The following is a 288,358-nucleotide window of genomic DNA, read 5'->3' as shown; positions in this document are numbered from 1 at the left end:
GCCGTGTCAATTGCGCATGCGTAACAGATATATGACGTATCAATCATATGCCAGCCGGACAGGTCCCGCCTGGTGCCAGTAGCGTGACAGCAGTGGTCCGAAATGGAAGCTCTTATTCCTTCTCCCGCCGCCTGCGAGGTTCGGTCGGTGATAAAGTTCTTTAATGCACAAAGCATTGCGCCAATTGAAATTCATCGGCAGCTCTGTCAGGTCTATGGGCCGAACATCTCTCTCTCTCTCTCTCTCACTCTCAAGACATTCCTGTCCTCCGGTGAGCGTTTTGGCAACGACGAAGAGCTGAAGACGTCTGTCACACGCTAGTTCCATTCACAGGCGGCAGAGTTCTACGACAGAGGGATACAAAAGTTGATCCCACGATACAAGTGTCTCAATTCTGATGGTGGCTATGTTGAAAAATAGATGAAACATTGCTGTACCTGTTGCCAATAAATGTTTTCCTGAAAGTGTGTGTTCTTTTTTTTTATAGGAAAACTTACTTTCTGGATGCGCCTCGTATAATATATGTCATAAATAAACTTGTCTTAAGATAATTTAATAGATAAATATTTAGAAAACATAACATAAATTCTAACCCTGATTGAGGTTTTGACTGGTATGTATTATCTACTATCAGGCAGTACATCTCACTTGATGATATGTGTCGGAGGAAGAAAAAATAAATTTATTGTTTGTATACATCTGAAGTTTGATTAGTGTAGTAATATGTAACTAGTCAGCGATTAGAGCAGAATGGTCCATGTTTAGTTAACATAGTGAAAAGGGTACCAAATTCGAGCTGTAATGATCACTGACCACTGACAATTATTGCATCCTGTGTTACAAAATTTCGACCAGAGAAGGGTTGAAAATTAGTGTTCCAGAAGTTTCTCGTCAGCAGCGTTGCCAACCGAGTTTGTGAAAATGTTGCTAAGCAGCAGTGAAAGTCGCTTATGTTATCAATGCAAAACATTTTATTCCTGTTGCTATTTTTATGTTTCCAATTCAACTTGAAACTCTGATGGAGTCTTTTTTACGGAGGAGAGATCCGAAGGCTTGCACTGCAGTCTGATGTTCATTGTGCTTACCACTCCTATAATGTGAATGATAGAGTAGCCGAACGGCCGCGCTCTTGTACAAGTACAGCACGCCGCACCGTGAACTTAACCCGGGCTGTGGTATGGATGATTATATGTGAATTAATGATGGCGAAATGAGTCCGAGGTCCAACGCGTAAAGTTATCCAACAATTCGGCTTCAATTGGTTGAGGGTAAGGAAAACCTCGGTAAAAAGCCTAAACAATTAACTTGCCCCAACCAGAACCTCATTTTTTAAATTTACCAATTTTTATTATTTTCATTTTATTACAAAATCTTATCTTCAGTTATATTGGCAAACATACAATATTTATTTCTTTTGTGTTCAGCTATGACAGTTTTATTTTTCTTAATTATTTTTTTGCTAAATTTTTATGTACTTGAAACTTCTAAATAATTGGCTCATAATAATTATATAGGGAGAAAGGAACTGACCATCGAACCTCATTTTCTTCTGGTTTAGTTGCCTCATGAATGGTGCCTTTTTGGTGTCACTTGTGAGGTTCATACCTGTCTTTAGGCAGTTGACTAACGAACAATAATTTTGAATAATAATAATGCTTCGCAGGGAGTTATACCTGTAAGCCAGATTTGAAAAATAATTATGTTCATATGATCTAAAATTCCTTTCACAAGATAAAACTAGTGAACATGTTTTTCTGGAGAGGTCTCACAAAACACTGATAACTGAGATACAGTGAAACGTCCCTTAACGGACACTTCCCAATACCGGACTCCTCTCAATAGCGGACATTTTAAAATTTCGCTGCAAAATAACGTTGGCCCTAATGATAAAATTCTTCCAAATAGCGGACATTCTCAATAACGGACGCAGACACTGAAATGTATCTCCCAACAAATTCAAAATTTCGAATTTATTTACAATTTACGTTTGAATTGAATACATATGAATAGATACCCGAAATGAGCATATGCTCGTGCTCGGGCACAGTCCAGTAGTCTACATAAATTTTACAGGGTTCAAATAATAATGCTTATGATATAAATAATAGTAACAACAACAACAATAATAATAATAATAATATTATTATAATAATAATAACTTACTTACTTACTTACAAATGGCTTTTAAGGAACCCGAAGGTTCATTGCCGCCCTCACATAAGCCCGCCAGCGGTCCCTATCCTGTGCAAGATTAATCCAGTCTCTATCATCATACCCCACCTCCCTCAAATCCATTTTAATATTATCCTCCCATCTACGTCTTGGCCTCCCTAAAGGTCTTTTTCCCTCCGGTCTCCCAACTAACACTCTATATGCATTTCTGGATTCGCCCATACGTGCTATATGCCCTGCCCATCTCAAACGTCTGGATTTAATGTTCCTAATTATGTCAGGTGAAGAATAAAATGCGTGCAGTTCTGTGTTGTGTAACTTTCTCCATTCTCCTGTAACTTCATCCCGCTTAGCCCCAAATATTTTCCTAAGCACCTTATTCTCAAACACCCTTAACCTATGTTCCTCTCTCAGAGTGAGAGTCCAAGTTTCACAACCTTACAGAACAACCGGTAATATAACTGTTTTATAAATTCTAACTTTCAGATTTTTAGACAGCAGACTGGATGATAAGAGCTTCTCAACCGAATAATAACAGGCATTTCCCATATTTATTCTGCGTTTAATTTCCTCCCGAGTGTCTAATAATAATAATAATAATAATAATAATAATAATAATAATAATAATAATAATAATAATAATAATAGAATAATCGTGACAGAAATGATACAAAGATTGTAATACAACAATTAAAACTTCCAAATAAGGGACAGCGTGAAAGAAGAAAGAGAAAAAGATGGTTGTAAATTAAACGGAATTCTTTGCAACAATCATTATCGTGCATTTGAACGTTCTTGTACTTTATTGAAGGTAAGCAGCACAGTTGTTAGTTGTGATACTGTACGTGAGCAGTCCGTACTTTCTTAGTTTGTCAAGTTGAGTGTTCGGAAGTAGTCACATTAAAAATGTCACAAAAACGTAAACGTTTGTCACTAAAAGGAAAAGTGAATATTGTAAAGCATAGTGAGAAGGAGGTGAGCTGGCCACAAAGTTTAATGTGGGAAAATCTCAGGTTAGTGAATTTTGAAAAACAAGGATGTTATTTTAAAATCATACACTGAGAATGCAATTCTAGATTTCTTTGTGTGAGGTGAAGTGGTATAGTGTCTGATGTTTATTTCATTTACAAAACATTTACTGGTACGATTTCTCTCTGGATGAATACTGTAAACAATCTCACTGTCTACTGTACTGTACTGTAAAATATAGTGTTGAATACGCATGAGAAATTTTAATGTACTGTATACATACTAACGATTTCAAAATAGCGGACACTTCTCAGTAACGGACATTTAATTTTTCCCCGGCGGTGTCCGCTATTGGGAAGTTTCACTGTATTCATCAACTCTCCCCCATTCCTGTAAAATATACATGGCGCCCTTAGATGGGACTTCTTCGCAGGGTTGCCATACGTACGAGTATAGTCGTACGCATACGACTATTTTGACTAATTGTGCGAGATACGACCGCACTGTATGTCGTATGCAATTTTGTACGACTATTTCACTGAAGGGGAAAATAATTGAAAACATACAATGTTGCTTTATAATTAAAATAAAATTAATGGTTAATTCGTCCCTTTTAGACAAGTTATGTCCTGGACTAATATGAAAGAAACATGTTTTTAAGGGGGGGATGCTTTGAAAATCGAACTGGTAACTATGCTTGCTATGCAAGTCATAATTTTTCATCTTGAGCTCTAGGTTTCACGTAGCCTATATGGCGCGGTTATAACAAAGTAATACGACTTTAATTTTATTAACTTGTTTTTTTTTTAACTTGCTTATTCAATTGCGAGGTTATTTAGAGTCGATAAAATTGGTGATAGCGAGATAGTATTTGGCGAGATGAGGACGAGGATTCGCCATAGATTACCTGACATTTGCCTTACGGTTGGGGAAAACCTCAGAAAAACCCAACCAGGTAATCAGCTGAAGCGGGAATCGAACCCGCGCCCGAGTGCAACTCTGGATCGGCAAGCAAGCGCCTTAGCCAACTGAGCTACACCGGTGGCACTTCTTTGTTTGTTCGACAAATAGGTTATATATAGGTTTATTTTGCGATTATTTATCAATTGCGTAATGACATGAAGGTGATAGGGCCAGCGAAATGACTCCAGCGCCGAAAGTTACCCAGCATTTGCTCTTATTGGATTGAGGGAAAACCTGGAAACAACCTCGACCAGATAACTCGTCTCATTCAGGATTTGAACGCCGGCCCGCTTGTTTCACAGTGAGACATGCTAAGCATTACTACACAGCTATGGACTAGAAGTACATTAGGAAGTTGAGAAATGTGCGACAATTTTATGCTGAAGTACGATAATTTTCATAAGTTAGTGCGACGGTTTCGATTCCCTTATCTGGCAACCCTGCTTCTTCGATATCTCTTGGTCCTACCTGCGATTCCAAGCACTGTAGCATGTTGGCCTCTGTTTATATTACACTGCACAGCTCAGCATCCGAGTCGAGATGTAACCACTCATCCCGCTGCGTGCAGGAGGAGGAGGAAGAATCATTCCTCTCGCTTTTATTTCTCTTATTGCTTCTCTTCTCTTCTCCTCGCCTCCCGCTTCTTCTTCATTGTGTTTCTTTTTCTCTCTTTTTGATCATCTCTGTGTGCTGGGTGTTTCCTTCACCACTGCAGACGATGGCTAAAGGCGTCGTCCACTGACTCTCCTGTACCGAACCTAGTTTATTTAACGACTTTCAACCAACTCTAAAGATGTTAGGGCTATACCCATTACAGTAGGAATAGGCTGTTGTGATATGGAAGAAAGTAAGAAGGTATGTAGGTGATCAATAACGCTCTGACAGCATCAAACCTGTAAAATGTCTTGTGATACACAGCTTTATTCGAATATCCTGTCATGTAAAGTATACCTCATTTCATACTGTGTTGTGTCATATGGCATCATCATACGAGTTAAATTGATTATATCCTCTCACATACACCTAGGTATCATACTGCATCGTTTGTATAATATTATTATACCATAGCGTATCATACACTACATATATTCGTGTCGTATCAATTTTTTTTTTTATTTTAGCATATATCGCATTGTTTCATAATTATCATAAGATATTGTATCCGATACGAAATCGTATAATGATAATGAACCCATGTGATATGCATGATACTGTGTGTCATATGAACGAAATGGACAAAGAACAACATAAATGAAAGAGGGTAAAGCAGTTGAGGAAGAAGAGATGGAGTTGAGGAAGAAAAGACTCAGTTGAGGGAGAAAATATGAAGTTGAGGAAGAAAAAGAAAGAAGGGTGGGGTTGAGAAAGAAAAAACTCAGTTGAGGAAGAAAATACTCGTTGATAAAATGCTCAGTTGAGGAAGAAAAGACTTAGTTGAGGGAGGAAGGAAGAAAAGGGTCAGTTGAGTAAGGAAAAAATGCTCAGCCGATGAACAAAAAGCTCAGTTGAGGAAGAAAGGCTCGGTTAAGGAAAAAAGGAGGGGGTTGAAGAATAAAAGGGGAAGAAAAGGTTCAGATGGGAAAGGAAAAACTCAGTTGGGAAAGAAAAAACTCAGTTGGGAAAGAAAAGACTCAGTTGGGAAATAAAAGGCTCTGTTGGAAAAGAAAAGACTCAGTTGGGAAAGAAAAGACTCAATTGGGGAAGAAAAGAATCGGTTGGAAAGGAAAGACTCATTTGAGGAAGAAATATTCAATTAGGGAAGAAAAGACTCAGTCGGGAAAGAAAAGACTCAATTGGGGAAGAAAAGAATCAGTTGGAAAGGAAAGACTCAGTTGGGAAATAAAAGGCTCAGTTGGAAAAGAAAATACTCAGTTGGGAAAGAAAAGACTCAATTGGGGAAGAAAAGAATCAGTTGGAAAGGAAAGACTCAGTTGGGAAATAAAAGGCTCAGTTGGAAAAGAAAAGACTCAGTCGGGAAAGAAAAGACTCAATTGGGGAAGAAAAGAATCAGTTGGAAAGGAAAGACTCAGTTGGGAAATAAAAGGCTCAGTTGGAAAAGAAAAGACTCAGTCGGGAAAGAAAAGACTCAATTGGGGAAGAAAAGAATCAGTTGGAAAGGAAAGACTCAGTTGGGAAATAAAAGGCTCAGTTGGAAAAGAAAAGACTCAGATGGGAAAGAAAAGACTCAATTGGGGAAGAAAAGAATCAGTTGGAAAGGAAAGACTCAGTTGGGAAATAAAAGGCTCAGTTGGAAAAGAAAAGACTCAGTCGGGAAAGAAAAGACTCAATTGGGGAAGAAAAGAATCAGTTGGAAAGGAAAGACTCAGTTGGGAAATAAAAGGCTCAGTTGGAAAAGAAAAGACTCAGTCGGGAAAGAAAAGACTCAATTGGGGAAGAAAAGAATCAGTTGGAAAGGAAAGACTCAGTTGGGAAATAAAAGGCTCAGTTGGAAAAGAAAAGACTCAGTCGGGAAAGAAAAGACTCAATTGGGGAAGAAAAGAATCAGTTGGAAAGGAAAGACTCAGTTGGGAAATAAAAGGCTCAGTTGGAAAAGAAAAGACTCAGTCGGGAAAGAAAAGACTCAATTGGGGAAGAAAAGAATCAGTTGGAAAGGAAAGGCTCAGTTGGGAAATAAAAGGCTCAGTTGGAAAAGAAAAGACTCAGATGGGAAAGAAAAGACTCAATTTGGGAAGAAAAGAATCAGTTGGAAAGGAAAGGCTCAGTTGGGAAATAAAAGGCTCAGTTGGAAAAGAAAAGACTCAGATGGGAAAGAAAAGACTCAATTGGGGAAGAAAATAATCAGTTGGAAAGGAAAGACTCATTTGAGGAAGAAAGATTCAATTAGGGAAGAAAAGACTCAGTCGGGAAAGAAACGACTCAGGTGAGAAAGAAAAGGATCAGTTGGGGAAGAAAAGATTCATTTGAGAAAAAAAACTTGGTTGAGAATTAAATGCTCTGTTGAGGAAGAAAAAACTTAGTTGAGGAGGGAGAAAGGAACGAAAGGCTCAGTTGAGGAAGAAAAGACTCAATTAAGTAAGAAAGGTTAGAGTTGAGAAGCAAAGACTCAGTTGGGGAAGAAGAGACTTAGTTGGGGAAAGGAACACTCAGTTGAGGAAGAAAAGATTGAGTTAGGAAGAAAGGATGGAGTTAATGATGAAAAGGGAAGAAAGGCGGAGTTGAAAAGCGACGGAGTCGAGAAAGAAAATACTCAGTTGGGTAAGAAGAGACTCAGTTTGGAAAGATGAGACTCAGTTGGGAAAGATGAGACTCAGCTGGAAATAAGAGACTCGGTTGAGTAAAACAGACTCAGCTGGGAATAAGAGACTCGGTTGAGTAAAACAGACTCAGCTGGGAATAATAATCGTATTGAGGAATAAAATGCTCAGTTGGGGAAGAAGAGACTCAGTTGGGAAAGATGAGACTCAGTTGGAAATAAGAGACTCGGTTGAGTAAAACAGACTCAGCTGGGAATAAGAGACTCGGTTGAGTAAAACAGACTCAGCTGGGAATAATAATCGTATTGAGGAATAAAATGCTCAGTTGGGGAAGAAGAGACTCAGTTGAGGAAGGAAAGACTCAGCTGGGAATAAGATTCTCATTTGGGGAAGAAAATACTCAGTTAGGGAAGAAGAGACTCAGTTGGGGAAGGGGAAGAAGAGACTCAGTTGGGGAAGAAGAGACTCAGTTGAGGAAGAAGAGACGCAGCTGGGAATAACAGTCTCATTTGGGGAAGAAAATACTCAGTTAGGGAAGGAGAGGCTCAGTTGGGGAAGAAGAGATTCTGTTGAGGAAGGAAAGACTCAGCTGGAAATAAGAGCCTCATTTGGGGAAGAAAATACTCAGTTAGGGAAGAAGAGACTCAGTTGGGGAAGGAAAGACTCAGCTGGGAATAAGAGTCTCATATGGGGGAAAAAATACTCGGTTAGAGAAGAAGAGTCCACGCCTGTGGAGTAACGGTTAGCACGTCTAGCCGCGAAACCAGGTGGCCCGGGTTCGATTCCCGGTCGGGATAAGTTACCTGGTTGAGGTTTTTTCCGGGGTTTTCCCTCAACCCAATATGAGCAAATGCTGGGTAACTTACGGTGTTGGACCCCGGACTCATTTCACCGGCATTATCACCTTCATCTCATTCAGACGCTAAATAACCAAAGCTGTTGATAAAGCGTCGTAAAATAACCTACTAAAATTAAAAAAAAATTAGAGAAGAAGAGACTCAGTTGGAAAGAAGAGACTCAGTTGGGGAAGAAGAAACTTATTTGGGGAAGAAAATACTCAGTTGAGGAAAGAAAGATTCAGTTCTTGGAAAAAGGAATGTAGCTGAAGAAAAAAGATAGTTTGAGGTAAAAGTCATGGAGTTAAAGAAAAGATGGAGTTCAGGAAAAAGAACTCCTTTGAAGAAGTGACCGAGTTGAAGAAACAAAGGAAGTAAGAAAGAAGTCAAAGAAAAAATTAACAAAGAGAGAAAGACGGGAAAAGTCAAAATAGAGAAGCAAAAATTAAAGAAAGATATAAAGAAAATAGGACGAGAAAGAAGGAAAATGAACGAAGGAAGACACAAGATAAGAAAATAAAAAATCAAGAAAGCGAGGAAGAGAGAGAGAGAGAGAGAGAGAGAGGGAGGTAAAATTAACTAAAAATAAACAGAGAAATTAATGAAGAAGGAAAGTAAGAGAGAAAGAACATAAAAATATAAATAGAAAAGAAAAGAATAGTTGAATGGACATCTGCACGTACCAACGTGCCAATCCTTCGAATTCAATTTCTATGTAATCTGGCACTAACAATGTGGCACACACCAGCGGGGCTACAGCACCTTATGAATCGCTTAGTGACAGCAAACACGATATTTTGTACAGCTAATTCCTGCATACAATGTCAGCTAAATAATTCATGCCACTTCAAGGCTGTATGAGTCAGACGCTGATTGATGTCGCTCTGAGTGGCTGTCAGCCTTGAACATTTTTGCGGCTGTAATAACGAACCTGTGCCTGCTGCCTGCTGCCTGGATTTTTTTACGTGTTGCGTGGGCGGATCGAAACAAACAAATAACAAATCCATCCACTCTCCTTAATGTCATTGTTCTACACTTTTTTTATGGGCTGCGATCTTCATGGATAGTATAATGCTTATAGTTCTCTGTTTAATAATGGTGATAGTGATAGTGATAGTGATAGTAGTGTTGTCCTCGTAACTCAGCAGTGTCGAAGCTAAGGTGTAAATTTATTTATTTATTTATTTATTTATTTATTTATTTATTATTTTGCTAATAATTGTAACATAAAATATAAAATATACAGAGAAACTTTAGCTCGCCCCTGAAAGAGTAGAACTCGTGCTCAGGGGCGGATTCCTGAATTGAAATTAATAATTATACAATACAATTATAATTAATAATTATACAATACAATTTTCAATTATAGTATATAAATTTTAATTTACAATTTTTCAATTTTTATAAAATCCATACATAACTTTTTAAATTTAATACTAGAACTATTCGAATTGACAAGATTAGGGTATTTAAATATAAACGTGTTATATATTCTTGGGCCTAAATTACTACCATGATTAAAATACTGTAACAGTGTTGCATTTTGGTTCAAACAATCTTAAAGAATTCACACCTTTTGATTCATAACTATGAGAATACAATTCAAAATTATTTCGATTTTTATGTATGAATTTTATTAATACAATATAATAAATTTGACTTACGTTAAGTACATTAAAGTCTAGAAACAAATTTTGAGATGGAAAATCAATAGGTTTATGAAAACATATTTTAATTATTTTCTTTTGTAATAAATAAAGTGGATTAAAATTGGATTTAAATGAGCTACCCTATCCAATAATTCCATACATAATTACCGATTGAAATAAAGTTAAATATATTTTACGTAATAAACTTATTGACAAGTAATTCCTCAATAAAACAAAATAATATACTATTTTACGTAATTTATTACAAAGGTAATTAATGTGTTGGTTCCATTTTAAATGATTATTGAAAATTATGCCTAAATGCTTAACTTCAGAGGACTCTTTAATAATCGGACATTTACACTGTATAAGACAACAATCAGAATTATGTAATTTAATACTTAATATAGATGTAGGAGGTTTGTTACATTTTTCAGATTATGAGAATGGAATAATTATGGTTTTATTTTCGTTGATAGGAGGTTTGTTACATTTTTCAGACTATGAGAATGGAATAATTATGGTTTTATTTTCGTTGATAGAAAGATAATTTATGTCAAACCATTGTTTTATTAATTTAAGTCCATTATTTGGATTATTATATGCGTCATACCAGGTTTTTGCATCAAAAAGTAAAATTGTGTCATCTGCATAAGAATAGTGAACACCATTGTATTGTTGTAAGTCAATTTTTAATAAGTCATTAATATATATTAAAAATAGAATAGAGCCTAGAACTGTGCCTTGGGGAACACCTATATTAATAATTAAAGGTTCACTTGAATAACTGTCAATTTTCGTTATTTGAATCCTGTCGTTAAGATACGATTTTATTAAGTTTAAAGCATTACCTTTGATTCCTAATAAGTCTAATTTCTCAATTAAGATATCATGTTTCACTGTATCAAATGCTTTTCTTATGTCCAGGAAAATACCAATACATTTGTTACCTTGATCAAATTCTCTGACAATTTTTTTAGTAACTTGATGTATTGCAATACTGGGTAAATTGAGAAAATCTGCTTAGGTTATACCTTTTTATAGAGCAGATGTTTTGGGCTTTTCTATAAAAATTTTTTGTGATAGACACGACAAGAAGATGGTGACCACAGTGGGATATGATGGTAGAGACTGGATTAATCTTGCTCAGGATTACGCGTGGGCGGCAATGAACCTCTGGGTTCCTTAAAAGCAGGATTTAAGCTAGAAAGTAAATAATTGTCGCAAAAATTCACAAATGAAAAATTATATTTGTGCAAATTGCGAAAATAATGTGCAATATTATAGACTATAATAATTGTACAGGAAGATAAAATTAATGAAGTATTTTTTTAGTAGGTTATTTTACGACGCTGTATCAAAGGTTATTTAGCGTCTGAATGAGATGAAGGTGATAATGCCGGTGAAATGAGTCCGGGGTCCAGCACCGAAAGTTACCCAGCATTTGCTCATATTGGGTTGAGGGAAACCCCGGAAAAAACTTCAACCAGGTAATTTGCCCCGACCGGGAATCGAACCCGGGCCACCTGGTTTCGCGGCCAGATGCACTAGCCGTTACTCCACAGGTGTGGACTATTAATAAAGTATGCACAAACAAAAAAGTTATATAATTTGTTTCTTGGAGTTGTATTACTTTCAATCCATCTTACTACACACTTTATATACTTATGTAAATAAATCAATCATTAGACGTAAGTATCTTTAGAATCAATTACTGCTGAATTCACAGCACATTAAAATATGTTATTTTATGGGCACTCTAAACATTGAAATTCTTTACTTGTAGGCCCTTCAAGATTTATTGTTAGCAGGGTGCTGACTATTTTTACTGAAAGACGGTTTCTAATTCCAGTTTTTACAAGATTCATGCAACTAAATCCTCGCTCACAATTTACAGTATGGGATGGAATTATATAAATCAATTATAAGAAATTGTTCACTTAACTTACATGAATTGCACCAACTCTTTGAAATCAATTCTTGAAGATCTATTGCTCAATACCTTTTTGAACATTGCCCATGCAATTAGCATTTCATTTAAATTCAGATTAGTTCAAACATATCTCTGATTTCATTTTCTCCATTACAATCTTCGTTTCTGAAGTCAAATGTGGTTGTCGCATTTTTGCACATTTATGTTCAAAGTTTGTTGCATTTTTAGAAGTCGAGTAGCAAAATGCGACAAATGCGACTTTGGCTTAGGGGAGAGTCTGGTAGTATCGGACATCGGGTAATATCGGACAGTGAGTTTCTTTCATCTACCACACGATGATAGTACCTGATTGACATGGTTACGTTTCTGTGATGTCGCATAGAGAAACGTAACCATGTCATTCAGGTACTACCATATGGTGGTAGATGAAAGAAACGCACTGTCCGATACTACCCGATGTCCGATACTACCCGACTCTCCCCTAAATCCTGCTTAAAAGCCATTTGTAAGTAACATTTAAATTCAAGTTTGAAATTTCATTAGACGTTCAAATAAAATTTTTTCAGATTTATTTTCAATGAAGAATACCAGACATTTTGAAAATTATTTGCTTCTGTAATATTGAAACATACTCTCTCTGAATGGTTTTTTTTATGCCAAATACTTTTTGTTGAACCTATCCACCTTCAGTTTTTGAGTTTCAACCCAAAAACGCAAATAACAATGTCAAGACGACCAGTGGGTTTTTCATGTGGGAGTAAAGCAATAGCTATTTTAGGTTATTGTGGATTGTGGGTGAAAGTTAAAAAAATGTCAGGTTTGCTATGCTTTCGAACAATAGACATAGCATCTTGGTATAGCTGCTGCATGTAGAGCTTGAAATGTAGAGGGTAAAGTCATTTTATCCTGCTAAGAGATCTTGCTGAAATGATCGAGAGACTACATAATTTTGTAGGCCTCTTATTTTATCAGTAACTAATTACCTTTCGGTCTTTCCTTAGGAACTGTAATTTTTGCACTCTCTCGAGCCAATACTGAAGAGAATGACGCATATAAATATCTATACCACACCATCATTAAGTATATGAAAAAGACCCAACCTCACTTGATTAATAAGTATAAAAATGTTTTATTTTTAATAACTATATTTTTTTACGTAAGTTTTGTAGTTATACATCCACCACTCAGTAAATTATAGAAATGAAGATCTAATTTAAGATATTCTGTACATCTACTTACAAAACCCCAAAACGTTTCACTTTCATATCATCATTATAGCATTAATATGTATAATTAATGAAAAATAGTCACATCATGGCATTAACAATAATAATATTTCATTTCTAATAGTAATAATATCATCAAACCACCTCAAGGTTTGTAGATTTTAATATCCAATACACAGCCGTACTGAGAAAATTACACACCGCAGAATCAGACCTGTAAATTATTTTCAGTAAGTCTTAAAGTTTTTAACAACTAATTGAATTTCAGCTCTAAATATGTCAGCAATCCTGCAGGTCATAGCCTTCGTGTAATATCCTTTGTGTGTGTTTTGTTTTATATTGAAATGCAATTAGTTCTCAAAACTGACGAAAGATGGATTTTGGAAATTAGGAAAATGATGTAGGAAAATTGACATTTCACTGAAAACTACTATTTTTTCTGAGAACGTTGGGTTCCAAGCTTGAAAATGAGGGGTCATTTATTAAAATCCGTTCAGCCGAATTCCCGTAATTTCCATTACCAGTTCAAATTATATATATAGCAGAAAGGTGGTTGTTTCTGTGTATTAATTTACAACTGTGAATGAGCTGTGTACATAAACCGAGAAACGAATATTTCATATGGTCAATTCTTCAGCTCTCAAAGCTTTACCTACCTATTAAGCATTAATTTTAGATCTTTGTAGTTAGTCTGAATAGGTATTATCTTTTATTCGTCTTTCTTCTGTAGATATAAGTATTAACGATGTGCGCGATTTGAGGCAAGCTTTCGACACAGGCTCATTAGCAGTTCCTTCGTTTTATACTCTTCGAAATTTGAACTGGAGCTTCCGGCGCTGAGAGTCAGTGCACTGCACTTTTCGGCTAACGGATTGTCAAATTACAGTACCAGACTTTATGTGAGCAGGATCTCAAGCCCGCAATATATTCCCGTTGTTGATCTCTACAGACGTGTTCTCTCTCTTAAGAACAGGCTGTTGATTTACCTTCGATTGTGTGTTAGCTGTAATGAGGTTTTTTACAATCTTTTTTATGATGTCAGCGATATTCTGAGGCAGGCGTGCAGGCGAAAGTAACTCTCGCCCCTCGTCTAACCGCTGGTCCTAGGCCTTTATTATTATCATCATCATCATCATTACGTGAGGATTTGAATACGTAACTCAAGACTCGTATAACCTAATTCTAGATTCACGTGGTAAAGTTTGAACTTAATGAAAACTCTTAGACTCAATTTCAAGGTTCTCGAGTTGGGAAAGTGCCAGACCTGAGTTGAATTATTTATCCGAATGCATAACACCTTTCCCTCCCTTCTGTTGTTTCAGTGTTCCACCCTCCTCGCCTTCGAAAGGCGGCTTCAGAAAAAAAAATGGTAAACACAAAAACAGTTCTCTTTTGGGGTGGAACCCTGAAAACTAATTTGTCATCTCTGCTGTGAGCGTGATGTCGGAATATTGTTGTTGAAGTTCAAGTCTGAACCGTGTGAATATCTTTACTTCAGTGGTAAAGTTTCGAAACAAAAAAAAAACTGGATCTTTCAGGGTGTGGACATGAAGCACCTCGTAAAAAATTAGCCGTACGTAGGTAATATACTTTATTTACTCGAATCTAATGCGCCATCGAATCTAATGCGCACCTCAATTTTTTAAGGCTCGAAATAAAAAAAAATGTTTACTGGCGAATGTAATGCGCAGCTACAAAGCTGTTGTGAAATTTAGTTTAACTATACCCATCTACCTATCTACACGTGCCTTGATGTACCACGGGCTGCAGCCACCTCATTCGCTCTACCAGTCACTGGCAGTACACGGCGCATAGATATGATAGCTTTCAAGGAATCTACAAGATCTGGATTCATAATTGATCCCACTGTGCGTTTCGAAACGAATGAGGAACAGCCAGCAGAAGTGGATAAGGAAAAAAAGGATATCTACAATCCTACCATTCCATATTACCTCCAAAAATACCAGCTAGAAGAGCTTGAAGTAATCGGACTTCTGGTTGGAGCAAGAGGTACCGCTACTCTCTTCATGAAAGGTGTGTTTAAGAGGCTTGGAATACCTACATCTATTATTACGATTGTAACTTTAGCTGCTTTGAAAGGATCAATTGCTCTCCTGAAGGATCACCTATATTCGAAATGAAACCAAGTTCATTAGCATTTTTTACTTTTTTGTAACACTTGCCTCTCTGAAACTAGGTATATTTCCACCAATCACAAAATGTATTTGCAGCTATGTACTTGTAGGAGTTTCATTGTCAAAACAAAACTAATGGTTCACTGAACTTGTAAACATTTATATGGTTAAGTACTCTTTGTCCCTTGTGGCAGCTCACGAATAGTGAGAAGGTTTCTAAATTCCTATTCTACCACTAGTCACGAGGAGCCCATTTTTCATCCTTTGCTGTACGAATTTCAAAACCTCTACTTCAGGAACTTTTTCTCTTCGCTTTAGAAGCAAATATAGCAAATATAGTATAAAGTGAAAATTAAAATTAAGGTGACATTCAACATTTAATTTTTTAAGGTGACATGTATTTATCTAGCCTGACGAGTTTACTTCCTTGGTTTGAATTGTAAATTATTTAAAAATAGCGTGTAAGAGGGCCTTAGACTAGAAATGTTTAGTTTAAATGCAGTTCTGTTTATAAGTAGAGTACGCATAAGGGTGTAATTATTTGACTTATTTGAACTGTTTTATCAGTGAAGCGAGGTGAGTCAGTGAAGTTATGGTTTTACAGTGCAGTGAACAGTTCCGATCAGTGATAATTTATAGCGTCAATGAAATGTGTTCTATAGTGTCAGTGAAATGCGTCATAGTGTCACTACAGAGAATGAGATGAGAGTAAAGTGAAAGACTATTGAAACTTATGTAGGACCTATACATAATTATGTAGGTTGTGTTGTAAAATTAGGTGTTTTATTTTATGTTTTATTATTATTGTGTTAAATTGTATTGTGTATTCTTATTGTATTGTGTATAAAATTGTATATGTGTTGTAAATTGTATTATGTATTGTAAATTTTATTCTGTATTGCTTTCATTTTAACTGTGTATTGTGTATTGTTAATATTGTATATACCACTGCCCACTTGCAGTGTAAATAAATACATACATAGCAATTCTGTGTTGGCGCCATAAGCGAATTTTGCTCTCTGCTACACCGAATTATCTTGCAGCCTGCCTGTTTCCATGATTTCAGCATAAAATAGGCCTGTAACTTTTCGTTTGAAGATTTCTTCATACGACAGCCTTCGCTTTTTGTCTTCCATCTCCTGATCAAGTACAACTCTGAAGTTTTTATCGGTATTAACAATAATGCCTACGAAAGTACGGAAGCGCACGAATTGAGGAACGTTGAAGAACGACGAGAATCGGGGGTAAACCGAACAGAGCCGAAGCACACGAAGAACTTAAGCAGAACTACAAGCAGTATTTTCGAGTTTGCATACGATTTGCGCCATCAATTATAATGCGCACCTCGATTTTGGAGAGTAAATTCAGCTGAAAAAAAGTGCGCATTATATTCGAGTAAATACGCTATACTTTTTCGTTATACATTTTATTCACACCGAAACAATTTGGTGTCTCGTGTTATCAGTTATATTTGTCTCCTTTACATAACCACATTATTATACCATACTTCACATTCGATTTATACTACCTCGCTCGTCAGGCACACACACTTTCTATTGCACTGAGTCGCAAATTTACATGAAACAGCTTTTCATATAAAAAAAGAAACAGACGAAGAAGAAAGAAATGTTGTACGTTAGAATGAACGAAAAGAGGTTGCGGATTCGATCTCATCCCAGGTCGTTGTAACGTACCAGTACGTTAAAAGTTAATAGCATATATTCTACTGAACAAGCGCGTCTAATAATGTTTTGTTTCAATTATAGCAGTAGCAAGTACAATGCTTTTTAATAAAAATGAATTTATTTAATTTATCTAACTAGCTAGTGAGTACAAATTAAAATTATAAAACAAAAATGTTTCTAGCCACTACCGTAAGAGCCAGGCTCGTGTACGGTGTGGTCTTAGTCAATAATATATCATAAAATTTATAAGGACAGTTTACTAAATACAGTAATTAACTTAATTCAAGCCGATAAGCAACACACACAAGAGCAAAAAAAAAAAGACAAAAAAATCTTTAAATTGTTTAGTCGACACGTTAAAAGTGTTAAAATTGTTTAAAAAAGGTTATGTACCTTAGATAGACGGCCCGTTTCGACGTCGGTGCTGCGTCATCTTCAGTGTCCTACGAATTACTGTTGTTCCTGTTGATCTTGCATACTGCCATTTGCATTCGTCAGTTGTAGGGGTGGGGGTGTGTTGCTGTTATGTTGGGGAGGGGTGGTTGTTTGTGTGCTATGTATCATGATATCGAACAATGTGTGGGTATTGAACTGTAAAGGCTCATTCACAATGAAAATTAAACATAACGTAAGCGGTAACTTAACGTTACAGTAAAGTCAAGAAGTCATACCATCATTCACGATGGAAACATAAACATAACAGCAAACATAGTCTACTTGGTAACCATGGAAACATAACAACGACGCCATTTCCTCATATTCTGTCATATACTTCAGCGCTCCACGATTGTATTCTGTTTGCAAATCACGTAAGCATAAGCATGAAAGTTTGGAGTTTGCAAACTTTCATGTTAACGTCTTACGGTAATGTTTATGTCAATGCTTATGTGAATCATTGTGAATGAACCCATTTGGTAGCCTGGGCGCAAACGTCTGTGTTTATGTTACGGTTATGTTTAATTTTCATTGTGAATCAATTTTAAAGGCCCATTCACAATGAAAATTAAACATAACCGTAACATAAACACAGAAGTTTGCGCCCAGGCTACCAGATGGGATTATTTACAATGATTGACATAAACATTACCATAAGACGTTAACATGAAAGTTTGCAAACTCCAAACTTTCATACTTATGCTTACGTTATTTGCAAACAGAACACAATCGTGGAGCGCTGAAGTATACGACAGAATATGAGGAAGTAGCGTCGTTGTTATGTTTCCATGGTTACCAAGTGTGTTTGCTGTTATGTTTATGTTCCCATCGTGAATGATGGTATGACTTATTGATTTTACTGTAACGTTTATATTCTTAAGTTAACGCTTACGTTATGTTTAATTTTCATTGTGAATGAGCCTTAATTGTATATTAAGTAAGGGGTGTATTATTGTATATTTGTATATTTCGTATTGTTCTAAGATGTTTAACTATGGACTTTTTGGTGTGATAAGTTACGTAGAATTTCCATATCTGTTTCTATATTATTGTAGTCATGGTTATTGTTGATAATATGTTCTGTGTAATTTAATGATCGCCGACTAGCTACATATTTACACTAATCAGACTTCAAATGCATACAAACAATTGTTTTTCCTCTGACACATATCGTCGAGTGAGATGTAGCTACTGCCTGATAATAGATGTACATATTATCAGCCAGAACCTCAATCAGAGGACAATTAACACGAAAGACTGAAAATACTGTTGGTCATGAAATCCCTTACCAACTGCTGTGGATTAAAAACCTAACTTCAGTGTGAAGTCCTAGTTTACAGAAAGTTACAAGAGCAATATTTCGTAAATGGATACACATATACCTAATTGTAACGATCGGTCTAAATTAGCAATGTAAATTTTAGTCGACAAATAAATGAATTAGTCAGCAAGAAAAACCCAGATCCTGCTACAATTTCAACATATGCACAATACAAACGTGATTGCCCCATAATGCTTTATTCGTAACACAAACATCACTGCTGAGTAACGCAGCGCAAACATCGTTAATCCGTACCCGACATAAAATTGCACTTTCAGTTGTTTGTTCGCGGTTGCTATAACATTAAAATTTGTTTGGTGATCATTTGAAACGGTTGATATTTTTAATAACTTTACTTCCTTTTCACACTTGAGACGGTACAGTCACAGTCATAGATATCAAGCGAACAGAATCGACGATCACAGGGATAATTGTGAAAGCATGCAGAAATAACAAAAAAATGAGTCCGATAACTCGATTGAAGAGGCCATTCTCTTATGACATAGTTACAAATTCTGTAGTTTACTATCTTAGCCAGCATTATCATCTTCAGACCAGACATTTCAATAGTAAATACTTGTTTTACTTCCGTTTAATCTCTACTTCGTCCTATTACATCTGATAACCCGTGGCAGACATTTCTTCTCATAAGCAAACATTCTCATAGGGCCAGATAAAAAGTTTTTTCTTCCACCAAGTTAATAATGTCAAAACAAGTACTTACAGAGAAGAAGAAAAAGAAGAAAGTTAGCCTCCCTTATGAAAAGGTTGCCAGATTTGACAAAGCGTATTACATATAATTTGGAAACAGACCTAAAAGGTAAAATGATATGCATTTGAAACGATGAGGGAATCGAATATACAAAATGTCAGAAAAATGTACACCTAAGTAGCGTTTGTGCTCATTTACAGTTAAGAAAGGGGGGAAAAATATCATCAGATAGGTTAGAATGATATGAATGCCATATACCGCGAGAAAAATAATAGTACGGATTTACGTATTGGCATTAATATCTAAACCAATCAACAGCCATCGGTTAAGATAACTTGAAATTTCCATTATCACTCCCATACAAATGATTTCTCAATATCTGAACCGATCCTTTGAGGGCGCTAATGGCTATTTCCTTCTCAATGCTGTGTGTTAGCCCCAGGTTTTTACATTTGTTGGCAAAGATGGAAAGTATGGTACCTCGTGCCCCCACCATCAGACCTATTACATCAATGTGGGACAGGCTATATTTATCTTTATAGAACGGTCATTCGAACGCAATTACGAGGACCGTAAAAATAAGTTTCCTTGGAGTCGTTTACAGAAAGAAAACATAGTTTCATGGAAAGATTTATTGGAACAGATACAGCAATTGTGAGCTATTTTTCAACATGCCATACCTCACTTCTGCCAGAATTTCTGTGATTTCATTTGTTGAAATCAATTCATACTTGGAGCTAGATTTTTGCCACAATCTCAAGAAGTAACAATTTACATCTTCAAAAATAATGCACAAACAGGTTCTGTAATCATTACAACGGGTTGTTACTAATAACAATCAGTTAATTTCTAGATCTAACTTAATTATATTATTAAAAAACCTAGAATTTCCTAAAGAGACATAATTCTTTCTAGATGTAACTGAATTACGTAAGTGAAAACTAGAATTTCCTAGGAACTTCGGGTTTTGACGGATTTCTCGTTCTAACTGTAACATACATATATGACAGTTGCCAAAGTAGATAAAAATTCAGTCAGGTATAAACAAATGTGGCGATTCAAGGCTGCTTGACGTTCAGAACTTCGGGAGTGATCAATCTCGACGTCTCGAAACACAAGCAGTCTCTTACGTCAACGACGCGGACGTATACAACATTATCGTGCTGGTTTTCTGCTTTGCGGACGCTGTTAGTCTTGCTTTCTCGATCGTTGTTCATCTCTATAATCTTTTCGCTGTAAGAAAAATCCTAACATAAACAATAGCACGTGACTGAAGTGAGGCTTCATTGGCCGCTGTTTGGCGCCATAGATTCTCAGTACGTGTTCCCGCCTGCTGTTGTACATTCTGTTTCATGTTAAACATTTCCCGCTACTCCTCAAGTAGGCCTAACCTCACTACTATACATTCGTTTACTTAGAAAACATTTATTTTATAATTACCGCTACTGCAATTAAATCTCACACAACTTATTACATACATTTAAGACTATTTGTTTTTCTCCGCTTTCGAGAGGGTTTCTACTCTTATTTTTAATAACCAAACACACCCAGGATGCAGAAGGCATACTTCAGTACCACGTGCTTACGTGAACAACTACGAGCTCGAGTGACGCCAGCTTGCTACAAGAACAGACTACTTCGGTATTACTGTTTGTATTTATCCGCGTTCGTAGTACATAACAAAATATAAAGGCAGCTTTTGTTTTACATCGCGTTTTACATATGAGTGAAGTTATATGTTTCATTGTATTTAATAACTACAATTCAATTTTTTATTTTCAAATAATACAAGATGATAGTTTCCAAATACGGACTATATTTTCCTGCGACGTGTGAGTGTTTCGGCTGAGAGCCAATCACGGGTATGACAGCCACGTGCTTGTGTTTACATTAGGATTTTTCTTACAGCGAAAAGAGTATAGAATACATGTTCTCACAGGTGCAGCGCTGAGTAAAATACTAGTAGAACTAAACACATTTTGGAAACTATCGAAATGTGAATATAAAAACTAAGAAACGTAGCCAGGAAAATCAGATTTTATCCCTTGCGAAATCAAGATATTAGACAGCAGCGAGGAATTCAATCAATAGAACCATGGATCACCAAAAAAGACAGGAATGGGAGGAACGTAGCTTCAGAATCCCAGAAGATAAATAGCCAGAATTTTTTAACACAACATACCAACAGAAAGGAAAAGCCCAGGCAGATCTGGTAAGAGTTGACTGGCTTTTTTTTTTATCATTATGAACAGACCGATAGCCTAAATGAAAGAAGTAGCCTGTGTAAGGTAAAATATTATCTTCCAAACCCTTTGGATCAAATCCGACCCCACGCATTAATATTAATGATAATAATACGATAGGGGAAATAATGTGGTAGGGACAAGAGGCATGCTGTTTACAAAATAGTTTTTTGTCCAGAAGAGTGTTCATTGTTCCCACACATCAGTGTTCATTATAATATAACCTTGGATAGTACAAATGACTGTGGAGCCCAACACACATTGTCTTATCTTCACAGTTCCTGGCTTCCGCTCACATTTTAACAGCGAGAGATACAGAGTTAATAAGCATTGGCTACAAATTACATAATAATTTAGATGTGTTTGAAGGTCCGATGTTACTACAAAAACGAAGAGACGCGAGGCATTTCTCTTATATAAGAAGCTTAATTCTTGTATTAACATGAACATAAAGCCGTATTCATAGATATGCTTAGCGCGGGCTTCCGGTGGATGATCAGCGAACTAACGTTTTTCGTATTCATAAACCATTGTTAGCGATATGATGTGATGTGATATGATATGATATGATATGATATGATATGATATGATATGATATGATATATGATATGATATATGTTATGATATGATATGATATTTGTTATGATATGATATGATATGATATATGATATGATATATGATGTGATGTGATGTGATGTGATGTGATGTGATGTGATATATGATATGATATGATATGATATGATATGATATGATATATGATATGATATATGTTATGATATGATATGATATGATATATGTTGTGATATGATATGATATGATATGATATGATATATGTTATGATATGATATGATATGATATATGATATATGATATGATATGATATATGATATGATATGATATGATATATGATATGATATGATATAATAATAATAATAATAATAATAATAATAATAATGATTTATTTTAGCTGGCAGAGTTAAGGCCGTAAGGCCTTCTCTTCCACACAATCAGCAAAAAGTGTATATACATATGCATGAACTTACAAAGAATTCAACAATTTGATTTAGATGAGAGTTACATGTATACAAGAGTTATTTACGAATTAAACAACAAAATACTATGAACTATTAATTAAACACTGAAATAAACTGGGTAGCAGAATTAAACTAAAATACATAGAATGTTAATATATTTCAAATTATATTAGATAATAGAAAGAGATTATTATGAGACAATTTTGAAAATGCAGCACAATCAGAGTGATGTCTAAAGAAAAAAAGCAACAGTGTAGTCAGTAATATTTTAAATCAGTATGATTGGAGTGAAATGCTAATAAGGTTATCTTTTAAGCTGTTCTTAAAGGTGTTTGTTGTCTTGCAGCCCCTAATACTTTGTGACAAGGAATTCCATTGACGCGAGGTGGATATTGTAAAAGATGAGGAATAACAAGATGTTCTATGAAGAGGTATATTTAGCGTGCCACAGATAAGTGATCTGGTATTTACGTCGTGGTTAGAGTGTAGATAAGAGAAACGAGACGAAAGGTTATGATATGATATGATATGATATGATATGATATGATATGATATGATATGATATGATATGATATGATATGATATGATATATGATATGATATGATATATGTTATGATATGATATGATATGATATGATATGATATGATATGATATGATATGATATGATATGATATGATATGAATCCTGTACAAGTAATCAGTCGATAGCCGGAGCTAGTTTAGCACGCTCGTAGCGCGGGCTAGCGAAATGTCTATGCATAGCACCCAATATTTCTTGAATTCTAGTGCTAAATCCAGCATATAGTCTACAATATGAAATAAAGTTTTACTTCAAAATAATGTGTGTCACGACGCATACGTCTTTATTATACATTTCAGTCGTTTCAAAACAGTTCAGTTCCTTTATCATGTTACGGGTTATATTACTGTTTGCACTATTACACAAAAAATGAACTCGATTTCGTACCATTAGATCGACGTTTCTCAAAAAGTGTGTTCCGCGGATCACAAGCGGATTTTACATTTTATTTTATACTCACAAGCAAACATTCTCATGGGGGCAGGTAAAAAAAAGATAATTCTTTTCCTCCACGTTAATGATGTCAAAACAAGTGCTTGTACAAATTTTGGCCACTCGAGCGCAATTATGAGGGCCGTAAAAATGTTTCCCTGGTGCTGCTTACAGAAAGAAAATACAATTTCATTGGAAACATTTTATTGGAACAGATACAACTGTTGAGCTATTTTTCAACATATTGCCCACTGGAATTGAGATATTTACCATACTATGGGATCGACGGAGAGGTGCAGACGGTTGTCCCGCATTGGTTCCGATCTCAGGCGGTAGACTTTTACGACACAGGAATACCAAAAGTTGATCCCACGGTATGACAAATGTCTCAATTACAGTGGGGAATATGTTTAAATATATCTCAACAATCGTCGTATCTGTTCCAATAAATCTTTCCATGAAATTGTGTTTTCTTTGTGTAAATGGCTCCAGTGAAACTTATTTTTATGGCTCTCATAATTGCGCTCGACTGGCCAAAATTTGTATGAACACTTGTTTTGACATTTTTTATTTATTTATTTATTTATTTATTTACTAGCCGTACCCGTGCGCTCCGCTGCACCCATTAGAAATAAATATAAAGTAATCACATAATTAAAATAGGACATTTGATCCAGGGAACATTCGTGTTTGATAGAAGGATAAATCGTTTATTATGTTACTTAATTTAAATTGTATTAAAAAAATTAAAATGCGATCATTTTGATCCAGAGACCACTCATTTGGTCATAAAAATTATTTTAGAAAATACAGGAAACGAATGTACAGAATAGCCTATCAAGTTTTCTGTGCATAAGAAGCTATTTTAATCTTACCTGTCCTCGATTCACTCAGAAGTTACTGTAATAACATTATAGCTTTATGTCCATATAGAGAAACTACACTTTCCAATGGTGAATTAATAATTAATTATACAAATCGGTTAATTTAGATTCCGATATTATTTCATACAAACACAGAAACATAGTCTGTAGGCTATGTTTCATAGCTTTCGATTGTTGTTGACCAAGGCCCCTTATAGATGAAGTCATTTGTTTTTTATTTCATTACACCGCCTTAGATAGCGTTGTTATTGTAATTTTGAAACTCATATATCTCATTAAATATCAGTCCTATCAAAATTTTGCATAATATAAAACTTATCGGAAATTATTTTTAAAGAAACTTTTGTTATGTAATATTTTTCGTGAAAATTAATAATAAGGGAGATATTTCGATTTATTTAATTCAAGCCCACTTATAACCCCCTTTTTAAATAAAATATTTTGAATGCCATATAGCCTAAATTCTAAGTTACAAAGAACTTAATTTATATTCCAATTTTCATATAAATCGGTTCAGCCATTATCGCGTGAAAAGGTAACAAACAGCCATACAGATAGACAGACAGACATACAAACAAAAATGCGATTTTCGGTTTCAGGGCAATTAATTATATATGTTAGGACCAATTATTTTTGGAAAATCGAAAATTACCAAAAAAATTTTGGCTACAGATTTATTAGTAGTATACTTGCTTACTTACAAATGGCTTTTAAGGAACCTGAAGGTTCATTGCCGCCCTCACATAAGCCCGCCATCGGTCCCTATCCTGTGCAAGATTAATCCAGTCTCTACCATCATATCCCACCTCCCTCAAATCCATTTTAATATTATCCTCCCATCTACGTCTCGACCTCCTTAAAGGTCTTTTTCCCTCCGGTCTCCCAACTAACACTCTATATGCATTTCTGCATTCGCCCATACGTGCTACATACCCTGCCCATCTCAAACGTCTGGATTTAATGTTCCTAATTATGTCAGGTGAAGAATACAATGCATGCAGTTCTGCGTTGTGTAACTTTCTCCATTCTCCTGTAACTTCATCCCGCTTAGCCCCAAATATTTTCCTAAGCACCTTATTCTCAAACACCCTTAACCTATGTTCCTCTCTCAAAGTGAGAGTCCAAGTTTCACAACCATAAAGAACAACCGGTAATATAACTGTTTTATAAATTCTAACTTTCAGATTTTTTGACAGCAGACTGGATGATAAGAGCTTCTCAACCGAATAATAACACGCATTTCCCATATTTATTCTGTGTTTAATTTCCTCCCGAGTATCATTTATATTTGTTACTGTTGCTCCAAGATATTTGAATTTTTCCACCCCTTCGAAGGATAAATCTGCAATATTTATATTTCCATTTCGTATTATTAGTATAGATTATTTATTTATTTATTTATGTATTTATTTATGCATTTATTTATTTATTTATTTTTATTTATTTATTTATTTATTTATTTATTTATCTGTCCCCATGAGAATGTTAGCTTATGAGAGGACAGTATGAAATGTGTAGGAAAATCATTAAATTGTATTTATCAATAATGACGTCTTCATCGCTCGACGTCTTGTCACTAGATAAAAGCCGATTGTTGTACAGACTAGGAAATCCTACACATACAACCAAAAAACCAAAAACTCAACACACTAGAACAATATGAAATATACAGACACACTAAAACACACCCTAATCAAATTCTCAACACACAGATCAATTTCAGAACACACACACTATTTGACACAACTCTTCATCACACGAGCGCACCCACAGAACAGGCAGCGAAGTTAAGATAGCGCTGAGATCTAGTAGGCTCTGAGGATGGTGTCAAGCAACACCGAAACAGCTGTAAGCCACACATGCTTACATAATTAACACGAGTAAGATCGCCATTTAATCAATTATTTACAATAAATTAAATGGAAATTGCTAATTTAATTAAAAATCACGTGCAGTGAGGTTTTTGGGTTGCATGTGTAGGATTTCCATGTCTGTATTTATGTTATTGTATGTGTGGTTAGCATTAGTTATGTGTTCCGGCATATGTAGATGTACAATAACATAAATACAGACATGGAAATCCTACACATACAACCCAAAAACAAAAAACAAATCACACTAGAACAATATGAAATATACAGACACACTAAAACACACTCTAATCAAATTCTCAACACACAGATCAATTTCAGAACACACACACTATTTGACACAACTCTTCATCACACGAACGCACCCACGCAACAGACAGCGAAGTTAAGATAGCGCCGACATCTAGTAGGCACTGAGGATGGTATCAAGCAACACCGAAACAGCTGTAAGCCACACACGCTTACATAATTAACACGAGTAAGATCGCCATTTAATCAATTATTTACAATAAATTAAATGGAAATTGCTAATTTCATTAAAAATCACGTACAGTGAGGGACAAAACTATATTCTGATATTTTTAAGTAGCCCTAATTTTAAAACCATTTCTTTTTGGTACAAGCTTTAACTTCTAAATTCTGCAAATCCCCGCCGTGTTGGGGTTGCAGTGTATTACCCTTCCTCCCTGCACAGTATTGCACTCTGCCGTTTGTAAATCATGCCTCTAATGGATCTCGGAAGCTATACCCTTCGTACCCGGTGGAAATTTAGTGTAGCAGATGGCGTTGCGTTAAACCCTCCTTAGATAGTTTCCTGGCAACGAGTGACAGACCTTAAGCGTGAAGTTGCGAACGATCCCGCACATGCTTATACTGTATTAGAGGTTCGGTACCTCCGAAGCCTAAAATTCTAAAAGAAGTGCCCCTGTGTTTTCAGTATTATAAATGGCGTTGCATTAGCCCTCGCGGCCCGCGATAAAAGAAAAAGGTTTTATTACGGGTAGAAAGGATCCTAAAATACACGTGCTTTAAACAATACAGAGTGATTTATATAGAACTTGAAATTCATTCAATGGCCCAATTTTAGCACCAAATTAAGCAGAATGTTCTGGAGTTTCGATTCCTTGTAACTAGATGCGCAGATGTTTATGTTTTATTCCTATTGTTGGCAGCCTAAAGCCATATAGGGTTACGGTTGTTCATCAGCTACAGGAACCAGATAAGGATAAAAGATTGAATTATTGTCGTTGGTTTCAGACGTTCATTGTGCAAAATCCTGTCATATTGTCCATCACATGGTTCACAGATGAAGCATGGTTCCATTTATCCGGTTATGTGAACTCACAGAACTCATGCCATTGGGCCATCGAAAATCCACATGTCATCCATGAAGCACCTATGCACCCGGTTAAAATCGGAGTTTGGTGCGCAATATCCGCACAGATAATAGTGGGGCCATTTTTTTTAACCAGACTGTGAACACTGCAGAGTACCGACTGATTTTCATGGAGTTTGTTGAGCAACTGGACGATGTAGAGCTGAGTCAAGGATATTTTCAGCAAGATGGCGCTACACGCCATACATCAAATGAATCCATGGAACTAATTGCAAGTTTCTTTGACGACCGAATAATTTCCAGGAACCTGTGGCCACCGAGATCTCCGGATTTGACAACGCCGGACTTCTTTCTATGGGGTTACTTAAAAGACAGGGTTTACGCCACACGTCCCCAGACATTGGACGATCTGAAGCACAACATCACACAGGAGATTCAAGCTATTGACAACAGAGTCCTCCAACGAGTGGCCAGTAACATGGAACGACGTGTTGAGTTGTGCCTTATGCAGGATGGAGGACATTCTCAACATTTGCTATAGAGGTAAATAATCTCCCAAAATTCCTCTACATTTCAGGTATAATAAGTTGTCGCTAGCACAATTCGTTTTGAAACAATTAATGAAAGAAATGTGTCGGTTCTATATAAATCACTCTGTAGAAAGGCTTTAAAATCTCGCAGAGCAAGTAAACCATTCAACTATTCATGAAATTTTATCTCATACGAGGGAGAAAAGTGTATCAATAACAAGCTGAACAGTGTGTTTTTTTTTAATAAGAAGCATAATAAATAGCATGGTGTTGAACAGCAGTCACGTATATCAAGAAAATGAATAAAAAGATACTTTATGCTCGACCATACCGAAATGTAGTAATTATACACCTGGTAGCAGTCCTTTAATGCATGTCATTAAAGTACAGGTGTTCAGCCAATAACAAGTCAGCTTTGTACCGTTATAAAACTGCAAGTATCGATTATTCTCGGATATGCAATCGAAAGAGAATTAGCGAAAAGTCACGGAGGCTGGAAATCCAATACTGTCGCAGAAGGTTATGTTCTGTTACTATAATAATTAGAGGTAATTGTAAATAATATTCAAATAAATTCAATTTGTCATCTCGTTTTTCAATTCTAAATCAATTTTCAGGTTATATCAGAATAATGTTAATCTTATTCTGTGCCAAGGTCAATGAAACTCGGCCTCGGAAAAAAAAAAATCAATACTTTCGCGTCTGCGCACATCTCACAATTAAGATCAGTTCGCACATAACCATGATTTTGAATAATTTCAAGTTAGAAATATAGTCAAGCATAAAAAGTCGTATGAAACTTGCCTATAATGGTAATTAAGACGCTTGCCCTCGTTTCATAAACAATCATACTTGCGTCTTAATTACTACCATTATAGGCTCGTTGCATAATGTACTATTATTTTATCCCTACCAAAACAGTTTTTTCCATCTTCTGCAAACAAATCTTATGTCAATGCATGGATAAAAACTTTACAAGAAGATATTTAAGTACCCTCTTATGTCAGATATTTGTCAGTTATCAAGGTATTAAAAGGTTTTCTCGCTGTCCTATAAAATCGAATATTTTGACATACGATATTGCTGTTCAACACTGTTCATATTTAAACCAATGAGAGCATTAAATTAGAATTAAAGGTAATTTCATAGAAGACGGGCACCTGGTTGGATGTACTAAGTATTACCAACTTTTTTACTTTAGAGTTAAATGTTAGTGATTTTTAGTGACTTTTATATGTTAGTTCTAGGTTTTTATACGAGGTGTCGCATTGATGATGTTTCAATTTGATTGGTTATAGTTGTCATTTGTTCTAGAATTTTCGTTAATTTTGAATGGGTAATGACGTTGTCAATTGTTCTTGGTTGTTTGACGTGAGTGGTGTTATACTGTTTTGCTGGCTAAAGCTATTGGAAGTTTGTCATTTTATGATTTTCCTTCGATTTGATTGGTTATAGCTGTCATCATGTGTTCTAGAATTTTCGTTAATTTTGAATGGATAATGACGTCAGTAAGTTGTTCTTGGTTGTTTGACGTGAGTGGTGTTATATTGTGTCTGATGGGTAAAGCTATTGAAAGTTTGTCATTTTATGATATCTGTGAAAGATGTGTGAACATAGAACAGAGTATTAAATTTTATGTCGATTTTGGTTCAGTTCTTTCGCTGGTGAATAAAAATTGTGTCGATTGTTGACGAGAGAAAACTGTTCCTGTGATTCCAAGGAATTTTTCATTGAATTTTCCGTTCAAGTTAAGGTGTAATAAGAGTTCAAAGAGAATTTCATACATGGTTTAGTTATGTGAAGTTGACTGTACGACAAAGTGGTGGTTTAGTTCTTTGTTGGCTGCATGCTTTAAGTTTAGATTGCCTTGAAGCCTGTGTCATAATGCAAGTGAAGTGGTTGTCTTTGAAGACGTCAATGAGGATTGAATTTTGTTTGATTAGGTGATAAATTATTGTTTTGTTTTGTGTTTTAGTGGTTTGTGGGGGTAAAGTTCGGACGAAAACTGCCAGAAAAGTACTACCAACTATGAAGTTCAAATGCCACCAAACACCATAAAAATCAAAGATGAAAAATTAAACATATTTTTATTTTTCGAAGGGCTTTTTCTTCCTTAAAAATATGAATATATATGTTTGATTTTCCATCTTTGATTTTATAATATTTGGTGACATTTGAACTTCATAGTTGGCAGAACGTTTTGGTAGTTTTCGTCAGCCATGTTGGATTTTGCCCGTCTTCTAGGAAATTACCGAATTAAATTATAGAACTTTCTGCTCATATACCGGCAGTGAATCTTGAACATCAAACCAGAAAACGCATCAAGAATAAAATTAGAGCAGCGAAAGTGAGACTCATGAGGAAAACAGCCGGTTACTCACGGTCAGATTACAGAACTAACGCAGAACTTGCCTTGTTCGAGTGTCCACAAAGTTCTTTAGTTTACTGTATGCCTACAAAATTCAGCTAGTGCAAGGTCTTCAGCCAGATAATCGTCCATGCCTCACAGCATTTCGTCGTTGTTCCTGCAATAACTCCTATGTGCAAAAATAAACATTTTAAATAGGAAGAAAAAACACATTTATTCATTCTATGGCAGTGGTACATAGCAGATTGTGAATTCTTACCTTTTCGAAACAAAGAAATATAATTACATATAGGAGATTTTATTATTTTCTGTATCACTATTTAGGTTATTTAATAGACGAAAAATCTGAAAATCGATAAATATGCACATAGGAGTTATTGCTGGAACGACGACGATTTGCTGTCGTCTTGTTGGCTAGATTTGACGCTGAGTAAGGATTCCTTTGGGACTAATGCATCTTGCACACTTTCAATGTCCTTCACAATTATGCTTTGCCGTCGATTTCTCTTTTGTCGCAACACACTCCCAGTCTCTACAAATTTTCGGTGCAACTCCCGGATTTTCTCTTCCATATTGAGTCCGGAAGTGATGTTGCACCTATATATCTGATCGTGTCTCGATAAACCAGGATACACTTTGTGCCATCTCCTGAGATGTCCACATCTCCTTCACTGTCAGATTTCAGATTTCACCAAAATTCACACCTGCAACCAAAAAACTCATTTCAACAATCCAACAAAATTCCCATAAAAACTTTGACAGTTTCTGATTAACATCCAGAAAACAGCATCCAGATATCGTGTCTTAATAATTTATTTACATCTGAAGTTGTAGAGATTTCATATGGACACTCTGTAGAATGAAAGATGGAAAAAAGGAGAATTGAAATGAAAAAGTATGTATGTATGTAAAGTTGCCTCGTTTAATTATTAGGCAACGGCATTCCTTTTAAGATTTGTAGGTCTTTATTGCATGCACCGATAATAAAATGAAAATGCGACGTTGTCACGTCTTGTTTGTTGCTGCTATATATTAATATAACATGGATATGGGCTAGGCTTAATTGCTCAAAGCATGAGTTAATTTGAAGATTATTTATATTATTTATTTTAAATTAATTATTTAAAGAAATAATTAAATGTTTCTCCATAAGGAAAACCGGAAGTTTGACTTTTTGTAATAATTCTTTTATTGTTAAGGACTGGCCCTTATTGTAAGACCTATATAGTTCACGGCGAATGTAATCACACGTAAAACCATCTACTTTATTAAATTTTGTGACTTTGTGTCCACGCTTTTTAGGTGTCTTAGGTCTCTTTTTTTACAATTTTACTTACATTATTTCATTTAATTTAACAATTTTAGATGTCTCCGAAATTTTTCCTTGACCTAAATTGTTTTTCAGAACATACGTGTGAGCATTGCACACAAACGTTTGACACTGCTTACATAATTTTGGCCTAGCTTTTGAATTTGAATTGTTATTTAAGCCTGATATATTATTATTATTATTATTATTATTATTATTATTATTATTATTATTATTACCATCGTCGTTATTGACGTTCATAGGTGTCGGTTCCGACACTTCACTCGCTTCCCACGGCCTCCACATTTTTATTATACACTGAACTGTAATATAATTAATTTTCACTGCGAATTAGAACAAGACACACTGCTAAAATTTGCAACTCTGGTTTATACACTCCGCGTGGAGTATTGGAGCGGCCTTCAAAAGACTTGACGACGACAATGGACAGCGACATAATTAAAATTATTGAAACTACAAAGCTTCCGTCCTCTTTGACACCGCTAGCCTACTAATTGAACGTGGCTACTTTACACTGCAAGTGGGCAAGCACCCGGTGGCAGTGGTATACATAATATAAACAATATACAATAAAATTACAATACACAATACAATTATACAATACACAATACAGTTAGATACACAATACAATAAGAATACACAATACAATTATACATAATAATTACAATTAATAATAATAATACATAAAATAATCTAATTAATAAGTGAACCTAATTTTACATTACAACTACATATGTATAGGCCCTACATAAGTTTCACATTGGTACTGATAATAGTCTTTCACTTTACTCTCATCTCACTCACTGTACTGGCACTATGACACATTTCACTGACACTTTAGAACACATTTCACTGACACTATAGAACACATTTCACTGACACTGATCGGAACTATTCACTGCACTGTAAAACCATAACTTCACTGATACAACAGTTCAAATAAGACAAACAATTACACCTTTGTTCATACTTCTGTGGCTGGGAGGAAAAAGGTCTTAAGTCAATTTTTTGTGAAAATCAGATTTTTATATATTCTGAAAGCAGAACCAATTCTCTACAATCTGGTAAAACGGCTAAAGTCAAATAAGACTCCTGACTGGATTTATAGAGCGTTACCAAATGTCCTAAGTACTTTTGGAATCGAGCACACACAGAATAAAGGACTTAAGTATATTTAATAGACTATTTTATTCCTTATAAACCATCACATGTTTACTTTCCATGCTTCCCTATTAAAAAGGTCTAACTTGTATTTCAGCCATTTTATCACATACTGATGCCCTTTCCTTTTAAAACTTTAGGCACCAGGGTAAACAGTCCTATAATTGTTTAAAACCCATTTTGCATTCCTAATAATTTACATTTCTCATTTATGTGGACATGAAAAAGGTCTTATGTTTAAATAGTCCCTTCTTCTCAGTTTGGGTTCTAGTCTTAAAAGGGCTTAAGTGCGGCTATTTTTGGAAATAATCAAGAAAATTGTTAAATGAGCAACATAACCTATTTTAGAAGAAATATAAACAAATAATATGCAGGAAAAAGCTCTTAATTAAAAAAAAACTCTATAATTGACACCAATTTCAATCTTTCTACTGCTCTCCTGAAAAGTATACAATTTTTACTTAAGACCTTTTTCCTCCCGACCACAGACTTATGAACAGAACTAAGTTACATTTAAACTGAACAATTCTAGTCTAAGACCCTCTTACAAGCTATTTTTAAATAATTTACAATACAAATCAATGGAGTAACTCGTTAGGCTAAATAAATACACGGTGAAAGAAATGAAAAAAATTAGGAAAAAGGAAGGAAGAGATGAGAATAAGAAGAATGAAAAAGGGAAGAGAAGGGAAGCGTAGGGAAGGAATGAAGAAAAGAGAGAGGAAAAAATTAATGAAGAAATGAAGAAGAAGAGAACAAGATAGGAAGAAACGAATTAAAACATTATGAAAAGAGGAGGAAGGAAACGAAAGTAGATGAAGTAGGGAAGGAAGAAGAAAGAGGCATGAGAAGGAAATATAAGAGGAAGGAAAGAAAGCAGAAAGAGAAGTCTGAGGAGAAAAAGGAAGAAAAGACGAAGAGGGGAAGAGGAAACTGAAGTGAAGATGATGGAAAGATTCTCTTCTTTCTACCGAGTTGCACTCTACGGTTTGTAAATCATAATGGTAATGGATTCCCTCTCTCACCCTTCGCACATGAAGAAATATTGCGTGACAGATGGTGCCACATTTCCGTTTTCTGTCAAACTTTTCGTAACACCCATTACCATCTTCGAGAGGTCCCGAGACTGAGGCTTGATTTACGCCTGCTCGTAAACCAGAAGTGTTATGTATTTCCACACGATTGGCTGTGTCCCTCCTAGCCCCGTCAGTATTATTCTCTTGTCACATGGCCGGAACCGCAGCCGGGTATCATTAATAACTACTGGGCATTCCAGGTTCTGGAAATTGTAAAATATTTCTAAGACATCTCCAGTTTCTGTGCCTAATTGCGTTATACTAATTTGGTCGACCATTTCTGCCTTCTTCCCACCTGCAATTTATAGGCCTCTCTTTGTAGAAAACAGTAATTGACTCCGGAGAAGGGAAATAGGTAACAATCGTATATTTTATTCGGAACAAAACAGTCACATTCGTTCATTGTTTTTTAATTAGTTATTTTACGACGCTTTATCAGCAGTTATCTAGCGTCTGAGTGAGGTGAAGGTGATAATGCTAGCGAGATGAGTCCAGGGTCCAGCGCCGAAAGTTACCCAGCATTTGCTCTTAATGGGTTGAGGGAAAACCCCGTAAGAAAGTTTCTTAAAGAAACCTCAACCAAGTAACTCTTCCCAACCAGAATTTGAACCTGGACCCGCCCGTTGCACGGTTAGGCATGCTAACAGTTACTCCACAGCAGTGGACGAATTCGTAATGACTCTTGCTTTTTGGAAGAAGACGATACAAATATCTTGTATACAGTATATGGGCTATTCCATATGAAATCGATCAGTAAAAAACCTCGCATTTTTTATACTCTAATTTTTTCCCTAATTATACAAGGTGCTAAGGGGAGTGCATTTTCAAAAATATACTATCGAAAGTCAAACGGTTTTCGTATTATTAAGCGACAAATTTAGCGTATTTTATAAAAACAAGCCACTTTCAGCGCTCAGAACTCTGGAACCATTTACTGCAGAACATTGAACGAGAGCTTATTTTGAAGCTGACATTTGGTAGGTTATGTTAAGAAGTAATCCTTATTTTTATTGTACACAGAGAGACAGATATCTGATTTTACTTACTTTAAGGCTTTTTGCTAATTTGTAAAAATGTAAAAAAAAAAATATTGAGAAAAAACCTTGCATTATTAAGAGGAATTCGGCATTGTTTGCTTAGTGGTACGGCAATAAGTTTTGAGGGTATTAAATAGATTATTTTCACACGCCTAGACTTGAACGGCGCAGTACCGCACGCACTGGCCGAGAGATGATAAGCTAACGTTGGGCGTCCTTTTACTCCTGTGTTTATGAAAACCTGTGATAAAGCTAGCACAGCCATGACTGCTAGACGACACATCACGTGTTTGTCTCCTGGCCTTGCTTGTCTCTGCTATCTCCCATCTCACAGTCAGCTGGTTAGTTCACGCGCGTACTATTTATTTTCTTTATTTGATATTTTCAATACTTTCTTATCAACGGTACACCAGTAAAAAATATGTGTTTATTTGTACTTTCAATGCTGAATCTATCCATATATTTTTAAAATATTTTTTTCGCGTTCAAAGGCGTCTTAATGAGGAAAAATCTAAATTTCTCCATTTCCAGAAAAAGTAAGAAAATCTGTTTAGATGTCAATATAAACTTTAATTTCTCAGCATCAAAATAAACCATGATTTTGATCTTTGGGTGAAAGGATTTCGGAGCTACAACAGTTTAAAATTGCTAATTTTATGAAAATACGATAAATTTAAATATTTTAAATTTAAACACTATGAAGTTCTGATGCCTCAGACTTTGCACAAAGCATTGTATCACACTTCTCTACGCACAAAAAAAGTTTCATTGTATTTAGAAATTGTAAGGTCAATTTTCTCTATATTTCGGTCGATTTGAGATGGAATAGCTCATATGCATTGCCCACGTCATACGTTATCTTTGGACTACTGCGTACGTATTCTCTTTCTAACAATGTGTGGTTTCTGACATTCTGAGTACCTGCCCCAGACGCTGACATCCTGTCTGCGAATTTTACCTGAGTGGTGAAATGTAGCTTCGTCAGAGAACATGATCCTTTTCATGAAGACCGCGTCACCGTCATTGTGATCAAGCATTTCTTATGCAAATCGCTGACGTTTTATGCTATCACCAAGTTTTAATTCCTGCAAGCATTTAATCTCAACCTTTTACACAGCATTTTGTGGAATTCGCAATTCGTATCAGTCAACTGTCTGAAGGCAGGTTTGAACCTCATAAGTGACATCAATAAGGCATCACTTATGAAGCAACTAAACCAGGAGATAATGGGATAGAGTGGCCAGTTTCTTTCCCCCCTCCGTTGAATACATCGCTGAGTATACCTGGTAAGGTTTATCTTTTCTCAGTAGCAATAAAACCAAAAGGGTGGAGATTACAGGAGGGTTGTACATTTTCAGGATTCCTTTCAAAACCTTGTTATTGTACAGGCTGCCGGAACTCAGTTTCTTGAAAAACAAGCTCAGTGACGGAACTACACAGTGCGAAGAGAGATATTTTGTTATTTTATTTTGCGCTACAGAATGTATCAACTAGTCCCTTCCGCCACTGGATGAATGGACGGCACCGCTCCACTCCCCTAATCGCCATAACAACACAGACGAAGTAAGACATATCTCTTTTCTCTCTTTTCACAGTGAGACAAGATACATCACACAGCCTTTAGTAATGTATTACACCAGTGATGTCGAAGCAAGAGCGTTTTTCTGACGACGTCGTGCGCAGGTACCAAGCGCTAGGTATGGAAGGATGAAGGATTATGTATTTGAATAAGCAGCCTGTTGGATTAAGAAAACAGTGGTGTAGAAACTTCAAACGGAACGTGAAATTTTATGTTATTTTTATATAGCTTCTTTCTGTTTGGTATTATCTATACCTGTTGTCTGTAAAACAAAAGTACTAACACCAATTTGTTAATATCGCAGTTGTGTTTTAAACGTTAATGACATAATAAAGAGTTAAGAAGGAATATTCACATAAATTCCATAGTAGTATAACTATAGGCCTACTGTACTAAGTGAATGAAACACATCGTTCATAAATTGATATCCCAAAGAAAGAGTCTGAGTATAACATGCTAAGTTTAAATTGATATTGATGGTATCTTTAGCATTATAAAAGTAATCAATAAACTAATCAAATAGTACATTATGCAACGAGCCTATAATGGTAGTAATTAAGACGCGAGTATGTTTATGAAACGAGCGCAAGCGACCATATTTCTAACTTGAAATTATTTATAAGTATTCATGTTATTGTTATCTAAGTGAGGAGCGGAACTGACCTTGTGCAATAGCCTACCTCGTAAATTGTGAGATAATGTGCGCAGACGCGAAAGTATTGATTTTTTCCGAGAAACGAATGTCATTGACCTTGATATAATCTAGAGAGTAAAATAAACATTAACCTTGATATAATCTTGAAATTGGTTTAGACATTGATAAACAAGATGACAAATTGAATTTATTTGAATGTTATTTACAATTAACGCTAATTGTTATAGTAAAAGAACATAACCTTCTGCGACAGTATTGGATTTCCAGCCTCCGTGACGTTTCGCTAGTTGTCTTTCGATTGCATATCCGAGAATAATCGATACTTGCGCTTTCATATTGCTACAATGGTGTTTGTGATTGGTGGAAAACCTGAACTTTAATGAATAGGTGTACTTTAATGAGGTCCATTAAAGGGCTGCTACCAGGTGTATAATTACTACATTTCGGCATGGTCGAGCATAAACAATATTATAGTACAAAGCAAAATTAGCTAGGTATATGTTTTAACTGTAACTAATATTACATAACAAAACTCTTACCGCATAACGCTTTTGAGGTGATATTGGTGCGCAACTTCCTATCATCAGAATATTAAATTATTTTCTCGAAACCTGCTGAAGATATAGAACTGACGTTTTTACAACACGTGGGCACATATCTTTTGTTTATGATGCAATAATATTTGCTTTGTTAATTCATTTCCTTACAAATATTTTCCATGCGAATATATTCAATACACTATTTTCAGTAATGCTTACAGTATTTACGATATATTAGGTTTACGAAAACATAGTTTCAGTACCTGTAAAGCTACTAAATAAACATATCTGAAAATTTCACTTTTCTTTAAAGAAGTTGAGAAAATATTCCTTTTGAATAAAAAAGCAAACTTATGAAAAAATGAGCATTAAAATTAAAGTTTGCATTCTTATAATGCACTTATACCAAATACCTTATTATAATAATACCGAACAGCTGTATACTAGCAGCATTGACGTGAGTGCGAAATATCGCGGACCTGACATCTAGCGGAGCGGCGTGGAATTACGTCCACATATACAAATATTAACATAGTGGGATTCGGACTGTTGTTTAAAACGTGAGTTACTAATGTGGAATAATATATGAAACACTTAAGAAATGTTGAATAGTATTCAATGTAAAATTATTATCTTATAAATATCAAAGCTGCATATTATGAGAAATATTGCACACTTCATATTACTTTCCGTAATTAATTGTTACATATTCTTTCTTTGGTTTAGTGAGACAAAATTAATTCTGATATTAGGATTGAATTTATAAGTAATGCTTTATATACGCATTGCTGACATCTGCAAAGATAAAATTGATAGTAATCTGATGCTTGTAATAATTAATGAAGGCATGTGGACAACAATAAAACTTAATTTGATTAAACCTTAAAATGTCCGATACATTTTAACTTCTATACATTTATTAGGTCTAAATGAAAAAGCTAATTTGTATTTTTATATCAACGCAAAGACGAAGGAATTAGGCCTACTAAAGAATGTTGTTGACTCACGTTTTATGATCCCTCGGAAATCGAAAGTACGATATGGAGCAATTTGTAATGCTGTAATTGTAGCAATTATAAACAGCACATATACAACCTGATATTTTAACACAGCACTAATTAATAAAACTGTTAACTAGCCCAGCAACAATATACATTGCAGTTGATGAGAGCTTATTTCGCAAGTATCTCCACACCGGCCGCCTAGGTAGCAGCACCAGCGTCGTTCGCGCGCAGAACTGCTAGCTGTCCGGTATTATCTGTCTCTTTCCTTAAACTGAGAGGATTCAATCCGACATCGGAACTGGAATCCGGTGTGGCTTAGTGGATAAAGCGTCAGTACGCAGAGCTAAAAACCCGGGTTTGAGTCCCAGTGCCGGAGAGAATTTTTCTCCGCTCCACCCATCCTTCAGCTATATACTAACTAAATTCTTTAGGGTTGCTAAAATACATTAGGCCTGCATTTTACACGCCAGGCCTGCATATTACAGGAAATAGCATCTTCATAATCCCGTGGATTTTGTAGTAAAATAAAGGATTTAGAAGATAAATCCCATAACTTTTTATTAAACTCATTTGGCAACCCTGCTCTCATGACTAAGCATAGCATTACGAAAACTATACGAGGGGATCAGTGGCGCCGGATCTAGAGCATTCGCCACCCCAGGCGACGAGAAATTCTCCCGCACCCCCAACTCTCACAAGTTTTTGTTCATATACCATCAAGTGTAGTGTTTGAATATATCCCTTATATCCCAGTTGCATGTATATCTTCACGAAACCAGAAGCCTGTGTGGATGATAGGATCTTCGGTGGGGAAAATGGAGCAATTCCTCAGAGATCAGTGTTACCAACCCTATGACTCAGAAGTTTTACTACCAGCATTTAATTTATGCTGTGTTTCATACGGAATTTAGGCTGTGCACCAAATAAAATACTGGATACGAAATAATTTATTCAGAATGTGTGATTATTGATTAATATTAACATCACTCGAATAATTGCAGACTTTCATGTGATAATCTTTGGATAGAAGCTTGTGATTTTACTTCGTCAAAAGAGATTCGATATCATGGAGTAATATAAACCGTATTATTCAAATGTTAAAAGCATAGTATTTCAATACGGTCATCACTAGAGTCTGAAAATTACGCAAAATACATTTTTCACTGGGTAGTTACGCGAAAGATTTAATAGAGAAAAATATGTTTCCGCACATTTTGTGACGGTGGGGCCAGTTTTTATTTTGCCTATCTTTTTTCTTTTGTTTGTTTCTTTCCTTTTTTTTTTTTTTTTGCATTTATTATTTTATAAATGAAGCATCTGTTACATCTTGGAGCAACAGTAACAAATATAAATGACACTCGGGAGGAAATTAAACACAGAATAAATATGGGACATGCGTGTTATTATTCGGTTGAGAAGCTTTTGTCATCTACTCTGCTTTCAAAAAATCTGAAAGTTAGAATTAATAAAACAGTTATATTACTAGTTCTGTATGGTTGTGAAACTTGGACTCTCACTTTGAGAGAGGAACAGAGGTTAAGGGTGTTTAAAAATAAGGTTCTTAGGAAAATATTTGGGAATAAGAGGGATGAAGTTACAGGAGAATGGAGAAAGTTACACAACGCAGAACTGCACGCATTTTATTCTTCGCCTGACATAATTAGTAACATTAAATCCAGACGTTTGAGATGGGCAGGGCATGTAGCACGTATGGGCGAATCCAGAAATGCATATAGAGTGTTAGTTGGGAGGCCGGAGGGAAAAAGACCTTTGCGGAGGCCGAGATGGGAGGATAATATTAAAATGGATTTGAGGGAGGTGGGATTGATGGTAGGGACTGATTTAATCTTGCTCAGGATAGGGACCGATGGCGGGCTTATGTGAGGGCGGCAATGAACCTCCGGGATCCTTAAAAGCCAGTAAGTAAGTAAGTAAGTTAATGTTTTTTAGGTATTGCTAGAAATATTGATTTCGGTTTTTTTTCTTTTTCTTGTTTAATCTAGATTAAAATTGCAAGTTTCTTGTTTATGCTAGTTAATTAGTTAAAATACAAGTAATTATGATACTTAATCACTCATTTAAAGTTTGTGTGACTGCAACCTGTGTATACTTTGTTTATAGTGTTTTTTTTCTCTCTCTTTATTTCTTGTGTAGCTTTACTTTGTATATAGTGTATTTTTTTTTCTGTTTATTTCTATTATTGTATTTGTATTCCTGAGAAGAGAAGGCCTGATGGCCTTAACTACACCAGAATAAATAAATAAATAAATTAATTAATTAATCTTTTTAAATATATGTGGACGTATTATTAAGATGTGCGCGACTTTTGGATCGCTCTGTATTTTGTCTCTACTGACAATGACTAGTTCACCACTAATGATAAAAAATTTTAATATATTTTCACTTTAGGTACCAGAGACCACTATTGCAGTCACCTTTTCTTGTTTAATTTTTGACGGAACAGTGGAGAATTACGGTTCAGGTTTGGGGATCACTACTTTGGACTTCTTTACACCAAAGAGACCTTTTACTGGGATAAATGCATCAATGCATGAAGATGAGTTCTCACCACAAACCTCGACAGTCCCCAGAGACAGGTCGCAGGTAGAGACTAGACGAGTTGCCCACCTGCTGCCTTAAGTTCAAAAGAAGAACTTCTTGTAGTATTCAGTTTTGTTTCCAAACAAAACGGAGACTTGTCGCAACTTGTCTGCCCTTGCAGCTTCTGAAACCAATTTTAGACATAATTAGACAATAAAGAGATGCCCCCATAAGCTGTAGCCCAATTATTTTCAAAATTGCTTCCTGAAAATTTTTTAAAATGAGGTTTAACATGTTTCAAAATGAATCTGCAGTGGAAAAAGCTCCACCATGGATAAATATATAATTGGATGCGAAACTGCAGTCAGCACTATCTGGCGGCGGGGGGCTGAAATAAGATGACCAGCGCCCAACGTCGTAGGTGGTGAACATTAGAACTACGTGTTGGGTAAATTACCCATAGTTCTGTATTTATCCGTTCGAGATATTGCTCGAGGAGCGAGATGGCAGACAGAAACTTGCTAATAAGTGAACATAAAGTGATACTACGTGTCTGTATAAGCAATGTGTGTTAAACAGTGATGTTTATGGACGTTGTAAAAATAGTGTTGTTGAATGTATTGTAAAGTAATAGTAATATAATAAATTGAACTATCTAAGTAGTTCCTGCGGACTTTTCCATTGCGCTGTACAATAAATACCCGAAGAATACAATCCCAATTATCTAACCTTTTGCTTTATTGTTTGTCTCTGTCTGATTATGTTTTAATCGAATATTGTAAAATAGATAATCTCTTTTATCTTCCTGGTGGCTCCGGTAAGAATTTTCAGTAGAAGATGCTGTGAGGAATAAAAATGTAAATGTTTTATTTTAAATTGGGTTAGTTTTGAATATCGATGAGGTTGGGAGGGAATACCTTCTGCACAGTTTAACATTTTCGTCACCATGTGCGCTACTAAATGCATGGAGTAATTACTCTTTTCGCTACTTGGTGCGCTGCTAGATGTAATAACGCCCCTCCCCCTAACAGGTGGCAGCAAGATCAATTTCTACAACAGCGCCTCTAGTATGTGTTACGGGAAACTCAGTAAGTTTCGCATCCTATTATAAATTCATCCACGGCTCCACCGTGACTGAGTGATAAGTTGCTCTTGCATTTACCTTGGTGATCCGGGTTCCCTCTTCGTCTGGGTCAAGTTGGTATTTGTGGTGGGTAGAAGTGCTGAGAGGCTTTTCTCGGTGTTCTTCTGTTTCACCAGTGTTGACAATTCAGCGGTTTTCCCGCTAGATCTAGCGTTTTTCGGCGTTAGTTTAGCGGGATAAAATTTATGAAATTTGTATTGCTGATATAGGGATTTAGCGGGTATTTTTAGCACTTAGAGCGGCAAAATAATATAATTTATTTTGACAATATAGCAATTTAGCGGTTTCTGCACGGATTCACAGCGGATTTTTAAGAATCGAGTTGGCAACACTGGTTTCACCTCAACATTATCATTTCGCCAACAATTCTAGCCATATCGGAGATGTAAAAAAATAGTCATGCATGAAACTTGCATGTTCTAAGAAGAGATAGACTATAGTCGAGATCTGCTTACTTAATACCTTAAGGGTGAAACCTAACCATTTTTCCCCCATTACTACATATACTAGTAGATTATGGCGATTTTCTAGTTTGGAGGTTGAATTTTCGATATTTTGAGAAATACTACAACTGGTAGTGGTTTTATAACTGTTATCTTGGCAACAGTGACAGCAGTTGTCGGTAGTGGTAATTTTGAAAATACAAATTGTTCTAGATTTCTGAGCCGATTACTGGAAGCTAATGAGTGAAATTTGAACATACAGTGGACTCTCCCAAGTTTGACAAAACAGAATTGAAAATTCAGTCCAATAAGGGTAGTGGGTGTGGCAGGTGAAATGAATACAAATTCTTATTGGTTATCCATCAACGAATACAGTACTTGCATTCCTGCCCGCCCCGAGACTTGTGTATGCGCTTCTAGTACCACAGTGGGTTTCGACAGTTCCGTCTCACAAACGGCACAATTCTCAAATAGAAAAAGAAGAGTGCATTAATTTAAAATCAGTGGTCAATATGGATGTTCTATTCAATAAAATATTATCTTTTTCTTTAACAAAAGTATCACTACAAGACACAGAACCAATTCTCATTCAAATGGCGAACCCAATTTCTTAATGCCCATATAGGGGCGTGTCTAATTCTCCTACGTAACCACTCGAACTATGGAATGTCGAACTTAAGAGCTTCCACTGTACTAATAATTAATTAATTAATATCAGTATTATATTAATACATAATAGTTACTTTAATGTGTTGCGTTGCATTGTGGTTACAATTCAAAATTACAGTTAGATAAGTGTGATACATTCACTTGGGTGATCGATAGAAATTCCATTTCACGTTTAATTAATTTCTTTCGTGTTTAGGTTTTGATTACAATAAATAATGTCAAAGAGAGGAAATAGCATGGCAGTGACTCCTCCAAGAAAGAAAGCTTGTGTTATTCAGAGTAGGCTACGCTTCAGGAATCTATAGTTCTTATGTATAGTGAACTGAAGAAAGAAAATAATGAAGGAATTATGCGCACGGAGACAGAAATTATAAGTAGGCTAGCAAAATTATTAGGAGTAAGTATTCTTAAGCATACATTTCAAAGTGTTATTCGGTTTCCGAAGTTTGTACTAATCATTTCACATGATGGAACAAAATACATTTTTAGGTTAGGTCTCGTGAATCGTAATATGTTTAGGCAAAACAATAAATTTCATGTTTTCAGACAAAATACATTTTAATATTAGATCATATTGATCTACTAATTGCCAACATAATGTGCGAGAGATCCAGGAGGAAAATATAGGCCTACTGTTAAATAAATTATTGAACCATTTAGAAAACACCTCCCAACATAAGTAAATAAATGAGACATCGCTATTGTTATAGACATCCAACAAGGAAAACTCAGTGCGCAGAAACCAGCGGCCGTGACTGTCTCGCGCAGATGACGTATGCTCCCATTCCCAGCATGCTCTCAAGCCTACTGCAGAGGAGTAAGAGGGATATAGCATGCGCGCCACGAGAAGTTCGAGCTGAGTTTTGCTTGTAGGATACCTATAATACTACATTATTATTAATATTATTATTATTATTATTATTATTATTATTATTATTATTATTAAAATATTTGGGGCTAAGAATGTTGCAGGAGAATGGAGAAAGTTACACAACACAGAACTGCACGCATTGTATTCTTCACCTGGCATAATTAGGAACATTAAATCCAGACGTTTGAGATGGGCAGAGCATGAAGCACGTATAGGCGAATCCAGAAATGCATATAAAGTGTTAGTTGGGAGGCCGGAGGGAAAAAGACCTTTGGGGAGGCTGAGACGTAGATGAGAGGATAATATTAAATGGATTTGAGGGAGGTGGGATATGATGATAGAGACTGGATTGATCTTGTTCAGGATAGGGACCTATGGCGGGCTTATGTGAGGGCGGCAATGAACCTCCGAGTTCCTTAAAAACCAGTAAGTATTATTATTATTATATTATTATTATTATTATTATTATTATTATTATTATTATTATTATTATTATTATATTACATGGCATTGTGATTTTACCCGCTTTGGTGATATCTGGTACTAGTTGGCAACACTGAAGAGACGGCCAAATTAGAGTTTTAGGAACTGCTCTTACGTGATCCTCACAATAGATTTAGAAAATATATATATATATATATATATATATTTTAAATTTGTGTAATTGTAAAAACTAATCATCTGATAATAAAGGAAACTTACATGCAAGACTTCTTATAGAAAGGAGATGAAGTGTACAAAATAAGTCTGTATTTTAAAGATTGTAGAACATAAATTTCACCCACCACCTCCCTAAAGGCAACTTATGAAGGACAAGTTTTTTTTATAAGACATTTAACACTCAACTAATAATAGTGACTGTATGAGACATTTATTAATTTTGAGTGAGATATGATGAATTGTTATTTAAATATGACTTTACAGCTTATTTTGTAACTTAATTGAACCTATTTTATCAACAGTAATCTCACTAGAGGTTTTAATTTATCTAGAGAAAATCAAAACTCTAGTGGGATTTAATTCACTATTGCACGATTAGAAGAAAGTATATAAAGATTAGAAGTAACGAAGTACTCCAATACAATAAAATATTAATTGACTTACGAAAATGCAACTGTCTTCAAATTTGTACCATCTCAACATTATAAATATTACACTAGATGGCAGTAGTGTGTTATGATTAGCTGTTTTCTTGTTATCAGTTTTGCCAACTATGGAATCTTCATTGAACTCTGTGGACCGTTACTGGTCAAGAAGGCTTTGTTGATTCAGTTTCATTTTTATTAAAACAGTTGCATTCCACTTCAATTATCCCGATCCCAGTAATCAACGTCACTTGACAGATGATTTTCAATAAATCTTAATATTAAACAATCTCTGATACGTGACTATCCATAATATCATATAGCAGGAGTTATAACATAACCTAAATAATATAAACGAGTGTTAGAAAAGTTTCAATTAGGGATGATGAAATAAACAAGAAACATTTTAATTAACGACGATGAAATAAAAAATAAACATGAATAATTTTAAAAGAAACAATTATTGAAAGTAGGTACAATTTTCAAATTTGAATGTTTTAGTGGTTGGTGGTTCCGTTGATGTTATATTGGACGTTGCGTAAAAGAAGTGAACTCGGTGATGTACATGGTGTATCCCTCAACTTATTCAGGATTTCCGAATGGTGCTCTTCATTTATTTGTAATAGGGTTTCAGGGAAGATGCATAGCTATGACCAGTGATCTTTATTAATTCTTGTTCTTGAATGCCAATGTGAGTCATATTTGAAAGTGCTGTGCATCGACTGAGTGGTTTGTAATTTTCTGTTTTTTGACGTCCAGACCAGTGCAGTTTGAAATGTTGGCAAACAAAGAAACAAATGCTAGGGACGCGATAAAATTAAACAAATGCTAGGAACGCGATAAAATTGTGCGATAAGCAGCCATGATTGGTTGAAAGACGTCCTTTCGTACCGTTTGATTGGTCAAAAGTAGTGTGACGTAGTAAAAGCGTAATAGTCCACATAAAATCTTAATTTTTAGAGCTTAAAAATCCGAAGTCTAGACTGGCATCGCTATGGAAGGAAGTTTCGAAGTAAATTGCTTTGACTTTCTCCTCTCCAAATTGTTAACAACTCCACATTCGGGATGAAATCTCGTTTTCACTTCGTTGCCCTCATCGCGAACTGAAGCAGAGACCTCGGAAAGTAATCTCGCTAGGAGCTCTGTGGTTTTAGTGAACGTACAAAGTTGGAAGCACTGCTTTGAAGTCATTGTTACGATCTCTGGGATGCAGGAATGTAGTGAAAAGCAAAACCAGAGTAAAATGTTCTTTTGACTCTCAAGGGTTTTAAAATACATCTCGGTGTGATGGTGCACTGAAGCCTTATCTGAAAACGCGGTTCAAGCTTTTCACAGGTCACATATTTTTAGTTGCGTTCGCGGACAGACTTGGCGTCCATTGTCTTCGCCGCGTCTCTCCGCGTTTCTATTTGATTGTCTGTAGAAACCGGTTTTGCCGTCTGTATTCGTTCTAACGGAGTATGTAGAAATAAATGAAGAGTGCTGGGAAACGGGGAGATGCTGCTGGTGACACAGTTCCATGTCTTGTTGTCATCTTAAACATAATTTGAAATATTATTTCTTTAGTGAGTTATTTAACTATGCTCTTCAACTAATAGGTTATTAGTAAGGAGCGGATTCCTATGTAATTAAATATTATTTTTGCGTGTGATAAAACACAATTAACAAAGTTAAAAATGCCGAACATGAAGTTTCAAGTTCAAAACCCGAATTTTATTTCACATAAAAACACATATTTTCACAAAAGAATTATGTAAATACATATTTTCAGGAAGTCTGTTATAAACACATAAATCTTGGAGTTTTTTTACTTAAATAATTTTTTTACAAGAACTTAAAAAAATTTTTGAAACTAAATCAATTATGTCATTCAGAAGTATATTATCTGTTTAAGAATTCTTGATTGCTTCGAGTTTCTAAGCGCTGTGTGGTGTATCCATGATCCAGTTTTGTAATAGTATCACCTGAAGTTCTGAGAACTGCTAGGCAGCATATCAGAGTTATTATTAGAAAATAAATTAATGTGGACAAGGAGGAGACATCTTGCAACACATAATTAGGAATATTTGCTGAAGATGATTTCATTCCACGCTTTGTTTGTGAAACACAACAGATAAGAGCTCGGGTATGAAAATTATTTAATTTAAACAAATCTCTCTCCTCTCGCTCATGTCTATCAAGTAAGCCAATACGTCTTGTTGTGATTCCCTGTTATTGGGCTTCGTCAATCGATATCCTTCAAGATATACTGAAAGAAGGCTGTTTAAAAAACGATTTGGCTTTCCTATTAGCAAATCTAAACTTTTTGTGTGACATAATAAAAAAACTCGAAACATCCAAAAACCTGTTGTCTGAAACAGAGAGGTGCGTGCCGTGAAAATTAAACTAGACTCGCTACCAGGTTCAGAAGTACAAGTACTAAGGGACAAATTCCAGAATGTGTTTGGGAAAAACAGTGGATATGAAAAAAATGTGTAAAGTTGCTCAAGTATTGGAGGGTGTGCCTGTAGGTGAAATTGACGGTGTTTGTGTTTATGACATTCCTCTCTTTAAATATGCACGTCTGACGTCCTGTGATGTGGAAAGATCGTTTTCATAGTATAAGTCGTTGTTCAGAGATAATCGGCATGCATTTGTGGTGGAGAATTTGGAGATGACCTTTGTTGTTCACTGCAATTCTCGGCCAACTACTAGCACTCAATTGTGGTTGGTGAGTAGCTAGTAACAATTTTTTTTTCCAAGCTGAGTAAGGTATTTGTCATATAAAAAAAATTTTTTTTTTATTTTTAGCAAATATTTTCGTACTTTTTAGCGCATAAAAAATAAATATATTTACATTTTTTAGCACATAAAAATCCGCTCCCTAGTTATTAGCGTCAATGGAATTGGTGATAGCGAGATGGTATTTGGCGAGATGAGGCCGAGGATTCGCCGTAGATTACCTGACATTCGCCGTAAAGTTGAGGAAAACCTCGAAAAAACTCCGACCAGGTAATCAGCCCAAGCGGATGGCACCTCATGTGATTTTAATATAATAAATAAAAGTAAATAAAAATATTGCCAATGAACCTCGCCGGGATGATAAACATGAGGTTTACGAGGAAATTGGGTGCCTTTCCGCTAACGGATCAACTCTAAGAGCAGATATCATTGTTGTAGACCGAAAAAAAAATTGTGGACTCAATTCTAGATCCCACAGTCCGTTTTGAAAACAGCGAGGAACAACCTAGATAAGTCTGCAAAGATAAACGGGCAATTTATCTGCCATGCTGCAGTGATTTGGGGACCAAATATAAGATCAAGACATGGGACGTTATAGGAATTATGATTGGGGCTAGAGGCACAATCCCACGAGAGTCCGTAAAAGTCTTCCGGAAATTAAAAGTTCCTGACAGCACCCTGGCGATGATATCCTGCACTCCACTCAAGTTATCGATTTGCATAATTAATCATCATCTTATATTCTTTATAAAATGTAATTTGTGTTGTAGCCTAAATTGTCTGTTGTATTTCCAATACATTTTTCAGTGATAGCCTACCTAACTAGGGTTTCTATTAAAAGAAAAAATTGAATTAAATATAAATATTCATTTAGAATTGATTAGGAGTCCGATTATTAAACCCTGGTTGGGACGGCTATCAAATATCAATTTATTACTAATATTAATATTTATAGATTAGGCTATTGATTAATGTAATACTAATATGTATTTTGACTGGCAACATGAAATTCACAATAATTAGACAATAAATAATAACATGAAATTCACTGGTTTGATTAAATAGTTTATGATTCGTGAAACCTAACCTAAAAATGTATTTTGTTTGACCGCATGATATGGATTAGTATGAACTCTATAAACCGAGTACTACTTTAAAATATATACTTTTTTTATTATTACAGTATTATTTACTAATTATCAATTACGCTCAAATTTCAAATAACACTCATTACAACTTTCTTTTCATGAACGTTGGAAGCAAACGATACTGTCAGTTGTAGTGGACCTTCTCGTCAATACAGAAATTCGCAACAAAGTTGGAAAAGGAAAATTCACCCGTCAACTCACTGCAATGCACTAACATAGTAATAGTTGGGAAAATGGTTAGGTTTCACCCTTACGGTATAAAGTAAAAAGATCTTAACTATAGAAGTTACTAATCTGAAATACAATTTATTGGCGCTTTCTGAAATTAATAAATTGACGTCGTCTGAAATGAAAATTACCAATCTGAAATACAATTTATTGATGCTTTCTGAAATTAATTCAGTTGACGCCGTCTGAAATAAAAATTACTAATCTCAAATACAATTTATTGACGCTTTCTGAAATTAATTCAATTTACGCCGTCTGAAATAAAAATTACTAATCTGTAATACAATTTATTGACGATTTCTGAAATTAATTCAGTTGACTTCATCTGAAATTAATTCAATTGACTTCATCTGAAATACAATATATTGACGCTTTTTGAAATTAATACAATTGACGCCGTTTGAAATAAAAATTACTAATATGAAATACAATATATTGACGCTTTCTGAAATTAATAATTACAATTAACGCCGTTTGTAATAAAAATTACTAATCTGAAATACAATTTATTGACGCTTTCTGAAATTAATTCAATTGACGCCGTCTGAAATAAAAATTATTAATCTGAAATACAATTTATTGACCCTTTCTGAAATTAATTCAATTGAGTTCATCTGAAATTAATTCAATTGACTTCATCTGAAATAAAAATTACTAATCTGAAATACAATATATTGAAGCTTTTTTGAAACTAATACAATTGACGCCGTTTGAAATAAAAATTACTAATATGAAATACAATATATTGACGCTTTCTGAAATTAATAATTACAATTGACGCCGTTTGTAATAAAAATTACTAATCTGAAATACAATTTATTGACGCTTTCTGAAATTAATTCAGTTGACGTCGTCTGAAATAATAATTACTAATCTGAAATACAATTTATTGACGCTTTCTGAAATTAATTCAGTTGACGTCGTGTGAAATAATAATTACTAATCTGAAATACAATTTATTGACGCTTTCTCAATTAATTAACTTGACGTCGTCTGAAATAAAAATTACTAATCTGAAATACAATATATTGACGCTTTCTGAAATTAATTCAATTGACGCCTTCTGAAATAAAAATTGCTTATCTGTAATACAATTTATTGACGCTTTCTGAAATTAATTCAGTTGACGTCGTCTGAAATACAATTTATTTACGCTTTCTGAAATTAATTCAATTGACGTCGTCTGAAATAATAATTACTAATCTGAAATACAATTTATTGACGCTTTCTGAATTAATTCACTTGACGTCGTTTGAAATAAAAATTACTGATCTGAAATACAATATATTGACGCTTTCTGAAATTAATTCAATTGACGCCGTCTGAAATAAAAATTGCTTATCTGTAATACAATTTATTGACGCTTTCTGAAATTAATTCAGTTGACGTCGTCTGAAATAAAAATTATTAATCTGAAATACAATTTATTTACGCTTTCTGAAATTAATTCAATTGACGTCGTCTGAAATAAAAATAAAAATTACTAATCTGAAATACAATTTATTGACGCTTTCTGAAAGTAATTCAGTTGACGCCGTCTGAAATAAAAATTAATTATCTAAAATACAATTTAAAATTACTAATCTGAAATACAATTTAGTGACGCTTTCTGAAATTAATTCAGTTGACGCCGTCTGAAATAAAAATTACTTATCCAAAATAGAATTTATTGACGCATTCTGAAATTAGTTCAATTGACGCCATCTGAAATAAAAATTAATAATCTGAAATACAATATATTAACGATATCTGAAATAAATTCACTTAACGTCGTCTGAAAAAAAAATTACTAATCTGAAATACGATTTATTGACGCTTTCTGAATTAATTCACTTGACACTGTCTGAAATAAAACTTAGGCCTACTAATCTGAAATACAAGCTTTTCTATGCCTTTATCTTCGGAATTTGAGTCATTCGATGCTTGTCACTATGAATTTAGCCACGTCTGTTTACCCGTCTTCTTGACCTATCTATCCAAAACCGAGATAGACGGTGATGTGATCGTCACGAAAGCTCTATTAGTGTAAACAAGCCTTGAGGCCGCGTTACATCAGTGTGATTGTACCGAAACACGTTGCCCAACTCTGCTACCGTGGTTGAATAACCTCAACAATGCAGAGTGGAAACAGAAGAAAGAACATTACGAAATGTTTATTAGCAGCAGCAGCAGCAGCAGCAGCGGGCGGCCTACCGGTCTGCGGTCTTGCTGTGTCAGGTTGCAGGGCGGAAACCAATAAGGGTCTGACGCGCCCATCACCAAGGCTGAAGCTGCTGCAACTTTCAACAACGTAAACTCTAAATTTAGACCGACCCAATCAGTTCCAATAAATTCAGCCTCGGGTGGAATGAAATCACCACGCCGGAAACGAAGTAAAACCCCTTCACTCGGGCCTTTCTACACGGTCGCTAGGGTGGTCCACATCTTCAGCACGCACACGCGTGAAAGTTCGCGAAATAAAGCTTGTGCACGCTCTTGTTACTTGGTGCTTTTTGTTATTCTCGTTTGGAGGCTCTTAAGCGTTGTGAAAGTACAATACAGTTCAGTAATGTTTTTGCTTCTATTTAAATACAGGGACTTTCAAAAACCACGTAACAGTGATGCAGCAGTAATGAAACTATGAAGGAAAATGCAGCGGAGATCGAGTTACTATACTTGTTTTTTTGAAAGATGGGACATGACAGACGACAGTTAAGCGGTCGAGCTTGGAACTACAGTGCTATGTTGCCAATATGGACTACCACGCTGCCAGCTGATGGAAGCTAGCAAGTGACGTTAAGATGGCTGACGTTAAAACATTCATTGACAATTGACGCGATGATAAGAAAACAATCGACAGAGAATCAAAGATGAAACGTGCCAATGCTAACATTGTGTGCACAATAAATGTTGGCAAGAGAGCTATTAAGCACTTGCCATGTGGAAACTGTAAGTTTGGCAACTCGACCCTTGTTACCATAGCAACAGGCCTACCACGCTATGTGATATTCAGTTGTTTTTCCGATCGCAACGCTCCTGTCATGTCCCATCTTTCAAAAAAACAAGTATAAGAGGAAATATTTCTCTTAGTCCCATAGGCCTCCTTATGGAGAGGAGGGGCAATGTAAAACCATAGAATCCCCATGTTACGGGGTTATGGGGGACATCATTTAACTCCTCCCCCGTTATAATTTGACCGTGGTACACTATATCGGAATATGTTCATTTAATAAGGCCCAATTGTATAAAACTCCCTGACTAAAGATCAACTTTGATCGAAGATAGAAAAGTGAACCAAGTTCAGACACTTCTTCTATTGTATAAAACTTTTCTGCGATCAAATTACCTTGGTTCAAATGCAATCTAAGTTCACGTGAAAAGGATTTGGCAACATCGCATAAACAGGTGAAATACGTGATGCGCGGACCATGTTACACAGGTTTGTTCAGTGTTGCCAATCTAGTGACTTTAACTCTTTTTCAGCAACAATTTCTTTTATAACTTTTATATTGCTTAAATAGGGCTTTAGGGACCTTTTTAGAATCCCTTAGTGACAAAATGTAATCTTTCTTTGTTGACAATGAGAAATCTAGCGACTTTACAATTACTTTTTGGCGACTTTCCGTATTACATTCTGTTGGAGACACTGGTTTTTTGTGCTATGTAAATAATGGCGGACAATAAGAAGAAGGTTGATTGTTCTGCAAGTTGTTATCATGTTATGGTGTTTGATACTGCTAAACATAATAAAGCTTTATAAAATAATTTTCCTTTAGTAATACAGTTAATTGAACATTTATGAATGTACCTGTCATATCCATTAATAATTAATGGTTGTTATATACATAATATAATTATAGGTTATGTTATTTGATACTGCTGAACACGATAGAGCCTCATAAAATATAAGATTGTGTATTAAGGCAGGAAATTGGAAGAAATATATATATATATATATATATATATATATATATATATATATATATATATAAATGTACCTATCATATCTATTAATATTAATAATAATGGATATTTTATTTGCACAATCTGTCACTCGTATATTTCAAACAGAAAAGAAATAACTGAACTGGGATCATCTAACTTAATCGGAGAAATTTCTTCAGTCAAAGTTGACTTTAGTTTGAGACAAATTAATCTCAGATTAGACTTTATACAACACAAAATTCCAAGTTCAGCTGAAACAAGGATCAATTTAACCTCTGATCTAAGATTAAATGGTTTATACAATCGGGCCTAAAAGTATTTTCGGGGGGCATGTTTCTTACAGTATTACATCCATATCCGCGATGTTTCGAACCGAGTTCTACAGGAACATCATTTTATTTGTACTAACATTTCTAATATTAACCTGGCTATACTTTTGGATCGGCTGAGAACCGGAAACACCGTTTGCTACCCCTTCCACGACTGGAGTTCGATGATACTGGCGTAAAATACAAACAAATCACTTTACTGGGTATAGGAGGGAAAAAAAGTAGTTCATCCATTTATGTAAACTAGGAAATATCGCGATTTTGAGTTTGATAATTTTCATTAGGTTTTTGTTTAATCAAAATACAGTACAGTATTAACAATGAGTGTTTTTACTCACGAACTGAGCTGTCCATGCGGACGTACTCATTATGCAGTGTATATTATACTGTCTACAGCACATTATCGTACATTATAGAGAATGAAATTAAATTGAAAAATAATCATAATATGGATATTTAAACACAATTTTTAAAATGGCGGCCGTTCATTTCAATACAGGCTTCCGTTCTAATGTGTATATTATCGCACTATAGACTATTGCACCTAATTCCAATTACCAGTTTCGTTTTTCGTACTAGTAACTCATGTTGAAATAATTCTGTACCTACTCTGTAAAAGAGTACCTTACGTACTGTAAATTCAACCTTCACTTCTGCCCGATCCTAAAAGATAAAATTACTCAGACACGCTATCTACTGTCCGTCCAAGTGGTTTTGTCGCAGGATCGTAGAAAGGGGGGGGGGGATCACGTGACAGTTAATTACTTAACGAGGCCCTTTTATTTATTTTAAACAGTTGTATAATATTACGTAGACGTCCAATTCCTAACAGAAATTAATGTTTTCAGAAAAGAGCTAAGTCAGCCCAGCCACTAGCTAGCAAATAAAAGCTGATGGGGGATACCGGGATACGACGTAGGCAAATGGACGACAGTACCTGTGCGAAAATGATTCAATATTGAAAGCTCTTTCGTCACTGGAAAACGCGAACGTATTTTTGGAACGTACTGTTTACTATGACCGTAAGGCTACTATGACTGTATATGCGGTCTTGGATCTGTGTGGAGGACGGTTGAACTTCATTAGTAGAAGGGGTGGGAGTAAGTACATTCAAAAACTCAGGTACAATAAAAATTGAAGTAAAAATAAAATAATGTCCCGGTATAAGCATAACTCATTGTCAGAATCTCTGTTCCAATATTTATGTCCGCGACTATAGCCTATATGTCTTTGCCAATAAACTTTAGATGCTTTAGCTCATCTTGGATGCACTCAACTTTTTTTTTTTTTTTTTTTAGAAATGTCGCTTGTACCATTTTACATCTGACCCACTCAATTATAATACAAGAGACATACATTCAGACTTGTAGTATCAAAGTACGCCGGGAATCAAATCCGGGCCACCTGGTCAGCAGGAAGCACGTACCATAGCACTGAGCTCACACAGCGGACGACTAAAAAACATTGACATGAAAAATTCTTCTTGTGAAGAACAAAGATCTAAGAGTGAATTATTTTGAGTGTCAGATCTAATTGGCAGGAAACTAGACAACGAACTGTCCCTCATGTTAAATTGCAATGCATTCAGTCGAACAACAGGAATCCATTGTTCGCAAGTTGGCACATGACATCACAGATTCAATTACATTTGTAACCTACTAAACATGCTCACCCTTCACCTTGTCTCGCAGACTTCCTGACAAATTATTGGCGTGGTATATCGCGTATTTTTATCTGTGGAAATACTGGTTGGAGGCTATTGGTTGCGATGCGTAGACATAAGCTTAGAAATTAAATCTTTGCGAAAAGGGACGCAGAAATTCATTTCAAGTCAGGTAGAGAATGGCTGCGAGAAAAACTGGCGTTATAGAGTGTGACTCACAGACAAGACATGGATAGGAAAAATGTCCTACAATGTGACTTAAGTGGTAACGCTTTTAGCTCATTATATTTTTGTCTAACAGTAGCTTACTTTTCGTACATAGTTTATTATCATTCATGTTTGCTGATTTCAGAATCAAACATTTGCAAAATATTTATACAGACTATTACACTTTTTAGAAGAATACAAAGCGCCAATAGGTGTTATTATGGGCTGCAAAAACAAGTTAAGGGGAGTTGGTCATTATCGCATGCAAAATAATGGTAAACATAGCCTATCTTCTAGCAGTCATAAATATAATAGTCTACTATTTATCAGTGGTTTTTCATTTTTGTTAGCTATGTGTGTATACATATTAAGCTTTAAAATGAAAAAGAATGGTGACTCTAGAGTAAATCTGTATCCTTAAATTAATTTTTTTAATTAAGCACAATTTTTTTTATAAATTCACTACATGTCTGTGATTAGGTACACTCTATTCACTTATTATAACACATATAGAATTGAAAATTTGATCACTTACTGCTAATAGATACTAAAACATACCCTACTAAAATTATTCATATATCTGTAATATTATGGGCATAGGGCTTATAGTAATCATCACCGTCAATAAATTTAAAAAAAATTGAAGATTAGTATAAGCCCTATGCCAATAATATTACAGATATTTTAATAATTTTAGTAGGGTATGTTTTAGTATCTGTTAGAAGTAAGTGGCCAAAATTTTAATTCAATGTGTGCTATGATAAGTGAATAGAGTGTACCTAATCACAGGTATGTAGTGAATTTATATAAAACATATGTTTAAATTCAAAAATTAATTTAAGGGTAAGATTTACACTAGACTAACCATTCTTTTTTCATTTTAAAGTTTAATGTGTATACATATATCACTAAAAAAAAATGAAATAGCTGTGATAAATAGTATTACATTTTTGACTGCTTGAAGATAGGCTATTTTTACCATTACTTTGCATGCGATAACGTCCAATTCCCCTTAAATCAAGATTGCTATCTCGTGGCACAAAATGTAGACTATATAAGACCCGAATAAAACCAGTGTTGACCTATGCATCAGAGACATGGCCTCTTAGTGAAAGGGATAAATTTAGATTTGCCGCATCCGAAAGGAAGATATTGCGAAGGATTTTTGGACCTGTAAGGGATGGTGAAACTTGGAGAATAAGATATAACAACGAATTATACCACCTTTATGAGTCTCCCGATATAATAACATCCATTAAGATTGCTCGTCTGAAATGGGCAGGGCATGTTAAGAGAATGGATTAATGTGAAATACCTAGGAAGGTTATGGAATATGGGATTGCTGGAGGAAGAAGAGTTGGAAGGCCAAAGCTACGATGGATGGACTGTGTTATGGACGACATTAAGAGGCTTGGAGTGAAGAACTGGTGGACGGTAGCTAAAGATCGAGACCGATGGAGAAGAATTCTTAAGGAAGCCGAGGCCCGATCCGGGCTGTAGCGCTATGGATGATGATGATGATTACACTTTTACTACGTCATACTACTTTTGACCAATAAAACGGTATGAAAGAACGTCTTTCAACCAATCATGGCTGCTTATCGCACAATTTTATCGCTTCCCTAGCATTTGTTTAATTTTATCGCGTCCCTAGTATTTGTTTAATTTTATCGCGTCCCTAGCATTTGTTTCTTTGTTTGCCAACATTTCAAACTGCATTGGTCTGGACGTCAAAAAAAAAAAAAAAAATTACAAACCACTCCAGTCGATACACAGCAGTTTCAAATATGACTCGCATTGGCATTCAAAAACAAGAATTCATAAAGATCACTGGTCATAGCTATGCATCTTCCCTGAAATCCTATTTAAAAATAAATGAAGAGCACCATTTGGAAATCCTGAATAAGTTGAGGAATACACCATCTATATCAACGAGTTCCATTTCTTTTACGCACACGTCTAATATAACATCAACTGAACCACCAACCACTAAAACATTCAAATTTGAAAATTGTACTTTCAATAATTGTTCCTTTTAAAATTATTGTTTATTTTTTATTTCAACATCGTTAATTAAAACTTTTCTTGATTATTTCATCATCCCTAATTAAAACTTTTGTAACACTTGTTTATAATAGGTTATGTTATAGCTTCTGTTATAATATGATATTATGAATAGCCACGTATCAGAGATTGTTTAATACTAAGATTTATTGAAAATCATCTGTCAAGTGACGTTGATTACTGGGATCGGGATAATTGAAGTGGAATGCAACTTTTTAATAAAAATGAAACTGAATAAACAAAGCCTTCTTGACTAGTAACCGTCCACAGAGTTCAATGAAGATTTCATAGTTGGCACAACTGATAACAAGAAAACAGCTAATCGTAACACACTACTGCCATCTAGTGTAATATTTGTAATGTTAAGATGGTACAATAATACATTTGGAGACAGTTGTATTTCCGTAAGTCGATTAATATTTTATTGTATTGAAGTACGTCGTTACTTCTAATCTTTATATACTGTACTTTCTTCTAATCGTGTAATAGTCAATTAAATCCCACTCGAGTTTTGATTTTCTCTAGATAAATCAAAACCTCTAGTGAGATTACTGTTGATAAAATAGGCCTAATAATTTCAACATTAATTTATGAAATAAACTTCAGTTACAGAAATTATTCATTTTTACACTATGAAAAAAAGTTTGAATAAAATACGGGACGTTTGAGCGTCCCAAGAAAATTTTACGGTGACGCCGGACACCTAAGACAAAAAAAAAAGGACTGTCCCATTTTTTACGGGACGTATGGTAAGTTTACCTAAAATGCCAGGTCTAGGGTTACCATCCGTCAGGCAAAAGGAGGAGATGTCCTCTTTTTTAATCATTTTACCCTGTCCGGCAGGCATTTAAAATTTTTTTGAAATATCCGGCCATTCGCATTTCAACTAGAATTAATTTTAATATTGAATAATGTGCGATATTATGCATAGAATATATAAACAAATTGTGAAAACCTATGAAAGAATTTTACTGCTTTCAGTGGTTGAAGCTGGAGTATGTTTAAAAAAACTTAAAATATGATGACCTATTAACATGCATTGAATTCTTACACTCTAAAAATGTCACTGTTCATGATTCTAAGCTATTTTATCAATTTTATTCTGAAATGTACAAAGATATGCTAATCAAGTTAATTTGGACAAAGATTTAAGTTTAGATAGTTCCGCGAGCACTGAAACTTTCTCAGAACTCTTAAAATATGTCAATTCTATTTATTTATCCCAAGTCACAATGGAAGTGCTGAGAGAGTATTTTCCCTAATATCTGCTCAATGGACAAAAGAACGAAATCGCATGCTAACGGAGACAGTCAGAAGTATCATCATGGTGAAATATAATTTCAAGGACGTGTCCTGTGAACAGTTCCATAGTTATTTGTTACAAGATAAGTTTGTCCCTTCAGGCTCTTTTGCACAAAGTGGACTCCACCGATAAGCAGGGTACAGATGTAATACTGATCCAGCAACTAGTGAGAAAATTGACTAAGATAAGCCATTGTTTTTATCTTTAATTTTGTTCATACCAATTTTTAAAAAGTCCTACTTTTTTTTGGCAATGTCAGCAATGGAATAATCATATGCATTATATTTGTAATAAATTACGTAAAACATTATGTTACTTTGTTATTCTAAGAAATATTTTGCCAATTAACTGTTTACGTGTAATTTATTTAGCATTATTTCAATCTATATTTATGTATGATATTATAGGTTGGGGTGGAACTTATAAATCCAACCTTTATCCGTTAATTTTACTACAGAAAAAAGTATTAAAAAATTGTTTAAAAAAGCAGAAAGATTACCTAACTGAATTGTTGTTTAAACATTTCAAAGTTTTCAACATTAAACAAATGTATTATTTTATTTTATTAAAATATTTTCATAGAAATTTTAATAAATTTGAAAGGTATATACATAAATATAGAACTAAAAATATGAATTCTCTGCGTTTGTCTGAACCAAAATGTAAAACCAATGTAGCTTTTTAACATAGCATGAGTCAAGGTCCCAGATTATTAAACAAATTTTATTCCAATAATATTTCAACCACGAATCCTCTCCAAATTAATAAACAAATAAAAAAAATTTGTATTGGATTTATAGTTTGGGTTTAAACATATTAAACACTATTTAATCTGTATTCACTCTCAATTTTAATTTTATTTTTGTCTGTATTTGGATCCCCTCCTGGGCACGAGTCTTACTCATTCAGGAGTGGGCTAGATTATCTTTCATTGTATTTATTAATTTTTATTCATTTCAAACTTACTAGCAATAATAAATAAATAAACAAATAAATACGTTTTAGATTCCATATCCTCCTATAGAATTTCTTCTCATGGTAACCCTACCCAGGTCTTAGTCATCTTTAATGTACAATATACTCTTCCAAAGTCGCCATAGTAATATTTGAGACAAAACCATTGTCTTAATTCATATTTGACTAATGGCTGGCAAGATAAACAATTTATTCAAGAAAAGACGCTTGCAGAGGCTCGAACGTAAATCAGAGTTACACTGTAACATTTTCTCTGTACATGAAGTCCGAATCAATACGATTACTTACACTATGTTGTTTTAGGTTTACTTGTTTATTCATGTAAAATATATATGTCCTCGGTCCGTCTCAAGAGCGAAGAACTATTCACTCTCTCACTTTACTCTTCAATATTCTTCAAAACTCTAACCCTAGCTACCTAACTTCTCGTTTTCAACATTTGTCCTCATATCACGAAATAGATACTCGCTCACAACACCATATCACACTCTCCATTCCTAAACACAGAACATCCTTCTACTCTTCATCTTTCACCGCCTCTGCAGCTCATCTCTGGAACTCTCTACCACAACATGTCAGAGACTGTCGGACATTGTCTAGTTTCAAAAATAAATTAAAGTTGCACTTTTTGAATTATATTCCTTTCAGCTATAATCCCTTTTCTCTGCCACAGTTTTGTAAAAATATAGGCTATATATTTCTTTTTCCTTCCTTTCCCCTTTTTGTTCTCTTTATCAGCCGATGAATTTATTATCATAGCCTTTTTATCGTCAATTTTATTTAATTTTCGTATTTCTTTTCTTTTTTATTATTATTTTATTACATTCCATTTTGAAATATTCTTCCTTACGTTTTCCCATATTAACCATTTGTACTAAATCAGTTCCTTTCACTATATTCCAATGTATTTTACTTTTTTTTCTATTATGGTATTATTTTCATGTTGTTTAGTGTCGATTTTATTATGCTATTATTATTATTATTATTATTATTATTATATTATTTTTGTAATATGTTAGTATACTGTTCTTTAACTTTTTGCTAATTTTTAACTGCTTGTATATTTTGTGACCTGGTAGAGTGTAGTCCACACCTGTGGAGTAACGGTTAGCATGTCTAGCCGCGAACCCAGGTGGCCCGGATTCGATTCCCGGTTGGGGCAAGTTACCTGGTTGAGGTTTTTTCCGGGGTTTTCCCTCAACCCAATATGAGCAAATGCTGGGTAACTTTCGGTGTTGGACCCCGGACTCATTTCACCGGCATTATCACCTTCATCTCATTCAGACGCTAAATAACCTTAGATGTTGATAAAGCGTCGTAAAATAACCTAATAAAATAAAATAAAATAAATAGTGTCAGAGAAGGCCCTATGGCCTTAACTCTGCCAGTATAAATAAAGAAATTATTATTATTATTATTATTATTATTACTACTACTACTACTACTACTACTACTACTACTACTACTACTACTACTACTACTACTACTACTACTACTTACTTACTGGCTTTTAAGGAACCCGGAGGTTCATTGCCACCCTCACATAAGCCCGCCATTGGTCCCTATCCTGAGCAAAATTAATCCATTCTCTATCATCATATCCCACCTCCCTTAAATCCATTTCAATATTATCTTCCCATCTACGTCTCGACCTCCCTAAAGGTCTTTTTCCCTCCGGCCTCCCAACTAACACACTATATGCATTTCTGGATTCGCCCATACGTGCTACATGCCCTGCCCATCTCAAACGTCTGGATTTAATGTTTCTAATTATGTCAGGTGAAGAATACAATGCGTGCAGTTCTGTGTTGTGTAACTTTCTCCATTCTCCTGTAACTTCATCCCTCTTAGCCCCAAATATTTTCCTAAGCACCTTATTCTCAAACACCCTTAACCTATGTTCCTCTCTCAAAGTGAGAATCCAAGTTTCACAACCATACAGAACAACCGGTAATATAACTGTTTTATAAATTGTAACTTCAGATTTTTCGACAGCAGACTGGATGATAAGAGTTTCTGAACCGAATAATAACACGCATTTCCCATATTTATCCTGTGTTTAATTTCCTCCAGAGTATCATTTATATGTGTTACTGTTGCTCCCAGATATTTGAACTTCTCCACCTCTTCAAAAGATAAATCTCCAATTTTTATATTTCCATTTCGTACAATAATAATAATCATATACTTTGTCTTTTCGGGATTTACTTCCAAACCTATCTCTTTACTTGCTTGCAGTAAAATTCCCGTGTTTTCCCTAATCGTTTGTGGATTTTCTCCTAACATATTTACGTCATCCGCATAGACAAACAGCTGATGTAACCCGTATTATTATTATTATAATTATTATTATTATTATTATTATTATTATTATTATTATTATTATTATTATTATTATTTTAAAAAGGAAAGGAGGGAAAAATTAAATAGTTAAATCTGCATTAAATTCTTCGTGTACCATTTCCACTGTCAATAATTTATTGTACGTTGAAACTATTTTTTTTCCTGCCCAGTGATCACAATAAGGTAATTGGTTAACATGATTAATGAAAAATAGCATGATTTACCGTCTTTGATCCTTTTCTAACACTCCTAAAGCTTCAACATGTGCGGTGAAGTTTCTGATCGTTTGTAGGGGTCGCGAGTGTAGGTAGAGGAGAGTGGAAAATTACCAGCCTCGTTCCTGCTGCATCATCTGTAGTAACCCAACCCCACCCCTGGACCAGCAGCATCAGCTGAGCTGCCTGCCTGCCAGGGAAGGGTGGGGATAGAGGTAGGGGTGATGGCCCAACAGGTTTTTAAATATATATCTTCACAAAAAATATACATATTCTGCTCTACCCTCCAACTCTTGTTGTAGCTCGCAGCAGGGTTTTGTACAAGTGGATTCATAAAGAATAACTAACGCGTTGTTCTACCCTCGGAGAGGGCCGACCCATTAAATCAGCTGTTGGAGCGAAACGCAACGTGCACGAGACTGACTGATTTACAGAGAGACAGACATACATACAGACTGACTGACTCTTTTATTGACTGATTTATTGATTGTTTTATTGACTTTTGGCTCTCTCTCTCTTAAATTTTGCTAGTTTGAATGACTCTCTGGATAGCTGATTAACTTTCTAACTGACTTGTTAGCTGACTAACTTTCTAGTTATTTATTAATAATGGAGAAAAATTCGCTCCGAATTCTGTACGATTCAGTAATTAATAACGTAATCACTTTCTAGTTGTATGACTACACGATTGACTTTTTAGTTGATTAGCTGACCGATTGGTTAGATAATTAGCTGGCTTACTGGTTGACTGAATAGCTGATTAACTTTCTGCCTGACCGCTTAGCTGACTGACTCACCATTTGACTTACTTTCTAGTTGTCTTGACTAGACGATTGACTTTTTAGTTTATTGGCTGACCGATTGGTTAGATAATTAGCTAGTTGTCTGGTTAGCTAATTAACTTTCTGCCTGACGCTTAACTGACTGACCGACCACTTGACTAACTTTCACGTTGTCTTGACTAGACGATTGACGTTTTACTTTATTGGCTGACCGATTGATTAGATATTTAGCTAGCTGACTGGTTGACTGAATAGCTGGTTAACTTTCTACCTGACCGCTTAGCTGACTGACTCACCACTTGACTTACTTTCTAGTTGTCTTGACTAGACGATTGACTTTTTAGTTTATTGGCTGACCGATTGGTTAGATAATTAGCTAGTTGTCTGGTTAGCTAATTAACTTTCTGCCTGACGCTTAACTGACTGACCGACCACTTGACTAACTTTCACGTTGTCTTGACTAGACGATTGACGTTTTACTTTATTGGCTGACCGATTGATTAGATATTTAGCTAGCTGACTGGTTGACTGAATAGCTGATTAACTTTCTACCTGACCGCTTAGCTGACTGACTCACCACTTGACTAACTTTCAAGTTGTCTTGACTAGACGATTGACTTTTTAGTGTATTGGCTTACAGATTGGTTAGATAATTAGCTAGATGACTGGTTGACTGAATAGTTGATTAACTTTCTGCCTGACCTCTTAACTGACTGACTCACCACTTGATTAGCTTTCAAGTTGTCTTGACTAGACGATTGACTTTTAGTTTATTGGCTGACCGATTGATTAGATATTTAGCTAGCTGACTGGTTGACTGAATAGTTGATTAACTTTCTGCCTGACCGCTTAACTGACTGACTCACCACTTGACTAGCTTTCAAGTTGTCTTGACTAGACGATTGACTTTTTAGTTTATTAGCTGACCGATTAGTTAGATAATTAGCTAGCTGACTGGTTGACTAATAGCTGATTAACTTCCTGCCTGACCGCTTAGCTGACTGACTCACCACTTGACTAACTTTCAAGTTGTCTTGACTAGACGATTGACTTTTTAGTGTATTGGCTTACAGATTGGTTAGATAATTAGCTAGGTGACTGGTTGACTGAATAGTTGATTAACTTTCTGCCTGACCTCTTAACTGACTGACTCACCACTTGATTAGCTTTCAAGTTGTCTTGACTAGACGATTGACGTTTTAGTTTCTTGGCTGACCAGTTGGTTAGATAATTAGCTATCTGACTGGTTGACAGGATAGCTGATTAACTTTCTGACTGACCGGTTAGCTGACAGACTCCTCACTTGACTAACTTTCAAGTTGTCTTGACTAGACGATTGACTTTTTAGTTTCTTGGCTGACCAATTGGTTAGATAATTAGCTAGCTGACTGGTTGACAGGATAGCTGATTAACTTTCTGACTGACCGGTTAGCTGACAGACTCACCACTTGACTAACTTTCAAGTTGTCTTGACTAGACGATTGACTTTTTAGTTTCTTGGCTGACCAATTGGTTAGATAATTAGCTAGCTGACTGGTTGACAGGATAGCTGATTAACTTTCTGACTGACCGGTTAGCTGACAGACTCACCACTTGACTAAATTTCAAGTTGTCTTGACTAGACGATTGACTTTTTAGTCGATTAGCCGACGGATTGGTTAGATAATTAGCTAGCTGACTGGTTGACTGGATAGCTGATTAACTGTCTGACTCACGGTTAGCTGATGACTCACCACTTGAATAACTTTCAAGTTGTCTTAACTAGACGGTTAACTTTTTAGTTGATTAGCTGACTGATTGGTAGATAATTAGCTGACTAGTTGACTGGATAGCTGATTAACTTTCTGACTGACCGTCTAGCTGACTAACTCACCATTTGACTTACTTTCTAGTTGTCTTGACTAGACGGTTAACTTTTTAGTTGATTAGCTGACTGATTGGTTAGATAATTAGCTGACTGATTGACTGGATAGCTGATTAACTTTCTGCTTGACGGTTAGCTGACTGACTCACCACTTGAATGACTTTCAAGTTGTCTTGACTAGACGGTTAACGTTTTAGTTGATTAGCTGATCGATGGGTTAGATAATTAGTTCACTAGTTGACTGGTTAGCTGAATAACTTTCTGACTGACCGTCTAGCTGACTGACTCACCATTTGACTTACTTTCTAGTTGTCTTGATTAGACGATTGACTTTTTAGTTGACTGGTTAGATAATTAGCTAACTGACTGGTTGACTGGATAGCTGATTAATTTTATAGCTTACCGGTTAGCTGACTGACTCGCCAATGACTAATTTGTTGTTAGAAATTGGAACTCGCTTCCGAGTGATGTAAGGGGTTGTTGGACAAGAACTTCATTTAGCTCAAAATTACATAAATTCTTGCTTAACAGGTTAATTACTGATTAATATTTGTTACTTATAATGAAACTAACATCTATCCATTCTTATTATTAGCCTACCATCAATTTCTCTGAATAGAATACAAAACCTCAAATGACAAAATCTCATTACATTCATATTACTCTCATTATGTCAATATATTTTAGATTTATATTTTACTCCCTATAACATAGTTCTATCCTTCTTGGGCTGTCGCGTCACGGATAATAATAATAATAATAATAATAATAATAATAATAATAATAATAATAATAATAGGAAGAGAGATTAAGGGTGTTTGAGAGTAAGTTTCTTAGGAAAATATATGGGGCTAAGAGGGATGAAGTTACAGGAGAATGGAGAAAGTTACACAACACAGAACTGCACGCATTGTATTCTTCACCTGACATAATTAAGAACATTAAATCCAGACGTTTGAGGTGGGCAGGGCATGCAGCACGTATGGGCGAATCCAGAAATGCATATAGAGTGTTAGTTGGAAGGCTGGAGGGAAAAAGACCTTTGGGGAGTCCGAGCTGTAGATGGGAGGATAATATTAAACTGGATTTGAGGGAGGTGGGATATGATGGTAGAGACTGGATTAACTGGAGACAGGATAAGGACCGATGGCGGGCTTATGTGGGGGCGGCAATGAACCTGCGAGTTCCTTAAAAGCCAGTAAGTAATAATAATAATAATAATAATAATAATAATAATAATAATAATATACAGTTTTGTAAACCAGCTATAAAGGCTGGGTATCGTCGTTCTGACCACAGGTTACCCTTTTCTGGTTGGATGATCGTTTACCTCTTCTGAGGTATGTGAACGTGATACGAGCATTCGGCTGGTCGGCCATTATCCTTCTTGGGCTTTCGCGGCACGGCTAATAATAATAATAATAATAATAATAATAATAATAATAATAATAATAATAATGAAAATAATAATAATAATAATAATAATGAAAATAATAATAATAGCTAGTAATATAATAATAATAATAATAATAACAGTAATAATAATCTGCTGTATTTAGTGTGTAATTTATGAACGTTAAATGATTACTAACTTCGCAATCTAAATGCGTAATGCATTCATTTAACAGACTATCATGAATTATTGATTCACTAGCACACAAGGTCTCGTGGATGAGTTCTCACTTCTCAGAAAGCCTTGTTGTTAAAATAATTTCTGTTGACAGTTGTTTTTTAATTACTGAATTAAAATTTTTATATGCACTAAAATACTCGTAGTACGGAACGCATCACCGTGTTTGTAACTGTTCAGTTATTTTATGGTAATATTAAATTTTCCTGAGCCTCTAGAAACATTACAGATTTTTATATCAGGACAAAATAATATTTATCGAGCGTTTCATAAGCCTCTATTACAGTTTTCTTCAAGTCTCTCCCCCAACTTGAAAATTTTTTGTAGAGCATGATTTGCAGAGCATCTTTCCTTCGTTCCCTACCTCAACCGAGGTTTTGTTGATGTGAGCCCAGCAAGATATCCGTTGCGACCCCCTCCCCACTGCAAAGGAAATCTTTATGAATACTCTTGGGATTTCTTTTCTGTGAGCACCCCCGGCTCAGAAGAGACTTTCTAGCTCCCCTTTAACGCCCTCGCCTCGCTGCATTGTAGCGTGCAGAAAGGACTTCAAATTTTCCCGATCATGTCCTATCATGTCTCAGTCCGTTCGTTGCTAGGCTGTAACGGATTTTTAATGCAGGTCTAAACAAAGCGACAAGAAGTTCCTATTGACATATCGATTGAAATGTTTAGCATTCAATACTGCATAATAGCAGAGTACCGGATTTCAGCCGGTTTATGCACATCTCGAACAATGCTCCTACAGATTACAAGGCTACAAGTTCTTCTACTCCACAAAAAGAGAAAAAAATTTACAGGGGATTTAAGGAAATCCCAGTGATTGCATTCAACGTCTATACCCGAATTCAAATAAAAATATAATCTATACTGCAGTGTATTTTACTTGACATTCATGTACAGTTAAACCTGGTTAAATTTGAATTACAATTAAAAACAACGTATAATATTTTTGAAGAGTTCGCGGGAAAAACGATGAATATCACAGTTTTCTTAAGGTTGATGTCATTATCTAATTCAATGGATCACTGCGAAATTTAATGTTCTCATGAAAAATGGTAAAAATGAGAATTATCACCACGAATACTGTAATCCTTTTCTTTATTTTCTATGGAAACAGCACTACATCTTGCAGTTATAGACTCAATTAGATCATTATCTATTCCTTAACAGAAATGTGACATTCATCGTTTTTTCCCGCGCACTCTTCATTTATTTTTTCAGTCTGGCCCAAATCGAGCTTGCCAATAGACACAGAATAACTCTTCTTTTTTTAATTCATATAAAAAAAATGAGACAATTATTTACAAATTTTGATAGACACAAATTATGAAATGCATATTAAATTTATCCTCCTACGTTTTGCCTTCACTTGAAGCAAGTAAAGAGATAGGTTTGGAAGTAAATCCCCAAAAGACAAAGTATATGATTATGTCTCGTGACCAGAATATTGTACGAAATGGAAATATAAAAATTGGAGATTTATCTTTCGAAGAGGTGGAAAAATTCAGATATCTTGGAGCAACAGTAACAAATATAAATGACACTCGGGAGGAAATTAAACGCAGAATAAATATGGGAAATGCATGTTATTATTCAGTTGAGAAGCTTTTGTCATCTAGTCTGCTGTCAAAAAAATCTGAAAATTAGAATTTATAAAACAGTTATATTACCGGTTATTCTGTATGGTTAAGAAACTTGGACTCTCACTTTGAGAGAGAAACAGAGATTAAGGGGGTTTGAAAATAAGGTTCTTAGGAAAATATTTGGGGCTAAGATGGATGAAGTTACAGGAGAATGGAGGAAGTTACACAACGCAGAACTGTACGCATTGTATTCTTCACCTGACATAATTAGGAACATTAAATTCAGACGTTTGAGATGGGCAGGGCGTGTAGCACGTATGGGCGAATCTAGAAATGTATATAGAGTGTTAGTTGGGAGACTGGAGGGGAAAAAGACCTTTGGGGAGGCCGAGACGTAGATGGGAGGATAATATTAAAATGGATTTGAGGGAGGTGGGATATGATGATAGCGACTGGATTAATCTTGCACATGATAGGGACAAATGGCGGGCTTATGTGAGGGCGGCAATGAACCTCCGGATTCCTTAAAAGCCATTTGTAAGTAAGTTTTGCGTAAGAATTTTGAATACCAAGTAGGCCTAAATAGTTTCTTAATATAGCAACTGACAAGGGAAGGGTTTCGGCTCGAACAGGAATTTTTGGTTAAAAATTTGTACAGACGCTTACCTCACAATGGTGATGAAGACCGTAAAAGCATTAATTTGTGTAACTCCGGTTGGTTGGTATTTGTCAATACACTTCTTAAAAATGTACATGAGGATTCTCTACAAAATGCATGAAACAGCATGGAGCAGAGCAATAAGCACAACACACAGAAGCAACACCTGAACAATCTTCTGAACCACACTCCAGCAAACAACTGGTTATGAATAACAGAGTGCATTTTCATTATAAACACTCGATTTCCCAAGTTAAGTTCTGGATTCTCAGCAAGAGTCCTTATGTAATCTATTATATATTTTGTATTGTTTAAGAAAATAGATATTCAGAGGCTGAATATATTTAGTTTTTTAGGTGGAATGATCATACATTCCATGTCCTAGCCTTGGAATGATTTATTTATTAATGTTGCGTCCTTGTGCGCATTCAATGACTCGATGATTAGCTGCAATATTTTCAGACAGAACGTTGGAGAAAAATGTTCTTAAATGGGCTTTAGACATTTTACCACTCGCATTAGCTTCTAGGCTAGGCCAGGCTTACGGGTAAGGTGTCCCATCCCCTTAACTTGTGCAGTGCTCTCCCCACTCCTCAACTTGTACAGTGCTCTAACAGACAAACCACACATTACACAAATGAATGCTTTTGGGAGCTTTACGGACATGTAAAGATGGGCCTGTATACAAATTTTGGATACGATATTCCTGTTCGAGCCCAAACCCTTCCCTTGTGAGTGCTTTATAATACTTGTTAAAATGTTCTTCTGTTCACACATCTCAAATGTATGAGTTCCCCTCCATTCAACAAAAAATTTAGGAATAGTACCACGTGAACCAAAAAAGAGACCATTCACTTTGATCAAATTTAGATTATATTTGTCTATATTGTGGGCTCGTGTATGCCCTTTTACTCCTTGTCGAATTCAGCTGGTTGTCCACTTGATATTTCGAATCGAATTGTAGGATCAATAATAATTGAGTAAGTTTGAATATAAGATAAATTTCGAAGCACAGAGAGACGGTTTGCCGAAAATCTTGAAATAGATTCTTATAGCATTACAATGTTTGTTCCTCTAGCTTTCGAATAACGAAACAGCAAACGAAATATAGGAATTATGAAAATGTAATCTTCTTTCGCGTAACCTTGCATAAGACAGAATATGAGATCCTCTGTACCATTTTCTTACGATAGTAGTTTGTCGTCACTGAACTCGAGTGTGACGTCAAAGTTCTATTTGACTGTCGTCAGAAGGAGGGGATATTGATCGTGAAATGAGTTAGGGCAGCGGTTAATGAAATGGCCCACCTTTGCTCGAGTTTCCATTAAGCTTCTTCCTTCACTTCTTGCAGTGCTATCCTCCTCATTTTATGAGTTCGCTCACTGAATAGAGGCAGGCTCTGTGGCCTAATTCGAACGTTAAAGAGAAGCTAGCTGAGGCGAAGTATATCGTAACCAGAAGCACTAGCTGGATACAGTTTCCATAATATTTAACCCTACAAATTAACAGATATGTAGTACACTATTCGCTTTGTATCTGAGAAATCAAAGAATAATGAAATTATTATTATTATTATTATTATTATTATTATTATTATTATTATTATTATTATTATTGTTACTTGCTTACTTACAAATGGCTTTTAAGGAACCCGCAGGTTCATTGCCGCCCTCACATAAGCCAGCCATTGGTCCCTATCCTGGGCAAGATTAATCCATTCTCTGTCATCATATGTGGAGTGTCGTTTCAAATCGTATTAAATGCAGAAAAACAAATTTTACAGGAAACGTAAAAAACGTTTCACGGCTAAGATAATGGAACAATTTTAAATATCTTAATGTCACTTTTTAGGCATTGTGAAATGACACCAAATGTAATAAACACTGACATTGATTGTTTAATCTATTGCATGATATTGTCAATTGAAGTCTGCACTTAATATGTTTTGCACCGACGCAGTGTATTTAATACGTTTTGAAGCGATTTTGTCACATAATACGATTTGCATCTATAAATCACGCTGAATTGTGCCCTGTCATTTGTCAGTTTTTCTGCGGTTCTTACAGCAGCATACTACGTAGGACGATATATTAATAGTTTTCATTGCTTTCTGCTGGAAAATAGTGATAAGGAACGGCGAGTTTCTTACCTGCAACCCTTCGAACGGAGCTGCCTAAAGAGACATACTTTGGATCGTGCGGCCACCCGGGTCGATCTCTAACTCACATTGAATATAAATTTTAAATAATTATGGCATCTACAGGGTGAGCACAAAGTTCCGTTATCCCCTTAAATATCTGAAATACCTCAAATATGCACACTATTGATGTAATTCTGGTCATAATTCAAACATACAAACAAAATAACCACTGTACAGTAACTGTGTATACCTAAGTATCTAAAGAGTCAGTATGTTCCCCATTATTCTCATGACACAAACTAATATGGACTAATGGGACTTTTTGCCCACTCTGTATATTTTATTCTTCAATCCTTATATACAGTGGATAACAGTTATATTTGTACAGGCTGAAATTTTGTAAAGAAATAACTTGGTTTGTCTTATAAATTGATTTAAACTTTAAAATGTTTTAATATATTATTAAAATCCTCATACTAAACAGGTGCAATGTAACAAAATGATGACAATGTTATTTATAAACAGTGGGAAGTAAATGCATCACAATAAGGCAACATATCATGCAACACTCTTATTTATACACTTTACAAAGATACGTTACATTTACTGTGTGCATAGATGGTTAACTGCGTTTCCGTACTTATTGAGGAGGGGGAGTTGCGATGTTGTCTGTTACGTATTATATCAGTCGTGTCCAACATGAAGAAAGGGAAGGAGCTAAGCACAGAACTTAAACTTACGATAATCAGTCTTGCTTTGAGGGGCTATTCACTCAGGAAAATTGGTAATATTGTGAAAAAACCTCACTCAACAGTAAGTTATATAGTAAATAAGTTCAAATATAATGGTTCCATTAAGAATATTCCGAGAAGTAGAAAATCGTTCCTGAATGAAAAAGAAAAACGTTTCATTGTTAACAAAGTTAAAGTGAATCCACGTGTAACTGCACCAGAAATTGTGCAGATGTTGCAACAGGCATCGGATAAGAAGGTATCTAGTCGGACCGTTCGACGAGTACTATGGCAGCATGGGTATTGCGGAAGAATCCCAAGAAAAAGGCCATGTGTAAGTAAAAAGAATCGTGCAGCAAGACTGGCATTTGCTAGAGAGCACCGGGACAAACCTCAAACCTTCTGGAATACTGTGATTTGGTCTGATGAGACTAAAATAAATCTATTTGGATCTGATGGAATACAGACGGTGTGGAGGAAAGCCAATACGGCCGATAATCTGGAGAATACTTTACCAACAGTCAAGCACGGAGGTGGATCAATTAAATTGTGGGGGTGTATATCATCAAAAGGAGTGGGTATGATTCATTTCATTGATGACAACTTGAACAAATGGGGTTATCTGAACATTTTAAAAAATAATGTCAAACAAAGTGTGGAAAAAATGGGACTATCAGCATCTTACATGTTTCAGCAAGATAATGACCCCAAGCATACAGCAGAAATTAACAAACTGTGGCTCATCTGGAATGTTCCTAAACAGCTTAGAACACCTGCCCAATCCGCGGACCTTAATCCTATTGAGCATCTATGCCCAATTCTCAAGAGAAGAGTTCGTAAATGTAAAGTAACATCTAAAGAAGATCTAAAGGAAGTTATTTTGAAGACGTGGGAAGAAATTAAACCTGCCACTTGTCTTAGGCTAGTACAGTCAATGCAAAGAAGGTGCAGAGCTGTATTGAAGGCTAGGGGCTATTCAACAAAGTATAAGAACTTCCCGTCTGTACCATAAATGTAAAAACAAAGAAACATTTATAATTTATTTTTGTAACTGTACAAATAAGAATGTTGCAGGGAAAAGGCTGTGTTTTTGTTTAAATAGAGGAAGTTATTATGTTAAAGTATTTGAAAAATTATGTTTATACGTTATTATTGTTAAGTATGTAAATAATTTATAATTCAACATAAAATAGAAGAATACAATATTTATTTCTGCAGAAAAAAACGTTGTTTTAAATATTAAATACAGCTGTACAAATATAACTGTTATCCACTGTATATATATATATATATATATATATATATATATATACAACCATTCATCGGCGAACAGCCTAATACATTTGATGAACTGTCGAAATTAAATTCACTGATAAATGTAGTGACACAAGATGCCACTTCAATAGCGCCCGCCCAGCCTGTGCTTCATTTCATGCAAAGAAATTTGGCTTCTGTGAAGCTTTATCAGTTACACAGAGAGTATAGAAAGCTAATTGTCTTGAATAATATACTTCACTTATGTTGAGTTTTGAGAGCAGTTGCAGTTGCTGTAAGTCGAAACAAAATGACTGTGTCTCACTAGGTTCTGTTCTCATAATTTTATGGAACGTATTGGCACGAAGCTTATGTGCGCCTAAATCGACTAAGAGCCTAGTCTTTTTCAGTGTATCATCGCAGTTTCTTATTGGGAACAGCATGTGTGCGCAATAACTGCATTCATCATTGGCCGGTGTACAAAATCCTATAGCCTATTGAATTCTATCCGAGAAATATTTGGAAAAAAAAAAGAATCTTTTTACTCTTAAGTCGGGTATTAACACTTTCATTGTACATTTTGAAGAACTTTGTAATATTTAAGTCGGAAGCCAAATAAAGTCTCTGACTTTTACTTCTATTGTAATATGATTCCCTTGCTCTTTCTTATAGTAGGTTATTTTACGATGCTCTATCAACATCTGAGGTTATTTAGCGTCTGAATGAAGTAAAGGTGATAATACCGGTGAAATGAGTCCGGGGTCCAGCACCGATAGTTATCCAGCATTTGCTCATGTAGGGTTGAGGGAAAACCCCGGAAAAAAAACTCAACTAGGTAACTTGCCCCGAACGGGAATCAAACCTGGGTCACCTGGTTTCTCGGCCAGACGTGCTTACCGTTACTCCACAGGTGTGGACCATTTGCTCTTAATTTAGAGATAAATTACACTACTTCCCTCTTCTTAGCTACATATAGTGCTCTTTTTCGGGCACCACCTCTCGTCTCTCTGGTTCCCTTACTGCTCTTAATAGATTTTGCTATTGTACATACCTTGATAATCACAATGTTGTAAAACAGCGGGAAACTCAATAATGGTGGGAAGATACAACACGCTGGCCAACGCTGTCCATTTAAGATTTTAACTAATGGAAGTTGCACATAATACGATTTGATCCGACACATCATGGAAGTTGTACATAATACGATTTGATTCAACACACAATTTTCATCATAGAAAAAAGGCGGGAAAGAATACGAATTGCTCCAATATGTGATCAGGGTCTTAAAGAATACCGTCTCAGCTCTGCAAAATCGCTCCAAACTAAATTTCGACCGAGGATGTATTTAATACGTTTTGAAACGACACTCCACATATCCCACCTCCCTTAAATCCATTTTAATATTATCCTCCCATCTACGTCTCGGCCTACCCAAAGGTCTTTTTCCCTCCGGTCTCCCAACTAACACTCTATATGCATTTATAGATTCGTCCATACGTGTTACATGCCCTGCCCATCTGAAACGTCTATTGTATGGATTCGTAACAAGCTATTGTTTACGGTGATGGGTTGTTAGCCCTTCGCCCAACCCCCAAGCTTATTATTATTATTATTATTATTATTATTATTATTATTATTATTATTATTATTACAGTGTTATTCGTTTAGATGATTATGTACTTGTATTGTGCTAGTAGAGTATGTCCTTGGCTTCAGATCACATAGAAGACCCCACACACGCAAATCACAGACTTATCGGAGACTTACAGGATTTGATTACTGTCATATAAGCTCAGACTTATCTCTTAGACTTATAGCCCTGATGGCATATATATCTGATTGGCCATTCCTTTGTTAGGAAATGACAACATATAAAAGAGAACAATCACCTTACTTACTTACTGGCTTTTAAGGAACCCGTAGGTTCATTGCCGCCCTCACATAAGCCCGCCATTGGTCCCTATCCTGAGCAAGATTAATCCAGTCTCTACCATCATATCCTACCTCCCTCAAATCTATTTTAATATTATCTTCCCATCTACGTTTCGGCCTCCCCAAAGGTCTTTTTCCCTCCGGCCTCCCAACTAACACTCTATATGCATTTCTGGATTTGCCCATACGTGCTACATGTCCTGCCCATCTCAAACGTCTGGATTTTATGTTCCTAATTATGTCAGGTGAAGTATACAATGCGTGCAGCTCTGCGTTGTGTAACTTTCTCCATTCTCCTGTAACTTCATCCCTCTTAGCCCCAAATATTTTCCTAAGAACCTTATTCTCAAACACCCTTAATCTCTGTTCCTCTCTCAAAGTGAGAGTCCAAGTTTCACAACCATACAGAACAAGCGGTAATATAACTGTTTTATAAATTCTAACTTTCAGACTTTTTGACAGAAGACTAGATGACAAAAGCTTCTCAACCGAATAATAACAGGCATTTCCCATATTTATTCTGCGTTTAATTTCCTCCCGAGTGTCATTTAGATTTGTTACTGTTGCTCCAAGATATTTGAATTTTTCCACCTCTGTATTTCCATGTATTGTGGGTCCCTATCACCACGGCATGGTCCGTCCTCAGGTTGCGGATAGAGGAGACGGCCTCCAGATATGGAGGGTAGCTGCGAATATAGAATAAGCAGTCGTGGACAGCCGATAAGTAGTGGTCCTCCAGCTTCGGTGTTGGGCGAAGGGCTAACAACCCATCACCGTAAAAAAAACAGCTTGTTACGAAACCTAACAGTAAGCCTCGGAACAATCACCACTGTCAAAAATGAATTTTTTGCTAACGAATGCTAGATGAAAGTAGAGTTGCAAGCTATTACTCCATGCAATTACATCATGGTTATAACGTGACTTCTTTTGCAGTTGCTAGATGGCAGCATAGTGAAAATGATGAAAGTTGTCTTGAAAGTTCATTAGGCTGATCAATCTATTATACGTGATCAGGATTTACAGTTAGCCAACAACCCGTAAGAGATCGTTGAAATCGTTCGTTTCTCATTGACAAACACATCACTCGAGAAATCCTTCACGTTCTGCGGCCATTTATTCGCCATTCCTTAGTGTCATTCTTAAATAGCATACCTGTAGTTTTGCTATTACAACTTATAAATGTTACAGAACATTGCTTAAAACGAAACAGTGACGAAATCTCGACCACATGCTCACTGTATCGTTTGTTTCTATATTTACTTTCCTCCCGCCTAATGTATGTATATATGTATTTATTTACACTGCAAGTGGGCGAACACCCGGTGGCAGTGGTAACTTAATTGCACACAATAAATAGTACATTATGCAATGAGCCTATAATGATAGTAATTAAGAAGCGAGGATGGATGTTTATGAAACGAGCGCAAGCGAGTTTCATAATTTTCATACGAGCTTCTTAATTACCATTATAGGCGAGTTTCATACGACTTTTTATGCTCGACCATATTTCTAACTTGAAATTATTCACATGTATACATTTATTTGTATCTGACAAGATCGGAAGTGACCTTGTTCTAGGTCGTGAATTGTGAGATGTGCGCAGACGCGAAAGTATTGATTTTTTTCGAGGAACAATAATGTCATTGACCTTGTGTAATCCCGTTAAACTTGGTATAACCTTGATTATTGAATTCGACATTGAATTTATTTGAATATTATTTACAATTAACGCTAATTATTATAGTAACAGAACATAACCTTCTTCGACAGTATTGGATTTCCAGCCTCCGTGACTTTTTGCTAATTCTCTTTCGAGTGCATATCCGAGAATAATCGATACATGCGGTTTTATAACGGTACAAAGCTGGCTTGTTATTGGCTGAACACCTGTAAGCTGAGTTGTCATTGGCTGAAAGCACCTGTACTTTAATGAGTAGGTGTACTTTAATGACATGCATTAAAGGACTGCTACCAGGTGTATAATTACTACATTTCGGCATGGTCGAGCATAAAATAATATACAATACAATTAAAGTATGCAATACAAATAATACACAATGATTACATTAATAATACATAAAATAACATAATTAATAAGTGAACCTAATTTTACATTACAACCCACATATGTATAGGCCCTACATAAGTTTCACATTGATACTGATAACCTTTCACTTCACTCTCATGTCACTCACTGCACTGGCACTAGATACATTTCACTGACACTATGACACTGGAGAATGCTATAGTCAGAAAAATTCATGCAACTTCTGAACTCTGCAGACTTACCTCTATGCAAAAAAGTCTTAATACTTTACGCCCATACACAGGGGATTTGGTTTATACAGATTTACCTCCAGATAAGACTTGAGATGTATGCAATAATTGTTCTTCCTCAGACACACATCGTCGAGAGAAGCGTACTGCCCGATAATAGATGTACATAGATGCCAAAACTTGAGTTAGAGGTGTGACAAGATAGATAAGATGGGATTGGATAGGTAAGATAGATTACATAAAATAGATAAGATTGGAGAGGATAGATAAGATGGAATAAGATAGATTAAATAGGTCAGGTCAGATTAGGTGAGATAGGAGAGATAAGATGAGCTAGGATAGATAAGATGAGATGATGCATAAGGTAATATGAGATAGGATAGATATGATGAGGTAGAATATGATGGATAAAGTAATATGAGATAGGATAGATATGATGAGGTAGAATATGATGGATAAAGTAATATGAGATAGGATAGATATGATGAGGTAGAATATGATGGATAAAGTAATATGAGATAGGATAGGATAGGATAGGATAGGATAGGATAGGATAGGATAGGATAGGATAGGATAGGATAGGATAGGATAGGATAGGATAGGATAGGATAGGATAGATTTATTCGTTCTATAAGTCTTACAGTTGCTTTACAGCTAGCTATTAGTACAAGAAACAAGTCAAAACGTTTGATTTAAATTTTTCTTGAATAGAAAAGTGCTCAGATTTATCCAGTTTCCAAACTAGTGTATTATTATTATTATTATTATTATTATTATTATTATTATTATTATTATTATTATTATTATTATTGTTATTATTAATAATAATATTATTATTATTATTATTATTATTATTATTATTATTATTATTATTATTAATCTCCACAAAAGATTAGGGAAAACACGGGAATTTTACTTGAAGCAAGTAAAGAGATAGGTTTGGAAGTAAATCCCGAAAAGACAAAGTATATGATTATGTCTCGTGACGAGAATATTGTACGAAATGAAAATATAAAATTGGAAATTTATCCTTTGAAGAGGTGGAAAAATTCAAATACCTGGGAGCAACAGTGACAAATACAAATGATACTCGGAAGGAAATTAAACACAGAATAAATATGGGAAATGCCTGTTATTATTCGGTTGAGAAGTTTTTATCATCCAGTCTGCTGTCAAAAAAATCTGAAAGTTAGAATTTATAAAACAGTTATATTACCGGTTGTTCTTTATAGTTGTGAAATTTGGACTCTGACTTTGAGAGAGGAACGTAGGTTAAGGGTGTTTGAGAATAAGGAGTTTAGGAAAATATTTGGGGCTAAGAGGGATGAAGTTACAGGAGAATGGAGAAAGTTACATAACCAGAACTGCACGCATAGTATTCTTCACCTGACATAATTAGGAACATTAAATCCAGACGTTTGAGATAGGCAGGGCATGTAGCACGTATGGGCGAATCCAGAAATGAATATAGAATGTTAGTTGGGAGACCGGAGGGAAAAAGACCTTTGGGGAGGCCGAGACGTAGATGGGAAGATAATATTAAAATGGATTTGAAGGAGATGGGATATGATGATAGAGACTGGATTGATCTTGCTCAGGATAGGGACCGATGGCGGGCTTATGTGAGGGCGGCAATGAAGCTCCGGGTTCCTTAAAAGCCAGTAAGTAAGTAAGAAAAGTAGTCAGATTTATCCAGTTTTACAAAATAGTGTATTATTGTTATTATTATTATTATTATTATTATTATTATTATTATTATTATTATTATTATTGTTGTTAACCTCAACACAAGTTTTCCGTGTTTTTTCTTCACGCGATTTGATATTGATTTTCTCATCCCTACGTAACTGTACTGGAGTCGAGACGCTATTACCTGGGTGGAGGGAGAAGCTGTGTCAATCTCTAGAGCATGGATGGGCATCGTGCCTCACTTGAGAAATAATGCCTCACTGACCTTCACAGAGCTTATCGCTCTGAGTGATATCATCTTCACAGTCCCCGTTTCTCCCTCACGCAGCTCCTAGGCGTGGGCAGGTTCTATATCAGTTTCATAAGCAATATCAGTGGTGGCATAATGGCATTATCAAATCAGTGTGTACGCGTTAGAAAACGATTATTTCATGAGAAATGGTGGGAAAGTTTTTTTGCTGTTTAGAAGGGGAGAACATACGATGTATGTTATGCTCGAAAATCCTATTAGGCATTAATACATTTAATATACAACGACATTACTCCTTATGTCATAAATAACATGCTGAATTAGAAGGTAAGACAAATTAAATGTTATTTTTCGAACTATTCCGAAGAAAATTTATGATCTTAACATTTGCATTAGAAGGTACGAGGAATTAAATGTTGTTTGTACGTAGTATTTCCAAAAGAAATTTATATTAAAAAAATAAATGTGCGTAGAAAACGAAATATGATTTTCTGAAATTATTTTAGGTCGAGAACGTACAAATCTAATAAGTAATCTTGATAAACGCCAGAATATTCAAGAAAATAAACGTAGACAACGTGATGGGATATTATTGGCTAGTTACGCAATTTCTCGCCTGTGATTTAAATCAATTCAGCTACGGAGAAACAGTAAAGAGGTTTATGATTAAAGCTGCCGAATTAATTTGCCAAATTGAATAAAAGTTTTCGAGTCACTCACGTTAACCAAGCGCTTTCCTAATAATTCGCCACTGACCGCCTTAGCGATTACGATAAGGTGACGCAGGTCACAGCAGTTTATATTTCCCATCCTACTCTGCAGTCTCCTCTCCTAGTAAACAAACTATTTCAAATAGAGTGCCTCACGTACCCGAAAATTGTGCCCATGTATGCCGTATGGCCTTAACTCTGCCAGGTTAAATAAATCATTATTATTATTACTATTATTATTATTATTATTATTATTATTATTATTATTATTATTATTATTATTAACCTCAACACAAGTTTTCCGTGGTTTTTCTTCACGCGATTTCGTATTGATTTTCTCATCCCTTACGTAGCTGTATTGGAGTCGAGACGCTATTAGGTTCGTTCCAACAACAGTCAGGAACCGTCCGTAACCATCGTGAGCATGCGCAGTACAAAAAAAGCGTTCCAACACAATCCGAACCAGTCCTGAACCGGAAACATGTACTGCAGTCGGGCGTTCCAACAAGCTTTTGACACGGGTTCGGAACGGTCAAAAATAGTCCGTGGATTGAGGCATGTACGGAAGAGTACGCAAGACGCGCATGCGCATAAGCTCACCAACGTCTCCTGGATACTGAAGAAAGACATGATCGACTGTTCACATCATTGAGGTTAAAGATGAAAAGTGACAGTACAGACGAATAATAAAACTAGAGATTTAATTTAAATTTTCGCCAAAAAGAAAGGGAATGGAAATTATTTGGTTATTGAAACAGTTAATTACAATTTCAACATGCAGCTTTGATTAAAAATATAATAAATAACGTACATACATTAATAATTAAAAAAAGAACTATTGAAGTCAATTATCGGAATTCTTGCCTTCCATATTTTTTGTCATATTTTTATAGAAAATGATCGAAATTCTATTTTCTGCAATTAGAATTAGCTGCGAAACGATAATAATTAAGCATCCCGTTCTTAGCAAAGATGATCACAGTTATAGCATCTCTGGATTTAGTACATAACGATCCGCGAAAGCGTTCCAACAGCGTCCAGTCCAGTTTCAATCCCATAGCAGATGCTCAACTAGCGCATGCGCATAAGATGGTACAGGAACCGTACATGAACTGATCCATGAACCGCTTGTTGGAACGAACCTATTATACACTCGTACCTGGGTGGAGGGAGAACCTATGTCAATCTCTAGGGACATTTCACAGAGGTAGTTGAAGCCACCACGTCTTTTCTCCTGCCTGCACAGTTTATTACGAGGCATCGCATCGCTCTTCTAGCCGTGTTGCTGCTGTCAAAAGAAACCAGTCATATCTGATGCAAAGGCAAACAACCTTGGAGTTAGCCCGCCTGGCCCCTTTTAACACATTCGACCATTAAACTCTCTTTTTAAATTGTGTGGCTTGAAAGGCCCCTCACGGATAATTTTTTTTTCTTGCCTCACTGAAGCCATCATCTTCGTCTTTCTGACAGGTATTAGGGTCTATACTTGTTCCCAAAATTGTATATCAAGGCTGACCTTTTAACCTGGATACAAATAAAATTATTTGAGGCTCCAAGGCAAGCTTGACGTTTACTGCAAGGAAAAAAATGTGCATTTGTGTTTGTTATTAAAGTTATGAAGAAGGGATCGTGTATCAGGGTCTTCCTGAAGACGAGCCCTGCCTTCACACTGTATTTCTCTCCGGTTGTAAATGTCTCGGAAACATCTTTACGAGAGGCTGCGTAATGTACCCAAACTCTGAGTAGTTGTGTGCGTTATTTAACGACCTCGATTCAAGCTCTCTGACGCCCCGTAACCAGACCCTTACAAGAAATGCACGAAACTATAAACAACTCTAAATAATGGAAACAAGTACGGATAATTCTTGTAAATCTTCTAAAGCTTCGTGGACCCGTTGTCTGTGGGTTCAGATCCGGATAGATTTTTATGAGATTTTAATGGAATATGGTGCTGCATGTTGGTATCCTTGCAGATTAGAACATACTGGAAAAGATTCAAAAACGGGCTCCTAAGTGTTGTCGGAAAAATTCACCATTAAAATGGGACACACTCACGGACAGGAGAACGCGAATTCGATTATGCGCACTGTTCAAAACATACAGAGGTGAGCCTGCCTGGAGAGAAATAAAAAATAGATTGCAGCCGCCAAATTACTCTTCAAGGAACGACCACTCATATAAATTGAGGGAAAGAAGGCAGAGGACGGACACTGGAAAGTTTTCTTTTCTTAATCGTACTATCAGGGACTGGAATGCTTTACCTGCAGACTTACTAAAGGCTTTACCAACAACCAAAAATGTATTTAAAAATAGGCTTAAGGACCTTAATAATAGACGGTAATTATACACAGTATTTAAAGGGTGTAAATGATACGTTGTTATTGAAGTGTTGTATCAGTGAAGAATTATGTTGTGTCAGTGAAGTGTGTTGTATCAGTGAAGAAGTATGTCGTGTCAGTGAAGTGTGCTGTGTAAGTGAAACGTGTTCCTGTCAGTGAAGCTTTATAGTTTATAATGGCAGTGCATAGTATTTGAACAGTGAAATGTTTTTGAAATCAGGATGGAATCAGTGAAATGTGTCGTAGTTCCAGTGCAGTGAGTGAGTTGACAGCGAAATGAGTGTAATTTGAAAGATACTTGTGCAGATATGAACATATCATACTCGTGGGTTTTAGTTCGATCTTAGATCGTTTAATTTAATTTAGTATATTCCCTATTGTTGTTGTTGTTATTATTATTATTATTATTATTATTATTATTAGTATTATTATTAATTGTATTTTTAATTAATAAGTTTATTATTGTCATTGAGTGTAATTAGTTACCACTGCCACCGGGTATATACCCATTGCAGTGTGAATAAATACATACATATATGATTGTTGATAAGGGAGCTCATGCGCTTAGTCTGAGATTTCTTTTGTTATACAGCAGGAGTCGTCATCTCAGTGCACTATGGTGCAGAGACAGTTTGCTCGCTGCTCAGTTCTATCCCTTAGACATCAACTGTGCAGCAGGAGTTGGGGGGGAGGAATCAGGTGATGGCAGTGGCGTCCGTTCACTTGTTCAATCCTTTTAATCAGTCTCTAATAGTTATAATAAACACGGAAGAAGCATGTACTTAATTTATTTTAAGAGGAACTGTGTGATAAGTAAACCACTTTTCAGTTTAACACAAGAAACAATATGTATTTTTCCGTTACGTAATGTATCGGTTTTGAAAGTAAATAGTTCTTTTTTATATTAAAGTAATTGAGAACTTACAGACCTATAAGCCTAATGCATTTTCACTATTACGAAATATTAAAGAAATCGAATCAATTAGTAATATTTAAATCATATCATCCTATTCCTTTGTTCAAGTGTCTTCAATAAAATAAAATTAATTATCCATTTTATATCGGACACTATATATCACAAGCCCAATTATTTATTATTTTGTATAATATATGAAACATATTGTCGTTTCTGTTACAAGACTGAAATAGGCCTAAATTATTTTATTACAATGTAAATAACAAATGATAAAAATTATTTTCGCTGATCATTAGCATTGGTTTTCCTGGATTTTTTAATTCGTTTTTCCCTCACTAACTGGTTTATGTTAGATGCCAATGCTCGTGTAGAACACAATCGAAGAAGGCATTGTAAATTATGGTCAGAAAGATGGCTTCTGCGATGGGATGCGTTGGCTTGGCTCAACACACTGCACACTACTACCTCCTCAGCCAGCGTCTCGGCGCTCCGATCTAGTATGCAGGCCATTGACGATGGCTGTTATACAATTAAAAAAAATATATGTTACAAGACTCTGTGGTAGGCAGATGAGTACCATGTGATCATATTTTGTTAATAAGCCCATGTCCAGAAACGCTTTGCTTACATGCTAGCGTCTCTGAAATGTGAAGGAGGACGTAGGTATAGTGAGGGTCACATAAGAACAGTTCCTAAACAGCAAATATTGCCGTCTTGTTAGTGTTGCCAACTGTTACCAGATATCACACGATCCTACGTACTAAATTACTTATTTACTTACCATACTTTGTGTTGAAAGGTTATTCTAAATAATTCAATAATTTGTAACATATTTTCGTAGGCAAACTATACGGGAAAGGGATCAACATGGCAATACGAAATTTATTGGTTTGACTAAACAATTGACTCACGAGACATAACCTAAAATAGTAATATACGTTACAAGAGCGGTATGTTGACGTTTTCATAGTCGAGGAAAAGATTGAAAAAGCGAAATGTAGTTGAGCTTTTTTAATTTCCGAGAACATGAAAACAAACATACTGCTCGTGTATCGTACATTATTTTGTGCGAAGATCGTTTATTACATACCTGAAAGACGAATTTCTAATTAGTTTCAATGAAATTTCCATGTTGGTTTCTGTTTAATGACGGCAACTTCGGAAAACCAAAATATCTTTCTTCAACGTTGTTGCTATAAAATATTTTCTGTGTTTACTATACTCCAGCAGGCCGTGATATACGTCTGTCTTTTTTTTCCCCCAGTCTATAAATGCGAACTTAAAACAAACGGTAAGGTTATGTAATGATTTATTTATAATTTTAATATTTTAACAATATTATTTATATAACATAATTGCAGTAATAACATCGGCATCTGGAATCTTGTTGATTTTTTTACGGCTTCCTTAATGTTACTTGTATCAGGAATGCAATAAGTTTCGTGGAGTAGTAGACTTTACTTAATTTTTGCAAATATTTAAAAACAATAATAAATTAACATTGCAATTTAGGTGAAATTGCAGTGGTAAGTTTCCAATTTATAATTATTACTATGTTAAACGTCTCTAAAAATAATATGTTAAAAGCGTAAAGCAGTAAAATGAATGTCGCGCTTAAGCGGTAAGAAGAGGGAAATTGTTACGTGTGTTACGTTGGGAATACTGAATGTGGTATTTCACACTTACCGCATATTGGTTCTGTGCGGAAAACAAGCAAATACGCACGATCTCGCACAAATAAATATAATTCATGCAAGTGAATAAGTCTAAGGATATTGAAGTAGGGTGCAAACATGCAGACAAATTAGGTATACCTACATGGATGGATTGATGGATGGAGGGACAGTTAGTAAATTGTTAGTTATCATAGATGTGTATCTAGAATCTTACTTACTTACTGGCTTTTAAGGAAAGTTAGTTAGAATTTATAAAACAGTTATATTACCGGTTGTTCTTTATGGTTGTGAAACTTGGACTCTCACTTTGAGAGAGGAACATAGGTTAAGGGTGTTTGAGAATAAGGTGCTTAGGAAAATATTTGGGGCTAAGTGGGATGAAGTTATAGGAGAATGGAGAAAGTTGCACAACACAGAACTGCACGCATTATATTCTTCACCTGACATAAGTAGGAACATTAAATCCAGACGTTTGAGATGGACAGGGCATGTAGCACGTATGGGCGAATCCAGAAATGCATATAGAGTGTTAGTTGGGAGGCCTGAGGGAAAAAGACCTTTAAGGAGGCCGAGACGTAGATGGGAAGATAATATTAAAATGGATTTGAGGGAGGTGGGATATGATAGAGAATGGATTAATCTATCTCAGTATAGGGACCAATGGCGGGCTTATGTGAGGGCGGCAATGAATTTCCGGGTTCCTTAAAAGCCAGTAAGTAAGTAAGTATATATTGACGTTGAAGTACCGGTATTAAGATTTTTACTAATCTACAATCTAGTAGATATTTTAATGCATTTTTTCTATTTGTTTCAGGTGAGTGCCAATTTCTGGGATGCTTAGGCTTCTGCACTTTAAGGGTAAGATGATTTTATATATGTTATAGTAGCTATTGAAATTTCTAATATCCACAAAGTTTTTTTAGCTAGAGTGTTTGACATTTTTAATGAATATGCATATAAATATAATCACACATGCAAATTCCAATATTTTCTCATGAACACTTTAAAAAGACAGACTTATTTTGTTTTCGTCTTGGTAATTTGTGAAAAAAATTTAATTTATTCAATGTTCAAACAATAATAAAAATAATTCTGCTTTACGTATTAATTCTCTAGAAATAAAACTATACTGAATACAGCCAAGCAAATACTCCATTTCACAACAGAGATATCACTCTATAGGGGAACAACTTAGTAAACTCCGTTGGTCTGCGCATGCGTCAGTCTTAAGGAGTGACACAATATACTATTCACCTCCTCCTTCCTAATTGTCACCCAATAACAGAAGAAGGCATTACTTGCATAGACTTTCAATTAAGCAGATTATATTCATATTTTGTATACTTAATAATAACTCAAAAAGTAGTAGTCAAATTTTAATAAGGAAAAAAGCATATTGAAGAGTATTGTTTGTAGATTTTTAAGATGATTGTATCACCGCAATATAACAAATGTAAGACTTCTTAATTGAGGTTTGTTTTGTACTACTGTAGTGTGGGAAAATATGTTTTTGAAGTATAAAACTCAATCAGCGATCAACTTTTTTCCTTGAAAAGATAAGTGGGTAGTCGCAGTGTATGAAATCGTCTAAATACATTATACTTTATGTTGAAAAAATCCCATGTTAGTATAATTTGTCTACAGGATATCATCACTTGTTAAAATTTATATCTGACTGCTCACGATCCGTCAACTAGCGCTTACATGAACATTATTTATCTTCAAAACCCAACAGTGCTTTAAAAATAAGCATTTATTATTTTGATTGGTTTCATTTACTTAAAGAGACAGACTAAAATGCTTAATCAGTTGTCTCCAGTCTTTTCAATTCGATTTTTGTAACAGAAATTGGGTTCCCCTTAACGTAAAGGAACGACTGTGTCGCCGCCTTTTCGCAGAATATGGAAAAGACAAGTGGAATAAATGTGTTGAGCATGTTAAAAATAACGAAGAACAATATTTTTCTACTGCTGATATAATAGACTGTGAAGCTGACAGAATAATTTTGTTACAAGTTTAAGTGACAGGAGTGACGCATCAGATGACTTGTCAATCAGTAGCGACAATAGTTCAGATTAATGGAGGAAGACTCCGTCTCCAGCGCAGTTGTGAGGCAGTAACCTCCTTCAGCGGAGTTATGCCAGTTGTTAACCTATAATAGCTTTAAGGACTGAGAAATGAAATAAATATTTGTTGTTGAAAACGTTGATTTTTTTTTTTTTTTTATAATTACATTTAAAGTTTTCGTTACACGTAACTCGTGCACTAACACAACTTCTACCAAATTATATAAAATTAGGCCTATACTCATAATTTAAATAGAGGAGAAGGAGGAATTATGGGCTAGGAGTGGTAATATGGGCTACCTCGTTTTTTACTATATATGGTGTTGTAACCTAGCGAAAAATCTCTAAAGTACATCTCGTATCCATCAGTCTGCGTGAACAAAGAAACAAACCAGTTGCTTTGTGGTGTGGATGTGGTGTGTTCTTTGTGTTTTTCATCAATTTCAAAGTTTTTATAGATCTTTAGTTTCAATTTTATTGAAAAAAATATATTTCGTATTTAGAAATCACGCTTGATGTGTTGCACTGGTGAAGAATAGCTCTATCACATGGCATAAGAGTAATATTTATTTAGAACAATTGCCGTACATAATCACAGAAACCTTCATGAGTCGATGCTGCTATGTGTCAAATATGGGATAGGTAGCCCATATTACCACCACATTAACACGTCCCGTATTTTCACTATCGTGATTTGCGTTATTTGTTACAGAATATTGCCATTGGTGTGACACGGTTTTCCTACTTATGTTTCTTTGTTTTTTACAATTTTATTTTCAAATTTTTGTGGTAGCCCATATTTAGACCCCACTATCTATATAGGACCAGTTCATATTTATTTCAAAAAGTAATTATATGCAAATATCTATTGTAACTATTGACCTTTAAGTCTGGAAATACTGTATATGAATAATTATTTCGTATGTCAATAAAGATTTCTAAGCAATATGTCACACCATTTTCCATTATTGTGAGGAAAACAAAATGGTAGCCCATATTTCCACCTTCTCCTCTATTGAGATAAAATTTTCACGAAAATACTTCTCATGAAACCATACATTTTTAGCGCGAATTAAAAAAAAATATATATATATAAAAAATTTGTCAAAATTCGACTATTTTCAGTAGCGCATCGCCTTAAACTGTGACAGGCTATGAAAAAAGAACACGAACACAAACATAGACAAGGAAGCAATGATGCCGGGAGTAGAACCTGACACTCCCGTGTCAGTAGTATTATAAGCTACTGTGTGAAAGCCGCTAGGCTATGGTTGTTGCTTTCTGGAGATGCATAGATTATCTCCACTTCCTAATTTTGCTTGATATCTAACGTAACAATAAAAAGGCAGCGTTACGCTAGACGCGTCCTCATAACCGGTTTCACGGTGTAACGAATTTCACTTAGGAAATAAAGAAATTAGCGTTATGGGTCGTGACGGAATATGACTCACCAGCCGCTGTCTAAGGAGCGAATGTGCACAAGTCACACTGACCTCTGTGTCCTCGGTTGAATCCCGGCCAAGTCAGATTCCTCTTCATGAGTGAAAGACTCCGCAGGACACTCTGGGCCTACTCTTCTCGTCTGTGATTGTCATCAAAACAGAAGAACGAAATCTCTTGAATCGAAAATAATATTACTATTTTGTTTATCGAATACAGAGTCCAGATTTGAGAAGCTACGTTCTCAAAACAGGCACAATTTTCATATTAATTATTTTTTACTTCACAACTCACAACTACTGATTTTTTATTTTTTTATTCAACGTTGTTTATGTTTATAAATACAACTATATATATACAGGGACATCATTTTATTTTTACTTCAATTTTTATTGTACCTGAGTTTTTGAATGTACTTCACTCCCACCCCTTCTACTAATGACGTTCAACTGCCCTCCACACAGATCCAAGACCGCATAAACAGTCATAGTAGCCTTACGGTCATAGTAAACAGTACGTTCCAAAAATATGTTCGCGTTTTCCAGTGACGAAAGAGCTTTCAATATTGAATAATATTCTCGCACAGGTACTGTCCGTTTGCCTACGTCGCATCCCGATTTCCCCCACCTGCTTCTGCTCGCCCCTCTGTAAAAGCTGGGCTGTCTTAGCTCTTTTCTGATAGCATTAATTTTTGTTAGGAATTGGACGTCTACGTAATATTATACAACTGTTTAAAATAACTTAAATAAAAGGGCCTCGTTAAGTAATTAACTGTCACGTGATTTCCTCCCTTTCTACGACCCTACGACATAACCACTTGGACGGACAGTAGGTAGTATGTCTGAGTAATTTTATGTTTTCGGATCGGGCAGAAGTGAAGATTGAATTTACAGTACGTAAAGAACTCTTTTATAGAGTAGGTACAGAATTATTTCAACATGAGTTACTAGTACGAAGGACGAAACTGGTAATTGGGATTAGGTACAATAGTTTATAGTGCGATAATATGCACATTAGAACTGAAGCCTGTATCGAAATGAACGGCCACCATTTTCAAAAATATGTTTAAATATCCGTATTATGATTATTTTTCCAATTTCACTTCATTCTCTATATTGTACGCTAATGTGCCGTAGACAGTATAATATACACTGCATAATGAATACGTCCACATGGACAGTTGAGTTCGTGAGTAAAAACACTCATTGTTAATATTGTACTGTATTTTGATTAAAAAAAAACCTAATGAAAATTATCAAACTCAAAAGCGCGATATTTCCTACTTTACGTAAATGGATGAACTACTTTTCTTCCCTCCTATACCTAGTAAAGTGATTTGTTTGTATATTACGCCAGTATCATCGAACTCCAGTAGTGGGAGGGGGTAGCAAACGGCGTTGATCCAGAGGTATAGCCAGGTTAATATTAAAAATGTTCTTTTGGGGGGTTATTTTACGACGCTGTATCAACATCTAGGTTATTTAGCGTCTGAATGATATGAAGATGATAATGCCGGTGAAATGAGTCCGGGGTCCAGCACCGAAAGTTACCTAGCATTTGCTCGTATTGGGTTGAGGGAAAACCCCAGAAAAAACCTCAACCAGGTAACTTGCCCCGACCGGGATTAAAAATGTTAGAAAAAATAAAATGATGTTCCTGTATATACTGTACATTGGGTCAAAAAGAAGGAACAAAATTATAAATACTCTATTTTCGGAAATAGGCTACATAATATTAATTTATAATGAACACTGTACACTGTTAGAAAGAGTAGATTTTATAGATGAGCAGGACTTTTTATTACAATCTTTCAATTAAAATCTTATGGAAGTCAATACACAATGATAAGAAAAATGTGGTTTTTGAAGACAATTTATTGCTTCAAAATGTAGGAACTGAATGTTGGTAAAATTAATAATAATTAATGATCTTTCAAATAATCAAAATTAAAAATGATGCTCTATGTGACCGCCATTTGCCCGCACAACCATATGTAGGCGTCTTCTCCATTGTCCAATAGCACTGGATATCTGTCTTTGATCAAGCCGGTCCCAACATTCAAGAAGGCGTTGTCTTTAATGTTCAATATTACGAATTCTTATTTTGTAGTAAACTGCTTTTTGTAGTTGATTCCATACTAAGTAGTCCATAGGATTAAGATCTCGTTTGAAACTCCAGCGGAAACCATCAGAGAAACTGAGAAATGTGATCTTTCACGCAATAATCTCTCAGGAGGGATATCATGTCCGTATCTTGCTAATCAATCGTTGTACACTTGAAACAGAACATTCTCGCTGAGCGTAGTTCCTTATAATTTGACGGTTAGGTAAATTATCGTATTGGTGCAAATGTTTAATGAAAATCTTGTCTTCGTTCGTTAAGCGACCCATTATTCACAAAATGAGAACTCAAAACGGAAGAAAACAAATGATGATAGCACAACAAACGGCTTGGCCTGCTGAACTCGTAAGACCATAATGCTGACTATAGTTTGGCATAAACGATCGATTATGCACTGCCTTACAAAAAATTAAAAATAATGTTTAATAAGTGTAAAAAATTAACTCCTTACCACATGGGACAGTCTTGCACACACTGGTTTAATATTCAAATAACTTAAGTAGTTCTTTCTTTCTCAACTTTTGTCACATATGGTCAAATCCAATTCTTGACCGTGTGTCATATCTCTCCCAGTATGCAGTTTGAAATATTATATGCTTATATTATAAATTATATGAATATAAAACCGATATGTGTCATATCTATCCCAGAATGCGGTAAGATGTTAAATATTACAGTACTCTCCCGGTCTACAAAGACTGTGAAATTTGCCTGTGAAATAAACTTTCAAATGAAATAATCATTAACTACTGCAATATAACCATTTAAATGTTGTGCCTTTTTTTGGCCACTCACTGTGTGTGTGTATATATATATATATATATATATATATATATATATATATATATATATATATATATAGACACACACACACACACACACAAAATATAGGGCGTTTTTTTGTTTTATTTTGTAAAGTATTTCGCGAATCCCTCAGATCTTTACACGACCCACACTTGGGAACCACTGGCCTAGAGCAGTGTTATTCAATTATTTTTTGCTAGCGTAGGCTTACTCCCAAAATACATTTTTTCTTTTTTTCTTTCGTTCCCCAAATAATAGTAATGAATTATATAAAATGTTGTTGAAGTAGGGAAAAACAAGTGTTGATATTGTTAAAGAACTTATGTAAACTGCAATAATAATTGTCAGCAAATATAATAAAATAAATATGTCAGCATTTTTAGGCACCTATCCAGTGGGATGCGTACCCCTCGAGACAACCACGCGTACCCCTGACGGGGGGTAAGTTATTATTTTTTTGCTATACTGTAATTAATATGGTCCCATCATATTTGGTCTTCAATGGAGAACAAGTGTTCTTTTGAGTTTTTTACGCTGGACACTACAACCGGAAACGCGGTCGCCTGATCCAGAGGACTACTTAGCATCTACGGCGCTTGCGTCATTATCAAGGTACGCGGGTCACATAATACGAAGTCGGTCTAACAAGTTCACCTCGTGGTTCAAACCGCGGACTCTTGGCTGCGGAGAGAGTCCAACCGTTATACCGCCGCCGTACGTGCCACCTGACTACACCACCAGTGGTGGGTGTCCCCGCAAAGTGAATCGAGTTCACTTGTCTGCCAGCACCTGCCTCAACACCACAGAGGGGGACAAGGGGCAACTTTTTCTTCACCCTCGCTCAGTTTGTTTCCGTGTTAGGACGTGGTGTGGTGGTACTCTCCTCTGAGGGTGAGGCTGCAGCTGTGGCAAAGTTTTGCCTTTTCTAATATTTTCGTACAGCTTTTCACCATGAGTTTTGCGTACTCCGTTAAAGTATAGCTTAATTTGATTTCGTAAATGTCTGACGAATTAGCTAGTGCAGGCATGGGAATAAGGGAGAGGAGGTATAGATGATCAAGTTCACTCCTTCCACAATATTTCGGATGTAGCTGCTTATGTTTACATCAACGGGTAACTACGCGATCTTGGCTTCTCTTCGGCATAAACTAATGCGGCATGACATTACTAGGGAGCGGATTTTTATGTGTTAAAAATTTAAATATATTTATTTTTATGTGCTAAAAAGTACGAAAATATTTGCTAAAAATGAAAAAATATATTTTTTTAAGTATGACAAAATACCTTACTTAGCTTGAAAAAAAAAATGTTATTAGGTACTCACCAACCACACTTGAGTGCTAGTAGGTGGCCGAGAATTGCAGTGAACAACAAAGGTCATCTCCAAATAATTCTCCATCACAAATCCATGCCGATTATCTCTGAAGAACGACTTATACTGTGAAAACGATCTTTCCACATCACAGGACGTCAGACGTGCATATTTAAAAAGAGAAATGTCATAAACACATACAACGTCAATTTCACCTACAGACACATCCTCCAATACTTGAGCAACTTTACATATATTTTTTTTTATATCCACTGTTTTTCCCAAACACATTCTGGAATTTGTCCCTTAGTAATTGTGCTTCTGAACATGGTAGCGAGTCTAGTTTAATTTCCACGGCACGCACCTCCCTGTTTCAGACAACAGGTTTTTGGATGTTTCCGGTTTTTTTATGGTGTCACACAAAAAGCTTGAATTTGCTAATAGGAAAGCCAAATCGTTTTTTAAATAACCATCTTTCAGTATATCTTGAAGGATATCGATTGACGAAGCCCAATAACAGGGAATCACAACAAGATATATTGCCTCACTTAGTAGACATGAGCGAGAGGCGAGAGATTTGTTTAAATTAAATAATGTTCATACCCGAGCTCTTATCTGTTGTGTTTCACAAACAAAGCGTGGAATGAAATAATCTTCAGAAACAATAAACATTCCTAATTATGTGTTACAAGATCTCTCCTCCTTGTACATGTTAATTTATTCTCTAATAATAACATTGATATGCTGCCTAGCAGTTCTCAGAACTTGAGGCGATACTATTACAAAAATGTATCATGGATACACCACACAGCGCTTAGAAACACGAAGCAAAGGAGAATTCTTAAAAAAAGATAACGTACTTCTGAGTGATGTAATTGATTTAGTTTTAAAATATTTGAAAGGTAATGTAAAAAAATTATTTAAGTAAAAAAACTCCAAGATTTATGTGTTCATGATAGATTTCCTGAAAATATGTATTTACTTTTTTTTTGTGAAAATATGTGTTTATTATGTGAAATAAAATTCGGGTTTTAAGCTTGAAACTTCATGTACGGAATTTTTAACTTTGTTAATTGTGTTTTATCACATGCAAAAATAATATTTAATTTCATAGGAATCCGCTCCCTAGACATCACATTAAACATTTCAATTCACACACTGCATTTCAAGTGTCGTGAAGCAAATTTTTTTAAAACATGTCAGTACTGATCAAAAGTCAAAATCTTTAAACACTTTTCTTTTCCTTACTGTCCTCCCCCTACCATCCACCCTGTTCCTCACCCTTGACATAAAAGGAAATTTTAAACAACTTCCACGGCTGAGATTTTACGAGCTTGCTGGCCGAGAGCTGAACTCAGTACTTTCAGGTAAAATCTATCCTTGCAACATTTTGTCAGTTTGTCGGATCATTATAACCACCGAATGAAGGTCAGAGCTCTTCGCGAAGAATATATTAAGCAGTGGAAAAGCAGTAACTATGATTTATATGTAAAATGCTAGAATATGAAACACAATTTTAAAGAATGTTATAAATATCGATAACAATTGGAGGAAATGATTTTAGTTACCCCAAAAATGAAAAAATAACCTGTCGGATAAAAATGATGAAAAGTTAAAAAATTGCAACATACAAATTGCATATTTTGTTTTGTTTTGTCATAAAGTGAATTACTGTATTAAGATTACATCTAGGTGAAAATGTGTCGTTTTTGGTCATAAAATCACATTTTTAGTTTTAAGCATTAAAAATTGTTTATGGTCTAAGGAAGGTCTGGGTCAATTTTCATGTATTTATGCGCTTCAAATTGCATGTTTCGGCAGCGAGTTTAAAAGGCATATGCATGTGTTTATATTCATTTACAATTGAGGGCCGTTTTTGCAAAACTTGCTAACTGCAAAATTTGGAAAATTTAGATTTTGATGGATTCGTTAACATGAGGCAGGCCTCTACATGATGTTCAAAGCGTCTTAGTAAAATTGGGTTCTTTCTCTTCATTATAGTGTGTCAAAGTGTGGTCGTTTTTTTAAAACTTGCTTTCTGCTATAAGTAAGAGATACAGCAAAACTTGCTTACTAATGTTTTGTCTCTCCTGTAAAATTTAGTTTTTTCAGTTAGCAAGTTTTGCAAAAACGGTCCTCAATTTCAAACTCATTTTTGTCCGTTTTTGTTTTTCGCACATTTTGTTTTGGTAAAAATGCTATTTATCCTACAAAATTTGTACTAAACCTACATAAATGATTTTTTGTGATACTTCTTCAATACTGTGTGTAACAATACTTACTATCAGAATTTTTCCTTAAGTCTCCCATTTTTTTATATTATTTTTTATGCTGGAATTAACAATTGTTTACTGTTTTCAGAGTAATGACAGTATAAATTTTGTTTTTCTCTTTGGGTAAAGAAATGAAAATGCTTGATAGTAAGTTTTGTTCTAGAGAGTTTGAAAGTTATAAAAATGGGATTTAAGACAAAAATTTTAACATTTTTTGTAAGAATAGCGATTAAAAAATATTTAAATTTACAAACATGTTATAAATCACACATTCATAAACAAAATTAGGTGAAATTTGGTATACACACAATTTATAAGGAGTACAATAACTGTACAAAATTTCAGACTTCTGACTTTATTAGTTTAGAAAATTGAAATTTCACCTTGGTGTACCCTTAAAAGGGCTTTGTTTAAAATAAAAAAGACATTTCATCAACATCCGCTCCCTTTTATAATATTTTTATTTTATTTTCAGCAGAACAGAATGATGCCATGGGTATTTCCTTCCCAATTCTGTCCTATTTGAATCAGTTTTTTTAAAAATCGCATGAGTCAAATTAAAAAAAGATTGAGTTTATTACTAATTTCTGTTCTATAGGGATAGATATACCATTTGTGTTTGGTAAATTAATTATTTTGTGCCTGAATTTTGGATTTGTTAGAGTAATATTGTCTTGTATAATGTATTATTATATTAGATCATGTAGAATTTAATTATTTATGTCCTTAGTGACATTTAATACAGATTAGAGTAAAATTTGTTAACATGAAGCAATAATTATGAAGTCCGCCTCTGTTTTTTTTTTTTACCAAATTTTCAATTATTTCATGAAGTAAAGAGAATCTTTTGTTAAATCTTTACCAGATTTTTTAGCAACTCAGTAAGTTAAACATTTTCAAACATGAATATTAATTCATATTCTACGTGTATTTAAAAAAATATATATTGTTTTGCATACAGAAATATTATGCTTTTATCAACATTTCCCATTTCAAATATTCCTTATTCTTAACTCATGCATTTCTTTTAATGGTTTTTTGTGTTACCCCAAAACTTTGTATTTCGTTACTTAACGTGGGTTCTAAAAAAAACCGATTCATTTGTGGGCCAGAGACGCGGAAAAATACCTAACATCCGGGTCGAAGCGTCCTAGCGGCCTCTTCACTAAGCTTGCGCCAACCGCCTTCTCTTCCTCAGCGACATGCATGCAGGCACGTACACCACTTGGGAGGGTTAACCACCCCACAACATCCCTCCAGGGGTGGATGGACTCGCAGTCTCCACACAAATTAAGTTTAATACCTTCGCAACATTTTTCCTGTTAAATGCATTTTAAAATCCACATAACACGTTGATATTCTGAACGTGTTCCCGCTTCACAGTGTTAACTAATTACAAGTTTACAATTTACAAGTCACAAGTAAAATATTCAAATGCTTGTAAACTGTGTTTCACAATTCAGGCTTATTAATTTGTAAAATTTGACAAACTTTACAAAATCGGCTAACAAAATTTACAAATAAAAATACTAAGTGGTTAATACGTCGTTTTTACTGTGACAACGGGCTCTAGTTTCGTGTTAGCTTTCAGTTTATAGTATTGCTTGTTTTTGTTTTTGAAGAATTTTAGATAAGGGCGCAAATAGCCATTGTAGCTGACGCGCCCTTTTTTAAAACTAACTAACTAACTAACTAAGGCCCAGTTGTATAAAACTCTCTGACTAAAGATCAACTTTAATCGAAGATCGAAAAGTGAACCGAGTTCAGACACTTCTTCTATTGTATAAAACTTTTCTGCGATCAAATTACCTTGGTTCAAATGCAATCTAAGTTCACGTGAAAAGGATTTGGCAACATCGCATAAACAGGTAAAGTATGTGATGCGCGGACCATGTTGTACAGGTTTCTTCAGTGTTGCCAATCCAGCGACTTTAACTCTTTTTCAACAACAATTTCTTTTAATTTTTATATTGCTTAAATAGGGATTTAGCGATCTTTTTAGCACCCCATAGTGACAAAATTTAATCTTTCTTTGTTTATAATGAGAAATCTAGCGACTTTACAACTACTTCTTGGCGACTTTCCGTACACTCTGTTGGAGACACTGGGTTGTTTTGTGCAATGTAAATAATGGCGGACAATAAGAAGAAGATTGACTGTTCTCCAAATTGTTATCATGTTATGGTGTTTGGTATTGCTAAACATAATAAAGCTTTATAAAACGACAATTTTCGTTTAGTAATACAGTTAATTGAAAATTTATGAATGTACCTATCATATCCATTAATAATTAATGGTTGTTATAAACATAATCTAATTATAGGTTATGTTATTTAATACTCCTGAACACGATAGAGCCTTATAAAATATAAGATTGTTTGTGTATTAAGGCAAGAAAAAAAATATACATAAATATACCTACCTTACCTATTAAAATTAATAATAATAATAATAACAATAATATTAATAATAATAATAATAATAATAATAATAATAAAATAATAATGGATATTTTATTTGCACAATCTGTCACTCGTATATTTCAAACAGAAAAGAAATAACTGAACTTGGATCATCTAACTTAATCGGAGAAATTTCTTCAGTCAAAGTTGACTTTAGTTTAAGACAAATTAATCTCCGATTAGACTTTATACAACACAAAATTCCATGTTCAGCTAGAGCGAGGATCAATTTAACCTCTGATCTAAGATTAAATAGTTTATACAATCGGGCCTAAGTGGTTAAGTGTTATTTCAATGTTGCCAACGACAGTTTGCAAAAAATCGCTAATGAACACTGAACAGAGCTAAAGTCGCTGTATTTTTACCTCTGTCGATGGATATGTTTATATTTTATTCTAAAATTAATTATTATAAGCTTGCTGTACCATATTTCACCAACAGAAAATATAAAATATTGTTAAGAAATATTTAAAAGTACTATCTAGGGTAGTGATTTTCAGCACTCTCTGAAATGGGTAAAGGGTAAGCGGAGCAACATGATTTGCCCCGTCATGCAGCAGGAAGATACAGAGAGCATACACGTCAGAAGCTACGAATGCACGCTGATGCTGTAAGAGACCTGCGGGTAAGAGACGCTAGCCCGAGAGTGCACCGAGTTGACGACCGCTGATCTAGAGTTTCCTATGTTGGCGACAATGAAATTTCGTGTGATTTGATGGTCGAGTACACCAATACGTTGATTGGCCTACCACTTAATGACCATAGGAAGCGACAAATTACTTCGTCAAATAACAGATTTGGTCCACATACAAACATGCAATTGATAACAGTCATTGTTATGTCTATCCATAATATCACCTTCATTTTGTGTTGGTCCATCAATATTTATTAAGGTTCCATCCGCAACCCCATAAACATTAGGGAACCTAGTAACAGCATAAAAATCCTGTGCCACAGTAAGTACATTTCCTGGCCAATCAATAATTTCCCTGGAATTTAACTCTGTTAACAGCATCAACTACCCTGTGGACACTTCTGCACACTGGAGGTTTAGAAATTCCGTGCATATCTGCATGGAACTGACAGCCATTTCCCAATCAATGCAAAGCATTATACTGTTGTTGTTTTGAGGTTAGGACACCACTTTTCCATGTTGTATGTGATGTCCTCTATCGACTATCGTGTAGGAGAGCTTCCATTGCAACGGTACTCATTTGAAACCTCTCATTAAATGCATACAATGATACGAACGTATTATTAATTCCAAGACGGAAAATAGTATGCCTAAGTCTTCTTTGATTAGGCCTAAATTCAGTATCATCAGAGTCTCTAAAACTGCTAAATAGCATCACAACTGCTTTAGTTTAATTCTTAACGGTATCCAATTACTCAAAAATTAATTTAATGAATACTCATATTTGTAGCAATATTAAATTCTACACATTTAAAAACTATTATAATTACATCTTGATTACACAACTTTTAACACTGTATCACTTCGAAATATGTATTACATGTCTTTGTCGTGTTAAATTTAAATTTCTTCAGAAGAAGGCCAATAACAGGCCGAAACTTGTTAACCAGGTACGGTAAAATTTAGCACGAAAAAGACATATAATACATATTTCGAAGTAAAAACTATTGTAGAAAATTTGATAGCTTTACAACTAGGCCTAAATCTTGACATTTGTAAAATTACTCCTTGATTGTAAAACAAAACACTTGTGAAGTGCGCAAAATTTCATTTGTAAAAATTTGATTTCCTTAAATAATAATAATTTCTCACAAAGAAAGAGAGACATCTGGCTTGACAAACCAGGTGACCATTTAGATTCAGATTACAATACAATATATGAATTTAACTAATTAACATGAAAACGGTACTAATTTGGTAACTAACATTATTAATTATGAAAGCTGTAATGAAGCATTAATATGTAGAATACAAATTAGTATTTAGTATAACTATAGAGTTCTGATAAATTTGGAGACAAATACTTTCAATATCATGCTACATTATGCCTAGAGATTTCAAATAACTATTAGCATATTTAAAACAATTTCCCCGAGCCCCTAAAAGAAGACCCTTAACCTCCCATGCATGAATAGGCCTAGGTATATTATAACTCTCATTGAAATGGGGATGTACGGATGATAAATTGACTCCTTTTCGTTACTCGTGTCGTCTGTTGAATATGTTTTTCAACATTACAAACTAAGATTGTGAAACAGAAGTTACCTAGGTACAATTACAAACAAAGTTCATAATACACAAAGATTGTAAATGTTGCGAAATGGACTCCAGGTCTTGAATCCAAGGCTTTTTAAACGTCGCGGGAAAGCCGGGTTCATGGGGTGGGATCCAGCCTATAGCGTCGATGCAGTGATGACAAACTCACTGGGGGGGGGGGGCATGGTATGTTCTACCCCCTCCCCACTGCCATACGCCTTCACTAACTGATTCACTTTCTATGCTTGTCTGTTCTCTTTTGTACCACAACACATTCTGTAATATGTTATTTTTAAATATACAGCTGGAATGACGCATTGTACATTTATTTATAGTGTGATACGCAAAAGGATGAAGGAAAAAAAAAAGTCTGACAATAGAATATACAGATATAACCCCCACATTAAGTATAAAAAAAAACAACAAACGTAAGGGATAATATTACAAGATAAATTGCAGGCATTTACGAAAATAGAACTTTTGCGTATGAATAACAATTTTATTTAAAAAAAAAAGTAAGTAGGCCTAATAGACCTAATGTGTACGCAAACGGACATGACTTTGAACAACTCTTGTCACACAGGTTAATATTCATTATGAAAATTAATAAAAATATTGTAATTCTGTGTATATTAGGCCTATTGTTCTCCCGTGTCGTAGCATCCTACTGGCGTTCTGTTCTTTCAGATTTAACCGAAAGAAGAAGATAATGAAGAAGGAATTATGCTCACGGAGACAGTTTTAATTCCTGAATGCAACAGTTCTGAAGGATAATCAAGAGATTTATTAAGACATTTTTATTATTCTTTTCTGTAGCAGAGTTATTGGCATGAGGGAGGTACTATAAGCAATACCCCATACTATAATGCCGTATTGTAGTATAGCTTGTACTAATGCGAGGTAATAGGAAAGTCCAGGATAACAGAGAGGGTTACATCAGCTGCTTGTCTATGCGGATGACGTGAATATGTTAGGAGAAAATCCACAAACGATTAGGGAAAACACGGGAATTTTACTGGAAGCAAGTAAAGAGATAGGTTTGGAAGTAAATCCCTAAAAGACAAAGTATATGATTATGTCTCGTGACGAGAATATTGTACGAAATGGAAATATAAAAATTGGAAATTTATCTTTTGAAGAGGTGGAGAAGTTCAAATATCTGGGAGCAACAGTAACAAATATAAATGATACTCGGGAGGAAATTAAACACAGAATAAATACGGGAAATGCCTGTTATTATTCGGTTGAGAAACTTTTATCATCCAGTCTGCTGTCGAAAAATCTGAAAGTTAGAATTTATAAAACAGTTATATTACCGGTTGTTCTGTATGGTTGTAAAACTTGGACTCTCACTTTGAGAGAGGAACAGAGATTAAGGATGTTTGAGAATAAGGTGCTCAGGAAAATATTTGGGGCTAAGAGGATGAAGTTACAGGAGAATGGAGAAAGTTACACAACACACAACTGCACGCATTGTATTCTTCACCTGACATAATTAGGAACATGAAATCCAGACGTTTGAGATGGGCAGGGCATGTAGCACGTATGGGCGAATCCAGAAATGCATATAGAGTGTTAGTTGGGAGGCCGGAGGGAAAAAGACATTTAGGGAGGCCGAGACGTAGATGGGAGGATAATATTGAAATGGATTTGAGGGAGGTGGGATATATGATAGAGAATGGATTAATATTGCTCAGGATAGGGACCAATGGCGGGCTTATGTGAGGGCGGCAATGAACCTCCGGGTTCCATAAAAGCCAGTAAGTAAGTAAGTAATGCGAGATAAATCAGTCGTATAGTATGGACAGTCAAGCGATTTCCTATTTTTTTTTTTTTTTATTTAACTGAGATAATGTCAGTTTTGTCCTTTAAATATGCAGAAATTGATCTGAAACAATGTAACATTTTAAAATTCCTTTTCAGAACGAAAAGTTATGTATATACTGAAATTTCTTGGTGCATCGCTGAGTCACATTTCGTGTTTGTAGCTGATAAAAAATTCCGGACATGAATTTATTCATACTGAATGCATTGAACATTTCACACGTTATTCGGAATTGATGCCACTCCACTAGTCCTCGTCTCTTCCCCACGCACCTGCATATTGTCACGTACACCATTTCGGAGGGTTAACCACCCTCCCAACAACATCCCTCAGCAGGTGGGAGACTGAATAACAAACACCTTAACGGCCTATCTGTCCCTAAATACATTCTAATATTACGGTTCAACTATCAACTCATACTCTGATGATTTCGTTCAAGGTCATCGTTTGCGTCAAACGTTCTTATAAAAAAACAACACCTACATACTTATGGACTTGTATGTGTTAAGATACTTTTTACGATTAGTCATTCATGGAAGATGGATTTTGCTCGTCCGATAATACTGTGCTAATTGAAGGCTTTTTATTGTGCGGGCACAGGTTCGATTCATAGCGTTGACTGGAGTGATACGGTGGGCAAAACAGAAGAGTGAGATTTATTTTTTCCGGAATTTTTGTCTCCCTGAACATTATAGTCCGGATCAGGTTACTTAATACCCTAAGGGTGAAACTTAACCATTTTTCCACTATTACTAAATATGGTAGTGCAGCGTTTCTCAAACTATGGTCCGCGGACTACCTGTGGTCCTCGAGGTCTGCCCAGCGAATAGGGATTATAAAGAATGGACACTTCGCATCGGTACCTTTGATATAGCCGGACCGATTTCAATGACCTTCAAGCCAGCTAGAGCGTCAGATTCTGCTTTCTCCCTAGAGTTGGCGCTGACATCACACCAGCTAGCAGTCGACACAGCGGAAATATAATACATATAATTAATACATCTAGGTACATTATGTACTCAAATAAAATAAAATGGATCCATAAAATAATAAATCCTTCATTAACTGTAATGTCTAGACTCTAGAGTTCCTTTATAATGAGAGTTCAGACGTTGACCCCTACAACAGTTAAAATATGTAATGATTTGATAGCGCTGAAAATGGAAAAACAAAACTCTTACGAGAAGTAAAATCATATACCTATATTATATTATATACAAATATTAAACGAATTCGATACTTAATTTTATAATGCATTGTATTATTTTATAATATAATTTGTGATATATGAAATATAAAATATTATTACAACTAGTTTGTCACTGAGAAATAAGGAAAAGCTGTTAACTTGAATTTATTTGAAGCAAAGCGTTACTGGATTATGCAATAAGGTAGACGATGTTTGGATCCTGTGCCTTAATTCTATTCTCAATTATTATCTTAGCGTATGCTCGATTACACTACCTCTAGCGCTTGAAAGTGGAACTAGCCGCTGGCGCACAGACAGGAAAATTCGCTCAGTGTCAATTCTTTATAATCCCTATTCGCTAGTCTACCCTTGTGGTCCTTCAAAAAAGACAGAAGAAAAAATAAAATTCAAACGAATTGCGTATCTCACTATAGCTGAAAATCTCAGAGTTTCGAAATGACACATGGCAATCGCCTTTCACTTTTTCTCCCATTATTGACATTTAATGAAATTTATTACCCTACCTGTCTGCCGGCTTCCCAGTCTACTCTCAACAACAAAAGAGGAATTTGAAGCACTATGAACGTGATGTTTCTCGCCATCTTTTCCCTGCACATCTGGCGCCTGTAACCCTGCCAGGGACCACCTGAATTTATAACAGAGGACCAAAACACCGAACCTTTTCATGTATTTATGACGTTTTTAATAGTTTTACCGACACCCAGTCTGCACATTGAAATGGTCACGTACTGTACGTCGTACACCAATAATACAACTCTGAGGTCACAATTTGAAACTTATTTTCCAAGTAAATATGACGAATTTTCATGGGTTCGTGATCCCTTTCATTGCGATATTGAAAATAATAAACTTTCATAGAGTAAAAGAGAACAGTTAATTGAAGTCTCGAATGACACCGGACTTAAAATGAAATTCCAAGCGGAAGGTATGGTTAATTTCTGGACCTCATCACAAGTGAAAAGAGAATATAGTGAACTGTACAATGGTGCTTTAGAGATTATAATTCAGTTTGCTTCTGTGTATCTGTGTGAGAAAGGGTTTTCATCAGTAACTGTAATAAAAACAAAATACCGAAATCGACTTGATGTATGTGACGATATCCGACTTGCTTGCCAGCATACATCCAAGTATAGAACAACTGTGCAAGAATCTCATTAATGTGAGTACCAACATTTATTTATACACATAAAATGAATACTTATAAATAATTTCAGTTAGAAATATGGTCGAGCATAAAAAGTCGTATGAAAGTTGCCTATAATGGTAATTAAGACGCTCGAATGAAAATTATGAAACTCGCTTGCGCTCGTTTCATAAACAAACATACTCCCGTCTTAATTACTACCATTATAGGCTCGTTGCATAATATACTATTATCTAACAGTATCCTTTATACAGAGTTTATTTATGTTTGTTGATTTCAAAATCAAACATTTGCACAAAATCATAACAATACTTTCAACATTAATTTATGAAGTACCGGTAGGATTAATCTTAGGTTAGAGAAATTATTGATTTTTACATAAGAAGAAAACTTTGATGAAAATACGGGACTTTTGCGCGTGTCGACAAAAATTACGGGGACACCGGACACCTAGGCCAAAAAAAGGGTACTGTTCCGTTTTTTACGTGACGTGTGGTAAGCTACGAACAGGCTGTTCCTATTTTCTGTATTCTCGGTTCAGCTCCATTTGCTGGTAAGACGTAATGTTACGCAATATGGGAAGGACTGCACCCCTGCAGTGGTCGAACACGCCAGAAGCAGATGAGACACGTCAGTCAGTGCAAGTCTGGACAGGCTGAGAGGCCGCTAACAAGAGTTCAAGGTAAAAGAAAATCCTTTCAGTAAGCATGGTTGATTTAGGGCTGGTTTCACCAATAGATATTAAATATTAACGCATTCCATTGTTATACTAATTTAGCAATAAATTGAACAAAAAAAAAACTATTTCATGGACAGTTGTTTGTTACGTTCAACAATTTGTTAACTGTTTATTAAGGTAACGTCAGAATATTCGTTATGTTTTGCAAAATTGTAGTGTAAATTGCGTTGCAGTTGCAAAATTGAAGGGCTCCCTGCAAAAAGGAGGTAGCTCTACTTTTACAAGGTTGTGTAAAACAACAAAAACATTCTAAAAAATTCAAATTTCAACTGAGCTTTTTTCCTTTTTCAGAGTATTTCCTAGGTACCAAGGAGTTTCATTTTATCACTCACTCATTTCATCAGTAATTGAGGGGGGTTAAATATAAACAAATAATGGAGCTACTGCCTTCTTGGAATAAAATTGGATATACTATAATTAGCGACATTTAGCACTGAACACACATATTGTACGAATATAATAAACAACACAAGACATAGCATATATATATACTAATTAATTTCAAGGCGTTATTCTTTGAGATATTTGAAACATGAAGTTTAATATGAATTTCCTCGTTTTTGCTTCCTTTTAGAGATAAAATTGTTTTTTATGTGAAACATTTTATAGCGTATTTTGAGAAAGCCATTGATTTAATTTCCAATATGCCCGTCAATTGAAGAGAGCAGTGTATTATGACAACAAATGATTGAAAGAATTTCAGTTTCGTTCTTTATATGTGCAGAAATTTGATGCGAACAAAATGTAACATTGTAAAATTCCTTTGCTGAACAAAAAGTTACATTTGTTCGGATCAAATTTGTCCACATTTGAAAGACAAAATTAAAATTCTTTCAATCATTTGTTATCATAAGACACTGCTCTTTTAAATTGACTCAACAGTTTGGGAATGAAATCAATGGCTTTCCCAGAACACGCAAAAAAATGTTTCATATAAACATACTTACTTACTTACAAATGGCTTTTAAGGAACCCGAAGGTTCATTGCCGCCCTCACATAAGCCCGCCAGCGGTCCCTATCCTGTGCAAGATTAATGCAGTCTCTATCATCATACCCCACCTCCCTCAAATCCATTTTAATATTATCCTCCCATCTACGTCTCGGCCTCCCTAAAGGTCTTTTACCCTCCGGTCTCCCAACTAACACTCTATATGCATTTCTGGATTCGCCCATACGTGCTACATGCCCTGCCCATCTCAAACGTCTGGATTTAATGTTCCTAATTATGTCAGGTGAAGAATACAATGCGTGCAGTTCTGTGTTGTGTAACTTTCTCCATTCTCCTGTAACTTCATCCCGCTTAGGCCCAAATATTTTCCTAAGCACCTTATTCTCAAACACCCTGAACCTATGTTCCTCTCACAGAGTGAGAGTCCAAGTTTCACAACCATACAGAAGAACCGGTAATATAACTGTTTTATAAATTCTAACTTTCAGATTTTTGGACAGCAGACTGGATGATAAGAGCTTCTCAACCGAATAATATCACGCATTTCCCATATTTATTCTGCGTTTAATTTCGTCCCGAGTGTCATTTATTTTTGTTACTGTTGCTCCAAGATATTTGAATTTTTCCACCTTTTCCAAGGATAAATCTCCAATTTTTATATTTCCGTTTCGTACAATATTCTGGTCACGAGATATAATCATATACTTTGTCTTTTCGGGATTTACTTCCAAACCGATCGCTCTACTTGCTTCAAGTAAAATTTCCGTGTTTTCCCTAATCGTTTGTGTATTTTCTCCTAACATATTCACGTCATCCGCATAGACAAGAAGCTGATGTAACCCGTTCAATTCCAAACCCTGCCTGTTATCCTGAACTTTCCTAATGGCATATTCTAGAGCGAAGTTAAAAAGTAAAGGTGATAGTGCATCTCCCTGCTTTAGCCCGCAGTGAATTGGAAAAGCATCAGATAGAAACTGATCTATACGGACTCTGCTGTATGTTTCACTGAGACACATTTTAATTAATCGAACTAGTTTCTTGGGAATACCAAATTCAATAAGAATATTATATAATACTTCCCTCTTAACCGAGTCATATGCCTTTTTCAAATCTATGAATAACTGATGTACTGTACCCTTATACTCCCATTTTTTCAACAATTTTTATTTCAAATGAAAGTAAGAAACTTTTTTATTGAAATATCTCAAAGAATAACACCCAGAAATTAATGACAGTACTTGCGGTTCACTCTGTATTAGCTCCAGAAGCTACTACCACAGTCTAGTATATACAGTCATGAAGCTCAATACGTAGTAAATATGCATCCATAGATAGTTGCTAACCACTAGGATCGCTACTATCTCCTCATTACAGACAATGCGAAATACAACCTTCACAGTTTATTGTTCCTAGTACCCTCATCAACTCGAGCTTCGTGACTGTAAATACTAGACTGGGCTACTACATCCTTTTTGCAACGAAACGATTGGGAGCTCAGCTCAAATTCTACTGTAACTCACTACCAAATGCTCGGAATCTCACCATTCTTGCACTAAAAGATAGAGTATATTTTTTAACATATGAAACAAACAAAACATTAATTTGACCAAAAGTTGGAGCCCTTCAAATGTACGTCTTCGGGAGAGTGGTGTAAGGATTAATGAGTCTTTCTCGGAACGAACTTTACAGAGGTACAGACTCTCGAAAAGAGTTGTCAGGAAGATAGTAGACGAATATATGTAACTCTCTCTCTCCTCCCCCCCCCTCTCTCTCGTGATACGGGTGTTATTAATACAATTTCAACTGTTTTATGTCAATGGTTCTTTTCTTCCACTAACGAAATAATGTTGGAATATTTAAAACAACCGTGAGTAGTACCATCCAAAAAGTTTTTAATGCTATAATGAGAATGAGACAAAGTTGAGGCTAGTTTTTTACACGAGGACACAAGGTTTTACAACTAATTTCATGAAAGAAATTACATAGGAATTTGTTTACATGGAGACACTTGTGTATACTGTAGTTTCATGACAACTTTTGTTTTATTCTTCAATGCTCTTCATTTAAATATTAGAGTAGTAGCAGACACATTACTACTGACCTTCAAAAGGTGAGAAAATAAGATAGAATAGAGTCTGGACTAAAAGATGGATAAAGAGAAAATCACGTTTAGGATGTTCTGTAACCGTATTGAAAGGGGGCGACATTTTCTCTCTCTTTCTCTCTTCTTTTTTTTCTTTTTTTTTTTTTTCAGTGAAATTTGTTTTTGAGTGTTGGTACAGTAAATCTTTTCTGAAGTTTGTTCTTGAACACCTTGTGGAAGTCGAATATTGTTTCGTTATCGCATTGTCAGGTCGCGGCGAGAGTAAAAGGAAAGTGTGCAGCTGCATAGTTATGTTGTAACCTTCTTCTGCCAATACACAGTTTTGGGTTGTTTCCCGTCTGTGAACTACAAATGGAATTGGTTCATCCTAGACCTACATGTAGGTCCTGGGTTCGTCCAACGTCGGCGAGGTCTGCCTAAATCTCTTTCTCCTCGTGGATGGTAATACAGTAGTCTCTTTGGTAAACGATGTTCAGGAATCCTAAGAAGGTGGTTTCTCCATTCCAGTTATTTTACTATGAAACTATTTAAATTTAACTGCTTATATAAACAAGGATGCATTGTTGAAAATCAAATTGGATGTGTGTTTATTGGCTATTTATCGCTATAGATAGTAACCACAAATCTCAGTTACATTCCCAATATAATTATATCGTCAGTAATACTATTTAATCACTTTCCAGCATGTGAGCTACCGTATATAATTCGATATGAAAAGTTTATTCCGCAAAGAGTTGGAGTTTATTTTTCAATTTACTTTATACATGATGTCGAAGTAAGAAATACTCGTTATAATTATACCACCAACAAAATCAATGCTTAAAAATAAACCACAGCCTGCCTTTCACAAATCAATTTTGTTTCAACAATGGATAACTTTGAATATGTTTATTTGCATCGAGTCTGATGAGCTTCGTCAGATCGACTTTGATAACATCAATGCTTTCTCTGTGAAGAAAGTGTGAAGAAAGCCTTTATACTTCACAAGTAAGATGCAATGTATTTTGATTCAGCAATTTATTGTTTTCTGAGTTGTAACATTTCATTTAAAACTAATTTAAACTAAACATGACTTGTATAATAGCTGCTAATAAACTGTTTGTGGGAGTTGGGAGGCGGCAAATTTTAGCACTGCCCAGTGGCGGCACTATACCTAAATCCGGCCCTGGTCAGTTGCTTCGTAAACACTGTTCTGTCCTGTGTGCACGTAATTTAAGAGATAATGTGCCTCAACTTCGAAGTCTAATTATGACCCTGGGAGCGACATTTGACAATTTGCCACCATAAATTTACTTACAAATGACTTTTAAGGAACCGGGAGGTTCATTGCCGCCCTCACATAAGCCCGCCAGCGGTCCCTATCCTGAGCAAGATGAATCCAGTCTCTATCATCATATCCCACCTCCCTCAAATCCATTTTAATATTATCTTCCCATCTACGTCTCGGTCTCCTCAAAGGTCTTTTTCGCTCCGGCCTCCCAACTAACACTCTATATGCATTTCTGTATTCGCCGATACGTGCTACATGCCCTGCCCATCTCAAACGTCTGCATTTAATGTTCCCAATTATGTCAGGTGAGGAATACAATGCGTGCAGTTCTGTGTTGTGTAACTTTCTCCATTCTCCTGTAACTTCATCCCTCTTCGCCCCAAATATTTTTCTAAGCACCTTATTCTCAAACACCCTTAACCTATGTTCCTCTTTCAAAGTGAGAGTCCAAGTTTCACAACTATAAAGAACAACCGGTAATATAACTGTTTTATAAGTAAGGAGCGGATTCCTATGTAATTAAATATTTTTCTTGCTTGTGATAAAACACAATTAACAAAGTTAAAAATTCCGAATGTCAAGTTTCAAGTTTAAAACCCGAATTTTATTTCACATAAGAACACATATTTTCACAAAAAAATTATGTAAATACATATTTTCAGAAAAAAATCTATTATAAACACATAAATCTTGGAGTTTTTTTACTTAAATAATTTTTTACAAGAACTTTTAAATATTCTAAAACTAAATCAATTATATCACTCAGAAATACGTTATCTTTTTTAAGAATTCTTTTTTGCTTCGTGTTTCTATGGGCTGTGTGGTGTATCCGTGATCAATTTTTGTAATAGTATCGCCTCAAGTTCTGAGAAGTGCTAGGTAGCATATCAAGTGTATATATATATATATATATATATATATATATATATATATATATATATATATATATATATAAGAATAAATTAACATGGACAAGAAGGAGAGATTTTGCAACACATAATTAGGAATGTTTATTGTTTCTGAAGATGATTTCATTCCCGCTTTGTTTGTGAAACACAACGGATAAGAGCTCCGGTATAAACATTATTTAATTAAAAAAAATCTCTCGCCTCTCGCTCATGCCTATGAAGTGAGGAAATACATCTTGTTGTGATTCCCCGTTATCGGACCATAAGCATAAGCTGCGTAGTGTAGACTTGGTGGCGTCGCTATAGGAAGCTTTTCTCCGACATTGTCAGTCAGTAGCCAGAAACATGTTTTTACCCTAAGCCGTGTGTATATTAGCCTCTTAAGATGCCTAAAATCAAATCGAGTGTAAGATCGCATCTACAGCAATATGTAGATGAATTTAAAAACATTTTTACTACCGACGGAAAAGTGTTATTTTGCCAACCATGTGGTAAATCAGTAAGTGCAGATCAGAGCTCTCAGGTAACCCAACATTGTCTGGAAACAAGCACATTGCCGTTGCTTCACGTGTGCATTCACGGCAAAACAGTGGATATAAAAAGTGTGTAAAGTTGCTCAAGTATTGGAGGGTGTGCCTGTAGGTGAAATTGACGGTGTAGGTGTTTGTGACATTCCTCTCTTTAAATATGCTCGTCTGACGTCCTGTGATGTGGAAAGATCGTTTTCACAGTATAAGTCGTTGTTCAGAGAATGGGCATGCATTTGTGATGGAGAATTTGGAAATGACCTTTTTTGTTCACTGCAATTCTCGGACAACTGATACTCAAGTGTGATTGGTGAGTACCTAGTAACATTTTTGTTCAAGCTAAGTAAGGTATTTTGTCATATTTAAAAAAAAAATATATATATTTATTTATTTTAGTAAATATTTTCGTACTTTTTAGCACATAAAATATAAATATATTTAAATTTTTAGCACATAAAAATCCGCTCCCTATTTATAAGTTCTAACTTTCAGATTTTTTGACAGCAGACTAGATGACAAAAGCTTCTCAACCGAATAATAACAGGCATTTCCCATATTTATTCTGTGTTTAATTTCCTCCCGAGTATCATTTATATTTGTTACTGTTGCTCCCAGGTATTTGAATTTTTCCACCTCTTCAAAGGATAAATTTCCAATTTTTATAATGTTTTAAATTAAAATTAGTGGTACATCATTGAAAAAAGGTTGAGGACCACTGCTCCATACACACAGAGATAGGTGGCGAGCCGAAAATTGTTTTTTCGTTATCAATGATACTGAAACGTGTATTTCATAGAAATTTTGGAATAGAATTTTGCAGCATTCACTTAGTAGAATGAAAAATGTTCCAATTACTGGGCTGGGATTCAATGTCTGTGTCCTTATTACGCGTAGACATAAAAGTTGTTCGTGTTTTCACAACGGTAGATGCAGTAAAAGGGGAATAGGCCAGAATACAGAAACCGTAGCAACAGAGACCTTCGCTCGCTCGGTCATACCACAGCACCTCACGCACGTACTGTGCCACCCGGTGGACTTGTTTGTTCCAGGAAACGTCCGGGTGACTATCTCTGCCATCAGAGCACCAACCTCGTTGTTATGTTGGCTGCATACAGTGGAATCTCGTTTCAACATATCTCACTACAACGTTATCCGTGCTTACACGGTAATTTTGGACATATTTTACAGTTCTCCAGGTAAATTTATTTAATGTGTTACACAACCTGAGTTATCCAGCTGTGCGGAGCTTTTTATTTGTACATTATTTCCGGCAGTTCTCGTTCAATCTGGAAACCGGTAATTTAGTTCTTTATTCAATTTCTTTTTATTTTCTTGGGAGTTAAGGCTGGTTCACAAGAAACGGGAAACGAGAATCGGAACGAAAACGAAATCGGCAAAATTGTTAAAATGTGTACATTTAAATGTGAGCATTCACAATTAACGAAAAGCTTGCCGGTGCCCGGGATCGGGAACGGAGAGTTAGGCAAGTTTCAACTTTGGCGTTCGCGTTTCCGATCACAGCCCACTAGATTCATTCTATTGCCATCTAAAAGCTATTTTGTCGTCGTATATTTTGTAGCAAGAAGACCGTGACATAACCTATGCATTATTTTGTTCTGTGCTGTGCATCATGGAGCAAGTTTTATTTGATGAAATTCTAATATTGAGTGTTGAGGAAAATCCTCACGTTTACGATAAGCGGCGCGCCTCGTATAAAGATGAGAAAATGAAGGAGAATACGTGGCTTTCAATCGCTGCATCTTTGAACACCGATCGGAAGCGAATCATATTTTATTACTGTATTGGTTGTATTACACACTACATATTCATGCTTCAATTCAATAACTACTGTTGTGTTCATTTTTGTTCTATTACAAATGTTTCTTCTCTAATTATTTTACGTTATGGTAGACTTAAAATAGGTTGTGATAATAAAGATCCATGGGCATATTTATAGTACCGTACCTAATGAAATGTTTGAATTGAAATTTCAAAGTTGGTTAACCTGAGTTTATGTTGGCTGCCATTGGTCAATTATACACAAATAGCATCAGAATGCGTAATATCGACTTTACATATCGTTATTGACATACATATCGATATGCATAGTCGTCTACGTTCCCGGTTTATTGTGAACCAGCCTTTATTGTCCATGATCCAGCGGTTAATATTCTCACCATAATGTCCGAAGTTAGCTGTGACAAAAGACTTAAGGAAATCATTCATTCATTGTGTTCTGCCCAAGGGCAGTCGTTCACTGCAAACTCAGCATTCTCTAATCTTTCCTATTTTTTGCTTTCCTCTCGTCTCCGCTTATGATCCATATATATCTTAATGTCGTCTATCATCTGATATCTTCTTCTGCCCCGAATTATTCCTCCATCCTTCAACAGGCAGTTTCTTCTTAGCCAGTGACCTAACTAATTTATGTTCTTCTTTCTGATCACTTTCAGCATCATTCTTTCTTCACCTACTCCTTCCAGTTCAGCTTAATTTCTTATTCTGTCTGTGCTCCATTCTTCTCCATATCCACATTTCAAATGCTTCTAGTCGCTTCTCTTTACTTCGTCGTAATGTCCATGTTTCTGCCCCATACAATGTCACACTCCACACATTGCACTTCACTAGTCTCTTCCTTAGTTCTTTTTCCTAGGTCCGCAGAAGATGCTTATTTTTCTATTAAAAAGTTCATTGGCCATTGCTATCTCCCTTTTGACCTCTTGGGAGCAGCTCATGTTTCTGCTTATAGCACACCCTAAGTATATGAAGCTGTTCACTTGTTCTACTGCCTCATTTAGAATTCGCAAGTTTACCTTCCTTATTTTTCTTCCTATGACCATGGTCTTCGTCTTATTTGCATTCATCTTCATTCAATACTGCTCACAGCTGTCATTTAGCTCCAGTAGCATATCCCTTAGTATCATCTCCTCTTCTGCTAATAACGCCATATCATCAGCAAATCTTATGTCCGTTATTCTTCTTCCTCCTACTTTCACTCCTCCCATATTCTGAAAACAGTTATTTACTAAATCCTCCAAATAGACGTTGAACAGGGTAGGTGATAAAGAACATCCTTGAAGTACTCCTCTCCCAATTTCACTTCCTTCTGACATTTCTTCTCTTATCCTGAATTTGACTCGTTGTTTCATATAAAGATTACTGAACAGCCTTCTCTCTTTCCAATCCACAATTATTTTCTTTAGGATCCCCATCAATTTATTCCAATCCACTCTGTCAAAAGCCTTTTTTATTTCCGCAAATACTACATACACTTCTTTATTCTTTTCTAGGTATCTTTCGCCGATTGTTCGTAGCAGTCCAATTACATCTCTCGTACATTTTCCTTTCCTGAAGCCAAACTTCTGTTCTTCCATCTTAGAATACAGGGTGTTTCCGGGCTAGTGTTACAAACTTTCAGGGATGATGGGGAAGGGCACATGTATCACTTTGAGGTAAGGAACCCTGGTCCGGAAATGATTGAGTCGAAAGTCACAAGCAAAAATAGTTGTGTGGAAATGAAATAATTGTATTCCTCTGTACACCTTATTTATGTGTATTTATCTGTACATCTTACACATACTATATTCATCTGACGTTGTTTACGTTGTCTACTTACAGTATTCCATTCAGTGCTCTGTCTGAGGGGTGGGGACAGGAAACTACACCGAGACAATGCAGATAGCGTAATGTGTAACGGACATTGTCGGTCGTGATATGCACGTCTGTAGACAGCAGTGTATGTGTACAAGTTGCAGTGTCCAGTCGATCAGTCATAGTGAAATGGAGGAGTACACGAGAGCGGAATATGGAGACATGATTTTCGAATACGGATGAGCCAGTGGGAACAGTAGACAAGCTCACAGATTGTATCGTACAAGTACCCACGTATGAGACATCTGGCCGATACCATCTTTCCACGACTGTTCCAAAGATTAAGGGAAGGAGGGCACGTGGTGCGAAATGACAGTTCCATTTCCACACAACTATTTTTACTTATAACTTTCGACTCAGTCATTTCCGGACCAGGGTTCCTTATCTCAAATTGATACATGTGCCCTTCCCCATCATCCCTGAAAGTTTGTAACACCAGCTGTGAAAAACCCTGTATAAACGTCGATTCAGTATTCTCAAGGGAATATTCGCCGGGTGCGATATCAGTCTGACAGTCCTGAACTCGTTACGTTTCTTATTTCTTAATTTTATATAAGCTCTTAAAGGTCCTAAATTGGATTTTATAAAGTTCTATATCTCTCTTTTTTAGCTAGAAATTCGTTCCCTAGTTAAAAACTATACAATTTCATTTGTTACGTGTAGTTTATTCTACGTCAGCCGTGGCGAGAACGTGACTCGCGAGACATTGTTCCTCGCAATGATAGCTGTGCATTTCGCTTGCTCTAACCTCCGCCAACTCCCACCCTCTCACTCACTGGAGTCAAACTCCGTTCTATTAGTATTTTTCTCTGACCTGCGAGTGGCATATGTCTCTCTCGAAACCATGTACGAAAGTTCCAAGTAGGATGGGAGGACGCATTTTTTTTGCTGTCAATATGTTGAGAATTTCAATGTATGATTTGTTCACAAGTATTACGAGGAAAACGGTTGTATAACATAAAACGGCATTATATTACATGTTACTGATGAAACATTAAAAGGTTAAGTGTTATTGTTGTTGTCATCATCATCATCATCATCATCATCATCATCATCATCATCATCATCATTCTCTGCAGGTCGACCCTTTTTCAGCAGATGTACGAATAATGCGGTTAGCTCTTCAATCTGAACTCACTGATTTACTATGTGATGTCAAATGAAATCTAGATGTAAGGACATGACAAATGTTGAACTTTCAAATCTTTGCTTGCTCTGTTGAAGCCATGGTCACTACAACTTACGTTTGTGAAAAATTATTTTCAACAATTAAAATATTAAAAACCAAATTTAGATCACGACTGACAGACAAATACCTTCGTGATCAACTACGACTGGCAGTAAGTGACATAATTCCTGATTTTGAAACTCTGTCGCAGAGATCTTCTGAAGACAGTTAATTTTAGGCTGTGATATTGTTCATTTCTTTCTTCGTTACACGTACTAAACATTAGTTTGTAGCCTTGTACTGTATAAAACTATATTTAAATGCTTGATGTAAGGAAAATGAAAATCCGTTAATAAGTCAGACAGTTGCTTCACTTCCCCTTCGGGTGTCCGCCCCCCTCCATAGGTGCTATGCACGTTGCAGGTTTCACAGTGGCTCGGCGCACGATTACATTTTCGCCACCGCTGTTCTACGTAATACAAAAATAAAAGAAGATAATCGTTGGATTTGAATTTGAATAGGAATAACTCGCATTTGTACAGGGACATCATTTTATTTTTACTAACATTTTTAATATTAACCTGGCTAAACCTTTCTATTAACGATTGAAACAGGAAACACCGTTTGCTACCCCTTCCACGACGGAGTTCGATGATACTGGTGTAAAATACAAATCACTTTACTAGGTATAAGAGGGAAGAAAAGTAGTTCATCCATTTATGTAAACTAGGAAATATCGCAATTTTGAGTTTGATAATTTTCATTAGGTTTTTGTTTAATCAAAATACAGTACTGTATTAACACTTAGTGTTTTACACACGAATTGAGCTATCCATTCGGAAGTATTAATTATGCAGTGTATATTGTACTGTTACAGCACATTAGCGTACTATATAGAGATTGAAGTTAAATTGAAAAATAATTATAATATGGATATTTAAACACATTTTAGAAAATGGTGGCCGTTCATTTCGATACAGGCTTCAGTTCTTTTGTGCATATTATCGCACTATAGACTATTGTACCTAATTCCAATTACCAGTTTCGTCCTTCGTACGAGTAACTCATGTTGAATTAATTCTGTACCTACTCTATAAAAGAGTACCTTACGTACTGTAAATTCAATCTTCACTTCTGCCGGATCCGAAAAGATAAAATCACTCAGAAATGCTATCTACTGTCCGTTAAAGTGGTTTTGTCGCAGGGTTGTAGAAGGGGGGGTGGAAATCACGTGACAGTTAATTACTTAAGGAGGCCCTTTTATTTTTTGTTATTTTAAACACTTGAATAATATTACGTAGACGTCTAATTCCTAACAGAAATTAATGTTTTCAGAAAAGAGCTACGATAGCCCAGCTACTAGACTTTACAAAGGAGCGAACAGAAGCAGGTGGGGGAAACCGGGATGCGACATAGGGAAACGGACGACAGTACCCGTACGAAAATATGATTCAATATTGAAAGTTCTTTCGTCACTGGAAAACGCGAACATATTTCTGAAACGTACTATACTCAGTAACTCAGTACTGCTTACGCGCCCTCGGCTCTGTGTCGTGAACGGTTGGAAGTTTACTAGTAGAAGGGGTGCGAGTGAAGTACATTCCAAAACTCAGGTACAATAAAAATTGAAGTAAGAATAAAATGATGTCCCTGTATACAGTTACGTAGAGAAATACTGTCTGCTTTACTGAGCATATAAACTAGTCTACACTGTATGTCTTTAGGGCACAAACATCTCGCACCTGAGCTTGTGGTCGCGTCTATTTGTCAAGCGGAATGACGCCTAGATACAACCGACTGATTAACATTGATTGAATCATGTCACGTCGGAGAGACACTTGTCATATCGTCCGTTCCTCGGGCCAAACAGGACTCGGTCTTGTATTTTCGGATGAGGTTATATTCGTTGGACGCCAGGGGCGTACAAGTCGTGCATCGCATCAGATGTATTTCTCAAGCAGGACATTATTCACAGGAAATTCTCGGCCTTTGCGAGCCTCCGAGAAGCAACGCTGAGGAGAGAAGTTGTTCTGGAACTCGGCAACCATCATTAAAAAGTTCATGTAATAGCATAAGCCAGTTTTAAAGGAGTGTCTTTTACCTCACTTCCGCCATCGTGGAGTAGAATTTATTTCATTTTAAATCTCTTTAATATACGTGTAATATACTTGAGTATAAATTACTGGACACTAGACAGGTGCCCTTTGAAACTCGAACGGGAAATCAAATGCAGTTAAGATTTCTTCACATGCAATTAAGTTTCCGCTGACACAATTTCCCTTATCGTCACGTACGTACTAAATCCAAGTAAACATGTTGATTATCTTTTGACACGAGAACGCAGATGGTAGCTGGGCGGCAGAGTCCAGGATTCGAATCCCACGTAAGAAATAGATATTTGACCTTGTGATACTTATGCCCTATGTGAACTGGAGAGTTACGTCGTGACGATTCTACCTTACATGAATACCTCTATAAAAATAGTGTTAATGTAGACAGAGTTGAGATTTGGGAAGTGGGAGGCCTACATGGAGTTGCAGAGCCAAGAGTGGTGGGCAAAGTGAAAGAAAGTTAAGGAAGAGGGGAAAGCAGTGAAGCGTAAGGAAGAGAAAGGAGAAAAATGTTCATGAAGTAACAAGAAGAAAGCGAGGGAAAAAAATGAAAGAATTTAAACAAAGAACGCAGAAAAAAGAATAAAAGAAAACGAATCAACGAAGAAGATACATCTAAAGAAAGATGATAAAGATTGAATGAAGAAATTAACCACGCAAAGGAGAGAGAAAAGAAAAACAATAGAATAAACAAAAAAGAAAGGAACAAACAGAAAAAACAAAAAAGAGAACAAAGAAGAAACTAAGTGAAAAGAACCAAAGAAGAAACAAAACAAAGGATAAAAATACAAAGAGTAGAAGTGAAAAAGAAAGAAAGAAATGATACATAGAGAAGCAAAAGATACAGACAGAGAGAAACAAAAGAGATAGAGAGAAACAAAAGAAGCAGACATACAGAAACAAAAGAAGCAGAAGTAGGCAGAAAGAAGCAAAATAACGATTGAGAGAAGTAAAAGAAACAGATTCAGAGAAACAAAATGAGCTGTCAGAGAGTAACAAAAGAAGCAAACGGAGGAAAACAAAATAAACAGACAGAAACAAAAGAAGCGGACAGAGAAAAACAAAAGGAGTTGATAGAGAGAAACAAAGGAAGGAGACAGAAACAGAAGAAGCAGACAGAAAGAAATAGAAGAAACAGACAGAGAAAAACAAAAGAAGCAGATATAGAGAAACAAAAGAAGGAAAAGAAGCACATTGAGAGAACAAAATGCGCTGTTAGAGAGAAACAAAAGAATCAAACAAAGAGAAACAAAATAAGCAAATAGAGAAGAACAGAAGGAACTGATAGAGAGAAAGAAAAGAAGTAGAGGGAAATAGATGAATCTTATAGAAAAAAATAGAAGAATCTGAGAGAGAGAAACAAAGGAAGCAGACATAGTGAAACAAAAGAAGCAGGGAGAAACATTAAAAAGGAAATTTATACGTTGAAACTTTGCTCAGTCTTTGTTCGAGCCCCGACAGGATTGATTATTATCTGATTGAGTATTGCTGAGGTTTTACCCAACTGTAATGGGACTATCAGGTAATTCATAACGAATTCTCGGACTCATATCACCGAATGTCATCTCACTAGCACCAATTCCAGCGACACTAGATAATCTAGCAGTTGATAATCCGTCGTGAAATAACCGATGAAACACGTCCAGAGAATGATACAAATGTTAATATCCAAGGGCTAATACACATCCATTTAAATCTAAACGAGGATAAGTAGTGGCTTATCAGGAAAGCAATGCGGACATCTCAGGAATACAATATTTACGAAAATAGACTACTGTTACAATGCAAAGTGCGGGCGATGTAAGTGCAGACCCAGAAAATGATGGAATACTCGTGGAACCGGAACAAGCAAATGTAGGATGGAAGATAATTGGTGAATACAATGATCATTGTCTTAGGAATACCTATATTATAATATTATAATGTAGGTAACTGTAAGAAGTTGTGTTTGTTTTGTGCTTTACACAAGGTGACAACAACATTAAGGTCATTTGTGGCCAGATTGTAAAAAACAGGAAGCGTCTACACTCCGTGATAAAACATGCTGAACAACACCGTTGTGTAATAAATGTCCCCCGTATCAAAGTGAACAATAAAGTCCGTACCCGTCGACGTCCTGTGCCAGTGAACCGTTATACGTACGTAAATGGCTGTGCATTGAGAGTGCCGTGTGCAGGAGCCGTAGTTATCCCATGCAGGGTCTGTAACTTATTAACATTACCAGCTTCGACCAAAATCAACACTATAGATATACAGGGACATCACTTTATTTTTACCAACATTTTTAACATTAACCTGGCTATACTCGGAAACACTGTTGCCCCCTTCCATTACAGGAGTTTGATGTTACTAGTGCAATATGTAAACAAATCATTTTACTAGGTATAGGAGGAGAGAAAAGTAGTGTATCCATTTATGTTGTAGGGAAATACGATATTAGGATTTTCAGTTTGATCATCACTTTTACGGAATTTATCAAAATACAGTAGAGTAGTAACATTTTTTTTTCAAAAACTCAACTTTTTAGGCTGCTATGTTCGTTATCTAATGTCTACTTTATTTAGCATATTAATTATTGACGTTAGCATACAATATAGAGAGTGCATTTAAATTGAGGGGCTCATAAGTAAAGGGCTTTAAGTGCACTTAAGTTACTTTTGAGAAAATGGGGTTTACATATTTAAGTTTTCGTAAAACCGGTGAAATTTTTATTTAAATTTTAATGTGTGATGCGATTAAAATATCCCTTTGCCACTAAAATTTTAAATACTTTAGCTTACACTGGATGCACTTAACTCATGTTATTACAAATGTCACTAACATTCCTTTGCTTCTAGCCACCTCAATTAAAAATAAGCTAATCTGAATTTTTAAACAAGTTGCTGAAAATGGTTGCCGTTCATTACAATGCAGGCTTCAATTCTTTACGCATATTATTAAAAACATTTTGAAGCATATTCTCTGAAATTGAATTTATCGTTTCTTGAATATAATTTTTTAGTGCGATATTATTAATATAGGTTCTTTCTTCTATAGAAAACGCAACCATATTTCTGAAACACACTATACACTGCAGTGTTTACTTCATTGCTTGAAGACTTCGAATGCAACAGCGGCCGTAAGTTTGTGTGTCTGACGGGAGCAAGGACATTAGTGAAGGGGTGAGGAGTGAAGTACATTCAGAAATGCAGGTACAATAAAAATGCAAGTAAAAATAAAATGATGTCCCTGTATCTGTGCAGGCATTAAGTATAGTAAGGATCTCGTAAGAGTGTCCCGCGCCGTGGCGTCGTTATCTAAGGCATCCTGCCTAGGACTCGCGTTACGGAATGCGCGCTGGTTCGAGTCCTCATGGGGGAAGAAATTTTCTCATAAAATTTCGGCCAGCATATGTGTTTCTCTTTGTCAGCATCTTGTTACACTTGGGGAGCTACGATAGGGTGCGTTCTCGTACATAGCTGGCAGCAAGCGACTTGTCACCAGTGGCTTGTTTACGAACGCATGCATGTTCCGAAATGTTCATGTACAAATCTGGAAACAAGCTTATGTTGAGCTATTACTCGTGATCAGTTGTGAGATGAGATCTTCAAGTGGAGAGTTATTTTTGATTGAAATTGTATAGAAAAGGAGTGGGTGTATATGAAATTAACTGTGAAAAAAAGGAACTTTGATGAGTACCATCAACAATGTTCAGTCTCTACATAGGCCTGTAACCAAAAAGGAACAATTTTTGGAAATTTCAAACATTTTTTCTCTATGGTCTTGCAAGGGGTAGCAGTTGGTAATTACCGGTTTGTAAATTATCGATGTTGGTAGTTGTGGTATGGAAAATGACGGAATACATTTGAAGCATCTGTTATGTTCTACCTGGTATAAGTTTCATTGAGACACATTTTAATTAATCGAACAAGTTTCTTGGGAATACCAAAGACACATATAGACTACTGTAATATTTGTTTAGTTTTTGGAGGTGACTGTGCACAGTTCAATAGAATACTCGGGCGTGCATGTTTACTCTTATGTCCTACCCATTCCACTGCGACAGAGATAACAGCCGATCTTGCAGCGGTGAGGACTCCCTCTCCAGTTCACATTAAGAAAATCCATCTGCCAAAATCCCTGGCGCGACCTATACCAATATAAAAGCTCCGTATGTGTTTCTTAGTAATTATGCTTACCCACTTCTATCTAATCTCATCAAGCCTTATTCTGGAAAGAATCTTTGCTTAGTTAAGGAAATGTGCAACAAAAGGTTATCACGTATGAGAACATGAATTGAATGTGCTTTTGGAATTGTGTTTTAAAATTGGAGACCATTATCAACTAACATAGAAACCGAGGTAAATATTGGGAAGGACATAATCAAGTGTACAAGCCTGTTGCACAACATAATCATTAATAAAGAAGGCATACAGCGCCATTTAACCGAAATCACAGTCATCCCTGTACCAAAAAACAAAATGAAATCTTTGGGAAGACCCACAAACGTAGTAGCAGAGATATGTTTAAGACATATTTTGCCAATAACCCCCTATACTTCATAGGCTAAAACTGCTCATAAAATAATTTGTTATAATGTAACTGTCATCAAATAATACGTTTAGATATAAGAAATTGCTTAATTACAAAAAAACAATAATTAATTACAATAAAAACAACTATCAAAATTCATCTTCGGCTTTCATTTCAGAAGATATGTCCTTCCAACACTTGTCAACGAAAATTCTGTTAGCATGTACTTTCAATCGTTTATCCCAAATGGCTCTTCTTTGCAATATATGATATATTAATTCATCAACATTCACTATTTTAATGACAATAAAGCTCCGAACATGGGTACGTAGTGCTATCAACCAGCCGACCAGCGCTGGAAATAAATGTTTCATTCATTCTTGTTTGCCGGTCGGCACTTGCAACAAGGGCTTGCATGTACAGACAGGCTCTGTCTGTGAACGGACACAGTTGCGATAATGTGAACTTGCCTGTGCTTGCTTGCAAGCGCTGGAAACCAGCTTTGTAAAGTAGCCACGTTCAATTAGTAGGCTAGCGGTGTCAAAGAGGACGGAAGCTTCGTAGTTTCAATAATTTTAATTATATCGCGCTGTCCATTGTCGTCAAGTCTTTTGAAGGCCGCTCTAATACTCCACGCGGAGTGTATGGACGGAAGCTTTGTAGTTTCAATAATTTTAATTATGTCGCGCTGACCATTGTCGTCAAGTCTTTTGAAGGCCGCTCTAATACTCCACGCGGAGTGTATGGACGGAAGCTTTGTAGTTTCAATAATTTTAATTATGTCGCGCAGACCATTGTCGTCAATTCTTTTGAAGGCCGCTACAATACTCCACGCGGAGTGTATATATAAACCAGAGTTGCAAATTTTAGCAGTGTGTCTTGTTGCATGTTATATTAATATATAGCAGCAACAAACAAGACGTGACAACGTCGCATTTTCATTTTATTATCGGTGCATACAATAAAGACCTACAAATCTTAAAAGGAATGCCGCTGCCTAATAAATAAACGAGGCTACTATACGTGAACGCACCCATAGGTACCAAAATCCGGTTACGAGAGCCAGCTGTAACTGCTGGGGGGATCATCGTGCTGACCACACGATACCTCCAGTCTGATTGGATGATCGTCCACCTCTGCCTCGGCTTGTGGACGTGAAGCCAACAGCCGGCTGGTCGATCATGGTCCTTCATGGGTTGTCGTGCCTCGGATTATTATTATTATTATTATTATTATTATTATTATTATTATTATTATTATTATTATTATTAGGATCACGTAAGAGTAGTTCCTAAAAGGTTAATTTGGCCGTCTCATTGTTGTCAAATATTGCCAGATATTACCAGAGAGCGTAAAGTCACATTGCCATGTACTGAAATAATAATAATAATAATAATAATAATAATAATAATAATAATAATAATAATAAATAATATTAACAGTAATAATACCAATACCTTGCTTATTTACCACATCTCTTCTTTAGGTAAACCGTTCAAATACAAACCCTGTCTGTTATCCTGAACTTTTCCAATGACATATTCTAAAGTTAAAAAGTAAAGGTAATACCACACTCTAGTATATACAGTCACGAAGCTTGAGCTGTGAGGGTGCTAGGAACAATAGACTGTGCAGGTACTATTTCGCATTGTCTGTAATGAGGCGATATTAGCGACCCTAGTGGTTAGCAACTATCTATGGATGCATATTTACTACGTATTGAGCTTCGTGACTGTATATACTAGACTGTGGTAATACGTGCATCTCCTTGCTTTAGCCCGCAGTGAATTGGAAAAGCATCCTACAGAAACTGGGATATACGGATTCTGCTGTACGTTTCACTGAGACATTTTAATTAATGCAACTAGTTTCTTGGGAATGCCAAATTCAATAAGATTATTATATAAGACTTCCCTCTTAACAGAGTCATATGGTCAACACCTGTGGAGTAACAGTTAGCGCGTCTGGCCGCGAAACCAGGTGGTCCAGGTTCGATTCCCGGTCGGGGAAAATTACCTGGTTGAGGTTTTTTCGTGGTTTTCCCTCAACCCAATACGAGCAAATGCTGGGTAACTTTCTGTGCTGGACCCCGGACTCATCTCACCGGCATTATCACCTTCATTTCATTCAGACGCTAAATAACCTAAGATGTTGATAAAGCATCGTAAAATAACCTACTAAAAAGATAAGAGTCATATGTCTTTTTGAAATCTATGAATAACTGATGTACTGTACCCTTATACTCCCAACTTTTCTCCAATATCTGTCGAATACAAAAAAATCTGATGAATAGGCTTAGTCGATCTATTACTCCTAAAACCACACTGATGATCCCCAATAATTTAATCTACTTAAGGAGTTAATCTTCTCAAAAGAATATTGGACAAAATTTTGTACGATGTCAACAAAAGTGATATTCCTCGAAAGTTACTACAGTTAGTCTTGTCCCCCTTCTTTGAATATAATAGACCTATTAATAACTATACCGTAACATGATAATAATAATAATAATAATAATAATAATAATAATAATAATATCGGTACATAACAGATAAATAGTACCGATAATGTAAATTGTAAACAATTTTAATAATAGCTCACCCTGGGCAAAATCCTGCGTACCTGGGCGTCTACTTGTATACTCGTATTGTTGTCACAATTCATTAGTGCATATCAATTTTATGAGCCAATAATGCGTTTTTTTTAATTTATAAAAAAAGTATTTGTATTTTGTACGTCTTAAGATCTGAAGAATCTAAAATTGGAAAAATAAGTACATTCATTTATTCGTTCATTCATTCATTCATTCATTCATTCATAGTGTTCTGCCCAAGAGCAGGTCTTTCACTGCAAACCCGCATTCTCCAATCTTTCCTATTTTCTGCCTTCCTTCTAGTTTCCGCATATGATCCATATATCTTAATGCGTCTTCATCTGATATCTTCTTCTGCGTCGAATTCTTCTCCCGTTGACCATTCCTTCCAGTGCATCCTTCAGAAGACAGTTTATTCTCAACCAATTCCATTTCTTCTTTCTGATCAGTTTCAGCATCATTCTTTCTTCATGCATTCTTTCCAACACAGCTACGTTTCTTATTCTGTCTCTCCACTTCACATGCTCCATCCTTCTCCATATCCACATTTCGCTTCTCTTCACTTCGTCGTAATGTCCATGTTTCTGCCCCATACAATGCTACACTCCAAACAAAGCACTTCACTAGTATCTTCCTTCTTTCTCCAGAGGTCCGCAGAAGGTGCTCATTTTTATAAGTACATGGTACCATAAAAAAGAGACTTCCTGGCCCTTTACCCATAGCTAGTCCTCAAACCCCCCCCCCAAAAAAAGAATCTCGAGTTTGACAGATCTGCTCTAAATCTATGTCAGCGAAAACTACCAAAATATAGGCTATATTGCTAGCCGAACGTCCTTTACTAGAAGATAGTTCGTAGCAAAGTTAAGAAATTGATTTACTTTCAAACACTCATATGACAATAGAGGGCAATAAGCGTTCTGAAACAACTAGATTATCTTTACCCTAGTTTGAACCCCGGTTACAAATGTAAAGAATCACAACCCCAATCTCAAATTCAATTCACTTTCGAAACGCATTCGTCTGTTGCAATCGACAGAATATAGAATATTTCATTTCATCCCCTATGCTTGTATTTGCACGTAGAAGAGTGTTACACAAAGGATTAATTCCTAGAAAAAAAAGGGTTCCTGTGAATGAGATGGAATATACTAAATGTATTAACAGAAGTTCCCTATTGGGAACGACGGTTTCCCCACCCCTGGCTACCAATGTGTGGAAATGTAACGGTCCAAGAAACCCGCATGGGAGGAGGTGGGGGGGGGGGAAGAGTGATTGTTAGGTACAGATTCCTGATACACAACCCACATGACAATGATAGACACAAGAAGAGGCTAAGAAAACGAAAAGACATCGGAGATAAGGGTATGGACCCCCTGGAATGACGTAATACTGTCAGCAGAGGGGGGTCCGATGGTATGAAAAGGCATTGAATGTACTTATGTTGTAGCAGGACCTAGCAGTGAATATCTTAGGAGTGGCCGTAGACCTGGAACATAGTCGGGGAGGCTTAGACTCGGAGGTTAATTCTATACGTACATACAAAGTGATGCCCACTGTAAGCTTTTCGATTACCGGCCCACAGTAGCATAGGAACGGTAGCGGTACTGAATTAACGTACCTTTTCAACTACGGAACCTATTTAATAAGAAAAGATGACGAGAAAGAAATGGTGATGTGTAGATGGTAGGAGAAACAGTTCTCGAAGGAAATCTGCCACATAATCACTTTGACTACCAAAGATTTGTTAGGACCTGCATAGAATTGAACCCCAGCCATCCGTAATAACACTTACTTACTTACTGGCTTTTAAGGAACCCGGAGGTTCATTGCCGCCCTCGCATAAGCCCGCCATTGGTCCCTATCCTGAGCAAGATTAATCCATTCTCTATCATCATATCCCACCTCCCTCAAATCCATTTTAATATTATCTTCCCATCTACAGTACGTCTCGGCCTCCCTAAAGGTCTTTTTCCCTCCGGCCTCCCAACTAACGCTCTATATGCATTTCTGGATTCGCCCATACGTGCTACATGCTCCGCCCATCTCAAACGTCTGGATTTAATGTTCCTAATTATGTCAGGTGAAGAATACCATGCGTGCAGTTCTGTGTTGTGCAACTTTCTCCATTCTCCTGTAACTTCATCCCTCTTAGCCCCAAATATTTTCCTAAGCACCTTATTCTCAAACACCCTTAACCTATGTTCCTCTCTCAAAGTGAGAGTCCAAGTTTCACAACCATAAAGAACAACCGGTAATATAACTGTGTTATAAATTCTAACTTTAAGATTTTTGACAGCAGACTGGATGACAAAAGCTTCTCAACCGAATAATAACAGGCATTTCCCATATTTATTCTGAGTTTTAATTTCCTCCTGAGTGTCATTTATATTTGTTACTGTTGCTCCAAGATATTTTAATTTTTCTACCTCCTCGAAGGATAAATCTCAAATTTTTATAGTTCCATTTCTTACAATATTCTGATCACGAGACATAATCATAACACATAATTAAATTTAAAATGTTATTATTTTAAAATTGTGACATCATAGAAAAAAAAAAAAACTTCAGATCTGTATTCAGCACACTCAAATTAGGGTTGGTACACTTGTTTTTGTTTACTAGCAAAATCACAATAAAATAAATAAAATGGATCTAAATGTATTAATAATGTACAAATTTAAAATATTACTATTTTAAAATTGTGACGCGATAGAAAAAAAAACGGACTTCAGATCTGTAATCAGCACACTCAAATTAGGGTTTGTATAATTACTTGCTTTTGTTCAGTAGCAAAATCACTGTAGACCAGTGTAAGAAGCCGACAGTTGCCTGAGATACGTCTGATTGACTGTACTGCTACAAATTGGTTGTCAGGAATAAGTGACTAACGCAAAAAGTGATTGACTGAAATAGGTGACTCTGCTCACTATCTATCTTATGGATTGACCAATTACCTGGAATAAATGACTGACTGGAATGGGTGGCAATGAAATACTGACTGGAATAAGTGACTGACTGATGGTCTCATTGGGATAAGTGACTGATTGGAGTAAGTGACTAATTCACTGACTGAATGCAATAATTGACTGACTGCCTGATTGAAATAAGTGATTGATTGATTAAATAAAATAAGTGATTCATCGATTGAATGGAAAAAGTGACTAATTGAGTAGAATAGAATATGATTGATTGATTGAAATAAGTGACTGACTAATTGATTGAATAAAATGATTGATCGATTGAGTGGAATAAGGGACTAATTTAATAGAATAGAATATGATTGATTGATTGAAATAAGCGACTCACTGATTGAATAAAATAAGTGATTGATTGACTGACTCACTGACTGGAATAAGTGACTGACTGTTAAGTTGAATAGAATAAGTAATTGATTGACGGCTGCTTGAATGGAATTAATAATTATATTGACTGACTGATTAATAGAATAAGTGACTGACTGACTGGAATAAGTGACTGATCGACTGAATGGAATAAGTTACTGACTCACTGATTGACTGAATGTAATAAGAATCTGATTGACTCTTTCATTGACTCACTGACTGGAAAACTGGTTAATCGATTGATTAAATAGAATAAGTGATTGACTGACTAAAATAAATGACTGACTTTTTGATTGAATAGAATATATTATTGATTGACTGACTGAAATAAGTGACTAACTGAATAAAATAAGTGATTCATCAATTGAATGGAAAAGTGACTAATTGAGTAGAATACAATATGATTGATTGACTAATTGAAATAAGTGATTGACTAATTGATTGAATAAAGTAAGTGATTGATCGATTGACTGGAATAGGTGACTAATTGAATGGAATAGAATATGATTGATTGACTGAATGAAAAAAGTGATTGACTGACTCACTGACTGGAATAAGTGACTGATAAATTGAATAGAATAAGTAATTGATTGACTGGCTGCTTGAATGGAATGAATAATTATATTGACTGACTGATTTAATGGAATAAGTGGCTGACTGACTGGCTGGAATAAGTGACTGTTCGACTGAATGGAATAAGTTACTGACTCACTGATTGACTGAATGTAATAAGAAACTGATTGACTCTTTCATTGACTCACTGACTAGAAAACTGGCTAATTGATTGATTAAATAGAATAAGTGATTGACTGACTAAAATAAATGACTGATTTTTTATTGAATATAATATATGATTGATTGACTGACTGAATAAGTGACTAAGATTGATTGACTGACTGAATAAGTGACTAACTGATTGAATAAAATAAGTGATTTATCGATTGACTGCAATAAGTGACTAATTGAGTAGAATAGAATATGATTGATTGAAATAAGTGACTAATTGATTGAATAAAATAAGTGATTTATCGATTGATTGGAATAAGTGACTAATTGAAAAGAATATAATATGATTGATTGATTGACTGGTTGAAATAAGTGACTGACTAATTAATTGAATAAAATAAGTGATTGATTGACTGACTCACTGACTGGAATAAGTGACTGACTAATAAAGTGAATAGAATAATTGATTGACTGACTGCTTAATGAAATGAATAATTATATTGACTGACTCATTTAATGGAATAAGTGACTGACTGACTGGAATAAGTGACTGATCGATTGAATGGAATGAGTTACTAACTCACTGATTGACTGAATATAATAAGAAACTGATTGACTCTTTCATTGACTCACTGACTGGAAAACTGGCTAATTGAAATAAATTAAATAGAATAAGTGATTGACTGAAATAAATGACTGATTTTTTGATTGAATAGAATATATGATTGATTGACTGACTGACTGAAAAAGTGACTTACTAATTGAATAGAATAGGTGATTGATTTACTAGCTGGAATAAGTGACTGATTCATTGTCTGGAATGACTGATTGACTGTAATAAGTAACTGACAGATTCACTGAATAGAAGAAGTGACTGATATACTAGCTAACTCATTGGAGTAACAGGCAAATTGACTGTGATAAGTTACTGACTCACTGACTGTAATAAGTTATTGTACATATTTAGATAACTGACTGAACTGATAACGGACTGACTGACTTTGGCTGGCTTTGTGGCTGTCTGAGTGAATAACTAAGACTGACTGATATAACTCTCTGCTTGTGAGGATTGATCAGACTCAGTGTCATATCAGTTCCGTAAGTGTGGCGTGGTGCTATCTCATGTGGAAGGAAAGGGCAACTGTCTTGCATTACGACAGAGCTCTGCATTTTGTAAGAGTCACTTACGCGATTACAGGCAGCCTGTTTGTTCCTTCCATGTCATATATTTCAAAGCACTTTATTTGACATAATGTGAGTACGATAACTTAGTTATCGATCTGTTTACGACTTCGCCAAGATATTGTTTACTACTACAAATAAAATGTTTTGAAATAGCATATTTATCTTTATCATTTGAGTGCTTGTTATTGCAGGCAAGGTGTTTTTACGAGGCGGCCTATGTGGCACTTTGCGACCCTGCTCGGATAACGAAGAGTCGAAAAAGTACGAGTATCGCAGTTTTCTATAACAAGGCGTTGCTAAGGCTCCATGCTACCAGCTCTGATATTAATTGAATGGATTTCTTGTAAAACAACACGTGTCAGGTTTTTGTCGAAGTTGAGTTACTGGTATACTAGCTTGTTCCTTGTACGTGTTTGTGTAGTACTGTAAGTACACATATCAGTGCTAGCTGTGGTAATATCGGGGAACATTCAATGTTTAGAGAAATTGCACATGTCACGTTACATCCCAGAGGAATATAATCATTTTTATGATATTGTGTCAATTATCCTGTTACTAAAGGTGATGTAGATGCTGAAAATGATGTATGAGGTGACACTAAACACAATACAATAAGCATTTAAAATTGAGGCAGTAGCCGGAAAAAGCAAAAGTCACGTTTCGAGAAAACAAAGATTGAAAGATTTATTTTGATGTAATTGCGATTTGAATACTGTTGCAATAATATTTGTCTACACATTTTTGTTAAATAATGCATTCCAACTTCAATAGCGTTATAAATATATATTTCTTACTGGAGCATTTTGTAGGCCTTTTTTTCCAGAGAATTAGTTTATTTTATCAAAATACTTTAAATATGATTATATTTTAGCAGAAATTAAATATCAACATTGAACAGCGCACATTACAGAGGTTTACAAGTTCATAATCATTTTAGTAAAATTATATTTCTTACTTACATCATAGTTACGTCATAAATTGTACCGAATACGTAAAAATCAAGAATATCCGTTGCGTACAGAATACAGATTACAGGTTATTTAGTTTTAATCTAGAATGTATTCACACGTGTTGTTTTACAAAATAATCGATTCAATTTTGGTTATCAGAGACACTTAAATTTGTATTTCCATTTTCGATAATAAGTTATTCTACACCTATAATCTTCAATTTACCTCTGATTGAGGTTCTGGCTGATGTATGTATCAGGCAGTATATCTCACTTGACGATATGTCAAAGGAAGAACAATTGTTTGGTCCACACCTGTGGAGTAACGGTCAGCACGTCTGGCCGCGAAACCAGGTGGCCCGGGTTCGAATCCCGGTCGGGGCAAGTTATCTGGTTGAGGTTTTTTCCGGGGTTTTCCCTCAACCCAATACGAGCAAATGCTGGGTAACTATCGGTGCTGGACCTCGGTCTCATTTCACCGGCATTATCACCTTCATATCATTCAGACGCTAAATAACCTAGATGTTGATACAGCGTCGTAAAATAACCCAATAAAATAAAAAAAAACAATTGTTTGTATGCATCTGAAGTCTGATTTGATTAGTGGTATACGTATGTAGCTAATCGGCGATGTATGCATTGCAGGGGAAAAGGAACTGGCCACCCTACTCCATTATCTCCTGGCCTAGTTGCCTCATGAGTGATGCCTTATTGGTGTTACTTATGAGGTTAAAACCTGTCTTCGGACATTTGACTTCAATTCTTTGACAAAAGTCGCGGGTCGTGAAGCATGTGGTGTGTTAGAAACTAAATTGAATCTATGTTAAAATGATTTACATTACTCGAAGACTTACCAACGCGACAATTTTTTCCTAGAACTGTGTTACAATGAATATTCTATCAGTCTGAGCTCCATTTGGTTTTATCCTCACTCTGAAACTTGATAATTCGCATTGCAACAGCATTCGAGACACAGGTATCTTCAGTGGCGGTGCGTCAGTAAGAGCACAAGAGCATGTGAACACCTTGTTTCCATTAATGCACGACTAGTTTTATTATTTAATACCATATTGGCGTAGTGGGGATGTATAATATCAGGATCGAGTATTTTAAACTTCCCGCATCTTGCATAAATTTCTTACGTAAACTTGGCAACTTTCGTTCACGTACAAGCCGTGCTCTTTTCAAGAAGGTTACAGAAATTTCACGCATGCACGGGAGAAAATTGTCTTTCGCTGGCCGCTTATCGACTCGTCAAGAGCACAAAGCATTAAGTGAACAGTGAATCTATCCTACAGATGTGAGGTGCATCGATGCCTATCGTTTACGTGCTATATCTCGAGGAGAAAATTTAATAAGTCTGTATTTTAGCCTGCAGGTGTCAGCATCTCACTGTCGGAACGTTTACTTTATGTGGATGTATGTACAGTGCTGCTACAAGAGCGTAGTTTGTGAATTACTGTACTTCAGTGTCGGCATATAGCATAGTTTGGCTTTCAAAGACGTGCTGGCTGAATGTGATGGTGGTATGAATTTAAATATCTATATGGTGGTGTATATTATTTAAGAATAATACAGAGGTGTGAAAATTATTAGAATAATCTTAATTTTAAAGGTTTTTTAATAGTTCCTTCACAAATATTCATTGAATTGATGAATATTGGTATATAATATTACTATACTGATGTAGGATATATTTACTACTAACAATGCCGGAAAGCATTGTTGTACATTGGTATTTTTCTTATTTTACAATTGTTATGGGAATTCAGAAATTATTATATTATGTTGGCGGAATTGGAAACATCAAAAATTAATTAAGAAATGCTTTAAACAAATTGTTCTTTGCGTTTACATTGTTGTGAAGGTTCAAATGAGCGTATACATCTGTTTTGTGCATATAATTTTTTATGTTTCCAATTCCGCCAACATAATAGCTATAATAATTTCAGAATTCCCATAACAATTGTAAAATAAGAAAAATAACAATGTACAACAATGCTTTCCGGCATTGTTAGTAGTAAATATATCCTACATCAGTATAGTAATATATACCAATATTCATCAATTCAATTAATATTTGTGAAGGAACTATTAAAAAAAAATTAAAATTAAGATTATTCTAATAATTTTCACACCTCTGTATTTACTGGCATGTATTTATAGTAATCAATCTATGCGAATGGGATTACAGTACTGGTATAGGCTATAGAGTATCAGTGTGTTGTGAATCAAAATACTGTATATTACTGAACACACTCTTTTGTAAATTGTTTTATGTATTAATTTTTAACAAACGTATACAATGAACTCTGTTCAAGTAATTTTGAAGAGTAAAGAACTGGGTAAACTGGATTTCCAGGGAAAATTGGAAATAAAAAGACCAGGTTTCATTATTATTATTATTATTATTATTATTATTATTATTATTATATGTTGTTTTGAATTTATATACGGCTTTTTCGACAGTGAAACATTGGAATCATGACATTTAATAATTTCGAGGGAAAAATTGTTCCGGGGCCGGGTATCGAACCCGGGACCTTTGGTTAAACGTACCAACGCTCTCCCACTGAGCTACCCGGGAACTCTACCCGACACCGATCCAATTTTTCCTCTATATCCACAGACCTCAAAGTGGGCTGACAACCGTCAAGCAACCAGTGCTCAGTCGGAGAGCGTTGGTAGGGTACGTTTAACCAAAGGTCCCGGGTTCGATATCCGGCCCCGGAACAATTTTTCCCTCGAAATTATTCAAATTAACTTTACAGGGAGTTATTCCTGAAAGCTTAATTTGCACATGACATTTAATATTAGGCTAAAAAGGTACGATTTCAAATTCTCTTCGATTTTGGAACACAAAATTGTGAACACACGTAATATTTTATCACGAGCCGCCACTGGGTATCTTCCATGTTCATCTTCTCCTGCGACTTGTTAACAAAAACAAAAGACGGATAATTGAAAAATAAAAAATAGTATAATAAAAAAGCCTGCATAGAATTATATCAGTTTAATCTAAGGAAAAAAATAAATTCCAGATCAAATTTGAACCACAAATTCACCGGCACTCTCATTCCATGATACAGTATTATGTTACGGTATATTACATTATGTGCAGGGTTACTCGTATAGCCCTGCACGGAAGTCATCTTTCCCTCGTAAGAGGCGCTATATAAAAACTGGACGTCGAGCTGCCTGTGTTAGTCAAACCAGTTCCTGTGCTTGAGCAGTAATTGCTTAAGCCTTGCCCCTTTTTGTATTCCTCTGGTCTCTATGTGCATAGTCTACATTTTTATGAATCGCGAATTGAAATGTAGTCTATATTTTTTGCATGACTGCAATTTCAAGATCGTAGAGTTGGATAGTCTTTGTTATGTACTCGAAGACGATTTTACTTCGTATGTAAGCCTACTGTACGTTGATAATAAAAGTTAAAGTTATGTTGTATTTATCGACGCAGAGGTTATATCAGCGTCGCCGGATGCGCACACTTAAATGGCATCGACCTGGCCCGGAATCGAACCCGCAACCTTGGGCATAGAAGGCCAGCGCTATACCAACTTGCCAACCAGGTCGACATGTTGATAACATACTATACATATATATATATATATATATATATATATATATATATACATGCATACATACAGCACATACCTTACATATATAATACAGTATATAATTATTATGCTATACATACATACTAGACCAGCGTTTCTCAAACTATGGTCCGCGGACCACCTGTGGTCCTCGAGGTCTGTCCTTGTGGTCCTTCAAAAAAGACAGAATAAAAAATAAAATTAAAACGAATTGCGTATCACACTATAGCTTAAAATGTCAGAATTTGAAAATGACACATGGCAAACGAATTTCACGTTTTCTCCCAGTACTGAATTTTATGAAATTTATTACCCTACCCGTCCATCGACTTCCCACTCTGCTCTCAGCAACAAAAGAGGGATTTAAATCACTATATAAGTGGTGTTTCTAGACATCTTTTCCCAGCACATCTGGCGCCGCGCCTGTAACTCAGCCAGGGACCACCCGAATTCATAACAGAGGACCAAAGTACCGAACCTTAATTCAATTTTAAAATATAAATGTAGGCCTATTGGTATTAAAATATGCTGCGAAAATGATAAATTTGTTTTCGAAGGAAACAAGAGTAAGGTGGTCCGCGGAACTGTTCTGACTTTAAAAAGTGGTCCGCACTTCAAAAAAGTTTGAGAAACGCTGTACTAGACTATATTATAAGCTTAAATACATACATACATACTTACAGTACTATACTATATTATATTATATTATATTATATTATATTATACTTTAAATTTAAATTGTGGTTTATTTAACGACTCTCGCAACTGCGCCGAGATTATATCAGCGTCGCCGGTGTGCAGGAATTTTGTCCCGTAGGAGTTCTACTATACTATACTATACTATACTATACTATACTATACTATACTATACTATACTATACTATAATATAGTATACTATACTATACTATACTATACTATACTACTATACTACACTATACTATACTATACTATACTATACTTTCAATTTAAACTTAAATTATGGTTTATTTAACGACTCTCGCAACTGCCGAGGTTATATCAGCGTCGCCGGTGTGCAGGAATTTTGTCCCGTAGGAGTTCTACTGTACTATACTATACTATACTATACTATACTATACTATACTATACTACTATACTACACTATACTATACTATACTATACTATACTTTAAATTTAAACTTAAATTATGGTTTATTTAACGACGCTCGTAACTGCCGAGGTTATATCAGCGTTGCCGGTGTGCCGGAATTTTATTCCGCAGGAGTACTACACTATATACTATTTTTTTGTATACTATACTATGCTATATATACACCTCTTATTGAGGTTCTGGCTGAAAATTATGTACAGTCTTAGAAAAAAGTTTTGTCGCACAGATATTTTACAAGTCTCAGGAAGGAGACAGTGTACATGACCAGACATATAACGAAACAAAGCTAATTGTGTCCTCCCCTTGTGACCCAGGTCGCATGTCATCTGATCATGCGCACTGCCTCCTTTCTGGGTCTTACAAAAAGTTTCTGTACGGCAAAACTTTTTTAAGACAATACATCTACTATCACGCAGTAATTACATTTCACTTGACGATACGTGTCAGAGGAAGAACAAATTGTTTGTATGCATCTGAAGTATGATTAGTGTAATATGTAGTTAGTCGGCGATGTATGCAATGGAGGGGGATCGAAAATGATCTCTCTACCCCGTTATCTCCTGGCCTAGTTGCCTCATAAGTGGTGTCTTGTTGGCATCACTTGTGAGGATGAAACATGTCTTCGGACAGTTGACAAAACAACTATACGTACTATGGCGTGCATACATACATACATACATACATACATACATACATACATACATACATACATACATACATAGAGTCGACCTGGTTGGCGAGTTGGTATAGCGCTGGCCTTCTATGCCCAAGGTTGCGGGTTCGATCCCGGGCCAGGTCGATGGCATTTAAGTGTGCTTAAATGCGACAGGTTCATGTTAGTAGATTTACTGGCATATAAAAGAACTCCTGCGGGACAAAATTCCGGCACATCTGGCGAAGCTGATATAACCTCTGCAGTTGCGAGCGTCGTTAAATAAAACATAACATACATACATACATAAATACATACATACATACATACATACAGTCGATCTGGTTGATGAGTTGGTATAGCGCTGGCCTTCTATGCCCAAGGTTGCAGGTTCGATCCCGGGTCAGGTCGATGGCATTTAAGTGTGCTTAAATGCGACAGGCTCATGTCAGTAGATTTACTGGCATGTAAAAGAACTCCTGCGGGACAAAATTCCGGCACATCTGGCGACGCTGATATAACCTCTGCAGTTGCGAGCGTCGTTAAATAAAACATAACATACATACATACATACATACATACATACATACATACAGTCCACACCTGTGGAGTAACGGTCAGCGCGTCTGGCTGCGAAACCAGGTGGCCCGGGTTCGAATCCCGGTCGGGGCAAGTTACCTAGTTGAGATTTATTCCGGGGTTTTCCCTCAACCCAATACGAGCAAATGCTGGGTAACTTTCGGTGCTGGACCCCGGACTCATTTCAACGGCATTATCACATTCATATCATTCAGACGCTAAATAACCTAGATGTTGATACAGCGTCGTAAAATAACCCAATAAAATAAAATAAAATAAAAAAATACATACATACATACATACGAGACCTGTATTCACGTTTCCTAAATATTGTTATGTTGATTTGATTTGAATTGTAAATCCGAATGCGCATTGAATTGTATCAATTTCATTGTTCATCTGGTCCTCTAGATCAGCTCCATTTGTGTACTGAGGAAATAAAATCGTAGAGACTTCCAACGTAATCCAGTTTCCTTACTTCCCCTCTATTTTCCGGTGCTATGAATTGCGGATTTGTCGTTTGTTTTTGTGTAAACAGCATGACTCAGCAGTTTGAAGACAATGGACAAATGGATAGAAATGAAAACGTTTGTAAGCCGTTGGAAAAGTACTGAGAGGGCAAGTCAGTCGCCTGTCTGAAGGGCTGGCACCACCATCCACCACAATCACTGCAGGTGTGTGCTGGCGAAGCAGCAATTTCATCATCCTCTTCCTTTTTTCTTTTTCTTTCTCTCTATTGCTCACTTGTTCTTAACCTTCCGCTTGGCAGTCGTCTTAATTCGACGCGCCTTGTCAAGCTTTTTGTTCATTCTTCTGAAGGCAGGGAACGTGAAGGTGCAGTTCAAGATCAGGGTGATAGAAAGGAACAGCTTGCTTCTTAAATAAGCAGAATTTCAATAACGCTAGGTTCAATCCCTGGTTTAGACCAGAGGAAATAACGTATTAACGCTTGACTACAAATTATTATACTAAGGACCAGTACGGTATTGATAAGTTCTTAGCATAACATAAGTTATTTTATGCTCGACCATGCCGAAATGTACTAATTATACACCTGGTAGCTGTCCTTTAATGCATGTCATTAAAGTACACCTACTCATTAAAGTATAGGTGTCCAGCCAATGGCAAGTCAGCTTACAGGTGTTCAGCCAATGACAAGTCAGCTTTGTAAAAGGTAAAAAGGTAAAGGTATCCCCGTAACATGCCATGAAGGCACTTGGGCGGTATGGAGGTAGAGCCCCATGCTTTCCATGACCTCGGCACTAGAATGAGGTGTGGTCGGCACCACGCTCTGACCGCCTTTTTACCCCCGGGAAAGACCCGGTACTCAATTTTATAGAAGGCTGAGTGAACCTCGGGGCCATTCTGAAAGTTTGGCAACGAGAAAAAATCCTGTCACCACTTGGGATCGAACCCTAGACCTTCCAGTCCGTAGCCAGCTGCTCTACCTACTGAGCTACCCGGCCGCCCCAACAGCTTTGTACCGTTATAAAACCGCAAGTATCGATTATTCTCGGATATGCAATCGAAAGAGAATTAGCGAAAAGTCTCGGAGGCTGGAAATCCAATACTGTCGCAGAAGGTTATGTTCTGTTACTATAATAATTAGCGTTAATTGTAAATAATATTCAAATAAATTCAATTTGTCATCTCGTTTTTCAATGTCTAATTTAATTTTAATGTTATATCAAAGTTAATATTTAGTTTACTCTGTAGGTTCTTATAGGCTATCAAGGTCAATATGGACATCTATTCCTCGGAAAAAATCAATACTTTCGCGTCTGCGCATATCTCACAATTTACGAGGTATTGCTCAAGGTCGGTTAGATACAAATAAAATGAATAATTTCAAGTTAGAAATATGGTCGAGCATAAAAAGTCGTATGAAACTCGCCTATAATGGTAATTAAGAAGCTCGTATGAAAATTATGAAACTCGCTTGCGCTCGTTTCATAAATATCCATACTCGATTCTTAATTACTATCATTATAGGCTCGTTGCATAATGTACTATTATGCTCGACCATGCCGAAATGTAGTAATTATACACCTGGTAGCAGCCCTTTAATGAACCTCATTAAAACTACACCTATTCATTAAAGTTCAGGTGTTCCACCAATCAGAAAACATCATTGTAGCAATATGAAAGCGCAAGTAAAGATTATTCTCGGATATACAATCGAAAGACAACTAGCGAAACGTCACGGAGGTTGGAAATCCAATACTGTCGCAGAAGGTTATGTTCTGTTACTATAATAATTAGCGTTAATTGTAAATAATATTCAAATAAATTCAATTTGTCATCTCGTTATTCAATGTCTAAATCAATTTCAAGGTTATATCAAGATTACTGTTCATTTTACTCTCTAGATTATATCAAGGTCAATGACATTTGTTTCTAGGAAAAAAATCAATACTTTCGCATCTGCGCATATCTCACAATTTACGAGATATTGCACAATGTCAGTTCCGCTCCCCAGTCAGATAAGAATAACATGAATGCTTATGAATAATTTCAAGTTAGAAATATGGTCGAGCATAAAAAGTCGTATGAAACTTGACTATAATGGTAATTAAGACGCTCGTATGAAAATTATGAAACTCGCGTCTTAATTACTACCATTATAGGCTCTCAAATTTTATTTATTTATTCAGTAATAACATATACACAAAACGTTACATGAAAGTATCCCGAAAGTGCAAACCTCCTATTCGGGGATAGTTTTGTTTCGATAAAATACCTTGATAATGACACAAAATTTTACGTGATTCACAAACATATATTTTTTTAATTAAAATTTAAAATTTTGATATCAGAGTATTACATAGATTATACATATTTCACAAAAATAAAAATACCAGTATCTGCTGTTTCTAAAATAAATTTTAAAATTCTTATACAGGATCAGATTCATAAAAGGAGTAGATAGACAAAAACATGCACAATTATACCCAGACTAACATTTAAAAATCAGGATAAAATACTTGAGAAGTAAGCTACATAAAATGATAATAACAATAATACTAGTAATAACTGAGATAATCTATATCACAATTTCAGAGGGAAAAAGGAGATGATGCTGAGATTGGTGATGGGTTACTTACTTACTTACTTACTTACTTACTTACTTAGAAATGGCGTTTAAGGAACCCGCAGGTTCAATGCCGCCCTCATATAAGCCCGCCATCGGTCCCTATCGTGTGCAAGATTAATCCAATCTCTATCATCATATCCCACCTCCCTCAAATCTATTTTAATATTATCCTCCCACCTACGTCTCGGCCTCCCCAAAGGTATTTTTCCCTCCGGTCTCCCAGCTAACACTCTATATGCATTTCTGGATTCGCCCATACGTGCTACATGCCCTGCCCATCTCAAACGTCTGGATTTAATGTTCCTAATTATGTCACGTGAAGAATACAATGCATACAGTTCTGAGTTGTGTAGCTTCCTCCATTCTCCTGTAACTTCATTCCTCTTAGCCCCAAATATTTTTCCAAGGACCTTATACTCAAACACCCTTAATCTCTGTTCCTCTCTCAAAGTGAGAGTTCAAGTTTCACAACCATACCAGAATAACCGGTAATATAACTGTTTTATAAATTCTAACTTTAAGAATTTTTGATAAGACTAGATGACAAAAGCTTTTCAACAGAATAATAACACGCATTTCCCATATTTATTCTGCGTTAATTTCCTCCCGAGTGTCGTTTATATTTGTTACTGTTGCTCCAAGATATTTGAATTTTTCCACCTCTTCGAATGGTGATGGGTTAATATTATTATTAGTATCATTAGTAGCAAATCGTGTTGATATAGTAACAAAGATAAGATTGAGAGAAATAATATTCTTGGGGAAGTAGTAAACTTGCTTTACAGTACATGGCACATATAAACTAGGGAAATCTGTCATATGAGTTGTTTAATTCTGGATTTGAAAATTTAGTTACTTAAAGTAGCCAATTCTGGGTGAATTTTTATCATCGAATTGTATAGACGTGGACCATAATCTATACTATTTAGAAAACCAGCAGATGTGAAGCATTTAGGTTCAACTAAAGTAAGAATTTCATTTTGTCTTATATTATAATCAAGTGGTTGAGCTACAATTTAATTGCATTTTTATGATAGAATTTAATTAAAGAGTATTTATAAATCCATGTATAGTGGGTCCCTATCACCACGGCATGGCGCGTCCTCAGGTTGCGGATAGAGGAGACGGCCTCCAGATATGGAGGGTAGCTGCGAATATATTGAATAAGCAGTCGTGGACAGCCGATAAGGGGTGGTCCTCCAGCTTGGGGGTTGGGCGAAGGGCTTACAGCCCATCACCGTAAAAAAACAGCTTGTTACGAATCCCTACAATAAAGCAAAGGAATAAGGTTTTGAGATTTGGCACTTGGAACGTAACTAGTCTTTATAGAACAGGAGGGGTAACATTAGTAGCAAAAGAACTAGCTAGATATAGAATAGACTTTGTGGGAGTACAAGAGGTTAGGTTAGATGGGAATGGCATATCACAAATAGGAGATTATTTGTTGTATTATGGGGAAGGAAACAATAATCACCAATTAGGAACAGGATTCTTTGTTCATAAAAGAATAAAATCAGCAGTAAAAAAGGTCGAATTTATCAGTGACAGGTTATCATATTTAGTACTTAAGGGTAGATGGTGCGACATCATAGTTATAAATGCTCACGCCCCTACAGAAGAGAAAGACAACCATATAAAGGATAGCTTCTATGAGGAATTGGAACATACCTTTAGGGAGGCCGAGACGTAGATGGGAGGATAATATTAAAATGGATTTGAGGCAGGTGGGATATGATGATAGAGACTGGATTAATCTTGCACAGGATACGGGCCGATGGCGGGCTTATGTGAGGGCGGTAATGAATCTTCGGGTTCCTTAAAAGCCATTTGTAAGTAAGTAAGTAAGTATGTATTTATAAATTCTAAAAATATTAAATTCGGAATGGATCAAGTTTGTTGGATAATCCAATCGCCTTTTCAAACAAATTTTGATTATACATTTTTGTAACAATTAGACGAAGAAGAGCAGTTTTTTTTTTGTATTATAATGATGCTGTATTGTTGAAGATCATGTTTGATATGAAATCCTATGGTGACGTACAAAAGACAATGATCCCTCAGTGCATCCACCGTATTCATATAAATTTCCTTTTTGACCACCGTTTCAAAAATAATTCTTTCATTATCGACCTATATTAAATTTTGTCAAGATTTAATTTTTTATCTGACATTTTAAAAAAGTTCTCATTATGGAAACTGACTTAACCAGTGACGAATATTCAAAACATGCTCTTTAAAAACACTGTCTTTATAATAATAATAATAATAATAATAATAATAATAATAATAATAATAATAATAATAATAATTATTATTATTATTATTATATTTACATTTATTTTTATTTTCGTTTTATTTTCCGCGCAAGTGTTAAATATTCCTGTATTTAGTTCAAATCTACCGGGATATACTGCATGCAATTATTTGTCCTGTATGTTCGACAAATATGCCTTCTTAAACCTCCGGATGAATTACTGTTCGCAATCTCAGAAAAGCGCCGATTAGAGAAAGAGTATGGTAGGATGAAATACCAGTCAATTTGGATGCCATAAACTCAGAGCGTAATGTTGCAGTCTGTACGGCAATGGTAGACTGACGCACAGTTTTCTACAAACTTGAGCATTTATTTGTATGGTTATTCCGACAGTGATATTTTCTGCACAATAGCAAAACCGACACCGTTACTCACCATTCGAAGATCCGTATCTTTCACAATCTATCTTTCAGTGTAGCTTGATTTCTTGACACGTGAAGTGCTCGAGTTTCGTTCAGATCAGTGAGAAGATAAAGTTGCATTTTGTTGTTTTATTTAATGTGAAAATGGGAGACTGTGGCGAGGTGTGTCAGTGTGACGTTGAAAAACTTAAATTAAAATATTTCCAACATTTGAGCTTTGAGGAAAGCAAATTATATTTTCTCGGGCCAGATCAGTAACTAAATTAAGAGCGCCTGGATTTCACATATACGAGTAAATATACCGGTAAGTCCACAGAATTACGTTTTGAAAGTTAAACAATAGAACATTATTCTGTATAAAAATAGTAATAATAATAATAATAATAATAATCTATACTAATAATAATCTATACTAATAATAAATCTGTAGCCGAAATTTTTCTGGTAATTTTCGATTTTCCAAAAATAATTGGTCGTAACATATACAATTAACCACCCTGAAACCGAAAATCGCTTTTTTGAAATTTTTGTTTGTATGTCTGTCTGTCTGTCTGTCTGTATGTTTGTTACCTTTTCACGCAATAATGGATGAACGGATTTCGATGAAAATTGGAATATAAATTATGTTAGTTGTAGCTTAGATTTTAGGCTATATGGCATTCAAAATACATTATTTAAATGGAGGTTATAAGGGGGTCTGAATTAAATAAATCGAAATATCTCGATTATTATTGATTTTTGTGAAAAATGTTACATAACAAAAGTTTGTTTAAAAATAATTAAGGTTTATTCCTTGAAAAATTTCGATAGGACTGATATTTAATGAGATAAATGAGTTTTAAATTAAAAGAACTCTCATCTAAGGCCGTATAATGAAATAAAAAACAAATTACTTCGTCTATAAGGGGCCTTGGACAGCAACAATCGATAGCTATGAAAGATAACCTACAGAGAATGTTTCTGTGTTTGTATGAAGTAATATCGGAAGCTAAATTAACCGATTTGTATAATTAATTATTATTTCACCATTGGAAAGTGTAGTTTCTCTAGATGGACATAATGCTATAATGTTATTACAGTAACTTCTGATATAATGTAATGTAATGTAATGTAATATAATATAATATAATATATATTCTTTCCTTCCCCTCCATCTCTACTCCTGTCCGTGTCCTATTCTTTTCTTCCCGTCCATCTCTACTCCTGTCCCTGTCCTATTCTTTCCTTCCCGTCCATCTCTACTCCTGTCCGTGTCCTATTCTTTCCTTCCCGTCCATCTCTACTCCTGTCCGTGTCCAATTCTTTCCTTCCCGTCCATCTCTACTCCTGTCCGTGTTCAATTCTTTCCTTCCCATCCATCTCTACTCCTGTCCCTGTCCTATTCTTTCCTTCCCGTCCATCTCTACTCCTGTCCCTGTCCTATTCTTTCCTTCCCGTCCATCTCTACTCCTGTCCGTGTCCTATTCTTTCCTTCCCGTCCATCTCTACTCCTGTCCCTGTCCTATTTCCTTCCCGTCCATCTCTACTCCTGTCCCTGTCCTATTCTTTCCTTCCCGTCCATCTCTACTCCTGTCCGTGTCCTATTCTTTCCTTCCCGTCCATCTCTACTCCTGTCCCTGTCCTATTCTTTCCTTCCCGCCCATCTCTACTCCTGTCCGTGTCCTATTCTTTCCTTCCCGTCCATCTCTACTCCTATCCCTGTCCTATTCTTTCCTTCCCGTCCATCTCTACTCCTGTCCGTGTCCTATTCTTTCCTTCCCGTCCATCTCTACTCCTGTCCGTGTCCAATTCTTTCCTTCCCGTCCATCTCTACTCCTGTCCGTGTCCTATTCTTTCCTTCCCGTCCATCTCTACTCCTGTCCGTGTTCAATTCTTTCCTTCCCATCCATCTCTACTCCTGTCCCTGTCCTATTCTTTCCTTCCCGTCCATCTCTACTCCTGTCCGTGTCCTATTCTTTCCTTCCCGTCCATCTCTACTCCTGTCCGTGTCCAATTCTTTCCTTCCCGTCCATCTCTACTCCTGTCCGTGTTCAATTCTTTCCTTCCCATCCATCTCTACTCCTGTCCCTGTCCTATTCTTTCCTTCCCGTCCATCTCTACTCCTGTCCCTGTCCTATTCTTTCCTTCCCGTCCATCTCTACTCCTGTCCGTGTCCTATTCTTTCCTTCCCGTCCATCTCTACTCCTGTCCCTGTCCTATTTCCTTCCCGTCCATCTCTACTCCTGTCCCTGTCCTATTCTTTCCTTCCCGTCCATCTCTACTCCTGTCCGTGTCCTATTCTTTCCTTCCCGTCCATCTCTACTCCTGTCCGTGTCCTATTCTTTCCTTCCCGTCCATCTCTACTCCTGTCCCTGTCCTATTCTTTCCTTCCCGTCCATCTCTACTCCTGTCCCTGTCCTATTCTTTCCTTCCCGTCCATCTCTACTCCTGTCCGTGTCCTATTCTTTCCTTCCCGTCCATCTCTACTCCTGTCCCTGTCCTATTCTTTCCTTCCCGCCCATCTCTACTCCTGTCCGTGTCCTATTCTTTCCTTCCCGTCCATCTCTACTCCTGTCCCTGTCCTATTCTTTCCTTCCCGTCCATCTCTACTCCTGTCCGTGTCCTATTCTTTTATTCCCGTCCATCTCTTTCTTATACCTGTCTTATTGTTTCCTTCCCGTGCATCTCTTCCTTCTCCCTGTCCTATTCTTTACTTCCCGTCCACTCTTGCCTCTCCCTATCCTATTCTTTCCTTTCTGACCATGTTTACCCTCTACCTGTCTCAGTCATTCCTTCCCGTCCATTTCTTCCCTCTCCCTGTCCTATTATTTTCTTCCCCTACATCTCTACTCCTGTCTCATCCTACTTTTTCCTTCTTGTCCATATCTGTTTTTCTCTTTTTACTTTTATCTACTGTTATTCATTTCATATTTCTTGTTTTTTTAATGGTGGAAGTAGGTCCAACCTTTGAAACATGGTGCGATCATTATAACTGTATAACAAGAGCTTCTTTTGATAAACCTCCTTCACATCTGTCAGACATGTAGTCTTCCATTATCTTGAAGAATCTTGTCACAGTAAGCGATATTAAAATTGTGTAGAAAAAAATGATCGGTGTCGTATTTCAGATGTAATGTGTTGTTTTTGTCGTGTTTTATCATGTCTCGCGGATGTTGATGGATGAATCACACAGATTGGTTTGAATATGAGCTCACGTATCCGGTAGCGTGGCCCATGTACTTTGCCCCCGGCCCGAGTACTTAACCGCCTTTTTCTTCTGTTCCAGGTGAGCACGCTGTCGTGTCCGTTGTTTTTGTAAGTACTACAGAGATACATGTTTCTGCCTTATGATCGCACACAATTCGTGTAATTGTAAACAATACAACCATTGTAACATTAGGAAGCTTTTCAGCTGTATTTTTTGGGAATGATTAATAGCCTAAATATTACATCTTTCGAAAATATTGGTCCATGGACGAACCGCCAGAGCGTCGGTTCTGTACGCTGCAGTCATATGTTTAAACTCTCCCAACTTAAAGTCAAATTTCTGTTTGACGAAATATGTTGGATTAGATTTTCTCCAGATATTTCCCGTTTTCCTTTTCTTAATCTTACCTTGCTTCATAACTAGGGCCCGGATTTTTATGTGGGTTATAACCAGGCTTCGAAACTTCGGACCCGATAGAGCAGTTCAGTGGGAAATCCGCATAACGGCGTACTGAGTATAGTGGTAAACCGTACAGTGGGTGGGGGTACTGTAGAATGAATGCCAACAAATACGCAAAGGAAAACGCTCTGGATTTGAAGGTTCTGAGGAATAATTTGGTTTTCATACAAACCTATTTTAAAACTGTACCTGAAACTATTACACGGTTATAAAAGTCAGAGCAAGAGATGCTGGAAGCCCTCAAATTAATTGAGGAAATGACACACAGAATTAATGAGACACCAAGTACACCGGGTACTGAACGTGTAAAACAGAAGCGGAAATCAATTTTATTAAAAATAACGGATATTTATTTATTTTTTCATTTATTTTATTATTTTGCTAATAATCGTATCATAAAATATAAAATATGCAGAGAAACTTTAGCTCGCCCCTGAAAGAGTAGAACTCGTGCTCAGGGGCGGATTCCTGAATTGAAATTAATAATTATACAATACAATTTGCAATTATAGTATATAAATTTAAATTTACGATTTTTCAATTTTTATAAAATCCATACATAACTTTTTAAATTTAATGCTAGAACTATTCGAATTGACAAGATTAGGATATTTAAATATAAATTTCTTATATATTCTTGGGCCTAAATTACTACTATGATTAAATACTGTAACAGTGTTGCATTTTGGTTCAAACAATCTTAAAGAATTCATACCTTTTGTTTCTTAACTATGAGTATACAATTCAAAATTATTTCGATTTATGAAACATTATGATATGATATGAAACATTATGTAATATGAACAGCAAATTAGTGGACAAGAGTCACCCGAGAATAAAAGATTGTCTCTTAGAGACTGCAATGATGTTAGGTTTCTTCGTTTTGCTCCTATCACGTCATGCGACGTAGAGCGTAGCTTTTTGCAGTACAAACTGTGTTTGGCAAATAACCGAAAAAGATTTACGTTCGAGACACTGAAAATGTATCTTGTAGTACATTGCAATTCGGTACTGTAACTGCACTTCCTAAAGATGACCAATAGGATAAATGAAGAAATTAAAATTGCTACATGTTTATTTCCACCATTAACACTGTGTATAATTAAACACAAATGCTTATAAAAGACAGGAGAATAAGTGCTTTTCACATTCTTTTGACATTGTCATTGTGTAATGTATATTTAATTTCAGAATGCACATATGTGTGTGTTTCCCCATACTACCGTACTCTATTCTAAATAGCAACGTTGTTACATCAACAGATCTCTACCTTTCACTACCTGCAGCGAGTCAACAACTTATAGTACATGCACAGTAAACTTATTGTATCGGGTCCAAAGTCTCGAAGCCTGGTTATAACCAGGCTTCGAGACTTTGGACCCGATACAATAAGTTTACTGTGCATGCATTATAGGTTGTTGACTCGCTGCAGGTAGGTAGAGAAGTGTTGAGGTAACAACGTTGCTATTTAGAGTAGAGTACGGTAGTATGGGGAAACACACATAATATGTACATTCTGAAAGTAAATATACATTACACAATGACAATGTCAAAAGAACGTGAAAAGCATTTATTTTCTTGTCTTTTATAAGCATTTATGTTTAATTATACACAGTGTTAATGATAGAAATAAACATGTAGCAATTTTAATTTCTTCATTTATCCTATTGGTCGTCTTTAGGAAGTGCAGTTACAGTACCGAATTGCAATGTACTACAAGATACATTTTCAGTGTCTCAAACGTAAATCTTTTTCTATTATCTGCCAAACACAGTTTGTACTGTGAAAAGCTGCGCTCTACGTCGCATGACGTGATAGGAGTAAAACGAAAAAAACCTAACATCATTGCAATCTCTAAGACACAGTCCTTTATTCTCGGGTGACTCTATGCCCACTAATTTGCTGTTTATGTTACACAATGTTCCATATCCGTTATTTTTACATAAAATTGATTTCCATTTCTGTTTTACACATTCAGTAACCGGTGTACTTGGTGTCTCATTAATTCTCTGCGTCATTTTCTAAATTAATTTGAGGGCTTCCGGCATCTCTTGCTCTGATTTTTCTAACCGTGTAATAGTTTCAGACACTCTTTGAAAATGGGTTTGTATGAAAACCAAATTATTCGTCAGAACTTTCAAATCCAGAGCGTTTTCCTTTGCGTATTTGTTGGCATTCATTCTACAGTACCCCACCCACTGTACGCTTTATCACTATACTCAGCACGCAGTTATGCGGATTTCCCACTGAACTGCTCTGTTGGGTCCGAAGTCTCGAAGCCTGGTTATAACTAAAGGGCGGATATTGATGACCTAAAAATCTACTGAAAATGACTATTTAAATGCCCTTAAATTAAGGGAAAAACGACATACAATTTAAATAAAATGACATTTAAATATTATTCACCGTACTCGCAACACAACTTCTTAAAAATTAATTACCTTGTTTCAATGTCTGCCCTTCAAATCTCGGAGAGAGGAGGCAACTTCCTGGAATTTGGCTAAGATAAAGGAAAAGAACATGCAACAAAATGAAGGTTTTAAGAGAAAACTATAAATTTTAATGAGGGTTGACAATGTGTTTCAATCAGGGGTGGTCCATGTCAGTGCCTTCATTCTCCGTCTCCTCCTTCCGCGCTTCACTTTTGTTACCAGATCTTGCAGATGAGGGAGTGTGATTGACAAAACAAATTGTGTGCGCAGCGTGTATTCTTGCAATCTTTGTGTTAAAATGCTGTCTACTACAGTAGACATCCCTTCCGAACCATGTCGACGACACAACGTCCTGTCCAGGACATGGTGAAAGTTTCCCCCTTCCAAACATAAATTCTAAAGACATCTTCGTACCGACAAAAGAACAGTAGCGGTCAACTCAAACTAAGCTGTTGTCAAGCATTTTATATTACTTCCGTTGTGTGAAGTGAAGCCTTCAGTGGAATGAGGGATGGACTTTAGAGTCTGTTCCAAACTATAAAACTCAAACTTCTCTGTTATTCACTTATTCAGTAGATAATTACTACTGACCTATTTGGTTAGAAAATGATTTAAAAGACCTAGCTGTAAAGAAGAAAGTAAAATGCATTCTAAAATGATGTAAAAGTTATTCAAAGTATAAAAGATGATCAAAAAATGCCGAAAAAAAATATAAAAATGACCTATTAGTTCAAAAACGTTAAAAAATATGCAAAAAATGCAATATAAGAAATTAGTTTGTTACGTTGATATTAACATAGAAAGGATTTCTATATTACTAGGCATCGTCCTAATGTGAAAAATAAGATGACTTTTCATCAACATCCGTTCACTAGTAATAACGTGACTTCTTTGCAGTCGCTAGATGTCAGGATAGTGAAATTCATAAAAGTTGTTGTTTTGATAGTTCATTAGGCTGATCAATCTGTTATATGTGATCAACGGTCAAGGTTAATGTCATTGCCTAAACTCAGATAAATTATTCATACTGATGTTTTACACTTAGGCCTACATGTTAGATGTGAATTCTCCGTCTAAGTTTATTATGAATTGTAGTCAGTCTTCAAATAAGCTCTAAATCCCGCTCAAAAATGTTAGTAATAATTAAAGATCGACCTGGTAAATTCACTTGTGCTCTACTGAGGATAACGTAAGAGTAATTCCTAAAAGACTAATTTGGCCGTCTCTTCAGTGTTGCCAACTAATACTAGATATCACCAAAAGTGGATAAAATCACACAGTGCCATGTACTGTAATAATAATAATAATAATAATAATAATAATAATAATATAGTATTAACAATAACGATGTCTTGCTTATTTACCACATCTCATCTTTGTGTTGGGGAGGTGTTTTCTAAAAGATTCAATAATTTGTGAAAGAGAATATTTTTCTTCTAGACCTCTCGCACATTGTGTTAGTAGTTAGTAGATTAGTGTATGATCTGATATTAAAATGTATTTTGTCTGACAACATGAAATTCATTGCTTTGATTAAACAGTTTACGATTCACGAGATCTAACCTAAAAATGTATTTTGTTTGATCACGTGAAATGATTAGTATGAATTCCGAAAACGAATGCCACTTTGAAATGTTTGCTTTAGAATATTTACTCCATTATTGTAATGAAAGTCTAAACACGAAAGCAATTAATTAAAATGTGAAATGGTATTTCTATCGATTACCCAAGGGCATGTATCACACGAAATATGTTATATTTATTTACACTTAGCCTACCTGACTCTAAATCTTGAAATTGTAACCACAACACAAAGCAACACATACAGTAACTATTATGTATTAATATTAATACTGATATTAATTAATTATTAATATGTTCGGATTTCACTAGCTTCCAGTAATGGGCTCAGAAATCTAGAACAATTTGAATTTTCAGAATTTAAACTACCAACAACTTGTGTCACTGCTGCCAACATGACAGATATAAAATCACTACCAGTTGTAGTATTTCTCAGTACCGAAATTCGAAGCGAAGTTGGCAAAAGAAAATTCAACCTGCAAACTAGAAAATCACCATAATCCACTAGCTTATGTAGTAATGGGGGGAAAAATGATTAGGTTTTATTCTTAGGGTATTAAGTACGCTGACCCGGACTATTCTTCCTCTCGTTGCCGGACACCAAGTCTTGACTTTGTTGGTAACATGACTGGAATATAACAGCAGTAGCAGTAGTAAAGGGCATTTGCTTCGAGGGGTTTAAACTGCTCTCGTGGCAGGCAACTCATTAGAACATTAATCTGCCTTTTGTTGCTGGCGTATTTTTGTGCCCGTGGAGGGATATTAACTTGATGGCACATTACAAATTGCGAGATGGCAGGGATTGGTAAGGGCTTGCGTCGGCCCTCGGGCCACTGCGTAATGATGGTGGAAAAAAAAGAAGCTCGCTGAATGGCCTACGTGACTGACCATAGGGTGAAATGTAATCACCTCGTCTGTCCTTGGCTAGCGCTGGTTCCTGAGGTTCGTGGCCGAACAGTTCAGGCAACGAGTCCCTATTAAAGTATAACACACGAAGCATTTTTACAGCAAATAATACAGTATTAATACAGTAGTAGCAAAATAATAATAATAATAATAATAAATAATAATTCAGTAGTATCAGAATATAATAATAATAATAAATAATAATACAGTAGTATCAGATAATAATAATAATAATAATAATAATAATAATAATAATAGTAATAATAGTAAATAATAATACAGTAGTATCAGAAAATAATAATAATAAATAATAATACAGTAGTATCAGAAAATAATAATAATAATACAGTAGTATCAGATAATAATAATAATAATAATAATAATAATAATAATAATAATAATAATAATAATAATAAATAATAATACAGTAGTATCAGAAAATAAGAATAATAATAATAATAATAATAATAATAATAATAATAATAATAATAATACACTTTTCTTGACGTCGTACAAAATTTTGTCCAATATCCTTTTGAGAAGATTAACTCCATATGTAGATGAAATTATTGGGGATCATCAGTGTGGTTTTAGGCGTAATAGGTCGACTATTGATCAGATATTTCTTATTGGACAGATAATGGAGAAAAAATTGGATTATAAGGGCACAGTGCATCAGTTATTCATAGATTTCAAAAAGGCATATGACTCGGTTAAGAGAGAAGTTTTATATGATATTCTTATTGAATTTGGATTCTCAAGAAACTAATTCGATTAATTACAATGTGTCTCGGTGAAACGTACAGCAGAGTCCGTATAGGTCAATTTCTGTCAGATGCGTTTCCAATTCACTGTGGGCTAAAGCAAGGAGATGCACTATCACCTTTACTTTTTAACTTCGCTCTAGACTCTAAAGTATGCCATTAGAATAACAGAGAGGGGTTGGATTTGAACGGGTTACATCAGCTGCTTGTCTATGCGAATGACGTGAATATGTTAGGAGAAAATCCACAAACGATTAGGGAAAATACGGGAATTTTACTTGAAGCAAGTAAAGAAATAGGTTTGGAAGTAAATCCCGAAAAGACAAAGTATATGATTATGTCTCGTGACCAGAATATTGTACGAAATGGAAATATAAAAATTGGAAATTTACCCTTTGAAGAGGTTGAAAAATTCAAATACCTGGGAGGAACAGTAACAAATATAAATGATACTCGGGAGGAAATTAAACACAGAATAAATATGGGAAATGCGTGTTATTATTCGGTTGAGAAGCTTTTATCATCCAGTCTGCCGTCAAAAAATCTGACAGAATTTATAAAACAGTTATATTACCGGTTGTTCTTTATGGTTGTGAAACTTGGACTCTCACTTTGAGAGAGGAACACAGGTTAAGGGTGTTTGAGAATAAGGTGGTTAGGAAAATATTTGGGGCTAAGAGGGATGAAGTTACAGAAGAATGGAGAAAGTTACATAACACAGAACTGCACGCATTGTATTCTTCAACTGACATAATTAGGAACATTAAATCCAGACGTTTGAGGTGGGCAGGGCATGTAGCACGTATGGGCGAATCCAGAAATGCATATAGAGTGTTAGTTGGGAGGCCGGAGGGAAAAAGACCTTTAGGGAGACCGAGACGTAGATGGAAAGATAATATTAAAATGGATTTGAGGGAGGTGGGATATGATGATAGAGAATGGATTAATCTTGCTCAGGATAGGGACCGATGGCGGGCTTATGTGAGGGCGGCAATGAACCTTAAAAGTCAGTAAGTAAGTAATAATAATCCATCATCATCATCATCATCATCATCATCATCATCATCATCATCACAGACTGTATCTTGTAGGCAGTCCCATCCTTTTCAGGTCCTTTATCGTCCTTTTTCACTTTCCACATCTTCCTGCATATTCTCAGTCTCTTCCTTCAAGGTGAGTTTAGCATCTGTTCTTAATAATTTTTCTACTTAGTCACAGGGTTATTCACATTACAGTAAAATAGTGTAAACAATGCGTAATTAACGTAATAAATGTAAAGTACGTAAAAAACCTCCAAGAACTTTTATTTTTACTCTTCCTTTGTTCAGTTTGTGATAAAAATTTACCGTTTGAATTGCCAACAAACCTAGTTTATAACTCAAGGCCATCAATTAATGTTTAAAAAATGGAGACATTAAGACGATTTTGCGGTACATACCAAATGAAGTGAATGGTTTCTGCACAGAACTGTACACATGGCCTACTACCAACAAAAATAGTAATGACAGTGGAAGCGAAGACTGAAAAAATAAATTTATTAATTTCTGACATACAAAAAGTCTATTCAGCCATACTTCCCAACTATTTGATGATTAGACATTTATCACATAAAATTTGAAAAATTATTACATTTAATTGATTATTATGTTCAGATTATAACAATTGCCTTAAACTGTTATAATACAAAAAGGTCTTTATCACTAGAATAGTTTATTTTTAAAATCGCACAAGTGACAAAAACAAAACTTTCGGGAAATCAATAAAAACTGTCTAGTTTAATTAATTTTATTTTAATTGTCAAGACGTATTTAACAAGAGATATTAGTTGCTAAATGTTAGATTTATTCACTATTAGTTGCGTTTTATAATATATATGAATGGTGAATTTGCAAAACGATTTAAGTCCACATTTTCGGGGTTTTGGGTTGAGAGCATGATTATGTTACTGTGTGCAAGGGTCATCGTTTAGTAGCAGAATGACTTTAATCCACGCCTTTTGTATAGTTTTTCTTAGCAGCAGAATGTTTGGTTAAGGGGTAAAACGACTTTAATCCTGGATTTAAGTTGTTTCGCCTGTCAAGTACTGAAGAATCTTACATAATATGTAATTTTAATCATATAAGCAGCTGACAAAATGTTTTTTGTCTGTTGTCATTGGTAATTCTTTAGTTGAGAAAATTTATTACGTTTGAAGAACAGAGCATGGAAATGAAAAGCAATATGCTCAGTAATTGTGCTGAACTTGGAGCTGAAGTAAAAAGTATTGCAAAATGGAGCCAAGTTAAGCATCGAGAGAGAGGATTTTCTTGCTAGCCTTTGTGTATGAATTAATCAACCTATATTATATTTGTATTCTATAATTTTGAAATATATAATTAGTTTTAATTTAATTTCTTCCTGTAACCACTACAGGTTGCCATCGACAAAGAGTACCATGATACAATAGAGTAAAAGCCTTGAGGCTTAGTGATAAATTGTTGTTAGAGTGAAAAATAAACAATTTGAATTATATTGAAACACATGATGTTAAACGAAGTAACGTCAAGGAGATGCGAATTAGTCATGCTCCATATGTATGATGCCTGAAAATAGCTATTGAGCCTTTGAGTGCTGCAATTGTTAGATCTTTTAAAATACTTTCATGCAGGTCAAAAGATTTACAGAAGTCGACTAGGAACCGGGGTATGGTCCCACGGGCTCCTATCATCGGTTCCGTAATGACGATGGATTCCAGATGGTATTTGTCCTTATAAAAACTGGTGGAAGGTTCATATATATTCCTTTTTTCCTCGTGTACTTCTTCTGGCTGGTGTTCGTGCGATTCGAATCTCACAGTAGGGTCTATGATGTAACCTTCAAGAGAGGGAGGTTTAAATGCAATGATGTCAATTCTTCGATTACTGCCCTCACTGGATATGCCGTGTACTTCTTCATATACTGAATAACCTTTGTTCCTTAAGGCAGTTGTCCTACTTTTCACGTACGATATTATTCTTCTCTAGTGTTAATATTATATTATATAATTCCATTGCCGCTGTAATTTAAATTTTAGTTCCTATTTTATTTTACTTATTTATTTTTATTATTTTTTTTCTATATTTCTCTTATATTAATATAGTGTTATACAGTATAATTTCTGTAACTGTAATTTTAATTCTATATCCTATTTTATTTTATTTTACATTCTCTTATAGGCCTATTAATATTATATCTGAACTGCGACCGAACACTAGCGCTGCTCATTCGGTCTCAAATTTTGTTAATACTACTGTATCTCCTGTTTTATATTGTTTGTATTATTTTATTTCTATTTCTCTTGTTTGTTTGTAATTATATTCTTTATTCTGTATATTTAGTGAAATGTCCTTTTGTGTCTACCATGAGGGATAGGCCAAGAAAAGTCTTAATGAAGTATGTAATTTTCTCCTGCACACTACTTCAATAACTGTGTCCCTTCCAGTATATTAAAAAACTGCGTTTGTTTTGCAGACAGTTGCCCGGGACAAAATAAGAACAACACACTAATCAATTCTTAATGGCAATAAGTGCTCAGAAACATTTCTTCAACATCATACTTTTCTCCATCAGAGGTCTGTGCTCTTGTGATTGTTCAAAATAATGTTGTTCAACAATTGCAATAAGGTTATTTTATGATTTTGGTACAAATACATTTAGATAAAAATGTTTATGTGTCAGTAACCTAATAATTATGATGCAGGATTGAAGTTAATTTGCAGAACAACTTGAGTCCTGAAGATAATTACATTTTTAAGACCTGAAGAAGAGTACAAAAGTATGAATTTTTATACTAAAACTGTTTCTCTTACATATCTCTCACATATAAAATATTATATTGGGTGAATTTTCAGTTGGTATTGCCAGTATAGGGAATTAAAAACAAACACTGAAAATACCTTAGTTTTGTAGTGTGGAGTAGTAGAAACTCGATGTGATCACTGGGAGAGCTGTGGTCCCACCCCACCCAAAATAGGTTCCTTACAGCTCGACCAAGTTAAGTCTGCGAGCCGAGAGGGGAAGTTGGAGGCAGTTCTGTAGTGAAAGGAAGCGGTAACGAGAGGAGACCAGTACAGTCTCATGTGACAGCAAAGTTTTCCTACTGCGCTTCACTTCATAGAGCGGTAACAATTTAAGACGCTTTGAAATAGACTGTACTTCTACTTCTGCTTGACAGTGAGGTTTGGCGTTCTGATTGGCAAGCGTGGACGTAGGAGAGAAATTTGCATGAGGGGGGGAGGCTGGGAGACAGCGTAACTGTTGCCTTTATCTGAAGACAAGGACAAAAAATGCGTGCGCTCCGTAGTGTATTTTAAACGATGTGCACACGTTGAAATCTGAGCGTCAAGTGACCTATGTGGCAACTCTATTTTGCCTCTACATTCCATCCCGTTATCCCCACTCGCAGACTTGACTTGGACAAGCTGTAGTTATACATAGGAAAATTGTCGTACTTGAAGGAAGAAGGCGGCCATATTTCGTCGTTGTGACGTTATTTGAGGTGAAGTGGGAGAATGATTGCAGTGTCGCCAACTGTGGTAACCATTCATATTATCTTACACACCTAACAAAACCTAACCTAACCTAACGTGCTACACACCTATTGTAACATTCCTAACGTTTAGCACACCCGTTGTAACATTCCTCACAGTTTCATTTCGTTTGCCGACATTGGCATCCCTGCTACACCTGTACCATATCGTCTGCTGGAATTCTGAGTCATCTATTGGAAGTGAAGTGAACCTGCGACTCTGTTAATTATGTTTGCGAAGTTGTTTCTGTATTATCTGCAAGAATTATTGTGTCATTGTAGTGATAATTGCATTTATATTGTACAATAAAAATTGAAATGTGTCGTGGCTGAGATAAAAGTGTTCTAAATTGATTTCCAGCGCCACAATCCCAGTGATAAACGTGTGAATATTCGTTAGGAGTCCATTGGAAGTGGCCGTACGAAACTAAAACTTGACCTTATATTGTAACAATATATGGTTCAGCGAGGCCAGAAACAGTTTTCTTTAATTTTCTCAAAACTACTTCTAGTGACTTAAGTCGTTTTGCAAATTCACCATTCATATAAAGTCTCCCAATAATAATAATTATAATAATAATAATAATAATATTAATATTATTATTATTATTATTATTATTATTATTATTATTATTATTATTATTATTACATAATTGGGTTGAGAGTTTTCGGGTTTATGCCGCGTTGCCGCGGAAGTCTACGCCGTTTAACCTACATCACTCCTGTCAACACCAGGAATGCAACCGAATCAGCGAAATTATAATTCCAAGAAATGAAATCAATCTCGCAGTTTTTGTCACCGCTGAAAGGCCCTCTCCTAGCGGCGATTTGAATCAGATCTATGGCCCCGATATGGGATTTATTACATGGCTATTAAACCTTCCGTCTGTCCATCAACCCGCCCCTCGTCTTAGGTTCATGATGCAACTTTCTTGTCTCAATTTTTTACGGTTTCGTTCTGTTTAGGTCTCCACCCGTCCCGTCTGGCGGGCGTCGTATTGCCAACTGTGTCGTTTGACAAATTTTCCCACTTTGATTTATTGTGCCGTATTTAGGTTCTTCGTCCGTCGGAGGCGACGAATTCGTGGCGACTGCCGTTTCGACAGTTGAAATATTACACTTATAATTGTTAAGACCTGTTATGCAAATAAAATAATAAATCTTTTAATTCTTTATTTGTTATTGGAGGAATATCTACTAGTGTTTCGCTATTAATGTTACGACAAATGTAAATGTTACCAGGGAAGTCTTCCTTATAAGGCGTAGTTATAAAATGGGTAACATTTGCACAAAAACCAGTCCGTATAAGACGGTGAACTTAACGTCAAATAAATACAGAGCTGCCGTGACATAAAACTGGAAAGTGTTTGGGTTGTGCTGAAAAGGCGGAATATGTGAAGAAAGTTGTAAATACTTCAAAGGCACTAAACATTCCAATCTCTCTTAACTCCGGTTTAATCTCGCTCAGTATTGTAAATCAGTGATACAGGGTGTTTCGTTGTTATGTTACTAACATTACATTTGAGACACACAAGTCTCCATGCCCCTTTTCTCTTGCTAACTGTTGGAGCACGCGCTACGAGCGTACTAAGCTAGCCCCGGCTATCCACTGGTTACTAGTACAGAATATCCTATCGCTAACACTGGTTTATGAATACGAAAAACAAAACTCCTAAGGGCGGATAATCCACCCTTAGGAGTTTACAGGAGTTAAAAAACTTTAAAGAAAAGTATATGTTTTGAAAGCATAGGAAAGAAGTTAAAAACTTATGTATGTATGTATGTATGTATGTATGTATGTATGTATGTATGTATGTATGTATGTATGTATGTATGTATGTATGTATGTATGTATGTATGTATGTATGTATGTATGTATGTATGTATGTATGTATGTATGTATGTATGTATGTATGTATGTATGTATGTATGTATGTATGTATGTATGTATGTATGTATGTATGTATGTATGTACGTATGTATGTATTTATTTATTAACACTACAATTGGGTATACACCCGGTGGTAGTGATATATAATATACAATAATTACAATTACTTGAAATAAAATAAAATAAACGCAAATCTATAAATAGTAGATGCAATAAACCTAGGACTATAAATAAAAACTATTCTATAATAACGCCTACGATAAGCAAAAGTAACTCTAACTTATAAGTACTTCTACTTCACCCAACTATTACCAATTTAAGTAATTACATATCACCTTAATTAATTACATACCAACTTAATTACATATCATAATTAATTACATATCACCTTAATTTATTTACATACCAACTAAATTACATATCATCTTAATTAATTACATATCAACTTAATTAATTATATATCAACTCAATTAATTACATGACACAACTTAAATAATTACGCTGCACCTCCAATTAAATTTTCAGTCTAATCTTCTCAATCTTTCCTTAAATGTATTGATTTTAAGAGGACCACCCTGAAAGATTGCCGCAGGTAAGCTGTTCCAGTCTACTATTGTGCGGTTAACAAAAGAAAATTTTGCGACGTCCGTTCTTTGTCTTCTACATTTAAACTTCCTAATATGATCAGCCCTTCCTAAGTTGATCAGCCCTTCTATTAGCGTTACTTAAATTAATACACCTGAATCAATAATAAAAATAACAATAATTTTAATTTTAGTAAATATTTCATTTTAAGTGGAATTTATGTACAAAGAACTGGTCCTGTACCTCTGGCTGATATGTACATCTATTGTCAGGCAGTACACCTCACTGGACGATATGTATCAGAGGAAGAACAATTGTTTGTACGCATCTGAAGTCTGATTGGTGTAATATATAACTATACTTATTTTTTTTGAAAGATGGGACATGACAGGAGCGTTGCGATCGGAAAAAGAACTGAATGTCAGCATAGCGTGGTAGGCCTGTTGCTATGGTAACAACGGTTGAGTTGCCAAACTTACAGTTCGCACGTGGCGAGTGCTTAATAGCTCTCTTGGCGACATTTATTGTGCACACTATGTTAGCATTGGTACGTTTCCTCTTTATTTCTTTGTCGATTTCTGTATTGTTTTCTTGCTTTCGCGTCAATTGTCAATGAATGTTTTAACGTCAGCCATCTTAACGACAATTGCTAGCTTCCATCAGCTGGCAGCGTGGTAGTCCATATTGGCAACATGGCACTGTAGTTCCAAGCTCGGCCGCTTAACTGTCATGTCCCATCTTTCAAAAAAACAAGTATAGTCAGCGATGTATGCAATGGAGGGGGAAAGGAACTGACCACCCTACCCCATTATCTCCTGGGTTAGTTTCCTCATAAATGGTGCCTTGTTGGTGTCACTTATGAGGTTCATTTTTATCCTCTGGTTGAGGTTCTGGCTGATATGTACATCTATTATCAGGCACATCTCACTCGACGATATATGTCAGAGGAAGAACAATATTGTTTGTATACATCTGAAGTCTGATTAGTGTAATATGTATCTAGTCGGCGATGGTTGTAATGGAGAGGGAAAGAAAGTGGCCACCTTACTCCATTATGTCCTGGCCTAGTTGCCTCATAAGTAGAGCTCGGAATTTTAGGTGCTAAAAGTTAGTATTGTTCCTCGGTATAGTTTATAAAATAGAAGCCATGCCCCCACTTCCTTGACACGTCATTCTTGTCATTCAGTATTTTCCTTTTGGTACCGTTAAAGGTCTCTAATCCTCTTAACTACCACTTACAAATTAATGCACGGTTTACAAGATTCAAGTCATAATAGACTGTTGTCTATTATTACATATCGGACTCCTGTGAACTAGGCTTAAAACCCTCCTCACGGGCACCACATCTATTCATCTACATTCATGCCCGTGTGCACCATTCTCGATTAAAATTTGACGATGTTTAAGTCAGCACTTGACCATCTTCAACGCCAATTTGCGGAGTATCAGTCTCGATCAAAGTTAAACAAGCGAGTTGATGATGATCAAATTTTATCACTGGTGTGGGACCGATTATCTTGAATTGAACATGGTCAAGTCGAGAAAACCAAAATGGCGGCACGATTTGACGTACTTGATGGAATTGAAGATGAAATGATGTATCTTGAACACGCAAATCACTGCGGAAATAACAGAATTGGTGTTATTGTAGAAAGAGGAAGTATGTAGATGAATAATAAAAATGTTTTTTTTTTCTCAAAATAGACTAATGTGTTATATATGTTTCTGCTTTGGAAGATCGGGACTTTACTTGAGGACAAAATATTATTTAGGCCTAACTGTCCAATTTTGTTAACATAGTAATAAAGTAGTTATTCTATGCCGGTAATAATATAGTAAAACTAAATGACCATTTTGTAGAATGCGAGATTATCACTTATTAGCTATAGATTTGCCGTTTGAAACTATTAGGACCTACATGACGTTTTTGACAATTAGGCTATTTACGCTTGAATTAAGAGAAATTACACGGATACCTTCCTTTCCCTCTTACTGCAAAATTCCAACCTTGTGAACACAAAATAAATGGATAAAATTCAGAACAAGGATACTTTCCTTTCCCTCTTACTCCAAAATTCCAACCTTGCGCACACAAAATAAATTGGCACTAAAAACTTCCTTCTCGCATGCATGATGATGCGTATTCGACATACACAGACGAATTGCTTTTTTTTTTTTTTTTAATAATTGTTAGCGAGGTATCCGTATACTGAAATTTTCCCGAATAAATTATTGGCACTGAAATGTGTCTTTTCGTAAGCAAGAAGATGAGCATTCGACAAACACATACAAATCTGCTCTTTTTAGTAGCCTATTTCAAGATAATTGTCAGTGAGGTATCCGTATACTGAAATTTTCCCAATTATTATCAATAATATGAAATAACCACTGTATAAATTACGTTACAAATTATGTGGAATTATGTAAACACGTATAACTCATGTTGAATTGTGAGGTTAAATCCAACCAGGTAGCCTGCTTTTCTCTTAGAGAACTTCCGTCAGTACTTTTATTCTCTAATATGGATACAGAATTGCTGAGGAGATCTGAAAGAATTCCCACTTCGAACTGTGAGAAGTTGGGTGCTCTTTTCTTTTTTTCTTCCATGATTATTGAAACTTGTTATTTGAAAACTGCGAGGATGTTTGAAGCAGTCCGACAAACAAAAGCGAAGCGATAATTGACAGAGTGTGTTCGTTCGCTGTTTTATACGCGGTAACCTAGCGCTCAGATGATTCTTCTCAAGCGAGCGTACCGTCAGCTGACGGTACTGAGTTGATAGAGGGAAAATGTCGGTGCACCGCATCTGTAACTTGATCATTGTCAAGAATTAACCATGTATCCGTGATTGGTGATAAACGGGCTAGATGATCGAGAATGGTGCACACGGCCATCAGTGTCATTCTTAACTTTTAGCACCTAAAATTCCGAGTTCTGTCGTAAGTGGTATCATAACCGTAACCAATACGGCGTGCCCCCGTTGTGAACAGACACGAATCAAATTTCTTTTTTCCTAGAAATGCCAAATAACGCAAACCCCTCTCCCCTCTGAATACAAAGTATGCGTATCATCTTGTCAGCTAATACTGTGTAACTGTCATATTCCGAAGTAAGCGACACGACCGAAAACAGCTATTTATAACACACTGTTAGCTTAACCTTCCGTTCTTGAGGTCCCTCTTACGACGTGACTGACTGTAGGATAGAGATTCGCACTGTCGTGGCAAGGAAGAAATATGCCTTCCTCTCAAATCTGTGAAAAGAAAGCCAATATTTCTCTCTAACGCACATTTCCTCCTCGAAATGGTGTTTTCGTTTAACTGTTTGCAGTCCCACCTCCGACTTCAGTTTTCTCTCTGAGATGCAAAGTGTCTCCTGTGAGAAATTGTCAAAAACAACATTTGGAGCACGCGCCGCCTTTCACAGCCGAGGGCTGCAATTCTATTTTCAGAAAAGCCTGCTTCGAATCGCTATACAGAATTCCTGTGTAGAGGTCACGTGTCTTATCTCTCTCAGAAAGATATTGTAACATTCGCAGAGGGGCGAAGGAAAATGACTATACATGGTGTCTCTGAGATTAGTAGCAGTAGTATTCTTACCAATTTTGTGCTTTTCAGTGGTTCAAATAGATAGAATGTATAAATAATAAGTAGTTTTATATCTCTCCTGAAAATTTTGAAAAAATCATTTGTGCGAGATCGTGCATATTTGCTTGTTTTCCGCACAGAACCCATACGCGGTAAGTGTGAAATACCACATTCAGTATTCCCAACGTAACACACATAACAATTTCCCTCTTCTTACCGCTCAAGCGCCACATTCATTTTACTGCTTTAGGCTTTTAACATATTATTTTTAGAGACGTTTAACATAGTAATAATTATAAATTGGAAACTTACCACTGCAATTTCACCTAAATTGCAATGTTAATTATTGTTTTTAAATATTTGCAAAAATTAAGTAAAGTGTACTACTCCACGAAACTTTTTTCATTCCTGATACAAGTAACATTAAGGAAGCCGTGAAAAAATCAACAAGATTCCAGATGCGGATGTTATTAGTGCAATATATTATATAAATAATATTGTTAAAATATTAAAATGAAAAATAAATCATTACATAACCTTACCGTTTGTTTTAAGTTCGCATTTATAGACTGGGGGGGGGGGGAAGAAAGACAGACGTATATCACGGCCTGCTGAAGTATAGTAAACACAGAAAACATTTTATAGCAACAATGTTGAAGAAATATATTTTGGTTCTCCGAAGTTGCCGTCATTAAACAGAAACCAACATGGAGATTTCATTGCAACTAATTAGAAATTCGTCTTTCAGGTATGTAATAAACGATCTTCGCACAAAATAATGTACGATACACGAGCGGTATGTTTGGTTTCATGTTCTCGGAAATTAAAAAAGCTCAACTACGTTTCGCTTTTTCAATCTTTTCCTCGACCATGAAAACGTCAACATACCGCTCTTTTAACGTATATTACTATTATGTACGTGATATTAGATCTAGGCCATCGATGTAATTATGTTTTTGCTGTGCAAATCTTCTACTCGACGACGAAATTTTAGTTAACTGTCCATTTTGTGAACATAATATGTAATGTAGTTAATATAAATAATAGTGTAGTTGAACTAAATTACATATATTTTTTTTGTAAATACGAGGTATCACTTGTTAGCAATCGATATGTTAAGGACCCTGATAGTAATGTAGGCTACTCGTTCAAGTTGTTGAGTTTATCGAATATCATGTGAGCATTTCCATAGCAACGTCAATGTAATATTCCTTCCACAATGCCTCTCTTTTTCCTCTACTGTAGGTCGAATTTAGACGTTATACTTGGTTACACAAAAAAAAATCGATAGGATAAATTTCGAATTCATGGCCATTGGGTACTTTTTACTTAAACCTATTATATTTTTTTTTTACCAAAATTATTATTAGACATCGAATTTTTATGCACCAAAATATCTAAAATATGCATGCATTTATGCTGTCAAAACCTTAAAAATATGGTCTATAATTTAGAAAATATGCACTAAAAATTTTAATTGTAGGCTTATGCATTTTGGTACTTAAAATGTACAATCTTCCTTAGACATCATTGCGGTCATTGTAATTTGATTTGTAGTATACAACGGTTATTTTTTCCAAATGCTCTAGGTAAGTTTATAACGTATATTACTTAACACAAGTTTGTATGCTGAGAAGGACCTTTCAATGTCTACAGATGTTATTGAGCAAAATTTGAAAGAACTTACTACCTCTGGGAAATTTCTTTTGGAAGCACTATGTTTTCAGCTTGAAGATATTTACCCCCAGAACAGAAACCTTTAATGTCAGGATTTCTCTCTAAAACACTGTACAATTTACCAATTAATTTTTCTGCTTACTTTAAAGGAACACTCTGAAATTTACTCTGAACCTCCTTGAGGGTTGATAAAGTTTCATGTAAAGACAAACCACATTTTTTGTGGCTTCAGCTATAATTTTGAAATGTGCCTTGATTACAGCCAAGTCCCTTTGCAATAGTCACTATTAAAATATTCTGTGAACGTTGAATTGACAAAGCTTCAGTTGCATTTAGCGCACCAACGAATTCTTTAACTGCATTGAAATTATTTGAATAGAGAGAGCAGCTTCAATCCACGTACCCCAACAGGTAAATATTGGCTGTGGGGGCAATGGGAGGTCTGAAAATTGTTTTTCGTGAGCATGAACTCTGGAAGAGGCTGTAATAAAATCTTCTTGGTGCTGGATATCAAAGTGTTCACGTCAGGAAAATTTTCCGTTATGACTTCCGCTACTGTATGAAATCCATGCACAATACACCTAACATGAATGAGTTTGGAAAAAAAATACTTTCAAAGCTGAAGCAATAACATCAGTAGGCCTACAGATTTGGCAGTAGTGCTCGGAGAGGCTCCTTACGGGTGTCTCTATAGTAAGGACTTTATTACCTTGTCACTAATGTGTTTAAATATTAATTTTAAAATTAAAAATATATGTATTATATGCTCTATGCATGGAAAAATGATTAAATATGCAGCAACGTCGGAAATATTCAATTGTATCCACTATAAAACTTCACATACAAAAACAGAAGAGCATGAAACATACTGCAAAAATTAATTCCATATCACAAGTAAGAATTGAAGTATATTTGAAGAATGCCCCAAAGCGAACTCCTGGATCTCCTCTAAAAAGTGTCTTTCGTCCTCGGAATATATCAATGCCATCAAGATGTCTTGCAACGTCATCGCAGTGAGATCTGTCCTTGGCAGAACCTTCAGTACTACTCGTTGTCGCCATCCCGGCTGCAGCGAGACTGAAACATTGGCCACGTACTGGGGTTCTGTAAGAAGGGAGAGCTACTGCGTAACAACAGACACCATCGTGCCCGTACAGCAGTTGCCAACCTAATTAGAACAGAGGATGGGAAGTACATGAGGAGATTCATTGTGTGTCTGAGGATGATTCTCATAGACGGGTGGATATAATTGCCATCAATAGAAGAACCCAGAAAGCGATGGTCTTAGATCCTACGATTTGCTTTGAACGAGACACGAATCAAACACTGCAGATAAATGATGACAAGTGAGCTAAATATGTACCTCGTCTTCCATATCTCAGTGAAAAATATGGCATTTCGCTTTACAAGTGGGATGTTACAGGGTTACTATTTGGAGCGAGGGGTTGTTTACCAAAATTTACATCTACATAATATCCTTAAATCCTTTAAAATTCCCTTTTATGAGGTTCAGAAGATTGTAATGGAAATTCTGAAGGCCTCTCTTCAAATTCTACACTATCATCTATATGTTAACACGTAAATTTTTGTTTTAATGTACAAATAGAATCATTATTTTGCTCGTTTCATTTCCCTTTATCTTTTATGTTTGTTAATTCCGGATTCCAGTGGTCAGCCTCACTTGAGGACGGATGATTTGAAATAAATCTTAGTAGCAAACTAAATATGCATTTGCATATGAATCCAATGTCTAATTATTATGTTTTATGTGCATCATTTCCTGATAGATTAAAAAATAATGTACTTGTAGATCCTAAATATAAACAAAATGCATTCAACAGGATAAATCGCTGTAGGCGAAAGACCATTTTTGGTCTCAATGATGCTGAAAACGGATATAGCCGCGAAAATCTCGTGAAATTGTTTCTTTGCAGCATCACAACACATTTTTTTCTGTTCTTCGAGTGTTGAGAAAGCAAAAGTATACTGAATACTCTTCATTGTTAAGCGCTACCCGTGTTGATTATGATTGATGAAATCGGTTGTTTGTGTTGCAGCATCAGGACTAGGGCTGGGATAAGTTTAGTATTGTTGCAGCGACCTTGGCTCGAGTCCCGTGCCGTGCCAAAGTCCACGCGGGGCGGATGGCCTCAGCCTGGTATTGATTTCTCCTCGGCTCAGATAACATGTCTCACCGACCGGGTCGAAGTCCACATTCTTATCCTGCCTCCCATTCTTCCGTATTTTTCTATCCTTATTCCTCCTTTTTTTTCTGATGCGTTTCATATTTCTGTTTATACGTCGTTAGAATATGAATCGGTCGGAGCTAAAAGGTATTAAGTCACCGCGACTGTTAACGCTAGAGCAACTGGTCTTCCATCTTGTCGGTCCGAGTTCTGTCCCTGTCAGGAAGTGATGTCATTTATAGTGGATCAGGTAAGAACAGCTCCTAAACAGCAAATATTGCCAACTGTTACCAGATATCACACGATCCTACGTACTGAATGACTTATTTACGGACCGTACTTTACCTAAATGTTGAAAGGTTATTCTAAATAATTCAATAATTAGTAACATTTTCGTAAACAAACTATACGAGAAAGGAATCAACATGTCAAGTATTTTTGTCAGGCAATACGAAATTCATTGGTTTGACTAAACAATTGACTCACGAGACCTAACCTAAAAATGTATTTTGTTTACCCAAATGAAATTATTAGTACTAACGCCGAAAACTTACCTGAGTATAGTCTTGAATTATAACCACAAAGCAACACATAAAATAACTATTATGTATTAATATTAATTAATTAGTATGTTCAAATTTCACTAGCTTTAAGTGACCGGCTCAGAAATCTAGTACAATTTTAATTTAATGGAACTCCAGTGCTGACAACAAATGTCTCATCTGCCAACATAACAGTTACAAAATCAGTACCATTTGTAGTATTTATCAGTATCGAAATTCTAAACGAAGTTGGTAAAAGAAAATTCAACCTGCAAACTAGAAAATCACCAAAATCCACTAGCATATGTAGTAATAGGGGAAAAATGGTTAGGTTTCACCCTTAAGGTATGAAGTAAGCTGACCCGGACTATAGACAAAGCATACGTTGTGGAGGGTTTTCCCCTCTGCCGTGAACTGATGGGGATCCTGAAGAAAATTGGTGTGGATTGAAAAGTAATCTTTATATGCAACGAGGAGTCGAAGTCAGGATAGAAGAAATGTCAGAAGGAAATGAAATATGGAGAGAAGTACAAGGATGCCCTTTTTTACCTACTCTGTTCAACATCTATTTGAAGGATATAGTGAAGAACTGTTTTCAGAACATGATTTGTTACCTTTTTTTTTGTCTTCCCTAATTACAGAGTCGATGTGTAACCTGAAAATGTAAGTCTGTAAATTACGTCTGTAACACGATGTAAATAGGCCTACTTAAAAACTTCACATCGCGTTGATCACCGTTAAAGTCCGAAATCATAGTTAAGCCGAATAAACAGCAGTTTAGTTATTGTTCAAATTCTCGGGGAGAAGATAAATTTCATGGTTCCAGGAAATACACGCCCTATGGAAATTCATTTGCCTTATTTTATTTCTGTCTAGAGTAATTACTTTTTCTTTTCTTTTCAGGTAAATCCACATTTTGATACATTATTCTGGGACATTTGCGCCTGAAGGTATGTAGGATTACATTTTCTTTTCTACCATTTTCTCCTTTTTTGTATGGCGTTTTTGGTATTCATATCAATTGCCTAACAAGATTGGCTTGAAATTGAATCTTGTATTTATCAACAGTAATCTCACTAGAGGTTTTGATTTATCTAGAGAAAATCGAAACTCGAGTGGGATTTAATTGACTATTACACGATTAGAAGAAAGTATAAAAAGATTAGAAGAAATAAAGTACTCTAATACAATAAAATATTGACTTACTAAAATATATACTAAATTGTCTTGAAAATGTATTGTTGTACTATCTGATCATTACAAATATTCCGCTAGATGGCAGTAGTGTGTTATGATCCGCTATTCTCTTGTTACAAGTTTTGCCAACTATACAATCTTCATTGAACTGTATGGACGATTACTAGTTGAGAAGAAGGCTTTGTTGATTCAGTTTCATTTTTATTAAAACAGTTGCATTCTATTTCAATTATCAATATATATTAAACAATTTCTGATACGTGACTATCCATAATCTCATACAGCAGAAGCTATAACATAACCTAAATAATATAAGCAAGATAAATGATAGAAAAGTTTTAATTAAGGATGATGAAATAAACATGAATCATTCTAAAAAGTAGAATTTATTATTGAAAGTACAATGTTGCAAACGAAGAAACGAAATAAATTCTAGGGACGTTATAAAAATTGTAGGATAAGCAGACATGATTGGTTGAAACTCGGCGTTCTGTACCGTTTTATTGGTCAAAAGTAGTATGACGTAGTAAAAGTGTACTAGTCAATAAAATCTGTAGGAGAAAAGATTATTTATCTAATGAAATGTAGTATAAGAAACAAATCAAGAATCAGCATGATGAAATTTTAAAGGAAAACAGCTGAATACAGAAGGCAGAATCAGAAACACTGTTATTTAATGACTCTATATCAACTACTGGGTTATTTAGCTTCGATGGAATTGGTGATAGCGAGATGGTACTTGGCGAAATGAGGCCGAAGATTTGTCTTATATTACATGACATTACCCTTACAGTTGAGGAAAACCTCGAAAAAAAAAGAAAACAACCAGGGAATCAGCCCAAGCATGAACTACGCCGGTGGCCATTTGCGTATTTGTAGGAAGTTTAGAAGTAATTATTTTTCCTATACTAGTTATATACGTCTACCTTTCTAGAGAAAAATCATCATAAACATCGTCATCATCATCGTCGTCATCATCCAACTATCATACAATTGAGCCATGTGAACCGTTTTCATCATCAGTTACCCAGAAGTCTTTTCAGAGGACGTCTTCCATTTCTCTGCCCTGTGGTCTGTATTTGACGGGAATTCTGTCCCTGTCCGATAATTTTGGATAGTGAGATTTTTTAACTCCCATTCCGTACAATAGAGGTCACCGACCGTACGTCGTTATTTGTTTAAAGCTCAATTGCCATAGTTAAGTAACGACGAACGAAACGATCTATTTCTGCACACTGGCAGGTGGACTGCATAACACTAATGTCAGTTTCTGATGTCTCTATTCCTGTACTTCGCCACTTAAAATAGAATACATACAACCTACGCCTTAACTGCTGCGTATACAGGGTGACCAGGAGCAAAGGACCATACTTTGAGGGGTGATGTTATGAACAATTCTAAAGAAAAGCATTATATTATAAACATGCCTTATTCTCAATGGTTTCGGAAATTGAAAATAATAGGCATGATTCTCTTTTCTTCTTCTGCATAATTACTCACATTGACGCAGACGCACATTTCAGTACCTGAATGAAATCCATCCTGGGGGTTGGATCGGTCGCGGTGGAGTCATTTGTTGGCCACCGAGGTCGCCCGATCTTACACCATTAGATTATTGTATGTGGGGTCGGCTAAAAAGCGAATTCTGTAAGTGCAGTAAAGCAATTACTTGCCCACGTTGTAAATGATTGTTGTTGTTTAGTCAACTGTTCGATGACAGGTCTGAACCTCATAAGTGACACCATAAGACATCACTCATGAGGCAGTTAAGCCAGGAGATAATGGGGTAAGGTGACCATTTCCTTTCTCCCTCCATTACATACATCGCTGACTAGTAAGATATTCAACTAATCAGACTTCAGAAGTATACAGTTATTCTTTCTTTGACACTTACTGTCAAGTGAGATGTACTGCCTGATAATAGATGTATATTTTATATGAATGTGATCACACTAAAGAATGTCTGAACCAGCGCAAACAGGACTTCTGGTTACACGAGTTGCAGAGTGCATCGAAGTTGACAGTGGCATTTTTTAACATATGTAAAGATGAAAGGACAATTAAACACAACATACAGTTATCGCCCTCTAAATTTACTATGATCTGCACTGTCTCCGTTCATGGTTTCGATTGGTTTTCTGACAACCTACGAGTACTTTTTTTTTTTTTTAAGAGTTTTCTTCCAGAACTCTGCGTGTACTCTCAATATTCAATATCTTAGATCTTCAAGGACGTTACAAATCTTTAATGTCTCTTCCATTATTGAAACCCTGGAACCATGGTTGTGCTACAAGATGACTAACGACACCTTCACCCTTAACTTCACCTATTTTTTGAGCCGCAGCAGCAGCAGCGTTATGATCTTGTCTCCATTAGTGTTTTAGAAGGACTATAATCTCATATTTTATCACTTAAATTTTATATTCTTTGTATTAACAATAAAATAACCGGCTGCCATAAGCTCACAATACGCAGTAATAACCACAGCGTCCCATAAATTACATTGCCAACTAAAGAAAATAATTAAAATCTTACAAAACACCAAACTTAAAAAAAAAGATATTATTTAAAATTTGACCTAATATTAACTGCAATTTGCACAGTGTAGAGGCTGACACTAGTTTTTTTATGATCAAGATGATGATGATGATGATGATGATAATAATAATAATAATAATAATAATAATAATAATAATAATAATAATAATAATACTTTCTTACAAATGCCGTTCTCACATAAGCCCGCCATTGGTCCCTATCCTGTGCAAGATTAATCCAGTCTCTATCATTATATTCCACCTTCCTCAAATCCATTTTAATATTATCCTCCCATCTACGTCTCGGTCTCTCCAAAGGTCTTTTTCTCTCCGGCCTCCCAACTAACACTCTATATGCATTTTTGGATTCGCTCATACGTGCTACATGCCCTGCCCATCTCAAACGTCTGGATTTAATGTTCCTAATTATGTCAGGTGAAGAATACAATGCGTGCAGTTCTATGTTGCGTAACTTTCTCCATTCTCCTGTAACTTCATCTCTCTTAGCCCCAAATATTTTCCTAAGAACCTCGTTCTCAAACAGTCTTAATCTCTGTTCCTCTCTCAAAGTGAGAGTCCAAGTTTCACAACCGTACAGAACAACCGGTAATATAATCGTTTTAAAATTCTAACCTTCAGATTTTTGACAGCAGACTAGATGACAAAGGCTTCTCAACCGAATAATAACAGGCATTTTCCATATTTATTCTGCGTTTAATTTCCTCCCGAGTGTCATTTATATTTGTTACTGTTGCTCCAAGATATTTGAATTTTTCCACCTCGTCGAAGGATAATCTCCAATTTTTATATTTCCATTTCGTACAATAATCTGGTCACGGGATGTAATCATGTACTTGTCTTTTCGGGATTTACTTCCATACCTATCTCTTTACTTGATTGAAGTAAAATTTCCGTGTTTTCCCTAATCGTTTGTGAATTTCCTCCTAACATATTCACGTCATCCGCATAGACAAGCAGCTGATGGTAACCCGTTCAATTCCAAACCCTCTGTATAATCCTGAACTTTCCTAATGGCATATTCTAGAGCGAAGTTAAAAAGTAAAGGTGATAGTGCATCTCCTTGTATTAGCCCGCATTGAATTGGAAAAGCATCATATAAAAACTGGCCTATACAGACTCTACTGTAAGTTTCACAGAGACACATTTTAATTAATGTTTATTAAAATATTGTTATTCTTTATTTTTTAAATAATAAGCAAATAAGCACATTTTAATTAATCGAACTAGTTTCTTGTGAATACCAAATTCAATAAGAATATCATATAACACTTTTCTCTTAACCGAGCGAAGTGCCTTTTTGAAATCTATGAATAACTGATGTACTGTACACTTATACTCCCATTTTTTCTCCAATTTCTGTCGAATACAAAACATCTGATCAATAGTCGATCTATTACGCCGAAAACCACACTGATGAACCGCAATAATTTCATCTACATATGGAGTTAAGCGCGAATGAGAGGAAAATGTAAGGGAAAACACCGTTTATGAGGAAAATTGAGAGGTTTTCTTGTAGTTTGACTTTAATTAGGCACTGTGTCCATAAATGACATTCCTCCTCCCTAACCCGGATTCTGAAATTTCGACGTGAAGCTAGGCAGCCATTTTGCTCATCAAGGAGAGCCTGGTCAAAGTTCAGACTCTTTAGTTCTTCGCCCCTTCTTCCTTATTCCTGTTCTCCCGTGCTATCCTCTTTTATTGGATCTTTTTCCTAGCTTTCAATTTATAGTCGTAAACAAGCGGTGGGTGGGCAACTCCTGTCCTTTTTTATTGACTAGAAGTCCTTGGAATAAATTTTACGTTGGCTGGCCAGAAGGGAAAGAGGTGAGGGCCGAGGATTTGACTGAAATTAAGGAAATGCAGCTTTAAAATATGATCTCCAAGTATTCCAAAGTCCAAAGTTCAAACCTATTTCAGATACCTCGGTAAACACTTTTTTTTTCGTTCCCCTCTGTTCTTAAACTGACTGTGTGACGTAAGAAAGAATGCTCAACCCATATTGACACTTGGTGTATTTGTGTCTGTCTGATTTCTTGTGAGACGAGACCGGGTGTTTTGTAAATTCAGTTCGTGTTCACAAAGTATTTTGAAGTGCCAGATTCCGTGGAGGTATCGTTCGAAAAATTATTCCTTCCAAATGCGATGCTAAGTGAGAGGTTCTGTTGAGATGATATACAAGAGCACGGGCAAGAAGAATAATAGCAGGGAGAGTATGAAAAAGAAGACGAAAATGAGTATCAGAAAGAAGCAAGTACAGGTTGAGGAAAAGGAGCTAGGTAGAGGATGAAGAAAGAAATCATGGTGGTTAGAGGGAAGGCAGAATACAAAATGTAGGCCTGGACCAGTGGTGGGCAAAATGAACGCAACCCACAAAACAGGATTTAAATACTGTGGGAGGGGTTGCACTCTACAGTGCAGTGACGGATTTACAGACAGTTGCGCCACTACACTCCTACCTACCGTATGTAATTATAATGTCAGAATTCTTTATTTCTGAAATAAGTGCCTACCTACGCAAGCAACACAATTACAACAGAATATCACAAATGGAAAGCGAGTCGGAGCTAATTTCAAATAAAAATTATAACTTGAAACTGGGTAAAAACAATATATATATATATATATATATATATATATATATATGTTTTCACCCAGTATGTGTGTATACTAATATTTACAATTTATATTCACGTTCATATTTACATCAGTTAAAATTATTACATATAATACAATTGTCATTCCCATATTATGAGCAAAATTGTTTAAATTATCATATACACAGATAGCGGATATAATAACGGATGATACACAAATTGTACATGATAATGTTGACAAATATAAGTTAATATACATTAGAATATTGAAAAGTTACAGTGCTAGTTGTCTGTTTTCTGATCTTCTATTATCTTATCGATCACTATTTCAAAGTGATTTGAAGCACTATATCATAAACAATTTTCACCCCAGTGTTCCTAATAATAAACACAAGACACTGACAACCTGTAGTGTCGCTGTAATGTTACAAACAATGTAAAGAACAAACTTCGGGACGCGTGAGAATGGGCACAGTAATGATTCAGCTGATCATTTATGGTCGTTTATGCATTGCTCATAGATTTCTCAAGGGTGTGATACCTGAATATGTTTTAATATACTATATTACGAGAAATTAGCAACAAAACTAAAGGATGCGAAATACTCTCTACAGCTCTACACGAAATAAAATATTTCTTCCAACTATTTAGATTGTGGAAAAGTCCCCATAACACTTATAGCGTTCCCTCGTTGAATGACAATACTAATTCTTTGGCGGAGGAAAGCCGTAGAGCGAGAGTCACCGTTAAGTGCTGATAAATATTTGCCGATATCAGAAGTTAATAGTCCATTCACGTGATATTTAATTAATCATTTTTCAAAGCGATTTCTTCGAAATTGGGATTTATATCTGTGCATGATATTTTCAGTTGCGCAAGGAGATGAGCATCGCTTAAGCGGGATCTGTGGCTAGACTTTATAAATTTCATTTTAGAAAACAGCTGTTCGCACTGGTAGGTTGATGAATACATATCGGCATTTTCCATAACTATGGTCCTGGAACACAACTATGGTCCACGATACAACAATTCAAAGATCATTGTAGAAGTAACATAGACCGTTCGTAGATAGCTGCAGTGACTTGAATTCAAACTACAGTACAGCAAAAATATAGATACACGAGGTACTACGTTATAGAATACAAAATTTGAATAGTTGTGTCGTGGACAATATTTATGTTCCAGGACCATAGTTATGGGAAATGACGGTACTCATTATTTTTGAAGCAAACTGTCTAAGCAGTGGATATGTAGTACTGGACATCTTTTAAAAAATTTTAGCCCCCAGTAGACCTTCACATTCTGCTCTCAAGAAGCCATCATTTTGCAAATCCAGTACCTCTAACTGCAATTCTGGGATAACATTTTCAATTTAAACATGAAAAGGAGTGGCAAAAATATTGACATTTTTCTCCATCCTTTGAAAATCACTGAATCTGTGTTCTTTGAACTCGTATAAGAGGTGATCTATTTTAAGAATGTACATATTTAAGTTCGCGTCTTGAATATTTGTAACTTATCCTAAACATGAGAAATGAAAGAACCGCCTTTCTTGTAAGTGTGATATCCTCTCGATTCATATGATTCTGCGAAAGAAATTGTATTACTAATGAAGCTCCGAAGTACAGCAATCAAGTATAATCCGTCACGTACACGCGCAGTATTTTCATGGAGTGGGGGAAGGAGAAGGTAGGGGGTAAGTTTGATGCTTCGCTGAGGTCTGACGTCACTGCGGCAGGCGTATAGTCAGGATCACGAAAGAACAGTTCCTAAACAGCAAGTATTGCTGTGTTGTCAGGGTTGCCAACTGTTACCAGATATCACACGATCCTACGTACTAAATGACTTATTAACTTACAGTAATTTATGTTGGAAGGTTATTCTTAATAATTCAATAATTTGTAACATATTTTCGTAGGCAAACTATACGGGAAAGGGATCAACATATCAAGTATTTTTGTCAGGCAATACGAAATTCATTGGTTTGACTAAACAACTGACTCACAAGACCTAACCTAAAAATTTATTTTGTTTAACCATATGAAATTATTAGTACTAACTCCGAAAACTTACCTTACTGCAGTCCTGAATTATAACCACAACGCAACACATAAACTAACTATTATATATTAATATTAATTAATTATTAGTATGTTCAGATTTCACTAGCTTCCAGTAACCGGCTCAGAAATCTAGTACAATTTTATTTTCATGGAACCCCAGTACCGACAAATATTGTCGATACATTTGTCTCTGCTGCCAACATACCAGTTACAAAATCACTACCATTTGTAGTATTTGTCAGTATCGAAATTCGAAACGAAGTTGGCAAAAGAAAATTCAACCTACAAACTAGAAAATCACCACAATCCACTAGCATATGTAGTAATGGGGGAAAATGGTTAGGTTTCACCCTTAGGGTTTAAAGTAAGCTGATCCGGATTATGTAGCTCGGCAACAAACATTTCAAAGTGGTGAAAAACCAAGTGCTTCTACCGGTCGTACTGGAGTGGGATTGTCATTTGTCTTGAATCTCTTTAAGAGTACGATTCTACTCCTGTGAAGTACGGTTTACTCTAGACTCTAGACATGATGTAATATAGGATTGTCCTATTCCTATTGTCTTAGTGTACTTTAGGCCTCACGTTACTAGTTGGTGGGGTGTGAAAGTATGACATCATGCGCGATACAAAAACAGAAGTGCTGTGTTTAGTACGTTGCCACACTATATCCCAATTTTGTATTATTATTGCAACCGAGAATTCAATTCTATGACCTGTAAGTTATGTAATTTTTTACACTATTTCCTGAACTATGAGTATTTGCATAATATAATCATGCACACGAAGAAGAACTCGACGCAGAAGAAGTTATCAGATGATAAACAACATTAGGATACAAGGATCATTTGTGGAGACTAAGAGGAAAGCAGAAAATCGGAATGATTTATACTTTAATTTATTTCCAAACCTAACTTTCTTGCTTCTTCTTCAAATTCTTGTAATGTTCCTGGTAACGCTGTCTTTGTTCTTGCTGTTAAGGCGACATCGTCTGCATATGCTAGTTGCTGGGTTAAACGGTTATAAATCGTGCCTCCAGGATTTATTTTGATGGCTCTAATTGCTTTTTCAAGGACTAAATTTAATACAACTGGGGAGAGTGGATCTCCTTGACGTACTCCATTATATAGGCTACCATAAACTCTTCCGATAGTTCCTTTTCCATTTTCACTTGACATGTAGTATCCTTCCATGTCATTTTTATTAACCTTATTAACTTTGACATACACATACATACATACATTTTTAGTAGGTTATTTTACGACGCTTTATCAACATCTTAGGTTATTTAGCGTCTGAATGAGATGAAGGTGATAATGTTGGTGAACTTAGTCCGGGGTCCAACATTGAAAGTTACCTAGAATTTGCTCATATTGGAAAACCCCGGAAAAAAACCTCAACCAGAGGTAACTTGTCCCGACCGGGAATCGAGCCTGGGCCACCTGGTTTCGCGGACAGACGTGCTAATCGTTGCTCCACAGGTGTGGACTACATACATACATACATACATACATACATCATTTTACTAGCTATCTCAAATCTCAAATTAATTATAATTGATTGAATTAAATTTACTCATAAATTAAGTTACTACTTTACCTTATAGGTTTATCTAAATTTAAATAAACATGTAGTCTACTAGTCGTTAAAACTTAACTGAAGAATATTGCTGGAGAACCTTTTAAGTGTAGTGATTTAAATATATATTGTATTGATTAAGGCTGGTTGAGTGGAAGAGAAGGCCTTATGGCCTTAACTCTGCCAGCGAAAAAAAATTATTATTATTATTATTATTATTATTATTATTATTATTATACTTACATGCATGTGTCCACATCTGTGGAGTAACGTTAGTGCGTCTGGCAGCGAAACCAGGTGGCCCGGGTTCGATTCCCTGTCGGGACAAGTTACTTGGTTGAGGTTTTTTCCGGGGTTTTCCCTCAACCCAATAGGAGCAAATGCTGAGTAACTTTCGGTGGTGGACCCCGGACTCATTTCACCGGCATTATCACTTTCATCTTATTCAGACGCTAAATAACCTAAGATGTTGATAAAGCATACATACATACATACATACATACATACATACATACATACATACATACATACACAAACAATATTTCAGGAGATGGACAACAGTGAAAGATCAGCGGAAGAGTTCGACATGTTTGTAACTTTTCATGTTTGTGTGCAAGTGATTTATAATGAACATTATGTATGTAAAATAATAATCAGTCCATTACGCGCCGGCCTGGAATATTCATCCCTTATATAGTATATGCTGTATAGAGCCAGTCGCCTTGAATTTTAATTCTTTTGATATCCTCCAATGATAAACTACTTTCATGTTTTACTGGATAATTTATGAATTCAGGTTTTGCTCGTAACGTTTATTGTAAGAATTGATAATCTATTTAAAGAAAACGTTATAATTGCTCATTAAACGAGCAATTACAAGTGTAATAACATGATTACAAGGTTGCACTTTGTTTAAGAGACATAACACAATCCACGTCCATAGAAGACTCAAATAATGACACGTTTGGAGTTCGGTTTTACGTTCCGGAAATCCTTGGCGAAAGTGTAATATTTTTGTAGTAGACACGACAAGATGGACACCGGTGGTTTGCCTTGTTCCTGCTCAAAGTATTGCCTATTATTATGTTGGGGACTTGTTTGCTGGAACTCCGGTCGTGCTACAGGAAACGTTTCGTCTGACGCAATCGTCGTTACATTCCTTCTTATTCTTCTCTTTTGTTATCTCGTTTAGAAGGACACGTCTGGTTTTTGATGCGGAGGAGGCGATTTCGAGCTCTGGGTGAGAGAATGATCTGCTGTGAGAAGGCAGAACAAAAAAAATCAAAGCAGAAAATGCACACGATTTATACATAACAAGGAAGTGAAACTTGAGTTTGTTTCTGTTGTCTTTGACGGTTAGGAAGCTTCACCTGAGTTCACAAATATATGAAACTGGTTACCGTAACTGCTACTGAAGCAACCGTTACTTTGAATTTATTATTATTATTATTATTATTATTATTATTATTATTATTATTATTATTATTATTATTATTATATAAGAATGTGATGTGGAAGAATGGGAAATACTGTTACTGTTGAACTTATCGTTCTTCCTGGAACGCAGAATTCGAGTTTGGGGGGGGGGGGGTTCAGAGCAGACAGAAACAATGCATTTTGAAGCATGATTTACTTCTCTGCATGGATGGCTTCCTTTGGCATAGAAGTAAAGGTGCCGGTCTCATATCGTACATTTTCCGGCACGTAGAAACTCCATCTCTTGACAGAGAAATCCGGACAAAACTTGTTGGAATTTCGACACTCAGTAACCTCTGAAATTGAAAGTGACGGTAAATAAAATACTCCTAATCCTATTACTACTACTACTACTACTACTACTACTACTACTACTACTACTACTGCTACTAATACTACTACTACTACTACTACTGTCGCTGCTACTACTACTACTACTACTACTACTACTACTACAATTACTACTTATTTCGTCAAACTATCCAATGTGTACCATCTGTGGTGGCACGTAAAACCCATGGTACGGACTCCAGGCAAAAATATTGGAATTTCGACACTCAGTAACCTATGAAGTTGAAATTGCCGGTAAATAAAATATTACTGCTACTGCTATTGCTATTATTGCCGTTGCTATTGCTACTGTTGCTATTACTACTGTTGCTGCTACTACTACTGCTACTACTATTACTACTACTACTACTACTACTACTACTACTACTACTACTGCTACTACTATTATTACTGGTGCTACTGTTGCTGCTACTACTACTATTACTACTACTAGACTACTACTACTATTACTATTGCTGCAGCTACTAATACTACTCTGTTACTGCTACTATTAATACTTCTACTATTGCCACTACTACTATTGCTGTTACTACTATTATTACTGCTGCTACTGTTGCTACTATTACTACTATTGCTGCTACTACTACTATTATTACTGTTGCTACTGTTGCTATTACTACTATTGCTACTACTTACTACTGCTACTACTATTACTACTATTGCTGCTACTACTATTATTACTGGTGCTACTGTTGCTGCTGCTACTACTACTACTACTACTACTACTGCTGCAGCTACTAATACTACTGTTACTGCTACTATTGATACTTCTACTATTGCTACTACTACTGCTCTTACTACTATTATTACTGCTGCTACTGTTGCTACTATTACTACTATTGCTGCTGCTACTACTACTACTGCTACTAGCCTACTACTGCTATTGCTGCTGCTACTAATACTACTCTATTACTGTTACTGCTACTATTGATACTTCTACTATTGCTGCTACTACTACTTCTTGTACTATTATTACTGCTGCTACTGTTGGTACTATTACTACTATTGCTGCTACTACTACTACTACTAGCCTACTACTACTATTGCTTCTGCTACTAATACTGCTCTGTTACTGCTACTATTGATACTTCTAATATTGCTGCTACTACTACTATTATTACTGCTGCTACTGTTGCTACTATTACTACTATTGCTGCTGCTACTACTAGCCTACTACTACTAGCCTACTACTACTACTACTACTACTACTACTACTACTACTACTTAGTTCGACAGAGACTGTCCAGGGTGCATCCTTGGTGGTGAGTCGTTTTTAATCTACACTCATAAAGTCAAAATTAATAAATGAAAACATTATGGTGGTGGTACTGATGGTAGTCGAGAATTTGCTGAAATGCCATAGACGAACCGGGTCCCCGGAGAAAACTTCTGTGTTACCTTGACCAGGGCCTGACCAGAGTTTTGAATTAATTTTAAGGATACATAAAAAATGAAAAGACGGAAGAACACAAAAGGTCTACCAAAGAAATATGAGGAAGATGAGAAAAATTGACTCGTATTTGAGATGCTTAAAATGGGAGAGATAAAAAGTATAAACAATAAACAATATGAAGAAAAACAGATATTTTAATTCTTCGACTATGAAAATAGGAACATCTGGAGAATATGAAAGGAGATATCTCAAAAAAAGAAGGAAAAAAGATCAATACGTTTAAAATATCAGTCGGCATCCTTACAGTATGCATCTTAAAAAAATATATGATTTAATACTAGGGTAATGCTTGAAGAAGTGTACGTTGAGGGCTGCAGTATGCGAATTCCATCGCACTTGCGTCTCAATTGGCCGTTGAAGTATTTGTGGGACCAATTGAACGGTTTGGGATTTGTCCAAAGTTAAAGTCGTCACAAATCGTGCGTTTATACTTAGCAAGCACTTCGCATATTCAGCCTCCTATATGCGTATTGTGCACTTTAAAAATATCAGCGCCAAGAGAGTCTGTCAGCGGGCTGTCCTCGTCCAAATATACTCTGCCACATGGAGTGCGCGATACCTGTCACCACAAGGTCAACTGCGCAAACAAATGAAGCGATTTAATGCGTTCACTTGAACCCCAATACTTGCGTTACTTCAGCAGTGACGTGCATGCAGACCGCCTGACGAAACTCTATGCAACACACAAATGCAGTCCCATTCGTTACTATAATGCAATTTCTGATGTCATAACGTACAGTATATTATTTTTTTATTGTTTATTGTTAGTAAAATAACATGTACAAAAATACAGGGACATCATTTTATTTTTACTAACATTTTTAATATTAACCTGGCTATACCTTTAGAGAACCGGAAAACCCGTTCGCTACCCTCTTCCACAACTTGAGTTCGATGATACTGGCGTAAAACACAAACAAATCACTTTACTAGGTATAGGAGGGAAGAAAACTACTTCATCCATTTACGTAAACTAGGAAATATCGCGATTTTGAATTCGATAATTTTCATTAGGATTTTCATTTAATCAAAATGCAGTACTGTATTAAGAATACGTGTTTTTACTCGCGAACTGAGCTATCCATGCGAACGTATTCATTATGCATTGTATATTATACTGTCTACAGCACATTAGCGTACAATATAGAGAATAATGAAGTTAAATTGAAAAATAATCATAAAATGGATATTTAAACACGTTTTTGAAGATGGTAGCCATTCATTTCGATAGCCTACAGGCTTCAGTTCTTTTGTGCATATTATCGCACTATAGACTATTGCATCTAATTCCAATTACCAGTTTCGTCCTTCGTACTAGTAACTCATGTTGAAATAATTCTGTACCTACTCTATAAAAGAGTACCTTATGTAATGTAAATTCAATCTTCACTTCTGCCCGACCCGCACAGATAAAATTACTCAGACATGTTATCTACTGTCCGTCCAAGTGGTTATGCCGCAGGATCGTAGAAAGGAGGGAAATCACGTGACAGTTAATTACTTAACGAGGTCCTTTTATTTAAGTTATTTTAAACAGTTGTATAATATTACGTAAACGTCCAATTCCTAACAGAAATTAATGTTTTCAGAAATGAGCTAAGACAGCCCTGCTTTTACAGAGGGCCGTGCAGAAGGAGGTGGGGGAAATCGGGATGCGACGTAGGCAAACGGACAGTACCTGTGCGAAAATATGATTCAAAATTAAAAGTTCTTTCGTCACTGGAAAACGCGAACATATTTCTGGAACGTACTATACTCAGTAACTCAGTGCTGTTTACTATAAGCGGCCTTGATTCTGTCTGGAAAACAGTTGAAACTTCATTAGTAGAAGGGGTGGGAGTGAAGTACATTCAAAAACTCAGGTACAATAAAAATTGAAGTAAAAATAAAATGATGTCCCTGTACAACCTTAGTTCTTCCCTGAAGGAGTAAAAACTCGTGCTCAGGGAGATATCTAAACACAAAGATAAATACAAACAAAGATAATTATTTTACACAAACTGGGTCAAGAAAAAAAAAACTACAGGAGTAAATTAAATTTTGCTTCCTGTGTTAAAAACCTTGGAGTTTACTTTGATACGCATTTAAACTGGAATAACCAAGTAACCCATATTACCAAAAAAGTGCTTTCCATACTACATTCCTTAAACAGCATTCGGAAATTCCTTCCGCTATCACTCAAGAAAATACTAGTGGAAACACTAGTAATGCCCCACTTCGATTATTGTGATTTTCTACTGACTGACCTCAATGTCAACCAGTCGCAAAAATTACAAGTGTTCATAATTCTTGTGTTCGCTTCGTCTGTGATGTCCGTCGCGCTGACCACATTACCCCATCCTTCCAAACTCTAAACTGGCTACGGCTTAACGAACGTAGAAATTTTCATTCTCTTGTTCTCCTTTTCCAAGTCCTTCACACCTCTACACCTACCTACCTTGCCTCCCGTTTCAGTTACCTGTTATAATATAATCTCTTCACTCGCACGCAAAATAGCCTCATACTAGCCATACCAACACATAAGACTTCATCGTATTCATCATCATACACAATCTCGCTCTCGCGCTTGTGGAATACCCTACCCAGTGACATCAGAGACTGTCGGAATTTAGTAGCGTTCAAAAGCAAGCTTATTAAGCATTTTCTTACTGCGTAGAGTAGGTTTAATTTTTACTTCATTGAAAAAAAAAATTCTTGTTAACTTCTACAATAAACTGTCTAGCTTTTATTAATCAGTTGGTCCACAGTAGCGGTCAGCGCGTCTGGCCGCGAAACCAGGTGGCCAAGGTTCGAATCCCGGTCGGGGCAAGTTACCTGGTTGAGGTTTTTTCCGGGCTTTTCCCTCAATCCAATACGAACAAATGTTGGGTAACTTTCGGTGCTGGACCCCAAGACTCATTTCACCGGCATTGTCACCTTCATATCATTCAGACGCTAAATAACCTTGATGTTGATAAAGTGTCGTAAAATAACCCAATAAAATAAAAAATTATTAATCAGTTAATCTTTTAGTACATTAATTTTTATTGTATTTGTAAATTTAATATTAATTGTAATTGTATTCTTAATATTGTAGTAGTTGTAATCCCCTGGTGGAGAGGAAGAGAAGGTCTGATGGCCTTATCTCTACCAGGTTAAATAAATAAATAATTGCAACATCAGTCGAAAATCTCAATTTGCATTTGACTTATGTAAAGCTTTTCTTGCTGCCGAAATCCCTTTGTGGAAAGTTCTAGGTTGTGGGTCTAGTGCAAGGTTTTTGTAATTGCCTTTTATTGCGTATTTTAGCTATTTATAATGCCTTTTTGCCTGCTTGTTTTAGCTATTTATAATGTCTTTTTGCCTGCTTATTTTAGCTATTTATAATGCCTTTTTGCCTGCTTGTTTTAGCTATTTATAATGCCTTCTTGCCTGCCTATTTTAGCTATTTATAATGCCTTTTTGCCTGCTTGTTTTAGCTATTTATAATGCCTTCTTGCCTGCCTATTTTAGCTATTTATAATGCCTTTTTGCCTGCTTGTTTTAGCTATTTATAATGCCTTTTTGCCTGCCTATTTTAGCTATTTATAATGCCTTTTTGCCTGCTTGTTTTAGCTATTTATAATGCCTTTTTCCTGCCTATTTTAGCTATTTATAATGTCTTTTTGCCTGCTTGTTTTAGCTATTTATAATGCCTTTTTGCCTGCTTATTTTAGCTATTTATAATGCCTTTTTGCCTGCTTGTTTTAGCTATTTATAATGCCTTCTTGCCTGCCTATTTTAGCTATTTATAATGCCTTTTTGCCTGCTTGTTTTAGCTATTTATAATGCCTTCTTGCCTGCCTATTTTAGCTATTTATAATGCCTTTTTGCCTGCTTGTTTTAGCTATTTATAATGCCTTTTTGCCTGTCTATTTTAGCTATTTATGATGCCTTTTTGCCTGTCTATTTTAGCTATTTATAATGCCTTTTTGCCTGCCTATTTTAGCTATTTATGATGCCTTTTTGCCTGTCTATTTTAGCTATTTATGATGCCTTTTTGCCTGCCTATTTTAGCTATTTATAATGCCTTTTTGCCTGCTTGTTTTAGCTATTTATAATGCCTTTTTGCCTGCCTATTTTAGCTATTTATGATGCCTTTTTGCCTGGCTATTTTAATGATTCATAATGCCTAAACTTCCTGTCTCTGTTATTATGTACAGTATCTCTCCAATGAGCGACCCGTCCCTGACGACAATTGTTATAATTATGATGACAGTTATTTATTTGTTTATTCAGTTGCTTATCACCAGTAATTTTACTTTTAGTTCTGTGGGCTGAATTGCAGGATTGTAAGAGGACGGGTATGCATGGCCATGAGTGGTCATTACTCCCAGTTTATAAATCATTGTTAAACTCCTCGCAGCATATTTTCATCTGTTCAGTTTCAATTCCGGGTATTCTTGAGTTTAAAATATCGCACAGAGGTCTCTCTTTAAACAACAGTTATTCACTTAGTCATGAGACGCATAAACAGCACCAAAACCTGTATACAATAACGTTAATGGAAAGCGTTGAGCTTATATTTGGCCTCGGGGGAATCTGTAACGTACAGGCATTTGAAAGAACAGTGTTTTCAATTTAGAAAATAAGAATGCTTGAGTGTAAATAAGCTTTTATTATTATTTAAAGTTTATTACCGGTATCGGATTGCCACTTAAAGTCTTTAACTCTCTTTGTTACCTTTGTGATTTAAATTAAGTACAAAGATACCAGCTGTCAAACTTAAGAACATTCAGCTGCTACAACACTGTTTTTCTAAAAAAAAAAATTAGCTGTCATGAACTTTAATTTTTAAATGCTGAAGAATATTGAGTATGTGTTAAATTTAATTCTAATGTATCGTCTCTCATTGCACGAACTTTAAAAAAAATTACTATACATTTATAGCTTAAGAAGTTATTCTTCTTCCGCGCATAGAGATTATATACACTTTTTTTTTTTTTCGTTGTCTCCCTATTAGAAAAATTAAACCGACTGGCCTGTTCCGCTGTCATGCCATTCTCTCTCTCTTTTTTTTTTTTAAGATCTTCCCAATTTTCTTTTTCCATGTGTTTGGTAAGTGAAATCCCCTGAAAAAGGTGACGGGGCACGAACCAATAGCCAAAAGTACTGGCAGCATTGAACAGCGGATATGAATGATGAAGGCCTGTGGGGTTAGATTTTTTTTTTTGCAATTATTTGGACGCAGTTAGTTTATTTTCTTCTCAAGAGATAGGCCTATATCATATTTTATTTAGCTATCATAAACTTTAATTTTTAAATGCTGAAGAATATTGCGTATGTGTTAAATTTAATTGTAATTTATCGTCTCTCATTGCACGAACATTAAACATAGGCCTAAGCTCTTTTCTCTGCAAAAGCCCTTTTTTCGGCTATAGGTTTGTAAAAAATATGTATTAGTAATATGCGTTACAAGAGCGGTATGTTGAAGTTTTCATGTTCGAGGAAAAGTTTGAAAAAGCGAAACGTAGTTGAGCTTTTTTGATTTCCGAGAATTGAAAGAAAACATATCGCTCGTGTATCGTACATTATTTTGTGCGAAGATCGTTTATTACATAACTGAAAGAGAAATTTCTAATTAGTTGCAATGAAATCTCCGTCTTCGTTTCTGTTCAATGACGGCAAATTTGCAAAACAAAAATATCTATCTTCAACATTGTTGCTTTAAAATGTTTTCTGTGTTTACTATACTCCAGCAGGCCGTGATATACGTCTGTCTTTTTTTTCCCCCAGTCTATGGAAGCTTGTTGATTTTTTCACAGCTTCCTTAATGTTACTTGCATCACGAATGCAGTAACTTTAGTGGAGTTGTAGAGTTTACTTAATTTTTGCTAATATTTAAAAACAATAATTAACAGTGCAATTTAGGTGAAATTGCAGTGGTAAGTTTCCAATTTATAATTATTACTATACTGAACGTCTCTAAAAATAATATGTTAAAAGCCTGAAGCAGTAAAATCAATATGTCATTTAAGCGGTAAGGAGAGGGAAATTGTTATGTGTGTTAGGTTGGGAATACTGAATGTGGAATTTTAGACTTTCCGCGGATTGGTTTTGTGCGGAAACCAAACAAATACGCACGATCTCGCACAAATGACTTTTCCTACCTTTCACTTTTTTTGTTCTCTTGATCACCAGATTAATTTATCATCATACTCTTTTTATGGTGAATTTTATTTAATTTTCGTATTTTTTTCTTCTTTTTATTATTATTTTATTACATTCCATTTGTTGTATTATTCCATACGTTTTCCCTATTAACTATTTGTACTAACTGAGTTGCTTTTTATTATATTCCAATCTTTAGATCTGTATTGTATTTTATTTTTTCTATTATAATATTATTTTCATGTTTTTTAGTTTCGATTTTGTTATGCTATTTTTTTGTAATATGTTAGTATTCTGTTCTTTAACTTTTTGTTAAATTTTCACTGCCTGTATACTTTGTGGCCTGGTAGAGTGTAAGGCCCTATGGCCTTAACTCTGCCAGTATAAATAAATAAATAAATAAATAAATAAATAAATAAATAAATAAATGAATGAATAAATAAAAAATACGTCACCGGGTTTGAGAGACGAGGTGCGCTGGAAGCATTTTCAGTTTTAATTAATGTACTATGATGATTAAAAATTTAAAATAAAAAAGAACTATTGTAAAATTTATAGAAAGTAACTTTGAACTCAAAAACAATTCTGATACAGGCCTGTAATTATATGTCTATGTTGATCTTCATTCTAGATATGTTATAGATGAGGGAACAATACTAGTACTATTCCTATTTTAATTTTAATACTACTAATACTGCTACTATTACTACTACTACTATTTCTACTACAATTATTATTATTATTATTATTATTATTATTATTATTATTATTATTATTATTAGGGTTAGGATTTTGATGACCTATAAATCATGAAAAAATGTCCTAAAACAATACATTTATGACCTAAAAATCTTAAAAAAATGCCCTTAAAAATGCCCTAAAATTGATCTTACATAATTGGCTTAGTAAGAAAAGAGGTTTTGTACTACTTAATATTTAGACTAATAAATAAATTAAATTTTACATAATTTTTTCTAAGTAGTAAACTTTAATTAATTATTTTACCTGATGTAGTTTCCATGTATGATCGTTCACTTCTGCTTTGGCATGTGGACGTGAGGTCAGCAGTCAGCTGTTCGGTCTTGGCCCTTCATGGGCTGTAGTGCCATGGATTTACTTTACTTTTAGTTTCCATGTAGTCTACCACAAGGCCACTCTTATCCGGAATTAGCAGGTATAGAGGACTGTATATTAAAGGGGTGGTTGGACTGATCCATTACGTGGGGTGTACTGCGTTAAAATGGCAATATTTGTGTAGAAAAACGATTAAAATATTACACAAAATGATGGGTATTAATGGAAAAAATATGTAAAGAAAATATCAAAGGGAATAAACATTATTTTACATCAGTCATTGGGATTTATGGCCAAAATTAAATGAAAATATCTAAAAATGACCAAATAAAACAAAAGATGCTCTTATGAGTTGGAACAGGCAGAAAATGTAAGAATATTCCCTAACAAATATGTTTTAAAACACTCAGTTTATCACATAACATATAAATACAAAAGCAGCTATGTTTATGGCTTACTAGAAAAAAGATGCAATTTCATCAAAATCCTAGCCCTAATTATTATTATTATTATTATTATTATTATTATTATTATTATTATTATTATTATTATTATTATTACTCCTAATACTATTGCCAATACTACAGCTACTACTACTGCTATAACTATTGCTAGTATTGGTACTACTACTAGTTCATAATAATAATGCTGTTGTTAGTACTACTATTACTGGTGTTGTTATTACTACTGCTACCATTACTACTACTATTTCTAGTATTACGGTTAGTAATACTGCTACTACTATGTAGTAGTACTATTACTGCTATTTTATACTGCTACTTTTACTGTTACTTCTACTACGAGTACTGCTACTTCTAGTCATCCTGATCCAAAGTTTGGCTCGAGCGTGGGTTCGATTCTCGCTGGGGCTTTTTAAACTAGTTCGGTTTTTTTTCGAGATTTTTCCCAACTGCAAGACGAACTTTAAGTAATTACATGTTGAATATTTGGAGTCATCACGCCAAAAAACGTTTCGCTATAATCAATACCATCGATCTGTTCATATAGCGTCGTTAAGAAACTTTTAGAGAGAAAGTTGGTCATAGTCTGTAGGCCTATCTGCTTGTTATCGAAGTGATAGAGTATGGACATAATTAGCATCTTCACTAACTTCGACAATTTTGTCGCTCTCCATGAGAGACAACTGGGACATCACTAGGGAGCAGATTTTTATGTGCTAAAAAAATTAAATATATTTATTTTTTATGTGCTAAAAAGTACGAAAATATTTGCTAAAAATAATTTTTTTTTTAATATGACAAAAATATCTTACTTAGCTTGAAAAAAAATGTTACTAGGTACTCACCAACCACACTTGAGTGCTAGTAGTTGGCCGAGAATTGCAGTGAACAACAAAGGTCATCTCCAAATTCTCCATCACAAATGCATGCCCATTACCTCTGAACAACGACTTCTACTGTGAAAACGATCTTTCCACATCACAGGACGTCAGACGTGCATATTTAAAGAGAGGAATGTCACAAACACATACACCGTCAATTTCACCTACAGACACATCCTCCAGTACTTTAGCAACTTTACACATTTGTTTATATCCACTGTTTTTCCCAAACACATTCTGGAATTTGTCCCTTAGTAATTGTGCTTCTGAACTTGGTAGCGAGTCTAGTTTAATTTCCACGGCACGCACCTCCCTGTTTCAGATAACAGGTTTTTGGATATTTCGAGTTTTTTATGGTGTCACACAAAAAGCTTAAATTTGCTAATAGGAAAGCCAAATCGTTTTTTAAATAACCATCTTTCAGTATATCTTGAAGGATATCGATTGACGAAGCCCAATAACAGGGAATTACAACAAGATATATTGCCTTACTTGATAGACATGAGCGAGAGGCGAGAGATTTTGTTTAAATTAGATAATGTTCATACCCGAGTTGTTATCTGTTGTGTTTCACAAACAAAGCGTGGAATGAAATCATCTTCAGCAACAATAAGTATTCCTAATTATGTGTTGCAAGATCTCTCCTCCTTCTCCATGTTAATTTATTCTCTAATAATAACATTGATATGCTGCCTAGCAGTTCTCAGAACTTGAGGCGATATTATTACAAAAATGGATCACGGATACACCACACAGTGCTTAGAAACATGAAGCAACCAAGAATTCTTAAAAAAAAATATAACGTACTTCTGAGTGACATAATTGGTTTAGTTTTAAAATATTTAAAAGTTCTTGTAAAAAATTATTTAAGTAAGAAAACCCCAAGATTTATGTGTTTATGATAGATTTCCTGAAAATATGTATTTACATACTTTTTTTGTGAAAATATGTGTTTTTATGTGAAATAAAATTCGGTTTTTAAACTTGAAACTTCACGTTCGGAATTTTTAACTTTGTTAATTGTGTTTTATCACACGCAAAAATAATATTTAATTGCATAGGAATCCGCTCCTTAATCATCACATTAATAAATGCTAAATGTCCATATCCAGAGACCTTAGTAGAATTCTTCGAAACGAGAACATCGGCTTCCGTGCAGCTGTAAAACGGTCAATTAATCCATGCGTTCATCATTGCTTAATTTTATTACTTCTTGTTGAACATCTCCTGTAATGGACTAGAGAACGGCTAACACAATTCACCAATCGCCAATGCTAACACAGGGCAAGCATTGCATCAGATTCTGTATTTACACCACTCTTCAGGAAAGTCATAAATATTTTGACGATCCCTCACTGGCTAATGCCCCATCGCAATAACAGCTCTGTTGTTCCGCGTGTCAGGCGCAGAATGGACTGCATTGTGCTAGGAAACTTCTAGACTCTAATTTCGGTCGGTTAACTGACCTTTCTGGTGTACGTTCGTCCGGTTCCTTCAGGGTAACCTGGATTATAACTTACCTACCTCAATAGGTTACGCGTTTCGCAGCTCAACTGTTTCCTTGCGTGGCCTTCCTTAACGTCAATGTCTTTTCAGATGTCATTTTTTATGTTTAACTGTGGAAACCAGATCGACTTTAATTTTCCCCCGCCTTACTTTTTGTGTGCTAACGTTCCTGTCTACAAATCCAGAGGTCCCCAAGTTACATTCCGTTTTAGTTTAGCGTTTAATTACACAGGGTAACTATATTGAGTGCGATTTGTTTCTAAAGTATTTTATTAGGCCCGTAACACACTTGCAGAGTTTTCGCCAGCGAGAAATGTGTTGCGAGAAAATTAAAAAATCGATAACATGGATTCAAATGGACGTCCACACACTGGAAGAGATTCTCGCTCGAGGCAAAAACCTCGCGCGAGTTTCTCGCTGGAATCGGTAGCTCAGCGAATTTTCTTGACACGTTTATCAAAGATGTTTGACATTTATACGCTTTATGACGATTGAATGTAGAAAAAGATATCACAGGTGGCGATGAATTGTATTGTTTTTATTTGAAAGTGAGGAAAGATTGCTGATAATTGGAGTCAGAAACTTATCGAACTTGTACGATGTAACCGGCAGGCCTATTTATATGATACACGGGATGAAAACTACAAAAACACGAAACTTAAAGAACAAATATGGAGATAAATATCAGATTATCTGAAAATAAATAGGGCTATATTTCATTTTGATGAGATTTAATAGTATTAATTAAACATTTGAAATAATGTATCTATGTCTCTTAACAGTTTACGTAATTTTAATCAGAATATAGCAAAGAATTCTCTATCATATCATGAATGGCAAAAAAAAAAAACAACTGAGGTCCATTGAACCTGAAATAACGCCTAAACGTATCATGATTCAAATCGAAACCAGTGTCCAAAACTCGCCCTTATTTTCGTAAGATACAATGCGATTTTCAGATATTTATGGCTTTAATTTTAGGCCTACTTTTTTTTTCATTAACCAAATATGTTCATGTAACTCCATTTCCTCATCATCTGAATACTCAGATTCAACATAGCGTTCCTACGTAATTTGTAAAGTACGACAATATACTTACAGCTTATATATTTAAGTACGACAATATACGTAAATACATAACCTATAATATTTCCCCCAACGAGTGATTACAATAATCAGAAAAATGCTTTCTGCATTAAGGCAGTGCATAGATGATCATAGCGAGGTGTGATCTGTGATAGCGAGAACTCGCCAAGTGTGTGGAGGAAGGCTCTTCGCCTCTTTCTCGCAACACATTTCTCGCTAGCGAAAACTCTTCAAGTGTGGTACGGGCCTTAGGGTCAAGGTTAGGGACCGAATTCTGTCCCAGGGCGTACGGAGATAAGATTATTTGTTCATAGACTATATTGGAGTGGACGTCATTTGGCGCGTGGCACAGGTACTATCAACGGACACTTGCATCTTTTTTGTGCTGTAGCTGACTTTCTATTCATGATTCAGAACTAGACCTCGAAGTTTATCGGAAATGCATTGTAGCGATAAAGATCGATACTACGATGACGTTTCCTACAAATTAAGGGGTTAGGTACGGCTTAAAGCAGTAAAATTTTGGAAATATTCAAGATTTTTTCCCCCATTACTGTATCTTGTACAATAATGAAAATTAGTGTGTGTAAAACACTGTCCTTCTGCTATATGATAACCATATTTTTATGATTTAAAAAAATTAATATATATATTTTTTTCAAAATTCAAAATTATCAGCCTTTCCCTCATAACTCAAAAAGTATCCAACATTCTGTGATGACATTTTTTGTGTGTTTATGCATGTGATATCTACAATATGATGCAAAATCACTTGATAGATTGTCTGATAAAAAATAAATTCACTTTAACAAATGGTCAAATATCAGTATTTTATTCTAACACAAAATAAAAAATATAGCCTATATATTGTTTATTAATGAATGTAGTTGAAAGAGCATGATATTGTAAACATGAGTTTCAGCAATAAAATAAAAGAGAACATGTAAAAGTTAACAAGTTTGTGAGTTATGAGGGAAACGCTTCATCACTGCACAGTGAACTGCCACTTTTTCGAATTTTATATATATATATATATATATATATATATATATATATATATATGAAAGTATTTTTTTTAATCGTAAAAATATTTCTTTCATATAGCAGAAGGACAGTGTTTGATATATACAAATTTTAATTATTGTACAAGATACAGTAATGGAGGAAAAAAAATGTTGAATATTTCCAAAAATTTTACTGCTGTAAGCTGTACCTAAGCCCTTAAATTATTTGTTCATTTTTTAATTTCCTTAATTTTTACTGGTACTGGCAGAGTTAAGGCCAAAAGGCCATCTCTTCCATTCAACCAGTATAACATAGCAAATATTATAAATAAATAACATCAATACAGCTAATTGGCGATGTATGCATTGGAGGGGGGGGAGGAACTGGCCACCCTATCCCATTATATCCTGGCCTAAAGTCTGTGTGATGTATCTTGTCTCACTGTGAAAAGAGAGAGAAAGGAGATATCTTACTTCGTCTGTATTGTTATGGCAATGGGGGAATGGAGCTGTGCCGTCCATCCATCCAGTGGCGGAAGGGACCAGTTGATACATTTTGTAGCGCAAAATAAAATTACAAAATATCTCTCTTCGTACTGTGTAGTTCCGTCACTGAGCTTGTCTTTCAAGAAATTGAGTTCCCGTAGCCTGTACAATAATAAGGTTTTGAAAGGAATCCTGAAAATTTACAACCCTCCTATAATCTCCACCCTCATTTGAAGGGACTTGGTTTTATTGCTACTGAGACAAGTTAAACCTTACCAGGTATAGTTGCCTCATGAGTGATGCTTTATTGGTGTTACTTATGAGGCTCAAACCTGTCTTCGGACAGTTGACTAAACAACAACAGAAAACAATGAAATAATAATAATAATATTATTATTATTATTATTATTATTATTATTATTATTATTATTATTGTTATAATGATAGACCTACTAAGAGCAAAATGTAGTCGTGTTTAGTTACATTTAATTCTAAGAGTTAAACAGTTGCAATTTAGTGTTAAATAAGGTAATTTGGATCAAAGGAATGACTAACACAATGAAGGAAAATGATATATTAAAAATTATAACTTACCCATTTTCTTTATAAAATATTAACTTAATCTTTTTCTTTGTGCATGGGGGCGTTGGAAAGTAGTAAAGGAATTGATCCCAGGACGTGTAATGTGTCACGTATTGAACCCGACCATGAACAACCGAGACGAGTAAACTTGAGCATGGATGATTAATTTTTTATACGTTCATTGCCAACTACCTTCACTACCGGAAGATTCGTGTTTCTTTTGACTATTTCAAATGTTCTGACATGCTGTTTCATTGTTTCCACCCTCGCTTGAATCATTTTTTTTCCTATTTCTTCCTAAATGTCGTGTTGCTTTTTATTGCCTTTCTATTCATTGAACGATTTTGTAGCTCGAAGGTCAAACAAATCGGAGCAAGACAGTGTTAAAAAGAAAAATAATGCACTGTCGTTTGGAAGCTGCAGATCTCGGTGAACGGGTTTAAATTGAATAGATCTTGTACAGGGTGAGCAAAACTCCGCTATATCGTTACGCGGAAACTTTTTGTATGGGATGGATAGACCAATATAATTAATAATTTATTTATTTAATCTGGCAGAGCTAAGGCCAGTAGGCCTTCTCTTCCGCCCAGCCAGACTCTAATTCTAATAGAATACAATTGGTTATATAGTTATTACATTAATATCTAATAATAATAATAATAATAATAATAATAATAATAATAATAATAATAATAATAATAATAATAGTAATAATAATGTTTTATTTTCGCTGGCAGAGTTAAGGCCATAAGGCCTTCTCTTCCACTCAACCAGCCTTAATCAATACAATACATATTTAAATGACAAATATTTACACTACACTTGAAAGGTTCTCCAGCTATATTCTTCAGTTAAGTTTTAAAGACTAGTAGACTACATATTTATTTAAATTTAGATAAACCTATAAGGTAAAGTAGTAACTTAATTTATGAGCTAATTTAATTCAATCAATTATAATTAATTTAAGATCTGAGATAGCTAGTAAAATGATGAAAATTAATTTAATATAACCTTACTAGGACTATGTTACAGGGAGAAAAAAATGTGTATATATATATATATATATATATATATATATATATATAAATCTAAAATATATTTCTATAATGAGAAAATTAGTGTAATTGCCATTAGAGGTTTTGTAAATCTATTTAGAGAAATTAATGATAATAATAAGAATGGACAGATGTTAGTTTCATTATAAGTAACAAATATTAATCAGCAATTAATCTGTTAAGTAAGAATTTATGTAATTTTGACCTAAATAAAGTTATTGTCCAACAACCCCTTACATCACTCGAAAGCGAGTTCCAATTTCTAGCAACTGAAACTGTATAAGATTGAAGAATATTAAGATGTCTTGTGATAGGGTATAATGAGTAAATTGTTATGATAAGATCTTGTACTTAACTGATGATATGCAGATAAATTTTGAAAACGAGAAGCCAAATAGACCATAAAACAACATGAAAGTGAATAATGAGAGTTGGATAAGTAATGTTAGTGTGATAATAATAAACATTGGTAAGAAATAGTGATGATGATGATAATAATAATAATGATAATAATGATAATAATAATAATAATAATGAGATACCGGAATTTAAATACTTATTCTGTGATATATTATATATATATATATATATATATATATATATATATAATGTTAAATGTTATGTTTTATTTAACGACGCTCGCAACTGCAGAGGTTATATCAGCGTCGCCGGATGTGCCGGAATTTTGTCCCGCAGAAGTTCTTTTACATGCCAGTAAATCTACTGACGTGAGCCTGTCGCATTTAAGCACACTTAAATGCCATCGACCTGGCCGGATCGAACCCGCAACCTTGGGCATAGAAGGCCAGCGCTATACCAACTTGCCAACCAGGTCGACTATATAAAACCATTAAACATTGAGAAACCTGAAGGAGCTATTATTGTTAACAAGAATTGTTAGAAAAATATTTCGTTAGTCAATTCTTAAATTGGTTTGATGTCTGACAGTCCCTGACATTACTCGGTAGGGAATTCCAAAGCCAAGGAACAGCCACAGTGAAAGAAGTTGAATATGAGGATGTTCGGTGGGAGGGAATGGATAATATTGAGGAGTGTTGTGATCGTGTGTCTGGGTTATGATGGGTGGATAAATTTTGAAAACGAGACGCAAGATAGACAGGAGTGGAGAAATGCAATATGTGAAAGAGAAGGGAAAGACAGTGGATTTTTTTACGATCTTCTAGACGGAGCCAGGACAACATTTCGAGGGATGGTGTTACGTGATCAGCCCGGCGAATATTGCAGACGAAACGGACGCACATATTATGAACACGTTGTAGTCTCTGCGCCGAAGTAACGCTTAGATCAGTAAACAGAATATCACAGTAATCGAAGTGGGGCATCACGAGTGTTTGCACTAACATTTTTGTCATGGAAAAGGGTAGAAAATTCTTCAATCGCCTAAACGAGTGGATTAATGAGAACACTTTTTTGCAGGTTTCTGCAACTTGAAGGTTCCAATTTAAGATTTTATCCATATAAATACCTAGATTCTTTACTGATTCATTGAACGGAATTTCGGTGCCGTATATTTTAATCGGGAACAAATTTGGTGTGGTAATAGTGCTTAACAAACGTGAATGGCCCACAATGATTGACTGTGATGTAAACTTTGACTGAGAGCTGAATATTTTGCTTAGGCAACATGGAAGAGCACAAAGTTTCCTAACAAGGGATACTTCAGAATCATCTGATCGAAACACTTTCAAAGTTATACTGCCAAAGAAAATTAAAATACATAAAATTGACTGCCTATATTAGCTGTAAAAGTGTGAAAAATTAGGCTTTAACGGTGATTGTGATTAGAATTAGCCACACCCATCGCTTCGCTGCACTTGCTACAAACAAATAATGCCATTTTTTTCCTCAGCATGGCTCAGTAACTTTGGTACCAAAGGGATTAAGAATGTTTTAATAACATCATATAATCAACTTCCCGGTGTTTTAAGAAATGTTTAAGAAAACGTTTTTGGAAAGATTATTTATTTTAATTCTCGGTTGGTTTATTTATTTGATGGTTTCAAAAAGTGTCAAATGAATATCTTCCGCTTGTATTGTATTGTATTGTATTGTATTGTATTTATTAACATTCCATGGTATTCATACATTGCTTACAGCTAGAATATGGAACAAGTCAAAAAACTTAATACTATTATAAAGTCTTAATTTATAGTCACAGTCTAGATGAAATATATACTGACGAGATTTACAATATAGTCTACTAGTACAACATAGAGTTTTAGTATCAATTTCATGAAGTGTTATTGAATGTCATGAATTCACCTACAGAATAGAAGGCGTGAGAAATTAGGTACTTCTTTAATTTGGCCCTAAATAATTTTATGTTTTGAGTTTCATTTTTTTTATATCGATAGGGAGGCTATTAAACATTTTTACTGCCATATAACGCACTCCTTTTTGATAGCACGATAGACTTGCCGATGGAGTATGAAAGTCATTTTTTGACGTGTATTTATGCTATGAACTGTTGAATTAGTTACAAAGTTTTCACGATTACATACGAGGAAGATTATTAATGAAAAGATATACTGACAAGCCATGGGCATTATTTGTAGTTTTTTGAAAATAGTCCTACAAGATTCTCTAGATTTGACACCTACTTGTTGTACAAGACCACCTTTAATAATCGCAGTCATTTGTTTTCATTTTATTATTTCAACCTGATTGAAGCGGCATGGATATAAAGCACATTTTTATTTAAAACTCATATATCTCGTTACTTTAATTGAGGCAGTAGAGCAAGTGGACAGCTTCAAATACTTGGGGTGTACTATAAGCAGTAACATGAGCTGCTGCCAGGAAGTCAAAAGGAGGATAGCAATGGCAAAGGAAGCTTTTAATAGAAAAAGGAGCATTTTCTGCGGACCTCTGGAGAAAGAACTACGGAAGAGACTAGTGAAGTGCTTTGTGTGGAGTGTAGCATCGTATGGGGCAGAAACATAGACAATACGACGAAGTGAAGAGAAACAATTTTGACAGTTAAGGCTGCACTAACACTGTATGGTAAATGTTGCTATGATTTTGACTTGCCTGAACACATTGTTAAAAAATCGGAACAAGAAAACATACTGACCAGGAACTGCAGGTGCTTCAACTTTCGAAACTATGGCTGAAACTGAAGAAGAAGAAGAAGAAGAAGAAGAAGAAGAAGATAATGATTATGTAGAATCTCTTCTTTTTGTAGTTTTAGTAAGTGTTTAATAATTATTTATAGCCTATTACTACTATTTTTAAATATGTAATATACATCTAAAAATCTTGTGGGTTGTATGCCATATTTAGCGGGGTTTTTTAAGCGTTTAGTGTATTTCTGCAAACTGGAGTTGGCAACGTGGATAGAATCAGTCTTGCGTTGTGATAGTTACATTACATCGTATTCATCATCATACACAATCTCGCTCTCGCGCTTGTGGAATACCCTACCCAGTGACATCAGAGACTGTCGGAATTTAGTAGCGTTCAAAAGCAAGCTTATTAAGCATTTTCTTACTGCGTAGAGTAGGTTTAATTTGTACTTAATCAATAAAAGAAATGCTTCTCTCTTCTTAACTTTTACAATAAACTGTCTAGCTTTTATTAATTAGTTAGGGTGCTATTCATAGACATTTCGCTAGCCCGGGCTACGAGCGTGCTAAACAGGATTCATATCATATCATATCGCTGACACTGGTTTATGAATACGAAGAACGTTAGTTCGCTGATCATCCACCGAAAGCCCGGGCTAAGAATGTCTATGAATACGGCCCTAAATCTTTTAGTGCTTTGATTTTTATTGTATCTGTAAATTTAATATTAATTGTAATTATAATTGTAATTGTATTCTTAATATTGTAGTTGTAATCCCCTGGTAGAGGGGAAGAGAAAGCCTGATGGCCTTATCTCTACTAGGTTAAATAAATAAATAAATAAATAAATAAATAAATAAATAAATAAATAAATAAAATAAATTATAGACTTTAGTTTGTTCCAGTGCATGTGAATACGTGTGTTGTATCGCACGGTATTATTATTTCTTTCGTAAACATATGTTGCACTTTTAATTAGCTTAGAATTTTTCTCTTGCTACGTTCTTTATTTCCACAGCGATGTCCTCATTTGTTCATCTTCTTGGAAGAGACAGTACTTCCGTCAGCCTGTACCTCTCGCCTCCTCGTCATGCCTACATATATACATCAAAACAGACAGTAACGCCACCACTGCTTTTCGGTAATCATTTCTTGCGCGAGCTATACACATCAATCTAAATTTCATAAGATGATGTGAAAGGCCTAATTCAAACCGAGTGCATGCGTCTCATAAGAACGTTGTTGAGGCAGGGAATACTGACGGAAGGAATGCGAATGAAACAATGCGATAAGGAAGAGAGGGAGACAGGAAAGGTCACTAAATAGCTTGAATGATATTCAAGAGTACAGTCGGAAGATAAATGACATCGATAGGATCAGTCTTGCGTTGTGATGTTGCGCGTCGAATTTTTCTCTTGCTACGTTCTTTAGCTCAGTTGGTAGAGCAGCTTGCTACGGACTGGAAGGTCCGGGGTTCGATCCCAGGTGGTGACAGGATTTTTTCTCGTTGCCAAACTTTCAGAACGGTCCCGAGGTTCACTCAGCCTCCTATAAAATTGAGTACCGGGTCTTTCCCGGGGGTAAAAGGCGGCCAGAGCGTGTTGCCGACCACACCACCTCATTCTAGTGCCGAGGTCATGGAAAGCATGGGGGTCTACCTCCATGCCCCCCAAGTGCCTTCATGGCATGTTATGGGGATACCTTTTACCTTTTACGTTCTTTATTTCCATAGCGATGTCCTTATTTGTTCATCTTCTTGGAAGAGATAGTACTTCCATCGGCGCGCATCTCTCGCCTCCTCGTCGTGGCTACATACTATACTCCAAACACGAAAGTCTCCGGGGAATGAGACGCAGCGGGGTGATGCTGTGAATTAATGTTGATGTCATAAGGTCACACACCTGGGTACTCATATCTCTATTGGCTATCTCTCAAAGCACAAACGATAACACTGATATACACATTTTTATACTACCCTAGTTACAAAATTAGATCACGGTTAACTTCCTGGTCTTTTAATCCCTTCATACAGAAAATAACATATGCAGAAGAGCGCATAATTTTTAAACTAACATTATAACGGCAGGGGCGATTTCTCAGGGCATGCTATGCTTGCTGCGCAAGCCCAATATTTTCGTAAAATGTGTATTTCTCAAAATGGGATTACGTACATTAAAACTGATTTTGATTTTTGGAACATTGTATAGGCGTAATACCATCCGCAGGTTGCACACCGCAAGTATCGCAACGCTTGCTCGTTTCTCGGAGCTACAGGAAAGACGTAGAAATAGCGAGAATATGATGCGCGCGCAAGTGCCTTCCTCCTTAGTCCGTCCTAGGCGCACATGCTTCTGTTATGTGTTGTTTGAAGCTCTGGTCTGAGAGCTACACCAACGACTATTTAACGTTACACAGAGCAGTATTGACAGCGGGAATGTGCTGTGATTTGCGAGTGCAATGTAATTGTATGAAAGGAATGCATGTGTTAGCTGCTGCATGTATTATTAATTCTTAAACATTAATTTGAAGTATTGCAATGAGTTCGGAATTGTGTGTTATTGAAACCTTGTTATTAAATCCATTTTCCCGAAGGACTATTCAAGAGAAGACAGACATTATAGAGAATATGTGCGCTCGTTCAGTGCAGCTCAATACAACAATGTGCATTGTTGGCAGGATCGAAAAAACTAAATAAACTGTTTTGTTGGTCATGTTTGTTATATTATATCGAACTTCTACATCTGATAAGCGAATATGACCCAAGACTTATAATGATTTCATAATTATAAAATAAATTATTTATGGGGTCTGATTATTTTTATTAATTATGAATTATTATATTGTGAATTTTATTAGTAACAACAATGTAATTTATTCGCCACAACAATAATTCCTTTCTACAATTCGCCTTAAACGCTCTCGTCAACAATTGGATCTTCACTCAACACAGTATTCGTTATAGCACTCCACTGACGACAATGACAGTTTACTTGGACTATTACGCACAACAATGAACTGTTAATCTTAACTAATATTTACAAAGCACTATTTACAAATCAGAACTATCAATTCTCAGTTCACAGTTCTTCTATCTCAGTCACTCGAGTTCACAGTATCTCGAACCACAGACCTTCAGAGACAGTTCACTGTACTCGAACTCAGGTCCCTCCAACTGCGGTCCACTGCACTCGAACTCAGGTCCCTCCAACTGCGGTCCACTGCACTCGAACTCAGGCCTTCAGATGCTGACGCAGTTGCGAACGCACACTCGAGTCGAACTCCGGTACACAAGACTGGCTTGCTTGCTCTCTTTCTCACTGACTAGCTCACTAATCAAGTGAAAACTCTAAAACTGCTGTCGTTCCTTCGCGTCCGTAATTTATAACCACAGCGACGTAACCTCGAAGGTTCCACGCGTCTCTAGAGATGGCATTCCAGAGAAATCCAGAGCTTTCTCCTCTGTACTAGCACCAGATGCGCGCGCAAACTCGTCGCGTTGACGTAATACACCCTCTCTCTTCTCTCCGCCGCGCGACGTCACTCAATGTTCCGTGGAGCCTGTGCGATCTGCTTTCTTGCGGGACGCTGGTCGTGAGTTCGAATCTCACGTCGCTGTCACAATATCCTCCCATCTTCCCCTATGAATAAAAGAGCAAGCCTAACTTTCGTGACTAGCATTCGCCCCTGTATAACGGTAATATTATCTATCTACTTCGTTCCAATAGATGACACAATAGTAAGCACATTCCTTTCACGGTTTATCTCCTGGTTGGAGAACAGTAGACACATCAAAACAGACAGTAACGCCACCATTGCTTTTCGGGAATCGTTCCTTGCGCGAGCTATACTGTACGTGAAAGTGAGCTTGGAGTTCAGATGTCAGCATACAGCGCTATATTGTATACCAGATGGAAGGGTCACAGAGTGCAGCAGTATCAGTTTCTGCTGTTAACTTTGACATCAGAGATATCTGTGGAGGGTTTCATTCTAGTCGTTTGTGTCAAAGTGAGCTTCGAAATCTGATGTTACTGCAGGCGTTGAATCCGTCAGAACTGTGGATAGTTTCACAGCCGTGCCTCAAGTACTCCCCCCCCTCTTTTAACGACTATTTGAACCGTGAAAGCCGATTCACTCTGCGGATCTGATAAATCGCAGCTCTTAAAAGCAATCACTTTACTCTGAAACGTGCGTTCGTAGTAGTTCCCCACTGTTCAACTCACCCTATGTGGGTAACATTTCCACTGTTCCTCGCTGCTGCTATACGGGATACAAATGCGACAAATGATTTTACACTAATGGCGATGTGCATCAACCTCGTTAAAACGTAGTAGCTGTGGGTTACTAAACCACGGCTAAAGTGCAGCCGTGGTTAAAATGTAATTTCGGTGTGCACTGGTTACTTAACACATTGCTAGTTGACACCTCATTTAACCAGGTGGCACGCTATTTCTACAAAGTGACAAAAGGAAAGCATTCAGACCTCTGCAACGATGATAGTTAACACCTAAAAACGAAAGCGCTTACTTCGTTCTATATTGAAAAGAACGTATCCTATATTTTCGTATTGCGATTTCCCCCCCCCCCCTTTCGGCGCTGTTGTTTCCGGGTTGCATTTATTTGTTTTTGTGCGAGATCGTGCGTATTTGCTTGTTTTCCGCACAGAACCAATACGCGGTAAGTGTGAAATATCACATTCAGTATTCCCAACGTAACACACATAACAATTTCCCTCTTCTTACCGCTTAAGCGCGACATTCATTTTACTGCTTTAGGCTTTTAACATATTATTTTTAGAGACGTTTAACATAGTAATAATTATAAATTGGAAACTTACCACTGCAGTTTCACCTAAACTGCAATGTTAATTATTGTTTTTAAATATTTGCAAAAATTAAGTAAAGTCTACTACTCCACGAAACTTATTGCATTCCTGATACAAGTAACATTAAGGAAGCCGTGAAAAAATCAACAAGATTCCAGATGCCGATGTTATTACTGCACTATGTTATATAAATAATATTGTTAAAATATTAACATGAAAAATAAATCATTACATAACCTTACCGTTTGTTTTAAGTTCGCATTTATAGACTAGGGGGAAAAAAAAAGACAGACGTATATCACGGCCTGCTTGAGTATAGTAAACACAGAAAACATTTTACAGCAACAATGTTGAAGAAAAATATTTTGGTTTTCCGAAGTTGCCGTCATTAAACAGAAACCAAGATGGAGATTTCATTGTAACTAATTAGAAATTCGTCTTTCAGGTATGTAATAAACGATCTTCGCACAAAATAATGTACGATACACGAGCGGTATGTTTTCTTTCAATTCTCGGAAATTAAAAAAGCTCAACTACGTTTCGCTTTTTCAATCTTTTCCTCGAACATGAAAACGTCAACATACCGCTCTTGTAACGTATGTTACTATTACGTGTTGTTAGATTACGGTCCAACGTGAGTCTAAAGTTAAAGTAGGCCTCTACCAAAGAACTGTTCAGTATCCTTTAATCCACCCATGTCAATCGCTGTGGAGTAACGGTTAGCACGCCTGACCATGAAACGAGCGGACCCGGGTTCAAATCCTATTTGGGACAAATTACCTAGTTGGAATTTTTTCCAGAGGTTTCCCTCAACCCATTAAGAGCAAATGCTGGATAACTTTCGGCGTTGGACCCCGGACTCATTTCACTGGCATTATCACCTTCATCTCATTCAGACGCTAAGTCAGCGGTCTTCAGCACACTGCACCCTCGGACTAGCGTCTCTTACCCACGGAGAAGATACTCCACTATGATGCATTCGTAACTGCTGGCGGGTATGCTCTCTACCTCTTCCTGCTGCACACGACGGGGGCACAACACGTTGCTCCGCTTACGCTTTACCCATTTCAGCGAGTGCTGACTACCACTGCACTACGTAATTGATAAAGCGTCGTGAAATAATCAATAAAATAAATGGAATAAATTAATCCATCCATAACCTCTCTTTGTTCAGCCTACTTGGAAAAACATAGATTTTATTAAAATAATGATGGGCTAATTAATGGTCTCCATAATTAATTTAAAATTGGAGATACATAATAAATCAATAAAACAGATCAACAGGTACACGTACACATACTAATACTTACAGCTTTTAGAGAACCCGGAGGTTCATTGCCGCCCTCACACAACCCCGCCATCGGTTCCTATCCTGAGCAAAATTAATCCAGTCTCTAACATCAGCTTGGGGGTTGGACTATGGCCTAACAACCCATCACCGTAAAAATCAGCTTGTTACGAAACCCCAAAATAAGCCTCAGAATGAGACTGAATCTATGCCCCGACCACATATACATACTAATACATGAAATAATTAAAGACCTCCTCGGAATAACGGTGTAACGAACAAATCTATCTACGCGTTTCAGGAGAAAGAAAATTAATTTCAGGGGCATATTTCGTTAGGCCTACATTTACAAGCAGAACCATTTGACTAATCAAGCATACAAGATTTTTCAGCTACTGGATGCAATCATTTATTGTTATTTATAAATAAATGCTTCAAAATTACGTTTTCCACTGAAGTCACATATTTAATTATTTTGATGTTACATCCTTATTCCGGGGTGGTCTTCAGTTATAGATTACATAATTTAAAATTTTGTGTAAAAATGTTCAATAAAATTATTATTATTATTATTATTATTATTATTATTATTATTATTATTATTGTTATTGTTATTGTTGTTGTTATTATTCAGCTGGCTACGGACTGGAAGGTCCGAGGTTCGATCCCAGATGGTGACAGGATTTTATCTCGTTGCCAAACTTTCAGAACGGCCTCGAGGTTCACTCAGCCTCCTATAAAATTGAGTACCGGGTCATTCCCGGGGGTAAAAGGCGATCAGAGCGTGGTGCCGACTACACCACCTCATTCTAGTGCCGAGGTCATGGAAAGCATGGGGCTCTACCTCCATGCCCCCCAAGTGCCTTCATGGCATGTTACGGGGATACCTTTACCTTATTATTATTATTATTATTATTATTATTATTATTATTATTATTATTATTATTATTATTATTATTATTATTATTATTATTATTTTAAATTTGCATGGTAGGAATTTAGATCTATTTAATGTATAGTTTGGACTAATTTTGGTTAGGCCTATATTGTATAATCTGAAATCTTTTCAATGTTAATTACGTTTAATATATGTATGTTTCTCTTTGTTTCTAATTTATTTTTTTATTGTTGTAATTGGAGTATTATCGTCATTATTATTTATACCCATTGCATTTTCATGTCCTGAACTATAATTTGCCTCTGACTGTTGTCCAGCACACAAATAATGATGATGATGATGATGATGATAATAATAATAATAATAATAATAATAATAATAATAATAATTTATTATCACAATATAGACCCTCATTTGCATTTGAAGTCAGAAATGTACTTCAAATTGCATTTATAGAGCGTATTTCTGTATTGCTAACTTGTCCCAGAAACCCGAAGAATTTTCCATTGAAATTATGAAATAAAGGTTCATTAACAATTGTTTGTATGCATCTTAAAACTGATTAGTGTAATATGTAGCTAATCGGCAATGGAGAGGGAAAGGAAATGGTCATCCTACCTCATTTCCCAGTCTAGTTGCCTCATAAGTGTATGTAGTGGTAACAAAATCTGAAATAGGCTATGTCCCATATTAGCGTATGATTGCAACGTTACAAGTAAAGCCAAACTTCAGTTCACTGACTCCAAAATGAGATTAAGAGTCAGCATGAAGCCTGTAAACATCATCAGCGGGTGGTGAAACGATAAATTAAACAACTATGTCAACTTTCCCGAAGTTCTGATAAAAAGGGCGTAAAACTGTCTTGTTGAAATCTTTATACCTGCTAGATAGCGGTACAACATTTCTTATGCACAAACAATAATTATTACATCGCTACACAGTGAAATCCACCATTTGAATTTACAGGTATATGACGTGTCGAACTGGATGAGGTTCTGTCACAGTCTAGTATATACAGTCACGAAGCTTGAGTTGTGAGGGTGCTAGGAACAATTTTCTGTGCCGGTACTATTTCGCATTGTCTGTAATGAGGCGATATTAGCGATCCTAGTGGCTAGCAACTATCTATGGATGCATATTTACTACGTATTGAGCTTCTTGACTGTATATACTGTACTCCAACCACGAGAAAGTCTCTAGGGAGTGAGACGAAGCGGGGTAATGCTGTGAATGAATGTTGATGTCATAAGTTGTCATAAGGTTATATACGTGGGTACTCGTATCTGTATTGGCTAGCTCTCACAGCACATTGATACACACATATTGATACTACCCTAGTTACAAAATTAGATCACTGTTAATCTCCTGGTCTTTTAATCTCTCCATACAGGAAATAACATATGCAGGAGAGCGCATGTTTTTTAAACTGACGTTATAACGGTAATATTATCTATCTACTTCGTTCCAATAGATGACGCAATAGTAAGCACATTCCTTTCACGGTTGATCTCCTGGTTGGAGAACAGTACTAGACTGTGGTATTACTTAATTTCGTACATAAAAACCGAAACATATTTACTTTATTTTCTCATAAATATAAAACCAAAACATCAGACAACATATGCTTGACAGTACCTAAATGTACTACATCTATAGCATATAATCACAGTAGCAACTTCGGTCCAAGGCTTTGTAACATGATAATAGCTAAATTCCCAAACATACAATTTGCTAATGCTCCTTATTTGAAGAAAATCTATTAAAAATGCTGTTAACAGAGAAAATTTAAAGTTCAATTATTGTGATGTGTGCTTTTTTCTTTCTTTTTTTTTTTTCTTTTATTACTTTTTACTCTGTTATTCAATAAAATGTCGTAACATTAACTTATGTGGAATGCCCCTGAGCACAAGTATGTACCCGGTCGGGACAAGTTACCTGGTTGAGGTTTTTTCCGGGGTTTTCCCTCAACCCAATACCAGCAAATGCTGGGTAACTTTCGGTGCTGGACCCCGGACTAATTTCACCGTCATTATCATCTTCATTTCATTCAGACGCTAAATAACCTAGATGTTGATACAGCGTCGTAAAATAACCCAATAAAATAAAAAAAAACGAGTATGTAACTTACTCTTTCTGGGAGTGCTAGAGAGTTCTTATATAAAAAAATCAATATGTATCTTTGTCCTGGCAATAAAGTATTATTATTATTATTATTATTATTATTATTATTATTATTATTATTATTATTATTATTATTATTACTTACTTACTTACTTACTGGCTTTTAGTCCACGCCTGTGGAGTAACGGTTAGCACGTCTAGCCGCGAAACCAGGTGGACCGGGTTCGATTCCCGGTCGGGTCAAGTTACCTGGTTGAGGTGTTTTCCGGGGTTTTCCCTCAACCCAATATGAGCAAATGCTGGGTAACTTTCGGTGCTGGACCCCGGACTCATTTCACCGGCATTATCACCTTCATCTCATTCAGTCGCTAAATAACCAAAACTGTTGATAAAGCGTCGTAAAATAACCTACTAAAAATTGCCTTTTAAGGAACCCGGAGGTTCATTGCCGCCCTCACATAAGCCTGCCATTGGTCCCTATCCTGAGCAAGATTAATCCAGTCTCTGTCATCATATCCCACCTCCCTCAAATCCATTTTAATATTATCTTCCCATCTACGTCTCGGCCTCCCCAAAGGTCTTTTTCCCTCCGGCCTCCCAACTAACATTCTATATGCATTTCTGGATTCGCCCATACGTGCTACATGCCCTGCCCATCTCAAACATCTGGAGTTAATGTTCCTAATTATGTCTAGTAAAGAATACAATGCGTGCAGTTCTGTGTTGTGTAACTTTCTCCATTCTCCTGTAACTTCATCCCTCTTATCCCCAAATATTTTCCTAAGCACCTTATTCTCAAACACCCTTAACCTATGTTCCTCTCTCAAAGTGAGAGTCCAAGTTTCACAACCATACAGAACAATCGGTAATATGACTGTTTTATAAATTCTAACTTTCAGATTTTTTGACAGTAGACTGGATGATAAAAACTTCTCAACCGAATAATAAGAGCCATTTCCCATATTTATTCTGTGTTTAATTTCATCCAGAGTATCATTTATATTTGTTACTGTTGCTCCCAGGTATTTGAATTTTTCTACCTCTTCAAAGGATAAATTTTCAATTTTTATATTTCCATTTCGCACAATATTCTTGTCACGAGACATAATCATATACTTTGTCTTTTCGGGATTTACATGCAAACCTGTTTCTTTACTTGCTTCAAGTAAAATTCCCGTATTTTCCCCTAATCGTTTGTGGATTTTCTCCTAACATATTCACGCCATTCGCATAGACTAGCAGCTGAATTATTATTATTATTATTATTATTATTATTATTATTATTATTATCATTATTATTATTATTATTATTATTATTATTATTATTATTATTATTATTATTATTTAATTTGCCAGTATTATGAAGCATGGCTTCATTCATTGAGATAAGTACAGCTGATAGGCAGACAGGGCTCCAGGCAAAATATTTCGGCTGTTTGCCGTTGACGTTGAATGTCGACACTGAATAACCTTCTGTAGTTGAAAGTGTCGTTAAATAAAATACTGCTACTCGTGCACAACTGCTGGCACTGCTACCACCGCCTTGTGAAATCACGTTGACAAGAGAAAAATGCCCATGCCAGGCAGGATTCGAACACAACCGTTACCTCCATGCAAATTCTCGTCGCTTCAATATGTGTGTACTTAGGCAACTTCCTCTCACATCTTAGCAGATTCTGAAGTGTTGAAAAATTTTGTTAAATAAAGGACATCCATTACCATAATTTTTCTGAAACCCGAGGGGTCCCTTCCTGTCAAGAAAAGAATCCTGCGACGTTCTCTATATCTCCACCAGAGATGAGAACCAGGCAACCGTTGCGGTCTTGGCACACGGTTCTCTAAAAACCGGACGGGACAGACTTGATTTTACCCCTGGCTATACACAGAAAAAAGGTGTAATTGTGGCTTTGTAAAAAGTAGCATTCGGGCAGACTCAAGAAATTGATGTTCTTTGCTTGGAAACCAGTTCCTCGCATTTAGGTAAAACTGACACGAACATCTAGAAGCCTGGGGAGCATCAGATGTGGTTGTACAACAGTTTTCTACTAAAACTAGTCCATTTGTCCCTTTATTGTCGATTAATTCAAAGAAAAAATTTGAAATCTTATGAGAATATGACTCTCACAGCAAACAGTAACAATAAATCGACTTGTACGAAAGAAAGTTGTTACATTCCGAAATTACTGTTGCTTTTTTAATTAAATTGTACACAAATAGAATAAAATTAGCTTACTTGTTACATCAAGTCGCTTGCCAAATTCAGTGAGAAAAGTAGGGTATTTTGAAATGAGGAACAAAAACATAATAAATGATTTTGTATATAACAAAGCTAGTGATGATTATTATGTTTGTGGAACACTATACATATATATATATATATATATATATATATATATATATATATATATATATATATATATATATATATATATATATATAATTTTAACTGGTAATGGAAATTACGGGAAAACTGCTGAACGGATTTTAATAAATGAACCCTCATTTTAAAGCTTGGAACCCAAAGTTTTTCAGAAAAATAGTAATTTTCAGTGAAGCGTTAGTTTTCCTACATAATTTTTCTATTTTCTAAAATTCATCTTTCGTCACTTTTGAGAACTAATTGCTTTTAGAATAAAACAAAGCACACAGTACAATAAACAATATTACACGAAGGCCATGATCTGCAGGATTGCTGACATATTTAGAGTTCAGATGGCGTATAAAAATAATTTACAGGTCTGGTTCTCTGGTCTGTAGTTTTCCGAGTATAGCTATGTATTGGATATTAAGAACTACAAAACTTAAGAATGTTTGATGAGATTATTACAATTAAAAATGAAATATTATTATAGTTAATGCAATATTATGTGAGTAGATCTATTTACCACTAATTACACATATTAATGCTCTATTGATGATATGAAAGTGAAACCTTTTGAGGTTTTATATAAGTAGACGCAGTGAAAGAATATTTTAAATTAGATCTTTATTTCTATAATTTACTGAGTAATAGCTATATATATTGTTACTGAAAACTATAAAACTTACATAAGTTTTGTTATTAAAAATAACAATATTGTTATTAAAAATGAAATATGTTTATAGTTATTAGTCAAGTGGTGTGGGTTTTTTCATATATTTAATGGCAGTGTGATGTAGATATTTATATGTGTGATTCTCTAATTTTCCTAGGTTGTAATGAGTCATGCTTCCTATTTTAGCTGCGTCTTAAAACTAAATCAAAATTAATTTCATATTTCTTTGGTTTAATCGAACCTGAAATTTTCTTAACTCTCACCTATAACCCGCAATACCTGAAATAGCTACTGCATTACTCCCACATGAAAAATTCCCTGATCGTCCTAACATTGTTACTTGCGTTTTCGCATTGAAACTCAAGAACTGAAGATGGATAGGTTCAAGGAAATGTATTTGGCATAAAAAGCATTCAGAGGGAGTATGTTTCACTATTATGGAAGCAAATAACTTTCAAAATGTCTGCTATTCTTCATTGGAAATAAATTTGAAACATTTTAATTTGAACTTCTAATGAACTTAGTTTGCAGCATTTGCTGCACAAGCCGCTAGTTTTATTATAATCTCAGGTAAAAAGTCTTGCTTCATGTCTGAGCATTTTTACTTCTATTGCAACCAAAATGTCCGTATACACTACCGCTAATGTTCAAATTGCGATCAATTTACCTCGAAGACAGTGTCTAATTCGGTCCTTACAATTCTCTATAACGCTTAAAAGTTCTAGTTTTAATTAACAACATTGGTGTCAACAGATGCACCATTTAGGGAGAGACAGAGGGCACTTTCTCCCCCGCCCCAAAGTTTAATATTTAAAAACCTTAACATTTGAACAATGTGAGAACTGTACTTTTAATATTAGAATTTTCCACTTTTATAAATGCTTAAAAAATAAAAGACGAGCTAGATAATTACTTTGCTCAAATGAAACCATGGCTACGTTAGTGGTTATTTTGATAGTATATTTTTAAATTGAAATTAACATTCCTTTATCAATAAAATTCTGTACTCGTTTGTTCGTACTTGTCATATTAATAGCAATTGCATGTAAATTACGTGACGTATAAGTAGGATACGAATTTAAAACTAGGCCTATGTGTACAGGGAAACTTGAATATTAAACAAAAAGAAGTGAAACCATAATATGTGCCATATTTGTGACTTCAGATAATAAATTATTTATGAAATGGAGGAAAAAATGTAACTTTAAAAATACAGGGTGGAAGTGAAATAGCCTTGGAGATTTTGAGAAACAATAGCTCATGTTGTATGTAACAAAAACTATATCATCATATTGGTGGAATGTTAATAGTTTTTTCTCAAATGTTTAACAACATCTTATACTTACTTACTGGCTTCTAAAGAACCCGGAGGTTCATTGCCGCCCTCACATAAGCCCGCCATAGATCAATCCAGTCTCTATCATCATATCCCCCTCCCTCAAATCCATTAAATTCCGAGGCTTATTTGAATATTTCGTAACAAGCTGTTTTTTTACAGTGATGGGTTGTTAGCACTTCTCCCAACCCCCAAGCTGGAGGACCACCCCTTATCGGCTGTCCGCGACTGCTTATTCAATATATTCACAGCTACCTTCCGTATCCGAAGGCCGTCTCCTCTATCCGCAACCTGAAGACGTGCCATGCCGTGGTGATAGGGACCCACAATACATGGAACAACCTCTTATTCCGTAACTATTTCGAATAGGGTCGTGATTTTTGTCCATATCGATAGGAAAGCTAGTAAAGAATAATTTATCTCTCTGCCGTGTTTCAATAGTGTGGACGGTTTTCGTGTAAATTTAATTTTAAAAACCTCTAATTTTAAGCCACTGCACGATATCTATTCATTTACGTGTGTCTTGTCGTCCCTTTCAATCTCCAAGGTTATTTAATTTCCACCCTGTATATTCAATTCATATGACATCATAGTTTAAATATCATTATGGTCAAGTTTACTGGACGGAAAATAGCTAATTTCAGAGGAAGCAGAAAATGTTAAAATGTTATGTTTTATTTAACGACGCTCGCAACTGCAGAGGTTATATCAGCGTCGCCGGATGTGCCGGAATTTTGTCCCGCAGGAGTTCTTTTACATTCCAGTAAATCTACTGACATGAGGCTGTCGCATTTAAGCACACTTAAATGCCATGGACCTGGCCCGGGATCGAACCCGCAACCTTGGGCGTAGAAGGCCAGCGCTATACCAATCAGGTCGACAAGCAGAAAATACACCACTCGATAGCTATACCCTATAAGGTCGTCCATAAAAAATCTTGCCTCCCAAGCAGAAAATGAATGACGCCCCTGGGTGTCAGTCTTTGTTTTTTATTCACTTTTGAAATTCGTCGTCAAAATGATGGTTAAAATTCGCCCAAATGATAGATCATTAGGGGTACCTTGCACAAATGAAAGCCCCTTTTAATTTCATCGACGCTAGATGAGTTAGATAAGATTAAAATGTGAAAGATTTCTTCTCCAAATCATACATTTACTTCTGAAATTCCTCGCCAGAATGTTGGTTAAAATCCGCTCAAATGATAGTCATTATGGGTACCTTGCACAAATAAAATTTCCGTACAGTTTTTCGGCCCTAGATAAGCTCGTACTTCATAGAATGTCGTTAAGTAATCGATAAAGTTCATAATATGGAGATTTGGGACAAAAAAGGAGATAGCAACGGAAATGCAATTGGAAATGAGTGCAACGATTCGCCTATGAACAGATTATGTAGTCGCGGATACGGGGCTTAAAATGAAGATTTCCTGCCGGCAAGCACGAAATAGTCCGCGTGAAGCATAATCGTCTCATCAACAGGGAAGAGACACATGGACACGAGAACTCCTTTCAAATCCGTTCCATTTCTAAGTGTTCTATAATTGACCTTGTATTACGTAAACGGAGACTCTTGATGTGTCCGCCCGCACAGCCAGTAGTGGTGCAATATGAGAGCTTTCTGCAGCTTTCCTGGTTGGATAATCCCAGTCACGAAATAGTCGCATTTCCGTACCCCGACGAGTTGGTGTTGTCTGCAAGCACCGGCTACTTAAATGAGGGTCAGGAGTGAAGCATTCACGGTACTTACCACCACTATCACCACCGAGAAGTCATCACAGTTATTATCAATGATGTGACTACGAACATTTAATTTTGTGAATTGCAAAATTTTCTTTATGTTTTCCGCCTGATCAATGATTTCTTTCTCTGCCTAAAATTGTATAACAGGTTGAAATTAGAATGTGCCTCTGCTTGATTTGATAGAGGAAAGTGTACAATGAATATTTTCTGAATCAAAGAATGCCACACTGCTCATGCCGAGCCGAAAGTTTTGATTCATACACAGAGTGGAAGTGAAATAGCCATGCAGATTTTCAGAGCGAATAGCTCATATTGAATGCAACAAAAAACTACAAATAAGTATCATATTGGTGGAAAGTTCATAGTTTTTTTTTTTTCAGAATAAAAAAGCCCCCCCCTCCCAAAAGTTTAGCAATCTCTTATTCAATAACTATTGCGAATAGGATCGAGATTTTTGTCCTAATAAAGCGTGAACGGTTTTTCTGTAAATTTAATTAAAAAAACTCTAATTTCAAGCTACTGCACGATTCGAACTGGTGACAGGCAGAGAACAGCTCGCCTACCGAGACACACAGACTTCTTTGACCTCTTCCATCTGTATCACGAGTAAAGTGTGTTAACGCCGATGTTGCCAGACTGTTGAAACTTCAAACTTAATTTACTAATTAACCGTGCATTTAATTACAAAACGTAATATAGGCTTTTTATTCATTTAAGTGTACCCTATCGTTCCTTTGAACGTCGGCTATTTTAAATCAATAATATAATTAAACAGTTGCGATGTTCTTCTTTCCTTTCCTAGCAGTAATACCAATCGTATTCCACTACGGTTTAACTTAACCGAGACTCTGTAATACGGCACGTTGAGTTAAACTCATGGTTAGGTTTAACTTAGGTTTAACATAATCTTTAGATTAATCGTATTTATAAAATCGGGCCTAAATAATGTTTCAAATATTCTTTGTTTTAGTCTATAACTTGCTGCAGACCTTATTACATTAAAAACACTTAAACACCTAAAGCAACGTATATATCGTATCAGAATTTGGACATCTAAATTTGTTTTATTTCAAGCACTCTTTTTATATATCATATTTTGGTGTTTCCTTGAAATAAAGACTCTAAATAACTTAAAAACACTATAATTATTTATACTGTAAGTTACAGTCACTGATTTGATAAACCAAGATTCCACCGCTTATACTGAACATACAGACTGTCTGCTTCGAAAACCTCAATCTGTTTTAAAACTTATGTTCATTTATGTGTATTTCGAAGTGGTGCACTCTATTTCCAAAAATTCTGCCGTCGTCGTTCAGTAATATTAATCCTCACATATCGTCACTCATAAGTTCTTGTAAAACATCTGCAATATCCATGTGCAAGATTGCGGGAACCGCCATCTTGCACTGTTGAGCCTTGAACTGCAGTTTAAACGGCAGAGAACTGCCGATCAAGTTAAACTCAAGTTAACTCAAGATTAACTGGTAGTTACGGTTTATATTACGAAGCAGAACGAAAAACTTCAGTTTAATCTGAACGTAAGGTTTAAACGGTGTTTATAATACCGGCCCTTAATGGAATAAGGCAACTTAAACTATAAAGAAACATATTTATTCAACAAATACATTCACAACATTAATTTTAAAGAAATCCAACTCGGTATGACATTTTCATGGAATGGCTCTTCTTTCGTTCCTTTTGTTTCTTTCACTTTTATTTAATTCCTTTTTCTTTCTTCTTCCTTATTTGTTTATTTTTATTTCTTTCTTATTTATCTCCTTTCTTTCATTTGTGTTTCTTTACTTTCTCTTTCCTTCTTTCTCTTCCTGTTTTCGTGAGTATTCAGAAAAATACGGCGGTAGATGGAATCTTGCGTAACCTCTTGCATCTACGTGATGATGACATAACCCCCGCCTTTACAGCTAATTAACATGGAACATGATACGCTGGAAGAGTATACACATTGGTGCGCTTGTTGCTGGAGCTTCATATGACAAAGGCTCTAATATTTCACGCAACGACGGAACTAACGAGTTGGTTATATCATCGCCAAAAACGGCACAGTCCGCGTTGCATTGCGGTAGGCAAGTATTTTTATCAACGTTTAAAACTGGAGGTAATAAATCCTTTCCGAAGCAGGGTAACTAAGAAACCTGCAATTTTTACTTGCAGAAGCTTGTTTGCACTCTGCCTGTGACGTCATGGTCTCATGTTTGCACTGCGTTTCACGAAGTGAGTAATAAAGTTTGTAATTAGTGTTACTGGGCGCGACCGCCATTTTAGTGTTCATCGATGGTGTTCGGGTAAAGGGAGTTGAGTCATTTTTTCAGTAGCGGCCGGTGATCCAAATCCTCGGTGAGGCCAGATGCAACTAGTTTAAGTGACTCCGATAGAAAATGTTTATTTATGATATTAATTATTATTGTTGTTATACAATTAATATCATTATTACTGTATTATTATTATTAGTCTATTATTATTACTAGTAATAAAAATAATAATTTCACTCACCAAATAAGCTGTTATGCTGCGAGTTTCAGTGATTGTTTTAGTGTGATGAAGCAACCCATATTATGTGTTGAAATTTCCCTTTCTTTCTTTTCTTTTTATTTTTTTCCTTTGACAGCAACAAACAAGGCCAACAGAGAAGTTTATTTTGCACCACATTACCACTTAACCATTTATGTTGCCCATACCAGGATGCAATAGAAACTCGCGTTTTAAGATTATCCTTCAGAAAAAATTGTCAGCGATGTCGTAGGTATCTCGGTCGGCTCTCTTTTTATATAAAACTTCCTTTCTTTCAATATTATTTCTTCTCGATAAAGGACAGTCTAACAATGAATTAACTACACCAGCATTATTTCTGGCATTTGTTTCTGTTTATATTTTCCCGAAATACATAACAACATTGGCCCAGATTCACTACACGAAGTACAATAGAACAACACCCTCGCTTAAGTCATGAACTAAGACATAAAAGGAGAGAATAGTGTGGGTCTCTGCCTGCCAAAGAGCTGGAATGTTTGTTATTTATGGCCTGTTTAGGAAGCCAAATCACCCTATTCCCACCCCACTCTACCCTTGAGGCCGGCCCATGGTTGAGAGGAGTGAAACCTGACCAGGCCAGACGAATTGTGCCTCAGTTACAACGTTTAAAGCGCAACGTCAAAAGCCCGCGAAGACAAACGAAAATCCAGAAGCAGACCCGGCACGAGCGATCCTGGCCTCAGGAACAAATTTTACTGCAAAACAGGTCTATATACATCACAAGCCAGACTCGGCACCAGCGATCCTGGCCTCATGAACAAATTTTACTGCAAAACAGGTCTATCTACATCACAAAGTTTTCAAATGCGTTTACAGCGATATATGTTTCATTCAAATAACTAATAGTCTACATTACATAAAAACAAAATTTGATTTCAGTTAAGCCAAGTGACTGAAGCCCGGCCTCACTTGCCTCAGTCAGTCAGCCGCCACTGCATTTTTTGTGCAAATGGATTTTGTTCCTCAAGTGGTTATAGAAGTTAAATCCTACAAATCGGTATCCAAAAATAAAATAATACTAACATTTTTTAATCTAATTCTAAGTTGTTGATTGACTTGAAACATTGATAACAAAACTATTGAGATGACGTTGGCTTTCTTTGGGAGTCCGAAGTCTCAAAGCTCCTTAACTATTACTGGTAACTCGACTACTGAAATTAGCTATGGAACGATCATGATTTTAAAATCAAATGTTGTTTTCTAATGCCAGGCGTTTGACAATAAATTCATTTGACCTCTTGCACTCCAATATTTTTCAAAGATATTATCATGGCCAGCCACTGAAGCACAGATTTTGAGGTGTTCGGAATCCATTTCTTGGTTTGAGTTGCACAATGGGCAATTAGGGGACTGATATATTCCAATTCTATGCAGGTGTTTGGCCAAACAATCATGGCCAGTTGCCAATCTAAATGCAGCTACAGACGATTTTCATGGTAAATCGGGAATTAACTGTGGATTATGATGCAGAGTAAAATCAAATGTAGGAAACAGAAAACGGATGAAAGTAAATTCTCATTTTTAAATAGAACTATAAATTAGTGGAATGACCTACTTCCAGCGGTCTTTGAGGGCTGGCCTTCCTTAAGTAGATTCAAGAATAACTTAAAAAGTTGTGTACAAAGTGTAAGTTAAAATTAAGGTGACATTTATTTTTAAGGTGACATGTATTTACTTAGCCTGACGAGTTACTCCCTTGGTTTGAAATGTAAATTACAGTAGAACCCCGATTATCCGTCACCGTATTAACCGATTCGCGGATTATCCGACTGTCTTTCTCTCGCCCCCCCCTCCTTTTTGTTTGCTGCAGAAGAAATATGAAATACTGTACGGTATATTAGTACGAATTTTTTCTACAGAGTGTTTTTTTACAAACTTTAACCCTTACACAGTATGATCTACTCTTCGAGTGGCCGTACTGTCTAACTTCTATGCAAAATGTCTTCCACAGGTGTCAAAAGAAAACGTTGTGCTACAGAAAAGTGCAAGTAAGATAGTGGTTCGGGAAAAGAAAAACTGTGGTTAATTTCGTATCAGAATACGAGATTTAAATTACAACTGTATACAATTTAATTTAAGAAAACAAGTATAATATGTATTAAATACAGTATGTAAATCTACAACATGAGACCTGTAAGTTACTATTGCTATCATTCCACAGACAGCAGTCACAAGAAGTTTCCTCAGCCGTTAAAAGCCCGTCGTTTAAAACCAGATTTAAATTAGTGAACTTCTAATCCGCTACATATAGTCTATAGTGCGTTAAAACAAAAGACCACAGTAGAAATTAGGAGACCTTTTATGGTACGGTTCATCCCATTTTTTTCGATTAACCGTTCACTCCACCCCCTTCATTACCACGGATAATAGAGGTTCTACTGTATTTTAAAATAGCTTGTAAGAGAGTCTTAGACTAGAAATGTTTAGTTTAAATGTAGTTCTGTTTATAAGTATGAATAAGTGTGTAATTGTTTGTCGTATTTGAACTGTTGTATCAGTGAAGCATGGTGAGTCAGTGAAGTTATGGTTTTACAGTGCAGAGAATAGTTTCGATCAGTGATAATTTATAGTGTCAGTGAAATGTGTTCTAAAGTGTTAGTGAAATGCGTCATAGTGCCAGTACAGTGAGTGAGATGAGAGTAAAGTGAAAGATTATTATCAGTACCAATGTGAAACTTATGTAGGACCTATACATATGTAGGTTGTAATGTAAAATTAGGTTCACTTATTAATTAGGTTATTTATGTATTATTAATTGTAATTATTGTGTATAATTGTATTGTGTATCTAATTTTGTGTATTGTATAATTGTATTGTAATTTATATTGTGTATACCACTGCCACCGTGTGCTTGCCCACTTGCAGTGTAAACAAATACATACATTTAATGTCATCGGCTTAGAGTGATAGTTAGAGGGCTAACTAACAAAAAGGATTAGTATTACCACCTGTACTTTGGATTTGGTCCTAAAGATTCGGGGTTTCAGTTTGTTAGTTAGTAGGTTTACACACTAAGCCAACGACGTCTTCTATTTGTGTAGAAAATTATTTGCCATAAGGATTCCGAAGTTTAATTTTAATTTATCTCGCAACTCATTATTATGATTTATCTTTTTCACCCAAACACCATCGAAAGAAAATTCAACCCTCGCTTGTTTAGTCAGTGATGAAGAACCGGAAGAACTTATGGACAAAATTCTCCGTCTATTTTAATTTATTGTGCAGAACAGCAGATGATACTAAGAGGTATGCTACTGGAGGTACAGTACCATTATTTAGTCCTGACTAGGCTTCGAGACTTCGGACCCAATAGAGCAGTTCAGTGGGAAATCCGCATAACGGCAAACTGTGTCTGAAACTATTACACGATTAGAAAAGTCAGAGCAAGAGATGCCGGAAACCCTCAAATTAATTTAGAAAATTATGCAGAGAATTAATGAGACATCAAGTACACCGGTTACTGAATGTGTAAAACAGAAGTGGAAATCAATTTTATGTAAAAATAACGGATATGGAACATTGTGTAACATAAACAGCAAATTAATGGACAAGAGTCACCCGAGAATAAAGGACTGTCTCTTAGAGACTGCAATGATGTTAGGATTTTTTCGTTTTGCTCCTATCACGTCATGCGACGTAGAGCGCAGCTTTTCACAGTACAAACTGTGTTTGGCAGGTAACCGAAAAAGATTTACGTTTGAGACATTGAAAATGTATCTTACGTAGTACATTGCAATTCGGTACTGTAACTGCACTTCCTAAATACGACAATAGTATAAATGAAGAAAATAAAATTGCTGCATGTTTATTTCCACCTTAACACTGTGGATAATTAAACACAAATGCTTATAAAAGACAGGAGAATAAATGCTTTTCATATTCTCTTGGCATTGTCATTGTGTAATGTATATTTACTTTCAGAATCTACATATGTGTGTTTTTCCCCATACTATCGTACTTATTCTAAATAGCAACGTTGTTACCTCAACACACCTCTATCTTTCACTACTTGCAGCGAGTCAACAACCTATAGTGCATGCACAGTAAACTTATTGCATCGGGTCCAAAGCCTGGTCCTGACAGCCCCGGTGATGTGCGCCTGGGTCAAGTGAGTCAATTTAGTTTCGCCAAGGGGTGTTTGAGTTAGTCTCTCGCTTGCCGTCGGAGCGATCGGATATAATGCTTGCAGCAGAGCGGTATGTTTCTAGTACAGTTAAGCTGTACTGCATTCCTTTACCGATCGCTCGCCCTTATGTCTACTCCGGAGCTCTCCCCACTACTCCTATTATTTTCCCTCTTTCGCATCGCTGAGTTGTCAGGACCAAACAATCGGTCTGTAAATGACAGCTGTGAGCAGTATGGGATGAAGATAAATGCCAATAAGACGAAGACTATGGTCATAGGAAGAAAAATAAAGAAGGTAAACTTACGAATTCTAGATGATGCAATAGAGCAAGTGGACAGCTTCAAATACTTGGTGTGTACTATAAGCAGTAACATGAGCTGCTGCCAGGAAATCAAAAAGAGGATAGCAATGGCAAAGGAATTTTTAACAGAAAAAGAAGTACATTCTGCTGATCTCTGGAAAAATAACTAAGGAAGAGGCTAGTGAAGTGCTTTATGTGGAGTGTGGCATTGTAGGGAGCAGAAACATATACATTAAGACGAAGTGAAGACAAGCGAATAGAAGCATTTGAAATGTGGACATGGAGAAGAATGGAGCGTGTGAAGTGGACGGACAGAATAAGGAATGAATCTATGTTGGAAAGAATGGCTGAAGAAAGAATGATGCTGAAACTGGTCAGGAAGAGAAAAAGGAATTTGTTGGGTCACTGGCTGAGAAGAAACTGCCTACTGAAGGATGCACTGGAAGGAATGGTGAACGGGAGAAGAGTTCGGGTAGAAGAAGATTCATATGATAGACGACATTAAGATATATGGATCATATGTGGAGATAAAGAGGTTGGCAGAAAATAGAAAAGATTGGAGAATGCTGGGTTTGCAATGAAAGACCTGCCCTTGGACATAACACTATGAATGAATGAATGAATGAAAGATTAATTTTTTGGTCCTACGGAATTATCTGTTATGGTTATGGAGAAAAATTCGTTCCGACGCCGGAGATCGAACCTGGGATCCTCAGATCCCCAGTTCTACGCACGGGGCGCTCTAACCACTGAGCTACGTCGAGGCTCAATCCCCAGCACCGGCCACTAAGGGAAAATACCAAAGGAGAAGGATTCGATTCGGTGCTGGGGATTGAGCTTCGGCGTAGCTCAGTGGTTAGAGCGCCTAGTACGTAGAACTGGGGGTCTCGGGTTTGATCCCAGGCACCGAAACAAAATTTTCTCCATTAATATCTAATGAACTATTATTAGTTGAAGTTGTTTATTTCTTTTGTGATCACTCTTTATAATTAAATAATACTTAAGCCTGTCCCGTTCATTTTCGACCACGCTGTATATCTTTGCACTTGTACATGTAGGCCTATGTGTGTATGTAAAGTTATGTATGTATCTTATATACGTATGTATGTTTAGTGCATTTCGTTATTTTTAATAGGTTATTTCATCATCAGCTGTGCGACGATCCTTGTAGTCTAACCTTGACCTGACTTTTAACATTCGTACATTCATGTCGTTCAGTAGCCTTAGACCTCCAGCTCTTGACTCACAGTCAGGCTTTTTCTAAAGTCCGCCGAACACCTTTACCCTTTGCAGCACAAATTAATTTTTTTATGTTTTTCATATCATGGATCATAACAAAGCTTCGATCAATTGTTTTTTTCAACATTTTAACTCTGCACACAATTTCAAAACATAGGTGGCACCTCTATGTATACTCAAGAGGCGGTTCGATGATGGAATATCCGTGCCATAACATTTAGAAAGAAAGAAAACGGTGGTTCTTCTGAACAACCACTATGCTGCAAAGGGTTAAGATGGGTCTACCAACCATTTGCTTACTAAACAGTTTCTCATACAATATTGTGTTTATTTTTATTCTGTGTATTAACATGACCAACAAATTCAGTTATTATACCTTGTTAGGCCTATTACAACTGCCAGTGACCACAGACATCAAGTTTTATACCAAGATATAAGCTTATAAGTATTATAGTCAGCCTTAAACTTTCGATATATGATCTAAAGAAAAGCGAATGCTGTCGTCATGGAAAAGAGTATACTGCTTCAAAATGTTACCGGTACTCCATGTTTGGTAATAAGAAAAAAAAAAGTCTATTGTGTACTATACAGGGTGTTTCCGAGATGGTGTTACAAACTTTCAGGGATGATGGCGAAGGGTACATTTATCAATTTGACATAAGGAACCATGATCCGAAAATGACTGAGTCGAAAGTTATAAGCAAAAATAGTTGTGTGGAAATGGAATTGTAATTTGGCACCACGTGTCCTCGTTCCCTTAACATTTGGAACAGTCGTGGAAAGATGGTATGGGCCGGATGTCTCCTACGTGGGTACCTGGCCCAATACAATCTGTGAGCTTATCTACTGTTCCCATTGGCTCATCCGTATTCGAAAATCAGGTCTGCTTATTCCGTTCTCGTGTACTCCTCCATTTCACTAGGACTGATCGACTGGATACTGCAACTTGTACACATACACAGACGTGCATATCAGGACCGACCATGTCCGTTATACCTTACGCCAGGGATGAGACGATATTAGCTCCCAATCATGGTAGAAGAGCTCGACCTTGATCACGGGCGCATAGCGCATCCACTGTAACCTAGACAACAGGGATGTACATGCACATGCAGCGAATAAAGGCAGCAATTATTACAATAACTTGCGTTACTAAATTTCTGGCTATGTAATAGGGCTAATTACTCAGTTATTTAATATACATGTACATATATAACAAAACAAAAAGAGAAATAGAAAAAGTTAATTGTATGTAAACCATTTTCTTGTTAAAAGCAATTATTTATTATGTAAATACTTCACTTCATCGGTTAAGAGAAACTAATAGGGTCTACCTGCTCGATGTGTGTGATCTCTAAGTACTTTTGAGTATCTGTTGAAAAAATAACGACAATATTGATTAAACTAGAGTGTATTGATTGTATGATTGTGAAAATGTAGTCCTTACTCTCCAGTCGTGATTATGTAATGAGTTTTGTTAGAGTGATTTGTGAGATGCACGTAACACAAAAAAAACAAATTGATTAGATTAAGATATTGAAAGCCATCGTAATTTTTGGGGTCAATCATTTAAGGGGATATGTATGACTTTTAAAACTTCCACACTTTTCAGCCAAAAATTTGTGAAATTTAGACTATATAAACAGATCTATAATAATATCTGTACAAAATTTGGTGCAATTAGGGTTAATAGTTTTGAAATTATATTTTAAAGTATATTTTATATTGACGTTACTAAAAAAAGCAAGTATATTTTATATTGACGTTACTAAAAAAAGCTTCTTGCATCAAAGTTTTCAAAATGTTTAGTTCATATTTGCTCAAAATCTTGAAAATTATTATTGTAATAAAAGTGAATTGGCTTTTTGAGCTTAGTAATAGTATAAGTTAAAGCGCAATCCAAGATAAAATATTATTTCTAAATTAAAGAAACACGTAGTCTAATAAAAGTAAATATCCAGAAACAAGCAACAAATAAGACATCAACAATACATTTAAAATAAAGAAATAAAAGGAATCTAGATACAATCTACTGACCCAAATGTAAATTAATTTATCTTCGATGTCAATTCCGAAATCAATTTATTTCTCTCTTCTCCTGAATAATGCTTATATATTTTTTTTTTTCATGTTGCATCTCATAATGCCGTTTTATGTTGCTTTTTTGCAAATGATATATTTTTTACACAACAAACACTGGACTTCATCACCATGTTCGAAGCATAAATATTGTATCTTCCACTCTTCCTTGAAAGCTCTAAGCGCTTCCGTTCCGTCATGATGCGCTGTGTTCTAAGATCTGTACATCCTTTAGCAATGTTTACAGGTAAAAGAGCTCCGCGCGCGCGCTGCGGGCAGAAAATAGCTCTCGCCCGCACATATTAGTCACCATCGCAAGACTGCCTTACGCCATCTGCATTGCTTCAGTGTAGTTTCCTGTCCCCATCCCTCAGACAGCGCATTGAATGGAATACTGTAAAGTCAGCCGTGGCGAGAACGTGACTCGCGAGACAATGTGGCTCGCAATGATAGCTGTGCATTTCGCTTGCTTCTAACCTCCGCCAACCCCCACCCTCTCACTCACTGGAGTTAAACTCCGTTTCATTTGTATTTGTCTCTGACCTGCGAGTGGCATATCTCTCTCTCGAAACCATGTACGAAAGTTCCAAGTAGGATGGGAGGACGTACTTTTTTGCTGTCAATATGATGAGAATATTAAATGTATGATTTGTTCACAAGTGTTACGAGGAAAACGGTTGTATAACATAAAACGGCATTATACTACATGTTACTGATGAAACATTAAAAGGTTAAATGTTACTGTTATCATCATCATCATCATCATCATCATCATCATCATCATCATCTGTACGTCGACACTTTTTCAGCAGATGTACGAATAATGCTGTTAGCTCTTCAATTTGAACTCACTGATTTACTATGTGATGTCAAATGAAATCTAGATGTAAGGACTTGACAAATGTTGAACTTTCAAATCTTTGCCAAAAAATAAATATCCGAAGCTTCGTTCTTTCGCTTGCTCTGTTGAAGCCATGTTCGCTACAACTTACGTCTGTGAAAAATTATTTTCAACAATGAAAATAGTAAAAACCAAATTTAGATCACGATTGACAGACAAATACCTTCGTGATCAACTACGACTGGCAGTAAGTGACATAATTTCTGATTTTGAAACTCTGTTGCAGAGACATTCTGAAGACAGTTAATTTTAGGTTGTCATATTGTTCATTTCTTTCTTCGTTACACGTACTAAACATTAGTTTATAGCCTTGTACTGTATAAAATTATATTTAAGTGCTTGACGTAAGGAAAATGAAAATCCGTTAATAAGTCAGACAGTTTCTTCACTTCCCCTTCGGGTGTCCATAGGTGCTATGCACGTTGCAGGTTACACAGTGGCTCGGCGCACGATTACATTTTCGCCATCGCTGCTGTAAGTAGACAACGTAAACAACGTCAGATGAATACAGTATGTGTAAGATGTACACATAAATACACATAAATAAGGTGTACAGAGGAATAAAATTATGTCTTTTCCACACAACTATTTTTTTTTTGTAACTTTCGACTCGGTCATTTCCGGACCAGGGTTCCTTATCTCAAATTGATACACGTGCCTTTCGCCATCATCCCTGAAAGTTTGTAACACCACCTCGGAAACACCCTGTATAATAGTCATTGGCGAAGCTAGGCATCTATTTGTGCGTGTGCATGTGCGCGTGTGTGCGTGCGTGCGTGCGTGTGCGTACAATAATTCAAAACCTGTTGTCGAAAATGCCCATCGAATCATTTAAATATGCGCTCCTCATGGGTATATGACTTGGGCCTATTCTGTGTCTAAAATGCAGGTAGTAGGCCGTTGATGATAGAAGGGAGAAGAGTTTGGCCGGCGCCACACACACACACACACACACACACACACACACACACACACACACACACACACACACACACACACACACACACACACACACACACACACACACACACACACACACACACACACACACACACACACACACACACACACACACACACACACACACACACACACACACACACACACACACACACACACACACACACACACACACACACACACACACACACACACACACACACACACACACACACACACACACACACACACACACACACACACACACACACACACACACACACACACACACACACACACACACACACACACACACACACACACACACACACACACACACACACACACACACACACACACACACACACACACACACACACACACACACACACACACACACACACACACACACACACACACACACACACACACACACACACACACACACACACACACACACACACACACACACACACACACACACACACACACACACACACACACACACACACACACACACACACACACACACACACACACACACACACACACACACACACACACACACACACACACACACACACACACACACACACACACACACACACACACACACACACACACACACACACACACACACACACACACACACACACACACACACACACACACACACACACACACACACACACACACACACACACACACACACACACACACACACACACACACACACACACACACACACACACACACACACACACACACACACACACACACACACACACACACACACACACACACACACACACACACACACACACACACACACACACACACACACACACACACACACACACACACACACACACACACACACACACACACACACACACACACACACACACACACACACACACACACACACACACACACACACACACACACACACACACACACACACACACACACACACACACACACACACACACACACACACACACACACACACACACACACACACACACACACACACACACACACACACACACACACACACACACACACACACACACACACACACACACACACACACACACACACACACACACACACACACACACACACACACACACACACACACACACACACACACACACACACACACACACACACACACACACACACACACACACACACACACACACACACACACACACACACACACACACACACACACACACACACACACACACACACACACACACACACACACACACACACACACACACACACACACACACACACACACACACACACACACACACACACACACACACACACACACACACACACACACACACACACACACACACACACACACACACACACACACACACACACACACACACACACACACACACACACACACACACACACACACACACACACACACACACACACACACACACACACACACACACACACACACACACACACACACACACACACACACACACACACACACACACACACACACACACACACACACACACACACACACACACACACACACACACACACACACACACACACACACACACACACACACACACACACACACACACACACACACACACACACACACACACACACACACACACACACACACACACACACACACACACACACACACACACACACACACACACACACACACACACACACACACACACACACACACACACACACACACACACACACACACACACACACACACACACACACACACACACACACACACACACACACACACACACACACACACACACACACACACACACACACACACACACACACACACACACACACACACACACACACACACACACACACACACACACACACACACACACACACACACACACACACACACACACACACACACACACACACACACACACACACACACACACACACACACACACACACACACACACACACACACACACACACACACACACACACACACACACACACACACACACACACACACACACACCAGAGGTCATTATGAACAAATTTTCTCAAATAATGTTTCTGATGTGAGATTCTTTTGCTAATTTTTAGTTTCTTGGAGAAAATAAAATGCAACAAGTAGCAAAGCTGCAGAGCAAGTCGCTCGATCGAATCCTTGAAAGTGGAAGTAGGTCTGCCGGTGCCGATGTCGTTTGTACAACTGATAATTTCTTTCTTTCTCGTACCGGTTTCTCGTGTCAATATCCATTCTGTCACTGTTGTGCGTTGTCCTTCTCGAACTGGAATAGAAGGGACCGGTCTTGAAATTTATGCATTCGTGTGTGTATAAACAAGCACTGAGGTTATCGTGGGCTTTGTCATCACTCACAACTTTACCGTAGGTATGTCAAAGCTCGGACATTTCCAGTTTTCATGTATCAGTCTGTTGGATTTATTGGCACTTGGTCCCCGAGGGGACGGAACGGATCAAAGACTCCTAGTATCTGCGAAACATATGGTGGCGTTGATGTTGAAGAATTTGAAACTTAGTTTTCTAATCTGTTACTTGATAAGGCTGTATCAACCATCCAATTGTCTGTAGAATTATTGATAGCGAGATGGTATTAGCGGAGATGAGCGCGAAGATTTACCTTGGGATTATCTGACATTCTCCTTACAATTGGAAAAACCTGGGGGAAAACCAAACCAAGTAATTAGCCTAAGCGAGAATCGAACCCATGCCCGAATGTAGTCTTGGATGACGTGTTACACTTGTGGTATGTAATACCATTTATTTAATCATTCACTGATTCATTCCTTTATTTATTTATCTATCTATCTATCTATCTATCTATCTATCTATCTATCTATCTATCTATCTATCTATCTATCTATCTATCTATCTATCTATCTATCTATCTGTCTGTCTGTCTGTCTGTCTGTCTGTCTGTCTGTCTGCCTGCCTGCCTGCCTGCCTGTGTCTATCTATCTATCTATCTATCTATCTATCTATCTATCTATCTATCTATCTATCTATCTATCTATCTATCTATCTATCTATCTATCTATCTGTCTGTCTGTGTCTATCTATCTATCTATCTATCTGTGTCTATCTATCTATCTATCTATCTATCTATCTATCTATCTATCTATCTATCTATCTATCTATCTATCTATCTATCTATCTATCTATCTATCTGTCTATCTGTCTATCTGTCTATCTGTCTACCTGTCTACCTATCATCTACCTATCTACCTATCTACCTATCTATCTATCTACCTATCTATCTATCTATCTATCTATCTATCTATCTATCTATCTATCTATCTATCTATCTATCTATCTATCTATCTATCTATCTATCTATCTATCTATCTACCTACCTACCTACCTACCTACCTACCTACCTACCTACCTAGCTATCTATCTATCTATCTATCTATCTATCTATCTATCTATCTATCTATCTATCTATCTATCTATTCCATCTATTTATCTACCTATTTATTTATGAATTAAAGAAAATATATAAGAATAAAATATGTAAATATCTGTAAATAAAACTAAATCAATGGCATTTATAAGAGATACACCAGTAAAATATATATATATATATATATATATATATATACATATCTTTGTTATCTAATATTTCCCATGACATATCTGATTACTTTGTCAAACGCCTTGAAATAATCTACAAATAAAATGTTTCACGATTGAATTATTTTCTGTTTTCAATAATTTGTTTCAATGTAAAAAATAGTGTATTCATTGTATTAGCTCTTAAATAAGATGTAGGCCTACTCCTTGTACAAGTAGTATAACAACAAGAAGACAAGGAGGAGTAAGAAGAAGAAGAAGAAGAAGAAGTAGAAGAAAATATCTATGAGGGAAAATGTTTTTATTACGTTCCGTAAACATACGACGTGGCGCTCACAGCTTTACTTTTCTCCCGGAAGAAACCATGCTGAGGGTTGTATCGGCCTTTAAATACATCACCTTTAGTCGGGTTTTAACCCACGAACCTCCAATCCAGCAGCTAGTATGCTGACGGTCAGTCTACCGAGGACGACCTCCAGGAATTATATAAAGATATTCAGTGAATGTTTCTGTAACATTTCCTGGAGCACCAATGACAGTTTTTTGTGATGGTGGCCTGTACGTTGCATTTGCTTGCTTGTGAACGCTTCAGATTTAACATTGAATGCACTGAAATTTCATAAATAAAGATGCAATGAAAGGAAAATTAAATTAATGGGATGGAATGAAATTTACTTTTGACACTCCTTGTAGCTATAATACTAGACCAGCGGTGACCAAAGCGGATGTCGTGATTACATCGTGTAATCACAGACATTCAAACGGGTACGAAGAGTTTCCTGTATATTGCTATGTGTTTCATTCACGTACTGAAGGCAAACAGTGGCGGTATCATGTCGCTCTACAAACTCTGTCTCTATAAGCAGTAAGAGGTGGTTTCGTAAAGAAAGAGAAGGAGAATTTTTTTGTTGTTCTGTCGGACAAAATGTAACGTTTACTTTGCTCAGTGGTTCAATTAGGAGTATATAGAAACATTAATAATGTAGCCTATTATTATTATTATTATTATTATTATTATTATTATTATTATTATTATTATTATTACTGACCACTAAGTATATGTTTCTATAATTCTTCTGTACGTGAATGAATATTGATATTTTTAGATCTTCTCCCTAGAAGGATAAAATTATTAGGTTTTATCTCAATTTTAATCTTATTAATTGTTAGATGAGAGTAACTATTTATTAGTTATTCATTTAATAATAATATTGTAGAAAACCTAATTCAGTATTATGTGCCAACGAACTGTTAAACACCAGGAATTGACTTATGAGGAAGTCAGCTACCTAATGGGGTTTTAAATATCTCGTGTTCTAAAGCCTTTTAATAGAATATAAGTTATTTAACAACGCTGTATCAACTACGAGGTTATTTAGCGTCGATGAGATTGGTGATAGCGAGATGGTATTTGGCGAGATGAGGCCGAGGATTCGCCATAGATTACCTGGCATTCACCTTACGGTTGGGGAAAACCTCGGAAAAAACCCAACCAGGTAATCAGCCCAAGCGGGGATCGAACCCGCGCCCGAGCGCAACTTCAGACCGGCAGAAAAGCGCCTTAACCGACTGAGCCACGCCGGTGGCTTAGAATATAAGTCCTGAAAAGAGTAATGATTAAAATAGCTTATGTAACTTGTCCCTAAGAAGTTTTTAATTTTGAAAAACTACGAATTTCTCGACCAAATATCGAGAAAAGAATTTAGAAAATTCCTGATTACATTCAAGAGGAAGGTTAAAAAAAGAAGCAAGAAAAATCGTATATTATTCACTGGCTCTTGATGACAACAGAGATGTTACTGATGCAGCAAAGCTTGAAATTTTTATCCGCGGGATTAATCAAAATGTTAGTACAGGAACCACCACTGGTTGTAGTTTTCATGCCGAGTACCTTTCCTCCGTCTCCTTACTTCATAGGCTGTCTGGCGCATGTAATCACTGCAGCTCGAGTTTTGATAACCGCTCCACTAGACAACAGCTAATCAAGTACACAAACCTAGGACCTACTCGAATATAGCATTACAAATGCGGTACCTTTGAGTAAATTAAAGCCAGAAGGAAACCTGAAACAATTCAGTTCTAGGCCCTATTTTATTTTTAATATATATTATTAATGACTTATTGAAAATTGACTTACAACAATACAATGGTGTTCATTATTCTTATGCAGATGACACAGTTTTTCTTTTATGGTGGAAAAACCTGGTATGATGCATATAATAATTCAAATAATGGACTTAAATTAATAAAAAAATGATTTGAGATAAATTATCTTTCTATCAACGAAAATAAACCATAATTATTATTCCATTCTCATTATCTGAAAAATGTAACAAACCTCCTACATCTATATTAAGTATTAAATTACATAATTCTGATTGTTGTCTTATACAGTGTAAATGTCCGATTATTAAAGAGTCCTCTGAAGTTAAGTATTTAGGCATAATTTTCGATAATCATTTAAAATGGAACCAACACATTAATTACCTTTGTAATAAATTACGTAAAATAATATATTATTTTGTTTTATTTTGTCATTAAGTTTATTACGCACCATATATTTAACTTTATTTCAGTCGGTAATTATGTACGGAATTATAGGATGGGGTAGCTCATTTAAATCCAATTTTAATCCACTTTATTTATTACAGAAGAAAATAATTAAAATAATAAACCTACTGATTTTCCATCTCAAAAATTGTTTTTAGACTTTAATGTACTTAACATAAGACAAATTTATTATATTGTATTAGTAAAATTCATACATAAAAATCGAAATAATTTTGAATTGTATTCTCATAGTTATGAAACAAAAGCTATGAATTCTTTAAGACTGTTTGAACCAAAATGCAACACTGTTACAGTATTTAATCATAGTAGTAGTTTAGGCCCAAGAATATATAACAAATTTATATTTAAATATCCTAATCTTGTCAATTCTAATAGTTCTAGTATTAAATTAAAAAAGTTATGTATGGATTTTATAAAAATTGAAAAATTGTAAATTTAAATTTATATATTATAATTGCATAGTAGACATAAGACAAATTGTATTGTATACTTATTAATTTCAATTCAGGAATCCGCCCCTGAGCACGAGTTCTACTCTTTCAGGGGCGAGCTAAAGTTTTTTTCTGTATATATTATATTTTATGTTACAATTATTAGCAAAATAAATAAATAAATAAATAAATTGATAAGTTTTTATTCTAGAATAGTAGCTTAGTTATGCACAAGGAGAGGGACTCTCGGATCACGTTTTAGGAACAGAGTGGCTCACTATCGTGGAATGGAAAGTATGAAAAATATGCGATAAAGTAGCCTTCGAACAGGTCTACGCGGTTACGACGTTATCGCTACGTTACTGAATGGGTATTGTGCTTCGCTTTTGTTTCCGAAATTGGAATGCTTGAATCGTAATTCTCTAAGTAGAATTCAGTGGTTGTTTCTGACGACTCACCACACAAGTGGACTGAGGAAGTGACGGAGTTGTAGTAAGTTTACCTACGTACGATTTTAATTTGTGTCTTACACAGCTTTGGTATGTAGACTTCATATGGGCACAATGCCACTATCATTGACCATATATGCATGTACCAATGCTTCTGCGTTGTTTCTGAACTCGTGACTATTAACATTTTATTTCCCTTTTCTGCATTTTCTCCTGTCGTGGGTTACATGTGATTCTTGTTATTCTTGTTCCTTTCTTAAAACAGTCGACAAACACCTCGATTCTCTGCTTCCTCCAGGATTATCTTTTAACCCTCAAGAGCTGACGTTGAATCAAGTAGACCAGTACTGTTCTAAATCCAAGCCATGAGCTGAGAAGATGTATTATTCCCCCAAGTTAAATTTGCGTCCCGTGAATGCAACAGACGAACGCTAGTAGCTCTAATTGCCCTAGTTGTTAGTATACAACAGTGGCGGCTCGTGGGTATTGAATTAAGGGGGGCTGCATACAAAAATAAACCAAACAACTTATTTTATTTAAAGATTAGTTCCATGCGCCTTGTCTTGTAGGTTGCAAACTTTTGAATCGTCTTCTTATTAAAATCCGGTATGTCGTTTAACATAGTCTTTACAATGGAAAACATAGCTAATGTGGTCACTTCTCTCATCGTATTTCTAAGATAGGATTTTACTCTCTTCAAACACGAAGAGCAACGTTCTGGTTCGGAAGTTGTCATTGGTAAGCTTATAGTGATAGCTATGCGTAGTAGTTTCACAACTTCTGAAAATGAGTCCTGCAAGTTCTGAGATAGAAGAAACTGCAAGAGCTTGACTGCGTCACTGATATTTCTCAATTCTTGTCTCTGATACAACACAGTGAGTTCCGTTTTTAGTTTGTCTTTATCGAGGATTTGGGAAAGCTTCACACATACATTTAGGTCATTTTCAGGAAATGACCTTTGTAGCATTCAAATTTTTCTTGGCACAAGAGAAGATAATATCTGATGATCTATGAACTGGAATTGGGTGTTAGCTTGTGTGATAATGAGGTTACACACTTCCTTGGCTGCCGCAACCCTTGTCTGAATCCCTTCGACCTTACGACGCTTTTTAGGATTTTCATTTTCACACATCTCTCTGCTCAACTGTGCACTGTTCCGTGCTTGCCTCATTTATTGTGATGTTGTTAGATGTTTCAAATTCCATTATGGTTTGAAAACATTCTAGCAATGCTCCTTCTTCTCATGAACAACATTTCTTATTTTAAAACTCCATCTTGTTGCCCCAGCTGATGGAATTGTCTTTGAAGCACATTAATCTAATACAGACTGTGAGGAGATCGAGAGAAGAAAGCAGGGGTACTGGATAAATTAGCAAAAAAATATGCAAGCCTTTCTATTTTGTTTAGCGGCTCTTTCCATTATGAGATTCAGCTGATAGGCACTTAATTTCACATTTCTCCTGAATTGTTAAGGCACTGAACTGAATAGACTGAATATTGTATAGAATTAAACACTGTTGCACTTGTTATACTCACAACATTAAAGAAAATGTATTTAAAACTGCGCGCTACTGACAAACTGCTGCAAATTTTACAGCGCCTGGAAACTCTGGATTCAAGGCGAGGGGCTAGCAGGGGGAGGGGTAAAACTAACGCGCAGAGCATCCGAGACGAGACTGGCAGCTCCATTGGAGGAACTGGCTTCATCCTATACTCCATGTCTCTGGTTTCGCTCTGGCAGCACCAGGGGAGGAAGTGACTTCACTAACGATTGCGTGCATGTCAATGAGAACGAAATTTTATAAAAAAAGAAAACTCGAGCCGCTAAACAGAGACTGTGTAATAAATGTATTTCACAACATAAAACGAGACAAGAGCCACAAATGTCTGGGGGTGCTGCAGCTCCGCAGCCCCCCTTCGAAAGCCGCCCCTGGTATACAATATACTGTTTCGTATGTGAGCAGGTTGGGCGAGTAAATTACCTGTACGTATTTTACATGTAATTTACATGTAAAATATGTAATGTAGAAAACTTTTATACACGGAGTAATAAACTAATATTTATTGATTTTGACAATCTAAACATCAATTAGGCCAATTCATTCCCTTTAAGTCCTTATAAGAAAAACGTCTGTTACAGCAGAATTTTTTATTTTATTTTGCACTGTAGTTTTTATATAGATTACAACATTTGTACATACTTTCATTCACTCTAATACTTAAAAAATAGCAATGCTTTCCTTACTTTCAGTTTGTTTGTTGGAAGAACCCCATAACATCCTAAGTAATTTTTTGAGGGGACTTTATATATATTATAAAACACAACTAATATTACTTGTTAAATACATTTTGACAATTAAATAAACTGAACAGTTTTTATTGATTTCCCGAAAGTTTTGTTTTTGTCACTTGTGAGATTTTAAAAATAAACGATTGTAGTGGTAAAGACCTTTTATAGTACAACAGTTTAAGGTAAACATTATGATTTAAACGTAATAACTCATTAAATGTAATAATTTTCCAAATTGTATGTAGTTATGACTAATCATCAATGAGTTGGGAAGCATAGCTGAATAGACTTTTTGTATGTCAGAACATTAATAAACTTCGCTTCTACTGCCATTACTATATATTTTTTTGGTCGTAGGCCATGTGTACAATTTTGTGTAGAAACCTTTCAATTCGTCCGGTATGAATTGCAAAATCTTCTTAGGTTCTCCATTTTTTTTTAACGTTAATTGGTAGCCTCGAGTTATATGCTAGGTTTGTTGGTAGTTCAAACGGTAAATTTTTGTCACAAACTGAACAAAGGCAGACTAAAAAGAAAAGTGTTTGTAGGTTTTTTTACGTATTTTAAATTTATTACGTTAATTACACATTATTTACGCATGATATTAATGGAAAGAAAAAATTTAGAATGTGAAGATATTAATGGAAAAGAAAAAATATAAGATATGAAGATGATAAAGAAAAAAATATAGAATATGAAGATGATATTAATGGGAAACAAAACATGTAGAATATAAAGATGATGTTAACGGGAAAAAAGTAGAATATGAAGATGATAAAGAAAAAATATAGAATATGAAGATGATATTAATGGGAACGAAAACGTGGAGAATATAAAGATGATATTAATGGGAAAGAAAAATGTAGAATATGAAGATGATAAATAAAAAATATTGAATATGAAGATGATATTAATGGGAAAGAAAACATCTAGAATATGAAGATAATATTAATGGGAAAGAAAACATGTAGAATATGAAAATGATATTAATGGGAAAGAAAACATGTAGAATATAAAGATGATATTAATGGGAAAGAAAAATGTAGAATATGAAGATGATAAATAAAAAATATTGAATTTGAAGATGATATTAATGAGAAAGAAAACATCTAGAATATGAAGATAATATTAATGGGAAAGAAAACATGTAGAATATGAAAATGATATTAATGGGAAAGAAAATGTAGGATATGAAGATGAAAAAGAAAAAATATAGAATATGAAGATGGTATTAATGGGAACGAAAACATGTAGAATATAAAGATGATATTAATGGGAAAGAAAAATGTATAATATGAAGGTGATATTAATGGGAAAGAAAAAATGTAGAATATGAAGATGATATTAATGGGAAAGAAAAATGTAGAATATGAAGGAGATATTAATGGGAAAGAAAAAATGTAGAATATGAAGATGATATTAATGCGAAAGAAAACATCTAGAATATGAAGATGATATTAATGGGAAAGAAAACATCTAGAATATGAAGATGATATTAATGGGAAAGAAAATATCTAGAATATGAAGATGATATTAATGGGAAAGAAAACATCTAGAATATGAAGATGATATTAATGGGAAAGAAAACATCTAGAATATTAATATGATATTAATGGGAAAGAAAACATCTAGAATATGAAGATGATATTAATGCGAAAGAAAACATCTAGAATATGAAGATGATATTAATGCGAAAGAAAACATCTAGAATATGAATATGATATTAATGGGAAAGAAAACATCTAGAATATGAAGATGATATTAATGGGAAAGGAAAAATGTAGAATATGAATATGATATTAATGGGAAAGAAAACATCTAGAATATGAAGATGATATTAATGCGAAAGAAAACATCTAGAATATGAATATGATATTAATGGGAAAGAAAACATCTAGAATATGAAGATGATATTAATGCGAAAGAAAACATCTAGAATATGAAGATGATATTAATTGGAAAGAAAACATCTAGAATATGAAGATGATATTAATGGGAAAGGAAAAATGTAGAATATGAAGGTGATATTAATGCGAAAGAAGTATATATAGAAGATGAGGATGATGTAATCCAGCTCAGTACCATGCGTCCTTTTCACTACGTCGAACCGAGTGCTTCCAGATGGCCTGTGCACTTGGGAAAGCCATGCAGTTGATACGCCGGTCACGTAGTACTCGCCAAGTTCCTCGTACTGTCTGCATTCTGCCGCTTTCTGTTGAAAGTGGGGGACTATATGCACGCGCACACGTACTGTACTCATACACGCTTCCGCCGATGCATGACTCTTGATTTCACTTAGATAATATGGATATCGATCAATCTATCTCTGATTGACCGTTGGTCTTCTTCTATCTTTCTTATGCTCTGTTCATAGTTAAGGTGCATTTGAACGGTTCAATTTTCCATGCGTTTACGCATGCAATTTGGGGAGGATATTGAAAGAATCGAGTTGAAAACGAACGTTCAGTTTAGATGCATGCAGATTTTGTGGCTACATGGTGTAGAGAATCGTCCAATATAGAACTATAAAGGGCGTCCAGCTTCACAGGATTGAGGAATGTCCAATGTAGATAATATATTGGATATGTAAAAGCAGAACTATAAGGGGCGTCCAGCTTCCAGGATTGATTAATGTCCAATATAGAGAATGTATTGGATATGTAAAAGCAGAACTATAAGGGGCGTCCAGCTTCCAGGATTGATTAATGTCCAATATAAAGAATATATTGAATATGTAAAAGTAGAACTATAAGGGGCGTCTAGCTTCCAGGATTGAGGAATGTCCAATATAGAGAATATATTGGATATGTAAAAGCAGAACTATTAGGGGCGTCCAGCTTCTACGATTGAGGAATGTCCAATATAGAGAATACATTGGATATGTAAAAGCAGAACTATAAGGGGCTTCCAGCTTCCAGGATTGAGGAATGTCCAATACAGAGAATATATTGGATATGTAAAAGCAGAACTATAAGGGGCGTCCAGCTTCCAGGATTGAGGAATGTCCAATATAGGAAATATATTGGATATGTAAAAGCAGAACTATAAGGGGCGTCCAGCTTCCAGGATTGATTAATGTCCAATATAGAGAATATATTGGATATGTAAAAGCAGAACTATAAGGGGCGTCCAGCTTCCAGGATTTATTAATGTCCAATATAGAAAATATATTGGATATGTAAAAGTAGAACTATAAGGGGCGTCTAGCTTCCAGGATTGAGAAATGTCCAATATAGAGAATATATTGGATATGTAAAAGCAAAACTATAAGGGGCGTCCAGCTTCCAGGATTGAGGAATGTCCAATAGAGAGAATATATTGGATATGTAAAAGCAGAACTATAAGGGGCTTCCAGGATTGAAGAATTTCCAATATAGAGAATATATTGGATATGTAAAAGCAAAACTATAAGGGGCGTCCAGCTTCCAGGAGTGAGGAATGTCCAATATAGAGAATATATTGGATGTGTAAAAGCAAAACTATAAGAGGCGTCTAGCTTCCAGGATTGAGGAATGTCCAATATAGAGAATATATTGGATATTTAAAAGCAGAACTGTGAGAGGCTTCCAGCTTCCAGGATTGAGAAATGTCCAATATAGAGAATATATTGGATATGTGAAAGCAAAACTATAAGAGGCATCCAGCTTTCAGGATTGAGGAATGTCCAATGTAGAGAATATATTGGATGTGTAAAAGCAAAACTATAAGGGGCGTCCAGTTTCCAGGATTGAGGAATGTCCAATATAGAGAATATATTGAATATGTAAAAGCAGAACTATAAGGGGCGTCCGGCTTCCAGGATTGAGGAATGTCCAATATAGAGAATATATTGAATATGTAAAAGCAGAACTATAAGGGGCGTCCAGCTTTCAGGATTGAGGAATGTCCAATATATAGAATATATTGGATATGTAAAAGCAAAATTATAAGGGGCTTCCAGCTTCCAGGATTGACGAATGTCCAATATAGAGAATATATTGGATATGTAAAAGCAGAACTATGATGGGCGTCCAGCTTCCAGGATTGATTAATGTCCAATATAGAGAATATATTGGATATGTAAAAGCAGAACTATGATGGGCGTCCAGCTTCCAGGATTGATTAATGTCCAATATAGAGAATATATTGGATATGTAAAAGCAGAACTATGATGGGCGTCCAGCTTCCAGGATTGATTAATGTCCAATATAGAGAATATATTGGATAGCCTATATAAAAGCATAAAACTAAATACATGAATATATCACGTACCTCAAATAATAGAGGGTCACTTCTTATAGATGATTGGGAGTTTCAAAAAGTTACTGAATTTAAATACGTAGGAAGTATAATTAATGAAACAGGCTTATTTGGGAAAGAAATTGAACACAGACTCATTACGGCAAATAAGTGTAACTACTCCCTTCATAAATTGCTTAGTTCCAAACTCCTTTCTAGATTATCAAAATTAAGATGCTATAAAATCAATAATCCTACCAACTCTTCTATATTGCTGCGAAACTTGGATATTCACAAAAACACAATTCCTTTTTACTTTTGAGAACAAAATCTTGAAGATTTTTGGTCCCATTCAAGAAAATAACACATGGAGAATTTTGAAGAAGAAGGAATTAAGGGATATTTATAAAGATCCGGACATAGTAGCCTTAATAAAAAGTCGAAGACTACGTTGGCTTGGACACGTTCTACGGCGTGATGAAGACTCTCTTCTACGAAAAGCTTTCGACTATTCTCCAAGATGTACGAGACCTCTTAGTAGACCTTGTCTCCGTTGGCAGAACCAAGTATATGATAATCTTTGTACAGTGGGAGGACGACAAGAAGATGCAGAGAACAGAGACGAATGGCGATATATCGTGAATGAGGCTAAAAACCTCTTAGGTTTTGAAATGCCCTAAATTGAATTGAATTTATGTAAAAGCATAGAAATATGTCCGGTTCCAAGAAAATGTGTTCAATATAATGAGATACCTTAACATACAGAGATTTCACTGTATATACGTTATCTTTGTGGTACTTTTTTTTGGAAGGGACCTAGAGAATATAAAGGCATTCAAGGATTTAAGTCAGGGCTGGGCACATTACGTGATTCTGAGAAATGACCGCTGTGTGCTTTAAAGAGCGCGTCTTGCGAGCGCTGTGACGTAAGTATACTATACGTCATTCAGTGTCGGTGCAGTGGTGACTCTGAAGTATGACGACGAACTTTGAAGACGGAGCTTCCGCTCATACACTAAAGCGTCCCGCTATTCCCAATGATTTTAATGTAGCATGGGAGGAGGAGTTCTTTTTGGTAGAGAGCAGTGGATTAGTAAAGTGTTTAATTTGGCATAAAACACTCCAACTGATTAAGAAGTTCAATATCCAACGACATTATTCTTTACAACATGCTACTGAATATGACAAATATGGTGGTAATGAACGCCATAATTTAATACAACTTAAAGAAAATGTTTCTCAGGTACATTATATTAGAGTATTTGATATTTACATTGCATTATAAGTTATTATACATTTAGTAATATATAATTTTAAATTATATATTACTAAATATACTATAATAACATTATTATACATTTAGTAATATATAATTTTAAATTATATATTACTAAATATACTATAATAACTTATAATGCAATATAAATATCGAATAAATACTCTAATATAATGTACCTGAGAAACATTTTTTTTAAGTTGTATTAATTTATGGTCATATATCATATCATATCATATCATATATCATATCATATCATATCATATATCATATCATATCATACCATATCATATCATATCATATGTCATATCATATCATATATCATATCATATCATATCATATCATATCATATAATACCATACCATATCATATATCATATCATATCATATATCATATATTATATTATATATATTATGTATTAACAGGATAACAATAATGCACTTAGTGAATCGGCTATGAGAATTAGCTACAAAATTTGCCACGAAATTGCAAAGGAATTGAAAACATTCAACGAAGGTGAATTCATCAAGCGATGTTTAATTACATTGGCAGATGAACTCTGTCCACAGCAAGTAGGGGAAGTGGAAGCCATACGCCTGTCTCGTAGAACCCTGTTGAGGAGATTGCAGTATGTGCGTATGGGTTATGTAAATAAGCGTAATGATTTGTGTGTGTGCATAGAGCGAAGTTTATTTCATTAAATTAATAAGAGTGTTATAAATTCTGTAATGTACAATGGATTGATGTAATATTCTTATAAACTATTATGTACTGACAGACTGAATGACTAGAACGACCGTGGCTCTCGTTATATTAATACAGGGAACGTAGCTGTAATGCGAGTCCGCCACTGCGAGAGCGTTCTGCTCTGGCTTGGAATTGAAGTGCCTTGCGGAGCGAGAGCAGCTCTGGCCGGCTAGACTGAGCCGCTCTCATGCCCGGCCCTGATTGAAGTATTACTCGTACAAAAGAGGTCAACTCTGATCTGAAGCATGTAACACGGGCGAGGATTTTCAACTGAGGACCCATTTCCAAGGGCGCATTCGCCCGTAAGAGAGCCACGACAGTGGCATTGTTTCAGAGCTGCTGCGTTCTGCACAAGTGGACGTGATTCCCACGCCCCTTCCGTTACGAAGCGGACTAAAACTGCAAAAAGGGTAGCGAATCCGACTTGCAAATGAGACGTAGCGTATGCCCCACTTGTTCCCGTTGTGGCTGTCGATCATATTCTTCCGCTATGGCTGTCGATTAGTCGATGACATGATAGCCTCTTCGACGTGACTCATTTCAATTGTCGCGGTACGTGCAGTGCTGCACATATTCCATAAAACTTGCAGTCAGCGTATTCCGAATCTCACCGGTCCGGTGGCATCAATGACGTCACATTGCAGCGAAATAAGGAACAAAACTGCTGGAAGGATCGATGGCTGTCATGGCGACTGTACAAGTTGTTGTCTGTGCTACGCTAGGAAAATTTTGCGAAATTTTCGTACTGCCATCTCGTTCAAAGAAAAGAGAGCACAAACAATTTATTTCTTGAACCGGTAGTAATAACTGGTCCGTTGACATGTTCGCTCATAAGCCATTAACATATTGTTTTTACGTTGTCCTCATTACAAACAATACAGCAGAACACACCGCCATGACACAACAGTGCACGATGTTATTCGTCTGCTAATTCCCGCCCTATACAAGAACCAATCAGATTCACTGATGGCGGCTGATGGAGACTGCCACCACCTCTGCAAGTTGATGGCACCGGTGCGACACCGGTGGAGCATCAATGACGTCACCGGTGGAATTCGGAACACCGTGATGCCATCGGATTGCTCACCGGTGAGATTCGGAATACGCTCAGTATCTGAGAGTCGTGACGTCACAGGAGAGGGATGTAATGTCCAGTTATAAAAAGGCCCGCACGAGGAATATTCAGATACGATTTGATGCAGATGGTCTTCCTATAGAACCGACACAGTCTGTAAGGGCCGTATTCATAGACATTATCAGCGCGGGCTTCCGGTGGATGATCAGCGAACTAACGTTTTTCGTATTCATAAACCAGTGTTAGCGATATATGATATGATATGAATCCCGTACAAGTAACCAGTCGATAGTCGGGGTTAGTTTAGCACCCTCGTAACTTGGCTATCGAAATGTCTATGAATAGAACCCTAATGATTTAGCCAAAATATTTCTCCAACATGTAATTTCGAATTGAAAGACTGTGGCATATTTGAGCCGTTTAGAGCAGAAGTGGTGTAAGTCAAAAATGGGTAATGAGGGTTAAAGTAAACATTCTGTAAAATACAGCGCAAAGTAGCAATTAATATTCAACTTATTTTAACTATTAGTAGTGGATAGCAAGAAGGACATATTAATTGTTACTTTGCGCTGTATTTTATATAGTTTTTACTTTAAACCTCATTACCCAATTTTGACTTACATCACTTTTGCTCTGAACGGCTCATTTATTACTTAACTTTGTGTATTTGGAATGATTTTTGTGCTCGTTTCTTCTGAATAAATATTTAAGTATTTGGTGTGATGTTCTGTGCATTATTGAGTCGAAGGACTGATCTTAGGTTTTCACGTACGATTTAAATGACCATAGGAACAGCTTTCACAGTCAACAGATTCAGAATCGTTGAGGATGGCTCCTATCCAAGTTACTAATGAGTAGAGACAGGAAGTTAATGCATTTACTTATTTTCTGTATTGGCTATAATTAATTGCTGATTAATTATCTTTACGGATCATCAACATTTAATCTTATCAAACCATATTTTATGTTGCATATATTCGTATATTTTGGAATTTTTTATAAATGCGTAATAATGATATTTATATAATTGTGGCATATTTTCGCGTTTAAGCTCATTAAATCTGATTTTATATTGCATAAAAAGGCATAGTTTTGATTTTTATAATGAACATCATATTCCATTTTTAAAATTGGTATAGAGTGAAATTATTATAATATTATTTTTACCGGAATAATATTTAAAGTTTCGCGGCACACCTAGCGAATCGTGCGTGGTGGAAGATTTAAACCCAAAATTATCTATTTTCTGTTTTAGATGTCATGTAACAGCTCAGTTGACGTTGTTCGCTCGGCGATGATCGCCATAGAGGAACCATAGCTTTCAAGAATATGCAAAATTTCATTTGCAAAGATTTGACTTTCTTTTTAAAGTTTAACGTCACTATGGCTCAGTTACGATCGCAGAATAAATCTTGAAGTAGCTATTCGTGGAATAGCCTAACTGTAGAATAAATAGAGCTCGTGTTGCATGATGTTCGTTTATTTCAAGGTTATCTATTTCATAGTTAACTAAATTGGAACAGGTTGGCAATACGTTAGATGGTGTTTTGTTTATAAAGTACGTTCACAGTACCAGTTTTTTTCTTATATTTCTGAATATATTATTACTGTTTTCTCTACGGAGTTTATTATAATGAAATGAATATGAGTCAAGAGAAATTAGAAATCTAAACTATAAGATGCATTAAAGCTAGCTGAGATAGTGAATGACTATAATAATGTACTAGAAAAAAACTGATGTAACGACTGTCAAAAGGCAAGGGCATGGGAATCTGTTGCTAGGTTATTTAATGCTCAAAAACTAATACCTACAGGAATGTAGAATTTGATGCTGCTATTATAATATGTACAGGGACATCACTTTATTTTTTACCAACATTTTTAACATTAACCTGGCTATACTCGGAAACACTGTTGCCCCCTTCCTGTAATGGAGTTTGATGTTACTAGTGCAATATGTAAACAAATCATTTTACTAGGTATAGGAGGAGAGAAAAGTAGTGTATCCATTTATGTTGTAGGGAAATACGATATTACGATTTTCAGTTTCATCATCACTTTTACGGAATTTATCAAAATACAGTAGAGTGGTAACATTTTTTTTTTTCAAAAACTCAACTTTTCAGGCGGCTATGTTCGTTATGTAATGTCTACTTTATTTAGCATATTAATTATTGATGTTATCATACAATATAGAGAGTGCATTTAAATTCAGGGGGTCATAAGTAAAGGGCTGTAAGTGCACTTAAGTTACTTTTGAGAAAATGGGGTTTAAATGTTTAAGCTTTCGTAAAATCAGTGAAATTTTTTATTTAAATTTTAATGTGTGATGCGATTAAAATATCCCTTTGCCACTAAAATTTTAGATACTTTTGCTTACACTGACTGGATGCACTTAACTCATGTTATTACAAATGTCACTAGCATTCCTTTGCTTCTAGCCACCTCAATTCAAAATAAGCTAATCTGAATTTTTAAACAAGTTGCTGAAAATGGTTGCCGTTCATTACAATGCAGGCTTCAATTCAGTACGCATATTATTAAAAACATTTTGAAGCATATTCTCTGAAATTGAATTTATCGTTTCTTGAATATAATTTTTAGTACGATATTATTAATATAGGTTCTTTCTTCTATAGAAAACGCAATCATATTTATGAAACACACTATACACTGCAGTGTTTACTTCACTGCTTGAAGACTTCGAATGCAACAGCGGCCGTAAGTTTGTGTGTCTGACGGGAGCAAGGACATTAGTGAAGGGGTGAGAGTGAAGTACATTCAGAAATGCAGGTACAATAAAAATGCAAGTAAAAATAAAATGATGTCCCTGTACAATATTGCCTTACGAATATGTTTCAAATTTAATTTTAATTATTTAAAGAATTAGCGTTTCTTTACAATGATGATGATGTGAAATTTTTACTGTCTGTCAAGTGTTCCAAATCATCATTGATTAATTCCAGAACGCTTAAAACAGTGTCCATTTTTAGTCTAAATCTTGCTACAAATCATTCGTCATACACATTTCATACATCAGGTCTATTATGCCTTCTTTTCTTTTGTTTCCGGGTTCTCAAAATATATTATAGTAATTCACAATCAGTATCAGAGATTCATGTCTAATGCTGCTGCGATTTTATAATTTATTCACTTTAAGGCCAGTTGTACGATCGCAGAATAAATCTTGGAATAGCAATTCGTGAAATAGCCTAACTATAGAATAAACGGAGTACCGTGTTATATGACGCTCGTTTATTCCAAGGTTATCTATTCCAAGTCAGCAAAATTGGAACAGAGGTTGGCAATACTGTAGATGGTGTTTTGTTTATATAAAGTGTATTCACAATACCAGTATTTTTTGTTAATATTTCTCAACATATTATTACTATTCTGTCTACAGAGTTTATTACAAATAAATAAATAAATCGAAATGAATTAGAAATCAAAACTATAAGATAGAAAATGCACTTAAGCTAGTTGAGATAATGAATCGTTATAAGAACATGAAAAGGCAAGAGCATGGGAGTCTAAAATTAGGTTATACATCCAGACTACTACCTACAGAAATGCAGACGTAATACTGATATTATATAATATTGTCTCATGAATTTGCTTAAAATTTGATATTAATTATAAAAAAGTACTATTTCTGTACAAAGATGATAACGAAAACTATTTTTACCTGTCTGTTATGTGTTTCAAATCATTTATTCCAGCACTCTTAAAATGGTGTCTTTTTTCAGTTCGAATCTTGCCAGATATTCTTTATCGTCGTACTCATTTCACAGATCAGGTCTATGGGTATTGCACCTTATTTTCTTTTCTTTGCATATTCTCAAAAATACATTATTATAGTAATTCATCAACACTATCAGAAAGATTCATGTCAAATGTTGCTGTCATTTTATAATTTATTCTCTAGATAAGGATTTAACAGCGTCTGAAAGCATGGAATAGCTTATTCGTAAGATATGCTCCGGATAATGTACTATTCCGAGTTCGTAAAGCACATTTCTAGCGTAACCATGGAATTAATTTTAACAGGACTTTATTCATGGAATTAATTTTAACAGGACTTTATTCATGGAATTAATTTTAACAGGACTTTATTCTGTGTTCGTACAACTGGGCCTAACATGGAATAGCTTATTCGGAAGATATCCTTCGGATAGTGCACTATTCCGAGTTTGTTAAATAGTAATATACGTTACAAGAGCGGTATGTTGACGTTTTCATGTTCGAGGAAAAGATTGAAAAAGCGAAACGTAGTTGAGCCTTTTTAATTTCCGAGAACATGAAAACAAACATACCGCTCGTGTATCGTACATTATTTTGTGCGAAGATCGTTTATTACATACCTGAAAGACGAATTTCTAATTAGTTGCAATGAAATCTCCATGTTGGTTTCTGTTTAATGACGGCAACTTCGGAAAACCAAAATATCTTTCTTCAACATTGTTGCTATAAAATGTTTTCTGTGTTTACTATACTCCAGTCTATAAATGCGTACTTAAAACAAACGGTAAGGTTATGTAATGATTTATTTTTAATTTTAATATTTTAACAATATTATTTATATAACATATTGCAGTAATAACATCGGCATCTGGAATCTTGTTGATATTTTCAGGGATTCCTTAATGTTACTTGTATCAGGAATGCAATAAGTTTCGTGGAGTAGTAGACTTTACTTAATTTTTGAAAATATTTAAAAACAATAATTAACATTGCAATTTAGGTGAAATTGCAGTGGTAAGTTTCCAATTTATAATTATAGCTATGTTAAACGTCTCTAAAAATAATATGTTAAAAGCCTAAAGCAGTAAAATGAATGTCGCGCTTAAGCAGTAAGAAGAGGGAAATTGTTATGTGAGTTACGTTGGGAATACTGAATGTGGTATTTCACACTTACCGCGTATTGGTTCTGTGCGGAAAACAAGCAAATACGCACGATCTCGCACAAAACATTTCTCGCGTAACTATGGAATTAATTTTATCAGGACTTCATTCCGTGTTCATACAACTAGACCTAACTCAGATTGTGAAACAGAAGTTTACAGATTCAAAAACAAAATTTACAATTTACAAGAATTTTAAGCATTGTGAAATAGGTCGAGGTCAAATTGTCAAATACAAAAATATCTTTTAAAAACAGCTGCGAGGCAGGCAGGAGTTTCATTGGATGACACAAAATCCTTTCTGAGGAAACAAAATTTATTGTACCCGCTATTAATGTCAGAGGACAGAACAGGAGTTGTTTTCTTGTAGAATAACAGATCACACAAATCTAAGTAAAAGAAGATAATAAAACTGTCAGAGCAAAATAAGCTCCGGGATAATGCGGCGAATGATGAAACATGCACTGTGAGTCCACTGAATGGAATCCACACTTATCTGTACAAGAAGTCGTGCCGCTACCGTTCAACTGCATCGGATGACGTTCTCTGTGAACTGCCCGCCACAGGATGTATCCAAATACACTCACCTAAGGTTCCAGTAGATGCCTATCAGAGGTGGCTCCATTTAATTGTTTTACCTACGTTCTCAATCTATCGGACCTCTGTGGCGGCTGCATAGTCTAGACTAGTGGTATTACTACGCAGTACCTTTTTTCTAAGAATTATTTTTAATTGTTAAAGTCATATGAACGTGGAAAAACTGCGATTACCCCTATATCATCACTGCCAGTAAAGAAGTTATTCAAGTGACACGCGTTTGTTTTAATTTTATATGCGCATGCTGTAAGCATGGTTATTGACAGTTATTGTATAATTTGTAGTTTTAATTACGTTTTTTTTAATTTAGTGTGCAGTCATACATAATCTGTGCAGTAATAAAGCAAATAAGTGTAGTAATAAAACAAATTGAGCGCAGTAATAAAAACAATAAGTGCAGTAATAAACAAATTTTGTGCAGTAATTAAACCGATAAGTGCAGTAATAAAACGGATAAGTGCAGTAATAAAACGGATAAGTGCAGTAATAAAACGGATAAGTGCAGTAATAAAACCGATAAGTGCAGTAATAAAACGGATAAGTGCAGTAATAAAACCGATAACTGCAGTAATAAAACGGATAAGTGCAGTAATAAAACCGATAAGTGTAGTAATAAAACGGATAAGTGCAGTAAAAAAATATAAGTGCAGAAAATAAAACGAATAAGTGCAGTAATAAAACCGATAAGTTCAGTAATAAAACAAATTTTGTGCAGTAATTAAACCGATAAGTGCAGTAATAAAACGGATAAGTGCAGTAATAAAACCGATAAGTGCAGTAATAAAACGGATAAGTGCAGTAATAAAACCGATAACTGCAGTAATAAAACGGATAAGTGCAGTAATAAAACCGATAAGTGTAGTAATAAAACGGATAAGTGCAGTAAAAAAATATAAGTGCAGAAAATAAAACGAATAAGTGCAGTAATAAAACCGATAAGTTCAGTAATAAAACAAATTTTGTGCAGTAATAAAACCGATAAGTGCAGTAATAAAACGGATAAGTGCAGTAATAAAACCGATAAGTGCAGTAATAAAACGGATAAGTGCAGTAATAAAACCGATAACTGCAGTAATAAAACGGATAAGTGCAGTAATAAAACCGATAAGTGTAGTAATAAAACGGATAAGTGCAGTAAAAAAATATAAGTGCAGAAAATAAAACGAATAAGTGCAGTAATAAAACCGATAAGTTCAGTAATAAAACAAATTTTGTGCAGTAATTAAACCGATAAGTGCAGTAATAAAACCGATAAGTGCAGTAATAAAACCGATAAGTGCAGTAATAAAACCGATAAGTGCAGTAATAAAACGGATAAGTGCAGTAATAAAACCGATAAGTGCAGTAATAAAACCGATAAGTGCAGTAATAAAACCGATAAGTGCAGTAATAAAACCGATAAGTGCAGTAATAAAACGGATAAGTGCAGTAAAAAAATATAAGTGCAGAAAATAAAACGAATAAGTGCAGTAATAAAACCGATAAGTTCAGTAATAAAACAAATTTTGTGCAGTAATTAAACCGATAAGTGCAGTAATAAAACCGATAAGTGCAGTAATAAAACCGATAAGTGCAGTAATAAAACCGATAAGTGTAGTAATTAAACCGATAGGTGTAGTAATTAAATCGATAAGTGCGGTAATTAAACCGATAATTGCGGTAATTAAACCGATAAGTGCGGTAATTCAACCGATAAGTGCGTTAATTAAACCGATAAGTGCGGTAATTCAACCGATAAGTGCGTTAATTAAACCGATAAGTGCGGTAATAAAACCGATAAGTGCAGTAATTAAACCGATAAGTGCAGTAATAAAACAAATTTTGTGCAGTATTTAAAGCGATAAGTGCAGTAATTAAACCGATAAGTGTGGTAATTAAACCGATAAGTGCGGTAATTAAACCGATAAGTGCGGTAATTCAACCGATAAGTGCGGTAATAAAACCGATAAGTGCAGTAAATAAACCGATAAGTGCAGTAATAAAACCGATAAGTGCAGTAATTAAACCGATAAGTGCAGTAATAAAACAAATTTTGTGCAGTATTTAAAGCGATAAGTGCAGTAATTAAACCGATAAGTGTGGTAATTAAAGCGATAAGTGCAGTAATTAAACCGATAAGTGTGGTAATTAAACCGATAAGTGCAGTAATTAAACCGATAAGTGCAGTAATTAAACCGATAAGTGCAGTAATTAAACCGATAAGTGTGGTAATTAAACCGATAAGTGTGGTAATTAAACCGATAAGTGCAGTAATTAAACCGATAAGTGTGGTAATTAAACCGATAAGTGCGGTAATTAAACCTATAAGTGCGGTAATTAAACCGATAAGTGAGGTAATTAAACCGATAAGTGTGGTAATTAAACCGATAAGTGCGGTAATTAAACCGATAAGTGCAGTAATTAAACCAATAAGTGTAGTAATAAAACAAATTTTGTGCAATAATTAAACCGATAAGTACAACAATAATCAAATTTTTTGTGCAATAATAAAACATTTTGTGCAGTAATTAAACCGATAAGTGCAGTAATTAAACCGATAAGTGTGGTAATTAAAGCGATAAGTGCAGTAATTAAACCGATAAGTGTGGTAATTAAACCGATAAGTGCAGTAATTAAACCGATAAGTGTGGTAATTAAACCGATAAGTGCGGTAATTAAACCGATAAGTGCGGTAATTAAACCGATAAGTGAGGTAATTAAACCGATAAGTGCAGTAATTAAACTGATAAGTGTGGTAATTAAACCGATAAGTGTGGTAATTAAACCGATAAGTGCGGTAATTAAATCGATAAGTGCATTAATTAAACCAATAAGTGTAGTAATAAAACAAATTTTGTGCAATAATTAAACCGATAAGTACAGCAATAATCAAATTTTTTGTGCAATAATAAAACATTTTGTGCAGTAATTAAACCGATAAGTGCAGTAATGAACAAATTTAGTAACTGTTTTTAATTCAGATTATGTTAATTCATTAATTACATTATGCAGTAGGTTTATAGCTAAGGTAATAAAGGCAGTTAATTCTTTGTAATGTTTTGTTATTAAGGCACATTATAATTTTGTGATGTTTTAATAAGATTGTTGGCTAATTCAGTATAAATTGTTGGCTAATTCAGTATAAACTCAATTGAAAACGTGAGATGCGTTAAATTTTAGTTCAGTTGTGTATGTTGAAATTGTTATAAATAGCTTAAAATTAAACTTTTTACAAGGGAAGTATCACACCCTACATGCCAAAACTTACCTCGAAACTTTGGTGACATAACCGATGTACTATGAGAAGGCCACGTGAAAAATATTAGTTGCCTGTTTCCACTGCAAGGCCCCGAAATAAACCCCGGAATTTTGCATGTAAGTAATAGGGAAGTGGATACTAGCCGCTACTAGTTGGAATGGACAGCCCTTCCTGTGTGCAAGCCAGTGGAGCAATCAGCAGCGAACAGACGTACGTGAGTCAAGGTCAGTAATACAAGCGGACGGCTACAGGGTTATAGGTCTCGCAAGGACGGAATACCGACGGAAGGAATGTCATCAAACACTGCGATAAGGAAGAGCGGGCGACAGGAACGGTCACGAGATAACTTTAATGATATTCAATCGATACTAGTCACTTCTGTCTCTTCTTTATACGAGGGGGATCCAGGAAATAACGACCGTTTTGTTGTAATAATTAAAAAAATATATATTTATTTGAAAAAACAAAGTCTGTTACATAACTGAAGCTTCCTTCACTTCTCTACATAATCACCACCTACATTTAAACATTTGTCGTATCTGTTCACTAGCTTTAGAATTCCCGTGTTATACTCCTCTGCCGCCAGTTCATTAAGCCAGGTGTTCACTGTCTTCTTCAACTCTTCATCACTTCCAAAACGCGTACCACCCAGAAAGTCTTTCAGCTTAGTGAAAAGGTGAAAATCGCTAGGAGCAAGGTCTGGACTATAGGACGGATGATCAAAGATTTCCCAACCGAATTGATCCAGCAATTCTCGAGTTGAAGCAGCAGTGTGCGGGCGGGCACAGATTGTGTGGTAGCCAAGATGTTGCGACACAATTTCACCAAGCAAAGAACGAGAAATGTCAGGAAAGGCAATATGCAATTCGTCGAGTGATGTGCAAGATTCTGTCGTTCACTTTAGTCTTCAGGTCTTCTGTGATGAGTGATGGGCGTCCGGGTCGAGTTTCATCGTGGACATTTGTTCGCCCATTGTTGAACATTTCGCACCATTTTCTCACATTTCTTTCATTCATTACAGTATCACCATACACTTCTTTCAATTGCCGGTAAATTTCTGCAGGTTTCAAATGTCGGGCATTCAAAAATCGAATCACACTTCTCACCTCACAGTCGGCGGGATTATCAATCACGTCGTTCATTTTGAAGTAACACAAAATGCACAATGGCGACTTGTTGCAACCTGTACTCACAACATTATGAGAACACATGTTAAGGAAGCCAGTTGACCTTCAAACAAGGAAGGGGAGTCAGCTGCGCGGCGGGTATGCGCGAACGGTCGTTATTTCCTGGATCCCCCTCGTACTTCATTGAGAAGATGGGACGCGAGAGAGTTTACTCCATTTCACACACGCACTCCACTCCGCTCGCCAGTGAGGCAGGGATGTCCAGCTGCGCCGCGTTATCGTCTGGCCACAGAAAGATTCCAGCTTCGATTTCGGGGCCTTGCAGTGGAAACAGCCAGCTAATGTTTTGCACGTGATCTTCTCGTAGCACATCGGTTATGTCACCAAAGTTTCGAGGTAAGTTTCGGCATGTGGGGTGTGATACTTCCCGTGTTAGTTCAGATACACATGAAGTTCCACAGTTCGGAGGAGAGTAGGCTAATTCAGGGTTGAAAAGAAGACATGACCTGAAGTAATTTATGTTTTCTTTTGTGTTTGCAATAATAATTTTTCTTTTCTTTACAGGTAAACCCATATTTTGATGTGTTATTCGGAGACATTTTCACGTGAAGGTATGTAGGATGGCTTTTCTTGTTTTCCATTTTTTTCTGTTTGTACTAGTAATGGATCTTTGAGGTCTTCGAAGCCAGGTTAAGGACATATGGACTTAAACATATTATTTACATTTGCACTTATTTACATTTTAAAATTACTTTAATTCAGTTGCAAACCTGAGTTAACAGTGTACCATTTTCTACCTCACAACAGTTGCTCAAAATGGCGGTCACCAGCCCCAATTCAAGCATGATATAGGCATATACGAGATTCTGCCGAGCTCTTTCAAATATCTATGGTTTGTGTTTAGTCGCATCAATGCGGCTACAATCCTGGCATCTACTAATTCCAAGTCCATGTTCACTAAGTTCTTAAGAACAGGAGATTTTAGATATAATCACAGAGTATAATCGAGTGAATTCGTGCCGGGTGATCTGCCAAGGTATAAGAATGGGGCTTTCCCTTCCAATCCAGCAACCAGGAAATATGTCTTCCAGATGGTTGCGGACATCTACACTGAAATCAGCCGATGTTCCGTTGTGCTCTAGCTGCATCCTCTAACGGACAGCAAAGGATACGTCCTTCAACAACTCAGGCAAAACTCTTTACATGAACCGCAACTAGTGGTGGACAGGTTCAGGTAGACAGGTAGAAGATATGACCCATTGAGGTGTTCTTGTAATCTACATTTCCAACTCAGATATTTACAGCGAAACTGATTTGATCGTCTTAATCTGGCTTTACAGACCCCAAGTTTCATATCTCAAAATGTTCAGTAGAACATCATCTTTAATTTTTGCACCCTTTTATTGAATCACCCGGTATAGCCATGATTGTGAGATTCCGAATGATCGTTTTCTTCTAGATATCTTGACTCAACTATGTAGTATCTTTTTCGACTCTGTCATGTTAGCTCAAAGTTCGGTAAAGTCCCGCTAGAGCGCTCTTTCACCGCCCAGAGTTACGCCGCCTCAAACTAATGCCCTCTGTACCCCAGTCACAAAACTAGGTCACGCCGCACCGTGTTATGTAGATACTATTGAGACGCTGATGATTAGGGAGCGGATTTTTATGTGCTAAAAATTTATATATATTTATTTTTATGTGCTAAAAAGTACGAAAATATTTGCCAAAAATAAAAAATAAATATTTTTTTTTAAATATGACAAAAATATCTTACTTAGCTTGGAAAAAAAAATGTTACTAGGTACTCACCAACCACACTTGAGTGCTAGTAGTTGGCCGAGAATTGAGTGAACAACAAAGGTCATCTCCAAATTCTCCATCACAAATGCATGCCGATTATCTCTAAACAACGACTTATATTGTGAAAACGATCACAGGACGTCAGACGTGCATATTTAAAGAGAGGAATGTCACAAACACAAACACCGTCAATTTCACCTACAGGCACACCCTCCAATACTTGAGCAACTTTACACATTTTTTCATATCCACTGTTTTTCCTAAACACATTCTGGATTTTGTCCCTTAGTACTTGTACTTCTGAACCTGGTAGCGAGTCTAGTTTAATTTCCACGGCACGCACCTCCCTGTTTCAGACAACAGGTTTTTGGATATTTCAAGTTATTTTTATGGTGTCACACAAAAAGCTTAGATTTTCTAATAGGAAAGCCAAATCGTTTCTTAAACAATCATCTTTCGGTATATCTTGAAGGATATCGATTGACAAAGCCTGATAACAAGGAATCACAACAAGATATATTGCCTTACTTGATAGACATGAGCGAGAGGAGAGAGATTTGTTGAAATTAAATAATGTTCATACCCGAGCTCTTTATATGTTGTGTTTCACAAACAAAGCGTGGAATGAAATCATCTTCAGCTACAATAAACAATCCTAATTATGTGTCCATGTTAATTTATTCTCTAATAATAACACTTATATGCTGCCTAGCAGTTGTCAGAACGTGAGCCGATACTATTACAAAGATGGATCACGGATACACCACACAGCGCTTAGAAACACGAAGCAACCAAGAATTCTTAAAAATGATAACGTACTTCTGAGTGACGTAATTGATTTAGTTTTAAAATGTTTAAAAGTTCTTGTAAAAATTATTTAAGTAAAAAAACTCCGAGATTTATGTGTTTATAATAGATTTCCTAAAAATATGTATTTACATAATTTTTTTGTGAAAATAAGTGTTTTTATGTGAAATAAAATTCGGGTTTTAAACTTGAAACTTCATGTTCGGAATTTTTAACTTTGTTAATTGTGTTTTATTACACGCAAAAAGAATATTTAATTACATAGGAATCCGCTCCTTACTGATGATATTTCAAATATTGAAATAGTATGTCGGTGAAATGATGAAGCGAAACTGGAAAACCCCGAGAAAATCCTTCAGGAACCTTTAGGTTTGTCCGTCACAAATATGACTCAGCCATTGCCCGGACGTAAACCCGGGTCCGCAGCCATCGTAAGCCTGTGGTATAACAATTGAATTACCAAAAGATTCAGATTTCTTTCCAACATCTTAGATCTTTCTGGATGCTACATTCCTACAGAACGACTTTACTCGACCTGAAATTTGTTGACTTCTTTTGTGTATAGGGAATATAATACTTAACTTACTTATGGTATTTAAGGACCCCGTAGATATTGGTCCCTATCCTGAGCAAGATTAATCCAGTCTCTATCATCATATCCCACCTCCCTCATATCCATTTTAATATTATCTTCCCATCTACGTCTCGGCCTCCCCAAAGGTCTTTTTCCCTCCGGCCTTCCAACTAACATTCTATATGCATTTCTGGATTCACCCATACGTGCTACATGCCCTGCCCATCTCAAACGTCTGGATTTAATGTTCCTAATTATGTCAGGTGAAGAATACAATGCGTGCAGTTCTGTGTTATGTAACTTTCTCCATTCTCCTGTAACTTCATTCCTCTTAGCCCCAAATATTTTCCTAGGCACCTTATTCTCAAACACCCTTAACTACACAAATTTTAGGAATAATAAATAGTACATTAAAAGCTAAATTAGTACAAAAATCCACAAGAATAAAAATATATAATACTCTTGCATTACCCTCCCTTTTATACGGAAGTGAGATTTGGACATTAAGGAAAAGAGATATGAGCAGAATCCAAGCAACGGAAATGAAATTTCTCAGACGGACAGCAGGATATACTCTTTTAGATCGAAAAAGTAATGAAGAAATATTGGAACAATTAGAAGTAGAGTCAGTAGAAGAAAAAATAAACAGATACAAACTAAATTGGCTACACCATGTAAAACGAATGGACAATTCAAGAATCCCCAAAATGATGATGCAATATCAACCCAGAGGACATCGACAGTTGGGAAGACCCTTTAGAAGACGGATGGGGCCGAAACAGGTCTACACAGGCCTAATAATTCGAGACGGATGATAATAATAATAATAATAATAATAATAATAATAATAATATTGGGCATTGTTTCTGTGTGCTTCCGTTATCATGTTGTTTACACTCTCAACAGCTTTATCTCGCTCTCTGGTTTCCTGGCAGTTGAACACTTGTCGGATAATGAGTGATATTCCAAGAATGGACGCACACGGTTCCCAGAACATTCCTTTGTTTTCGTCCTGTGCGATTAACCGCGAGATACGTGTATCGTTATGCATCGTAATTAGGTGAAGATTGTGCAAGTGGTCGTTTTCCTGGTAAGTTATAATCTAGAAAAAAAAAAAAAAAGTGGACGTTGCATCAATACTCACGGAATTCGTAGGTTAGATGTGGACACCGTGGTGGGAATATATTCCCACCACGGTGGACACGTGGTCGGGATGATAACATGATGTTAGTTACGGCCATAGCCGGAGATAAAACGATTTCCTTGATGGGGGAGCACAATACGATGCGTCCACACCTGTGAAGTAACGGTTAGCACGTCTGGCCGGGTTCGATTCCCGGTCGGGGCAAGTTACCTGGTTGAAGGTTTTTCCCGGGGTTTTCCCTCAACCCAAATATGAGCAAATGCTGGGTAACTTTAAGTGTTGGACCCCGGACTCATTTCATAGGCATTATCACCTTCATCTCATTCAGACGCTAAATAACGTAAGATGTTGATAAAGTGTCGTAAAATAACCTACCAAAATAAATAAATAAATACAGTACGATGCTCTTTTTTTCTTCTTCTTCTTCTTTGACTGAGGATCGGCCCGAAGGCTTGCACTCCAGCCTGAGGCGATGTATTGTACTTTTTGAAGCATAAAGTTTCTCTGGCAACATATGTGTAAAAGTACTTTTTTTTTGTGATTTTCCTCCAGATCTCTGCGTGTATTCTAAATATTCCATACCTTAGGTCAGGAATTCTCAATCATTTTAAGGTGGGAGCACCGTTAACTAATAATAATAATAATAATAATAATAAATAATAATAATAATAATAATAATAATAATAAATAATATATTTTATTTTATTTTACCTGGCAAAGTTAAGGCCTTAAGGCCTTCTCTTCCATTCAACTAGATCTATAATTAATACAAATGCATTAGTAATAATAATAATAATAATAATAATAATATTAATAATAATAATACTTAATAATAATAATAATAATAATAACAATAATATATTTTATTTTATTTTACCTGGCAGAGTTAAGGCCTTCTCTTCCATCAACTAGATCTACATTAATACAAATACATTAATAATAATAATAATAATAGTAATAATAATATATTTTATTTTATTTTACCTTAGTCTTAAGCCTTCTCTTCCATTCAACTAGATCTACAATTAATACAAATGCATTAGTAATAATAATAATAATAATATATTTTATTTTACCTGGCAGAGTTAAGGCCTTAAGGCCTTCTCTTCCATTAAACTAGATCTACAATGAATAGAAATGCATTAGTAGTAATAATAATAATAATAATAATAATAATAATAATAATAATAATAATAATAATAATAAATACTTAATAATAAATGTAATACTTATAATAATAATAATAATAATAATAATAATAATAATAATAATAATAATAATAATAAAGGGAGCATCTTCTGCTGATGTCTGGAGAAAGAACTAAGGAGGAGACTAGTGAAGTACTTTGTGTGGAGTTAGGATTGTATGAGGCAGAAATATTTGCAACACTGAAAGATGGGAGCTCGACATGACCCCCATTGCACATCCTGCACAACTCATAACGGTGATGCAATTCAGCCCATGTTCGTTGTAACATAAGAGGGGTGATTTGTTGAAAAGCTTGAGTAATTTTTACTCTCAGATCATCAATGTTTCTGGGTTTCTGTGAATACACAATGTCTAACAAAATCCCACACTTAGAAGTCTGAGGAGTTTGGGGGCTGCTTCTCGTACTGGGTTTCGCCTGCGACCTCCTGCATGTTTTTTTTTAAACAGAACCTGTTTCTACAAATGTTCGATACCACAACATTATGGAATCGTATTTAGGTACATTACGCACACCATACTCACGTCGAAATTCCCTTTGAACTCTTTCAACACTCTCAGATTTTTTTTTCTTTTCATTTTTCATTTTTAATTTGTATTTACACTTGTATCTTGCATTTGTATCTGTTTTATCTCTTTTTTATGTTATCTGCAATTTTATGTTTTAAACAGATATCTTTACTGTCTATTGCACAAATTCCACAATTTCGGACATCTGGCCGAAATCTACGGCTGACCACTAGGATCCAGAATACAAAGCAGAGGTTAAATTAAAAATACAATATGATTGCGGAGAGAATACGGAACAATGATAAATTAAAAAAAAAAGTACGATTTGATTTCGGAGAAACATGAAACATGCCCTGGTATAGACAATAGATAGATAGATAGATAGATAGATAGATAGATAGATAGATAGATAGATAGATAGATAGATAGATAGATAGATAGATAGATAGATAGATAGATAGATAGATAGATAGATAGATAGATAGATAGATAGATAGATAGATAGATAGATAGATAGATAGATAGATAGATAGATAGATAGATAGATAGACAGACACAGACAGACAGACAGATAGACAGACAGACAGACTGATAGGCAGGCAGGCAGACAGACAGACAGATAGATGAGTAAGTAAATACATAAAAATAAATAAATAAAATATATAAAAAATAAATCTATACTAATAATAAATCTGTAGCCGAAATTTTTTTTGTAATTTTCGATTTTCCAAAAATAATTGGTCCTAACATATATAATTAACCACCCTGAAACCGAAAATCGCTTTTTTGAAATTTTTGTTTGTATGCCTGTCTGTCTGTCTCTCTGTCTGTCTGTCTGTCTGTCTGTATGTTTGTTACCTTTTCACGCGATAAAGGCTGAACGGATTTCGATGAAAATTGGAATATAAATTAAGTTCGTTGTAACTTAGATTTTAGGCTATATGGCATTCAAAATACAATATTTAAAAGGGGAGTTATAAGGGGGCCTGAATTAAATAAATCGAAATATCTCGCTTATTATTGATTTTTGTGAAAAATGTTACATAACAAAAGTTTCTTTAAAAATAATTTGCGATACGTTTTATTCCTTGAAAATTTTTGATAGGACTGACATTTAATGAGATAAATGAGTTTTAAAATTAAAATAACTGCCATCTAAGGCCGTGTAATGGATTAAAAAACAAATGACTTCGTCTATAAGGGGCCTTGGACAGCAACAATCGAAAGCTATGAAAGATAGCCTACAGAGAATGTTTCTTTGTTTGTATGAAGTAATATCGGAAGCTAAATTAACCGATTTGTATAGTTAATTATTATTTCACCATTGGAAAGTGTAGTTTCTCTAGACGGACATAAATGCTATAATGTTATTACAGTAACTTCTGATATAATATAATATAATATAATATAATATAATATAATATAATATAATATAACATGCAATATTATATAATATAATTTAAGTTATTTGAAGGGTTCAGAACCATAGTGGGCCAAGCGTCATTTACTGAATACGTAGAAAACAAGGGTTAAAATTAAGTAATTACCATAATTCAATGGAAACATATAACAAGTAAAATAAAGTATACACATTAAATCTAAATGATGTCAATGTTCATTAAACTATGGTTGCATGTAATAAAAATTAGAAACATGTTAAAGGAATTGTCATTGCACCAATGAGTGGTCTCTGGACCAAAATGATCGCATTTTAATTATTTGGATGCAATTTAAATTAAGTAACATATTAAACTATTTTTCCTTCTTTCAAACACGAATGTTCCCTGGATCAAACGTCCTATTTTAATTATGTAATTACTTTATATTTATTTCTAACGGGTGCAGCGGAGCGCACGGGTACGGCTAGTAACTTAATAAATAAATAAATAAATAAATAAATACATGAATGAATGAATGAGTAGCAAAGAACACATTGTGCCCGCTGTTGATTTGTAGTAGCCATTTTAATTATCTGGGATTTTCATTTGTCCTTTCAGATTATGCATTGTTGATTCTCATATATGGAAACTCTCGTCTTTTAATCATAATACAACCAGCAAGAAATTTTTCCTACTATCATAATAGCTTTATAATAATAAATTAATATTATCCATACCCAAAAGAATCAGACATTTATTTGTATTAACAAATGACGACTGTCATTTACTCACAATACGCAGTAATAGTGAAGAGATATTATTTGAAGACCTGTGATCTTGTCGCTGTGATAAGTTCGTCACTTGTTCAGACTATGACTACGAGAAATCGTCATCCCTACAAACATTGACGAATAGAAAGTAGCGCCCATTGACAAGGAAAACTGAATTTTTACTTTTTTGGACTAAGGTTGTTTTTGCTAAAAACGCCTCAACTTTTATCAAGAAAGATAAGGTTTATTAAGTTTTGTAATATATATTACGGGATTATATAATAGTCTCCTCTAAAACCGAACTTCCGACACAAAATGCATGTCATCTTTATTTCTCGGGTAGAAATGTGAAAAACACGTGACAGTGAATGTGACACGATTATGTAGCGGGAGAGGCCCTAATTGCGGCCTTGGGATGTTAGACGAGGGGGGCAAACTCGCTACGACCCAGCTCTCACGTTCCGCGCTCTCGAGTAAACAGTCTCTATTTTGAACTTAGAAATCAAGGTCTGCGTTAACACGTATTACTCAACTTAATTTACTGCATTTGCACCTATACTTAGTGGCGATTCACACCAATTACTGCATTTAAGCGATGAGAATACTAGCCTGGTTGCGGTATTTTCTCTCGAAAGGGAACTTTTAATGAACTCATGTCGAAGTCTCCCGTCAAATTGTGCACACTGTTGGATTTTCTCTGCAGATCTTACTTCAAAATCCAGAAGGAAGTAAATCCAAAATTTTCATTTTGAGATTATACTGAGATGAATGTGTTCCGCTTTGCATACAGCTTTATGACTTCCTTCGATTAGACTGATGTGCTACAGAGAAATTGTTTATATTTTTTCAGTTCCCCACTATGAATTGTTACAAAGTCCATACGTAGTTTCGTTTCATCATGTCCAAATTTTCTAAAAGTATTTTTTTTTTTAATTCATGAAAATGTCTAAATACTGAAATTGGTATATACAGGGTGATTCAAAAGTCCCGCGACATAGAGGAACACCGTTATTAGTGCAGATAGCGAAAAATGGAAAGACGAGAAAGTTGTAGTTTTCAACCTAATATGCTTGAATTTTCAAGGTAGAATACACCGTTGAGATTGTACACTAAACTCCATTTCAGCTTGGTTGATAGGCCTTTCCCCTCTACTCACACTCTCTACCATCAGTGAAGGGGAAGATGCTTCTGTCCATTTCACAAACATTCGACTATTTGACTTTCAACACGGTGACAAATTTCATTATTTAACATTTGTACCAGTAATCTTTATTTCGAAAGTCTACACTAAGCGTTTGTATTTAATTTCCATTGCTGGCACATTAAAAAGCTACTGACAGCAGAAGATAAATGTTTTCTTCACCGCTAGTTGGTACTCTGCGACATTCAGAATGGGACAGTCTGCACTGTGTCGTTCCCCTCTAAATTAGAGTTGGGTCGATTCATGAACGAATCGTTCATTCGAACGACTAATAATAAAGAATCGTAAGAATCGATTCGTGGTATCAACGAATCGTCGTTCAAAAGAATCGTAACGAATCGTCGTTCAAAAGAATAGTAAGGAATCGGCATGGTATCGTAACCAACGATTCTATTAGTTGTTTGATGTAACCTGTCAACGGACATTTCCGAACCGTGTCGAATGCTCCCGAGCGAGAGTGAAATCAAAATACTGTACTGCATTTGTTAAGTATGGAAAATAATGAACACAAACCTGAAATTTGCGTAGTTAAATAGAGATGTAATGCAAAAAATGTACTTCATAATAAGGTTCAGTTGATAAATTATAATTTAGAGACATTATCTTGGGTAATTTTGTAGACTAATGGAGGTCATGCTGAATGGTTCCAGCCAATGAGAAAGAGACAATCCAATGTCTCGCCTCTTATGCCATCTATGCGAGAGATGTAGAACGTTTTTGTTCTACGCGTGGTTTGCAAAGGAAAGTGTCTTGCGACGATTCAAAAGAATAGTTGGAATCGCAGACTGAGAACAATCGTGAACGAATCGTTAGAATCGAGTCCACACCTGCGGAGTAACGATCAGCGCGTCTGGTTGCGAAACCAGGTGGCCCGGGTTCGAATTCCGGTCGGGGCAAGTTATCTGGTTGAGGTTTTTTCCGGGGTTTTCCCTCAACCAAATACGAGCAAATGCTGGGTAACTTTCGGTGCTGGACCCCGGACTCATTTCACCGGCATTATCACCTTCATATCATTCAGACGCTAAATAACCTAGATGTTAATACAGCGTCGTAAAATAACACAATAAAATAAAAAAAAATCGTTAGAATCGATTCGTAATGTATGATTGAATCGTTGGAATCGACTTCTGAAAAAGAATCGTGTTGCCCAACTACTCTAAATGCATATTAGAGCGCTTTCAGAATAAGAAGGCATATGTATAAGGCGGAGCTAGTTCAGGCCGGTCTATCTCGACTAGCCAGTAACAGTGAAGCGGTGTTGCCTAGTTAAATCGTCGCGAAGTCTCGCTGAAGCGTCGCGTGTTAATTTATTTCTTGTGGGCACAATATTTAAGGCTAGGAATGAATCTTAAGCCGTGCCATTCGATAGAGCTACGAATTCTGAACTCAACTGTACAAGAATGACAATTATATGTCAACTGGTTCGCGTGTTATCGCTTTAAGACTAAACAGAGATATCCAACCTACAATATACAACATATTTTGCTCTGAAGTCCCTCTCTGTAAACGAAGATAGATTCTGTTTATTTCCAAATTCAGACGTGGATTGTTTTCTCTTGTGTAGTGTGTAACTTACCGTAACAATGTCTCTTGAAGGTATTGCAAGTGGCTCAGGCGTTTCATCTGTTATACGCAAAAGAATAGTTCTACACTCACAGGTGAGGAGTATAATTGTATTTTCAGTATATACTGTTTATGATGCAGTGCATGTCAGTTTTTCACAAACAAAGAATCTTACTGCAGAGGCGTGTGGTTTAGAAGTACATGCGTTATCTCGTATTCTCGGACAGGGCAAAGAGACAATTCAAATAGGTGGTATAGCAGTATTTACCTCTCCTGGAAAATAACGCAAAACAAACGTGTTAATTATTTGGACGATTTTCAGAACCGTGTATTACTTCATCGTATGATAATTTAAATAGACTATATTAGTAGTATGTGTTAGCAGTGCCATTATAGAACGTGGAAAGTAAGAAGAAAGCTGAGAAAAACCACAGATACGATTTTCACTTTTCTTTGGAATATTATACGTGATATAAGACGAAATATTGTTTAAACGTATGAGATATTTGGTTGATATTGTAAGCATAAACACCCCTGCCTCTTTTTCGATGAGTTATACGAAGAGTATTAAGAACGTTCTTCCTTAAGAGAATAAAAAACTTTATAAGATAAGCAATTTAATTACATTTCACTTTTAAAATAAATACAGGCATGCTAGAAACGAGAAGATTTAAAAATTCCAAAACTCAGTTTCTATTTTAAAAACCTCGCGTTATATATAATACATTACATTTTATACGTTTTTCTAATATACAAATTTACCTTCAATATATTAACGATATTATTGGGTTACGGTTTTCACATTCACTTCTATATAACTACCTTCACTCGTAGAATATTCCACAGGCCAGAGTGATAGAACATAGAACCCTGGACCTCTAGGTAGGTATAAGCCTGAGGATTAAATTAAATTAGATAGGCTTGATTTAACAAATTAAAGAAAGTAATCTTCAATTTCAATATGAGTACTGAATAGGCCTACCTATGAACAGATATGCTTATATTCTTATAGCCGGATTCTTAGCCAGAATATAGAACCTTGGACCTCTAGATACGTAAAAGTTAGAGGATAAAATTAAATTAGATAGACTTAGTTTTACAGAGAAAATAAAGTAATCTACAGTTTCAATATGAATACTGAATTATGTATGAACACATAATTATTATGCTTACATTGCATTATAGCCAGATTCGTAACCAGAATATAGAACTCTGGACCTAAGTAAGGTATAAGCTAGAGAATTAAATTAAATTATATAGGCTTCATTTAGCAGAGGAAAAATAAATTACTTTTCAACTTCAATATCAATACTAAATTACGTTTCTACACACATGTTTACGTTTTATTATCGCTAGATTCGTAGGCTGCCTCTACAAACAAACTGTATCTCATCTTTGCTCTGTAGAAATAAACAATAATAAATTGAGAACCGCTGTACAAGGAAGTCTAAACATTTGAGTAAAGTTTCTCGCCCTCAATTATTTCAGGAGAGAATTTCCACATGTCAGATAGTGCAATACAATATGCAGCATTCCTTTTTTAAATGAAGACATTAGCAAAGTACATTTCTACATAGTTGTCACTTTATTTCGCAAGTTAGTGACTCCAAGATCTACTGATCTGTGAAGCGAAGAATAATAAAAATTGGGATGAAAATTACTTCAGTAAAAGTAATAATATTTAAACATTACACACAATGAAGGAACGGATCTCGATCCGTCCTCTCGCTGCAACGAGCAGCGACTGATAGTTTCTGTCCTTATCTGCTGTCTCTGTCTTCCACGTCTCGTGCACCGTGTACCGTCTGACAACGCCGTATTGCTGCTAGCACTCGATTGGCGTAGCCCAGTGACCGGCATGTTCCGTGCTCTGTAACGTCATACCACGGAGCCGCCACGCTCTTTACTCGGCAATCTCTGCATACTGAGAACAGCGAGGAGAGAAGGTTCAACTGAACAGTGGTGGTACGGCGCCTATGCACTGACAGAGCGCGATCCATTCGTCTGAGGTAGTATGGGAACAGCACAATTACAATACATTTGTACGAAAACAAAATTGTACATCCGTAATAAATCAATGTAACAAAATATTTTGGTTTGTAATCAAATTTAATATACTTATAATAATACGAAATTCATAATACAGCCAGCTGCAGAAGCGTTCGCATTATGTAAATGAGGCTCCGAAACTGCTATAAATATACAAATATAGAAATAAATAATTTAAGCAGTACTACAACACTTTGTCTACACGGAAACTTGAAAGCAGTTCAAGTGTTTTTAACAGACATTTTCCTACACAATATACAGATTGAACTATATAGGCCTTAACTTGGTGAGTAGTATGCAAAGTATATTTCAACTTTTGAAACACACCATCACTTTGTGTTACTACCGTGCCCAAGTTAAATGCTTTGTCGAGATCAAACTGTGTTATGGAGTATGGAGGAATGGCGAAGTGTTTGATTCGTGGCAAGCTGTTTCAGCATGTAAAGAAATTCAATATACAATGCCATTATTCTGCATGCCACACAAATGATTATGACAAATATGGGGGAGAAGATCGACAAGTACTAGTGCAGCAATTGAAAGATAAATTGTTAAGTGAAGCTAGGGAACACACTGTCAGTGAACCAATGGTAAGCTTAAGGCTTAAGATATAGGATTTCACTAGCCATTGCAGAGAACATGCGTTCTTTTAATGACGGGGAATTTGCCAAGAATGTTGCCATCATGACAGCAGAGTAGTTATTCCCTAGCAAAATACAGGAATGTGATTCCATCAATTTATCTCCAAGAACTGTCGTATCATTGCTGCACTGACGCCACTGCGCTGGTGCGTGATAACAGTAATACGACTCAACTGCTCGCTCTTCCAAGCTCTTGAGGCCTGACTGGCTCTTACGTCATAACTGCAGCATCTGCCGACCACTGGCGTAGCCCATATGCCTTCTTATTCTGAAAGCGCTTTAGAAGCTAACATTCCTTCATTTAATTAATTATTAGTTGAAAATATTGTATGAACGGCACTAAAATATGCCCAAACATGTAATTTTCAAACATCTGTATGGCTGTATTTTATTATTTACTTAGTACTTTATTTAATATTTTATTTTCTCGTGTGTCCAGCTTGGGGGGGGTGCAGGTATAAGAGGTAACAGCTACCATCTCTGTCGCTGACGGACTAGGTGCAGGTAGAAGGGGAAAGAAATGCCTTCGCATCTTCTCAACTTGTATGAAATGTCGTTTAGTATGACACATCTGCTAGTCCCAATGCTGCCATATTAGTTGTTTTTCTACTAGTTCTACCGAATTTTAGATACCTATTATTTAACGGGGAAAAATAATTTATATGCAGAGTTTAGCGGTTATTTAACTTCTCACAGTGCAAAGAACCATGTCTTTACATTGATAGCATAAGAATGAAGGGAAATTTCATTCTTTTCTGGCGGTTTTCCCTAAACATGTATTGGCAACATTGCTAATCATCGTCATTATTTCGTAATTTACCCGATGCACTACATATTATCGATATTATCTAAAATCCGGCAAAACTAGCGCAAAATCCACTAATTTCTCAACATTTGGACTGGCAGTTGTGTCCTACTAGTGTACAGTTTCAACGGTGTATTCTACGTTAAAAATTCAAGCACATTAGATTGAAAATTACCTATTTCCAACTTCTTTCCATTTTTCGCTGTCTGCACTAATAACGGAGTTTGTCTATATCGCGGGACTTTTGAATCACTCTGTATATCCTTAAATTATTATTATTTTAGAAACATATCTAACCTAACCTTCTTTCTTGTCTTGGGCGGATCATGTAAGTATGATTTGTGCGAGATCTTGCGTATTTGCTTGGTTTCCGCACATAACCAATCCGCGGAAAGTCTAAAATTCCACATTCAGTATTCCCAACCTAACACACACAACAATTTCCCTCTTCTTACCGCTTAAGTGACATATTGATTTTACTGCTTCAGGCTTTCAACATATTATTTTTAGAGACGTTCAGTATAGTAATGATTATAAATTGGAAACTTACCACTGAAATTTCACCTCAATTGCACTATTAATTATTGTTTTTAAATATTTGCAAAAATTAAGTAAACTCTACAACTCCACTAAAGTTACTGGATTCGTGATGCAAGTAACATTAAGGAAGCCGTGAGAAAATCAACAAGATTCCAGACTCATCATAGACTGGGGGGGAAAAAGACAGACGTATATCACGGCCTGCTGGAGTATAGTAAACACAGAAAACATTTTAAAGCAACAATGTTGAAGATAGATATTTTTGTTTTGGAAATTTGCCGTCATTGAACAGAAACCAAGATGGAGATTTCATTGCAACTAATTAGAAATTCCTCTTTCAGGTATGTAATAAACGATCTTCGCACAAAATAATGTAGGCCTACGATACACGAGCGGTATGTTTTCTTTCAATTCTCGGAAATTAAAAACGCTCAACTACGTTTCGCGTTTTCAAACTTTTCCTCGAACATGAAAACTTCAACATACCGCTCTTGTAACGCTTATTACTATTTCATGTAAGTTTCTGTTTGGAGGGAATTTATTACATTGTCCAGTTTTAATACGTCAGGATGTTGATAATAGAAGGTGGCATAGACCTTTGTATGAAATGATTTGCAGGCATTGGTTGTGTTTGTGGTAGTTGCAGACTGTTTGGCTAAATTATAGGGGCAACACGCTTGCTCAGATAAAAAATTATGGTCAAGGTAATCACAAAATTCAGTTATCTTTGAATTGTCTGGTTTCTGTTCGCATAGATCAAATACAAAACAGTCCCTCACTCATTTAGGAGCGAGATAGGGAAGACCAAACATTTGAGTAAGCCACTTACCTTCTGATATTTTGTCCTTGTATGTCTCTGCTAAACCGATATTTTGTAACTTGCACCACCGAGCTTGTGAAAGATGGAATCTGCTTCAGGTTATTTGCACTGGCCCAAAATCAACTAACATTAACTATTACTAACATAACACAATTTACCGAAAAATCACACTAGGTGGCGCAAAATCAGCTGGCGGTAAATCGTGTATCCCATCGAAATATTTACGCAACTATCCATCCCCTGCAATTCGGAAGTACCAACAAAGCAAGCCTAAAACTTTACATATGAATCAGCCATAATCTGAAAAATCCATGTTTTGGAGCTTAACTTCCTTTTGTCTTCTGACACAAGAGATAAACAAATATGAGAAATTAGAGTGTAAAAACTGAAAACTTACTTCGAATGTTTCATTAAGAAACAATCGTGTTCGGGGAATCCCTTAGATGTGTCACCTGACGGCTAAAATGTACAGGGGCTCCATCATGTTGGAAGAACATGCCCATTCTTATAACTAGGGTACGGATTTTTAGGTAGTTTAAATTTAATTTTAGGTGCCTAATATAGGCTTAAAAGTGTAGGAAATAGTCTTTAAAGAATTGAAAATAGACTCTAACAATAAATCATGTTTTCTTTAAAAACACGTTCCAAATCACCACTTCTAGAATTTAATAATTTTAAATGCTTAAACACCGTTACCACCACTACTACTAAAGGTACAAGAACAACAAATATCTCATTAAGTTAGTTATACATAAACTGAACAATTAAATGCAAAAAAAAAAAGTTTTAGACATAAATTCAGTACACAGACAAGTCAAATATAATCAATTTTTACCAAGCCTTGTCCGTCAATGTCCATAATTAGCTTCACAATAAATTAATAATATTTTTTTCTAAATTTTCAACTAAAAAGCAATACCGTCTGTCACTCAACACAAATTTGTATGCTGAAAATGAACGCTCCACATCCACTGAAGTAACAGAAGCTATTTCAATTTTGACACTAGTTGGACAGGAATTTTGGATTGTAAATCTGTGTTCTTCCCTGCTAGGATATCTGAAGCAGTACGCAGGTCCTTCAGTCCTACAGTTCTCTGCAGAACTTGCTTCAGTTTATTCCGTACTTTATTTCCAATAGAACCAGGAACACATTTGGAATTTAAAATACCAATTTTCGAAATAAGAATGGGTGTTTTGACCTAGATTAGAGATAAAACATACTTAATAGGTAAAAATAGGTTTTGTCGTCAAAATACGCATTTTAGGTGCTATTACAATACCAATTTTAGGCATAGTTTTAGTCTATATGAAACGTGTACTTGCAATTTTTATGAACTTATCTTTTAAGAATTAATAGTAATTATGCGTTACAAGAGCGGTATGTTGAAGTTTTCATGTTCGAGGAAATGTTTGAAAAAGCGAAACGTAGTTGAGCTTTTTTAATTTCAGAGAATTGAAAGAAAACATCCCGCTCGTGTATCGTACATTATTTTGTGCTAAGATCGTTTATTACATACCTGAAAGAGGAATTTCTAATTAGTTGCAATGAAATCTCCATCTTGGTTTCTGTTCAATGACGGTAAATTTGCAAAACAAAAACATCTATCTTCAACATTGTTGCTTTAAAATGTTTTCTGTGTTTACTATACTCCAGCAGGCCGTGATATACGTCTGTCTTCCCCCCCCCCCCAGTCTATGATGAGTCTGGAATCTTGTTGATTTTTTTACTGCTTCCTTAATGTTACTTGCATCACGAATGCAGTAACTTTAGTGGAGTTGTAGAGTTTACTTAATTTTTGCAAATATTTAAAAACAATAATTAACAGTGCAATTTAGGTGAAATTGCAGTGGTAAGTTTCCAATTTATAATTATTACTATATTGAACGTTTCTAAAAATAATATGTTAAAAGCCTAAAGCAGTAAAATCAGTATGTCACTTAAGCGGTAAGAAGAGGGAAATTGTTATGTGTGTTAGGTTGGGAATACTGAATGTGGAATTTTAGACTTTCCGCTGATTAGTTTTGTGCGGAAACCAAGCAAATACGCACGATCTCGCACAAAATAGGTTTTTACGTAAAATCCGAAGTCTACTTATAACCAAGAGAACCTTCTGCAACAACTTTGAAAGGAGTCCAGGTACAGTGTGTCATAGACGTTAGACGTTAGAGCACCGCTGGGAACTGTGTATTCAAATGCAAAGAAACTATGTGAGCACATAAATTTCAGCCCGATACCACGTCCCCTTCCCTGTTAGGCCAGAAAAGTTTCAGCCAACTCCCATAAGTTAAATTTAACATCAGTTGCTATGAGACACAATTTGTTTTTCAGAGATCACCTCGTATGTTTGATAATTGTGCGATTTGTAAAGGTATTAATTGTATACAACTGAACGTAATACCGACTAATTAGTCTTTCTCGTGTGTTACAAACATGGGGGAATTAATTTATTTGAGGTTGATCAAAGGGTAATTGTTACCTCATTCGTGGCCTGTGAACATGTATACTCTCGCCGCTGACCCGAATAGTGTGTGAAGGGTTGTGGCTGATTAACCAGTTCACCGGTCTATATCGTCTGATTTAATAAATTGTAGCGGTTAATCGATTGTTTGCGTGAGTATTAATCCTACATCCAGCGTGCCCTCATTTAGTTCACTGGCTAGGATCATGCACAACGGTTCTACTTTGTGAATATATGATTACCCGTGTTCAGATGTATGTAATAGCTGCTGAAATATGTTGTTTGTACTTTTCTCACAGCTATATAGTGAGGATCACGTAAGAGCAGTTCCTAAAAGACTAATTTGGCCGTCGTTTCAGTGTTGCCAACTAATACCAGATATCACCAAAGGGGTAAAATCACAATGCCATATACTGTAATAATAATAATAATAATAATAATAATAATATAGTATTAACAATAACGATGTATTGGTTATTTTCTTATTTACCACATCTCATCTTTATGTTGGAAGGTGTTTTCTAAATGGTTCAATAACACTGGTCTACAGCGATTTTGCTACTGAACTAAAATAAGTGTACCAACTGTAATTTCAGTGTGCAGATCTGAAGTTCGTTTTTTTTTTTCTATCACGTCACAATTTCAAAATAATAACATTTTTAATTTTTACATTTTTAATACATTGAATCCATTTTATTTATTTTATTGTGATTTTGCTACTGAACAAAAACAAGTGTACCAATCCTAATTTGAGTGTGCTGATTACAGATCTGAAGTCCGTTTTTTTCTATCACGTCACAATTTTAAAATAATAACATTTTAAATTTTCAATTATTATGTGTGACACTACGTTCAGATCACAACTGAGTGCTCTTGAACTCGAAGCTTGGGAGACATTTGGTACACTAGTGTCAACTATATTTTTAGGAACTTATCGAGCTGATAATTATGCTGAGCTATTATATAACATGATTAGAGCATTTCAGAATCTAGGTTGTCGCACGTCTTTAAAAATGCACTTTCTACATTCATATCTTGAAGACGAACATGGTGAGAGGTTCCATTAGGACATATCAGCGATGGAATCCAGGTACCAGGGTCAATACGGTCCGAGCGTGATGGGTGATTTCTGCTGGTTCCTACAGCGATCTACCACATGCTAACATAAGCGGAAAAGCATTAAAGCGAAGGTCTCAAGCACTCTTAACGGAGTTATTAGTGCTTATTACATATTGTAATTTTATTTAAAAATAATGTAATACAAGAATTTGCCAAGAATATATAAACTAAGCTCAATTTATATCTCTAACTTTACGATACTGTATAGGTAACTTGTATACTGAATAGTAAGATTTAGAATTAATGTTACAGTCCCATAACTCAAAAACCTGACGTGTTATGAAAAATCTAATTACAGATCTGGAATCAGCGTCTCAATTTCAGTATAAAACACTTTAAATTTGATATATCTGTCCGGCTATTTCCTTTGGCGTTTTTGGTGTTTATATTTTTTACGTGGGCGAGTTACTGGCCCGCCGCATAACCCCCACTGTGGAGGACCGGGTTTTCTTTCAGGGTTTCCTCCCTTAGCCTTTGGAGAATTCTCCACCGCAATGTCCCCTGACAGACTACCGCAGCAAGCTTTCAGTTATAAACCAAATGGAAGACGAGATATAGGACGGCCGAGAACCAGATGGAAAGACCAGTTTCAAGAATAAATGTCTTTGGCGCGGAACGGGCTAAACCCCAATCCTTGGAAAGGCAGAAGAAGAAGAAGAAGAAGAAGAACACTTGAAATTTCCTCAGTAGCAGACAAAAAGTTTTTTTTTAAAGAATAGTGTTTACTGTGTGAAAGAGTAGGTCTATATTTTCCTCCTGGACCTCTCGCACGTTATGTTGGTAATTAGTAAGTTAGATTAATATGATCTAATATTAAAATGTATTTTGTCTGACAACATGAAATTCCTTGCTTTGACTAAACAGTTTACGATTCACGAGACCTAACCTAAAAATATATTTTGTTTGATCACGTGAAGTAATTAGTACAAACTCCGAAAACGAAATGTATGCTTAAGAATACTTACTTATTGGCTGTTAAGGAACCCGGAGGTTCATTGCCGCCCTCACATAAGCCCGCCATTGATCCCTATCCTGAGCAAGATTAATCTAGTCTCTACCATCATATCCCACCTCCCTCAAATCCATTTTAATATTATCTTCCCATCTACGTCTCGGCCTCCCTAAAGGTCTTTTTCCCTCCGGCCTCCCAACTAACACTCTATATGCATTTCTGGACTCGCCCATACGTGCTACATGCCCTGCCCATCTCAAGCGTCAAGATTTAATGTTCCTAATTATATCAGGTGAAGAATACAATGCGTGCAGTTCTGCGTTGTGTAACTTTCTCCATTCTCTTGTAACTTCATCCCTCTTAGCCCCAAATATTTTCCTAAGAACCTTATTCTGAAACACCCTTAATCTCTGTTCCTCTCTCAAAGTGAGAGTCCAAGTTTCACAACCATACAGAACAACCGGTAATATAACTGTTTTATAAATTCTAACTTTCAGATTTTTTGACAGCAGACTGGATGACAAAAGTTTCTCAACAGAATAATAACAGGCATTTCCCATATTTATTCTGTGTTTAATTTCCTCCCGAGTGTCATTTATATTTGTAAGAATACTTACTGCTAATAATTTTGCTATTCTAATTATAATTGCTATCTCCGTGTGCATAATTCCTTCGTCATTATCTCCTTTCTCCAGTTCATTATACATATGAACTATAGATTCTTGAATCAACAACTTTCCGAGTGTTAAGTTCGAGTTCAACGCGATCTATAGCGGATAGCGGAGTAATTGCTTGGCTCTCATATATTACGTCGTAATTACGTTCCATTTCCACAATAGTGTAATCCATAAGACAACATTATTTGAGAATGAACGTAGAGCCACAGTCTTTTATATACAGTCACGAATCTTGAGTTGTGAGGGTGCTAGGAACAATAGACTGTGCTGGTACTATTTCGCATTGTCTGTAATGAGGCGATAGTAGCGATCCTAGTGGTTAGCAGCTATCTGTGGATGCATATTTACTACGTATTGAGTTTCGTGACTGTATACAGAGTGTATCTAAATTGGTGTCAAATATTTCGGGGACGTGTTCGTAACACAAAAACATTACAAAAGGTTCATATGAACATTGGTCTCAAAATAATTTATTTCAGAGTTACAAGACAAAATTTAATGTTACAAAAATCGCTCGAAGTGGCTTCCTCCTGATTTGATGTATCTCCTAAACCTGCGTTACATGCTCTGCCCTACTCTGTTGAAAATTCCTGGAGTGTTTCGTATTTCGTGAAATCCATTTGGATACGCTCTCAGAATATCAACATTAAGTACAGGAGTCGCATAAACAGGGAACTTTAAATGTCCCCAGACGAAGAAATCCATTGGATTCAAATCAGGCGATCGAGCAGGCCATGCAATGAATCTCCTTCGACCAATCCATCTTTGGGGAAATCGATCATTAAAAAATTACGAACTATCAGACTGAAATGAGCTGGAGCAGCATCGTGTTAAAACACATTCGTTGGATGACGTCCAGAAGCACATCATCAATTAAATGATGCAAATCATTTCGTTCTGTTCACTCACAGAATACATTTTCTTCTGATTTCTTTGCTCTACAAAATACAAACAAACAAAAAACCATCAAACAATCAGCGGTCAATGAAGGGACAAATCCTTTAATAACTCCCTAACGAATGGTTTTCAGACCCATGTTCTTATTAACTTTTTAAATTGTTTTGATGTTAGGAACACGTCCCCGAAATATTTGACACAAATTTAGATACACCCTGTATAGGCTACTAGACTGCGGTAGAGCCCTCTACTTTGGTCTGCGTCACTAGGAGATAGCTTTTACCATGGAAAGTGGGCGCGGAGTTGAATCTCTGCAGTCAGGTTCGTAAGTAGAGATAAATATTTGAGCATGTGATTTGAAAATGGTTACGTGCATTAACATGGAGCTCACGTGATCTCTTCCGAGTTCTTTGAGAATATCGGTTGTTTATCGTGCTGTACAAACAGGGGGGCATTAGCACCATTCTAACCCCGGCTGTGTTGCCAGTGGTCACTGTTGCTTCACAAACACCGTAAGTAAGGTTGAGTAATACGTACTGACACAGAGTCTTCGCAAGTCTCGAGTTGAATTCCCCTCACGCGCAAGAAACCCTACTTTTCTCCTGAAGAGCTCATATGCCACTTAACACGATGTATAGGGTTATTCAAAAATAAGTTACATATTGACGTTGCCATAACCTTTAAGAACACATGTATACTCATAAAGATACGGGGTTTATTGGATTCAGTTTAACTGTTGAATATGTCCGCCACTTTGTTCTTCAACTAGCAACAATCTCTCTTCTATGTTGTGAACAGCATTTTCTAATATATATATATATATATATATATATATATATATATATGGTGGAATATCTTCAATTTGTTGCGAAATTGCATATTTTAGTTCGTCGGTAGTCGTAGGATTACTTACTTATTTACTGGCTTTTAAGGAACCCGGAAGTTCACTGCCGCCCACACATAAGCCCACCATTGGTCCCTATCCTGAGCAAGATTAATCCAGTCTCTATCATCATATCCCACCTCCCTCAAATTCAATTAATATTATCTTCCCACCTACGTCTCGACCTCCCCAAAGGTCTTTTTCCCTCCGGTCTCCCAACCAACACTCTATATGCATTTCTGGATTCGCCCATACGTGCTACATGCCCTGCCCATCTCAAACGTCTGGATTTAATGTTTTTAATTATGTCAGGTGAAGAATACAATGCGTGCAGCTCTGCGTTGTGTAACTTTCTCCATTCTCCTGTAACTTCATCCCTCTTAGCACCAAATATTTTCCTAAGTAGCTTATTCTCAGACACCCTTAACCTATGTTCCTCTCTCAAAGTGAGAGTCCAAGTTTCACAACCATATAGAACAACCGGTAATATGACTGTTTTATAAATTCTAACTTTCAGATTTTTTGAAAGCAAACTGGATGATAAAAGCTTCTCAACCGAATAATAACAGGCATTTCCCATATTAATTCTGTGTTTAATTTCCTCCCGAGTATCATTTATATTTGTGACTGTTGCTCCCAGGTATTTGAATTTTTCCACCTCTTCAAACGATAAATTTCCAATTTTTATATTTCCATTTCGCACAATATTGTCGTCACGAGATATAATCATATCTTTTTCTTTTCGGGATTTACTTCCAAACCTATTTCTTTACTTGGTTCAAGTAAAATTTCCGTATTTTCCCTAATCGTTTGTGGATTTTCTCCTAACATATTCACGTCATCCGCATAGACAAGCAGCTGATGTAACCCGTTCAATTCCAAACACTCTCTGTTATCCTGGACTTTCCTAATGGCATAGTCTAGAGCAAAGTTAAAAAGTAAAGGTGATAGTGCATCTCCTTGCTTTAGCCCACAGTGAACTAGAAACGCATCTGACAGAAACTGACCTATACTGACTCTGCTGTACGTTTCACTGAGACGCATTTTAATTAACCGAACTAGTTTCTTGGGAATACGAAATGCAATAAGAATATCGTAGGATTAGTTTAAAAAACCTAACGCTGGGTTGCAAGAAAGCAGACATATAAATAATGTATTCCTCCATTAGTTAGTGGACCTTTAAAGTTACGGTCTTAGTAATAAAAACTCTATATACAGACGCTTAACTGTCTTATACTTATACAATGAGTAGCCCGTTTATAAGTCGTGTGTAAATTCCTTACTAATAATCACTACATAGGTCGTGTATATCAGTACAACTGCTACACAGCTACGTCATAGTTTCATCATTACTTCATTACAAAAAGTAATAAAATATCTGAGGTTCTCTATTGCATCCGGTAGAGCGCTCTAGTGTGCCGTGTTAAGTATCGATAGTGCAACTGGCTCTAATCGATTACCACAATATATTTTGGTCAAAGAGTACAAGCTACAGCAATATTATTCTAATTATTCTGTGCTTTTTGGTTTGTTCTTCTGTGGTTACAAGGCAACCATCAACATAAAATGACAGTCGATACGAACAGCTGTTAGAGAGGCGGCCATTTTTCTTCTATATACAACGCTTAAACAAGGGATTTCGTGTATATAACTACGGCAAAGCAATTCCCATTGTATAGTTACAGGCTGTTTATACATCCTGCGCTTATGCAGAGTTTATTAGTAAAGTTTTCTGTCTCAAGTCTGCATAAGTGTCGTATAAAAACTGTACACGGTTTATTAGTAAAACCATTAGTGGATTGTCGGGTTGCAGAAGAGGAACTTAACGGGCGCTAGTTATTGGATCGTTAACCAAGCATCTTTGGATTTCACATATGACATGAATGAATAAAAAGTGAACATCGGCTGCTTGACTGATGTGAGGAATTACTTTTATTGTTGTCAAAATTTGCAATAAATATAGACTAATACGAACCAGAAATAGCGCGCGAGTGAATTTAATTTCTTTTATTTATTTTTTCGGTTGCAATGTATTTGTTTTTGGCACTCGGTTTGAGTTCACGGACCATCTTTGGAGAAATACTACGTACATTAGACGCCTCGGAAACTGGATGCTTTGTTTTGAGAAAGAATCTTGCATTTCCCCTTATTACATCGTATATAAACTTATATCTTCACAGTTAAGAACATCTTAATAACGTCGCCACATTGCTTGTGTTGTTTCAACAAATACAGCTCCCTCGCTGTCATATTCCTCAGGTATTTCTCAGCAATAAAAAGAAGTAAATGTTGGTAAGATTCTCATATTCTCATTTTTTCCTGATATGCCGCTGCTCCCACCTGTTCGGTATCGTATTTCCAGATACCATATCCGAGGTCGATCAAAGTACAACGACCAGTCTATCGACATTTCAATCTGGGTCGTTGTCCTTTTATTTTGCTCAGTTTGATACGTGAAACTTTGGAATCAGACGTTTATGTAAGATGCGGTAGGTATCAATCAAGGATTGAGATGGAAAACTCTCTTTTCCCTACTTCTGTCTTTGTCAAGATTCTTCAACCAAGTTATACCATCATTTCCCATAACTATGGTTCTGGAACACAACTATGGTCCACGATACAACCATTCAAGTTTTGTACTCTATAACGTAGTACCTCGTTTATCTATATTTTTGCTGTACTGTAGTTTGGAGTCAAGTCATTGCAGATATCTAAGAACGGTCTATGTTACTTCTACAATGATCTTTGAATGGTTGTATCGTGGACCATAGTTGTGTTCCAGGACCATAGTTATGGGAAATGACAGTACCATATTTGTACATTCTATAGCAGTGGTTCCCAAACTGGGGGTCGTGTAAAGAGCTGAGGGGGGTCGCGAAATGATTTACAAAATAAGACAAAAACTCTTCATTAACATACACTTACTGTGTGTCCAGAAACATAAATAACATTCAACGTAAAAATGAAAATAATTTTTTAGTAGTTACACACTAAAATAAAAAAGAATTTTGTTAATACGACAAATATGCCTGTTTTCCAGACATTAGCTCTCAACTCTGGACTCTGTATTCGATATAAATGTCACAGTGATATCACAATTTCAATGAGATTTCTCGTCTTTGTTTTGATGTCAATCATAGATGAGAAGATTATTTTACATAAGTATGAGGTTGTAATGTTATAGCAGTACAAAAATCAAGAACTTCTTTTGTAAGCTGGGAGTACTAACGCATTCTTTTGATACAAAACTGAACTAGACTCTGCGAAAATGCCTAGTTTCAACATTCCATCAGTAGGTACGTACATATTTAAATGAATTTTTCCTTTTTTTTCAGCCAGATGAACTCAATTGTCTAAAAATGTATTTAGTATCCATCGGAGAATGTAGTATTGTTTTCTGTGTCTTCCGGAAAATATTAAAAACGCTGTTGTTTAGAATTGTGCAAACTTAATTCCATGTTCGCAAAACCAAACTCAGTATTTGTCGTATCATAAATAGCTAAATTTTTCACGAGTCCTTTAATGCAGTGGAATTGCATCAGATTTCTTCTGCTAAGTGATATCGACTAGAAATCAAATTTATTTTAAAATATTTTGATTTTATCCCTGGCTGTTATTATGTTAACATGCCATGTCAAACTATTATTCAATATTAATAATAATAATAATAATAATAATAATAATAATAATAATAATAATAATAATAGTAGCCCATGTATTGTGGATCCCTATCACCACGGCATGGCGCGTCCTCAGGTTGCGGACAGAGGAGACGGCCTCCAGATATGGAGGGTAGCTGTGAATATATTGAATAAGCAGTCGTGGACAGCCGATAAGGGGTGGTCCTCCAGCACGGGGATTGGGCGAAGGGCTAGCAACCCATCACCGTAAAAAACAGCTTGTTACAAAACTCCAACATAAGCTTCGGAATGGAACAGATTCTCCGGCACGACCACAGCAAAGGAATGAGGTTATGAGTGGTTGTTATTATTCGGTTGAGAAGCTTTTGTCAACCAGTCTGCTGTCAAAAAATCTAAGAATTAGAATTTATAAAACAGTTATATTACCGGTTATACTGTATGGTTGTGAAGCTTGGACTTTCACTTTGAGAGAAACAGAGGTTAAAGGTGTTCGAGATGCTTAGGAAAATATTTGGGTCTAAGAGGGATGAAGTTATAGGAGAATGGAGAAAGTTACACAACACAGAACTGCACGCATTGTGTTCTTCACCTGACATAATTAGGAATATTAAATCCAGACGTTTGAGATATACAGGACATGTAGCACGTGTGGGCGAATCCAGAAATTCATTATAGAATGTTAGTTGAGAGGCCGGAGAGAAGAAGACCTTTGAGGAGGCCGAGACGTAGATGGGAGGATAATATATAATGGATTTGAGGGAGGTGGGATGTGATGGTAGGGACTGGATTAATCTTTCTCTGGATAGGAACTGCTGGCGGGTTTAACGTGAGGGCGACAATAAACCTCCGGGTTCTCTAAAAGCCATAAGTAACTAAGTAAATAATAATAATAATAATAATAATAATAATAATAATAATAATAATAATAATAATAATAATAATAATATGGTTTTAAGCATGCTTCAATAGTAATATGCGTTACAAGAGCGGTATGTTGAAGTTTTCATGTTCGAGGAAAAGTTTGAAAAAGCGAAACATAGTTGAGCTTTTTTAATATCCGAGAATTGAAAGAATTCATACCGCTCGTGTATCGTACATTATTTTGTGCGAAGATCGTTTATTACATACCTGAAATAGGAATTTCTAATTAGTTGCAATGAAATCTCCATCTTGGTTTCTGTTCAATGACGGCAAATTTGCAAAACAAAAATATCTATATTCAACATTGTTGCTTTAAATTGTTCTGTACTTACTATACTCCAGCAGGCCGTGATATACGTCTGTCTTTCCCCCCCCCCCAGTCTATAAATGCGAACTTAAAACAAACGGTAAGGTTATGTAATGATTTATTTTTCATTTTAATATTTTAACAATATTATTTATATAACATATTGTAGGAATAACATCGGTAAGTCTGGAATCTTGTTGATTTTTTCACGGCTTCCTTAATGTTACTTGCATCACGAATGCAGTAACTTTAGTGGAGTTGTAGAGTTTACTTAATTTTTGCAAATATTTAAAAACAATAATTAACAATGCAGTTTAGGTGAAATTGCAGTGGTAAGTTTCCAATTTATAATTATTACTATATTGAACGTCTCTAAAAATAATATGTTAAAAGCCTAAATCAGTAAAATCAATATGTCACTTAAGCGGTAAGAAGAGGGAAATTGTTGTGTGTGTTAGGTTGGGAATACTGAATGTGGAATTTTAGACTTTCCGCGGATTGGTTTTGTGCGGAAACCAAGCAAATACGCACGATCTCGCACAAAATATTTTGTCCCTGTTATAGTAGGAAATGTTTTTTTGGAAACCTGAAGAAGTGTAATTTCATTCTGCTACTTAGCAACTGTACGAAACTTGGACGGCGCATGCGAACTAGCTAAAAGGCATAATAAATTGCAGCAGAAGTCCGTATTCTGTGTGCTAACAATTATGTTGTCTTGCAGACGGTTGACACATTTCTGCATAACGCTTGGGAATAATGGTTACAATGTAGTTTCATTCATCTCTCCACTAAAAGAAATTACACTGTACTTCTACTCTCCGAAAATGTGTGCTTCGTCTGAATGAGGATGTGTGGAGGTAATTTGCAGCGGCCTCTGAAACCATTCATCCTGTACAGTTAGAAATCCACATAATTAGCTCGGGTTTCCTTTATTTGGTTACTGCCGAAAATTGCTACTCTAGCCGGAAGCGTGGTAATATAATGCGTGTAATGGACGGTGCAGACTCTTTCAGCTAGAGCAAATATGCCATCTAGTTTACATTATTTAGTGCACCTCGTTTCGTATACAGTTAAAAATCCTTTTAAAAGCAAACTCTTCAGTTATGTAAATTTGGTCGAATGATACAAATTAATGCTCCCGCCCTCTACGCTTTTAAAACGGTCTACGGTTTTACAAAGAGGGGGAGACAATGGTTTCTTTTCAAATGCTGTTTTGTTTCCTGCCTTCGAAATTAAATATAATCACTGTGGTGGAGCAATTTGGGTGACCTGATTCTATCCGTATTCGTCGGAAACCTCAGCATATGACACATTCTTAACAGGATGTTACAAAACTAGATCTCCTTTTTGAGAGGCAACCTTCTAATTTCCCTCAGTCTTTCAACTAACACTCTATATGCAATTCTCGATTCACCCATTCGTGCTATGGTTCTAGGTTCTATAGTTTTTAATATATTACATAATAAATGTTAATATTACATTATGTAGGCTACTTTTCGAAAAAATGCAATTAAAGTTTTCATTTGTTTTCTTAGCAACTATAACACACTCTCGTTCAAATCTTTATACACCCTCGTTCAAATCTTTATCCTGGCTGCAACTTAGTAACCGTAGAACACTTCATTCGCTGTCTCTTCTGTTTCGAGTTCTCCACACTTCTGTTCCAAATTATCTTCGTTCCCGGTTTAACTACTTATCTTCCAATCACAATCTAAACACCAGGTCACAGGAGAGCCAAATCCTAGCAATTCCTGCCCATATAACATCCACTATTCATCCTCTTTTACTGTCTGTCCCCCGTGAATGGAATTCTCTATCTCAGAAGATTAGGGGGTGCCAGACAATAACCACTTTCAAGAAAAGGCCAAACGATTTCTTACGGGCGCAGTCAAATTGAAGTTATAATTGTGATCGAGTTCAATAATTTAATTTAATTTAATTTAGGTATGACTGTCATTACTATTATTATTATTATTATTATTATTATTATTATTATTATTATTATTTGATTGGTGTTGTAAAGATAAAAAGAATTGTCATTGTATTATATTAATTATGTATTATATTGTCTTGTATTGCAGTATTGTATTGCTTTGAATTGTATTGTATTAATTATGTTATATTTATAGCAATGTAGTAATTTTCTATCATACTGGTTGAGTGGAAGAGAAGGCCGAATGGCCTTAACTCTGCCAGTTAAAATAAACCATTATTATTATTATTATTATTATTATTATTATTATTATTATTATTATTATTATTATTATTATAAGAAAGATTTAGGTATTTAAGAAGCACTGTGTAAAACTACGGCCTAGTTTAGTACGCAAAAAAGGCTACAGGTAGCGCAAGATGTCAAAACGTAGAAATGCAGTTTTTATACCGCAAATTCGTTATTTTGTTCTCCTGTGAAATTTCCTTTTACGACTTTAGGTCCCTTTTCGGGCAATGGGTCACAATTATGCTCTGCCCATCTCAAACGTCTGGATTTAATGTTTCTAATTTTGTTAGGTGAAGAATACAATGCGTTCAGTTCTGTGTTGTGTAACTTTCTAAATTCTCCTGTAACTTCATCTCTCTTCCGTGGCGCTACAGCCCGTGAAGGGCCTAGACCGACCAGCCGGCTGCTGGCCTCACGCCCACATGCCGAAGCAGAGGTGGACGATCATCCAACCAGAATGGAGATATCGTGTGGTTAGCACGATAATCCCCCCAGCCGTTATAGCTGGCTTTCGAAACCGGATTTCGCTAACTATAGTAGCTCCCCAAGTGCATCACGATGATGGGTGGGCACCGGTCCCATACATTGTCCGAAATTTCATGAGAAAATTTCTTCCTCCATGAGGACTCGAACCAACGCGCATTCCGTAACACGAGTCTTAGGCAGGATGCCTTAGACCACTACGCCATGACGCGGGAGCTTCATCTCTCTTAGCCTAAAATATTTTCCTAAGCACCTTATTCTTAAACACCCTAACTCCTCTTAAAGTGAGGGTCCAAGTTTCACAACCATACAGAACAGCCGGCAATATACCTGTTTTATAAATTCTAACTTTCAGCTTTTTTGAAAGCAGACTAGGTGATAAAAGTTTCTCAACCGAGTAATAGTAGACATTTCTGCGTTTGATTTCCTCTAGAGCGTCATTTATATTTATTAGTATTGCTTCAAGATTTATTTAAGATTCTTTTCCACCTCTTCAAAGGATAAATTTCCAATTTTTATATTTATATTTCGTAGACCTATTATCTTCGGATCACGAGACATAATCATATACTTTGTCTTTTCGGAATTTACTTCCAAACCTACCTCATTACTTAAAGTAAAATTCTCGTGTTTTCCGTAATAGTTCGTGAATTTTCTTTTAACATTTTCATGTCATTCGCAAAACTTGAAAATAAAATATACTGCATCGTCAAGCACTTAGGCTATTTATTTCCATGAAAATAATGTATTACGCCATATAGAAAATTGTGTAAATAATACGTTTTTCTGCTCGATGTAAATTATGTGTAATTTACGTAAAATATGTCTTGTAACTTACTCGGCGAATGCTATTTATACGGCTCAGTCAGCTGAGACGCTTGCCTGCCGATCCGTAGTTTCGCTTGGGCGTGGGTTTGATTCCCGCTTGGGCTCATTCCTGGTTGGGTTTTCTCCGAGATTTTCTCCAACTGTAAGGCAAATGTCAGGTAATATATCGCGAATTCTCGGCCGTTTCTCGCTATTACCAATCCAATCGACGCTAAATAACCTAGTAGTTGATACAGCGTCGTTAAATAACCAAGAAAAAATGCTGTTTCTACGTTATATCGAATACGGTTTCTATCTTGATTGCGTGAAACCCATGACATTTGTCCAACTATGCAGCGTTTCAAGTAAGAGTGGCACATAGGAAAGAATGGATCTCTGTTTTTTAGTTTTTTGTCTCCATGAATAATTGTGCTGGTGGCGACCAGACGCATTCCTCAAAGCTGCGGTCGGCGCCGCGAAATGTCGGTGCAGATTTCAAATATTTCACGTCTCACTTGCGATCCAAAGACGATAAGTCGGCGTGTTTGACGCACGCGATGCTTCGATATGCAATTTTTGTTCCGGCTGTTATTTCGACTTGACGTCACTACTCCCGTGTGATTGATTTCGCCGAACTCTGCTTACTGATGTCAAATTTCCCCCCTTTATGTCCTTTTGTCTATAATATCCTGTTTCTCGCTGGCAATCGTCGGTCAATCACGTGGATTTAACATTTGCTTCCACCTCAACAAATACGTTACATTTTCTGGTTCTTTTGTCCATCTGAGGGCAAAAACATATCAAATCTTCGAAACGTTGCCAATTTATGTTTACTTCACCCGCAATAGAAAGACTTCAACAGGCATTTCTTCTCTTAGTCTGTCACAATTGAAGAGTCCACTGCAAGAATGATGGATGTCATTTGTAATATATTTTGCAGGAGAAGCAATTGAAAGTTTGAAATGCTTAGCGCTCAAAGCTTAACTGTGATTTTCCTATCATTACTGGACAATGACTATCACTGTTAATGCGATATACGAGGCGCATCCAGAAAGTAAGTTTCCCTATTAAAAAAAACACACTTTCAGGAAAACATTTATTGGCAACAGGTACAAGCAATGTTTCAGCTATTTTTCAACATAGCCACCATCAGAATTGAAACACTTGTCGTATCGTGGGATCAACTTTTGTATCCCTCTGTCGTAGAACTCTGCCGCCTGTGAATGGAACCAGCGTGTGACAGACGTCTTCAGCTCTTCGTCGTTGCCAAAACGCTCATCGGAGGACAGGAATTTCTTGAGGTGCAAGAAAACGTGAAAATCGATGGGAGCAAGATCAGGACTGTAGGGTGAATGATCAAACAACTCCCAGCCAAATTCTGTCAAAACAGCTGCTGTGCACCGAGCCGTATGTGGACGAGCATTGTCATGGAGTAGCACAACACCTGCAGTAAGCATTCCACGCCTCTTGTTTTGAATGGCACGTCGCAATTTTCGCAGTGTTTCACTGTAACGGTCAGCGTTCACTGTTTCGCCTCTTGGAAGTCAATGAGTAGAATGCCCTTCCTGTCCCAGAACACCGTGCACATCACTTTCCGTACCGACAGCGTCTGTTTGAATTTCGTCCTGACCGGAGATCCACTATGCCGCCAATACATTGACTGCTACTTGGTTTCCGGGGTGAAGTGCGAAATCCAAGTCTCATCGCCCGTGACGATCCTGTCGAGGAATTCGTCGCCGTCATCGTGATACCGTTGCAGAAATGTGAGTGCTGCTCCTAAACGTTGCATTTTGTGTTCGGGTGTCAGGTTTTTCGGCACCCACCTGGCACACACTTTTTTGAACAGCAGGTGCTTAGTGACAATCTCATGCAACCAGGATCGCGATATCTGCGGAAAATGGCTGCTCAGCTCCGTAATCGTGAAGCGACGGGTCTCCATGATGCACTGCCGCACCAGCTCAACAGGATCATCATTGATGAGGGACGGTCGCCCACTGCGCTCTTCATCATGGACACTTTGACGATATTCGGAAAACTGCCTACACCAGCGACGCACCATGTGCTTACTCATGATGTTCGGCCCATAGACCTGACAGGGCTGCCGATGAATTTCAATTGGCGCAATGCTTAGTGCATTAAAGAACTTTATCACCGACCGAACCTCGCAGGCGGCGGGAGAAGGAATAAGAGCTTCCATTTCGGACCACTGCTGCCACGCTACTGGCACCAGGCGGGACCTGTCCGGCTGGCATATGATTGATACGTCATAGATCTGTTACGCATGCGCAATTGACACGGCTAATTACGTTTACTTTCAAGGGGAAAAAATCGGGAAACTTACTTTCTGGATGCGCCTCGTAACTCTCTATGCACATTCTATATGTCTTACGCTATGCATTGACAGTCTTGGTTCATTTTCGACAAGAAAGTGACAGCCATTATTCTTGCAGTGGACTCTTCAATTCTTTTCATGATAGTTTTTCTCTGAGAACCGGAATATTCATCGCAGTTTTTTCGTCAGACGAAATACTCATCACTAGAGCCCGGATTTTATGTAATTACATATTCTGTTCCTATACTGTAGATGTAGCTGTAAGGAAAGCTAAAATGCCTGCGAATCAAATCAAAGAGATCATTATTCCGTGTTTTAAGTTACATATTTTTTACATATTTTGGTGCATAATAAATATTTTGGCATATATTACATATTTTGAAGAATATTGGATATATTGAAAGAATATAGGCCTACATTTTTTCACCAATTTTCCCCCTGTTTAATTCTTAAGTTATACGTTTTAAAATTGTTTATGAAACTTACCCTTTCGTCTCTAGTTCATAAATATAATTAAAAAATTGAAAATAATAACATATTCTGTCAAAAAATGGACATCTCTTTGTAATGCTAATAGTTTGTATAGTCCTACACGATTCCCTAGATTTGGCACCTACTATTATTATAATTACTCTTTTTTGTAATAGGAATATACAGTTACTATCTGTGGAATTTCCCCAGAATATTATTTCAGAAATCATTACCGAGTGGAAGTATGCACAGTATATTGTTTTTAAAGTATTGATATTTACTATCTCTTGCATTGATCTAATAGCAAAACATGCAGAATTTAGTTTGAGGATAATTTCTTTAATATGATTTTTCCAATTTAATACATTGTAAGAAGTATTGCACAGTGATATCTTACGCCTGTGTTTATTTTGTGGTCCGTAATAGCGTAGCCAGCTATGACCTTAAAAATCTCATCTCAGACGCTTGTGTCTTTCTTTTATCAATCATCATCATCATCATCATCATCATCATCATCATCATCATCATCCTGTCAAGTACTAGTCCCAAAAGAACTGTTACGACCTGAAAAAGCGATTTACTTGCCATCTTTTCATAGGTCGACCAAGTGACCGTTTCCCATTTGGACGATACTTCATTATTGCCTTAGGGATCCTGGATGAAACCATTCTTGAGACGTGTTCCTTCCAGTTTAACTGATATCTGGAGATATAGTCCAGTATTGATGACACATTATGTTCTTGAAGGGTATCTTCGTTTTTCTTTCGATCCCATTTAGTGTAGCCAGCTGTTCGGTGCATGAATCTCATCTCGCAAGCTGTTAGTCTGCTTTCATCTTTTGTCCTTATAGTCCACGCTTCACTCCCATAACATAGGACTGGTCGAGCTATTATTTGATAAAGACGAGTACGAGTTGATTTTTGTACTAATGAAGGTTTCAAAACTCTATTAATGATGCCCATTGATTTGTTGAATTTTACAATTTTTCTGTGATAAATCCAAATTTTCAACAAAAGAAAGTTTATATCCCAAATAATTAAACTCATTAACTCTTTCCAAAATTGTGTTATTTAAACAAATTTTGCTTGGTGTTGGGTATTTACCACAAAAGGGCATTATTTTTGTTTTGTTAATGGATATTGCCATTGAATATTTTTGAGCTATTAAATTTAAATTATGTACTGACCATTTCAATTCATCTTCAGATGTTGTTAGTAAAACAAGATCATCTGCAATAGTAATATACGTTAGAAGAGCGGTATGTTGACGTTTTCATGTTCGAGGAAAAGATTTAAAAAGCGAAACGTAGTTGAGCTTTTTTAATTTCCGAGAACATGAAAACAAACATACCGCTCGTGTATCGTACATTATTTTGTGCGAAGATCGTTTATTACATACCTGAAAGACGAATTTCTAATTAGTTGCAATGAAATCTCCATGTTGGTTTCTGTTTAATGACGGCAACTTCGGAAAACCAAAATATCTTTCTTCAACATTGTTGCTATAAATTTTTTTCTGTCTTTACTATACTCCAGCAGGCCGTGATATACGTGTCTTTCCCCCCCCCCCCAGTCTATAAATGCGAACTTAAAACAAACGGTAAGGTTATGTAATGATTTATTTTTCATTTTAATATTTTAACAATATTATAACATATTGCAGTAATAACATCGGCATCTGGAATCGTGTTGATTTTTTCACGGCTTCCTTAATGTTACTTGTATCAGGAATGCAATAAGTTTCGTGGAGTAGTAGACTTTACTTCATTTTTGCAAATATTTAAAAACAATAATTAACATTGCAATTTAGGTGAAATTGCAGTGGTAAGTTTCCAATTTATAATTATTACTATGTTAAACGTCTCTAAAAATAATATGTTAAAAGCCTAAAGCAGTAAAATGAATGTCGCGCTTAAGCGGTAAGAAGAGGGAAATTGTTATGTGTGTTACGTTGGGAATACTGAATGTGGTATTTCACACTTACCGCGTATTGGTTCTGTGCGGAAAACAAGCAAATACGCACGATCTCGCACAAACGTTGTTACATCTAATTTTAATAGTGTTATATCCGTGTTTTTTTCTCTAAAATCTCTTTTATCAATAAATCCAATTTTTGCATTCTTATGTCAATAGGGCACTGCTGTTACTTTGTATTGTTTTAATTGTATGCATTTAAGCAACTTCACGTGCATATTTTCTGGTTTTTAATGCATAAACTTCCGCAGCCTGGTTACAATTACTGTACAGTGAGGTTAATAATTTTGTTTACAACAAACAATACGATGTAACAAATGACAGGTTCTGATTTTTTGTGTCTCGTGATTTCTTCGTCCCACTTTTCCAGTAATTGTGCAAGGAATATAAAAGTGGTTTTTGTAATCTACAAAATCCCCCTCCCCTTTAATTAAAATATCCTTGAGTGTTCCGCCCTCGAAATGTGATACTCTTGGAAGGTGACCACGAAGTAGGCAATTTTTATTGACGTCACTCGCAACACAATGGCTAGCTGCCGCCGCTGTGGTCGTTGTTATTATTCAGATAAAAGCTTTCCCCTTCTCAGCAGCCCTTATTTCCTGGCTTGCTGTGGTTTCGGTCTCGTACAGCTACAGAATGCCTCATAAATTAAGCTACAGACTCAAGCTTCAATTTCACTTAAACAGAATTTGTTTGCTTGCTTGCATGTTTGGCTATTTCCATGCAGGAGTACTGAGGTGCCAGACCGACTCCAAATATTTCCGAGTGGTTTGTTCCTTGTTCCTTATTGTAGATCGTGAATATGCCGTGAAGTTTGTCCCCTAAGAAAATGAATGTTGTCTGTTACCAAATTAGAAATTTGAGATTTTGTTTGTGTCATAGAACCATTCAGTCCTTCTATTATGCCGAAGTAGAATCGAGATTATCATGTCGTCATTGTTCCTGCAATAACTTCTAT

The sequence above is a fragment of the Periplaneta americana genome, chromosome 4 (genome assembly GCF_040183065.1).
Source record: "Periplaneta americana isolate PAMFEO1 chromosome 4, P.americana_PAMFEO1_priV1, whole genome shotgun sequence".
NCBI classification, from domain to species: domain Eukaryota; kingdom Metazoa; phylum Arthropoda; class Insecta; order Blattodea; family Blattidae; genus Periplaneta; species Periplaneta americana.
Note: the sequence above shows the minus strand (reverse complement) of the source record.